The following is a 261,688-nucleotide window of genomic DNA, read 5'->3' as shown; positions in this document are numbered from 1 at the left end:
CATGGAGTCAACCTCCTGGTACTTATTTCTACAGTTCTTGGGTGTTAGTCTCCAGGTTCAATTCCCAGCACTGCATGTCCCCCTAAAGACCACTGAGGAGTACACTGTAGGATGTAACTCCCAGCTGCCACTTTTTAAAAAGTTTTATGAGGAACAAACAAAATAATGTGCGGGGCTGGAGCGATAGCACAGCGGGTAGGGCATTTGCCTTGCACGCGGCCGACCCGGGTTCGAATCCCAGCATCCCATATGGTCTCCTGAGCACCGCCAGGGGTAATTCCTGAGTGCATGAGCCAGGAATGACCCCTGTGCATTGCCGGGTGTGACCCAAAAAAAAAAGCAAAAAAAAATAATAATAATAATAATGTGCATTTCTGGACAATAAAGAATTTAGTATTTGCCCTGCATTCCTGGTAGGGAGGTTCTCAAACCCTTAATATCTCTCCCAGGGCATGGGAGTTTTTTTTTTTTTTACAGACAAGGATGGGATTAGAGTTTTATTGCTGAACTTAATGTAGTATATACATCCATGTTGATTTTTAGTGAAGAACATCTGAAACTGGAATGATGTTATGCAATGTTACTTTAATAAAAATTTTTAAGATAATAAACTTTTTAAGATGATCTGATTGAAGAAAGGTTCAAAATCAAACTTTCTCTCTTCTCTCTTCTCCCTCTCTCCCTCCCTCCCTCCCTCCCTCCTTCCTTCCTTCCTTCCTTCCTTCCTTCCTTCCTTCCTTCCTTCCTTCCTTCCTTCCTTCCTCCCTCCCTCCCTTCCTTCCTTCCTTCCTTCCTTCCTTCCTTCCTTCCTTCCTTCCTTCCTTCCTTCCTTCCTTCCTTCCTTCCTTCCTTCCCTCCTTCCTTCCCTCCTTCCTTTCTGCCCTCCTGCCTCCCTGCCTTCCTGCCTCTCTTTCTTCCTTCCTCTTAATCTCATTTATGTGTATTTATTTATTTATTTTTTTGTGCCTCCCATTCCCTATCCTGGCAAAGAGGTTGGTTTCCAGAGAGACCAAAATGCGTTAGGAGGTTTGACTTTGGACCAATGTCCTGACCTGGAGATTGAATCCAATTTTGTGTCCAATTTTGTCTTGAAAACTCAGTTAAAAACTTTGGACACCAAAGCTGAGTGGAGCTTCCTGGTTCATGAACATATTGAATCCAGAATGTCGACACACTCTGATTTCTGGAGAAGGAAACCCAGAAACTCTGTTTTGGGGACCTTTGAGACCTTGCTCCTGATTTGTTTCTTTCCTTTAAAAAATTATTTTTATTTAATCATTGTGAATTATATATAAAGTTATTCACAATTGGGTTTCAGGTGTACAAAATTCTAATACCAACCCCTTTAAAGTGTATATTTCCCTCCATCAATGACCCTAGTTTCCCTTCTACCCCCCCAGCCTGCCTCTATAGCAGGCACATTTTTCTTTTTCTTTCTTTTTTAAGAGACTGTGGCTTACCACATGGTTACTGATAGCGTATCATACATATCACATGTTTCTTCTATAATAGAACTGCAGTAATGAACGTATTGTTTTCCTGAGTTTTTTTAGTCATGCGAATGAATTATCAAACCTGCATTTTGTAGTCATTCAGAAGCCCCAGTTTATAATCAAAACATATAGGTGGTCTAGGGACCCTGAAGTATGGCTGGCATCCGAAGAGAAGACAATCTTCTGGACAAGTGAGCCTTAAAATAAGCAATAACTATTTTATAAAAAAATGTACAAAGGCAGTTCTTGGAAAAATGTGAGTTTTAGACAAGCTATATTTACTGTTGTCATGGGAATATGAGAATAATAAAAATGTTATCTGATCAATGTTATATTGAATTACTAGAATCCTTCTGATGCTGAAATATTTAATTGTATGCCAAAGTCCTCATTGGAGTTTAGTATTTTTCTCAACAAATGATTCCCTTCAATCCGCATTCTATGAATAGAAGGTTGAGTTGAGGACATTGTGTCCCTATCACAAATCCCCAGGCCTTGCCTCAATTAAGCAACAAAGACTATCTTCTTCAACACTGCCAGTGTGTAGCACCACAGGAAGGCCACTTATGAAGGATACAGTCAGGTAGTTCCTTGGGACTTGGAGCCATCTGAAAGATGCAGTATTTTATTTAAACTAGTGGTGACCTCATACTTAGATTCCATTGTGTGGAAGGGGAATCCCAACTCATTCATATTGTCTGGTAAGCCAAGCATCCAAGAATGTGATTTACAGTAAAGAGGAATGACCCAAATCTGGGTGAGACATGGAATGTAAAAAATATCTTTAGTGTGAGAAAATATACATGATTTGAAGTTTGGCAGTAAAGTGCACAGATTCTAGGCCAGAGAGATAGTGTAGGGTTTAAGGCACTTGCCCTGCATATAGCTGACGTAGTTTGGAACACCCGCATGGTTTTGAGCATACACCCAACAACCCAAATTTAGTTTTTGCCACTAGCCAACAATCTTGTTTGGGATAATTTTTTTAAACCTTCCTGATCTCAGTTTCGCTCTCATGTGAAATAGAATGAGTCCTGAGGTTTCCAGAAGAAAAGAGTGTAAATAACATCATGATGGTGTTTAGCACAGAACTTAGCACAGAACTAGAGACTGAACAGTTGTTAGTTCCCATCCCTTTTCCCTTCCTGGGGCACAGTGGAAGGGAAATCCTTCCACTCACTTGCTATTTAAAAAGCTCAGTGCAGAAAGCTTTCTAGGATTGGATTACCACTTATTCTTTTCCTGAAAGGCACGTTTTGGGTTACAGTTTTACTGTAAACATCTCCAAAACACTGCCGACAGAAAGATCAAGGCGATTTGCAGTTCCTAGAAGGTTCCCGTGATTCCCATGAAAGTTCGGATTTCAAGGCTGATTTGCTAGTTGATGGGATTCTGTCATCAGGAGTTTTCTTTCTCCGCATGGCTTCTAAGAAGAAAACCTAACTTTCACAGCATATTCCCCACAATCTCTCCCTTTTCCTTTGCACATATATTATGTTCTATCACACTGACAGAGAGCATTTCTATTCAGCATTTGCCAGAGGAATGGAACTCAACTCTTCCATTAATACAGAATCTTTAATTTAGTTAAAACTATCCACTCTTCTCTCCTATCTCGTCAGTGCTAAAATCCCTTCTGCTGAAATCCCTTCCCAAGGCAGAAATGACTGCAGTTTCAAGGTCACTTTCAAAAGATAACGATTTGTGTGGTGCCCTAGGGAGGAATAATATGGGTCCTTCAGAGGAAATGTGCTCTTGAACTTGACATTATCTATGAGATCCTGGGCTTAAAGATACCTTTAGACTGATATTTATCAAATAATAATTATACACCTGTGATGAAGGATGTGTGGAAACACTAATTATAAAATTGTTTACCCAGTATTTTTCAGTATTACTAATTCATAAAATTAGCATGAGTCATGAAATGAGAAACAAATGAAATGCTTCCCCCATATAGAATTAGATATAAATTAGGAGAGTATATTAAAGAACATTATTTAGCCATTACAATGAAATTATAGATGCATACTTATTAGCATTTAGATACTAACAATCTGTATATGCAAAATACAGTGTAATAAATTGCTATGTTAATCCCAGTTTGATAAGCAAGTAAAGCAAAATATTTATGTATTATATGGACACTATGATTATGCAAGGAAGTGTCTAAAAGGGCATGTATTAAAACTAAACTGATAGAATAGCCGCTGATTTTCATTCTATTCTTTTTTCTCAAATATAGTTTTCAGCTTTCCTATAATGAATACATATCATTGGCATACATTTTAAACGTTATTATTAAAATAATTATTATTTCTGATTGTCACACCTGGTTTAATGAGATATAAGAAAAGCATATAGTTTCAGTATGAAAAGGAAGTGTATGTACTTGAAGAAGCAGTGAATGAATAAAAAAACATGCATCAGCTAAACACTAGGGTGCTTGTATCCTTAAACTTGCCTTTGTGTGAGATAACCTTGGGTAAATTTTCTCCCTTTTCTGTACATCACTGTTTCCACATGGGAAAACACAATGACATTCCACACCTTGATATGGTATGCTACAATTGGGTGCATACCTCTTATAGTCTCTGGTCATAGGAAAAACCTGCACACTGTCAGCACTCCGGATTTCCATTAGTGAAATGAGCTATGTGTTGGTTGGCGTATTTATTTAGAAATTCTGTTTATTTTGCTATTATTAGATTATGTTCTGAAAACTCTTCCATGCATCATGGAGAGAGGCCTCTCTGTGGGTAATCTTAAATTGGTAATGATTTCCATCAGGAACAGTGAGCGGCTTTGCCTTTGTGCTTCTCTGTTAGCTTTGAGGAGCTCTTTTTTTTAAAGACACTGTATTGTTTAGTTTTGCAGTTCGAGCATTACTAAGGCAAATTTTCACTGATGGACTGGTCTCTTAGATCTGGACAATACAGTGAAAGGGAATGAATGCTCTGTAGTGGCTATTTCTATAATACATAGGCCACTGAAGAGAAATAGATTATAAGACAGATGTACCATTCAAAATGTACCATTCAAGAGTGCAGGTTGACCTTCAGTTTTTATGACAGTCTTAATAACTTCTATGTGAGACTCTGGACCATACACTTGCTCTTTGCAATGTCTAATGATATGGGGGAGAAAGTGTCTCTATCTAAGAACAGCAGAACAAAGGGGGTGTTGTTAGCAATTGTTTCTTCAAATTACACTGAAGAGGATAAAGCTGATACCAGGTAGTTGAATTAGAAGGAAATACAATATTAAGAAGCCTTAAATGAATTTCTGAGATTCTCTTCTGGATGGACTCTAGAAGATGTGCATTTGTATATCTGGCAGAAAGCTGAATATTGGAAATTCTACTCTAAGGCTACATACAGCTGATCAACCTCAGGTGGCTAATCATGATTCATTTTCAATTCCAATTTAACCGTTAATTAAGGCAGCGCAAGCAGTGTCCTTGACTTAACATTCAGTGCAAGAAATGCTCAGAATGAAACCATGATACACAACCCTCTGAAAAGCCACTGTCGGGTTCCTTTATCACCTCTATAGCTGGTGCTCATGGTAGCTATGGCAACTACCATTTAAGACACAGACACACAAAATCAAAGTCCTAGGCTGACGAGACAGCTCTCAGATGGCTTTGTTCCCTGTCTAAGATCGTACTGCCTGTTTTTGCATCATATTTAACCTCGAAAAGTCTCCAGTGATAAACTTAGAGTTTGGGGAGGGCACACATAGAGGAAACAAATATACTGGAACCAAGCTTCTTTAAGGTCCCCTGATTTTTCACAGGAAAAAAATGTTAATGTCCAGCACAGCTATTGAGGTACCCTCCACAGCTCCCCCTGCAAGTTTTGCTGAGAAAGAGAAAGGCTGATCTGTAGCAGCTGTTGCATTGTTGCTGGCAGTGTTATCCAGCCCCCACCAGAAATACTGTCAGGCCCTGACAGAAGAGATCAAGCCCTGTGTTGCCTGGTCACAAACTTACCATAACCTTGCTCAAGCAGGGGGTGGGAGCCTGTTTTTACCCTCTAGGTGGATGATTTTTCAAGGGCTGACCTGAAAAAAGAAAGGAAGGGAGCAAATGGGAATGTATACTAATACAGAATTAATTCTCTGAAAGTGTGAAAAAATGAATGAGTAAATTGGGCTGCTGGTTTCTCTGTGGACTGAGTAAGCATTTTCATTTATTTTTCTATATTGATAGCATGTATGGTTTTTGTGTTTAAATAGAAAAGGAAATGAAATTCACTTGGGCACTTGTACCTTTGTTTATGTAGAGAATGGCCTGACATGCTAAGAGCACACTTTTCTGTCATTACAGAATTTTTTAAAAATTAGAACACCCCTTAAATTGAGGACATTTTCAGACTCCTAAAATTTGTTTTAGAAGACAAGATACAGTGTACATTGAAGAGCATTTTAACCTTGACTGGAATTTTTGTTTTGTTTGGGGACCATACCTAACAATGATCAGGGATCACTCCTGACAGGCTTAGGGGTTTATTAGGGGTGCTAGGGATCAAACCTAGGTCAGTCACGTGCAAGGCAAGCACCTTACCCACTTACTATCTCTTGAACTCCATGGCTGAAATATTTTTACACCCTTGACAGAATGACAAACTAATAATTGCCAAGCATTTCTCTAGAGGAAGAGTAATATTGTTGTTGGCAAACATGTTTAAAAGGAAGTATTAAATTGATATCACTTGTATTTTACACAATTGCTCTATTAAACAAAATACTTTGTTTTGCTTTTTGGTTTTGTGGCCACATCCAACAATTTCAGTTATCCCTGGCCCTGCACTTGAATCACTCCTGGCAGTGCTTAGGGGATCATAAGGGGATTGAATCTGGGTTGGTCACATGCAAAGCAAACTCCCTAGCCACCTATACTATTCCTCCAGCCAAGAATGCTTTATAATGGATGAGCTCTAAATTGAAAATGAAATGAATGTAACTTTATGTTTTCATGTATTATGTGCTTTTATGTTTTACTCTGTCAAAGGGATACTCTTAGGAAACTCCCAAATAAGGTTTTGTCTATTTCAGGACTCAGGGAAAGATTAAATGATTAGTGGCTTCACAGAATGGGAAAGAATATTTACCCAATACCCATTGATAAGGGATTAATATCCAGGATATACAAGACACTAGTAGAATTGTATAAGAAAAAAACCTCCAATCCCATCAAAAAATGGGGATAAGAAATGAACAGAAGTTTCCTCAAAAAAGAAATACAAATGGCCAAAAGGCACATGAAAAAATGGTACATATAGCTAGTCATCAGGGAGATGCAAATCAAAACAACAATGAGATATCATCTCACACCACAGAGACTGGCACACATTCAAAAGAACAAAAGCAACCAGTGTTGGCCTGAATGTGGGGAAAAAGGGACTTTCTTTCACTATTGGTGGGAATGCCAACTGGTCCAGCCTTTCTGAAAAACAATATGGACATTCCTTCAAAAACTAGAAATTGAGCTTCCATATGACCCTGCAATACCAATTCTGGGAATATTCTGAGGATGCAAAAAAGCACAGTAGAAATGACATCTGTACCTCTATGTTCATTGCGGCATTGTTCACAATAGCCAAAATCTGGAAACAACCCAACTGCCCTAGAACAGATGACTGGTTAAAGAAACTTTGGTACATTTAAACAATGGAACACTATGCAACTGTTAGGAGAGATGAAGTCATGAAATTTGCTTATAAATGGATAGGCATGAAGAGTATCATGCTAAGTGAAATGAGTCAGAAAAAGAGGGACAGACATAGAAGGACTGCAGTCATTTGTGGAGTATAGAATAACATCACATGAGGCTAACAACCAAAAACAGTAGATGCAAGGGTATACCTGATAACCTTTCAGTGTCTGTGTTGCAAACCATAATGCCCCAAAGTGGAGAGAGAGTATGGGGAATATTGTCTGCCATGGAGGCAAAGGGAGGGTGGAAAAGGGGACGTATACCGGGGGTATTGGTGGTGGGGAATATTCACTGGTGGAGGGAGAGGTGTTTGATCATTGTGTGATTGTAACCCAAACATGAAAGCATGTAACTATCTCACAGTGATTCTATAAAATTTTTTTAAAAATTATTAATGACTTGAGAAATAGTCAGTTTCTATGCATGTATATATGTATATATGTACATATACATTTATATATATATATATATTATTCACTGATTATATCATTATCGTTATCATCTCATTGATCGTTCATTTGCTTGAGTAGGCCCAGTAACGTCTCCATTCGTCCTAGTCTTGAGATTTTAGCAGCCTCTCTTTATTTGTCCTTCCCAACGGTGCAGCATTAGAGGCTCTTTCAGGGTCAGGAGAATGAGGCCCATCATTGTTACTGTATTTGGCATATGAATACGCCATAGGGAGTTTGCTAGGCTCTCCTGTGTGGGCAGGAAGCTCTCCGTAGCTTGCCAGGTTCTCCGAGAGGGAGAGCTAGGCTACAAGTTGTCGCTTCCAGAAACTTGGTTTTATAGTCTCTGGATCTTGGCCATTAATGGCATTACACAGCGCCAGGGGCAGTTTTGGGGGGTGACCGCCTAGCTACTGGAAAATGGGGGATCTGGGTGGAAGAGGCAGTCCCAATCCAAGCAGACTTGGAGATCTCAGCCTCGGGTCCCGTACCCTGGGTTCCTCTGCCAGTTCTTCGTGTGTGAGGTTCTTCCAAGCATGTGGAGAATGGCCTTGAGCATGGCTGTGGCTGGGTTCCCGAGGTCTTTGGCTGCCAGGGCTCTGCTCAGGGTGGGGAGAGAGACTCAACCCACCCTTTCCGAGGGACCCTGGTGAAGACAGCCAGGTGCTGGGGCAAGAGACTTTGCGTCACTCTTGATCACTGATCAGATATGATCAAATATGCAATGTTTATTTGCTAATTAAAGATTCAATTGTGTGATCTAACCTTGGACATACTAAGTCAGGATGGAATGGAATGAAAACCAACTACCTAGGGATTTAAAATATTTTAAAATGTGACCCATAGCACGAATAATGTTCAGGCTCCTGGACTCTGTCACAGCTATGGGTGCGTTCGACCCACCAATGAATATAGGAAAGGTTGGTAGGAAAGAGTTCTGAAACTTTCCCATAGGTCTAAGTGCTGCATACAACATTTAGGCCTGGAAAGATTGTTTATTTATTTAGTTCTAATGTTGGTGACTATGTGAGAGACAAACAAGGTGAGGTGAAAAGGAGTCCCATTCTATTTACCTCATCATCCTTTATAGCATGACACCAAAGAAAAGCAGCAGCAGTTAAAAAGTTGCAGCTGTTCGAAATGCTTTTTATTTTGGTCATTTGTCAGCAAATATAATGTGACTTCTTAGTGCAAAAAGGCAGATGCCATTGAATGCAGCCATTAGCAAAACAAGGGTATGTCTTATTGATCTCTATAACTAAAAGTTGTGCTTATAAATCCAAAGTTGACATTTATAAGGCATTATGCCCTGAGCAGCTCAGACATTCACCAGGGTGGAAACAGGGAATTGAATCAGGGAATGGAATTTCATTTACAAATGACTTAGTAAGATTATTTGCGTAGTTCACTCAAAAGCCTGGGTCACAAAGCATAGCAACTTTCCATCTAAAAATATAAAAGTGTGCCCAAAAACATGCATGAGAGCAGTGGGTGGGCTGAGAAAGATGGAGGGAGGTATGTTTGTATAAAAGTCCCACCAGAGTGAACATGCTCCCTATCTTGCTCCTTGCTCCCCAATACAGTCCTCAGCACAGACTTAGGATAATCAGAGAGACCAGTTTCCAGTCACAGATATGTGATCTTGGGAAAACTGCTTAACCTCTCTGAGCCTCAACTCCCATCTACAAGTCAATGTATCATTTTTAAAGAATAATTTAAAGTATATAAAGGACTGAATAAGCACAGCACCAGATAAGTGTGAGGCCTTTCCTCTTCCTCCCTAATCTCGCTGTCCTACTAATTGCATCTTAATCAATAGGAAAAAAAAAACACTAGAAAAGCTGTGTCTCACTTATGGATACATTCATTTGCTCGACATTTTATTGTAAGTCTTCTGGTTTTTCCTCAACCGCAAAAGAACCATGAAGAAAGTAAAATGGCATAGTTGTGAGGACAAATAGGGGTGATGCACATAAAGCGCATGTCAGAGGCAAGCATTCATATGTTCATTTTTTCCGAAATACATTCAATATGTGACTGTGCCCAGAAACGGGGACACAAAGGAGAGTTGCCTTATACACAATCTATATGGCCTGGCAAAGGAGTATGGAAAAGCATCAAGGCAGGATGAAAGGCCAAATCCAGTTCCAAAGAAAGATGTAATGCTTAAGTTGGATCTTGAAAGGAAAGAGGTATACAGTCAGGTTGGGAGTAGGAATGAACAGGAGGATGTGTTAAACCCAGTGCCAGTTAGCGAGAGCTCATGTAGAGCTCCCAATGCACTCTTTTGTTTCCTCCCCTCACATTTAAATGAAACACTAAGCCTGAGACAACCAACAAAGCTCAAGATAATACTCTGGTGAAATGAAAGTAATGCAAGGATAACTTCATTAAAAAGATAAATTAGGGCTGGAGAGATAGCACAGCGGGTAGGGCGTTTGCCTTGCACACGGCCGACCCGGGTTCAAATCCCGGCCGACCCGGGTTCAAATCCCAGCATCCCATATGGTCCCCTGAGCATGGCCAGGGGTAATTCCTGAGTGCAGAGCCAGGAGTAACCCCTGTGCATTGCCAGGTGTGACCCAAAAAGCAAAAAAAAAAAAAAAAGATAAATTAATGATTAATATCACCATTGAGTACAGAAAAGGTATCAGATCTATGAACAAGAACTATGTGCAGTAAAAAAAATGAGAATCAAAACCAAAAAGTTTTGGAAATTAGTAATTTTGAAAGCCACACCAAGATAGTTGATGTTTCCCTAAGGAGAAGGTGTTACTTGAAACAATTAAAGTATTTAAGTCTTGAGCCAGAGAGATAGTACAGGGCTTACCTTGTATGCATCCTACCTGATTTGATCCCTGGCACTACCTATGTATGGTCCCCACAGCATCACCAGGAGTCATCCCTGAGCACAGAGCCAGGAGTGAGCCCTGAGGACAGCTGACTATGGTCCAAAAACAAACATAAGATCATTCCTAATGTTAAACAGTAAGATAAAGGGAAGGGAAATTGAAGAGAACAGTATGAAGAAATAGTCCACAGAGGAATGAGTTGAGTTAAAGGACTCCAAAAGAGATGGTGAGAAGCTGCTGGTGACAACCTCAGCAGGAAGTGTGTGTGATTTGTAGACTTAAAGAGGCTGGTGGAAGCAAAACGGCCAGAACTCAGGGAAAGCTGAAATTATGTGAACAAACACAGGCTGTGTGGACTTTAGGTAGAGGAATGCAACCACTGCCAATCTCAGAGGAAAGAAGCCCAGGAGAGAAGCTGGGCCAAGAATCAAGAGTGAGCGTGGAGAAAGCCTCTTACTGCCAGATTCTAAAAGATTTCTCTGCTCGTTCTGCTGTAGACAGGATGAACTATAAAAGAGGTTTAAGTTGAGAAGTGACTGCAAGGTAATTTTTTTAGAAGAAAAGAGGTTAAATTGGGAAGATGGGGTATGTGGCAGTGTTTATTTGTTCTGTTTTGGGTTTGCTTTTGGGGGCCACACTCAGCTGTGCTCAGGCATCACTCTTGTTAAGCTCAAAGGGACCATAATATGTGGTGCTGGTGGTCAAACCCATGTCAGTTGCATGCAAGGGAAAACATAAAGCTTTGGTTCTCATTGTGAGCACCTCAGGTCAACAGTATAAATATGATGTGGGTACTTCAACTTCTGGGTAATTAAAGTTGTAGGGCAAGAGAGATAGCTCAGAAAGTAAGGCACTTACATATGGGGCTGATCCCTTTTGGATTTTCCAGCATCACATATGTTCTCCAAGTTTACTAGGGAGCTCAGAGTCAGGAGTAGTCTCTGAGTAACAGCTTGGTGAAGCCCTCCACTTCACCCTGTTCTGATATAAAAAAAGAAGTGCAAGTTCTTGAGTTCTTTTACAAACACTCACAAGTTATGGAAATGGACATAGCAGTTGTACTAGATAAGGCTTTTCAGGTGATACTGGTACATGTCCTGAGTAGTAAATCTACTGGTCTACAATGTTATTCCTGAATCACATGCTCAACAGAATTCTTGGAAAGTCATCATTGATACCTATTTTCATTGAATGTGGTTTGGCTTAAGCAAGATCACTATTTGCAACTGTACAGGTTGGCAGAGCAGGATTCCAGAGCTCACCATTCAGATAGGCTTCCACCGCCCTGCTAACTGAGAACTTGAGAGAGTAGGGGAAATACCAAGGCCCAACATTCACTTCGCTGATTAAGATTTCTAGCCTATTGGGAAGGAATCATCCTGATGATATAAATCCTTAGTCACAAAGCTTAAGAAATTGCACAAACGGTTGAGCCCATGCTTTGCATACCGAAACCCTGAGTTCACGTCCCTGACATCATCTCCTGAGCACTGCCTGAAGCCACTCCAACCACCTCTCCAAGAGTAGCCCCCAAATGCTATTAGGTGTGACCCCCAAACAAAAAGCCACCACAAAAACACTTTAGTCTTAGAATAAATCGATATCTGTTGAAACAGCCCAGCTTCTGCCCTACTATGGAACTGTTTTTGAGAAATTGTTTATTTTATGAAGGAACAGATGGATTTCTCTTTCAAAAATAACGATCACTGAGGCCAGAGAGCTTGATGGGCTAAGTATAAGCTCTGCATGCAGGAGGTCCAGGTTTGATCTCCAGCACCACATGGCCCCCAAGTACTACCAGGAACATCCCTCTGAGCACAGAGATGGGAGTAGCCCCTGGGTATGGCCAGATGTTGCTTCTTCCCCTGAAAATAAATAACCATCACTTATAAGAATCTTAATATTTCAAAACAAGAAATTAGCTAAATAAATTATGGTCTTTTCTCAAATATAATACTACATAACATTATAATGACATTAAATAAATAGAGCATTTCATGCTTAATTCTTCAAACTTACAATGGCATATTCAATATGATTCTCTTTATTACATGAACGTACATATGCATAGAAATATTTGGAGAGAAATGCCTCATAATTTAACAGATCTTTTGTGAGTCTTAGCTCTTAAATTTATTTGTACTTTAATAATTTCTCATTATAATAATGTCCATTTGTACTTTAATAATTTCTCATTATAATAATGTCCTTTGAGATTTTTTATTTTGTTTAATACAAGCAAGGGAGACCAAGGAGATCCCCCCCAAGCAGCCAGAAGTGGTACCCACACAGCAAGCATCATGCTGAGACTGGCTCTAGTACTAGCCAAGTGTGGGTCCCCTACCACCCAGAGAGCAAAAATGATCAAGGCAAAAAATGAGGGAAGAATTTTAATTTTTAAATGATTTTTAAAAATAAGATATACATGTAACCAAATTATCCTAAGTAAAGAGATGTCAATTCATATATAAACTATATGACAGTAGGTTAATAAGAGATAGAATACCCAGGGGCTGGAGAAATAATATAGTGGGTAAGACACTTGTCTTGCACATGGCTGACCCAGATTTAATCCCCAGAACTGCACATGACTGCATATGGTCTCTGAACACTGCAAGGACTGATCCTGAGTGCAGAGTCAATCATAACCTTGGAGCATTGCTATGTGACATTCCCTCCCCCGAAAAAAAAAGAATAGCAACATAAAAGAAAGTTAAAGTCATAAACTATAATCTATAAAAGATGAAATATGAATGCTTTCAAAAATAAAAAACTATGTAACTTTTCCAGTAATCAAAAAAATTGAAAACAAGGCAATAATTTTGTCTGGAAAGGATGAAAATGAAAAATCCAGAGATTTACAAGAAAGGGAAAACAAATATCTTATCGTTTAATTTGGGGTGGGAGGCACACATAGCTCCCGCCAAGGACTTACTCCTGGTTCTCTGCTCAGGGATCAGTCCTGGTATTTCTCTGGGGACTTTATGTGGTGCTGAGAATTGAGCTGGCATTAGCAGCATACAAAGGGCAAGCACCTTAACCCTATACTATCTCTCCAGCCCACTGTTTTATTTAAGGTCCAGTAGATCTGTTTTATTATTGTTCTGTATTTGTTTGCAGGATTTGGGCCACACCAGCAGTGCCCGAGCTCTGTGCTCTAGAGTCACTCCTGGAGGTGCTTGGGGGACTGAGGTACCAGGGATCAAACAGGGATTCGCTGCATGTGAGGCAAGTGCTTAACTGCCTGTACTTTATTTCTGGCCCCTTTACTGCCATTATTTTCAAAACACTATTCAGCAGCTACTTTTGTCAGAATGAAACCCAAGATTTCAAGCTGCCAAGGGAAACCCTTTGATGGTAAAAGCTGTTTGAAGTATAATTTCAAAGGAAAAAATTTCCTTCTAAGATAGCATAACCTAAAACCTAGCTCCTTAAGCTATAAGTCATGACCCCCTTGTTTCCTAATGAAAGACACACACACACACACACACACACACACACACACACAAACACAACTGGCCAGGGAGATAGCTCTAAGAACTGATGTGCATGATTTGCATGCAGCTGACCCCCATTCCATCCCAGGCATGGCATACTCCCCTGAAAAGCATCAGGGATAACTCCTACACAAAGAATCAGAAATAGTCCCTGAGATCCAATTCATCCTCCCCAATAAATAAAATAAAATTAAAGTAAAGTAAGAAGCATAGACATAAGAATCTTGATTCTAGGGCCCAGCAGCACTTCTGAACTACAAAGACCCAGGAAAACAGATTCACAAGTGCCTGCTGGTGAAAAGAACACTTCACACTAAACTTGACTTTTGAGGTCAAAGACCTCAGCAGTAACAAACACCCAACAGTAACATCCTACATATTCCATTCCACTCATACCAACATTTATAAACCTCTGCCACAGATGAAGCACCAAATCACTGATTTTTCAGTCTTCATCAAAATGACTATCCTAACAAATTGGCAGTGAAACTAGGACACAATAGTGGTCATGACTGTGCCTTGAGAAGTCTAAATACCAGAGTGGACACAGCTATTATTATCAGTTTGCTCCCTTTGGAGGCAGGTCATTGGCATTTTAAAGAGGCCCATGACAGAAGGAAATACTTCCAGAGCGAGTTATCTTTAGGTAGTCCTAGATAGGAGAGATAGCATGGGTCAGGCGATTGCTCTCCACATGCCAAACCACAAAGGAGATTGTACAACAACCAGGGCCAGACATATCACATAGGTGATGAGCGGGCAGGGACATAAATCAAACTTCCTAGAATGCAGGGAATGCTTCTGATGCTTTACAAAGAAAGTCTGCTTTTGACAAAAGACCCTCTTCAGTCCCTAAGGACCCCAGGATACTAAGCATTGCAAAGTGGTTCCAAAACTTTTAAATGATTTATTCTATTTCATTCCTTCTTCCACCCAATTTCTGACTGTAGGAAATAGAGATAGAACAAAAAAATGAAGTGTCCCATCTCAGCATTAGTATACATGGAGCACCCTCTTGGGAGAAATGTTCTGGACTGGCACAGCTCTCAGTACCACACCATGAGCACTTGAAATATGGCTAGTCTAAATAGAGATTTGCTGATTACAATACAAATTTTTAAGATAGTATTTAAAAAATGTAAACTAGTGATTTTATGTTGATCATATGTTGAAATAATAGATTTTATACTTGATTCAACAAAATATATTAGTAAGTTTGATTTCATGAATGTGTAAGGTCTGGGTTTGGTTCATGAGACTCCATCAAAAAATAAGATAAAATAATTTACTTATATTTTTGTGCTTCTGCACTGCTGGGAATGGACCTAGTGCTCCACGTACAAAGTCTAAATTTCAGCCATGTGAGCTGCCTCTCTGTTCTGATCAAATTTTGTTTTAATGTGTACTAGAACTTTGGGGGTTTGTTTATTGTTTTATTTGGGGGTCACAAACAGAGGTGCTTCAGGTTTAGTCCTGGATCTGTGCTCAGGGATGACTCCTGCCAGGCTTAGAAGGACTACATGGAGTGCTGGGGACTAAACCAGGTGGGCCTCATGCAAGACAAGTGCCCTAACTGCAGTACTATAGATCTGGCCAGTTAATAGAACCTCGTGAAGAACATACGTGTTCTTTATATATATCTATCAGCAACACTCTACAACAAAAAAAGGTAAACAGAGACTACCTACCACAAATATAAGGGAAGGATAAGTGTGCTGCAGTTCCTTCCAACATTAGCCCAGACAGAAGTACAGTTTCCATTTCAAATATGCCACTCTCTGATCCTGCCCACCTTGAAGAGATTTCTTCCCCTTTCTCTAGCAGAAGTTCCCTGTGGCAAAATGAACGATGCATCTAATTGTTATTTTTTAGCTTCTCACTTCCTCAAGATCAGGAACCAAGTTGCCGTCTGTGTTTTGTATAGCTCCTCTCTACCTAAGAATGCTAGATAAAGATTTGATCCACCTGAGTCAGAGATAGTACAGAGGTTAAAACACATGTGGAAGACTCCAGTTTGATCCCTAGAGCCACATGATCTCTAAAGCACCACTGGCAGACCTTTTGGCCCTGAATATTGCCTGGAGTATCTCTAGAGCCCCTGAGCTCTGCATGGGATGATCCAATCATTCCCTAGCACCACAGGGTCAGAGCAGCAAAGCATCCTCAGGCCTTCACATTGTGTCACCTTGTCTAGTTGATCAAGAATCTCCAGGAGGGTGTCCTGGGCCTCCTAAGCTCTGTGTGGGAGGGCCCTGCTCTCAAAATATTTTGACCCATAAAGATATCATCTATGCAAGTGCCCTCCTATAAGTTGTGGTCATTGTTGAAGGCTGCTTATTAACATCTGTGATTGTCCATAGGTGTTCAGGTATAGAGATCAACAACCATAACTAATTGACTAGCATTTATTGCTAAAGTGCAAAGGTTTGATGACATTAACGTTGACATCTATAGACAGTAGAGCAGTCTGGTTAACTCTGAACAATAGACCAAAAGACATCATTTTGGGCAAAGCACAATACAGCAAGTATACATTTAAATAAGACAAAAGAAAGATACAGTAACATTTGACTTGTAAATAGAATAGAAAATACCTATTTGCAACAGAAAGCACTCATTCATAGGCTAAAGCAGGAGAATGAAATTGTGACAGAAGTGTTTTGTTATTATTATTTATTTAATTTGAATGTTTACTTGTATTATAGTTTAAGCAACAATGGTGTTGTTGATTCTAAAGTTTATGATTCTAAAGAACACAATTACCACATGCTCACCATTCACCGCCAAAGTGTCCCAGACCTTCAACCACTGTCCTTAAATTGCTAATAGTCTGCCTTTTCTTCCTTCCCCAAATTTTTCTCCTCACTCCTCTTGCTAATCTCAAATATTTAATCCAAGATGAAAGATTTGTCATCCTTCATCTGTATTGTCTATTTCCTGTTTTGTTTGTTTATGTACCACAGCTGGATGAGCTCGATAGATGAGGTCATATTTGTCCTTTTCCCTTTGACTAATTTCATTAAACATGATGCCCTCCAGTTCCACAGAAAAAAATTTTAGCTGTGAGCTTGCATTTTAGGACTGACTGGGGCATCTTACATTGGGCAAAGCTAGAGTTTGTTTTGACTGTGAGTTTTCTTGCACATGTAGCAAGATGCTTTATTATTACAGAATGATAAATAGCTCCTGCATCATGCACACAGTTGCCATCTACACCAGTACACATTAAGTACTTTGCACATAGCCCTATTAACTCGAACCATTCCCCTTCTATGAGTGCAAATTTCATAATTCCTATTAAAAACTTTTAGGGGAAAGGTTCTATATTACAAGTAGAATCTGAAAAAATAATTGTAATGTTCAATCTTGAAACATTTATTATTCTGTGGCTGCTTATACCAAAGGGCAATTACCAAAACATGAATCTGCCCCATTTCTATTGCAATATCCCTACCATACCCCATTGTTACATGTTTTATTAGTTTTTTGTTTTGGTTTGGTTTTTGTTTGAAGGACACATCCAGGGGAATTCTACATGGCCTGGTAATCTACTTGGCTGAGTACTCAGAAGTCTTGCCCCCAACATGCTGGAAAGACCACACTTGGACCTATCATATGTAAAACATGCAAATCAGCTGTTGAGGTATCTCCCTAGCCCCTAGACTTTAAGGTTTTAATTTCTTTGTTGTTGTTGTTGTTGTTTGGCCACATTCAGTGCCGCTCAGGGTTTACTCCTGGCTCTTTGCTTAGGAATCACTCCTGGAGAGCTCAGGGAATCACATAGGGTGACCTGAATTGAATCTGGGTCAGCCTTTTGCAAGGCAGAGAATGCAGAGGGTCATGAAGCAGTGGGAGTTTAGTAGAGAAGACATTATATATATATATGTATGTATGTATATATATAATATATGTTTTTTCTGACCTCCGTTGATGATCAAGAATAAGGGAAGCTGTCTCATTTGCCACGGCATCAAAAATCAGATGTGCCGGACACATAATGCGATTTAGAGATGACCACTGGACTAGAGCTGTTACCAACTGAATTCCACGGGACGTCAAAAGACTGCGTGTCCACCCACCTACGAGTTGGTCAGACTTCTTTGTCAAAACCCTGAACAAGGGGCTGGAGCGGTAGCACAGCAGGTAAGGTGTTTGCTTTGCAAGCGGCCGACCCGGGTTCGATTCCCAGCATCCCATATGATCTCCTGAGCACCGCCAGGGGTGATTCCTGAGTGCAGAGCCAGGAGTAACCCCTGTGCATTGCCAGGTGTGACCCAAAAAGCAAAAAAAAAAAAAAAAAAGAAACCCTGAAAAAAAAAAAGCCTGGTTTGAGGCTCTTTGTATTCCTGGAGTGAGCAGATACCATTGGGCTACACTAGCATGCAACAGGGATGAATGGATTATTGGCGCCCACTCGAGCAGATCGAAGATCAACCGGATGACCAGTGATACAAGTGATATATATATATATGCATATATATGTATATATATATATATTGCTGGAGTGATGGAGTGATAGCACCACAGATAGGGCATTTGCCTTGCACACGGTGACCCAGGTTTGATTCCTCCGTTTCTCTAAAAGAGCCCGGCAAGCTACCGAGAGTACCCCACCTCCATGGTAGAGCCTGGCAAGCTACCCGTGGCGTATTCAATATGCCACAAACAGTAACAACAAGTCTCACAATGGAGACATTACTGCTGCCCACTCGAGCAAATAAATGAGCAATGGGATAACAGTGATATATATATAGATATATACATATATAGATATATACATACACATATATATTTTTCATAATATATATTGAGAGAGACAAGCTTGGGGCCAGGAGAGTGGATGGATGAAGAGACAAACTGCAGAGTTTCTGTTTCCCTTGGGCAACATCCACACAGGGTCAGAAGAAGAAAAAGATATACTTTTTCTTCTTTTACTTGTTTTACTCTTGCAAAATTCAACCCTACTATCAGACTTCAAACTAATATGAGTAATGCCGGAACTCAACTCAATTCTACAATGTATTTGCTTCTTTGACCTAACCTGGGAACTTGATCATGATTTATAGCAATCTTCTTTTTGCTAAAGAAGTATTCTCTAATACAAGTAAGTAAAATGGGAACAAAATGGACTTTAGGGACAAAATAATTCCTTTGGGGGTCATATTAAGGCCACACCCAGCTTTACTCAGGGCTTATTCCTCACTAATTTGCTCAGAGATCACTCTGCAATGATTGGGGTACCAATTTGGTGCTGGGAATTGAAAAGAGGTCAGACATGTGCAGGGCAAGCACCTTAACTCCAGGCTCAACTGGAGTTGGTCTATTTCTCTAGCCCCGGCATAATAATTCCTAAGATGCAGCCTACCTATCGATCTATATTGAAATTCTTTCATAATATACTATGTTGCCTCTTTAAGAACAACATGTGGGTCTCTATTCTAAGCTGCTGTGGAATTATGCAGTGTCACGCTAATATGGCTATTCCAGAATATTCTATGCATTCCATCTGGTGGTCTACTACAGCCCAAGCTGACTTCCTTCTCTTCGTGTCTCAAAACCACTACACCCCTGCTAAAGCTATTGCCATATTCATATTCATTTTTCCTGTTTAAGGAAAAGTACTCAGCTTCCTGAAGCCACTAAGAATCTAAGCTATTTACTCAGGACCATATTTCTGCCCAAGTTGAGTACAAGGACACTTATTTTCTGTTTCTAAAGCCCCAATCATAGAATGAAATCTCAAGGGGAAAATAATACAAAGCATTGCACAAGGCATGGGGAGGAGGATTCAACTAGTATTTAACCTTTCACTCCATGGAAGAAGCACTCCTTGGTTGCATATGCAGATTTCCATGCTCAGTCTACTTCCATCATGATGGATTTGCAGTGCCACTGAATTGTGATGTGGGGAGATGGGCAGTAATATACCATGATCTGGTTTCCCACTCTTAAGAATCAGATGAAAGCTTGTAATCATAAATAATAGTAAAATGTAGCAGCACGTGGTGAATTTTTATTATTTATTGCCTTTGTTTTCAACATATTTAAGTTCATAGGATTTAAATTTTTAACAGTAATGGTGTTTAATGACTAGCTCACAAATTTCCTGAAAATACTAATAGGTTTTTGTGAGATAGTGCCATCGGGCTCCAGCAGACCTATGCTGTAGATTTGCCTTTTAACTTTGCCCATTTTTAGACAAGACGTACATAGTGAAATCCTGAAATGATCTCTCAAGTACCAAACTTAAAATCCTATAGTCTCTTCTGAGACATTTGGGATTTTATGGGGTTTGGGGGAGGTACCCCCATAGTACTGGTCTTACTCAAAGTTTTTCAATTTGAGAATTTTTGTAGACTTATTGGAATAGGTGGTATACTTCCAGCAAGTTAACTTATATACATGCAACAAAAGGAATATTACCATATTCTTCAGAATCACTGTTACTCATGAGAGAGAACTAGTGGGTTATATTTTATTTGATTCAACCATATTTAGATTTAAATGAATATAATCTTCTTAAATAATAACATAAATCCCCCAAAAGAAAACCTGTCACTTGCTGGAAAGCAAAGCCAGAATAAAGCATTCCAATAGCTCCTTTCCCTCTTTAGCTGGGTGGCTAGCCTTCTGACAACCCAAAATATTATTTTAGGAGCTTGAGACACAGGGAGAGGGCAGAGACAACCCAAGAGAAAAGGTTACAATCACAGTTTGGTGAAGAGAAAATACTCTCACAAAGATAATAAGCTATGACATATTGCATTGAAGTGTGGCTTTCCATGAGAAATTCCAGATCAGAAGGTTCTCATGCAATATGGACCTGAAGTCGCCCCTAATCTTCACATTGAGAATCTAAGGGCTTACACAACCTGCTGTGAAACAAGGCTCTGACATAAATCCTCCTTGCTGCAATGTTTCAGCTACAAAGGAGACAACATCTGTCAGGATGATTCCTAACAAATTGTTATAACCCTCCCACCCCCAAATACACAGCATTATTTTTCTCTAGTGAAGGTCCAGCCCTTCTTCTACTTAGACACAAGTTTTGCCACATATGGCTGCCCATTTCAGGGTTAAAGAGACCATGCTGTGATTTGATGTTAAAAAAGAAGGAAGAAAATGAAAATTGTATGACACACTCAGCAGGGGATATTTTGAAAGCTAACTTGGATGGTTTGTCTAAAGTGTACGGTCAGGGGATTTTTACCAAGAGAAGGTCAGTGGAGTCTTCATCTGAAAATTCCCAGTGAAGAGTGACAAGGACTTTGACTGGAGGCAAGACTTGACTCCAGCCTTGGAAACCAGAAACAGCATCCTGCAGGGCCTCACCACAGTAGAGGAAACACTATTGACTGGTTATCTGAAAGAAGTTTCGGGTTGCTGTCTTCAGTTTTTCAATGCTATCTTGATACTTCTTGATCAGATGTTCCACTGCTTTAAAATCTTTGTGACTATACGATGCCGGTATGGTAACTGGTACTGAAACTAAGAGAGCCAGTTGTCGGGTGAAGGAGGTAGCTCTAGGGTTGCCAGCCTAGTACAAAAGATCTCAGATTTAATCCCCCACCCCCAAGCCTCCTGAATCTCTGAGCAAAGTATTAGTCCTGCTCCCTGGTCACAATTAGAGGATCACTCCTCTCTCCATTCCCCACCCAAAAGAGAAAGCCAGTTTTCTCTCATTTGAATGGTTTTTTGTTTGTTTGTTTGTTTTTTGGGTCACACCCGGTGATGCACAGGGGTCACTCCTGGCTCATGCACTCAGGAATCACCCCTGGCGGTGCTCAGGGGACCATATGGGATGCTGGGATTCGAACCCGGGTCGGCCGCGTGCAAGGCAAACGCCCTACCTGCTGTGCTATCGCTCCAGCCCCTCATTTGAATGGTTTTCCCCACTATAAAAATAATTCTTCTATTGAAATCCTAACTCCCACTACCTTAGAGCTTATTGAGAAATTGGATCTTAATAAAGGTAATGAAGCTAAAGAAAGGGCATCAAGGCGGGACACAGTTTAGTAAAACTGAGTCAGGCAAGAGGGACCCTGGTATGATGAGACTCAAGGAGCAGACCCTGAAAAACTAAGGACAGCATCTTTCCTCAGCCCCTCAGAAGAAACTTACCCAGACAAACCCTTGATTTTGGGCCTCTAGCACATTGAGATTTTTGAGGTAACATATTTTTGTAGTTTATAATCCAGCCTGATGTACTCTGTTCTCCATCTCTAGCAAGCAAATACTCTAGCATATCCCAGAGGGCAATAACTAGCAAGACAAAATGCTTCCTTCCCTGGGTTTTTCATTCCTATGTGATAGTCTCCTCCGCTACCCTATTTGCTTTATAGACTTCGTCTCTATCAGTTTAAACTGCCTTGAGGACATGGTTCAGTTCTTTCAGAAAGGGTACCAGATAGACCTGTGCAGTCTAATAGGAAACATCAGCCATAAAACCAACAAATAATAAAAACAAGACAAAAATCTGGACAATTTGGCAATAGGTACCAAAAGCATTAAGACCCATTGTATCTTCCAATGCTATTACTTTTATTTTTAAAAGACACATTCTTGGATGTGCACAACAACTAAACTAGGATGTAGTCAACCACTGAGTTATTGATAATACTAGAAAAGGGGAAAAGTATTCTATTGGAGATTCATCAAGTAAAACCATATTACTGGGTCTAATCCAGAATGGGAAGCAGAGCCCTCCCTTATGCTTAGCTCCCGGGAACCTCTCCACCTGACCTGCACACATCACAGCTCCTAGAGCACTTGGTCACTTATACAGCTGCACAACAGATGCACTCAGCAAATTATATGCTTCTTATCGTTATTCTTCCTGTCATTTGATGAAGAGAGCAACCTTGATTTAACCCTTCAGCATCTTCCAGGGGTTTACAAAGATTCACCTCCAACACAGCAAGAACACTAAAACCCACCAATCTCAATGAGAGAAAAAGGTATCACTAAAGTTATAAACAATACCAGCAAATCTTCAGACGGTTAGTGACGCTATGGTGAGGATGTTCAATTTATTTGAAGAAATGATCACACAGATAGTCAGAAAAAAATGAAAGGATAAGAGTCAAAATGAAAAAGCTACTACAATCAGAGATAACAGAAATGAAGAACATGGTAGGTGATAAAAAAAAAAGTCAACAGAAGCTCTGAATAGCAAAGTAACAGAGACTGAGCAAGAGATCAAGGAGCTCCTAGATAAGGAGGAAACCTCTAGGAAACAGCAGAAGTTAGAAAGTAGTTTGGAAAAAAAAAATGAACGGACCAGAGAACCATGGCATGAATTTAAGAGGAACAATATAAGGATCACTGAAGTCCCTGAAGAACAGAATGGCAAATCTGATAAAGAAACAAGAATTAAAGAAATCATTGACAAGAATTTTCCATAATTGAGGATTATAGGCACCAAGTTCCAAGAGGCCAAAAGGGTCACAGTGAAAATTGATTCAACCATCCAACTCCAAGATACAGTGTACTTTAAATGACAAAAGCCAAAGATAGAGATGGAATACCAAATGCATCAAGATCAAAAAAAGGAAATTGTATATAAAGATAAGCCCATAAGAGATGTACAACAGGTCTATAAAATGGAATTCTAAGTAGTTTGGAGGGATATAATACAAAAGCTCAACAGAATGAACATCTCACCAAGATTACTCTGTCCAAGTAGGTTATCATTCAGATTTGAAGGAACTATACAGAGTTTCATGGACAGGCATCAGCTTAGGGAATACATAACCTTCAGACAAGTTTTAGAAGAGCATGGAAAGAACTTCTCTAAAGAACTGCACACACACACACACACACACACACACACAAAAGAGAACTGCACAGAGCTAGAGTAATAGTATAGCTGGTGGGGCATTTGCTTTGCACATGGCCCACCTGGGTTCAGTCCTTGACACCCCGTCTGGTCCCTGGAGCTTCCAGGAGTGATCTCTGATTGCAGAGCTAGCAGTAAGCCCTGAGCACCACTGGGTGTGGCCAAAAACCAAAACATAAAGGAAAAGACAAACCTTCCAACATTTGCCATTGAGTATGCCACTCACTAATGGTGCATATGGCTACTGTCTTCTAGATTAAGAAAGCTGTATTTACTTCTAGCTTGCTAAGAGATTTGATATATTTTCAATAAAAATTAACATCTTATTTGTAGTGTTAAAATCACTTAGTTTATAGTGCTAAAATCACTTAGTAATTGGGCCAGAGAGTTAACACAGCAGACTGGGTGCTTGCCTTGAATGTAGCAGCCAAATGGGGATTCGACACCCTCAGCAACCCCATATGGTCCCTTTATCTCCTTCAGGAGTGAACCCTGAGCACTGAGCCAGGAGTCAGTCCCGAGCACAGCCAGCTATGCAAAAAATATTCACTTAATGATCAATCACCACAGATTGACTTCATTGAGTTATTTTCTGATAATTCCATTTTCCATTTCTTTAAATATTGTTGGAGCAATTAATATGAAATAAGTTTGTTATGTGCCTGTATTTGTGCAGGAAGAACAGTGGAGTCGAAAAGAGGTGCCCAGAGCCAGAGGTTCTTTGTCCTCTTAACAACTTCTTCAACATTCTTGAAGGTGTTCCACACCATTCTCTTCTTTCTGCACAGTTCTGGAGCCAAGTCGTTGGTCATGTTGAGTTCTCAACCCAGATACACATAACTGCTGCATTCGGAAATGTTTGTTCTATTGAGAGCAAATGGACCATCAGGAACTAGTTCATTTCTCATGACCATTGTCTTCGTGAGATTTAGCTGCAGTCTGGCCTTTCCTCAGAAGCCTCAGAAACCTGGGCCCTATAAAAACAGGATAAGAACGCTATTCAGGTCTTCCTGGGAGGAATCGAAAGAGCTATGCTTGAAATATCATGTTTCATTCAAATGAGAGAAGGAATCCTGAGTTCCGACCTCCATCGAGGATCGAGGATCGAGGATCAGGGATGCTGTCTTGTTTGCCAAGGTGTCAAAAATCAGATGGTCCGGACATGTAATGCGATTAGGAGACGACCGCTGGACTAGCTAGAGCAGTTACCGACTGGACTCCACAGGACATCAAAAGACACCTGGCCACCCACCTACGAGATGGTCAGACTTCTTCGTCAAGACCCTGAATGAATGGTTTGAGGCTCTTTGTATTCCTGAAGCGAACAGAGGCCATTGAGCTACACTAGCACACGACAGGGACAAATGGAAATGTTACTGGCACCTATTCAAGCAAATCGATGAGCAATGGGATGATAAGTGATACAAGTGATACAAGTAATATGCCTGTATGTCTGTGAGGAAAATAGGCTGAGGATGGAAGGGAACCTGGGGATATTGGTAGAGAGAGGGGACACTGGTGGTTGAAATATATGCCTGAAATAACTATTATGGACAACTTTGTAAATCACAGTGTCTTAGTAAAAATTAAAAGAAAAAATAAAACCACTTTCTTGCATAATAAAAATGTAACATTATAGTTAGATTATAAGAATGTAAGGCTGCAGAAAATCCCCAAGTTATATCTTCAAATAAAGAAAGCCAATTAGGATCAACAGAAAAAATAAAACCATGGGCTCCAGAATATATAAAATAATTGCTTTTCTCCATTTCTTTCTTTCTTTGCAGTATAAGGTATCAAGTTCTTGGCATCACACATGTGCGGTATGCACACAAACACTGAACCACATCCCTAGCACTGTGAAATAGTGTTTTATGGGAATGTCTTTGACATAATTTGGTCTACTTTTTATCTGGAGGATACTGCCAAGCAGTGGTCAGAGGACCCAAGGGCCTCATTACTGATTCTTGACCAACCTGACTGATGGTTCACTGTGAAAGCCGAACATGTGGTGATTTTAAGACTGTGGTGTCATAGAATCCTGGGCCATTCTTGTGGGAGTCTCTAGGAGTATCTCTCAGTCAGTGCTAAGTTAGAGAGCTGGGGAGCTGTGCAAGCCAGTTCGACTAGGTTGACCGGGGAACATAGCTAAAATTGTGAAAGGAGACTTTCTCATTTTGAATTCCCAGAAGCTGTCCAGATAAGACCGGTCAAAAAGGTTTTGCATACCTGGGACTATTTTTATGTTCCCTCTTGCTGCGGCCTGACTTTATTATTGTTACTGTTATTAGATTTCCATAAGATTCTATCTAACTCCCTTATCTTGCTCCAATTATTTTTTTTTCAAGCTTTTCTGAGTTCTCAATTAAACTCAGTGCTCTGGATCTTTTCAAGTGCCTTTGTGGTGACTAAATTGGTTGATTAGCCAGTTCACAAAGCTACAAAGTCCACCTCCTCAGGAAGAACCACTTTTTACCTAAATTAAATTACCTGACAGATATACTGGCTTTCCCCAACACCTTTTGGAATGGCTGCCAAGTTCACGACTTTTTTTGTCTCCAGGAAGGTTCCCTACCACACAGGATCCTATAAGTTCTAAGCAATCATACTTAAGCCCCACAATCTTGTCATCTTAGCTCTAGATAATCAGCTATAAAAAGTATTCTAAAAATGTTTATGGCTATCAGAATCAACCAGAGGACTTGTTAAACTACATATTGAAAGACCCACCTTTAAAATTATTTATTCTGCTAGATCTGAGGATAGGGCCCAAGTATTTGCATGTCTAACAACTTTTAGGTGACACTGATGTGGTTAGTCTGGGATCCACATTTTAGGAACCACTGTTACAGATAATTAAGTCAAGGATAGTCACCCAGAGATAGGGCTAATATCTTCTTTCAGTAATTTGTCATTTGGAACAAAGACATACATACTGAGAGGTATTAGAATAGCACCAAAGGAATATAATCCAAAATCAACACCATTTAATTTCTAGAGCTGTTCTGGGTTATATTGCTATGGCCCAGTCATGGGAGTCAAATCTTTTCCAATAAATTCTATTGCTTTGTTTTGCATACACTGACCTTAAAGGAATTTCTCCCCCATGCCCCTTGTTTTGAGCCACACCCATGATGTTCAAGGGTTATTCCTGACTCTGCACTGAGAAAGTATTTCTGGTGATTCTTGGGGACCACATGAGATTCCACGGATTGAACCTGGGTTGGCCATGTGCAAAGCAAGTGCTTTATCCCCTGTACTATTGCTTTGGCCTCTGACATCAAAAATTTGCTTGCTCCTGAAGCACTTGAATGAAGATACAAGTAATTCACTAAACGGCCGGGCTGCAAAAATAGACTATGTTGCAAGTGTTTCAAACAGAGGTAACATGAGATGAAGAGAGAACAGTGATAGAAGTGATGAAGCTCTGAGAAGCCAAATATGCAACCATTAGCAAGCGCAGGGAGCTACCTCTGCCACTGGAATGGAGGTACAAAGAGAGGTTTGATCTGGAAGGAGGAGGAGCACGATGGACCAGTCCAACAGGTCAAGTACTGCTGCCACTGTTGAAACATCCCTGGAAGCAACTCTATGGAGGTGGAATGACCTGACCTCTCCCTTCCTCACAGCAGTGCCTTTCCCTGCCGGGAAGCTTGGAAAAGTCTGACTGATACACAGGACAGCTTGGGGCACTGGGAAGAGCAAGGTGTGAATACGAAAACAAGTCAAGAATCAGAACTGTGCAAACTTGTAATTCTCAGCTTCTCTTCCATTTTGCCTACTTAAGAAATTAATGAGCTAATAAGTGCATGCTATATAACTCCTAGTCATTTTTGTAAAGAATAAGAATTTTATTATTACTGAAATAGATTTTAATTAACACATTCCATAATTAGGGCTGACACTTCTGAGATAATCTTTGAGGGTAATTACAAGTGATAACAAGACCTGGCATTTGTATAATTCTTTTCAACTTGAAAATATATTTATGAATCTCATCTAATGTAATCCTTAAAGTCCTGCTGTATTGGTTTCTTTCTTAATCCTAGCTTTCAAATAAGAAAACAGAGGTTGAGAGAGAAACACACACACACACACACACACACACACACACACACACACACACGCGCGCAGAGAGAGACAGAGACAGAGACAGAGAAATAATAACCAATACAGAATAAGGAGTCATATTTCTCAAAAGAGGGAAAATGGCAAGATTCCAAACCTGAACATAACACGCGACCTCAATTGTTGCACACAACACACAGTATTGTGTGAAAACACATGCAAGTCTACCAATTGAAATTCTGTTGATATCTCATTTTCTCCCTTATCTAATGCCCAAACCTTGTAACCAGAACCCAGAGAGGTATTTTGAAAGATGAGCAAAATACCTCATGGTGCCTTTCTCCCTCCTCCACTTGTAGAAGCTCAATTAAATCTATTTTCAGTGGCCTTTGAAAATATCTATCACAGGTTTGTAATTAACAAACAATGATTATAAGAAGAGACAGTTCTTTTCATAAGGTCATTCCAAACAGCAGTGGTTGTTTAAAAAGAAGGAAAACTGTTTAAGAAATCCTTTGAGAATCCACATGAATCTAGGTAGAGTGGAAGTGTTTGATGATTTATGAGACTATTTAGTCCCCTAGAAAATTTTCCATCTTGGGGGCTGGAGTACAGCAGGTAGGGCTTTTGCCGTGCATGTGGCCAATCTGGGTTCGATCCCCAGAATCCCATTAGATTCCTGGATCCTGCCAGGAGTGATCCTGAGTGCAAAGCCAGGAGCAAGTCCTGGGCACTGCTGGGTGGATGTGCTCCAAAAACCTAATAATAACAACAATAATAGTAATAATTTCCAATTGTGACTTTTGGTCCACAGACTATATTTTTGGTGCCAAAGAGCTACCTTTGGTTCTCCTGGTTCCCAATGAAACAGTGTTCAGAGATCAGTTTAACAACTCATGACCACTCAGAGAAAGAAGTATTTCCAAACACAGCACTCAATTTCCATATTGTAGCACTGTAGCACAGTCGTTCTATTGTTCATCGATTTGCTTGAGCCGGCACCAGTAACGTCTCCATTGGGAGACTTGTTGTTACTGTTTTTGGCATATCGAATATGCCACAGGTAGCTTGCCAGGCTCTGCTGTGCGGGCGGGATACTCTCAGTAGCTTGCCAGGCTTTCCAAGAGGGATAGAGGAATCGAACCTGGGAAGTCCGTGTGCAAGGCAAACGCCCTACCCATATTAACTATTTTAATAGATTTAGTAGAAAGAATAGCTTACATGTACACAGTCAATCATTTCTATGCTTGTAGTTTATTGTGTAGTTTGTCCTTAATATATGCAAAAGAGTAACTTGTAGCACAGTATGTTCCTATAACACTGTTATAGAGAAAGGAATTATTTAATTTAATTATTTATTTATTTTGGCTTTTTTGAGTCACAGTTAGAGATTCTCAGAGGTTACTACTTGTTTTGCACTTAGGAATTATTCCTGGTGGTGCTTGGGGGACCGTATGGGATGCTGAGGATTGAACTCCGGTTGGCTGTGCAAGACAAATGCCCCATCCACTGTACTATCGCTCTGGCCCCAGAATTTTTCTTTAGATTTCAACCTTTCTTTAGTTACTGAAGACCAAGAGAACTTGCTCTAAGGTAATTTGTCCTGTGAAATTCTTATACTTGTCATCTTAAAAAAAATTCACAGGGATAACTGAATAAAAAAATCACAAGAGTAACTTAATAAAAAGAAAGGTTAACTGAATAAAAAAAGAAGAGTTTTGTGTGTGTTTCTCTCAACCTTTAAATAAATAAGGAAACAGTTTAAGCTGGTTAGCTGGTTTGGCCAGCGCAGACTGTAGAGCAAATTTCAAAAAGAGAAATGGGAATCCATTTATTTTTTTTGCTTTGTATGAGACTACTTACTACTTATGAGACTACTTACTACTTATGAGATCACACCTGGAGATGCTCAGGGGTTACTCCTGGCTCCTCACTCAGGAATCACTCCTGGCTGTGCTCAGGGGACCATGTGGGATCCCGGGAATTGAACCCGGGTCGTCCACGTGCAAGACAATAGCAATTGTGCTATTGCTCTAGCCCCAAAATGGGAATCCATTTTTTTTAATTGCTGAATAAAGTTGTGTGATACACCAATCTATACTTATTTAGGAGTTTTCCAGGAAAAATATGAGGGGGGAAAGGCAGGGACACACATATGGAAAAACCTAGATAATAAAGAACCTACATAATAATGCATAACACATGTGGAAAATAATAGCATTGACATCATCAGTAGTTTAGTATGGCAGTGAGGAGGGCTCCATTGCACAGTGGTCAGGCAGGTTCCTTTTCAGTGCAAAGGTGGTTCTCGATTCCATCAAAGCCAAAAGAATGTCTCCGAAGAGAGCGCACCCTGGCCAAACTATAAGCCTCTAGCTGGTATAGTTTTATTTTGCTTCCTTAACCCAAGACAGTTGGAATCAAACTCAGGATCTCATACATACTAAGCATGCATGTTGCCACTGAGCTAAATTCCTGGCCTTTACGTAGGTCCTGATGAGAAATAAAAGGGGCACAGAATTGTACAAGGTTTTTATTATTTGTTTATAGACATATTACTCATCACAGTGTATATTACTTTAATATAATTGTGTGTGTGTGTGTGTGTGTGTGTGTGTGTCAGGCTCAGGCGTGGTGATGGTTATTGTATCACACCTAGCAGTACTAAGGGGCTACTACTGACTCTGTGCTCAAGGGTTGCTCCAGGCTATGCTCAGGGGATCATGCAGGGCTGAGAAAACTGGGTCTCCACCATGAAGAGCATGTGTTCAACCCTTCAAGCTATCTCTCCCCAGCTCTACTTTTATCTGTAAGAATAAACCCTGCCTTATAGAGAGCATCCACACTCAATTTATTGGTTCAATAAATTTCAGAGTCACTTATTATGTTTCCATCTAAAAGCTTTTCAAAGTTATAAAATTGGAAGAGTCTTTAGAATCATCCCAGGTCAAGTTTCTTTCTGAATATTTTCCACAATGAATCGCAATACATTAAGCCTACCCATTAGTGAGGCTATCACTGATTGTACTCTTGATCTGATGGCCAAGGGAACATTTGTATTGTCTGGGTTCCACTTAAGATAATATTTGAAATGGATGGAATTGCTTAGGCTAGGAGAGCAACAAAAGGCATATTTTTCTACCTCGAAGAGAAATGTAGAAAATTTTGCTTTGTTTAGAAGGAATAGGCTTGTTAAGAGGAAACCTGAATTCAGCATTAAAACCCTTCTGTCAGCTGAACAAAACATTTCCCTCTCCCCTGAGGTTTGCAACTTGCTCCACAAATACTTTTCACTTGAATCCAAATTAGTGATGCACCACAATGAAATGAGAAAACAAATGATAAAAGCTTCCACCAAAGATTAGATGAAGAAGTTGTTTGAAATTTTAATTACGTTCTTTCGTATTACTAGGTGCACAATCTCTAGAGATTTTACAAGCTGAATTAGGGGTGTGAACTGATCCTTACATATGATTGAAACACATTAAATGTCATTATAATATTCTTTATTTTCCCAACTGAGATAGCTGGCTGCATGCACACACATATATATATGTGTATATATATATATACATTTAAAAAAAACACCTGGACATGTGATTTTTAATAATATCTTTTCATACTTGTTTTTCGCTGATTGGTGGGAAAAAATGCCATGGCAAATTTACATACCAAAATTAAAATCTTCCTAGAGAGCTAGAATTCTGCTATACACCTTTCGCTTACCTTTTAATCAGCATGTGGTGTATTAAGATCATGAAAAATGAGGGGAGAGTGTTGTGGATTTAAAAGCATACGTATGCATGTGTATGCAAGTGTGTGTGTCATTCATTAACAGTTTAGACAAGGACGTTGTCTTCCTGGGAGTTGGATACCATCAGAGCGGGAAATCCGCTACAGAACAAAAGCATGGCTGCACAACCGTGCTATCTCTGCCGCAGCATCAGACTCATGGTGGAGGGTTACGGCCACTGTTGTCTAATATACCGCATTTTACTAGTGACAGCCTCCGTTATTTTGTCCGTTCAGTCAACGAAATTGTTCCCCACGTTCTGGTTGGGTACTCGGACTTCAGTAAGGTTGGAGGGTGGGGGTAGAAAAGAAAAGAGAGGAGTGAACTGCACCAAGTAGGGCACGCGGGGATTTCTCTCCCCCGGGGCTGGCGTCGCCTCTTCGGTGACACGGGGGAATTCCAGGGCCGTATTTAACCCAGAAAACAGTGCGTCCTACTAATTAGAGGAGGCAGTGAAGGCTTAATCTCTTTTCCTGCTAGGGTCAACGGAGCCCGGTTAGCTCCGAACTTCCTGGCCCGTAAGTACTAGCCCCGGACTTCTTCAGGTTCTCGGAATCCCCGAGCGGCCGAGTGGAAGTCAAGTCAAAGGGCACAACCGCAGAGGGGCTGCGCCCCCGGCCTCTCCTGCCCTAGCTGTCCGCAGCTCGGTTTTCAGAACAACCACGACCAGCACAGCGAGGCTGGAGGGCGGGGAGGGGGCGGGCCCTGGAGGGGGGTGGGTCCGAGGGGCGGGGACGAAGAGGCCGAGGTGTATACCGGGAAGTGTAGTTTTTAAATATCAATAGCCGTAACTGTTTAGACGCTGTTTGGGGGAGGCAGAACTACAACTCCCAGAAGCCTTCGGGCCTCGTCGAGGAGTCCATGCGCAATGGGCGCCACATTGTACCCTATCAGGCGAAGCGAGGGTGATGTCACCTGCGAGTGGGTAACCTACAAGCGGCAGTGAAGGAAACTGTTTAACCGGATCCCATTGTACCCGGAGTGCAGAGCTGCCTTTCCAGCATGCAGGGGCTGCTCAGGTAAGGGGTACGTGCCGCCTTGCCCGCCGCACTCATTCATTAAGTGGCAGCCGCGCGGTGGCGCGGGGGTGGGCGCGCGGCTTCGGGCCCCGCGCTGGATTTGCGGCGCGCCCTCCGGGTGCTTCCCCGGATCTCCCGGGCCAGTAGGTAAATATTAAACCCGTCCTTCAGGTTGCGTCTGAGTAGGAACGGGACCTAGACAGCTCTCAGCTGCCAAGCAGGGTCTGGGAAAATGGCGCAAGTGCGGCGCAAAGCGAGGGGAGCCCGGAGGAAGGTGCCCCCCAAGGACCGGGGTTCCTCCCTCTTTTCTTTAAGGGGCGTTTTCGGATGCCGGGAGACCCCCGCGGGGTACCACTCCGCGCCTCGCAGCAGCACCTGAGCTGGGGGGCGCTGGAGGTCGTGGCTCCGGCTGGGCACTGCGGGTACTGCTGCTGTCGGCAGGCTCCGAGGCGGGGAGGCCAGCTGGCGATCGGGACGGAGAGGCTCATCTACGCGTCCCCGTCTCGCCGAACCCACCAGCCCTGGCACCCTCGTTTCCAGCCTCGTTCGAAAGGGAGGGGGCGACTGCGATCCTGGCAAAGTTGGAAGCTGAACGACTCAAAAGAGAGCGAGGAGGGAAACTGGGCTCTGCGGAGGGCACTGGGGGTGTTGACGGACAGCGGCGAGAAAGATCGGGCGGTTCGCGGACAGGGTTCGAGGCGCGGGCTTGCACACCCTCACCCTCTGGCCCTCTGGGCAGCGCAGCTCGGTGCCCACCCTGTGCTGTTTGTTCCCAACAAAGGGCCACCTGAGCTGGGGCAAGCATCCGCCTCTGAGTCGTGCTGGACTGGGAGGTGGCAGCGCTCTGGGATATCAAATAATCCGATGATCAGACTCCTAGCAGTCTGGGAAGCTTGTCGAGGTAATCGGGTTTGCTCAGCTGGTGCCGAAAACCTAACGGCTTGCGACCCCCTTGCCCGCGGAGCCTCGGTCTAGTCTCCTGGCTACCCTCTACCCTGCGCCCTCGTTCTTTTCCTTCCTCACCCATTCATCAAACCCTGCTCATGGCCCGGTTCTCAAGTTGCTCTCAGCTTTCGGGGTTGGGTCTTCAGTCTCGAGCCTGGGTGAAATATTTGTGTGGGTCCAGGGGTGTAGCTAGCTTCACTCGGTTCCCCGCCTCAGCCCGAAAGCCGAGGCAAAGGCCACCACGACTGGTTTGCTCCCTCGGAGCCGGTCGTTTCTTGAGACTCGTTTCTTGAGGGATTGAACCGAGTTTGTCTGCAAGATGAATCCCCGTTGCCATGGCGACTCCTGCCGTCGGAATCTTAACTGCTCCCACTGCTGTTTCAATTCGATGTGGCTCTGCAGGCAGCTGGGAGGGCGTGGCCGGTGGGTGTGGTCACGGTTTGCTGGGGGCCCAGCTGCTCCTCCTTTGGGGTTTTCACACCCCCAACACCCCCCTCCCCCGACACACACACACACACACACACCCCACCCCCCACACCCCCCCCCCCCGATTCTTTACTTTTCCTGTGCCCCGTACATAGCTCGCCCCTCCACTTCCCTCTCTAGAAATAATTGGCGCCATCTCTCAAGGCCAACTATGCACACTGCAATGCAAAGGTCTCTTTCTCCTTGCAGGCTAGCTAGCTGCGGCTGTGTCCTAGTAAACGGGGAGACAGCTTTCCAGAGGAAGACACTAGCCTCTGTTCTTTATGAAGTAGCCCCTGGCCACCTGTGCAGGTCCTGTGTGTAACCCAGGTGCAGGCCACAGTGGGAAATTATTATGGACAGTTACTAACTGAAACTGCACCGGTGCCAGCCCTCGAGATTCTCCTGAGAGCCTGCCTGGAGGCTGTAGTCCCTGGGGTCTAGAACCAGCAGCGCCCTGTTCTGAATTGCCCTGCCTGCCTTCACCTCTCCTGGCTTAATCCTTTACCTCCATGCAATGCAGGGAGTCAGGGATAGAGAGTTTCTGAAAATTGATTCTAGGTTAAAAAATCTTGTGATAGTGACTCCAAGAAGGAGGTCTTGGTCTCCATCTCCTTTCTCAGAATCTTGAGAATTTAAACCTGGCTTCTGACCTATCTCTGAGCCTTGACCAAATAGCCTGGCCCTTCACAGCGACCCTTCAAAGTGGGCAACAGCCTCCTTACTATTTATAACAGTTTGTAAGTTATAATCCAGACTGTAATATTGACAATACCAATAATATTCAGGTATCAATATCATCCTAGTATTTGGAGTTCTGTTTCTCCCTTTAAAATTGTTTCATCATTTTATGAATTTTCAGTTGATGCAGTTATTTGTAACTAATAGTCTTAAACATCATTAAATTGAATACAAACCTCCGTACTGCACCCTTTCTGCTTTCACTTACTGCCAAGTTGATTAAAGCAGATACTCAGTAAAGGGGATAAAGGTGGGAATCTATGACCATCAGTGTTTAAGTGTTGGAATACAGGTGAATGTTTGTGACTGATATTCTTCAGCTCATATAACTAGTTGTTATAGTTCTGTGAGAATTTGTTACACACTATTTTTGCCTAAGAACTTATTGACCTGAAGTTTTTCATTGTCTGTCTACTTGTCTCCCTAAGTTCTCACACCTTTGCCACTGTGTGTGGGTATCCTCACTCTCTGAAGGTCTCAAAGACCAAGTTTGTCTGGTCCATTTATGTCTCCCCAGCATTTTAAAGTGGTGTTTGGCTATTGGTAAGTGTGTAGAAAACATTTGTTTTTAACATTTATTTAAATCTTAGCACCAGGGTTGGAGATCCAGAATCTGTATTCCTTCCACTGGTAGTTCTGTCATCTGTTAATAGTCTCCATTTTCTGTCAAGCAGTTTCATCTCAGTAGGAGATGGAGCTTGTGAATGAAGACCAAAAAGTTGCCTATGAGTTTGATGTAGATGTAGCTAGTGATTTTTTTTTAACTTTTGGAATATATTCACCTCCTAGATCCCCTCCAGTTATTACCCTAAAACAGGCATTTCTCTATTTCTGTATAGCCTTGGCCCAGTTAATTTCCCAGGAGGTGTGTGGCAAGCGACTAGCAAGATTTGAAACTAAGAGAGAGATACCTTGAGGCATTTGCAGACCACTTCTTGGGTAGAAGTCTTGGATAATTGTTCTCTCATCTATGTTGCTATAAACAAGACCGTTGTTTTAGGCTGACTGAGGGTATGAGGCATTTGTCTAATATTTGTAACATTATGTTATCATCTTGTCTTTGGATTCTGTGGGTTTTCAGAAGAATGAATTCATGAGGAGGTGTGATAGTTAAAAGAGGGTGTGGTGGGTCTTGTCCTTGGGCGTGCTTGTTGGAGCTTAGTGAATAGGTGCCAAGGAATTTGAATCCCAGCTTTCTTGCTTTGTGGACACGCTCTTGTTAAGAATGCAAGTGTGTCTGTGTGTGGTTTTATTTGGGCTAGTTTCTGTGTTGAAAAGACTACTTTTGATTGCTGGTACTATGGCCATCAGAACAAATAAGGTGTTTACAAACAAAACATAGTTAAGATGGAAAGTGTTTCATTTTGTAAGTATTTTGGAGGTGGTGTAAAAGAGTGGCTATGACTTGTGAATCTTGAGGTCTCTTGTGAAATCACTTAAGAAGTTACAGCTGTTGGAACAGAGGAAACAAGCTTTTCCCATAAAGCTGGTATCACTGAGAGCCTTAGGTGTTTGGTGCAGGAAATAAACATAGAACTTGTAACTTCTGTGGGGCCCTCTCTGGCTTAGTGTCCTGCTGCTAGGATTTCCAGTGTTAAGTTTGTGCTTATAGTATAGGAAACAAAGTAACTTAGTAACAAAGTAACAATTAGGCTAGCAAACTTGTTTAAACCTCAAAACTCTTTTGTTTTGTTGTTTTACTTTTTGCATAGGGAATGTGGACAACTCTCACTTATTTTGGCATTACAGTTTCCAACTTGGTAATGGAAGAAATCATGTAAGTGAATCTATATTATCCTAAACACTCACAGGGTCCCTTCTTGGTGGTTTCCTGGAGATCTGGATTGAGAGGCAATTGATAGTATAGGCACAAGAGGGCAGTTTCTGTAGCAGCTGGTTGGCGGACAGACTGAGTTAGAGGATATCTGCCTTGACATTGCATTCATTTAGCCAGTGTTCTCTCTAGGTTGTGCTTAGAGTGGCACGTAGAATTTGAAATTGAATGATGGGTCTGAACTGTGCCTCCCTCCCCTTTCCCCCGAGCCACCATTTAGCATTTGCCCTGAGAGACAGATGAAGATGAGATGCAAGTTGATTTGGGTGACCTACATTCCACTGCAGCTTGTGAGTCTATTTCTGCAGAGGGAAAAAAAAAAAGTGTTTGCCTTTTTATTTTCTGTTATCCATATCACTATTACAGAAGCAGAGAACTCAGCATTTCCAAGAAAGTTTGCATTCATAAGGTGCGTGTCTGAAGATGAGTTAAATGTTTCATCCTAGGGCACAGGAACACTGCAGCAAATATGTCAGGCTTCCCCTCCACTCCTCCACACCAGTTAATCTGAGGTTACCAAACACACCCTTAGCTTCGGTGAGCTTATTTTCCTTACTGATGTTTAAGCGTGCCTGTGTTTTCAGCTCTGAATGTGACTGCAATTTTGGCTCCCTCAGCTGGAATGTGCACTCATTCTTCCAGTGTCTAAATTCTGATGCTTTCAGCTCCATTTTGAGTGCCACCAGGTTTCCAGAAAGCCTTCCCTGTGCATTCCTCTCCACACCATTTATTTAACATCTCCATTCTTCTCTATAGTGCCCTTAGCCAGACCGCACAACATAACTAATGACCATACTAATTGTCAGGTTATGGAGGCAATACCTTCCTAATACTTCCATTGGCTACTCCATTGATTGCTGACAATATCTGTACACATTAGGCACTGTTGTTATCATTTACAGATGAGAAAACTGAGGCATGAAGAGCTAAGGAACTTGCATAGCTCACCCCACATAGGTAGTACATGCAGAGTGAAATGGGGCCTAGAGCAATTTAGTTCTTCATACCTCACACTTAATTACCTTGCCTATATTATTCTTTTCACTCCATTGTGTTGGAATTCACAGCCTCCTTTGAGTTTCAATTCAGAAATAGTGTTGGGTTTTTGGGTGCTATGTTGATTAAGAGTACAAATGCTTCTGAATGGTTTCTTCTAGTCCAGTTTTCTAGAACAGGAAATACTGTAGGAGATTAAAAATGTTGCAGTTGTGGACTGGAGCGATAGCACAGTGGGTAGGGTGTTTGCCTTGCACGCGGCCAACCTGGGTTCGATTCCTCCTTCCCTCTTGGAGAGCCTGGCAAGCTACTGAGAGTATCCGCCTGCATGGCAGAGCCTGGCAGGCTACCTGTAGCGTATTCCATATGCCAAAAACAGTAACAACAAGTCTCACAATGGAGACGTTACTGGTGCCCGCTCAAGCAAAAGAATGAACATTTGGACAACAGTGCTACAGTGCAGTTGTGTGTAAAATTCACTCCTTTTTCTCTGTGAATGATAGACACATTAGTTGCATCAATAATAGTTTGATAATCCCCCCCTAAATCTATTTGGAGAGGGTCCAACATTAGACCTGTCTGCTAATTGAGATAACTTTCAGTAAGTGGATTCCTTTATCTGAAAAAGCCCTTCTTACCCAGAACAGGGCCTTAGAAACCTGTCTTGAGAGTTAAGAGAATTCATCATTTCTTAGCTTCCCTCTTTTGTTTTGTTTTGTTTCGTTTGTTTGTGTTTTGGTGCTATACCTGGCAGTGGTCAGGGTTTACTCCTGGTTCTGCATTCAGGAATCACTCCTGGAGGGCTTCTGGACCATATAGGATGCTGGATAGACATCTTTGGCTGCATGCAAGGCAAGCGCCCTATCTGCTATATTATCACTCTAGTCTTCCTTGTTGTCTTTTAACATTAGTTGTAAAATCTCCCTTGAAAAGGGAAATAATGAAAACTTGAGCTACTGTCAAATGTGTAATTGAGTATTATGTATTCTTGGATATTAAATTTAGCTTACTAATAACCTCAGAAGAGAGATTTTTATTTATTTTTACAGTGGAGCAAATATGATTCCAAATATATAATTATAATTTCTTTAAACCATAGCTTCTACAGTAAATTAAAAGTGTTAAACTAAGCTAGCAAGTTAAATTTCCAGTATAGTTGGATGGTTTCCTGACTCACAATAGACCTTTTTTTTTGGTGGGGGGTGGTGGCTAAAACTGGGTATTGTGCCACTTTGACAATTTTTAGCAAACACAATTGACTAAGGACACGTAGGGAAATAATAGGAAAGTAATGCCCTGTTAGCATATTGCCAGGAAGGAAAAATGAAAACAGAAGCTTGTGAGCCATTAGGCTACTAACATATAATATTCTGTCAACAAACATTGATTTCAGAAGCTTCCACTGCACTTCCCACCCCCATTCATCTCGTCACACTTCCTAAGTATGTCATTCACCTTTAGTAATAAACCTGAACTCATTCTGTTCTATAAATTATATCAGGGCCCGAGTTGAAGTCTCTTTGTATTCCTGTCAGCCATGCAATTAAGGTCATCTATTTAACTGGTCTTTGTTTTTTTTTTAAATCCATTTTGCCACTCTCTGTTTCTTAACTGGTACATTTACACCATTGACATTGAGAGAGATGATTATTTTGGGGTTTTGTGCCATCTTTTTGTGTCCTTTTTATATTTCTGGAATAAAAAAAGTATCTGCTGTGTGATTGGTAACAGAGCTTATCTGATAAACTTTCTGAATTTAGACTTCTACAAATAGGAAGTCCAGATCTAAGCTTCGGGTATTGTTGGGCAATACAGATGTCTTTTGTTTTTGAGTTAGTGTTTTTATATTGTGGCTTGCTACTAAGCTCAGTTTGCTAGTGACATACACACTAAGTAAAGGGTATGGCTTAAGCCTTGTCTTGTTTTGGAGCCACAAACTACACCTGTAACCCTAGTCAATTTTGTTCTTGTTTTTACACCCATTATGCTCTTGGTCACACAGGAGGCTAGACAGAACACAGTGAATATATCAGTGCATAAAGTGTACCATACCATAAAATGCATTATGTTTTTTTCAGACCTCTAAGTTATAAGAAAGGTTTTGCCATTAGTTTGCCAAGGAACTCTTCTGACAGGTGTCCTTCTGGGAAGAGAAGGTCCTAGAAACTTGGGATTTCTTGGGGTTGTGATGGAAGTCACTAGTATTTTTGTGATGCCATTTTGAGACTTTGCTCTTCATAAGGCCACTGTAGATTTGCACCTTAAGAGTAGAGAGTAGCATCATTTATATGGTGATTGAGCTAGCTCATAAGTTCCTTAAGTTTGTGTTTGTTTCACAGAGATTTGGTGAGACCAAGCAGTGAAATGTTAAATCTTGAGTTAAGTTTGAACGAGTGAAATGAGATGGTTAAACTAGGGGCACATGTAACATTATTATAGAGCTTTGTAAAACATTAAGAAAAATGAAATGAATAAACCACTTGAAGAAAGTTGCTTCATTCTTTACAGTTGGTGAAATTGTGGATGCAGAAAATGCCATGTGTATGGTTCTGCTCAAGGTATTGATGAAAGATTTAAAAAATGCATTTAGAATTACCTCATATGGTTGCTAATTGATTTAGGATGGTGGTGACAAAATGACAATAATATTTTGCTTGTTTCCCATTCTCTTTGTGTCTGTTTGTGTTTGTATTAGAGGTATTTCCTTCCCCCGTTTCCAGAAGCCCCATTGTTTTGCACTCAATTCAAACTAAAATCAGGGTCTGGAATGAACCATGTTGAATTTGAAGCTGGTGGCTAAGGATAAATGCATCATATTCTTGGAAGGTTAAACGAATAATGACCTGTTATACTTTTGCACTTAAAAAGTCACTAATAGAGATTGTATTGGACTAGAAGACCTCCATGACACATTTAGAGGTTTGCCATTTTGTGAGTTGGTGATACTTCCGTGTACACAAGTTCCAGGGACTATGAGAAGGGAAATTTCCTTGCTCATGACATGTTCTGCTAAGGGGTTGCTTTTAAAATTAAAGACTTAATTATTTTTAGTTTGACCCAATTTCTCTTAGGGCTATGACTAAAGAAGATACCTTTCTTCCACACCCTAGCGCTGCTTTTCATACTCCAGTCCTTGGAATGTAATTTGAATCTGGAGGACCAGCGAACCGGCTTCCTTGCTAGTTCTCTCATGGCCTGCTCTGAGCAGGAGACGATTCCTCCATTGGCCATGTTCCACTCAGAGAGTCACAATCACAGGATTTACAAAGAAGCACATCTTACCCCTTCCCCCTCTAAAATTCCCCAACTTAAAATCACCATGTGTGGCTGCAGAGATGGGAACTTTGTGTCTTAACTCTCCCAAATTCAGATTGTTTTTCAGATGGAACAACTTGTGGGGAAGTGGTGGAGGGAAAGGCAGAGTGAGTTATTGAGTTGCACTTATCTTATCATTTGTTTCCCACTAGATTGCTCTTGTTTATACTCTCTCTTAGGCCAGGAATTCCTGCAGCCTTAAGCGTGCACATACACAGGGATAGTCTTTGGGAAGCTTCCTTTTACATGTGCTTCATTTGTGGACTGGGCTTTTCTCTCTCCAGCCTGACCTGAAATTTAACCTGCTGCTCACTCTTTCCCTCTGTGGAAAAGGCCTTAAAAACTGTAACTCAGGGAAGACACTTGATTTTTTCTGCTGAAGAGAGGGTGTTGATATCCTTTCTTCTATTCTACAGCGGATATGTTGATATCCTCTGTAGAATTAAATTCAACACCCATGGATAGGCAAGAAACACCAGTTTAGGTTCAGATTTGAATAACCTTGGAGTTCCTTTCAGCTTCCTAAGCCTCTGTTTCCTCATCTGTGAGAGTGTAAAGATTCTAAAATCTGATGAAAGTAGTGCCATTTTATAAAATAATGACCATAACAAATATAGTACTATGCAAAATTGGTATGAAACCCATTGGTTTTCCTAGAATGGAGATCAGTGATAGGGACCTCTACTTTATTTCATTCAAGTCCTTTATCCCTCCCCCTTCTCTTTGTTGTAGTGACCAGGGTTTTCCCAAAGATGTGGTGTTGCTCACACATTAGTTGTGGTGCTCACCAGAAGTTGCATGTCAGATTGGATATTTGGCCTTTGTGCTCACTGAGGTTTGCACTCCTTTTTGGTGCTTGCAAACTTGCTCACCAGGTCACAATCTCAGTTGAGCTATATAACTTAAACTTACGTATGTGATATTTGCCAGGGGTGTCTGCTATATTCATACTTAACTGTGTTTGCCAGGGTTTACACTTCTTGGCTGTGGAACTTGAACATCTTTTAATTTGTAGTCCTCACCAGGGTTATTACCTGCTCTCCCCCCCCCCCCCCAGACACACATCTTTTAATAGTGCTTACACACACACCTGGCTGCAGTGTAGCTGGCAGTTATAGATAACAGAGTTGCCAGGCTCAAATACCATTGCTCCTAAGGTGGTACTTAGTGTATGTACCAGAGATCATGACCATATGCTTGCGAGGCGGATTCTTTAAGTTGCAGTGCTGTTCTTCTGGACCCAATTATCAGTTTTTTAAAAAACCTTCAGTGTTCCCACTCTTGACTCTTGACTCCTGATCCTATCACAACGTACCTGACATGCTGTTCTTGACTGAAGCTAAGCCTTCAAAATCTCTTGATCCAGGGCTGGAGAGATAGTACAGGGGTAAAGCACTTGCTTCACATGCAGTAGATTTGGCCCCGCCAGGAGTGATTCTTGAGCACAGAGTCAGAAGTAAACCCTAGGCACCACTGGGTGTGGCACAGCTCCCCAGCCCCACACCCTCCCAGGACACCCCACTCCCACCTTCACCTGATGATGCTCCCTGTATTCTTTTTAGTAGAACAGTTTTTAGTTAAAGTTTCTTGGCCCCCTTGGCTTAGAAACTTCCTTAGGATGAGGCTAAAGAGTGTCTCTTAGTGAGATCAAGTTCTGCTTACATTGATAATCACTTTAAACCAGAATTGGACTGCCAGTTTATATAGGAGGGGTACAGCCAGCTGTTAAATATTTATGCTTTTTTTCTGGTTTAGGTGCCACATGCAGTGAGTGCTTGCCTGGACCTTTTGCATGAAAAGCAGGTGCTCTGTCCTCTTGAGTTATCCCACTGGCTCTTGCTTTGTATGGCCAGCACAGTACTAATGAATAGTGTGGGGCCAGAGAGATAATAGAGGTTTGGGCACTTGCCTTGCATGTGATTGACTCTCGTTAGATCCCTGGCACTACTTATGATCCCTCAGGTACTGCCAGGAGTAATCCCTGCGCACTGCCAAGTGTGGTCTTCAAACCAAAAATAAAATGAAAACAAAGTGAATGAATCAGCATTTAGCTGTTTTATCACAGATCTCCCCACACCTTATTGCCACTTTGTTTATATATTTCTTAATCATTTTGACCTTTAAAAAGTATTTGAGTGTGGTTCCTATTTAAAGCTAAATTAAATTCAGATGAGAATCTCCAAAGATTTATCCATGAGTGGGCCAGCCTGTGATCTTTTCCCGGGATCTGGAAACTCAGTACTACTGACAGTTTGAATGGAGCTCTTCTTTGCAGTGGGACTTGGCTGCACACGATCAGGTCTTTAGTAGCTCCCTTGGCCTCGATGGCCTAGATGCCAGGAGCTACCTTTCTTCAACTTTAATAAGCAACAATGCCTCTAGACATTGCCACATGGCAACATGGCCTGAATTTGGATGGCCTGAGAACTGTAAACTTTGGATCAGAGTTGCATATTTAGGGATGAATTGGAATTCATCTGGGAAACTGAGCCACCCTGCTGTCTTTATTTATTTGGGCAGTTGGTTAGAGCAAAGTAAAGGTCAGTAGATTAGACCCTTTGGGGTCATTTCTCCATTCTTCCATGACCACAGCCTGGGAGGCCAGCCACATTTTCAGGACATGTCCTTGGTCACAACAGGGGACTGTGAGACACTGATTCTGGGTCAGGGCAGACCCAGCAGAGCTAGTGAGTAAACAGCTTTGAAGCCCCTGGTCCGTGTTGGTAGGTCAGTCATGTTATCTGTGGATAAGGAAGATGAGGCTTTGGGAAAAGAAAAGATCAGCCCTGTCTTTATTGTCATAGGCCAGAATGCTTTCAAAAGGGATGTTCCCTATTTAAAATTGACAGGTTATCTCAAATCAGCAGTTTGGAAAGAGCTCTGAACAGGATTAGCGGAATGTTCCATTTTCCCCCCTCTCCAAACAAAAAAGTCTCTCAAATTTGACTTTGCACCTTGGGTTTTGGCAACACTTAAAACTGCCTAGGCTCTTAGAAAATTGTTGTGCAAAATTGGTGTGCAAAGGAAAAATGCTGTAAGAATCTTAATCCAGGTTTTATTCTTGAGCAATCAGTGCTGCAGTAATAGTGCTCAGGGACACATATAGTTTCAGTCGAAGGGTATTAACCAAAGTTTCTTCTCAGGGAGAGATGGAATTTCTGCAGGAATTCACATTTCTCCCCAAAGTCTGGGTAGCAGTTCTGCACTCTGATTAAACATGAGAATACTCCAAGGGGGATTTAGAAAAGGGATGGCAAGGGATTCTGATTCAGTAGCTCTGGGTTTGGGCCCCATTTCCAAGATTCTTAAAACTCCTCAGGTTTTTGTGATATTTAACCAGGACTGAAAATAAGTGGGAAAAACAAGATCTTGCTACTGGGAAATGTGGTTACTGTTGGCAGATCTGTGCTGGGTCTAGATTGCTGGCTAGTTAAATACCCAACTTGGGTTTTTTAATTTTGTGTTCATTTTGATGTGAATATATAATATGTATATATAATTCTATGTATAATTCTCCTTTTCAAGTTCTTGCCTAGGGTAATTCAATTTACACATTAACCTAGTGTTTAAAAGGGAAAAAAAAAAAGCAGAAACCATCTAACCACAAATGATCCACACCCTGAGATTCCTTGCAATAAAGTGGGTGGGAGATCAACACTGAATGCTCTTACTAGTTTTTAATTCTGGAAAGAGAGTCATCCTAGAAAGAATCTAAATTAGTTCACACATAATTTTAACTCTGAATTTTTCATGAGACATTCCTCTGGCTTCACAAATATAAAATAGATTTGTTTGTTACAAGTTTCCTTCCTTAGCTGTCCCATATACCACCATGGAGAACTTCAAAGTCCCAGATTTGTAACAACCAAAAATGTGAAATACAATAAAATGGTTCACTTGGATTTTACCTAGAATTTTCATCAAGACCCTCCCTCCCTCCCTCCCTCCCTCCCTCCCTCCCTCCCTCCCTCCCTCCCTTCCTTCCTTCCTTCCTTCCTTCCTTCCTTCCTTCCTTCCTTCCTTCCTTCCTTCCTTCCTTCCTTCCTCCCTCCCTTTCTCTCCTCCCCTTCCCTTTCCTTCCCTCCCCTCCCTCCCCTTCCCTTCCTTATCCTGCTCTTACCCTGCCTCCAAAGGGAAAAATAATTGAATTTGAAATACTATTTTAAGGACTAAACAGATAATATATTGGGTACGAAATCCGAGTCAGGAAACACACACACTGTCACACTGTCCTCCTGTTGTTCATCAGTTTGCTCAAGCAGGCACCAGTAATGTCTCCATTGTGAGACTTGTTGTTATTGTTTGTGGCATATGAATACGCCACGGGTAGCTTGCCAGGCTCTGCCTTGTGGGCTGGATACTCTCCGTAGCTTGCCGGACTCTCCGGGAGGGATGGAGGAATGGAAGCCAGGAATAATTTCAATAATTCCCCTCCCTTCCTCACTCTCTTCCCTTCACCTGGTGGTGCTCAGGTCTTACTCCTGTCTCTGAGCACAGGATTGGTTCTGGTGGGCTTGGGTTGCCAGGGATTGTACCTGGGTCAGCTGTGTGCAAGGGAAATGCTCTACCCGCTGTACTATCTTTCTGGTCTATCACAAAGATTTCTGGCATAGTAGAAACAGGGGAATAACTAAATTTTGGGGAAAATAAAATATTAGGCTGGACTAATTTTAGGGACTCTGTCACAGGCTATGGAAGATTGCCTGAAATTCAAGCAATTGAAATATTATTCATTTATTGGTATAAAAACTGTTGGGTATGGATATTTAAGAATGGTATTTTATTTTAATTATTTTGATTTGGGAACCATACTCATTTGGTGCTTGGAATTATTCCTGACTCTGTGCTCAGGAATGACCCCTGGAGGTGCTTAAGGGACTATATACAATGCAAGAGATCAAACCAGAGTTAGCTGAATGCAAGGCAAGTTCCTTACCCAATGTATTATCTCTTTGTTCCTAAAATGGCATTTCAAATTCAATTATTTTTTCTTTGAAATGCCCTCTACATCCTTCCTATCTCTCATCTGTATTTTCCTTTCTCCCTCCTTCTCTCCTTTCTTTCTTCTTTTCTCCTCCTCCCTCCTTTCTTCTTCCTCACCTACTTTCTTTTTCCTTTCTTAACCTTTCCTTCCCATTCTTGATAGTGTATGGTGGATCATTTAGTACCAGAGATCAAACCTTGGACCTATCCCCAGCCCAGAATTCTTGTTTCATTAAAAGGAAACTCAGATCATCCTGTTTTCAGCTTCTGAAATAGACAGATTACATTGTGCAATAAATGAAGAGTCTCCCCAGTGAAAGATGTGTTGCTTTCATGGACAAGTATTTTCATGTTTTGCTTATTCAGGTCATGTTCTTGTTTTCAAAAGAATACTCACAACATCACTTATAAGCAATATACTATTCTCCCAAATCAGTTTTCCTATTACTTGTTATTCCTATAGATCAAGTTTCCTTCCTTAGCTGTCCCATATACCACCATGGAGAACTTCAAAGTCCTACTCTTAATTCTTTTTTTCCCTATGCTAGTTTTGAATCTCTTGATGGTCAGTATTTTTTAGTACTAGAGAAAAATTAGTATGGTGGTATTAAAGAAAAAATGGCAGTTAAAAAGACAGACTGTAGGGACCAGAGTACAGCAGGCAGGGTGCTTGCCTTACACATGGCTGGCCCAGGTTCCATCCCCATCACCTCTTATGGTCCCCCTGTTACACCACTGAGTGCAAACCCAGGAGTAAGCCCTGAGCACTATCGGGTGTGGCCCCTCCCCCCCAAAAAAAGTTTGGTTTTAAAAGATTATAGAGTTTCCTGGCAGAGTCTCTTGCCAGGAAGAGACTCTCGGGGGCCCTCGGGGGGGGGGTGGGGGGTGGGTTGAGTCTCCCTCCCTGCCCCAAGCAGAGCTGCAGCTGAAGACTTCCAGAACCCAGCCACAGCCATGCTCAAGGCCTCTTTCCACACGTTCGGATGAGCCTCACACATGAAGGAACTGATAGGTGTGAGAGTCCCGGGGCTGAGATCTCCAAGCCTGCTCGGATCTGGACTGGGTCTCCTCCACCCAGATTCCTCATTTTCCGGTAGCTTGGAAGTCACACCCACAAACCACCCACCCCCCCCACCCCCCAACCCCTGCCATGTAATGCTATCAATGGCCAAGATCTAGAGATTATAAAGCAAAGCTCCTGGAAGTGACCTCTGATAGCCTAGTTCTCCCTCTCGGAGAAACTGGCAAGATACCAAGAGCATCCCTGCCCACACGGCAGAGCCTCCATGGCATAATTGATATGCCGAATACAGTAACAATGATGGGTCTCATTCCCCTTACCCTGAAAGAGCCTCCAATGCAGCACCACTGGGAAGAATGAATAAAGAGAGGCTGCTAAAATCTCAGGTCTAGGAAGAATGGACACTTACTGGTGCCCGCTCGAGCAAATCTATGATCAACAGGATGACAGTGATACAGTGATACAGTGATAGTTTCCTAACCTCAGTACTTGTATTGCAAACCATCATGCCCCAAAGTGTGTAGTATGTGTGTATGAGTGAGAGAGAGAGAGAGACAGACAGACAGACAGATGACACAGACACAGAGAGAAAGACAGAGAGAGAGAAAGAAAAAGACAGAGAAGAAAAGTGCCTGCCATAGAGGCAGGCTGGGAGTGGGTAGGATGGAAACTGGGGTCATTGGTGGTTGGAAATGTACGCTGTGGATGGATCGGTGTTGGAACACTATATGACTGAAACCGACCATAGTCAATTTTATAACTCTGTATCTCATGGTGACTCAAAAAAATAAAGAAAAAAGAAAAAAATAGATTATAGGTTTTTTTGTTTGATGTCTTGAAATATTCTAAATTTAGTGGTATGGTTACATGGTTTGTGAATATACTAAAAAACAACTATATTTTAAATGGCTAAATTTTATGATATATGAAGTACATCTCAAAAAATTTTAAAGGCTGAAAAAAAATTGACAAGTACAACCTTAGAAGCAGAATTTTTATTTACTTATTTATTTTTTATTTTTGTTTGGGGGCCACACCCGTTGATGCTCAGGATTTAAAAACTTTGGAACTAATATCTATTACTTCACAGTTTTCCCCTTCATAAACATCTCAGTTTTTGCTCTAGAACTAACTAGTGTTTAACATAGACCAAAAAAAAAATAATAACTGTTGTAATTTCCTTATGAATTATGGACCGCTAGCGGCCTGAGAAACTTTGTTGTAAGGAAAGTTTTGTTGTAAAGAATCTGTTCCATATTTTCCTTATACCTCTGAAGCATGAACTAGGGCATTGAAGGATAGAAAGCTTTGCACTGTTTTATACCTGCTGTGATGATAAGCTAGGGTTTTGGTGGTGCATTTGACTTAGTCACAATTCTCCTTAAACTTGTTCCATTTGATTATTTTGTAGGACTTTTCCACCATAGAAACCATTTTACTATAAAAAGCACCCAAGTATATAATCTGGCCTGTAAAACTGTATATGTTGGATAAAGGAATATTTCATTTATAAGGGATTATGCAGCTCAAGGTTGCTCAAATTTGGATTCAGGATCCTCTGAGAAATACTACATTAAAAGTTAAATGTGTAGTTACTCTTTGGTTGCCAGTGGGCTCATAAACTCATGTGCAGGGGTAGGCTTTGTGATACTGAGTTACAGTTCAATTATAAGATGCTTACCTAGGCATATTAGTTTTGCTGCTTTGTACCAAAGTACCACAAATTTAGGGACTTAAAATGCCACGAGGTCAGAAATCGAGGCATGTTGTGGCTAGGTTCTCTTCTCAGGAGCTCACCAAGAGAAAATTCCCACGTTAGCCAAGGCTGCAGTCAACATCTGGGACTCGGGGACTCTTTCAAGTTTATTGATTGTGGGGCAGAATTAATTTTACTAATTTTTTAACGACTCAGGACCAAGGGCTTCTAGGTGTTGACAGAGATGCTTTTAATTTCTAGAGAGTGGTGACCTGCCTTCCATAGCCCCCTTTGGCAGTTCATAGATGATATTTTACTTACTTCCAGACTTGCTGGAACACATCTCTGGCTTTCTTTCTATTTAGTCAGTGAAAAGACTCACTTCTTTCTGCACTCATTCATTCAGTCAAAAGACTACATTTTAAAAGACTTACCTTGATTGGGTCAGACCCAGACAGAATGATCTCTTGACCATACAATGTAACATAATTGTGAGAGTATTTTATCATATTCATAGATTCTACTCACATTCAAAGGTAGGGCAGTTATATGAGGGCAAGGGGAAAAGGGAACTTAAAGTTTCCCCTATCTTATCAGATAACAAATCATGCCCAGATACCACTGATTAAGATGAAATTCCAAATTCCAAAGTGTATGGAATCTCAAAAGTGTCTTAGGACCTCCTTTGTCTTCCTAGAATGTCTCTTCTTTAGCTTTATTGTTTTAAAGGTTTTTCATTTGTTTCATTTGGAGTGAAAATTAAAATTTACTATTTAACATTTCTTATACATTGCTGAATATAACTAGTATGAAAATGCTCCTCAATCCCTTAGCTTCACTAATTATAATTCATGATTAATCTTCCTAACCTCAACTTTTTTTCTAGAATATGGGAGCATTTTAAAAAAATCTGTAAATACTTTAGTCTTTATATTAAAAAAATGAGGATTCTCCTTAACAATATTACTATGATGTCATATTATATATCAAATAACATACATGTGTATGAAAGTATCTAGTGAGCTTTAAAATAACCCCGCCCCCCATTTTTAGAAAGTTTGTTTAATCAACTCAGGATTCAAACACTGTTCAGAAATTTTAGCTTTTTATGTTTCCCAAGCTTTCTAAAATCCCTGTGCAGTATTTTTCTTGCAGCTTACTTGTAAAAAGAAATGACCTATTTGTCCTGTAGAATTTTCCACAGCCTGAAATTCTTGGTACAACATCTTTCTCCATTTCCTATAAATTAGTTAATATGAAAATAATTGTTGCCATGGACCTATCTGGTCATTAGAGATGGAAAAGCTTACTTGGTAACAGAATCTGTAGCAATGATTTACTCAATCCGTGTGTACATAGATTTAGAAAGGCATTTTTTGGAGTAAAGCAAGAATACTTAGCTCTTTAGATTCCTATACTGGAGAGTAGTATAAGTGCTATTTATTTTAGAGTGCATGAATTGGTTCAGTTTCAATTCTTACAGGAAATATACAACATATAGGTCCATTAAGTAATACTTGGATTTGTTTAGTTCTTTGACTTAAGTGTTTTTGTTAAATCAGGTTTAGCTTTCCATAAAAGGAAAAAGTAAATATTGAGAGGAAGATATTTCTGTTTTGAGTTTTGGAAAATAATCAGAATTTTTACAACGCATAGATCATGAAGTAATTGCTTTTTTATATTATGACTTTGTTAACTGTTTCATTTCTGTAGATTCTCCAAAGACAGCTTTCTTCATAGACCAGATGTATATTTTAAGTACTCACCATCAGAATATTCTATTTTTAAAATTGCAGTATTTAATATTTTAAGAGACCAATTTTATATGACTGTCACTAGAGGTAGAAGAGGTTGTTTCATTTTGTTTTAGAGTGAAAAGAATAGTATGTATTGAGATAAAATCTCAAGAAAATAATAATAGAAAAGGGAACTAGATCTTGCTGTTTTCTGCCAACTGTCTCACTGGTTTTCATTTGCCACAGGCCATATGTAAACAAATTGGTAAGGAAGTTGGGAAGAACTAACATCTTGACAATATAGTGTCTTCCTACTCATGAACATGGAGGAATATCTTCATTATTTAGTTGTTCTTTAATTTTGTTCATTGTAATTTTGTAATTTTCTTCATAAAGATCTAGTATATATTTCTATTAGATTTGTACTTAAGTATTTCTTTTTAGGGGTGCTAATGGGAAGCCGTACTATGTTTTTAACTTCAAATTTTAGTGATTGTATTTTATAGGAAAGAAATGGACTTTGTATACTAACGTTGTATCCTAATATTTTATCTTTAGAGGTAGCCATTATTAAGTTAGAAATGATTTCTTCTATTTCTAGTTTACTGAGAGTTTTTAATTATAAATGCAGGTTGATTTTGTCAAATGTGGTTGGTTTTGTTTTGCTTTCCATTACTGATCTGATTATGTTATTTACTTACCTGGACCAAAAACCACTTGGTTGTGGTGTATAATTTTGATGTGTAGTCATTACTAGATTCAATTTACTAATTTGCGATGGAGGTGGAGGGTGGGGTTGGAATACATGTAGTGAGTGATTGTTCAGGGATTACTTTTGGCAGTAGTGCTTAGTTAATTCGTTAATGTTTTATTTAGATATTTTTGTTTCTGTACTTATGATATATTATTTTTATTATTCTATACTTGTTTTATTATTGAAATATCCTTGTCTGGCTTTACAAGAAGTACAATGCTAGCCTCATAGAATGAGTTAGAAAGTATTCCCTCTATAGTTTCTGAAAGACATTGCAGAGAATTAGTTACTTTTTCCATTAATGTTTGGCAGCCCTCACCAGTAAACTTATCTGGGCTGGAGCTTTCATTTTTGAAGTTTATTAATTACTGAGTCTCTGTTTGTATTACTTATAGGGCCTCTGAGCAAAATGGATCTATTTGTTTTTAATCAGTACTAAAGAATAATTTTTAAAGAGTTTAAAAGTGAGATTTCTTAAATGATAAGCAATTTTAATTAGCAATTTAATTAGTTCTTTGGCTGTGAGTGAACCATTTGATGTTAAGATCAGTTCAAAGGAAATCATGAAAAACATACATGCATACATACACAAACACACATACACACACTTCTAGTGTGTTTATATCTCTATTTAACTATCCATCCATAAAATCAGAAATTCTGGAAAAAAATTACCAAGAGATAAAAATTGGGCTATATCTTTCACTTGTATCACTTGTCATCCCATTGATCCTCGATTTGCTCAAGCGGGCACCAGTAACGTTTCCATTTGTCCCTGTCACGTGCTAGTGTACCCAATGATATCTGCTCACTCCAGGGACAGGAAGAGCCTCAAATTGTTCATTCAGGGTTTTGAGGAAGAAGTCTGACCATCTCCTTGGTGGGCGGCCACATGGTCTTTTGACATCCCGTGGAATTTTCACACCGTATTTGATGGGCTTCAAATATGGTCTGAACCATTGGAACACCAGTAAGGGCAATTGGAGGCTGCCTTAAAGGCCTCCATCCCTCTCGGAGAGCTCAGCAAGATACCGAGAGTACCCCGCCCACATGCACAGCAGAGCCTGGCAAGCTACCCATGGATATATGCCAACAACAGTAACAATAATGGGCCTCATTTGCCTAACACTGAAAGAGCCCCCAATACGGCAGCATTATATCTTTAAGAGCTATAAAATGTAGCATTTTACACATAATCCTTCTATGTGTATTTTAATAAGTGGCATGATTCTAGACAAAATTGCTTGCTTTGCTATAGATATTTCCATTTCTTGATTTTTTTTTTATTAGCTAGTTCCTATCCCGACTGAGTTATAAAATGGCCTTCTTCAATGGTTTCTTAATTTTTTTAGTTTCAGGACACTTTGATCCCATTCAAATTAAAAAATCCCAAATAAATTTGTTTAATATTATTAGTCGTAGTTACTGTGAGACTTGTTGTTACTGTATTTGGTAGCACGTCTCACAGTGGAGATGTTACTGGTGCCAGCTTGAGCAAATTGATGAACAATGGGAGGGATGACATTGCTACAGTTGTAGTAAAAATAAGAATTGAGAGCCTCTACAATAATTTTTTAATTAAAAAATGTAACCCACTTTATGTTACTGAGTGATGATTTTGTCATAGGTACTGAAACTTCTGGAAAACTCTACTGTACACTTTCTGAAAGAATGACCAAAAATTGAAAGTAATTTCTTTAACGTTATTGTAAAAATAGCTTTGAATGTATAAACATCCCTACAAGGTCTAGCTCCTGGGGGTACTCTAGGAATCATGAGAGAGAGAGAGAGAGAGAGAGAGAGAGAGAGAGAGAGAGAGAGAAAGAGAGAGAGAGAGAGAGAGAGAGAGAGAGAGAGAGAATGAAAGAAAGAAAGAAAGAAAGAAACACGAGAGGGGGGAGAAGAGAGAGAAGGGGAGAGAGGGAGGAGATTCCCTGGAAAACTGGTACAGCCTTTAAAACACAAATAGCACTCAACTGAAAAGACACCCAGTAATTTCTTTTACCTATGTCTAATTCTTCAGTGGTTTTGTTTTCTTTTCGGAGGTGGGGTGTTGGGTGCCACACCTACAGCCTCTGTGCCCAGGGGTCACTCACTCCTGCTGGTGGTCGGTGACATATTTGGTACTTTAACCTTAGATCTATCTCTCTGGCCCTCGGTATTGTTTTTGTACCCAATAGTCCCTCTGACAAATGGTACTTTATCTAGCCTGGGGAGTTTTCGAAGCTATTCTCAGAGTATAAAAAACTTAATTTTTTATTCTAAAGTTAATACATATTACTGCACAAAAGAGGCAGGCGGGGGGGGGGTAGTATTAAGCAATTGAGAACAATCTCACAAAAAGAAGCAAATATGTCAACATCTGGAAAATCCTTATGAAGTTTTAGAAATTGTTTTGATTATATGTTATTTGTTCTCTGTTGTATCCTACCCCAAACCAAATGTCACAAACATTTTCATATTATAAAGACTTTTAAAATTGTGGAAAAACCACATATCTTAAATTTTACCATCTTAACCATTTTAAGTATACAGTTCATTAGTGCCAAGTATATTTACAATGTTGTGCAACAGATTTCTCAAACCTTTTCATTTTGCTGAACTGAAATTCTGTACCAACTACATAACTCCCCATTGTCTAATTGGGGTGATGGGGAACCATAATTGATGTTGGGGATAGAACATAGGTCCGCTGTGTTCAAAGCTAGCACCTTAACTGGTTGAATAGAGCCTGTTTCTCCAGGCCATTTGTCTTTATTCTTTCTCAATTGGCCTATTTTGCTTTTTATCTAGTTAAATCTCAATGTTTCGGCCATATTACAAAATGCAATTTTATAATTAGCAATGCAAATTTAAAGCTACCAGAACCTCTCATAAATATAAAAAACAATCATAAAACCCCTTAGTGGGGAACTTAGGAACTCTCCAGGCATATTAAAAATGACCTGGAATTTGTTTCCATGATTAAGAAACTTTGATTTGCTTAATTAATTGCATTAACAAGTCCTTTCCCCATTATCTGTGGTGAAAATTTAGGTCACTTCCTGTCATTTTATGGCCAATTTGCATTTCTGGAGTTTGCCTCCTTGGTTTCTTACTGTCCATGGTCTTTCTGCTGATGGAGATAGAATGAGAGGAAAATAGTGATATGTAGTTTTTTCCATCAGACTGAATATATTTGGAAGAATAGGAGGTAGAACAATGCATTTATCCAAATATTAGGAGGAGGGAGACAGAAGTTTATATTAGAATGGTTTATGTGATAAAAGAAATATTATACCCAGTACTTTTTGTTTATAAACAGTGTTGTAAAATAGATACTCCGATACTTGACTGAAATATTTAAAAGCAGTGTCTTTATAGTACCTAATAATACAAAAATGCTCTACTTACCAGCCTGATTGTCTCTGTGTTGCTATCTTGTAAGTTAACATTGTGAGACAAATGTTATTTTATCCTGATATAGAAAGAAGAGCATTGAAAGGTTCATATTTTGAAACTAATTTTAGAATTTTATTGTAACCCAGAAATAGAATATAATGCAGTGCTTTCAATGCGTTATTAAGAAGACATCTTCTTTATTACAGTTCTATTTACTCTCCCCCACCCCCCACCCGGGAGTCTATTCTGAGGTGTCTTTTTCATTTAAGAGCAAAATACACAGCACATTATGTGCATGTACCTCTTGCTCAGGCAGGTGTTGGCAGGTTGTTAGTCCCTGTCCATTGTTTAGAAGATGTGATTTGACTCAGTATAAAGTTTGGGATCAAGAGTTCTTTGGAATAAGACATAGACTCTGGAGAGGTCACTTTTGCACTGTCTCCTAAATTCCTATCTTTCTACTCTGGAAGAATCAGTATTTCTCCTATCTGATTCACTTATTTCTTGGATATATTCAGATAACTAACATTCAAATCCAAGTGGGTGGACTCTTAAGAACTGATAAAGCAGCGTTTCTGAGAAACAGGCACTTTTGCTGTGGATAAGTGACGCTTTTGAAGGAAAATAGACCATTAGATGTTTTATTTTCCTAGAATATTTACTTGTCTTGCAGTGATAAAATCTTTTGAAATATTTTTAATAGGAAACAGAATAGAAATTATAAGATCTGTTGCTTTATGGCTGGTAAACTTCTAAACTAAAAATAGTCAAACATACTTTTCTTGTTATAGGCAAGGAGTTCCATATTATCTTATGACTAAAGAAATACATAAGTTATGAAATATGAAACACAATTTTGTTATTCTGGTCCAGTTATTTCTTTTCACTATTTTTATTTTTTTGCCATGATAGGGATCAAACTCTGGCTCTAACATGTACAGGGTGCTCTTCTGCATCCATAGTTCTCCTTTTTAAATTCTTTTTAACAAAAGTTCTAGGTGAAATTTTTGGCTGATGGATTTATATTTCATAGCTTTCTTTAAGTGGTTTTTTTTTTTGACCATTAGAAAAGAAGGTCTGGTCAAGTGAGTCAAACTTTGACCAACCATTTGCAAGCTATCAAGTCATTAATCTTTTATTCACTCTCTTTCCTTTACCAAGATTCTAAAATGCATAATTTCTTATTCTATTGAAGGAATATTTTTAATATTCAAATTTAAAAGTGAGAAAGTTTAGGTCCATGTTGTAGCAGTAACACATAATCCAGAAGGTCTCATTGTCTAGCAGAGAAGCATAAACATTTTGAAATAATTTTTTTAGAATATCAAAAATATTATAAATATTTTTATAATATCGAAAGAATTGATAGAAGGAATATTGAAGGAATTGAAAGAGCTATGCTGGGAATATCATGTCTCACTCAAGTGAGAGAAGGAATCCGGAGTTCTGACCTCTGTCGACAGTCAAAAATCAGGGATGCTGTCTCGTTTGCCAAGGCATCAAAAATCAGATGGGCTGGTCATGTAATGCGATTCAGAGACGACCGCTGTACTAGAGCTGTTACAGACTGGATTCCACGGGATGTCAGAAGACCTCATGGCCGCCCACCAACTAGATGGTCAGATTTCTTCGTCAAATCTCTGAGTGAACGATTTGAGGATCTTTCTGTTCCTGGAGCAAGCAGGTATCATTGGGCTACACTAGCTCAAGACAGGGACAAATGGCGACGTTACTGGCGCCCGCTCGAGCAAATCGAAGATCAACGGGACCACAAATGATACAAGTGATCAAAAAGTCATATATATTCTTTTTTTTTTTGCTTTTTGGGTCACACCCAGCGATGCTCAGGGATTACTCCTGGCTTTGCACTCAGGAATTACTCCTGGCAGTGCTTGGGGGACCATATGGGATGCCGGGGATCGAACCTGGGTTGGCCGCGTGCGAGGCAAACGCCCTCCCCGCTGTGCTATCGCTCCGGCCCCCGTCATATATATTCTTAATGGTCCCCAGGAAAATTAGTATTAAGTCAAAGTTTCAAACCACTATTATGGCTTGAATGATAGGAATTCTCTACTTATATAGATTCTTTTGCCTGCCTGTTTACTTGTATAACTGCAGTCAACTCTGTCTTTCTGCCTCTCTGAGTGAGTGTGTGTGTGTTTGTGTGTGTGTGTTTGTGTGTGTGTGTGTGTGTGTCGTGGCCTCTCTTTCTGAACTATCTTTCCATCCAAGCATGTCTTTTATTTGGGGGTGGGGGAAATCCACAGTGCTCAGGAGGTCTATAGCGTAATGTTTTCAGGGTGAATCTATGTGGTAATGTATATTAGCGGTCCACTTCTTTATGGCTGAATAATATTTCTCCATATAGCTAAACTACATTTTACTTATCCATTCATCAGTTGATGGATATTGTCTGTGCTCTTATTTTTATTTTTTATTTTTTTATAAAGAACACTGTGATGGGGCTGGAGTGATAGCTCAGCAGGTAGGGCATTTGCCTTGCACGCGGCTGACCCAGGTTCAAATCCCAGCATCCCATATGGTCCCCTGAGCACCGCTAGGGGTAATTCCTGACTGAGTGCATGAGCCAGGAGTGACCCCTGTGCATCGCCAGGTGTGATGCAAAAAAAAAAAAAAAATAGAGAACACTGTGCTTTACAAAGTTGCCCATAATATAGTTGCTTCAGGCATGTAATATTCCAACAATTACACTACCAATGTCCCTTTTCTTCTACTAATGTTCCCAGGTTTCCTCCCACCTCTAATCCTGCCCCTTTGGCAGGCATATAACAAATTTATTTCACATTACTTGAAATGTAATATGAATTTTACATATTAATCCAGCAAAAGTTAAAGGATGACAAATGGAATTTTCAGAAAATAAATCCATAAAAGTCAGTATATGATGATTGACTGCTATATTTTTAACATTTCTCAATCTAGTAGAGGGCAACTCTATGCACCACTGGTGTTTAGCATACTCAATGCCACATGTTGGGTAGTTTGTTCTGTCCTTTAAAGGAGCTCCTTTAACTCTTCTTGCAAAACTGTGTTTTAAGGCTATGAATTCTCTAAACTATTGCCTGTCTATGAGGCACTGTATTGTTACTTCAAATCTAAACGATAATCCCGTTGGACAGAGTATTGGTGAAGTGTTCATTTCATTGAGTTTTTGTAGTAAATCCTTCCATATTCTTTTGATTTATACAATTTCATTTGATTGATCTGTTATATATCTTATGTTATATATCTTGTTATATATATGCTATATATCTTATGTTATAAATCTTATCCTTTATAAGTAAGTTCTATATTTGATGTTTCAGCTTTCAATATTCTTTCTCTATCTTTGGATTTTGTCATTTTGAGTATAATATGTCTTGGAGTTTTTCTAGTTGGGTCTATTTTTGCCGAGACCATTCAGGCCTCTTGGATCTTGGTGCCTATATTCCCCAAGTCTGGGAAATTCTTATCGATGATTTCTTTAACTGTTGATTCTTCATCAAATTTGCAAATTTGTTTCCTGTTTTTCAGGGACTCTGGTGATTCTTTGTTTTTTTGATGATTCTTAAATTGTTCTTCTTGAACTCAACCCACAGTTCTCTGGTATGCTCTTCATTTCTTTTCAAACTGTTTCCACCTTTTACAGTTTCCTAGTGGTTTCTTCCTTGGAGTTTCTTTCTTTTTGGGTCACATCTGGTGATGCACAGGGTTTACTCCTGGCTCTGCATTCAGGAATTACTCCTGGTGGTGCTCAGGGGACCATATGAGACTCTGGGGATCGAACCTGGGCTGGCTGCATGCAAGGCAAATGCCCTACCCACTGTGCTATCCTCCAGCCCCCTCTTCTTGGAGTATCTTGATCTTTTGCTCAGCTGCTCTTATTCTGCTATTCAGGGCTTCTATTGAGGGTTAGTTTTGTTTTTTTTTTTTAATATCAGCTACCATATTTTTCAAAAATTTCTGATTCCAATAGTTTTCTTATGCCAACTCATACTTTATTGTGCTATGCTGACTACCTTTGCCATTGTTCCTTTGAGTTCATTAAACAGCGTTATCATGGTGTTACCCAAGTCATTGTCAGAGGCTGTAATGAACTGACTGGTGGTGTTTCTGTCTCCAGTGATACTGTTTTCACTCATTAAACTTGGTGGGTGCCTATGTGTTTTCCTTATTGGTTTTCTAGTGTTCTTGCTGTGATGTGGATGAGTCTTTGTACTTAAGTGTGCCCTGGAAGACACTAGGGGGTTAGCCTAGAGCTCCGCTTTTTCTTCTCTGCCCGACCTCACCAAATGACAGGAAGCATAACCAGAGTGGTGGAGCAGTGGACAGAAGGTCAGGAAGGAGCTGCATTGTGGGCCCTTAAAATGGAGCCAGTAAGATGTGGAGGCTGCTGGGAGCTGGCTGGAGGGAGGGACTCTGCCTCCCATTCCAGGGTAGGCCCAGAGATGTTAGCTAGAGCAAATCTCACCTGGAGTGTCAGAGCAGTGGCCATCTCTGGGACTTCGATTTCCTGTTGTCAAATGGAATGGTTTGGATTAGCTCCTCAGTTCAACGATTTGTTGTCTCCAATGTTTTCTGAAAGAGTGCAAATTCGTTGTTTGAACTGGCCTTGAGTGTTCATTATCAGAAATCAGGATTATTCCCTTCTATAAATGGCAAAACCGAAACATCAAATAGGTGATTTGTCAAGTAATAAACATAATGTGATATGGAATCAGAATCAGAACACAGGTCACCACTAACTATAACATTTTAGCTAATCATCTCACAGTAGCTTGGGATGTTCAATCCACCTGTCCATACTTCCTATTTCTTCTACTACAGCCCTGATGGACAGTTTCTATCCAAAGTTTATCTAATGTGGCTTTTCTTTCCTACCCAGACTGGATATGACCTTAGAGTCAAAGCAGTAGTTTAATGACCACAGTGAATAGACAGGTATATCCCTAGCATAACAATGTCGGAAGGATAATCAACAAGATTCAAAAGGACCAATATTCTTCATCCTAAAGGAGACTTAATGTGTTTGATTCAAGAAGATACTGTTGCTTGCTCATGTAGTAAATAAAATTATGGGTTGCTATATGACCATGAAAAAATTATGGATTGCTATGTAATCACACTTTCAAATAAATAAACTTATTTGAAAAAACAGGCAGTTTTATGTGAGACATCTACATACTTACAAGTGAAGGACCCCTTTAATACCTCTCTCCCACTCCTCATTTCCCACCCTCCAACTCAGGAATTTGAAACTACTACTCTGTGCTACTTACTTTTTTTTTTAGTTTCAGTTAAACATGAAGATTTCTTTTCAAGAGATCTCATCAGTGGTTTTCATACTCAGGGTTCGTGGAGTCCCACGGATTCCCAAAGAGCCTCCCCCAACCCCGCCCCTCTGCCTCACAGTCTTTCAGCCTGTCTGCTTCAAATGATATCGCTGCTTGGGATTCTCTGTGAAAGTTCAGTTAGACAAAGCATTTCACAGTTTAAAAAACTTGAAAACCGCTGTTAACCCCAATATCTTATTTTGCACCGTGTTTAGGGTTGCCCTATGTGCTAAGGCTGGAGCCAAACCATGTCTGGCTCGCAGGCGTTAGTCATCCCTGCCCTAGCTGCTATTCATAGGACAATGGAGGATGTAAACTGACACCGCCGCCAGCTGGGTGTGCAGCACAGACTTATATGGAAAGAAAAATTGTTTACATTGTTAGGCCAGGGGAGACTCAAAGCTCTCATACCCTGGAATGAGATTATATGATATACATATTTTTGTTTGTCTTGCTTGTGGATGTCTCTCACTGTTTGGGGTAGATGGAAGGATGGTGAGACTTTAAAACTTTTTTTCTTTTTTTGTCTTAACTATTTCATAGTACAACGGTGTACAGAGCAATGCCCTGGGCAGAAGACAGTTTCTTTTCTTCTTTTCTCTCTGCTTCCCCAAGGTGGTTATGATGTGCTTTTGCATTGACCTGGATTTCAGCACTGCCCAAAAGTCTCTGGTCTCTTTCGTGGATTTTGCCATTGGCAAATAACTTGGACTCACTTCCCTGCAATGGCCATTTATTGCCCTCATGTAGTCAGATGCGATGAAAATATCAGCAAATATTGAATGCAGTATTCAACATACTGAGGCTGGGCTACCCATTTGGTCGGGGATGTTAGTACAAAGCCAAATATGGTGATTTGCAGGCTTCTCTTACCTCAGTTTCTCTTGGAAGGTGAGAGTTGTGAGGGATCCAGGATAACGGGAGCATGTGGCTGATGACAGCTTGCTATGTAGATCTCAGCTCCATACCTGGGTGTGCGGTTTCAGTGTTTCCTGTCGTCAGAGCTGGCAGGACCCTGCAGGCAGTCTATTTGCTTCCTTGTCTCGCTCAAAAAGGTCCTCTCCTGCAGGGCTAGAGATGCCTTTCTGCTTTCTCTACAAAGTCCAGCACCACTTCTTCCTTCCTTCCTATAGATTTGAAGAGTTCTGATGATGGAAAAACTGTAAGGATGTTCTCCAGCTCAGCTCATGTTTGACTAAAGTAGAAAAACTGAAAGCTAGGAAAGAAAAGGAAGAAGGAAAAACAAAGCAATATAACAGAATCATGTGAGAAAGTCTTCAATCAGAAAACTGACGGTCAGACAACTGAGTAGTCACTTTTATTTTGTTTTGGTCCAGCAGTGCTCAGGTCTTCCTGTAGTCTTTCTGCTCTGGGGGGAGCCAGGCAACATATGGGATGCTGAGGCTCAAACCCAGGTTGGCCATGTGCAGGGCAAGCACTCTACCCTCTATACTATCACTCCAGCCCCTGAACAGTGATTTTTGCTTCTCAGTCATAAAGATGGTATAAAGGGGTATGGTGAACCTGGTGAAAAACTTCACTTAAATAGGAATTTCTTCTTGTCATCTCTCACATGGAAATGAAGTGATTTTCAGGTTTCTTTCCCCTTCCCTTTGATTCTCTCCTTGCTACTACTATTGTGATGGTCAGGGTTATACATACATACACACACACACACACACACACACACACACACACACATGTTTGGGGGTGGTGCCACAGAAATCCCTCAGTTCATTGAAGCACTGGGGGTGCCATTCAGTAAGTGAAAGTATCCGGGCAAATGTAGGCAGTACCAGGGATCAACCTCATGACCTCAATTTATAGGGCAGGTGCTCTCCATACCCCCTCTCCAGTAGCACTCCCAGCCTCCCCCATGCCAACCTCCATCCCTGCCCTACGCCCACTCTGCAGTTTTTAAGAGGAGATTATCCTTTTATCTGTTAACCCTTCAACAGACCTAATTTTCTTTAAGAATGAACTAGGATGGTTAATCACAGATTTATTGTTCACCAGATTAAATACTGGGCACTTCAGTTCTGTCATCAACATAACTTACACAAAGACTCACCAAGTCCCCCTTCAGGGAGAAAGTTTGATAAAGTAGCAATGAATTGGATAGACCCTTGTGCCTAAGAACTTACTGTGATGTTTTGTTTTTATAGCATACCCAGAAGTGTTCTGGGTCTGCTTGCAGTTCAGTGATTGGGGATCACCTCCAGTGGAGCTGGGGTTTCAGGAACTGAACCCTGAGCATGCACTTTAGTCATTTGATCCATCTCCCCATTTCCTTTAATATGTTTTGATGGGGACGTGTATCACTTGTAATTTTAGTTTTCTTCCCAAGGTAAATTAGGAATTAGGAAGTATTAAATGTTCCCTCATCTGTGCATTTGTGTCACTGGAGCTATTGATTAGCTTATTACCATAACAACCAAGTGACTGATGTTTCAGGTAACAAGAGTAGCAGTATAACCTCAAAGATGAGTACTTTGATTATTCAGAAGCTGTTATAAAAGGCATCCCTAGAAATCTGAGTAAGATCTATTCTTAACTACATGGTGGCAGTTTCCTGGTTCTGATGATATGTCATTGTTTTATAAGATATTGCCAATGGAGGAAGCAGAGGACCATTCTGTATCCTTTCAAAGAATTTCTTACTATTCTGTGGCTATGACAAGTTTTTTAAAAAATGCCTAAGAATAATTATCATGGGAGTGGAGCAATAGTACAGCTGTTAGAGTGTTTGCCCTGTGTATAGATAACCCAGATTTGATTCCCTGCACCCCATATTGTCTCTGAGCCTGCCAGGAGTGATCCCTGAGTGCAGAGCCAGGAGTCAACCCTGTGAGCACTGCTGGGTGGGACCCTCCCTCCCCACCTCCCCCCCAAAGAATTATTATTCTGCTTGAAACATTTCAAGTCTGATTTCCTTCCTCCTTTCTTTTCTTCCATTTCCTTTCTTTTCTCCTTTTTACTCTCTACTCAGTGTTATTGAGATATATTTCACAGAAATAACCATCACCCCCCTTTTCTTTTCTTTTTGAGTCATATCCAGTGATGCACAGAGGTTACTATTGGTTTGTGCACTCAGGAATTACTCCTGGTGGTTGGTGCTCAGGGGACCATATGGGATGCTGGGAATTGAACCGGGGTGGGCTGTGTGCAAGGCTGTGTGCCCTACTTGCTGTCCTATTGCTCCAGCCCCAAATAACTGCCACCCATTTAAAGTACAGCTCATTGGTTTTGTTATCGTGGTTTTAAATTTTAGGCACTGTGTTTTAGTGATAGGGATTAATGCATATAATTTTCCAATAACACATACGTATCACCAGGCCACCAGTGTCTTGTCCCATTCCCTGAACCTCCCCCATCTGCTACCATAGTAAGTTCAGTTCTGTAGATTGATTCTTAGGTAAGCCCATTGGTTTAGTCACTGAATAGTCCACCTATCACTACAATCTAATTTTTTTGTTTTGTTTTGTTTTGGGGTCTCACCCGGCAATGCACAGGGGTCACTCCTGGCTCCTGTGCTCAGGAATCGCTCCTGGCGGTGCTTGGGAGACCGTATGGGATGCTGGGAATTGAACCCGGGTCGGCTGCATGCAAGGCAAATGCCCTACCCACTGTGCTATTGCTCCAGCCCCACTACAATCTAATTCTAAAACACTTTGAACTCTTCAGAAAGCATTCCATATTCCTTAATAATCATCTGTGTATCCCACCTCACCCCCACCCCATTTTCCATCCCAGGCAGCCATCAAACTTTCTGTGTGCATGGATTAATCTGTTCTGGATGGTTCATATGAATGGAGTAGTCTAATACATTTTATGACTGGGTTCTTCATTTAGTATGTTTTCAAAAGTTCATCTCTATCACCCAGATTAACTTTTATGTATGCAGAGAACTGCTGACAAAGATAATTGGGATAAACTGTATATAATCACTAAAGCCATTCTTTGCTTTTTCCACTCTCAAGAAGCCTATGTTTTCTCTCTCTCTCTCTCTCTCTCTCTCTCTCTCTCTCTCTCTCTCTCTCTCTCTCTCTCTCTCTCTCATCCTCTTCTGCTTGACTTTCTTAAGTAAATTTTCTTTCAATAAAACTATCACTTGGGATGGGAGATGTGTGCTGAAAGTAGATAAAGGACCAAACGTGACGGCCTCTCAGTATCTGTATTGCAAACCATAATGCCCCAAAGTAGGAAGAGAATAAGAAAATTGTCTGCCACAGATAAAGGTAGGAGGTGGGGTGTTGGTAGTGGGACGGATACTGGGGACATTGGTGGTAGAAAATGTGCACTGGTGGAGGAATGGGTGTTCGATCATTGTATGACTGAAATTCAATCATGAAAACTTTGGAACTATATCTCACGGTGATTCAATAAAAAATAAATAACCAGGGGCTCGAGCGATAGCACAGCGGGTTGGGCGTTTGCCTTGCACGCGGCTGACCCGGGTTCGAATCCCAGCATCTCATATGGTCCCCTGAGCACCGCCAGGAGTAATTCCTGAGTGTAGAACCAGGAGTAACCCCTGTGCATCGCCGGGTGTGACCCCCCCAAAAAAACCAATAAAACTATTTGCTTCGCTAAACAAAAATAAAATACCAACAACAAAGTTTCATCCATGTCACAGCATAGGTCAGAACTTAATTATTTTTTGTTGCAGAATAATATTTACTTTATGGATTATATAATGTTTTGTTTATTTTGGCTATTTAAGGTGTTTCAGTTTTTGGTTATTATGAATAATGCTGCTGTCAGCATTCATGTATAAGTTTTTGTGTGAATATATGTTTTCAATTCCTGGGTAAGTACCTGAGTATGGAATTGCTGGGTCATATGGAGACCCATCTTTAGCATTTTGGGAAGCTGCCAAGCTATTTCCCAAAGTGGCCGCATCATTTTATAGTTCCACTGTCAACAAGTGAATGATTAAGCATTCCAGTTTCTCTCCCTCTCACCTGAGAACCCAGTGTCTCTTGAACACTGTATGTTTTATTCACAAAACATTTTCCCTTGTCTGGTGGATGAAGGGACAAGTTGTTGAATGGTAATTTTTGAGGAAATTAAGTAAATGAAGATCAAATAAATTGTTTTCAGAAAAATTCCATGTAGTTCTGAAAACCCTTTAGCTATAATCCCACAAACTTTGACTAGCTATGATATTACCAGGAATTTTAGTTTCCTGCTTTTATTTTCCCTGAGGACAAAAATGAAATATGTCCTTTCCTCAGCTAGACATGGAGGGTTCAAACAAACGTAAAAGACCCCTGAGTTATGAGTAGCTCCATGGGAATATATGCTTGGTTTATGCCCAGAATGGTTTCTCTGAAATCATTCTGTGCTCCTTACGTGCTGTTCACCACCAGAGCGTAACATAAGAGTTGAATCGAGGTTTGTTCCATCTGTTTGGAAAGAAATGGTGACTGGATGCTGGTCAGCTGGCTTGAGGCTCCTGGCAGACCTGTAAGAGACCAGGTTTTCTGCAGATTGCAGCCTCTCAGGCTTGTGAAAGGCCTGCACGAGGCACTGGTGCTGCATTTGCTCTGTCAGCTGAGGAGAACAAGACCTTTCATAAGTCTGCCATGGCAATAAGCAGGCAAGGCCTGAAGTCCTGGAAATATCCCAACACTCCTGCCAAAGGTAATTTCCCAGCTCCTTTGCCCTGCGAAGCCAATTTAGGAAGTAAGCTAGTAAGCTAAGGTGAGGGCTGAGGTATAGGTAGGCCAGGGAACACTAAGAAATGTTAAGTTTCAGGTGCATAGGTAGGATAACTTCTGCCTCTTGGCTACTAGTGCATATTTTGGGTTTTTATGTTGGCAATAAGCAGTCAGGTAATTCCCTGCTGAAACCACACTATAAAAAAGTGAATGCCAGCTTCTGTGACTGCTTTTCTCACATTTTCTTCTTGCAAAGTATAGCTTTATTGTACTTAATTTTTTTTAAAAAATTTGGTTTTTGGGCCACACCTAGTGATGCTCAGGCCTGGCTCTGTCTTCAGGAATCACTCCTGACAATGCTGAGGGATTGAACCCAGGTTGGTTGTGTGCAAAATAAACTCCCTACGCATTGTATCATCACTCCAGCCTGCAATTATTATTTTTGCAAGGCACAACTTGCAAGGGTAGATTCTCTCAGATTTTCATTTAAACAACTTAAATGAAATTTAAACTACTTCACACACTCATTGTGAGCCTCTATTAGGGGGATTCATTGTACATATATAGGGCCTAGGGGTGATAATTGCTCCTTAGGATTTCCTTAGGCCTGTTTAAATTTACTCTTTTAGTGTTGTCTAGTCATCCTACCACTGACTTCCTAAAACCCCTCCCTCAAATGCCCTAGTCAGGCAGAAGAGGACCCCGTGTTCCTATCCCCCTCTTCTTTCAGAGTTGCTCATCTTGAGATTGGAGAGGTAGTAAAATGGGTAAGGTTCTTGCCTTGCACATGGTAGACTCAGATTCTATCTCCAGCAATCCCAAATGGTCCCCTGAGCACTCCTAGGAGTAATCCCTGAGTGCAGTGTTAGGAGTAATCCCTGAACAGACCAGGTGAGGCCTCCAAATAAATCCCAAACAAACAAAAATTGCTGTTATCAGGCACAGTCTTTCAGTGTCCTAAGTTCTTTTGTCAAATAGATTAAAACAAGGCCGTGTGTGTGTGTGTGTGTGTGTGTGTGTGTGTGTGTGTGTGTGTGTGTGTGTGTATGAGAGAGAGAGGGGGGGGGAAGTATGTGTGCTTTTAGGATACCTGCTTATTTATCATACCCATGCATGTTGTCTACTCTTTATATTAAGCCTGTATCTTATAGATCAGGCAAAGAATAAACAACAAAAAGAAAAAAGAAAGAAAAAGGAAAAAAAAACACTCTGATTTTAAGTACATCCATTTCAAGTGTCAATTTTATTTTATTTTAAAAAATATTTTCATAAAAAACCCCATGATTTACAAAGTTGTTCATTATACAGTTGTTTCAACACCACCAGTATGACCTTTCCTCTACCAATATCCCCAGTCAAGGGTCAGTTTTATATCAACATGCAGTATTGGAGTAATTGAAGACTAGAGTGACCAGCAGATGCTTTTCTTGCTGACTAATCCATTGTAGGAATTTTGTAGTAATTCATGATTTCACTTAGTTCCTTCAATGGGAGCTATTTAAAAAGGAATTTTAAATACATGTAGTACATACATATTTCTTTTGACTTGTTTGTGGACCGAAAATTGATTGGATTCAGATTTAATAGATAATACCAAATGACCCTAGGTTAGCTTGCCAGTTTTTAATTTTTCAAAATATGTTTTATTTCTGGACCACACTCAGCAGTGCTTAAGGCCTATTCTGGGTTCTGTATTCAGGTTGCTCCAAGCAGTGCTCAGGGGACCACATGATGCTAAGAATCAAACCTGGACCTCAGCACAAGAAAAGCACAAGAACTGTCTGGAAAAGGCTCTGTTAGGCGGGAGAGGGGAAATAAATTGACCTCCCTAATAAATACCTAAATTATGTGTATGTGGAGGGTAAGGGGCGGTAGTGCCGGGAATTAAAACCAGGGTCCTGCACATGCTGTGCTTTATCCCTGGACCATATTCTTGGCTTGGTATCTGGACCCTTTTTATTACTGGCTGTAGTTGGCCTGAAAGCCAGGCTGTGTTGACTCCCAGACCAGTTCCTATGCCTGATTTTAAGGTGTCAAGGTTTAATTAAGCATTAATCATTGTCAGAGTTTATATACCTGCACGCAACCTGAATACTGGGAACGGATTTATCTTCAGTCCAACTTACCTACTGAGATTCTTTCTTTGATCTCTCTGTTACAACTTTGCTTTTGGTGTACTTCTGACTGTATCGTGTGGTTTGTAATTAGAATTCAAGGTAGAATTCTATAATTTAATTCTTTAAAATTAATCATGTTCCATCCAATAGGGTAGCAGCTATTTACATGTGGCCATTAAGAATGTAATTTAAATTAAATAAAAATTCAGTACTTCAGTTACACAAGTCACATTTCAGATACTCTTCAGCCGCCTGTGTCTTGTAGGTCTGCTGTACTGGAGTGGGTAAGATAGATTGCATCCATCATTACAGAAATTTTGATGGCTGTCAACTTTTCTCTATCCTAGAAGGCATTGATTGCAACAAAACGATTTAAAGTGAATTAATTTAAAATGAAAAGATTATTATAAAAGCTTCAGTAAGGTGAATTCAGAGACTGGCTCAGCCTTTCTTTCTCCAGAGAAATGAGAACGGGGCTGGACTGATAGTTCAGCGGGTAAGGTGTTTTGCCTTGCACGCGGCTGACCCGAGTTCGATTTCTCTGCCCCTCTCTGAGAGCCCGGCAAGCTACTGAGAGTATCTCACCCACATGGCAGAGCCTGGCAAGCTACCTGTGGCATGTTCGATATGCCAAAAACAGTAACAAGTCTCACAATGGAGACGTTACTGGTGCCCGCTCAAGCAAATTGATGAGCAACGGGATGACAGCGACAGTGAAACAGTGATACTATCCCTGTTCCATGTTTTTCATGGAACTGTTTCCTTGCTTGGTTTTGTTTTCAGAGACTATAATTGTGCTGTATTAGACTTACTAACAGTCAAATACAATAGCATGAAACTATGTAAGTATGTTATTATGTATCATTCCTTTCTATTAGAATCAATGCTTCTAAATCAATTTGCGAGAGTGAAATGAGGGTAAATTAAAATTTTACTGGTATCTGGCTGGGGCTAGATAGAGTTTTAGCAGTGGAGCAGTTGCCTTACATGTTGAGGCCCTGCGTTGGATCCCTGATACAACACCCACTTTTGGTTTTTTTTTTCCAGAAGGGGTGCATTAGATTTTACTTTGGTTTAAATGTATGCTTCATGAGTTATTTTTGGAAATTTTTTTAAAGACTGGATATATGTTAATTATCTTTATCAGTATTTAAATTTGAATTTACAGGTTATTTATTTATAAGCAGTACTTATAAATATCCTTTTTCCCCAAAATATCCATATTACTATCAACTTATTAATTCTTTTGTTTGATATCCAAGAATAAAGTCTCCATACAGGTGAATATAGATAGCGTATTATTGTTCTAGGAATTTTCAGTAAGTGGACAGAGTAGTGACAATAAGACCTTTCTTAGTCAATCTAAGCATTTTTTTAATTGAATCACCGTGAGATGCAGTTACAAAATTTTCATGTTTGAGTTTCAGTCATATAATGATCAAACACACATCCCTCCACCAGTGCATATTTTCCACACCAATGTCCCCAATTTCCCTCCCCTCTTCCCAACCCTCCCCCTGCCTCTATGGCAGACAATTTTCCCCATACTCTCTCTCTACTTTTGGGCATTATGGTTTGCAATATAGATACTGAGAGTCTATCACATTTGGTCCTTTATCTACTTTTGCCACTCATCTCCCATCCCAAACGATTCCTCCACCCATCATCGACTTAGTGACCCTTTTTCTATTCTAGCTGTCCTCTCCCCCAGCTCATGAGACAGACTTCCAACTATGGAGCAATATTCCTGGCCCTTGTGTCACTGTCCTTGGGTATCAGTCTCATGTTGTCTTATATTCCACAAGTGAGTGAAGTCATTCTATGTCTGTCCCTCTCTTTCTGACTCATTTCACTTAACATGATAGTCTCCATGACCATCCATTTATAAGCAAATTTCATGACTTCATCTTTACTAATAGCTGCATAGTATCTCATTGTGTAGACGTACCAAACTTTCTTTAACCAGTCATCTGTTATCGGGCACTTGGGTTATTTCCAGATTCTGGCTATTATGAACAGTGCTGCAATGAACATAGAGGTGCAGATATCATTTCTATTGTGAGTCTAAGCATTCTTTCATTTCTACTAACTTAAGTAATTCTCTGGAGCGATAGCAAAGCAGGTAGGGTTTTTGCCTTGCACATGGCCAACCCGGGTTTGATTCCTTCATTCCTCTCTGAGAGCCCAGCAAGCCACCGAGAGTATCTCATCCGCATGGCAGAGACTGGTAAGCTGCCCGTGGTGTATTTGATATGCCAAAAACAGTAACAACAAGTTTCACAATGAAGACATTACTGGTGCCCACTCCAGCAAATCGATGAGCAACAGCAGGATGACAGTGATATAGTGAAGTAATCCTCAATGGTTTACTTTGACACACACAGACACACATAGACACACACACACATCTGGTTTTTCTTTGATTCTAGATTTTGGTGGTGATGATGTCTTCATTAAAATTGTCTAAGTTCCTGTCCAAACTTAGGCCATATATATGTTGTTAAAGATGAATTTAATACCACCACCACCACCACCAGCAGCCTATCTTCAGAAACCTTGTAGGTGAGGTTTTAAAAATAATTTTACCTAAGGACTGGAAAAACTTACTGTATAGCAATTAAACAGTTGACATAACCCCTTTGGGAGGCCATTTGGCATGCTGTGGTTAGTGTCCTGAATCTTCTGCTTCCATCAGGGATAAGCAAAAACTCGGTTTATTTTTGTATAGCAATTTAAGAAGCATATTTTGCATTTTCTCTTTCATGAAAGACCATTTACATATATATATATATATTTGCTATAGTTCACACCTGCTTATAATCTGACACTATTTTTTTAAAGTCTGCAGTAAATTTTTATGTAGGCTTCTATAAATGCCCTTTCTCCCAGGAGTAAAACTTAGGTTACAAGTCTAGAAAATTGGAATTTCTGTTCTCTAGATTTGGACCTCTAGATCTATTCAAGGATTAACACAGTGCCAGTATTTCATATGTTTAGACATGTAACATGTAGAACTTGGTTTGAACAAGAACTTGCCAGTCATGTGCTCTAATTCAGTCTGCCTTTACTGACTCTGGCTTCAAGCTCCCAGGAGCCTGCTTTTCTAGTATTCTTTGGGTGCCCACTCCTTTGCCTCAGGGACTGTGATTCTGCATCTCAGCATGTCTTTATTCATTCTTACTTGTGTTCCAACACTTACTCTGAATGCATACATTAACTTGTCTGGGTGATAGCCATTTATTGTTTTTTTTTGACAAAACTGGCAACTGTGGTTATAGCTATTTTTATTGAAAGCACAAGTTTTTCAGAATGACGTCCATTGTTCATATCTGAAACACAATGAAAAGTATTGTCTTGTGTTCAGTTCATGCTTTTTGTTTGTTTGTTTTTGGGTCACACCTGGCGATGCACAGGGGTTACTCTTGGCTCTTCACTCAGGAATTACCCCTGGCGGTGCTCAGGGGACCATATGGGATGCTGGGATTCGAACCCGGGTCGGCCACGTGCAAGGCAAATGCCCTACCCGCTGTGCTATCGCTCCAGCCCCTCAGTTCATGCTTTTAAGCATTTGAGCAAAGACAAACTCTTACTCAGGTGTCAAGAAACTCAAGCATTATTACTTTGAAAACAACAGCAATAAATCTAATGGAAAGTATGTTCAAACTGTATTTTAGGTCTCTGATGACAATATTTTTACACTTAGTGGTTAACTTGATATCTTTATTATTTTCAAATAGTTTGAGAATGGCATCGTGGACATTTTCTTTACTATAGTCCCTTTGGCAGAGTGACTCCAGGAACATTTAATTTAACTTTGTAGTAGGGTTTAGAGCTGCTATCTACTTTGTGTGTAAAGTATTTTGTGATGTCTACATTGATGTGCTTTCTCTGCGCTAGCTGGGTGTTTTTTGTTTTATTTTGTTTTGTTTTTAACCTCAGTAGGAGCAGGGGAAGCACCTAGGAACAACAAAGGAATTATTTTTTCTTTTTGTTTTAGCTGATACATACACGAGCTAATACTTTTTCTAATAGCTGACATGATTTTGTTGTAAGTAAGAGAAACTAACTTAAGTGGCCTCTCCATCTTTTCAGTTACCAGGGCGATGTAGGCTACCCATTTTATCTGGACAGAAGCATAGGTGACCCGGGGATTTAGGATTCAAGGAAGAAAGTTGACTTGGATTGTATTTTAGGTCTTTACTGCACTGCCACGGTTTGGGAGCAGGATTGAGAGGGCCGAAGGTAATGACACCCATAGTGTAAGGATTAAAGAGGATCATCCCTGAAAAATCAGTTTTCTAGCAGACAAAATCAACGGTAGTATTTATTTGTTTGATTCTCAGATCTTTGAAATTAGAGAGGCAGGCTGAACATGCCTCCACGCATGTTAGCTCTCAGAATTTGTTAGAACTTCACTTTTCCATTTACTAAGAAAAGTAAAATAGAAGTTATGAAAGATAAAATAGGGAAGAATTGCTATTGGATTGGGAGGCATCTGTCCTAAAATAAAATGTAGCACTGTTCACCATTGTTCATCGATTTGCTTGAACGGGCACCAGTAATATCTCCATTGTGAGACTTGTTGTTACTGTTTTTGGCATATTGAATATGCCACAGGTATCCTGCCAGGCTCTGCCACGTGGGCGGGATACTCTCAGTAGCTTGCCGGGCTCTCCAAGAGGGATGGAGGAATTGAACCCAGGTAGGCCATGTGCAAAGGCAAACGCCCTGCCCGCTGTGCTATCACTCCAGTCCAAAATAAAATGTAAGCATCCAAAAATAAATAAAGTAAAGTTGAGGGGAAAAAAATTGAAAAAAAGAAAATGCAAGCATCCTTTCCCTAGACCTGGAAATATGCACTTAGGTTGAATAACATTTCTGTGTTGTGTAAATCGCACTATGTGGCTACATAGGTTGACACTGCCAGAGTAGGCCATAAGGTCATGCTTGCTGCTTTTCTGTATCTCTGGCTTTGTTTCTTCTGCCAGATTCTCCTCCTGCTTCCTATGTAACTGAGCATGGCAATAGAAGCTGTCATTCTTACTGTGTATGATACACAATAATACTCCTTTCTACTTGTCTTCCTTCCCCCTCCCCCTTTTGGATGTTGGTGGTAGGTTTACGTGTCACACAGAACACTGTCAGATGAACTCACAGTCCAGTTTAACTCTTTCCAATTCACAGTAAAACAACTAACCTCAGCTTTGAGTAAAAATACTGTTTTTCCATAAAATGAGAGTCAAAGGAACGATTATAGGATGTACTGTTAAAGTATTTCTTGTCCGTTCTAATATTAGCCCCTGGTTCTTTATACAAACTCCTTTGCAAATACTGTTGGTGCTTTCAGAAAGTGAGCCACTGTATAGAACTGGGTTTCATGTAAGCAGGAAAGGTGTGGCGTGCCTTTCATTTCCTTCCCTCTGTCCCTCACTCCTGAAAGTAGGCTTTTAGCATAGAGGAGGAAAAGTGTCTCATTGTCCGTTAGAGACCACCTACATTTTGTCCTCCTAATCCTTAATTGAAGGTCTTGAAAGACTCATTTGGGATGGTCAGATATTAGACCTTTGATTTGCCAGTTTAATCTGCCAGTTTAATTTGTTCCAACACCGAACATTTCTGTAGTTATTGTCTGTGCTGCATAAAATGTGCAGAAAAAGGAAGATTTCTGTAGCTATTTTACCAGTAACTCATACTTGTGCCACTTTTTTTTTCAGCTTGCCAGACATGACCTGAAGCCAATAAATATGACTAGGAGGAACTGTTGACATTTTAGAGGAAGAATTTATTCTTGACTCTTGTTGAGGAAGACAGGAAGGGATCCTGTTTACTGTGACAGTATCACTGCCAGCACCCATATGCACACCCAAGACTTGCAGATGGGCGTGGTGCTCCTTGCTGGAAAGGTCAGGACTGTGGGAAGCAGGCTATCTCACTGAGACCAGTGATTTCTTAAGCCTCACCATTATCAAACTATCTGTATCTATATCTGTACTGAGAGGGTCCCGTTGGGGCAGGACTGTTGCTGTGACTAATAAACATGCCATATTTTCCTTCCATTTTTTTTTTTCCTTTTGGATTACCCTAGTAGATACATAAGATGTATAAGGGAAAGACAACTTAAAAAAAAATCTGCCATTGTGGATTGTGGTTTCCTCAGTTGGAGATAGCACAAAGGTAGTAGATACCTTAAATAATGTTTTTAAAAGAAATTCTAGAATTACAACACTTTGATCCACAAGTTATTTTTTTCTGAACACTTAAAAATTTTTTTTAATCTTATGGGGACAGGAGGATGTGCCCTAACTGGTGATGATGAAATCTTTTGAATTTGTGGCATGAAAATATAACCAGTGTCAACAGCTGTCATCTTTTTTTTTTTAGGGAAAAAATAATAATCTGAGTGGTTCTCATTGACACAGTTTCAAGGATCTAATGGTTTCCCATGACATAAGTTAGATAATAAGATATTTTACCTAGAGATAATATCAGCTTCTCATAGATTTTAGAAATAGCATTCTAGCTCAGCATTGCCCCACCCCAACCCCCCTCCCACCCACCACTTACAAGGGCTAAAGGAAGGGGAAATTATATTTTTACTATTGGTTAAAAAATGGTTCAGGTCATCACTTAACTTTGATGCTATCTGGAAAGTCACTTAACTCAAACTGTTTTGTCTTCCCTCATACATACTTTTCCAACAAAAACTAAAAGGAAAATACCTCTGTAGAAGCAGAAGGGTTATTTTTAGAGTGTACGCCTATATTTGGGCTTCATTACTCAGAATTTTCCCCCTAGGGCCAGGGTCATGTTTATGTGTACTGTGCTTGATGGCTTTTCCTTATTCTCCTAACCCAGAGCCACCTGGAGACGCACACTCAGTGCACATGGCAGTCTGTAATCTGAATAAATCCTGTGTCTTCCTTGCTGATCTTGCTGATCTTTCCTCTCTGCCCTCCCCCAAGCCCAAGGTTTTAGATCAAAGGTTACTTTGTTTTAGACTTACCTTTGGTCTCAAGTAATTCAGTTTTCCTTGTTATTAGTGGCAGCTCATTGCTAGAATGTCTGCTCTCATCTCCCCACCACCCCAGTCCAAGTTCTATTAGGATTCCGTTGGTTTTTAAACTTAGGTTGCATATAGAAAATGTCACAGACATTTTACCAATTTTTTAAGAGAGGGATTTGATTATGAATATTTGTAGCTCTGATTAGCCAGAAGTACTGAAACTAAGGATTCAGTGACTGATGTAGAAGACCTCTCAGAATTTGCTTGATGTATGCCATCTCACTAAATCTGAAAGGTCAGTTTTGGAAGTTATTGATTCAGTGTGTTTACCAAGTACTCTTAGCTTTCATTGAAGTGAGAATGCACTTGTTTTCTTTCATGTTTAGCAACCTTCCTAATGCCATTGTATCATGAGTTTTTTACTTTTGTGGATTTGATTTAGAAACTTCATGTGGTTCTGAGAGGGCATCAAAATTGGTTTGAAAGTAAATATAATAGAAATATTTCTCCACTTTTGGTTAATAGTATGGCTTTTAGTTCTAATGAGGATATATAGGCGATATAAAATTTGCTTGATAAGCTTCTTGGTTGAAATCCAGCCTTATGGTGTGGGTCAGCGCCTGTTCTCAGTAACCTTTTGGAGTCCTTCAGTGAAGCCCATGCTTCTGCCTGGTATTTTCCATCCTGATGGGTGGCCATGGCTACTTTCCTATAAATAGTTCCCTGGATTGAATGCCAAGAATGCAAACCTCCCACCCCCAATTTTAATAGTAGAATGTTTGAGTTAATGAAAACAGTCATACTGGCAAAATTTGCATTGCCAATTTATTGGTTTAAGGCTTAAATTAAGGCTTAGCATGAACTTCCTTTGCAAATGAAATTTCAGTTGTGATGTAGGTGAGGTAAATCACATGCAAAACCTCACTATTTCTCTGTGAATCAGAAGGTGTCTGGACCTCTTACTACTTCCTTGCAAATGAGTTCTAAAATATGATTGTTATACTTCTAGTTCTGTCAGGCTAGAAGTGGAAATAGAGGGCTTACTGGTATAACTTAAACAGACTAACTGGAAGTAAGGATTGCGACTGAGCAGGATGGTGGTTGTGTTGATGCTTGGATATGGATAGTGAGAGCTTAGAAGTCTTTTTCACAAATTGCAATCTCCCTTATATAGGGAGGAGTTAGTGTCTCAATTGGTAGCATGATACTTCTCCGAGGGCTTGTGTTTCTTTGTATGCAGGCTATTAAACACTTAAAAATTAGAACATATTAATTAAGCTAATCAAGACTTCTAAATCATATGACTTTGGCACAGTTTTCTGTGGCATGTGAAACTTCTGAAACTTCTGTCATCCCATTGTCAAACCTAACAGTACTCTCCTCCCTACATATTTTGCTGCTTTCAATAACAGAGATGTTAAGACTGATTGAAGTTAAATTTGATCAGTTTGTCAGATCAGAGTTTTCTTAAGGTCAGTAATGCAACTATGTTTCAGAAGGCAAGCTATCATCTGTTTTGCAAATTATGTATAGGAATATTCTTTCCAACTTGTTTCTGTTTGGGGGGCAGAGGACATGTGGCACACTGTCTTGTTTCTTTCTTACTTTTGATAGAAATGCAAGACTAATAATTATCTTAATTTCTTCCTAATTTTTTCTAGGAAATAAGTTTATGAATAATTATGATGAAAAATGATCATTGACTCGTAACCTTGGTATTAGAGAAAGAACTGAGTGGTAAAACCATCACAATCTGTATCAAAATATTGCTTCTTGGGATTGAAAGTCTTTAATTGGCCAGAATATTCAGTTACTTGGTAACTAATACAATTACACTTCAGAACACATTATCTTTTAAGGTGGCTGATCTAGTGATTAAAGAGTTTGGATCCTGAGCCAGATAGCCGGGTTCAAATCTCAGCTGTACCATTTATTGGCAGGGTATCCTTTGGCAATATTATTAATCTTCTGAGCCTCAGAACCTTTCTATGAAATAATGTCAGAAGTAAAAATCACATCTAGACTAGTGGTTAGTATTGATGAGACAATCTACTAGATTTCAGTGTTTGGCATATGACAAGTGCTTTATAACATCAGCAGTTACTGCCAGCACTGAATAGGTCAAAGAAAGTGTGCTATTGTACCAGCAGTATGCAACCTAGGTAAAGGAGTATAGACTTTGGAGTCAGTGAACTTTGAGTCTGAATCCTGCCATTTACTTACTAAGTCAAGTCATTGAATGCCCTGAGCCCTGTGTTTCTAATTAATGGTAAAGTTGTAGGCAAAATAGTACATACTTCGGATGTAATGATGTTTTCCCTGAGGGAAAGCAGGCTGAATGATGAGCACATTCGGTAGATATATTACTAATTGAACATTTACTGTCCATTAGTTCTGAGGGTTAGCAGTATGTTATTCCTATCACTTAGGGGAGGAAACGAGTATAAGTAATTTTTTTTTTAGCAGTTTGTGCACTGAATTTTTTCCAACAGTGCTGGTGTTTGAATATTTGTACTTCTTCATACTTTCTCAACATTCTTCTTCTATATTTGTTCAAGGCTGGTAAATAACATCCATAGCCATCCTCAGTATTCACTGCACTGCAGTAAAGGCTGTTCTGCAGATCTGTGTATTGTCAAGTCTTAGTGAAACAATTTATCATAATTTTGTATATCTCTGAACTATTGCATTTTCCCATACTAACAGAATGTATCAATAACCTCTTTTCTGAGTGCCTTTGACCTCCTTTCTTCTTGGATCTTAAAAAAATGAGAAACTATCTTTGTAAACTTAGTAATCATCTTAAAAATTGTAAGGGAAAATGAATTGAGAAAGGACACTAATTTGGTGACTATTCATTAGTAGTGTAGCACTGTCATCCTGTTGTTCATCAGTTTGCTCGAGTGGGCACCAGTACCCTCGTCTCCACTGTGAGACTTGTTACTGTTTTGGCATATCGAATATGCCACGGGTAGCTTGCCAGGCTCTGCCATGCGGGCAGGATACTCTTAGTAGCTTGCCAGGCTCTCCGAGAGGGACAGAGGAATTGAACCCAGGTCGGCCACGTACAAGGCAGACACCCTACCCTCTGTGCTATCGCTCCAGTCCACTAATACATTGAAATTTTCCTAGTTTAAATATGTCATCTTCTTAACTGGGAGATGGTATAGCAAGCCATTTGATACATCTTTTTTTTCTTTTTCTTGGGCATTTTGGGTCACACCCGGCAATGCACAGGGGTTACTCCTGGCTCATGGACTCAGGAATTACTCCTGGAGGTGCTGAGGGACTATATGGAATGCTGGGAATCCAACCCAGATAGGCTGTGTGCAAGGCAAATGCCCTACCCCCCTGTGCTATCGATCCAGCCCTCTAATACATCTTTCTAATCAACTGGAGAGTACTGTGTTTTGTGCAGCTAGCCAACTGCTTTGAAAATTATCAGGACATCAGACAGCTGGCATAGAGAGGTAAGGGGACATTTCATTTAATTGAGTAACCTAGCAGACTTATGAAAATGTGTTTTATTAACAAGAAATTCTTATTTTTTAAAAAAGATCTCATGTGAAAAGGTCACTTTAAAGATGGAGAACACTCAAGTTGTTTTGTTTTTTATTGGAGAGATGTTGGTGGTAGTATAATTAACTTTCTTACCAGAAACCACCACTAATAGTTTCTTAAGCTGTTAGATATGAGAAGCTTTATGTGATTTTTAGCAGATCAAAAAGAAGAAGTTAGGTTTTTGTTTTTGGTGAAGTAATAGTTTTCAACAGCTAAGCATCAAAATATGGAAAATTGGTAGAATTATGATTCTGCTGACACACTGTCTGGTCCTTGCTTGAGCCTTGGTTTTGCCTCACGTCTCTTCCTCTTGTTCACTATGCTTTAGGTGCAAAGTTACCTTTGTATTTCTGGAGGAGGTCTAGCATTTCTTCCACCCAAGCCTTTACTGCTCTTTTTTCTTTAGATTTTTTGTATGGCTGACTTCTTATCATTTAATTATTAATTACAATGGTATCTTCCTAGTTGTCAAACTCATGACTTTGCATCTTAGAAAATCATTACTCCTTTAGAATCCTTAATCATACTCGCTAAATATCCCATTTTACCTCAGAAATAAGACGAGTTATGTTTATCTCCTCTTGACTAGATTGTGACTTCCATGAAGATGAGTCCTTGTCTTTTTGGTCTCCAGGGATTCAAGAACCCTCTTCCCCCCAAAAAAAATATTCGTATGTGATTTTTAAAGAATGGGTTGATTTATTTCTCATGTATGTAGTTGTGAAAACATCCTACAGCTTTTTTGTTGTTGTTTCAAGTACTTTTTAATTTGTGGGCCACATCTAGTGGTGCTCAGGGCGTAATCCTGATTGAATCAGGAATCATTCTTAATAGTACCATTGGATATGGGGTTCTGAGGACCAAACCTTGGTCATCAATGTGTAAGGCAAGCACCATATCTCCTGTTATCTCTCCAGCTCCTTTCTTCATGTACTTAATGTAGAGTAGGGGTCAGCAGACTTTCTATGAGGTGCTACACAGTAAAAATTGTAGATTTGGAGAGCCAAAACATCTTTGTGGCAATTGCTCAGAAAGCCTCAATATAAACATAAGAATGGCTGTGACATAATAAAAGATTATTAAGAGGGCCAGGTGAGAGGGTATGTAAATTAAGGCACTTGCTTCGTACTGGTTCTATTCATAGAAACAAATATGGTCCCCCAAGCACCACCAGGGGTAAGCTCTGAACACAGCAGGTATAGCCCCAAAACAAATTATTTTGAAAAATGTGTTTTTAAGGTGAGTTGTACTGCATTTGTCCCATGGGCTGTAGTTGACTCATCCCTAGTGTTACATCCATCTAACTAGCCATTCTGGAATATATGTGAAAAGATATAGGATGTGAAAAGGAGCTGTCATAATTGCAGGCTCAGTTCACTTGGTTTGCAACTAGGAGAATGTGAACATCTATTCTCCTAAAAAGAATATGTAAGGAAAATTTGCTTGTAGCATAACAAAACCATTCCCAAAGAGAGATTTCACGGGTGGTAGAATATGTATTGGTATTTCTGTTGTAAAAGAAAAAATAAGTACTTCTCTGGCATTGCAGTAGAAATACCAGAAGTATTAAGTTTATTTTGACTGTCCCTAGCCAAGCAAATCCAACATAGGACTTAGTTTAGGCAAATGAAGTAAATTTAGGGAGTGGAATGATGTTAAATAATGGAATACTTTATGTTTCTGAAGGATGAATAACTAAAAGCTACCTATGTGTTGTTGCTTGAATTTATAAAATGTTTTGCACCAGAATTGATGCAGGCCCTATTGTATATAGTAAGATGTCTCTAGTAAGACACTACCACATGTCCAGATTTGCTAGGAGCCAAGAAAACTGGTAGTTCCTGGACTTTGTTTCTTCTTCCCATATTGCTCCCAGAAGCAGGAACCAGCTGGTCAGTGGGAAGAGTCTCTGAATTAGCTCTCTCTCTTTTTTTTTTTTTTGTTTTGTTTTTTGGGCCACACCCAGTGGTGCTCAGGGCTTATTTATTCTTGGCTCTGCACTCAGGGATCACTCCTGGTGGTGCTCAGGGGCCGTTGAGGTGCCAGAGATCAAACTGGGTTTTGCTGCGTGCAAGGTAAGTGTTCTGCTGCTGTACTATCTCTCGGGCTCCTCTAAGCTAGCTCTTTCTTTGAACGATCACAGATACATAAATGGTATGCTGTTTAGTTTGCCTCTTGAGTTGAGTTTCTTTTTTTCTTTAACAAAAATGGTCAAAGAAAATTCAATTAAAATGAGTTCGTTCAATTGAGCAAGTCGAATGAGATGGTAAAATTTTTGGTAAAATTCCTAGCAGCATTTGAAATGGCATTAAAAAATGTTTATAGGTTTTTTAATAACTACTATTGATTTTTTAAGATTGTGACTAAAAAGTACATTCATGTATTGTTTTAATAGGTTTCTCAGTTACCAAGAATCTATTTAGAACCAATTTTGAATTTTATTTTATTGCTAGATATTCACATTAGTATATAATCTCGAGGAAGTCATTCAGTATTTCTTGGCTTCTGTATCTATAAAATAAATGTGATCATTCACGTTTTTCCTAGCACTGCACTGTAGCACTGTCATCCCATTGTTCATTGATTTGCTCAAGCGGGCACCAGTAATGTCTCCATTGTGAGACTTGTTACTGTTTTTGGCATATTGAATACGCCACAGGTAGCTTGCCAGGCTCTGCTGTGTGGGCAGGACACTCTGGGTAGCTTGGCAGGCTCTCCGAGAGGGACGGAGGAATCAAACCCTGGTTGGCCGTTTATGTGCAAGACCAGCACCACTGTACTATCTCTCTGCGCACATCCCCGTCCCCGAAACTCCAGTTTTATTGAAAATAGTACCAACACTCATGAATCCCATAAGTCTCTTCAAAGCTGTTAATATGTTTCTGAATCAAATAGTAATAACTTGCTTCTCCCTCAACACTAGACAGTTTGTTTCGAATAACTCCTGAGAATATAATTGACAATTTTGATGGATAGGATCTTTTTCTTTTGGACTGGGGTGTTCGGGGTTGGGCTTAGGGATCATTTTTATTGGGGCTTGAAAGACCATATGTGGTACCACATCCAAGGCAAGCACCTAATCTACTGTGCTGTCTCTCCCGCCCCACACCCCCAATATTCTTTACATTGACATCTCTCCATCAATAGATACAAAGGGTATTTAGAGAAAAATAATTCATTTTCTTAAGCTAGTACAGGTCCTTGTAAGATGAATGTTTTGGATATCTTTCATCGTAGTTTAGGAGATATCTTTATGGCCTTCTGATTATGAGAAAGTTAGTTCAGAGAAGACAGGCAGCCCTGTCCATACGTAGAGACTGTCATAGGCCCAAATGTAGTTTTCTGGGATCTGTCTCCACAGGGACAGCAGCTGGCCTTTGTACCCCATTCATATTTCATCTTTAAAAAAAATTCTAAAGTTGCTGTAATTGCCTGTGGCTTGAACACTTAGATTGCTTAATACCTTTTGTGGTGCTTATATCTAATGTTCTGTATTTTGTTGGGTTTATGAGTCTCTCCTATGTTAGATTATAATCTCCTTAATAACTGGAACCAATTATGGTTTCTCTTATTTCTCCCATCCTAGCAGACAGACTTACCTGATAATATAGTTTTTTTTTTCTTTTTTGCGATGCACAGGGGTTACTCCCGGCTTTGCACTCAGGAATTCCTCCTGGCGGTGCTCGGGAGACCATATGGGATGCTGGAACTCGAATCCAGGTCGTCCGCATGCAAGGCAAATGCCCTACCCACTGTTCTATCTAGTTCTATCTAACCATTGCAAGGTTAGTCTTTCTCTTTTATCTATTTGATTTCTGAAAGGCTTGGAGTCTGGTTATTCAGTTTTGTATTCCTAATCTTTTTACATGTTACAAACTCTTCACCCTTAATAAATTGCTTACTTGTTATTTATATGAATAGAAGACTGAATAAAATTGTAGTTGAACAATAACATATTAGGGTATCTAGATTTATGTCTTTTTTTTTCTGCTGTAGACACCTCCTGGCAACATAATGTATTGCTCTCTAACATTAAATGTGTTGATTACACATAATAATTATCTGGTTCAGACATAATTTAAATGGTGTGTCTTGTATCAAAGCCTTTAATGAAAGGCCCTTGGGCTACTCTATTAGGTGATTCTAGGATGGGCAGGCTGGCAATGCAGAATATTGTCAAGAGGGTGGCTTGAATACAGGTCTCTACTATGCTAGTTAGGAGTGATTTGACCTTGTGGTGGTCACTTGAAGTGCTTAAAGGTAGTTTCTCATTAGTTAAGTAGAAATGAAACCAATTATCTGCTTGTGCCTCTCTCTCTTTAGGATCACTAGGAAAAATCTAATGATATGTTACATGTCGAAGTACTTAGAGAACTATAAATTACTTTACAAAGGGAGTATACTATTACATGTTATGAAGGAGGATGACACCATATAGTTTTAGCACTTACATTTTTCTGTATGTGGTTATATAAGTAATCTAATCTGTTATTAGGAAGAGTTGGTTTTTATCCAAATAGTGTCCTCAAGTTTCACCTGTCCTACCCAAGTAGAACAGTAAATATAGTACTAACTAGTTAAGCAGAATTTCCTTATTTTCATACCTGTTTCTTTTTATAAATTGAAAAAGAGTGCAGTGCAATGCAGCTCATGAATTTCATTCTGGAGCAGAATTCTATGTTCTAGACACTATGCACTCTTCCTCTTCTGTTTTCTTTGTCTTATTTGTTCTCATTTTCTGGATTCTTTCTTATATAGGCTCTATGGTAGAATTTTCAGATTCTTGATGCTTTTCTCAAATGTTTGTCTTGTTTTAGACATTTCCCCCACCCACTTATATTCTTCTCTGTCACACAGTCTGTTTTTCCCAAACTCTGCTGGTTGGGACAAAGATAGAGGTTGAGAAGCCAGATTATGGACTGTTGTGTTTTCTTTAAGAGTAATGCTAGGTGTTGGTGTTTTCTGAATGATCCCTTCTTAGCAATGATGGTAACTTTCACATTCCTAGAAAATATGTCCTTTTTGTGCTATTGATTTCAAAACTTGTGTTATTTTAAAGCCTTACAGAGTAAGTCACCCCTCTCTCTCACCAATCCACAGGCTTATTTAAAATTTCTGGAAAGTCAATTTGATAACATTTGCTTCCTAGATAAATATCAATTACTTCGAGAAAATAAGCGCTACATTATTCATAGTAATTTGTGAATAAAAAAATTTGAAATCCTTCTTAAAAATAAAATATTTTTGTTTGGATTCATGACTTCATTATTAGGTTATATTTATAAAATAATACAATGTCTTAAGACTAGTTTATGATTTAGGGAAATAAAGTGTATAGAAAGAGAGTAAGCTTTGGAATAGAGCAGGCAAGTTTCAAATCCTTGCTTACTCTTCCTGGTTCTCCTAGAACAACTAAGAATTTGATTTTACTTCATCTTTTTATATCTTTTCTTTTGTAGTAGGACTATGATAATCTGCTTCCTACCATGAATATTAAAATTTGTTAAGGTGATGGTGTGTCCCATATGGTTTCTGACCCATATGGGATCACCTAGTAAATGTTAGTTTTCAATTGAATTTAATAAAATGGAGCATAAAGCAGGATTCCTTAGGAAACAAGAATACCACTACAATAGTCCTAAGAGCTTAAAGTTCACTGAATCACAGAATGAGAACATTAAAGAATATTTAACTGAAGCATAGGCAGGTCTAGAAATTTAATAGTTTCACTAAAACTTCTCATCTTTCCCTCCCACTTGTACTATCACTGTATTCACAGGCAACCATTGTAAATTCCAGGTATATATATCCTTATAGCTTGGATTCCAGGATAGAGAGAGAAACCCTTTCAAACTGTAGTAATTATCTCTTTAAAAAACCTTGGGTCTTCTTTATGATTTGTGCCCTTCCCTATATCAAGTACTATGCAGAGAATAAATTGACCAAGCCAGTGCTATATACCCTCTCCTTGAATGGAGAGGCAGGACTACTTGATTGACTAGTCTATTACCATCTCCTGGCGGGTGAGATGAAATAGTTTCCAGAGGTTGTAAGTAGTGGACAATAGGCAAAGAGACTTTCCTGTTAGAAGTAGCGACCACCGGGTACCTAAGACACTCTCCAATTTTATGTGGTATGAATTTGTGTACATGTATTCATGCTTCAAGGATGCCTTCAGTGTATCTTGGGTATTCAGAGTTCTTGGGTTGAGGTTCTTGTTGATATGCAGGTGGTCTGAGAACTGCCTGAAATCAAGTATTCTGAATGTATGTGCAGAAAAAGATTTTTTTCCAATTTAATGCTCTGCATCATGCTCTCTCCAATTAACTTCATTGAAGCCTTTTACTTTATAGGATTATGTAGAAATCTTTGGCTTTCTGAAAGCCAAATGAAAAGTGTTGGGAGAACTTTAGGAAATATTTCCTAACTATTTCTGGAAGATCAGCCATAGATTCTCCTTGCATTTCAGCACTTCCTACTTTTCCCTGGTTGGGATCTTTTTCTTGAGTATTTGCCAAAAATGGAAACATTGGTATTGGAGAACTTGTCTAAGGTTATTTGTATTTTGTAAGATTTGTATCAGTTAATTTTGCCAGCACTTCTGTATTTATAGTTGACTTTTTATACCAGTATGCACCACCATATGTAAACAATGAGTAGTAGAAGTTAATTGTTTTTGTATTCTTTTTCTCAGGCTTAAGCAATGCTACAATATACTACCAGTTTTTCTTTCAGTTAGAGAATTGTAAATAGAAGAGATAATTCTGTTTTGTTGTAGTCAATTCAGACTTTGAACAGACAGAAGAGCTGTCCTAATCACTCTAATTCTATTTGACTTTTCAGAGATCAACTCTCTAGCCTAGCAATGGGTAGTAATAATAGCTGTAAGGATACCAATAAAACGCTTCTCGAAGAAGAGCTTACTATAGCCAGACATTTTTTATACTTTATATATACTTGTATATCTGAGTAGCCGTGTACTATTGTTATTTTCATCTTATACATAAGAAAACAGATGATTATTGGCCTGAAAATACTCATGGAGCTCTCTCAGGGTTTGCTGAATGAATGTTCTCTAGCATTACCAGCACAAGTTCATTGCCCTTATGTAATATGATGACAATTCAGGGGCAGGTATTCTGAGGAAACAGTTGACAGAACTCAAAGGGACTATTGAGGGGCTAGTAGTAGTGTTGGGAATTACTTAAAACCTGACCTTCTGACTCTCAATATCATTAATAGCTTTTTGCCAAAGTACTTCTTCAGGGTCAGTGGCTAGGGAAACTGAGTCAGTGTTTGGTTTTATGTTTACCTGTAGATGACCATTTCCAGCATTCTTCATTACTTTGGATAACTCCAAATTTCCTTTCTGATATAAATATATATATATGTATATATATTTGTATATATATATATATATACACATTTTTTTTTAGACTGCAAGTCTGCCTTTAAAGAAGTAAATAGGCTTTGTTCTGACCCACAGTTATGTTACTAGGGATCGGTGAGATTTATTGAGGCTTTTTTGAGACTTTCCAAAGCTGCCTCAGTCTAAGATACTTTTGGAGAGTTCTTCCTGATACTATCTATCTGTAATGTGAGTTCTTTCTATCCAGACTGGTGGGAATGCAAATTATTTCCTGTCCCAGGTGATTGTAGATCCACCTGCAGAGTAGTGATTTGCCAACTCTTATATGAACCTTCCCTGCCAATTTCTAAAGAGTTACCTGCCCCAGCCTCCCTGAATTTTTATGTCTGACCTTGTCTCAGTAAGACCCCTTAATTTAGCTTTTTTCTTGCAGTACTGCCTGGATTAAGTTGGGGTGATTATAAAGCTCCCCTCCTTGACTCTTCATATCAAAGACTTTGTCCAAAGATTCCCTGCCTTTGTTTTATGTCATCTGTCCATACTTTTTAAGTGGAGAGCAGTTAATCTTTCATACGTGGAAGCGGGATCCCAGTAGTTTACATGAAGTTCCAGATATTAGCATCCCAGAGGTAACACACCTTTCCCTGTTTCTTATACACACAGACATCACTGTCTTCCTTTCCTGGGTGTCCATATTTAAGGGAATAAGGAACTTTCTGTCAACCTGTATTGCATTTGAAAGAAGCAGCATATTTGCTCATGCCTCTCAAAAACAAGGTAACAAATCAAATATGTCATACTCAGACCTTACCCATTTTCTCACTGAGCCAGAGAGTGGTTTGAGAAGTTCACAAGAAAGGTGAACAAGTTAGCTTTCTAAGGGGCCCATATCTGCTAAGTTGATCCTTGTATCCCAGGACTGAATGGGGCACTGGGTCCAAATTAGGTTCATGGGTAAAATAATAAAAATATAAAAATGATCATCCCACAGAATTTTAAGTTCGCATGTGAGTATGGGGAGGTTTGATTCTTAACTGCTAGTGAATCGTACATATGAGGAAAAACCAGTTTGGCGTGTGTGTGTGTGTGTGTGTGTGTGTGTGTGTGTTTGTGTTTAGGTTGATTATCTATGGGCATCTCTCTTAGTTGCTTTTCCAGTATGAGCAAGTACTGTTGTTAACCTGCATGCTTTTCCACAAAGGGACAGGCTTTTCCCAACTGCTGGGTGAGGCGGGGCAGTATTTGTAAGAGAAGAAACCTTGAAGGAACAGGTTGGCAGGTTAGAAGAACATTTACTCTGCTTGTTGCCTGTGAGTAGGAGACACAGCTAATGAAAACAGACCATCCTGGTTGATTATTTTCATGGAATGGAAAGTGGTGTCTAGCAGGTAAGTAATGATTTTAAGAGGGATATAAAGGGGATAGCCACAGAGGAAAAGTGAGGGTATATATGCTGTATAAGCAAGAGAAGCATTTTTCTATTTTGTGTTCAAGTAAATCGATTCTTCCCATGAAATGTGAAGCTTGACTTTCTTTGCGTTGCTATTTTGAGGTCTTTTTTGGTGTAATACCACCTTTTATTTAGACATTGCTTTTCAAAAACTTCTTTAGAAAATAATTACCAGCATTCCCCTTAATCTTTTGTTATCAAAAAATTAAGCTGTTAGGCTTTCATTTGGTGCCCTTCTGTAATTTATACTTTCCATTACTATATTTCTTTGTTTAAGTTTGGGTCAGAAGCCAGTGTAATAATAATACAGCGTATTATTATTATTCCAGTGGCTATAGAATAGGGTTTTAGGAAGTAATAACTTGAGATTACAAAGAGAATTCATCCCTATTGGGTCAAATTTCCCAACGAATACTTAGGAAGAATTCCTTATTTTTTACACTCTTGTGGTAGCTTCTAGTCTCTTAATAGTGTCCCTAGGGAGGAGATATTCTGAAGATAAAATTAGAAATATTTATACCTGTAGCACAGAATATAGTGCATTCAACAGAATTCTGAACTGTACTCATTTGGTGAAAGTGAGCAACTTTATATATTTTTTTATTATGGTGACGAGATGGGGTTGTATTGATAGACAGTTTAGTAAATGTTTTGGTGGCTTCCTGACCACCTCTGCCACATTCCAAATTAGTTATGCTCCTAAAGGAAAGAGTCATTGCTCATATTGATGTTTTACAGTTAAACAGATTGTTTTAATTTTGAAAACTAACAATTGTAGGTTTGGGTATGGTGAAATGGAAAAGTGCAGAAATGAAAGCATCTGTAAAGCTAAGTCTGAGCACAGACTCTGACAAAGAATGGGCTGTGTTCCCAGGAGGATGTGAGGCACTTAAAGTCTCATTGCTTACCTTTTACTTTTTTTTAAAAAGTGAGATAACAAATGGATATAAAGTACATTAAAACTGGCTGACATGGGGAAAGGGTTGATGAGTGAGTTAAATAATATTTTTAAAAGGTTAATTTATAGATTGCAGCACCTTTGTAGACATTATGAAACAGCTTGGTAATTAGGCCCAAAAGAAAATGTAGTTAAAACCCATTAAAAACAAAAAATTAGAACAGAAGAGACCAATATGCAAGTATGCTTCCATTTTATTTTCTAGAGGTACCATTCATTCTTCATGATTTTTAAATCTATTAAATCACACCCTAGACAGTTTATTTGTATTTTTGCTTTTTGGGTCACACCCGGTGATGCACAGGGGTTACTCCTGGCTCATGCACTCAGGAATTACTCCTGGCGGTGCTCAGGGGACCACATGGGATGCTGGGAATCGAACCCGGGTCAGCCTTGTGCAAGGCAAATGCCCTACCCGCTGTGCTATCGCTCCAGCCCCAACAATTTATTTGTATTTTTAAATGAGCATATTCTTTTTACATTCATGGCATACTGTTTCTATTATGTAATTATACATTTTATTTAATATATTCGGATCTCCTAGCATCAGAAAAGATTAGTTTGTTGCTATTGTTTTCTTCTTGAGACCACACTTGTCTGTGCTCAGGATATGGGAATCATAGGGTGCCAGGGTTGAGCCTGGGACTCCTTGCAAAGTTTATGCTCAAGCTCATTAAGCTATTTTCCTGGCCCAAGATGTCACATTTTTTCAGTGTCTATATAGTATTTATAAATAAAAATTTCCATTGCCATAAATAATCAACTAGTCCCACATTAATAGTTTTCTATCAAATTTAGCAACTTGATAACTTAGCTATTAAACAATATTTCTTAGTATATGGAGTCTAGATATTAACCTCAGTCCAGCTACTCTAGACTAGGTGAATGAGCCAAAACAATAATTTCAAGTAGAACTTTTATTGGTATCTCCTTTACAACTTTTTCAAGTGAGGCAGTTTCGTCTCTAGTGTCTAGTTTTGAATTGCTCAATAAAGCAATTACTGTTCTCACCTAATGATACGGAAAATTACAGAGTTGGGGAGAGTGGGCACATTGAATAGTATTAGTTTCTTTTGCACTTCCCTTTTGATGATGTGGAATAACTTTTTCTTAACTTTTCTTTCTGGCTTAGACTTAGATCAAGAATCTGGTAATACATATATATATATATATATATATGAGAGAGGGAGGGAGAGAGGGGAAGAGGGGGAGAGGGGGAGAGAGAGGAGAGAGGAAGGGAGGAGAGAGAGGGAGAGAGAGAAAGAGAGGAAGAAAGAGTAATTAAAATTAGTAAAGATCTTTCTTCATGCTTGTTTGGTTCCTGCATTTTTCAGAATTGATTGTTAAGCACTTCAAATAACTTCTCAAGGCTACTTAGCACATGGGAAGGTAATATTAACGAGAAAACACACTTTTATTATAGCTGCTAGTAATTGCTGTTTTTGTTGTAGTTTTGTTTCATGAAAAGTGATGATACACATTCACCAAATTTACTAAGGTATATATTCTTGGCAGTGTCAACTAACAACTTGCAGAACTTTGCACTGACTACTTCCCATTCTCTGGGTCTTTGCATTCTTTCATTGTGTGCATATAAGTCAGGCAATTTTTAAGTGCACATTAAAAGGAAAATACTTTTTTCCCCCAAAAGCACATGTTCAATTTTATACTTTCCCAAGATTCAATCTTTTACCTCTTAGCACCCAGAAATGTGATCTTTTTTTTTTTAACCTCTTCCCAGATTATCTGGGGATCCTGAAAATGACCTAGAACTCAATTGCCAAAACAGCCCATTAACCAAATGGGCATCAGAACAATTTTCTGTTGCTTTCAGTATTTTCCCAAAATTTGACAGACATGCCCTATATACTGATGCTGGACCATCTGTTGTTTAGATCTCATCACTGTCCTATGAAGCATGCATATTTATACCTTAGTATTATGTAACAATCTCTGATAAACCCACTTTAATTTGTGTCTTTCGGTGGACTTTTGCTTCCAAGTTAGAAACTTAATTTTACTCGATAACATTATGCTAGGAATAATTTTATATTCTCAGAATAGTTGTTTTTTTCCAGTTATCTAGAGTGTATATTTAGAGTTTTTTTTTTATTGAATCACCATGAGATACAGTTACAAAGCTTTCATGTTTGAGTTTCAGTCATACAATGATCAAACATCCATCCCTCCACCAGTGCGCATTTTCCACCATCAATGTCCCCAGTATCCCCCCTACCCCCATCCAAGACCTCCAAGCATATCTCCTCTATGGTAGATAATTTCTCTCATATTCTCTCTCTCTACTTTGGGGCATTATGGTTTGCAATACAGATACTGAGAGGCCATCATGTTTGGTCCTTTATCTACTTTCAGCACACATCTCCCATCCCAAACAATTCCTCCAACCATCATTGATTTAGTGAGTTCTTCTCTATCATGGCTGCCTGCCTTCTCCCCCAGCTCTTGAGATAGGCTTCCATCCTTGGAGCAATCTTCCTGGCCTTTGTCTCTATTGTCCTTGGGTATCAGTCTCATATTATGTTATTTTATATTCCACAAATGGGTGTGGTCATTCTATGTCCCTCTCTTTCTGACTCATTTCACTTAGTATGATACTCTCCATGACTATCCACTTATAAGTAAGTTTCATGACTTCATCTTTCCTTATAGCGGCATAGTATTCCATTGTGTCGATGTACCAAAGTTTCTTTAACCAGTCATCTGTTCTCAGGCTCTTAGGTTGTTTCCAGATTGTCGCTATTGTGAACAGTGCTGCAATGAACATAGAGGTGCAGATGTCATTTCTACCATGCTTTTTTGCACCTACAGGATATATTTCCAGAAGTGGTACTGATGGGTTATATGGAAGCTCATTTTCTAGTGTTTTGAGGAATGCTCTTATTGTTTTCCAGAAAGTCTGGACCAGTCAGCATTCCCACCAACAATGAGAGTCCCTTTCTTCCCACATCCATACCAGCACTGGTTGTTCTTGTTCTTTTTGATGTGTGCCAGTCTTTGTGTTGTGAGATGATATCTCATTGTTGTTTTGATTTGCATGTCCCTGATGATTAGTGATGTAGAGCATTTTTTCTATGTGCCTTTAGGCCATTTATTACTTTTTTTTGAGAACATTTCTGTAAATTCTTCCCTTTTTTTGCTGGGGTTGGAGGTATTTTTCTTGTAGAGTTCTGCTAATGTCTTGTATATCCTGGATATTAACCCCTTATCTGATGGGTATTAGGAAAGTAACTTTTCCCATTCTGTGGGCTCTCCCTGCATTTTGGTCACTGTTTCTTTTGAGGTGCAGAATCGTATTTAGAAATATTTGAATTATTTGAAGGAATAAGGTCAGAGTTACATAAACTTCTGGAAGATATGGCCAGCAAATAATTAAAATCTAACCTCATTGGACATTCAGACCTCAGTCTCATGAAAGTCCTTAGTGAAATCTTAACTTGATCCATTAACACCATCTTTTTACCTTTTATATATTCACATAATTGTGTTCATTTGATTCTGCAAGTGAAGTGGCAACTGTTCTTTGATAAGGAGGACCCCAAGCATTTCACATACCAAAGACAGAATCTCAAGAAGAAACATGTACTTCAGGGAAGGTTGCAGGAAAGAACTTTACAATGTTGCTTATGCATACTTAAAGATAACTGAAAGAGAATAATTTTGAATAATGTACCTTTATAAAAATACAATTTTTAAATATACTTGATTGCATCTTTAAAACATAATAAGTACCAAGTTTTTTTCATGTCTGAGCATCCTGATGCCCCCTGTTTTAGGTTACATTTATGATGCCCTTATGATTTCAAATTCCAATATAAGTAAACTGAAATAGCAAACTCAGGGGGGAAAACACTAGAGGGACAGAGAAAGTGTACAGTGGGCAAGGCACTTGTGCTGCATGTGGCTGACCTAGGTTCATTCCTTGGTACCACCAATAGTTCCCCAACCTGCTGGGAATAATCCCTGAGCACAGAGCAAGGAGTAAGCCCTGAGCCTCACTGGATGTGGCCAGAAAACAAACAAAAAAATTCCTCCCATACGAAAACTTCCCCATTCCTGTTATTACTGGCCCCAGAACATTTGAAGAACTTGTAGCATAATAGCATCTATGAATCAGAAATTCTCAAAAAAAAAAAACCCTGCCTCACATGACATGCAGAATTTAAATCAAAACATATTTTGTTTTTGAGTTTGTCACATTGTTATCTTTCTAGCTTATGTCTGCAGCCTTAGATATTTATTTCTCAGTGTTTCATTAAGGTTGCATCAAGTATTACTGAAGTTGTTAGATTGTTAGCTGACATATATACCTTTTAAATGGGTGATTTCGGTGGCTCCACAAATCAATAGAATATTGACAGTGAAGCTGTCTGCGTTTTGAGGCATGGGTTTTGAGCTAGCTATAATTTTATATAAAAGAATCAATATAATGACTAATACATTATTCAAGTGTATACTTAGACTTTTAATGAGGTTAGTATGGTTTACAAATCTTTAACTTTCTATAGAATGCTGACACCTCAGTGATTCACTGATGAAAATTCATTATTCACAAGAAATCATTCTTAGAGTCTCCACAAACTTAAGCACACACGGAAATAATAGTTCCCGTTTATTGACCATACTCTGAGTACAAAGTATTGACTAATTACTTTAGCAACTTTGCATATACTTCCATTTTTGGAAAGTTATCTGTGCATATGGGGAGTGCGGAGGGGGCAACAACTAGTTTTAACTTTGATGATAATATATACATATACGAAGTACTTTTAGATAATTTTCTACCACAAACAATGGATCCTGGGGCCTGGTAGAGGACTCACAGGGTTGGAGCACAAACTTTCATGTGGGAGGCCCAGGTTCTATTCCTGTCACCAACCTGCCAAGTGCAGTCCCTGAGCACTGCCAGGTACGGCTCCCAAGTCTAAGAAGTTACAGGACCCTGTCTTATTTCTATTGCAGTGTTGTTCAACTGGAGAAATTGTGCAAAAATTAAGGTACACTAATATTTCAGTATTTCCAGCACTGCCAGGTGTCCCCTGAGCACCACCAGGTGTTCCCTTCTCCCCACCCCCTCCAGAAAAAAAACAACCCAATTAAAGAATATTGTAGTGGTCACCCTTGTTAATATTATCTGTACTCATCTTTAGTCATTAGAGGGTAGGTATATCTCTTGTTGCAGGACTGGGGCAGCCTGAAACAAGAGGCAGCACCCACTAAAGTGGCACAGTACTCACACCAGATGGAAGCTGGTGTACCCATTTACTGCCTAACCTGTATGCCTCAACTTGCATCCGTTTGTAGTACACCCATCCGTAGGTGTCTCTTGGAGGTTTTCTCTGTAAAGTCTACTGGTAGGATTTTTCTGAAGGGTAGGGTGTTTCTTTCTATGGGAGTTGCATTTTTCACTATGTGATTCCATTCTGTGCCCTCATTGTTTCGGGGTGGCTTCTCTGCCTAGTCATGAACAAGTGTCATTAGAAACAGCCTGAGCATAGGTGTGTCACTGGCCTCGCCCAGAGTGAACCCTGCTGAGCATCAGGCATTGGAGAGATGCAGGAGCTAGTAAACAGCTCACCACATTGTAATTTTAAACCCTGAAATCAGAGCCTTCTTAAGGTTTTTTGCATTTGTTATAGGAAATGGTAGCAGTGTCTTTCCATTTTCAGAGTGATGAGTGATCTTTTTGAGGAAAAGTATGGAACCCAATGTCCCCAGCTCCTTGCAGGAAGTTTCCTATTTTGGTAACAATTATTGCCTTGGGGCATCCAAGTTGCCTTCAGACATAGAATATAGAATAATAGGTGATATCAGTGGCCAAAGAAAGTATGAAGAGAATTCAGTTCAATGTTGGGAATGTCAGAATCTTTACACTAAGTTGGGTGTGTGATGTAGTGTTTTACAAGTGGTTAAACTGAATTACTAAACACTTTGAGTCCTTGAAGATATTCAAGCAAACTAAGATTTGGTGTTAAAAAAAAAAAAGAAAACAAAAACCCTTTTACTTACGGTCCCAAACCATCAGAATTTCCTACACTTTGCAGAGAAGTTGCTCATGTGCAGAGCTGTTGATGCAGTGATGACAGTGGCCCTGTAGAGATTAATCCAAACTCATGCCAGGAATTTGCTCTGCTGATATATACAAGAATGTCAGCAAAAGGAATCTGCTTCATTTTTTCCACAGAGCAGTAGGTAAATAAGTCTTCTCTCAAAAACTTTTTCATGTGGTTCTCTCTTCCTTTTATAATGACCACTTAAAACCCGCTGAACATTTATAGAGAAGTTCTTCAACCTTTTTTCCCTAGTGAACTGGCACATTTCTTAATTTCCTGTCCGAAGAATAGCAGTTATAACCATTGCAGTAGGCTAGTGGCTTTCCGCCTTCGTCCAGCAGTGGACTGGTTGCATTACATTCAACACCACTGTCATGAAGGACTGCAGAGTGCTAATTTCTAGCTTCTTAAATCTCCTATACAGTTGTGTAACTTTGGGGAAAAATTCTAAATCTTTATGATTTGATTATCAGTAACTGTTTATTTGCATACCTATTTTATATACCTGGACTGGAGTGATCGCACAGCGGGTAGGGCGTTCGTTTGCCTTGCATGTGGCCAATCCAGGTTCGATTCCTCCGCCCCTCTCGGACAGCCCAGCAAGCTACCGAGAGTATCCCGCCCACATGGCAGAGCCTGGCGAACTCCCCGTGGTGGATTCGATATGCCAAAGACAGTAACAAGTCTCACAATGGAGATGCTACTGGTGCCCGCTCGAGCAAATCAATGAACAGCAATTATATACCTATATATCCAGGGCTACATAAAAATTTCTCAGGCTAAAATGGATCATGAATGGAAAAAGTTTAAGAAGTCTGGTACTAAAGCATTCAAGGAGACATCATCTCAGCTCAGTCTGTTTGTGAAAGGTTACTTGTTGGGCAGCTGTGGGAAATCTGTGAAGTCGGCAGAGCTTTTTATTTGGAATGGGCTGTTTGGAAGCTCACATCCAGTTTGGGGTTCCTAGATTTCATCATATTTTGTCCTGGATTTTACCTACCTGGTCTTGCTGCCTTTATTCTATTTTGGTAGGTTTGTTCTCACTGTTATAACTATAAACCATCTCAAGTCATTTTCTTGCAAAATAATACATACACACTTTTTGTTGTTTTATCGACAATGAAACTGAGTATCCAGGAATCCTGGCATCTTTTCAACAGTCCTGTAAGAGTGGCTGAAAGAGACATTGAATGTGCTATGAGCACAGAGCTGCCCAAGTAACGTTGATTGTATCTGCTCATTAGTTTTCCACCCCAGACTCAAAATCCCAGATATTTTCCATGAGAAGGGGTGTCCTTAAAATGAGGTGTCCTAGTTACCAGAGAGTGAGGCTAATTTTAACCAGGAACTATTGTTCTGTATGGTGTTTCATCTTTTCCTGTTACAATTGTACTAAAGCGATCTTGGCATAAAAGTAGGCAGAAGAACATGAAAATAGGAAGCTAGTTAGTGAGTTTTCAAACTTGCTTTCTGTAAACTTGAACATAGAAAGCTCTCTACTCAAGTGTTTTTCCCTCTTATTTGCAGTTCAGAGAAGTGTAATTTTCTCCGGAGACTAATAGATATGATTCTCTGGTTCTCTCTTGAGGCCATGTGAAAAGAAGTATACCTATGTGGCCATAAAATGCCTGGATATAAACTGTAGTTGTCAGTTGAGAAGGAATAAGATTGAACAGCATTTGATTTGGGGGCTGGTGAAGATCAGTGATAATACTCATTCATCGGAAAATACTCATTCATCCTGGGATCCTCCTGTCTTGGGGTTTCTGGGGAGAGGGATTTAGTATTACTGTGAGGATGGTGTCAAGAATCCTTGGTCTCAAGTATCTCCAGTTAATCTTCTCTGGTTTATACTTAGTTTTCTTGAACATCTGGAAAATATAGTTGGTCAAATTATATACATATACTCAGTTATATATATATATATCTTTTTACATTTGCCATATTTATCTCAGTTGTGAAGGAGCTCAAAAGTATCTAATAACATATGTCTTCATAAGCAGTGTCTTCTAACATCATTTGTGTTTTCTGTGTGGACGGCATCAGAGGTTTGGTTGCTGATCTGCAAACTTCATGTACTGCCATGTGTGATCATTGAAGTGAGGAGGCATTTTGAGAGCCCCACATTTACTTGCAGTGGTGAACTTCAGTTGAATAAACAAAGAACCAGAGTGTATAGTGTACAGGTGATTGCTGGTGTCTTGCAGTGTACAAGCATTGTTTTCTGGTGAATGTGATGCCTTAAATCGTATATCCTTTCCGAAAGATCAGTGATGTGAATCAGGAAAGCTGTTTTGTTTTTAAAGAACAAAACTTGGTCTCTTGGAAGAGCAAGAGCTTTGATGTGACAAAGTTGGCCATTGAGTTGCTGCTTCCTATGTTTGTGTAACACTCCCACCCCCCCTCCTTCCAACCTTTAAAATTGTCATATAATCTGAGTAGATTCCTCAGAGACAGGGAAGATAAAAACCCAGCAAGGGGGGAGGGAAGGGTGGGGAGGAGGAAAGATGATTTGCATTTCTTTCAGCTTCATCCTAAATTTGTTTATTGATTTAACTTGTAGACTAGCAACAGGTCAGCTGGCCCAAGGGCATAGGCTGTCTGGCAAGGCAATGCTTTCTTTGGTGGGGAGCTCCAGTGACACTTTTGGTTTGGCTCTTCTCCCAGATGATCGAGACGAGATGTCCTGGTTTCCAGACTGGTTTCTGTCACGTGAACAGTACAGACTTCCCAACTCAAGGACTGTGTTATAGTGGCTTAAGGGATTTATACCCTACACCCAGTGTCAAGAGTATTGAGTCATGACAGAAAAGTTGCTGCCAGTTTTCCAGAATAAAGACTTGGAGGCCTTTGCTCTTTATGTGAGGAAGTGGTACATTGTAGCAGGAGCCTGGGTCATTTGGAATTTTGGAGGAAGATTTAATTTTCTGCTGGTCAAGGTTTGGTCTGGCCTGCAGGTTTTCCATGAACTTTACTCCGGGCGCTTTGTCTAGGGAGGAAGTGAGGAAGGAAGGGATATGATTCTGGCTTCTATTTTGCCCATTACTGCCTGCGTTGGGGTAGAGGACAGAGGAGGGAATGTGCTCTGCTTCCAGTGCCCGCTTTATACAGCAGAGCAGAAAGTTGTCAGGATGGCAATGACCTTTTTAAATGTTGGGATTTGGGTTTGCACATTGATCCTGGGGCTCAAGGTTTTCCATTTACATCAGAAAAGTCAGTGGGCTGAGAGAGCTGCCTGCTGGGTGAGTTTCCAGGAGCCACTCCAAGAAGTGCCCTATTAGAACATCCTTTTGGGACCAAGTGTGTGGGAAGGGTTGTCCTTCCACTGGACACACTTGCTGAGAAACGCCCTTTCCTTTTCCTGATGGAGAGGATGTTGAAACTTGTGGGGAAAACACATTCCCTCAAACTTTTCTCCTACAACCTTTAGACTCTATCCTGTGATTTTTTTAAAGCTCCAAATAGTATTTGGCATGTGTTCTGCTTGGGAAATGAAACCAGACATGAGGAATGCGAGAGGGAAGAGAGATGGCCAGAGAAAAAAAAAGCAAAGCAATTTTTTCCTTTCACATTCTTCTTGATAAGAGAATTTGGGTTAACATCATCATGTTGTTGAAACCCAAATTGCTTGTCAGAGCCCTTTGGAAAATTGCTAAATGTGGAGTAAACTACCATCCTGAAAACAGTAACGAAACAATTAAAATGGAGCATTCCCCTATTTGCCTTGAAAGTTGCTTTGAAAGTATAAGTGCTTTTTCTTGTCTCCCTTTTTATTTATGTCTTTGTATTCCAGTCTTACTTTGGACCGGAGCCATAGCACAGCGGGTAGGGCATTTGCCTTGCATGTGGCCGACCCAGGTTCAATTCCTCCGTTCCTCTCAGAGAGCCCGGCAAGCTACCAAGAGTATCCCATCCACACGGCAGAGCCTGGCAAGCTACATGTGGCGTATTTGATATGCCAAAAATAGTAACAACAACAGGTCTCACAATGGAGATGTTACTGGTGCCTGCTTGAGCAAATTGATGAACAACGGGACAGTGCTACAGTGCAGTGCCATATACTTTAGAAATTCCAAAAGGCATTTACAATAAGGATACAATGACAGTGTTTTAGTGTTGAATTATAATTGGAGCATTAAATGTGAAATACTGTCTATCTTGATTGAATAATAGAAAAATGGGGAACAAATTGTGTGTTCACTACCACACTTTGCAAGTGAGTACATGTAAGACTTCTCAATTGTTTAACCAAGTTGTAGGCTGGCAGGAACTCCCTGTGTCTCCTTCACTTCCTTTCTCAAACATCTAAACTCTTGTCTCCTATAACCATTTTGGTTATGGGAAAATCTTGGTACCTTATCCAGCGAGCTGAGTAACTGGACAGTCATTTTATAAACATGTGGTAGAAGTCCCTAATGAGCCCATAGAAGTCATGTATGTGGGGTCTGAAAAGAGAGTATAGTGGGTAGTGTATTTGCCTTGTGTGCGGCTGAACGGAGTTAGATCCTCTTCAGCCTATGTAGTGCCCAGAGCCCTTCAGGAGTGATTCCTGAGTGCAGAGCAAGGAGTAAGCAATGAGAACCACCAGGTGTGCCCCCCAAACAAAACAAAAACCCCAACCCCAAAATAAAATACAACAAAAAAACATTCCATATGGCGCAAAGCTAGTTTGGCATCATGACTTTCCAGTTTCTCCTGTGTCTTAGGTACTCACAGTATGTTGCTTTGTGGATAACACAGCTTGCATATCACATGTATTGTGAGTTGGCATTATCAAAAGAATTATGTTAAGAAAGGTTTTCCTGTGGTCTGTAAGTTCTCCAAAAATACATTTTTAAAAATCATCTTGATCATCATCATCTACATTCCTTAAAATTTGGTTCTCATATTTTGACTGTTATCACATTCAGAGTCTTGTTTGTTTTATTAAAGAGCAGTACAAATGACTCTGACTTAGAGCGAGGCCACAGATGGATTGAATTTTTTACTCTTTGCTAAGCAAAATGCACCTGCTCCAGAATCTTAAGTAGCTTTTTAATTGCTTCCTTGTGCATGGCATAGCAATAGTCATCTGTAAAGTTATAGATGGATTGCATTTTGGATGTCCTAGAAGTGACTCCTTTCCCCTGCAAGCATGCCAGAAGCTGAGATTAGATGTGTTTTGGTTGAGGGCCCAGCTGTCACGGTGGGATTAGTACTTTCCCTCAGGCTGACCTGATTAAAAAGGGGCTGAAATGTGGAAACATAGGCCTCTGTTTCAGTAACTGTACTCCCCCCCCTTAATCGGGCAGAAGGGCCTACTTAACTGTTTCTAGCATGTTTTCACCAGGCTGTGATTAGGAAAACCTGTAGGTTTTCCATATCTGTATCTCTAGCACCTAACTCATTGTCTGGCCTATTGAGGCTCAGATATGACAGTGGAGTAAGTGAATACCTCTTTGGTAAAGTGTGTACAGAATGTCAGGAATGGGAAAAATTCTAACAGCGTATCTATTTTCCAATTGAACGTGTCTGAGGATGGGTAGAAAACCAAGTGCCAACTAGTAGGGCCAGAAACTCTTGGCCAAAGTTTCCCAAACTCTGTGCTTTTGGGAAATTGCAAAGTCCACAAGGGCAAAATCCAGTTGTGAGACTTCTGTCAGTATCAGAAAAACTTGACAAGTGGCTAAGGAGTACTTGGCCCAACACTGACTTCAAATGTTTTGGCAGTTGTGGAAAGCAGATCAACAGGCACCTGTGGGAAGAACACCCAGTCACACAGCTCCAATGTGCAGCCATCTGTTCTCTTAGGCCTTTACCCTTTTGCATTCAGCAGACATTTATTGAGAATATAGTGTCTGCCAGGGACTGAATGAAACTTGGTTTCTGTCTTCAATATCTCATAGTCTAGTGGGCAAAATAGACATAGATTCAAAAAACAACAAAAAAAGGACTTTATATGGATTGATATCAATAATTTCCCTAGTCCATCATAGTCATTTTTTAAGAGAAATATTTATTGGGTGCTTATTATATCGCATACGCAGTGCTAGGCTCTTTGGAAAGTGGGATGGAAAAAAAAAATGAAAGGCTATGCCTTCAGGGAATTTGTTTTGAAGAGGTAGGGGGATGGGGGAAATCCAGAAGAAAACAATGATTGATTTTGGCTGATGTTAAAGGAAGTCAAGAAGAGAGTAAGATAAAACTGGTCCTGACTGTGGTGGGAGGGATTGCTACCTTACAGAATGTGCTCAGGGAGGGGCCTTCCAAAGGGGCGGCATTTAAGGTGGCACCTAAAGGATAAATGGAACTGTAACTTCAAAGTGTCAGGAAAGAAAATTCCAGACAGGAATATGTGCAGAAGCTCAGAACAGGTGGCATTTTGAATTGGGGAGGTAAGACCAGCCTGGCTTGAGCATGGTGAATAATGGCAGTGTTAAGAGAGAACAGACTGGAGAGGGCAGGGGCCTGGACCCCAGGGCCTCATACTGTGAAGTGAAGAGTCTGGCATTTATTCTCATCACATCATAAATCTGATCATGTCACTCAGTTCTGTAGTGTCTCCTGGACACAATCCAACTTTCCTGCATGGACCACAGGACCATCCATGGCTGGCTCTTGCCTATTCTATTTCTACCTTTTTATTCTCTCTCATGGACTGAATTACTCGTGCCCTCCTGTCCGTATAGTCATCAGAGCTGGACACTTCTGGACTCTTCCTGCAGATTTTGCAACTACTTCTTTACCTGACTATTCTCCCTCACCTTCCAAGACCCTGCTCTGATACCAATGTTTTTTATGCAGTATCACGGTAGGGGGCTTAATGTACACAGACCTGGAAGATTTGCAATCTGATCTTTGACAGAAAAGAGTTGCCAACCCCTTGACAAACCCTCAAGGGTCAGGAGGAAGAGTAATGAAACAATTTTAGTCACTGAAATGGAGGATAAGGGGAGACTGAACTAAGGTCATGGCCTTAAGGTCAGAGAGGATGTGGGCTGAATTCCAGTCAGATTATGCAGACAAGGAATGACCTTTGCTCAGCTTCCCTGCCTATTCAGAAACCAATTGGGCTTCTCCAAAACCATCTTTACCTTCACCACCCAATCAAATCTCTCAGTTGCTCTCTTCCTAATTGCCCCCACTCCTTCCCAAATCTCCCATAGGTCTCATGTGTGAGATGGAAATGATGGGATAGATAAAGTGGTGGATGTGAAAGTGCTTACTGAAATCATATGGGGATCACATGTTAGGTTAGGGGAGCACTGGAGCAGTATTAGGGCGCTGCCTAAAATGCCTCCCGCCAGTGGCAGTATCTACTGTCAAGTGGCACTGTGACTTTTGTTTCCTGTTTTCATCTTTACGTAAGCCCTGAACAGAGAAGCACCCAATTTGGGTATATAAACAGCTGCATGTTGTTCATCTCAGTCTTGCCAGTTACAGTTTTAAGAGCTGGGTTTAATAGAGAACTTTGTGTTTGGGGCTCCATAGAGAAGCCAGCATAAAAATTTGGTCTTTGGCTTTACTGAGGCTTTTAAACACAAATCACCTGTCAAAGGCAATATTTTGGTCTTTAATAAAATGATTTTCAAAGATGTTCTTCTATGTAATGGGCTCTGTATCTCATTCCCCATCTTAGAAACTAGCCAAGAACATCATATTCTTTTGTTTATAGAAATGTTGGCATTTTTTTTACAACTTAAAAAATGCTTTGGACCGATCTTTGGATATTAATGATTCCTCTGCACCCCTCCTCAGTAAGGTCAGAAAGTAATGTAACTTGGGATTAAGTACAACAGCTCCTAAAATGCAAAGTAAAATAATTGCTCTATTTGTCTCTCAGATGCTTGGTTTATATTTCTTCATGGGCAAGGTACTTAGTGACACATACAGTGGAGATAATTTTTCAGTGCAGGGAGAAAGATCCAGACCACAAATTACTCTAATTGTTGACTGCTTTGTTGTGTGTGTGGATTGGGGGAGGGGGGAATGTGTCAAAACCCCCAGCCCCCAAAAGGCTCCAGGTCACATTCTGCTGGAAATGTAGTTATCCAGGAATGAATGGACGTGAACTTGAACATAGACCATAAGGCACTCCAGGAGCTAGTCTTTGCTCTTGATGTTCTGGCCCTCATCTCCCAGTAACCTGAACATTGCTTCCTTCCCCATATGCACAGGTGCTTACTTCTACTGACACAAACAGTAATTCCCAATCTCTTCATTTAAGTATCAAGTGACAGAATATAAAGGATGATAGCCAGGTTACTGAATGGGCTATGGTTCCTATCCAGAGGACGTACCATAAACATATCAGGTATATTTTAATTTAATAAGCTATATATTACAAAGTCTACAAAAATTAAGATTAAGTAAGCACAAGGAGAAATTCTTGCTATAATTTGACATTACTGAGATATTACTATATTTTACAAAAACAGGTTTGTAACAGATTAGAAGGAAAACAACTTTTCACCATAGATAGTTTGAGAAGCTGGTATGTAATTTGGATATTTTTGGTAGGAACTTTTTCATATTCACATTCCTCCTCCTTGTAAGTTTTTTTCCCCTGTCTTTAATCTCACTGCACTGTTTTATTATGACAGTGGTATGTCTTTATTCTGAGAACAACATGGAAAGAATAGGGTTTGTTTGTGTTTATAAAGTAGCTCATATATATCTAACATGAACTAACCTGCTGCTCATAGTTTGGCATATCCTTTTTTACCTGCTCATATATATACATGAGATGTTGTATATCTTATTATATAAATATATGCATATAACTAAATACCAAGGACTCCTCAGTGATCTTTCATTTACCTACATCTTAAATTCAGGTCAAAATTTATAACTTTTAAAAAATGTATTTAAAAACAAATTTCTTGATTTACTCTCAGTCAGGGCTGAAGCGATAGCACAGCGGGTAGGGTATTTGCTTTGCATGCAGCCAACCCAGGTTTGATTCCTTGCTCCCTCTCGGAGAGCCTGGCAAACTACCGAGAGTATCCCACCCGCACAGCAGAGCTTGGCAAGCTACCTGTGACGTATTCCATATGCCAAAAACAGTAACAAGTCTCACAATGGAGACATTACTGGTGCCAGCTCAAGCAAATCAATGAACAATGGGACAACAATGCTACAGTGCTACTCTGTCAATGTTTGATTTGAACACCTACTTGGTATATGTATATACGTGTATATATAGTCTTTTATATATATATGTACATATATATAAATGTTTCTACCACACACACACAGACACCCTCATTATATAAAATTGAGTCATGAGTGGAAATAGTTTAAGAAGCACTGATCTCCTTGAACTATAACTAACCCTTTGTATAGTACTTTTTTCCTATTTTTATATTCTCCTTTGTTTTCTATAGGTAATACTCTGAAACTTTTCCTGAAAACCACTTTGATAGCATCTTTGAATATTTCTTTAGGCTCTATGTCTGGAAGTAGAGACTGGATCAAAAAAAACTGTGACTAGTTTATGGCTTTATATATTGCCCTTCAGAAATATTGGACAAATTGAGCTGCCGCCAGCAGTGTTTGGGGCTCACTGCATGTTCTCAGGATTGGCACTGTCAGCATGGGAAGAATGTTGATGATAAGGGCAGAAGAGAAGAGTGGGCTGCTTGAATAGAAAAAGTGAGGGAGTACAAGAAGTTTATGGGCATTAAAAATGATCTGTTGTCTAGAGTATAGCTTTAAAGAAATAGAAAAGAAAAATTGTTGGCATTCATTATGAAAGGACTTTAAGAGCCAGTGTCGGGTAGTCATTGGCAGGTTTAGAACAGGGATATGAGGACTCTCCTGGCGTAGCATACAGCACACCTGCTACCATACCGACTCATTTTCCCTGTGTGCTCTGTTCCCTTTCTCAGCTTTCCGTGTAGGACTGTAGCACTGTCATCCCATTGTTCATTGATTTGCTCAAGCAGGCACCAGTAAGATCTCCATTGTGAGATTGTTGTTACTGTTTTTGGCATATCGAGTATGCCACAGGTAGCTTGCCAGGCTCTACCGTACGGGCGGGATACTCTCGGTAGCTTGCTGGGCTCTCCAAGAGGGACGGAGGAATCGAACCCGGGTTGGCCACATGCAAGGCAAACAACCCTACTGCTGTGCTATAGCCCCAGTACATGCTTTCCATAATCTATCAAAACTTTACTCTTCTACCAGCAAACAGTTTCTTCCCCTTTAAAAGTCTTTCTCCATTACTTAATACTTACTGACTTGACATAACAAGTAGTTATAATTATTTGCCACATTTCTCTTTCCAACCAGATTATAAACTTTGTGGATCCATTTTTCCTGTGTTCTTTAGTCCTGCCTGGTATATAGTATGTATTAATACATATCTACCAAAGCAATCCCAGCTATTACATATGTCTGATGCTGTCTTGTTTGAAATGAGATGTGTGCTTCAAAAGAATGGAATTTTGGACGTTTTGACTAATTACTTCAGTGTCAGTTAAATCATCATATAGGGATCCATGATGAACAGGATACTTTTTTCTTAACTTTTCCCCTCTCCCCATCTCAAAGATTTCTGGTTGCCATCTTTCAGAGCCTAATATCCTTGGTCAATGGAAGACATGCCTCTAGAAGTTTTTTTCAAACTATATGTATGAGAATCTTTTCCTGAGTTTTCATCATTGTATTAATTTCAAATTATGAAATTTAAAGGCTTTGGGCTTGTATTCTCTATTTAGAAGAGATGTCATACATTGATACATTGGATTTCACTTTAAAACTCAAGTACAAAAACAATCCACTACCTTACTATGTAGAATTAACCATTGTCAATGGTGGCATACTTACTCCCAGTCTTTCTTCTGTGTATGTATTTTAAGTATATAAATAACATATAAACATATTGTTCTTGATCACTTAAAACATAAAATCTCCTTCACTCTTATCTTTTTGTCCTATAGGTGCTATTTTGGAAGTGTAAAGCCCTTTGTTTAAATGAGATTTTATATTCAATGTTCAGTATTCATTCAGTCAGTATGTAGGTATGCCATGCACCCATGTCTCCTGTAGCATCATAAACTGGGTCTCAACATTGAGCTCCTAACCCTATGAAATGATTAAACAGTAATTTCAAATAGTTGCAACTGTCATGAAGAACACAGTACAGGGAGAGTGACTGGGGCTATGAAAGAAGATTCTGCAGATACAGTGGTTCAAGGTGGCCTTTCCAGAAAGTGAAATTTATTCTGAGATCTTATTTAATGAATTTAATGATGAGAAGAATCAATCATGCACAGATATGGGCCAGGACATGGGTTAGGACATGGTTGATGTGCTGAAGTTTGCATGGCCTATTTGAAGTACAGTGAAAACTGATGCTTGTTAAGGAGAAGGGACTAGATTGTTGGAGCCCTTGGAGCCTGTTGGTTGACTTTTACCTATTATATTTGTAGAGAATGGATGCAAGGTCTCTATCAAAAAAGATTGATACTTAATATCCATTAAACATTGGATTGATATTGTGGATAATATTAGAGCTACAGGAATTAAAGCTGGAATGAATGATCCTTAAACTGGTACTTAGTGAAAAATATCCTATCTTGGTCCCCTTCTCCCCTCCCCCCCACACACTTTATTTTCCATTTAATAGCTGGGGTAGTTTGCACCTGAGACATTTCTAACAGGTTATTTCAGTCTGAAGATAATAGAGCCAGGGACTGTCACTTAGATTCTATCCCAATCTCAGACAGGAGAAAGTTCTTCTTAGTGTCTCCTCATAGCTTCTATCCATGAGTTTGAAATTCAGCCTTGCAGGTAGCACAGCTCTGATCTGTTTCTAGATAGCAATCCTAAAATCAAATCAAAATAGTTGTTGGCCCCCTTAGGCCTTCTAGGAAAATTTCAACAAGTAAAGTGAAATGCTTGTGGTCTCTGCCTAACTTCACTCCTGACTTTCTTGGGTTTTATTCTGTGAACTGTAGAGTGTTGACTTTGCCCCCAGTACAGAGCCTGGAGATGTTGGAGGGTGGGGTGGTGGTGAATCTTTCTTGAAATGGTCTTAAATTTTTTTTTTAAATTTAAGATTGCGCACATGTACGTGCGCACGCGTGTGTCTCTGTGTGTTGTAAGGGATCAAACCTAGGGCTTCCACCTGCGTGGCAGAAGCTCTATCACCGATTAATACCTGTGACCCCAAGTTGATCTAACATTTAGCAAAAAAAAGAATACAATTTTTTCCATTCTTGCACTTCTGATCATTTCATATCTTCTTTTTTGCAGACGTTAGTCATTCCAAGGAATAGAAACACATTCAGCCATGGCCCCAAGGAAGAGAGGTGGACGGGGGATTTCATTCATCTTTTGCTGTTTCCGAAATAATGATCACCCAGAAATTACTTATCGGCTACGAAATGATAGCAACTTTGCTCTTCAGACCATGGAGCCAGCGCTGCCCATGCCCCCTGTGGAGGAGCTGGACGTCATGTTCAGTGAACTTGTGGTGAGTCTCAGGTGTCTATCTTGATATACTGGAGATGGAGAAGAAAGCAAAAGGATGATGCAGGCAGATCAATTTGATTTACTCTGGACTTGTCTCTCTTCGGTGACTTGGCCCCATGTGTACCCTCACCATCATCACTGAGACTGTTAAAAAGGAGAGAGGGGAAAAAGGATTATACACAAAATGCAAGGACACTTTGTCCACTTTGCCCTCCATTTGAAGCTTACTCTGTACTTGTGTGCAATCAACAATTTCCTCATTTTGCTTTGCACCTCCTGACATTTTTCTATGCTTTCTCCACCCCCATTCCCAGCGTATAATATTAATATCTTTTTAAAAATTACTCATGCTACTCCTCCTGTCCTTGATCTTTTGATGAAAGACATTATTACTTAAGTACAGTGTAATTATTTTGCCTAATGACAGGATTGGAATAATAACTGTTGTGGGAAACTTTTTATAGACACTATCACATTTTAGAACCCACTATGCTGAAGTAGAGATGTATCTAGTATAGGGCTCATTCATCAAGAGATGCAAGTGCACTTGGAGTGGTATTTTTTTCCCAGTCCTGGTTTCACAGGGTATCATGGCATGGTTTAAGGACATTTGCATGGAGTCTAGGAAGTCTTTGGTTCGAACTAACTGCTCTGACTTTATTATCTGAAGAAGTATGAAAAAAAGACATAGGACTTTTCTGAGTCTGTTTTCTGGAAAAAAAAAGGGAAAAAAATAATAACTTCTCAGTTTTATATACATTTTAAATGAGAATAGTACATGTGGGAATGACCCAATGACAGGCCCTTACTAGGTGCTCAATAGATGTTGCATGAGTATTCTATTTGCTATCGGTCACCAATGGCATTTTATAATTGAGTTAGTTCTAATCAGACCATTTCCTTCATTAACAGATACTAGAGATTGATATAATTTTGTATAACTCATAAGGCCAAGAAATTTATGTGATACAGGTCATGTCACTGCCTCCCCCCACCTTCACCAACTCCCCTTCATGCATGCATAGACCACAGATTCTGAACTGAAGGACTCACTCCAGTTTGTGTAGACCAAAGTTTGCCAGAAACTCATCTTTTAAAGTAAGCCAATATTTGAGTTCTGGTCTCCTGTGTGGTTAATGCTCCTATTACCAATCAAAACTGGTTTAGAAAATGAGCTGACTGTTGGCGACTTTATAATGTTGAATATTTCTGGTATTTGAGGAATCTGTCCTTTCTCATCTTTACTGCTTACAGAACTATATTCTAGATGTAATGAGAAGGCTCCAAATAAAAATTGAAACTTGTTTCCAAAGAGCTGTCTCAGTAGCAAAAGGGGACAAGTAATGAAGGTGTAACGCCACCAAAATAAGCAGCACCGCTCACCGATGTATAGATTGTACACAAATATAACATGGGTTAGAAGACTCGAGGAGAAGGAGATTAGGGAAGATTTCCTGGATCAGGTGAGTGATAAGAAGAATTGATAGAGAAGAGGACCGAAGTTTTTCTGAGTCACTGTAGGCGAGTTTATTATATAACAGCGAATTCTCAATGATTACAACAGCAGAGGCTTATTACTGATGCTGCATGTCCACTGTAGATCAGCTGTGGTTCTTTTCCTTGCTATCTTCTATCAAACATCAGGTTCCAAGAGAAAACCTGCCAGCAGGCTCTAAGGTGATCTGCTAGCAGGCTCTTTAGGCTTACATTTGGAAATGACACAAGTCATTTCTGCCCATATTTCTTTGACCTATGCAAATCACACAGCTACTCTTGAATTCACGGGGTAAGGAGGTATCTACTGGCACCAGATGTCAGTGGCCAGACTTGAAGTCATTGGGGTGGGTGGAGAACACATAATTCTCTCCTAGGGAGGGGTAGTGAATCATCATCTGCCATGATGGCAATCAAAAATGACAGTAATGATGCATTGATGGGTTTGGTTTTATTTCCCACTTTAACTATTTTAAAACCCAAGTAAAGAGGAGACAGATGTTGCTGATAGAGAAAGCTTTCCTCAGTGGTAGTAAAACTGGTAGTAGGGCTGGTGCCCTCAAAGCTTTTATATCCAATGGCCTTACAGTGGTAGTCTGCCAGTCTTCTAAGATGTGATTGAAGCTGGAGCCTGTGTGGTGGCTGCTCTTTGCACGTCTTGAAGACAGTTTATTGTTCTCTATTCATCAGGGAGAAAATTCCACTCTGCCTCACTGATGTCTTTATTCTGTGTGAAAATTGTCTACAGCTGTTAGTTGTTAAAAAGCCAATGCCAAACCAGAGGTTTAAGCCAAAACCATTGGAAAACAAATTATCCTGAGGTTCCTATGTGTCCTGGTGAGTGATGGATGGATTTATGTCTACTCCTGACTTAAGGGACTTAGACCACAAATCCATCCAACTGCCAAGGATGTCCTAGGGCGAAGGCATTGGGCTCAGAGCCGCTGGAACCCTCTGCCCAGTATTCTCCTGAGAAGTTGCAGAAGCATTTCTGCCTCTGCCCATGCACAGGAGAAAAAAGCCATGTGCAGAGGTAGAGAGGGTGTACGACTTCCATAGCCCTACGGTAACTTCGTTTAAGATGGTATCTGTTGAAATTTTTGTTTGTTTTCTTGTCTATAAAAAGGAGAAAATTCCATCTCTCTGAAGAGGTTGCTCTGAAGATGACAGAAACAAGTTGTTTTATTTCCCAAAGGTGGCTCCTAGTATAGATATTTTATTCCCTATTTCCTAGTGCAGCAAGACGGATGTGAGATAACTGGTATTTTAGGGGACTCAACACCTTTAAGAAGTACCTCAGGTTTTCCCTGTTCTGTAAAGTTAATTTGCCTACAGTGAGTGAGCCAGTCTTGAACCCAACTTGCTGTCATCTTACCTCCACATGTTTTGGGAAACAGCTCATCAGAACTTATTGTAAGCTAGTTGTTTTTTTTTTACTTAATCTGATGAGTCATTCATTTATGTATTAAAAGTGATACCAAGTAGATTGCTTTCAGAATTGCTTAATGTGACATTGTCATCTCATAAATAAAGCAAGCTTGCATCTTTAGGTGGACTGTGTCCTTGCCTTATTCTTGTCATAGGTGCTCTACCATTGGCAGTGATACTTCTATTTGCCCAATTACAGGTTGTAGTGGGCTTGGGGTTCCCTGTCCCATGCTCTATCTTTTATTAGTTTATGGCAGCTATATTGAGCTAGAATTCACATACTGTATAATTTCACTCATTTTTTAAAACCTGGTGAAATAAAACAGTTTTATTTAGGAACTAGGAAAGAAGAGAGTTAGAAAAAGAATTCCATAAAGTAAAAAATAAATCATATGCCCCAAGTTGGGATGTGAGGGATTCCCCCATGTAACACACTGAATTAACCTATTTAAAAGATACAATTCAGGGGTCAGAAGGATGGCTCACAGGGCTGCAGCATATGCTCTGCATGCAGGAGCCTTGGATTCCATCCCCAGCACCACATGGTCCCCCAAGCACTGCAGGGCGTGATCCCAGAGCACAGACCAGGGGTAAATCCTGAGCACTTCTGAGCGTGGCCCCAAACTAAAATAAATAAATAAAACAAACATGTTAAATTAGTGTTAAATACTATTAACTGAGCATTTTGTGACTTTGGGGCATTAGTTCTTTTTGTTTTTTTCTCTGAATTATTGTGTCTCACCGCCCTGCCATCCCACCAGTCTACTTTTGCTCTGTCTTTGGCCTCCTCCACAATCAGGAACCTAAACCCTCTGAGATTTAATGCTGTTCTCATGAAGTATCAATTACAATTCTTTCCCTCTCTTCTACAGGCTTTATAGTACTTAGAACATCCATACCATCTAATTTAAAGAGATGTTTTAGGGGCTGGAGTGATAGCACAGCGAGTAGGGCGTTTGCCTTGCACACGGCCGACCCGGGTTCAATTCCCAGCATCCCATATGGTCCCCTGAGCACTGCCAGGGGTGGTTCCTGGGTGCAGAGCCAGGAGTAACCCCTGTGCATTGCCAGGTGTGACCCAAAAAAAGCAAAAAAAGAAAAAGAGATGTTTTAAAAGAGAGCTTTTTCCATCTCACTGTTGGTAGTTGGGGAGATTTTTTTTATGGAATAAACAAAAGAATGTGTCAATAATTGGCAATTATTTTGTTCTTTCTGTGTGTGTGTGTGTGTGTGTGTGTGTGTGTCTGTGTCTGTGTCTGTGTCTGTTGTGTGCTAGACTTTGAGGTAGGAGGTGGGCACAAAAAATGACATTGCCCTTCATTATTTTGTGAAACTATGTTGAGCAGAGGAAACAGGCGACTAAACAGTCTTTTTATTGGGGAGAGGGCACACCTGGGTAGGGACCCGCTGTGCTATTGCGCCAGCCCCGCGACTAAACAGTCTTAACCAGGCGTCCAGTGCTGTGAAAAGGACTGCTCAAGCAGTATGTTTAGATAAGGGAAGAACCTTTGTTCCCCATTTTTTTAAAGACCAGGCTTACAGGGTGATTTTTTTTTTTTTAAATCAACCTCAGTTCTTGTGTCTAGGAGTAACATTGCAGTTCTTGGGAGCCTAACTCCTCCTTGGAATTACAAAGCTGAGACTCTCTTCTCTTCCCTATTTCTCTGCAAACCAACCTACTTTCATGAAGTATATCCTATGACCCTTAATGCTGTAAATTTCCCAGTAATGAACCTCCCAGGGCAATTCTGCAATTGCCAAACTGTCCTTATCATTGGTGGATGTCTAATTCTGCATTGAATCTCAGCAAGCCCACTTTTGGCAAATGAAAGTTGAGTTTTCCAGGTTAGCATTTGTGAATGAAAAATGAAAAGGGAGGTATCTCATTCCCATTTGCTTGATTCTTTAACTCCCAGCTGATTTCAACCACACTGAGGAAGAAGAATGTTATGATATCTAGGCCCAAGTAACTAACTAACATGGGAAGGTATGTAGCTTGTGAAAGTTCTTGGAAATTTCCTGGATGAAGTGACATTTAATATAAGACATGAAAAACAAGCAGGAATTATCCAGGAACAATAACTATTAACAGCAAGGGGTTGAGGGGGAAAAGTGTGAAATATTCATGAAATTGAGAATTCAATATAGATTGTGCATGAAATTTGAGACTAGGAGGATTGGGGGGTTCTAAAAGGTGAGCCTGGAAAAGGGGGTGGTGAGATCTATGTTGATTATGTATTTCAGATGTTTATTTGAACCAGAGCAAAAGTACTGCTGCTTTCTTACAGGTTTTCTCAGTGAGCCAACTATACTAAAGTATGTTAAATCCGTTTGCTATCTGGTTACATTTACAAAAATAACATTGTTCTTCACAGTCTGTGTGAGGGGCTGGTAAGTTTAGCAAATGGTGTCATGTTTCACAGGGTCCATTCTGATTGCTTTCCTTTAACTCCAGTTGTTGGCTTCCTGTTACAATGGACACCTTCTCTGGGTCCTTGGATTTAAAAACAGAAAGGAAAGGGGCCTGGAAGATGACTCAACTGGTGGAGCACATGCCTAGAATTTTTTTGAGCCCAGACTTCAATTCCTGGTGGGGCATGCACTAAGTAATGGTATTAAGTTGGTGGCCCCTGAATACCTCCAGACTTTAGCACCGAACTGTTAAGCCCGCGCCACCAGCCAAGTATCACTGAGAGAAGCCTCTGTTTAAAAGAAATAAATAATGTAATAAAGTGAGAACATTTCTAGAGCCCCCCTTTTGCTTTTGTACGCAATGCATATGCCAAGAGTTGGTTTAAGTGTTCCCACAAAATATTTCACAGCAAAAGTTATACTGAAATCAGTATCCCCTACAGGATTCCTCAGCTCTTTGCCTTGTAAAAATGAAATGACCCACTTCTTTTTTGGATGGCATTTTACCAGATTAATCTGATTAAGTTCCAGATTAAAATTTTTTTTCTCAGTTAAATTGAACAGATTTAATTGATATATGTTATGTCTGATTATTATTTTGAAGCATATTATAGTAAATATCACCTTTAGTAGTAGACATATCATTTGCATATTTATATCCATTTCATGTACTAATGTTCAAACCTGTATAGAATTTGAAAAATGAAGACTGTAGGAATGAAAGGAATTGATATATAAGATGAATTCACAGTTAAGGTAAGCTATGCCTAATGAAATCACTCTGGAACATACATCAGTAATCTCTTCATTTATTTTTCAATATCTCCTGCAGTCAGTTTGGTATAAAAAGAGCTATAGATCTAAATCAAAGTTAGTTACATGAATTTTTTATGTATGAATATTAGTCTCTTACCAGCCTTATGATTTGTTAGCCATTTTTCTTCAGACTGTCAGCATAATTTGTAAGGGCTATTTAAGCCCTTTAATAAAATTCTTATTATAATCACAAGAACCTATGAAACATTTCAATAATTTTATCTTTTAATTTTATAAACTTGTATACAAAGACCATTTCTAAATATAGAATTCTTTAGAAAGGATTCTTGTGGGATCTATTTAATTTACTTCCAATAAAGATGAAGATTAGGTTAAAATTGAATTTCCTACTATGTAATTGAAAGAAAAAAATAGTTATAGTTTTAACCTGTCATCTCTTAGAGTATAAAAAATTGCTGAGTTATTAAGTAGAGGACATCAGGCTATATAAAAACTTGAAATAAAGATATTCCTAGATGCATCTTAAAGTGTTCAGTTGTTTAAAAACCAGAAACCAGAATCTAAAGAAGAAAGTGATAATAAAATATTTCTATTTCTGGCTGGAGATTGAATACTATGGGTAAGGTATTTGCCTCGCACACAGCTGATCCAGGTTTGATCCCCGGCACCCCATATGGTCTCCCAGGCTCCCCTAGGAGTGATCCCTGAGCATTGAGCCAGGAGTAAGCCCTGAGTACCACTGGGTGAGGCCCAACATCCCCCAACCCTTGCAAAGAAAAAAAAAAGTTTTATTTCTATGCAGTTTAAAATTCTTGGGGCCAGAGAGATAAAATCAGGATTAAAACCTTGTCTGCACCTGACTCAGGTACGATTCCCTAGTAACCACATTTGGTCTAAGCTCTGAGTAAGAGTAAGCTCTGAGAAAACTGCAGGTGGCTCCCAAATAAAATTATAATTATTTTTTTTGACAAATATAGAAAGCACAGAAGAGAAAATTCTTTTTAGCTAAAAGATGTGACTAGTTCACAGAAAAGTACAAAATTATTAAGTAGATTTTCCATACACTGGATTTTGGGATGAAATAACCTAATGAGTTCATACAGGAATGTTTAGAACTCTGTGAAAATATGTATTGTATCAAAAGGGAAATGGGAGCATAGATTCGGAGTGTTGAATGTGTTCAGTGCTAAAACTCCTATGTAGTATTAGATGTGAACTGCTGCCAATAGAGAATTAATTAAAAAATGACAAAAAACAGTACCAGCTTCAGAACTTTACAGTTATTTAAAATCCCTAATTTGTTTTCTATTTGAGGTAACATGATTTACAGTTTAGCATTTTGTGTATCGTTATTGTCCCACTACCACCAACGTGCCCCTAAAACCCTCTGCGACTACTCTTAGGCCCCTTAGAGGTTGCCCATTCCCTCCTCCCCTTTGGGAACTTTAGTTATGTTTTAAGGGTCCAGGGGGGTGTTTTCCATGGGTTACTGTTTATTCCCTTGCTTTGTTTCTTTATGCCACTTGTGAGATTGTAACATGTTCCTCTTTTTCTAACTTGTTTCATTTAACATGACATTTTCCAGTTCCATCCAAGTCATAGCAAAATTTCATCTATTTATAGCTGAGTAGTTTTCCTGTGTGTGTGTGTGTGGTGTGTGTGTTTGTGTGTCCTTGAGTTGGTTCCAGAGTTTGAAATGCACTGTAATGAAAATAGGTGTGCATTATCTCTTTGAATTAATGTTGTGTGTGTGTGTTTTCTTGGGATAGATGCCTAGGAGTGGAATTACTGAGTCACATGGAATTTCTATTCTATAATTTTTTGAGAAGTTTCTAAACTATTTTCCATAGAGACTGAATCAGATGACAGCCCCACCAATAGTAAATGGAATGGGACTTCCTTTTTTACTTCATCTCTATCAGCACTGGCTGTTTCTGGTCTTTCTTATGTACATCATTTTCACAGGTGTAAGGTGCTATATCAGTTGTTGTGATTTGCATTTCCTTGACAATCAGATGGATATTTTTTTCATATGTCTGCTAGCCATCTAGATGTCTTCTTTGAGGAAAGGTCTGTTCAGTTCCTTTCCCCATTTTAGAGTGTGAGAAGGCTGCCTTAGCAATGCTCAGGAACCCTGGTGATCGCTCCCAGTGGTACTCAGCTACCTGGGCCAGATGGTTCATTTCTGGCCTGATCATGGTTCTGGGGTCTACCAGGGATACAGCAGCAGTGGGAGTGCAATGTTGGGGAAACTCAGCCCTGTGCATGCAAGGCATGCAATTCTACCCTTTATCTTTCTGGTCTCTCCTCTGTCCATGTTTTGATGGACTGTTGATTTTTGAGGTTTGTGAGTATATGTCTTGGATTATAGCCTTTTGTCAGAGAGGTAAAGTGTGTGAATACTTTCTTGCTTTCAATGAGATATTTTTTATTTTAGTCATACTTCTTTTACATTACAGAAACTTTTTTGTTTTTGTGCTATACCTGGTGGTGCTTAGGGCTGACTCTTGGTTCTGCATTCAGGGATCACTCCTAGTGGGGGCCAGGTAACCAGGGGTTCTGGGAGTTAAACTCAGGTTGGCTACATGCAAGGCAAGTTCCCTGACTGCTATACTGTCTCTGCAGCCTCCCCCTCCCAACTGGCCAAAACTTTGCTCTGATGTAGTCACGTTTATTTTCACTTTTTCCTTCTTTGCCAAAAACATCAAATCATCATTGAAGATAATACCTCTGTATTATGGAACTCAGTATCATGGAGAGTTCTGTGCGTGTATGTTTTCCTGAGTGAGTTTTATGGATTTATTTCTGACATTGAATCTTTGATCCCTTTTTTAATTAACTTTTGTGTATGTTGTGAGATAGGGGTCCAATTTCAGGTTGGGTTTTTTTTTTTTTTCCTCCTCTGTGGCTAAACAGTTTTCCCAGCACCATTTGCTCAACAGATCTTCCTTCCTTCATTTAATGCATCTAAATCCTTTGTCATAAATGGTCTATATGTCTCAAATTTTGTTTCAGCTTTCACTTTTACTCTCCTACAGATTCTGAGGATCTGCTGTCATGCTAGCATCACACTGTTTTTTAATTATAATTTTATAGTGCAAACTGAGGCGATCGATATAGTGCCTTCATCCTTTTACTCAGAATTGCTTTGGCTATTCAGGGAGTTTTATGATCCTATACAAATTTTAGAGGTATTGTTCTGTGTGCTGGGAGAATGCCATTGGAATTCTGATAAGGATTGAATTACCTTGAATTAAGTGTAATGCTTTACATAGAATGGTCATTTTAATGATTCTTCCCAGGCTGGAGCGATAGCACAGCGGGTAGGACGTTAGCCTTGCACACGGCCGATCCAGATTCCATTCCTCTGTCCCTCTTGTAGAGGCTGGCAAGCTACCTGTGATGTACGATATGTCAAAAACAGTAACAATAAGTCTCACAATGGAGATGTTACTGGTGCCCCCACGAGCAAATCAATGAACAATGGGATGACAATGCTACAGTGCAGTTGCTTTGTTATCAGTCAGTATATATTTCTGACATTTCTTAGTTTAAATAAAGAGCACGGAAATGGAAAATAATGCAAAAAAAATGGGAAGTATCAAATAAAAATACCTAAAATACAAATACTGCAAATACTGCATTTTTTCTTTTTTCTTTTTTTTTCTTTCAAATACTGCATTTTTTAACTATTAATGTTATTAGGAAGATGATTATAAATCCCCTGAGATTTATTATTATTATTATTTGGTTTTCATTAAATGTTCTCTAAATTTTTGTGATAATTTTTATTATTAGGAAATCTAAAGAGGCTCAGAGAGGTATAAACATACTTAGCTTTTGGTCACAATTTAAAATCTGTGGCCAGAGACATAGTATAAGGGTTCCTGTGCTTGTCTTGCATGTGACCTACCCTGGTTTGATCCCCAGTACTGCATGGTCCCCATTCCACAGAACTGGAGTATATTTGAGCCCCACTCTAAATATATTTAGCAACTTTTATGTAGTGAAAATATAAAACTGGAAGCGGTAATTTATAAATTACTACATTTTGAAAAAATCCTATTAGCTCAGACTATGATAGGCAAATTATGCAGAGTCAACATACTGTACTGACTTGCCAACTTGCTACATGTTTCCATGTAAATCTGTGGAGGTTTTCAAAGACTGAGAGAATAATTTCATCTCCATAAGCGGTGTGATTCAGGTAAACTTTCTAGTGTAATTTAGAAAATGGGTTTCAATCACTTCCAGAACAATCTGGTAGCTTGTACAAGTAACAGCACATGAGAATATATTTTTATGTGCTAGGATCATTTAGGTCAATATAGCTTCTGGGCGGATAAGTCTTAGGACTTTCCTCCCAGAAGTTATATTGACCTAAGTTTCGTTGTCAAGGGCCTTTCCCCATCTACCTGCCTACATCACTGTCTGGACTAGCTGAGAGTTAATCAGATTAAAGAAAGGAATTGAGGGGTTTCCAAGTAATTTCCTTGTAGGGAGGGGTCCAGTCTCATCTGCCTCTGGAGAAGGTCTATATTCAGGTTTTTCTTTATCCACAAGGAGGAGGTCAGATTTAGGACTGGTGGCTCTGGTTACTTACTAGAAATTTCATTGCCATGATGTGGGGAATGAAGGAACCAGCAGAGGAACTCAGGTGTATGGGACCTGGGACTGAGATCTCCAAGGCTACTCAGATCGGGACTGGACCTCTTCCACCCAGATCCCCCATTTTCCAGTAGCTAGGCGGTCACACCCAGGGACTGCCCCCGGCACTGTGTAATCCCACAAACGGCCAACATCCAGAAACTATAAAATCAAGCTCCTGGAAGACATCTTATAGCCTAGTTCTCCCTCTGGGAGAACCTGGCAAGCTTCCGAGAATTTCCTGCCTGCATGGGAGAGCCTTGCAAACTCCACATGGTATATTCATATGCCAAAACCAGTAACAATGATTTCTCATTTCCTTGACCCTGAAAGAGCCTCCTATGCAGCACCATTGGAAAGGACATGTAAAGAGAGGCTTCTACGAAGTGACATATGCACTTATATGTTCACCGCAGCACTGTTTACAATAGCCAGAATCTGGAAAAAACCCGAGTGCCCTAGAACAGATGACTGGTTGAAGAAACTCTGGTACATCTATACAATGGAATACTATGCAGCTGTTAGAAAAAATGAGGTCATGACATTTGCATATAAGTGGATCAACATGGAAAGTATCATGCTAAGTGAAATGAGTCAGAAAGAGAGAGACAGACATAGAAAGATTGCACTCATCTGTGGAATATAGAATAATATAGACTATAAGACTAACGTCCAAGAATAGTAGAAATAAGTACCAGGAGATTGTCTCCATGGCTTGGAGGCTCGTCTCTCATTCTGGGTAACTCAGGGAAGGGACCACCAAGTAAAATGTGGTTGGAGGTCATGTGGGGGAAGGGTGAGGCGGGTGGAATACAGACTAGAGACTGAACACAATGGCCACTCAACACCTTTATTGCAAACCACAACACCTAATCAGAAAGAGAGAACAAAAGGGAATTCCCTGCCATAGTGGCAGGGTGGGGTGGGGGGAGACGGGACTGGGGAGGGGGGGAAGGATGTTGGGTTTACTGGTGGTGGAGAATGGGCACTGGTGAAGGGATGGGTTATTGAACTTTGTATGGGGGAAACATGAGCACAAAGATGTATGGATCTGTAACTGTACCCTCACGATGACTCTCTAATTAAAAATAAACTAATAAAAAAAAACCTTATTGCAACATTGTTGCAACAAAGTAAAAAAAAAAAAGGCTTCTAAAATCTCAGGGCTAGGACTAATGGAGATGTTACTGAGGCCGCTGGAGAAATTCGAAGATCAAGGGGATGATGCTGACACTGATGATGAGGAATCATTTAAATGTCTTTTGCTCTTTGAAAGGGTTATCATGTAGCCTGTGGGGGGTAAAGCCCAAGAAGTGGATGGTGTGTATTTCAGTTTTAAACTGCCTTTGATATTTTTGCTATTGTGCTTGGACCATTCCCTGCCCTTACCTTTTATTCTCAGAATTCCTCTGGAATTTCAGACTACTGCTTGATGCACCTTAATCGAGTTCAGTACCAGAGACATCTTTTAGTTATGATGTTTTGACTCATAGGGGAAGAGTCACTTAACAACCGTTCCTCCCTCCAAAAAAAAAAAAAAGAAAAAACCCTAAAAATTGCAGTTTTTTCCCACTTATCCAACTTTAAAAGAATCCACTTAGAACATCCTACAGCTGCTGTTTATTTTATTACACAATGTAATATTTAAAGACTAAGCTAAACCAAATGGTTTAAAGCAAACTTATATTGCTGTTTTCAGGGAAGATGAGTATTTTTTGGAAATAGAAGTCAGCACTTTCACTGTACCCTATTCATCTGTTTTGTTCTATGTGTCGATTACTTAGAAGTGCCTAGCAGGAAAAGTTAGTAGAGTAAATGAAATAGGGTAATAATAGTTAAAACATATATTTGTCCTTAGCAATGTCTCTACCATATATTACTGGTGAAAATAAATAGCTGCAGTGTGGATAGAGACTCATAATGATTGGTATTTTTTCACCCAGTTAAAACTAGTCTCAAGAGGGTTTGCTAAGCAGACTGGGGAGGTGACTGGGCTAGCAAGAAGTAGAGCATATGTGGAATTTAACTTCACATTTCACAGTCTTAGGACATCTTTCTCATATGTTGCATTCCAACTGATTCTATATCACAGGAAGCAAACTCCTTCCATTTTGAAAAACTGCTTAAAAATTCTGTAATGCAAAGAGACTGGCACTTATCACAAAGCACATCAACAATCAATGCTGGCATGGATACAAGGAAAAAGGGACCTTTATTCACTGCCTTTTGGGAAAACAATGTGGACATTCCTTTAAAAACTAGAAATTGAGTTTCCATTACAACCCAGCAATTCCACTCCTGGGAATATGCCCTAGGGCCTCAAAAAGACAATGCAGAAAAGACATTTGCATTCCTATTTTCATTGCAGCACTATTCACAATAGCCAGAATCTGGAAACAACCCAAGTGCCTCAGAATAGACAACTGGATAAAGAAGCTATGGTATATCTCCACTATGGAATACTACAGAACATTTGAAAAGATAAAGTCAAGATTTACTGAGACATGAATAAAACTGGAGAGTATCATATTGGGTGTAATGTCTAAGAAAGAGAGGCACACACAGAATGATTATCCTCATAAAGAAACACAGTAGGAGAATAATACCCAAGGACAAGGGGAAAAAAAGACCAGGAGAAGCAATCCTTAGTAAGAAACTTGCCATAGTGGAGGGAGGGTGGTTAGGACAGGGAAGGGACCATTATGATAGTGATGGGAGATGTGGTCCTTCTGGACTAGAATTGGATGCTGAAAGGAGGTAAAGTGATATGCCTCTCAGTAACAGTAGTGGCACTCGCAATGCCAAAAAGGAAAAGGAAAAAGTGCCTGCTGGAAAAAAGGGAAAAGAAAAAGGCACACTAGGATGGGGTGGGTGCTTAGGTGTGGGAGAGAAACTAAGGACTTTGGTGAAGGGATTGGTGCTTGAACGTGGTACCCCTGAAACTCAATCATGAGTAACTTTGTGATCCATAGTGATTCAATAAATGTAATTTTTTTTTCAATTTTGTTCTGTCTGGCCACCAAAAGTTGTACTAGGTTGTTGATGTAAAAATTGAACATTTGGGTTTATGAATGGCTGTTGGGAAATGGTTTTAGCATATATTTAGTTCTTTATTGTGGACTTCCTGGAAACTGTCAGTATGTCAGCCATTTACTGATGATGGTCTCCTTCTGACTTTGTTTCCTTCCCGTGGCCCCATCCTACCTATCTCATGCTGGTGGGTCCCCATTTACATGTGTCCCCTTTGCAATATCCTGGAGACCCACGTTGAGAAATGATGATGTAGACTATTTACAATTTAAAGTTACTCTAATGAGCTTGTAGTTAAAATAACCAAAGAAACTAAACCAGAGGCCTACAGGTTTACCTGCAGACTTTATCTGCAAACTGGATATAGTTTGTATGGCCTAAAATTAAAAGGAGGAAAGAAAACTGTATGAGACACTTAACTATTGATAGTAAGAAGTAAAGAATTATTTCTGTTAGTAAGCTTTTGCTTGTGGAATTTCTCACTTCTTTTTATATATCAAAGGAAAAGATGTCTGTCAGACACAGAAAATCCTACTGTGTAGGTGGTGGTGAGTCAGATTGTGGTAGTTCGTGGAATTACTGAGAATGTTGGCAGAATTCTCTCAAAACCTTCAAAGATTCTTATATATGTGTACACATCCCTTTGGGGAGTTAAAGCACTCTGTTGTTTTCCAGTTTTGTCTTTCCTGACTGGTTAGTAGTAGATAATAATTCACTCCATTCAAGTCAACAAAAATATTACCTTTCATATTTAAAACCACACTATGAAAATAAAACTGTTCTCAGGGTCAATCGTGGTTAAACTTGAAGAGTTGCATTGGTAATTCATGACTCCTGGATGTGATAGTCATTTGCTGCTGTGGGGATGGATGATCATAAATCTAATGAATTATCACAAAATAATAGCATATTTTCTTTGTGTGTATATATGTATACTAAAAAATTGTTTTTATCTAAGAAATAATGAGAGAAGAGACTCCCTCTAATCAAATAGTAACACACTCTGAGTTAGAGAGTGCAACAGAAAACAGGGCTCCCATCTATTTTTTTAAGCGGCAATTTTGTTTTTATACCATAGCTTGACCCCTCAGTCCTTCATCTGCCTTGTACTTTTTTCCCATTATGCCAACCCGGGTTCAATTCTTCTGTCCCTCTCGGAGAGCCCAGCAAGTTATCAGGAGTTATCCCGCCTGCATGGCAGAGACTGGCAAGCTACCCGTGGCATATTAGATCTGCCAAAAACAGTAACAACAAGTCTCACAATGGAGACGTTGCTGGTGCCAGCTTGAGCAAATCAATGAACAACAGTGCTACAGTGCTATGAACTTTTTACTGTGTAATGTGACTAAAGTATTGGTACTTGCCCTACTATTGAGCTGTGTGCTAAGAGGAGAGGATTAAAGCAGGAGAAGGTTCTGTCCAGAGCTTCCAGCAAGGGCCTTGCTAATGTTGGGTGTGTCCCTGAAGTGAACTTGGGGGTGCTGCCTGCTGGGCATGTGGTGACCCGCCCTTCGGTGGGTTTGAATGGATGAATAGGGCCTGTTTGCTAGGGGCAAATACTGAAGTATGTAATTTGAAGGAGAAAAGTTAGCCTTAATCATGTGGTAAGAAATTCTGTGAGTTCCATACATTGATTCAGATGGACCAATACCTTGCCAAGGACCACTAAAAAGCCAAATACCAGGTAAACAAAAACTCCCAGAGTCCAGTCTTGGCTTCTCCCTCTCCTCAATCTTAAAAACGCTCCATTCTTCCCGCAATTAAATTATATGTTCTCCAATCTCTTTGTGAATATATATTAGCGTATGTGTGGTTAGCTTAACTCATCAGAAATAGAAATTCTGAATTCCTTTATTAGAGATTTTTCTTATTAAGAATTAACTTGTTGACTCATGAAGTTTGTTTGATTTGGAAAGTTTTCAAAGAATAAATGCCTTAAATATTACTTTGGAAGTTTCATAAGTAATCCCCAATTGCAGTTTCATTTACATTCCCCGAAGCTTTTCAATTCATCCAAGATCCTGATTTTGTATTTTTTGAAAATTCCTTCCCATTATCTGGGAAATCAGTCAATTTCCATCTATTTATTTGTTCTATGCCAATCATTCTGATTTTGTATAGATTTTCTCTATTTAGCTACCTTCTTAGCAGAGGACTGGCAAGATTTTGGGGTCGGGGTTGGTGTTGGGCCACATCTGGCTTAGCCTTGCCTCTGTGCTCAAGAATCACACCTGGAAGTGCTTGGGGGTTTGTATACAGTGCCAGAGCTCAAATGCAGGTGGCTTTGTGCAAGGCAAGTGCCTTACTCTCTACTATTTCTCCAGATCAGAACTGGTGAGGTGTTTTTTTGTTTTCTTGTGCTTTTTTTGGGTACAGAATCTTATAGAAGTATGGCTTGATAACATATTTTGTTACGGTATAATATACCTAAAACTTTTACTTCTGCAGCCAGGTTCCCTTCACATTCCTTTCTTCTTAATAAGAACTGTATAATCAATGCATTTTCTCTGATATGAACATATAAAATACATTTTTTATAACAACATGAGAAGTTTTGTTGATTTTAGCTGTTAGGAAACTTGAACTTGCTATGGAGAAGAATGATGGTTGGTGCCAACGTTTTTCCTTTCATTACTTATGAAACCATTTTACTTTAAATAGTTTCAAACCTTCATCCAAGGAGAAACATTCTGACCAATGAAACGACTTATTTCATTGGTCATTCAAATCTAAAGTTTAGTAGCAAAAGCAGAACTTGTTCTGCTCATTTTTGCTTTGTCAAATTACAAAACAGTATGTTCTGACACAGCCAGGTTTAAGAAAAGAAAAAAAAAAAAGTAAGGTGAAAGGCAAAATTAGAAGGTGATCTAGAAGCAATCAGGATGTTCCTGGGGTTTGGCTAAGTACATCTGTTCGTTAATCTTAGTGGAAAACTTAAGCCAGTATTTTTCTGTAGTGTCTTCATAAGAAAAATACAAACAGAAAAATACCTAAGGACTTCTCATTAATCTATTAGCATTATCACTTAATTTAATATTAAGGGACTTGAGGGAAAATATTGACATATCTCTTGGCAAAAGTGGACTGTGTACTAATAAAATCTAAATAATATTCAAAGGAAAGATAAGGATATTTCATGGTAGTGATTTTGGCTTCAAATAAAAGTTGTGCTTGAAATTATGGTTTTTCCCATATTGAGCTACTTAGTCTAATGGGGTCCATATTTTTCCCCTCTTTTTCATACATTACTTTCCAGTCAGTTTTTCTTCTAAACCAACTCTTTGGTTTAATCTAATGTATAGCCAGTATTTTCTCTCCTTACTGTACAAAAATTATGCATATGTTTTTATGTATATATTTCTCCTCTAAGAGACTTCATTTGGTGTCTTTTGTTACAAGAGCAATGAACAGAAAAGGTGTATATAAAAATGTAGTGTGGGACTGGAAGGATAGTACAAGTATACTAGTACTTAGTACTGGTGCTTGCCTTGCATAGGGCAGATTCTGGTTTGATTCCCAGCACCACATGCTGTCGCCTGGGCAGTGCCAGAAGTAATTCCAGAGCCAGGAGTTAGCCCTGAGAGCTGTACCCCCACCCCACCCCCAAAACAATTTTAAGTTATAATAGTCTTAAGTCCAGAAAGCCACATCAGATATGGAGGCACAGTAGATTTGGAAGTAGCTGATGGCTTGGCAGTTACACAGCTCTTCATCACCACCATGCCCAGCCCTGCTTTCACACCTACAGCCCCCCTGTACGGAGTGCTGGAGGGGCAGGTCATTCTCCCAGACCAGGCCTAGGGGATCCTGAGGTCGCCCACAGATACCTCTGGACTACAGGCTGCACTTGCAGTCCACATGGAGATGCCGAGTCCAGTTGAGGCAGAATTTATCTTGGTCACCAGGCAGAACTCTTAAAAGCTCTCTTAAAATTAGCCAGGAAACGAGTCCAATGTTTGGTTTTCTTTTCTCTACTCTGGATTTTGATTTCCTGAACTCCAAAAGCCAAACTTTTCCTTAAATTTTAATAGTCACTATTATTGAGATACCATTTACATGAAATAGAATTCACCCCTCTTAAGTATAAAATTCAGTGCATTTTAGTAAGCCTTTTGTATAACTCTAATTGTATAGCTATAATCCATTTCTGTTTTGTTTTGCTTTGGGAGCTACATTGCCTTGCATGCTGCTGACCAGAGTTCGGGCTCTGGCATCCTATATGGTCCCTGAGCACCAACAAGAGTGATTCCTGAGTGCAGAGCCAGGAGTAACCCTTAGTTTTACTGGGTGTGGCCTGGCCCCAAACCAATAAACAAAACAAAGTATAGTAATATTTTGGTTCTGTTGGATTAAAATAGCAAATTTTCTGATTTGTTTTGGGTCACATGTGCTGGTTGCCTATCGAGGTGTTCAGGGATCATGCAGTGTGGGGAATGCCTGGGCCTCCTGCACACAAAAACACATCACAATTATATTTGTAATTACCCTTTTCTTTTTGCTTTTGGGCTTTGGGCTATACTTGGCTATGTTTATGGCCTATACCTGGCTCTGTGCTCGGGGATTACTCCTGGCAGGGTTTGAGGGACCTTAGGCCATGAATGAAATTGAAGCTGGGTCAGCTGTGTGTAAAGCAAGTGTCTTATATGCTGTATTCTCACCAGCCCTGATTTTTTTTTTGTACGGGAGGGGGCTGGAGCAGTAACAGAGGGTAGAGCGTTTGCCTTGCCAGCCAACCCGGATTCGATTCCTTCCTCTCAGAGAGCCCAGCAAGCTATCGAGAATATCACGCCTGCATGGCAGAGCCTGGCAAGCTCCCTGTGGTGTATTTGATATGCCAAAAACAGTAACAAGTCTCACAATGGAGACTTTACTGGTGCCCACTCAAGCAAATCGATGAACAGCAGGACGACAGTGCTACAGTTAGGAGCCACACCTGGCAGTGCTCAGGGCTTACTTCTGGCTGAGCTCAGAAGTTATTCATGAATATGTTCAGGGATCAAATAGGGTACAGGAAATCAAACCAGGGTCCACTGCATGCAAGGCAAGTTCTTATCTCTGTTCTAATTGCAGAACTTATGAAACCAATATGTTGAGATGATTTTCAAATTAATTTACATTCTGTTTTCCCCCTCCTTTCAATTGGGCTTTTATTCCCCTTCCTCCACCAGTAGTTATGAGTGACAGTAGCTGGAGAAGAGAAGGCTGACATTACTCAGAAATTTTGTAACTAAAGAAAACTCCCCAGGAATGGCATTAAAAGGATAAAGGATAGATTCAAACATTGAAACTAAAATTAAAACTAGAACTCCATAAGGAACCATAGATTTATTTTTTTTATTATTTACAAGTTGCAAAGATTAAAAGAGACAAAAGACAATAACTTTAATGACAGCAATCAACAACTTAGATTTTATCAAGATAAGCATCTAGTGATTGTCAATGAAATGAATATATAAGGGCTAGAGAGATGTCTCAACAGGTTGTGCACATGCTTTGCATAGGGCAGGTCCAAGTTCATTGGAACATTGAGCAAAAAGCTGGGAGTAGCCCATTGTTCATCACCACCATTGTGTGTGGCCACAAAACAAGCAACAACAACAAAAATTAAATGAAAATAATCAACAGACTAAGAGAAATAGTTTTAACGCACACCTCTGACAAAGGACATATTTTTCAGAGTATGTAAAGATATTTAATGCACTAATAATAAGACAGGCAACTTAATAAACATGGACTCAAGAACTTTACGAAAGAACTCTTGTGCATGGCTTATGTTAGTGGTCATCAGGGAAATGCATATTAAAATTATGAGATACTTCATTACATAAAGAAGAATTTACACTGGTTTTTAAGTTTCTGCTGTGCTGGGGATCAAACCCAGGGATTTATGTATGGTGTACGTTAAGTACCCTGCCACTGAGCCACCTCCCCAGGTCACTGCTTTATGTAAATTAAGGTGGTTAAAATTTTAAAAATTAAAATAAAATTTAAAAAGCATCACCTCAATAAAAATAAAAGGAAAGAAAAAAGACAGCACAACCTTTGATGAGAAGGTGGAGTAATTCAAACTGCCATATATTGCTGATGGGAGAGTAAAATGGCACAGTCAGTTTCTAAAGCGTTGGGTGCTACACCCACTTCAGTATATACCTTTGCCTAACTCAAAATTATGTACTGGGCTTATCATTGCATTTGCATTGCACTGCAAAAAAAAAAATGGGTTTGATCTAAATGCATTTGTGATCACTACTTTAATCACCTTCTTTCTTCCCTCCTCTTCCCTTCCCGCCTTCTGTCTCTCTCTCTTCCTCCCTCTCTCCCTCTCTCCTGTCTCCTCTCTTCCTCCCTCTCTCTCCTCCTCCCTCCCTCTCTCTCTCTCCTTCTCCCTCCCTCCCTCTCTCCTTCTCCCCCCCTCCCATTGTGTCATATTGTTTTGGGGATTAGTAAGTAATGCAAAGATGTTTTTGTTTGGGAGCAACACCCAGTAGTGGTGGGACTCAGGGGACTACATGGAGATCAAACCCAGGTCAGCAAGGCTGGCACGCTTACCTACTTTCCTGTCACTTTGTCACCAGTAATACAAAGATGAAAAAAACAAATTTAGTTCCTAATGCTCTGAGAATGAGCTTAGAATGAAAGTCAAATATACCATAAATGCTTCAAGTAGATGAGGACAGAGAACTTCCATCCTAGATAAATCAGGAAAGACTGCCTCACTGCCTCGAGAGAATAGTAGGTGGCTTGTCAGAGCTAAGAGGCAGAGGACTGCTCCTGAAACATGCTGGGAAGGGTGCTGTGTTAAAAAGGACAGCTTAGCAGATGCAGAAGATTCCACAGTGGGCAGCTTGTATTCAGAAGAGGTGAAAGGAAGCTACTGTTGGAGGAAGAGATAAAGGGAAGGGAGGGGAAGAGGTAGGGCAGATGTACAAAGGCTATTATCAGGGAGGGCCTTGATCTACCAGCAATGGAATTTGGACTTTATCCTGAAAAGTAAGGGACCCTAAGACTTTTGTCACCTTATCTTTCTAACTAGATTATAAATTCCATAAAATCAGGTCTGCTATTTATGTTTGTTTTCTTACACCCCCCCCCCACATTGCATATTTTATTTTGGGAGGCCTCCCCAGCTCAGAGTTACCAGGGATAGACACTGTGTGGTCTCAGGAGTACAGTGCTGGGGACTGAACCCAGGCCCTTGCGTTCCAGGCATTGTTCTCCCACCATCTGAGCTTTCCCTCTGTTCCCTTTCATCCTTGTATTCTTTATAATGTCTGGTGATAGGCTATAATGGGTGGGACAGTGAATAAAGAAGAATTAATCTCTAAGACTGAATGGTGAGAATGCTTCATGCTTGCTTCAGCCGTATTACTAAATAAAATGAGTCAGAGTGGAATGGAAGGGTGGAGGGGGGAAGGTGTCACTGTACTCTAAACTTGTATCTAGGTTCTTCCAGTTACTAACTATGTAATCTACGTCACTCTTCCTGCTTAGGATCTGTTTAATGTCCACTGGTTGATCTTAGGATAAAGAACAGAGTAGATCATGTACTAATATATTGCTTTCTGTCTGTTTAGTTCTTACTCATCTTTGAGCTCTGGCTTCGCTTCCCTTCCCTAGTCAGTCTCACCCTTTCCCACAACTGAGTTCTCAAAGCTTAGCTTCTGGTGAATTCCTTCCTTCCTTCCTTCCTTCCTTCCTTCCTTCCTTCCTTCCTTCCTTCCTTCCTTCCTTCCTTCCTTCCTTCCTTCCTTCCTTCCTTCCTTCCTTCCTTCCCTTTCTCTCCCTCCCTCCATTCCTCTCCTTCCTTCCTTCCTTCCTTCCTTCCTTCCTTCCTTCCTTCCTTCCTTCCTTCCTTCCTTCCTTCCTTCCTTCCTTCCTTCCTTCCTTCCTTCCCTTTCTCACCCTCCCTCCATTCCTCTCCTTCCTTCTTTCCTTTTCTTCCTTCTTTCTCCTGCCTGCCTTCTTTCTCCTGCCTTTCTCCTTTCCTTCCCTCCCTCCCTCCCTCCCTCCCTCCCTCCCTCCCTCCCTCCCTTCCTTCCTTCCTTCCTTCCTTCCTTCCTTCCTTCCTTCCTTCCTTCCTTCCTTCCTTCCTTCCTTCCATCCATCCCCCAGTGGTGCTCAGGGCTCACTCCTGCTGGAGCTCAGGGAACAATATGGGGTGCCTAGGATGGATTGGCTACATAATGGCAAGCGCCCTATCTGATGTACTATTGCTCTAGTCTCATGTATTGCTTCTTTCATGTGATAATGTAATTTTTTTATTTTACCTCTGCCTGATCAAGTATATGCTCTCTTGTATTTTTTGATCCCCTGCATCTTGCACAATGCCTGACATTTTGTAGAGACTCAAAAAAATTTTTTTGAATGAATGAATCCGTCTATAAATTCTCCCAGATATATATTATTATTAATTTTAGTTTTTTTCCTCTTTCTCTTTTGTTGTTCTTGCAGTGATCAGGGGGTCACACACTTGTTGCAGTCACCACTGTTGTACCAGAAGTTGCACATTTGTTGTGGCACCAGAAAACAGGTGTGGTCACCAGGACCACACTCAGGATGTGTGGACCAGGCATTAAACTGGCAGCCTTTTGACTACAAGGCAGCCATTGTACAACTTTCTTATCTCTGTCCCATATATATTCATGTTTTTTCAGGTGAAATTGAAGCTCAAAGGTTAAGTCACTTATTTAAAGATGTATGATTCAGAAGACCCACATTTGGACTGAGAGGTCTCTGACAACAAAAGCCTTGTTCTCCTAATGCACTCAGGAAACTGAGTGGATACATGCAACTTCAGATTCACCCCGTGCTGGGTCTCTCCCCAACAGATGATGAGTGGGCATTGACATGAATAGTCCAGTGGTTAAGATTGTGGTTTATGACCAATCTAGTTTCTGCTCTACTATTTATTTGCTTTGTTACCCTGAACACACACACACACACACATTTTAATCTGATTCAGTTTTCTGGAGATTGGGTAATATTAATCATGATATAGGACTGTTGAGATGATGGGCTAAATTAACACATAGAAAACACTAATTTCAAGCACACAGAGAGTCTTCAATAATTGCCAGTTGTTGCTATTATCAGTAATCAAAAATTACAGAGATTCTATAGCAATATTTGGAGCTGTTTATTTCCTGGAAATTTCCCTTTTGCACCAGTCTGTTTGTCCTAGTTCAGGAGTTTTCTCACCATTAAAAATTGCCTACTGCTGTGTCTTGATAGAAGTTTTTTACCTCTAACAGCAAAACAAGGTTATATTAAAATCCTTTGCTGTGAATTTCTAGGTTTTAGCATTTACACATTTTCTTCACACCTCTTCCAGGTTAGAAATAACAGGTCCTTGTGTAGTAAAGGATGTACTCGTAACACTGACTCTCACAGAAACCTATTATTAGACTATTTGAATAACTCATCTGACTCTACCCTGAATAAAATCCTAATTCATGTAAAGTAACCTATATCACCATTATTTTTCTCCTTTCTCAAAAGAATAGGTATGACTTTTAGAAAATTAGAAAAGGAAGAAAACAACCAAAAGAATCACAATATACATATACACCTCTCACTACACACACACACACACACACACACACACACACAAAGCAATTGCTTGCTGAAACTTTAATATGCTTCCTCATGGTGAACTTTTCTGCAAGTATCTTTTGATCTTTCCCTTGTTGCCCATTATTGAAATTCCTTATGGTTCTTTGTGGTTAGGCTGTAATAGTGTATGGGCTGGGTGTGTGTTTTAGTGGCTTACCTCTCTAGCTTGCTCTGAAGAAAATAGTACCCAGTTTGTATGTAAACGATGAAGGAAATGGCAACAGTACAGTTTCCTCCATCTCACATAGGCATTGCCCAGGCTCAGTTGATATTGATGATTTTCATAGCAGCCCTTCAAGAGAAATTATGTGTCCATTTTAGATATGAGAAAGTAGAGACTTAAAGAGATCAGGAAATTTCCCCAGAAGTCAGCATGTATCAGTCAGGCTGTCTGTGAATAGCCCGGAAGGTGTTGCTATTACTAAGTTGAGGTTGTAAATGGAAGACTTCAAAAGACAGACTGAGGAATGTGTAATTATTTTATAGAAAATGTGGAACAAATGAAATTTTTTGAAATGGGAGCTTAAAACAGTGCAGGTGCTCTGTTTTATTTTGAGGCAATGATTTTAAAATGTGGCCCCCAGACCTACTGCATCAGCAGCACTTAAAAATCTATTTGAAATGTGAATTCATGCTCTTTCTCCGAGCCATTCAGTTCCAAAGGTTGAGCCGCCCATGATTTAGGAGCCCCCCGTATTTCTGATGCTGGAGTTTGGGCACCTCTGCTTCAGGAAGTCTGGGAAGAGAGGTGGAAAGGCCATGCCAGAAGTTATATGAGCATCTGTTGTTCACTTTCATCAGGACAGAAGCAAAGAGGAAACTATGAGACTTTTTAAAAAAAATAGAAAGACTTGTTCACCAAGTAGAGGTAGAAATGTAAGATTTGGAAAGCCAGGAAAACTACAGATACACAACAAAAGCATTCAGAACAGGGCTTTGTTACTAGTTTTTAGGTACTTTAAATCCATTGTAATTTTTTTGCAGTGTTTCATACCCACCAATCTAACAACTAGATAATGTTCCGCAGAGAAATAAAAGATGTGCTGAATATTAAATACTAGTTATTAAATGCCAAGATTTTTTCCTTGAAACATTTTATGTTAATTATCCTATTGCTGAATAGGTGGTGGTAGTGATCAGGAGGTGTTGGGCCACACCTGGCTGTGCTCAAAGATTACTCCTGGTTCAGTGCTCAGGGATCACTCTTTGCAGGTCTAAGGAGACCATATGGATTGTCAAGGATCAAACCCAGGTCTTTCATATATGAGGCAAGCACCTTTCTGGCTGTTTTATCTCCCTGGCCCTTCATTTGGTTTGTATGCTTTTGAGTTTGTAAATTAAATTTCTTCAGAGAGCTGTCTAAGCTGCATGCCACGGTAAAATGAATATTTCCAGAGCCTGGTCTGAGTACTGTGTCTGGGATCCAAAGTCAGACAGCTCTGAGTTTAAAACCTGCCCCACCATTTACTAGGTGTGTGGTCTTGAGCAAATTACTTACCCAATCCTTAGCCTAACTTTTCTCTAGCTGGGATTACTCAGGGATTATGATTGCAATAAGGATAATGAATGGAACTTCTAGGGTTGTCATAGGAGCTACAGGAGATGTCTGCCTGGCGCTCAGCAGACCAAGTGCTGAATTACTTACTGGAATCAGTGGGGAATAGAAGATATCACTCCCATGCTCAGAAATTTCTTTGACTCTCCCTGATTAAGAGAATGAACTCTTGGGGCCGGAGTGATAGCACAGTGGGTAGGGCGTTTGCCTTGCATGCGGTCAACCTGGGTTCGATCCCCGGCATCCCATATGGTCCCCCAAGCACTGCCAGGAGCAATTCCTGAGTGCAAAGCCAGGAGTAACCCCTGAGCATTGCTGGGTATGACCCAAAAAGAAAAAAAAAAAAGAGAATGAACTCTTTTAGGACTTTTTACAATTCAATCACATCCTATTTCTCAAATTTCTTTTGATTGATTTTATTTTGGGGGGGCACACCTGTCAGTGCTCAGTGTTACTCCAGGCTCAACAAGATCACTTTAGGTGAGCTTGGGGGGTCTTGGGGGGTGCTAGAGATCAAACCAAGGTCTGCTGCATACAAGGCAAGTCTCCTGCCCACTGTACTATCTCTATAGACCATTTACTTCTCAAATTTTTAATTTGATGATTCTTTGCATAAATATACCAGATGCTTCAACTAAACTGGCCATTGCTCCCCAAAGACAGTACTCTGTTACCACTCCTAGTCCTTCAAGTCAAGGCTAATCACTGTTTGTGAAGATATCCAGAGCAAACCCTAATCCAGAATATGATTAATCCGTCAGAACTCAAGCTTGATAGTCTTGAATGCTCAGTGCCCTCTTCCTACAGCAATATATGGTGTCTCCGAATAATTTGGCCTATGCTGACCTCACTTTCCCATTCTTTTGGTGTGTGTAGTGCTGTGACTCATCCCATTGATGCCCTCAGTGCCTAGTTCTATTTTGAAATGTGTTTTCTTAATGGACATATGTATCTTAACTTATTGATATTTTTAAGCCTTGCTGGTGATCCTGTTGTTGTTTGTTTTATATCATCGTAATGATGCTAAGAACTTTCACTATAGGAAAACATTTAATCTACAAAATACTAATTATAGATAAAGGGACATACATAATAACCTTTTAATATCTATATTGCAGACCATAATGTAATATAGATATTGCATAGAGAGAGAGAGAGAAAGAGAAAGACAGAGACAGACAGACAGACAGAGACAGAGACAGAGACAGAGAGAGAAGGAAAGAAGAAAAGTGCCTGCCATAGAGGCAGGCAGGGTTGGCAGTGGCTGGAGGGAACTTGGGGACATGGTAGTGGGAAACATACTGGTGAAGGGATGGGTGTTGGAACATTATGTGACTGAAACCCAATCATGAACAAGTTTTTACTGTGTATCTCACTGTGATTGAACAACAACAACTAATAATAATAATAATAATAGCACTACACTGTAGCACTGTCCTCTTCTTGCTCATTGATTTACTCGAGTGGGCACCAGTAATGTTTCCATTGTGAGACTTGTTGCTACTGTTTTTTGGCATATCAAATACACCACAGGTAGCTTGCCAGGCTCTGCTATGCGGGCGGGATACAATGAAAATAAATGCTAATTATTATTTATCTTTTCAGGATGAACTTGACCTCACAGACAAACACAGGGAAGCTATGTTTGCACTTCCAGCTGAGAAAAAATGGCAAATATATTGTAGCAAGAAAAAGGTAAGCTACTCCTTGTGACTATGGTTAGCTGGGACTATGGTTATATACTCTTTGTGACTATGGTTAGAAAAATCATTATTTTTGATTCCCTTTGATTTACCTTTTCACCAGCTCTTTATAATATAATTCACTCAGTTCTTTATAATATAAAAGCCATGTTGAATATGTTTATTGTGCCCTGGGTGCTGCCTGGACTCAAGTGCTTACTCTTTGACTGTTTTGTTTTGTTTTGTTTTTTTGTTTTCAGCATCGCACTGAGCATCCTCTCCCCGCATCTAACTACATTACGCCTTTCCTGCACCCACACCTCTAACCCTCACTTTTTTGTGTGTGTGTGTAACTGAGACCTGAAATCACATTTTGTTGCACAAGATCAGATCAAAGCACCCCCTTGTTCTTTACACAAAATTTTGTTACAGAAAGAGAAGGGGAGAGAGAGATTGGGGATAGCAAAAATACCAAAGTTCATGTTTCTTTACCACTCAAGGCCATAGGCATCATGCCATGAATTACATCTTTTGCAGTCATTGTCACTCTGCCACCTTTAAAACCTTATGGCAAATTATTGGACTATATCCACCCTCATTTTGGGAACCAATTCTGGTCATGATCATCATTTACCTTTTCATTCAGTAGAGACTTGAATCAAGATGGGGTAGGTGGGAAAGTCTGGGCTAGCATCTTAGGTATTTTCTCTGTCATTTTCCTAGCAAAAACAGGAACAAACTAAAAGAATTTTCGAGGCACAGTATTATCAGCTTCACTTTTTTTGTGGTGACTATTATGTTTTGGGGCCTCCCTTTGCCCACATGACTGTCTCTTAGAACCCTTGCTCCCTCTTTTGCTTCTGTCTGCACTGGATCTGCTGCATTCCAGGAGCTTCTTTCCAGCAGAGAACCTGTTCTCCTGGCCCACCAGATTTTATGCACCTGGTTGCATGTGTCACTCACCTTGTTTAGTCCAGTATCTGATACTTTGAAATGAACAGATGATGAAAGAACCAGTAAGTTGTCACTACTGTGATACTGAATACTTTCAACATTTTTTAAGCATGTGTAATTTTCTACCTGGGCGGTTCTAATTGAAAAAGCAAGGTGTTGGGTTTAATTTCCGGGTCATTTGCTGAGAGATATGTCCAGCTGTAATCTGTCTGATTTCTGAGTCACTACCAAATCAGACCAGATTAGTTGAACATAGTTCTTAGTGACCAGAAAGATATATCTGTGAATGAATATTTCTTCTTTCTCTTGTACACATCTCAGCAGTTACAGGTTGAACTAATTGTTTTAGCTCAGGAAATAGATGTAATAGACCAGGAAACAATTTAAAGTGAAAATAAAATAAGTGGTCAAAGAGTTCTATGTTCTGGAGTACATGCTTTGCGGGTGGGAGGCCTAGGTTCTATCACCGTCACCTCATGATTCCACAAGCACTGAGCAGCTGGGAGTAGCTCCTTAGCACAGCCAGGGACGACTCCCTCCAAAAAAATATTGAAATAAAGTTCATTCAATTTGGAAGTTGCTGCATTATCTGGTGTGTGGAAACAGGGAACCTGTCACACACCACCTTAAAGACCTGATTGAGGACCAGAGAGAGAGAGCACAGGGTTTCAGGGACTTGCCTAATATAAATCAAATATAAGTCTAACTTCGTATGATCCCCTGAGCACAAGACCAGAAGTAAACCCTGAGCACCACTGGGTGAGGCCCAAATCCTCCTTCTTGCCAAAAAATTAACTCCAAAAAAAGAACTAAGAAAGCAAAATGTTCAAGTTCCTATGTACACAAAATATACAATACAGTTGTATATTTGGGCTCATCCAGGTTCAGGTTTCTTCAAAATTAGGAAGCAATGTGAAGTGAGGATTGAAAATATCTACACAAGGAAAAGAAAGGGCAGGAAAATGGAAGCAGAGTACAGAGAGGAAAGTTTCCTTCTTTCCCAGATTTTATTACACCCTTGACAGCAATTGCAAGTTAATCATGGGAACTACTGCCCCTTCGATTAGAAGAGAAACCCCCTGGAGGATAGTAATGACCTCGGGCTCACAGCTGCTGCTCATTTTTCAATTTCAGTTCTATCAAATCTCCTAGCAAACCTTGTCTAATGTGTGCATTGGTGGGACTAGCTTTTTATTTGAGGATGGAGATAGATAAGTCTTGTTTCCTGACAGATGTGTCCATCCTGCTAGTACCTGGTCTGGCTGGTACGACTAGTACAACCAGGCCAGTTCTACTCATTTCATTCCCTCAGCTTGGGTCCCTCATGTGGCATGACTGAGCAGGAAAGCCATCTGAGATCCTTGGAGAGTCCCATGAACTTATGGATTGACCTCACTTTATAATGGATATTTCGATGTTGCATCCTCTCAGACTGTTAACATAGACTGTGCCTTCAGTTTGAAACTGACCTTGGAGGGGCACTGTAGTGATTTGGGAAGTCACATCATGAATTAGAGGACTCTCAAATCAAAGCAGGCAAAGACTCTGACCCATGTCTCTGGATTGCAGGTCACATATTCCCCTAGTAGAGTCTGTGATGATCATCCTTAATACAAAGAGCAGATTATTTTCCTTGGAACATCCCTGGTGTAGCCTTTTCAAATCAGGCTTGTCATCGGCATGCCAAACCACATCCATTTCTCAGGCTGAAAGTTGCACACCCATGGCCCCTTTAGATTTTCCATCGTTCAAGATTAGAACCCAGGGCATTACATATGTTCTCACACATAGTGAAGCCATAGAGTAAGAACCAACTAAAGCCAACAGAAACATGAGGCAGTGAAAGGCAGACTTTTTGTGTAAAATTCAACAGCGGTTTTGGAGGCAGAGAGATTGGGAAATGAAGATGGGCCAGGCCTTTCTCAGCCAAGTGGCTCTTTTCCATCCAATCGTGACTTGCGTCCCAGCAGTGGCTATCTGCTTATCAAGCTCTGCACTCATTTCTGAAACTTCTCTAAGTCTCTGGTTGAAAACCCATTTCCAGAGCCAAAAAAGCAAAAGTATTTCTGGAGCTAAGAGAATTGGACAGAAATTAATTGGAATGTTGCCTAATTGAGTAATCTGGGGGAGAGCAAGAGATGGATGCTGTGGCCTTCTTGAAAGTCCAAACAAATCACTAAGACTCACTGGATTGGTTGGTGTCCGTGTGCAACAGTCCAGTGTCCTTTTATTATTTTTAATTTTTTTAAGCTTCCCATGAAGTTTCAGAAAAAGGTCCTATTGGTAAGGCTGGGGGTATTTTCAAATAGGAAATGTGTGTGGTTCTTATCTTTAAAGGTAATTCCCTTTTTAGTTCCAATCACAACATACTCTTTTGTTTAAGTGAGGTTTTTCCCATTCTCCAGCCAGAAACTGCATCTGTTAACAATCTTTTGGATTTTAAACTGAAGTTTTTTAAACAATAAGCCATCTGACCACGAAAGGCATCTGGCCATGCTGTATTTGCTTATTGTTAACATGATTTTTAAACCCTGGGAAAAGTAAGGAGTAAATCTTCAGAGACGATGAAATAAAATGGTGTGTGAACTGTATTATGCTAACAGCAATCTTATCAGCACAGGCAGAAATCTTCTTTAATTGTAGTTCTTCACAGAAGCAGTAACTGTACTAATTGTATCACATAACCGATTCTTGTAAGTACCAAGGAAATAGCTTTTCACCCTTTCGAGCTTCAGAGTTTACAACTGAAGGGGGTAAGAGACAGATAATGTTAGCCATAGTATCAGGCAGTGGAGGCGACAATCAGAACTGGCTGATTGCTCAGAACTTTTTATTGAAGCTAAGCAAATGGCTCTGAATTCTTCGTATTTCTTTTCTTTATCTTTTGAACACTACTTTGGAAAAGGTAAATTTTTTTCTCTGCTGCTTCTGTATTTGACTCTTGTTCAATTAAATCATCCAAAAATCTTCCCTTTTTCTGGCTGCAGTTCAGCTGCTGTGATTTGTGCAAAGCTGGGTGTGTGGTGCTGGGCACAGTTTGAAGAAATCTAGGAAAAGTGGCAAGAAATTCAGCTGCTACTCTTCAGTCACTCCTTTTATTTGGTTTGTTTACCCTAATTGGATCACTTTACTCCTTTCCACACACACTCACACACTGCTTGTATTGTTTATGGTTACCAAGATGCAGATCTTTCAGTTTCTTTTGAGAGTTGAGTTACTGCTATGTTTGAGGGAGGAAGTGGATGGATCAGAACTTGTGTTTAAAGGAGTTTATGCAGAAACAATGGAATTAAAAACAAAAGGAGCCATGACGTCCTACGCAACTGTCAAACAGCTTCACAAACTGGAAGATGAGCTGATATACATCAATCCCTTGAGTTGTTCACAGTATCCTAATGAGAAGCTGCAGTGGGTAAGCTGAGAAGCAGTGGTCTGAGGTAGGGCCGGGACGGTTCAAGAGTGAAGAGAAATTAGATTACCTCCTCTTTCTTAGAGGGGTTTTGAACCTCTAAGTGTCCAGTTTTCTAGATGTATAAATTTGGGAGGAGGAGCCAATGAAAGAGAGAAACCTAGTTTCTAGACTTCTTTAGAAGTAGCACTCAGCGTCAGCAATAGGTTTCTGGGAAACTGTGGCTTTAAATAAAGTTACATATAATGAAGCTACAGTTACCATAGCTAATTGCTGTGAATAAGAGGTAAGTTTCTATGGTATATTTCTCCCCACACTATCATCACTAAACCCCCCCAAACCCCAACACAACATATAATGTTAAGCATTTTCTATTCATTTATCATATTCAAACCTACTTGTTCTAGTTCAGGGTCTCAGTCTCCAAAGCCAATCTTAGCAGTTTCAGGGCTCCAGGTGGGAACCAACTGTGGTTCTGTTCATTACACGGCACGTCACAACCACAAGCCTGTACTCGCTCAGGTGGGGACCCTTTAGAACTGCCAGTGAACTGAACATGCACATCTTTGGCTGTGAAAGAAATCAAAGTACCCAGAGAAAACCTAAGCATGGGGAGCACATGCAGAGTCCTCAGAGACAATGAGCCCTCCAGAATATTTTTTTTCCCATCAGCGTTATGATGAAATTATGTTGAACTAAATGTTGCATTTGAGAACTTTCTCTAAGGCAGACTTTCATATGGATTCCTGTGATGATAAAATTCATTCGTCAGATTTCCTAAAGTGGATGATCCTAGTAGTAGAAGATAAAATCGAATCATGCCAAAATCAAATATGCCATGTCTTGCCAGAAGCTCCATGGTAGGGTAAATAGCTGGACTTGGGAAAAAGGCACAGCTGAGCTCTGAGGTGAGGATCTGGTAGGGTTAGTGACTGAGAGCATAGTTGGCCCAGCATGTGCATCCATGGAGCAGTTTAGCTAGTGAGAGCTGATGCTGTCATACCTCCGTGCTATCACCTGGAAACTGGCTCTCTTCCCAACATTTGATCTGTGTTCACACACACTGTATGCTTTTCCTCTGGGTTTGGTCTTTGTCCCTTTTGCCAATGCTTAAAAGGTCACTTTTTGACTCTTGACCTAATCTGATCTTTATCAAACACAATTGGCAGCACTCATTAGGAAATCTATGAAGAGACTTTAACTCTTGATAGATGAGGACAATAGGAAAAGATAAAAATAACTGAGGTTCATTCATCATTGGGAAGACACAGTCAATTGGAAAAGTCTGATGGGTATGGCCCAGAGAAGCTATGTATATAGTTATTTGGTTTCTTTTAAATAGAGACATAATTATTTATAAAATTATTCATAGTTGAGTTTTAGGCATGCTATGTTCTAGCATCATTCCCACTACCAGCGTCAACTTCTTTCCACCAGTGTCCCTAGATTTCCTGTATTTCCCCAGCCTGCCTCTTCAACAGGCACTTTTTAAGTTTGGTTGTTGTGGTTTGGATATCCTGCTTTCAGTGGTGTTGAATCTTCACTTGGAATATAGAACTATACCACTCCTCTACACCATCAAGATACCCAAGGGACCCTTACCCCCCCATTACTTCCTAGTCACCTCTTTTTGCTGTTCTCCCTGATTTATTTCCCTCTCTGTTCTTCTTCCTATACTCTGGGGTCAAGTTGATCAAGTTATCCCTCTATTTAATACCTTGCATTCCCTCATCCGGTTACATCAGCTATATTATCCTGTCAAAATATCGCTAACTGCTCATTGGTGAAAAGCAGTTGTCTCACACCCATCCTGTAAAAATCCACCATCCAATACAACCTTCCCTCAAAGTCCTACCAGTCTTTTCCCCTGATTCAGGAACTCCTGGTATGACTCAGCCACAGACTCTTACAATGTATTCCTACATTGCCTCATTAGTTCCAGTTTACTGTTGCCTGTTATTATCCTGGCTGATAGTATTTTCAACACTGGTCTGGTAGTATTTTGAACATTAAACAAATGTGAACTGCTTATTGGCCTGACACTGGTGATCAGAACCCAGTTGATAATAGTTTTCAGAGGCTTAACCTTTGGCCCTGAAGCCAGGTCCCATCCCTGGCTTTGCACCCAAGCACTGTCAGGTGTGACAATCAACCCTCCTCTCATTTTCTTTGAAGTATAACACTGTATAGTTAGTACAATAAAAAGTTTTACTGAAGGTCATGTAGGTAAGTGGTTGGACAGATGGAAACAGTTGTTAGGTGGGGATTGTGGATACTTTGTTTTGGTTTCAGTCATACAAAATTTCCATGGTGCATTTTTCTTCCTTCTCCTATGGAATTTTTTTTTCTTAATGTAAAAATGAAATTGCTCTTTAATATAAAGGCACACGTGTATCTTGTGTCAAAGCATCAGGATCTCTCGGACACACATGTGTACCTTGAGAGAGACAGGGCAAAGAGATTGGCCCTTATCATAGAAGATGGCTAAGCAGCCTCCATAAAACTATGCCTTTACCAAGACTTGAGTCCACGGAGCAGGCACTTGGGAGGGGAAATGGAATGTAAACTGGAAGAGAGCAAGGATAAGCTGGAGCCCGCAAGGACCATCTGGCAGCTCTGTCATTTCTCTGTTGAAAGTGTCCTATAGAACCCTGGGCTTAGTCAAGGAGCTCAGTACTCACCCCACTGGGTCAGGAAATGCTCACAGAGGAGTCAGGGGAGGTGGAGCAATTACAGAGCTGTAGCCTATCCCACAAGGAGGATGGCGAGCCTTCTTGAGGGGACACATGTGTAAGCTGCAAAATGTCTGCCGCCTCCCACTGCTTCCCACTTCTCCCGTATTTCTCTTGTGGCAGCCCCTACCTGGAAGCCCGCAGAAAGGGTGCTCTTCAGCCTTCACTGCTTGAACATTAAAAAGCCACCTCATCTCTGGTGAAATGAGAAGGAATAAATATTATTTAAACTGCAACCATGCTTTTTGTTGTCAAGACAACCTAACTTTTTTTTCTCCCCTTGTCTACTGTAGGGAGCTGTTTTCTCTCTTCCTCTTTTTTTTTTTTTCAATTTTTTACCCTTCCCTAGAGAACAAAACAAAGAGGAATCTGTAAAACACCCAGGGTTTTCCAGATTGAAAACACAGTGACCTTGACCCCGATGAGATTCCTCCAGTTTTTTGCCAAGAAACCCACTGAAGGCATCTTTGTCATTACTCTTTATCCCCTAAAGAGTGTGCTCTCAAAACCAGTGACCCATTTTCTTCTCTTTTTTAGTTACAAAACCCAGTGCTATCAAAATGAGCAGTGAAATTTAAATTCGGAGAAAATATTCAAGACTTCTCTGCCTCTAGTAGCAAATCAAAATTAAACGCTAGTAAACAATGATGGCTTATGAGTATTTGCCTCTTCCTGTAATCCCTTTGTTCAGTAATCCCAGATTGGGATATGTCTTTCTTCCCAGAGCTGCCAGCACTATTATCCCTGCTGTGCCTTGCTCCCACCCTCACCTTGTAGAATCTAGAATGGTTCTGAGCACACAGTTTGAATTTTCGTAAAACTCTCTATAAAGGCCCAACCTCATTTTTAAAAAAATCCAATAGCAAATTTAAAATTCTGTGGACAACCTCTGGGGCCTTTGGGGGTATTATGTAACAGTACTCTATTTTTCAGGCTTAAAAGTACTGCCAGCGTAAGATCCTCCATTGGGGTGAATTATCCTTAAACCATGCTGGCCCCTCATAATTATCCTAAGCTATAGCCTAATATGTGTGTGACTCTATTTTTCTAAAATCAATGTCAAGACATAGTTATGGAGAATACATTGCATAATTAAGGGGTATCCAGAGGGTAGCTGTGAAGGCAGGATTTCTTTTATTAGTTGTACAATAATTGAGATGTTAAAATTTGAGATGATTTGATGCAGTACTATCAGATCAAGTGGGATGTGGCCATTGTTACAGTCATGGATAAAATGACCACAGTATAAATTGTTTCTGTTGTTCACACACCTGCTAACCTGGGCTTTCTCCCCATCTTTTCGAAACAATGGTAAGAAATTCAGAAGCACATCTGAGTTGTAACCGTACCTTTCAGAGTTGGAGGTAATGAGTAAGAGGATACAGTGTAGATAATAGACCAAGTGGTGTTTACTGCCAGCAGAATAAATTGGTAAATAGAGGTCCCTGTTTATAGCAAAGGTTTTAGGGCATTTATTATTAACATGCCTTAGCTCTAACTGAATCTTATTTCGAGTGTTAATTCTATTTAGGAAGACTGGGGCTAAAAGAAAGAAAAATTCTACCTCTTTTCTCCTCTCACCCAAATAGCAGCCCTCCACCCATCTCACCTCCAAGACTGTCCTGATTCCCTGCTGACCATGGGAGCCCCGGGAGCCCCACACTTCATTTCACTTGCTGCAAGTTAAGTGGGCTTATGTATAACTTGAGCCAGCTTTTAGATTTTTTAAAAAGTCCCCTTGGAGGGACTGGAGAGATATTACAGCTGAAGGGAGCTTGCTGTGAATGCTGCTTACCCAGTTTGATCCCTGGCACCACTTATGGTCCCCTGTACCCCTCAAGTAGTGACCCCTAAGGATAGAGTTAAAAATAAGTCCTGAGCACAACCAGGTGTAGCCTCAAAAACAAAAACAAAATGGGGTGGGGGGGAAGTCTCTCTTAGTTGCTTAGAGAAGTTGATAATATATTTGGGGGTTGGGTTTTTTTTTAATAGTCTAAAGAGTATTTTTAAATGAAAACATTGCTATTCTGTTACAATGGGCAGAAGATCCTTTGTAAAATATGACATCAAAAGATTCCATTAGCAAGTCAGTTTTCATAAATGAGTAGTCTATTAGATTGGGATGAGCCAGATTTGCAAGTATTCCCTGTTCAGCAACAAAATGTGTTCAGAGTTGAGGCATTCTGATTCATTCTAGCTATGTGGTTTCCGGAGACTTACCAACACAAGAGAACTTCACCATTAAAAGGGATAGTTTAGAAGAATGCTTCACACAGTTGTGATGCTGTTGTTATTAGAAACTTCAAATCTTATTACAAGAGTAATCTTTCTGGATTTTGGTAAATTAGCATTCTCTATCATTTCATTTCTTCCCTTTTTCTTTTTAATTTTTCATGCTTAATTGATTTGCAATACTAGGGTTTCAGGGGTTTTGTTTCACAACCGTATATATTTTATTGTTAACCCTCCTGCCATCAGAAAGATACTCCTTGTACCTTTGATAACTCTTCCCCTTATTCCCTCTGCAACTGCTGTAGTTTTTATTGAATCTAGGGGTCATTTTTATGGTTTCTTGCCAGTTTGTTTGCTTTAGCTATTCATATTCCTTGTATGAGTAAAACTTCATTGATTGTCTATTGCTTCCTATTTCACTTGGCATAATTGCTTCAAGTTCAGTTCACTTTGTTCCAAAGGGCACAAACAAAAAAATGTTTGAGCTTTTATTAATGACAAGAGTAGTATTTTATTAACTATACATTCCATGGCTTTTCTAGCTAGTTATGCATTGATGGACATTTAGATTGATTCTTTTTCTTGGTTGTTATAAATTAACGATATAAACATGGATCTATAAACATTTGGTTGAAAATATCTTTTACACCGACCCGGGTTCAATTCCCAGCATCCCATATGGTCCCCTGAGCACTGCCAGGAGTAATTCTTGAGTGCAGAGCCAGGAATAACTCCTGTGCATCACCAGGTGTGACCCAAAAAGAAAAAAAATTTTTTTTACAACTAGTGTTTTCATATGCTTCAGATAAGTTCCTTAGAATGCTGTTGCTCAATCATTTGGGGTTTCCATTGTCACTTTTAAGAAGCCTCCCTACTGTCCTCCACAGGGGCTGCACCAGTTTACACTCCCACACAGAGTTACTTTTCCTCAGCATCTCCCCAACACTTGTTTCCAGTCTTTCTGATATACACTATTCTCAGAGATGTGAGGTCACATTTCATTGTGGTTTTGGTCTGCATTTCTCTGATAATAAGTTGCATTGACCACAGATATATTTGTGGGCCATCTACATGTCTTCTTTGCATATTTGTCTAGTCATGCCTTATTCCTTTTTTGTTTGTTTGAGTTTAGTTGCTTGCTTTTTTTGTGTGAGTTCTTAATATATTTTAGATATTAACCCATGTCAGACGTATAGTGTACAAAAAAAAAAAAAACTTTTTCCCAATTGCTAGGAGACCTATTTACTTTTATTGTTATAGAACTTTTTACTTTGATATAGTCCCATTTGTTTACTTTGTGTCCCCCTTGGAGGGTGGAACAGTGGTGAGAACCACACCTGCTGGTACTAAAGTCCTCCACATGCAAGACATGCACCCACCCTGACTGCATCTCTGGCCCTTTTGTATATCCTAACAAATCAAGTTAGCAGTTACTGTAATTAAAAAAAAAAATGAAAATTTTTCCAAAACTCCAAGGTTTAGAAAATAAAAAGCATTCTATACTCATAAGCTTTACAAGAGTACAGAATGTTAGAAATACTTAAAAATGGACCATTCACTCAGCATTGTTTATTTGGATTCAGTACAAAGGAAACTGCTCTCTGTGGCTCACTCTTCCTTTCCTCTAGACCTCTCTGCACCTCCAGTTCCAGAGCCAGACTTCAGTTCCAGATAGAAACAAAACTTTTTGTTTCTATCTTTAGCAAGCTCTTGACTGATGTATGCCATCTCCGAACTCCGGAAGTTCCTCTGAGGCATTCACCACTTCCCTGGCTGGTGACTAACATGCAGGTGGCAGAACCCGCATCACTGCACAAAGTGCTGACTACAGCTAGAAATTGCTCACTTGGTTTCTTTCTTCTTCTCTCACCAGAGAATCTTGATCATTAGCATCTCTATAAAAACTGTGAAAGTCTCATCCCTGGGTTGTATTCCTTGATCCCTTCACATATTAAAAACTTGAAATCTGCAACTTGCTCTTCAGTTCTTAGGGCTAAATTCAAAGCTAATTTCTATCCAGAAGCCAGAAGGATTGGGGAATGTTGATTCTCTAGTGTGATTATTTGATCTTGCTTCATTCTTTGTAGAAACAGTGTATGTCTGCCTTGTAGAAACCACCTGTTAGTAGTGTTCCTTATAGAGATATTTCTTCAGTGAGTAACACCCCATTATCCAAGACCTTACTTCCCCTTAGGAAAGTTAGGGAACACTTGGCTAGATGAGAGTTGAGGAGAGTGATGTGTGCTTGCCTTCACTTTGTAATCATTCAAACAGTAGTTAAAAAAAAGTCAATGTCTAGAGACTGAACACAATGGCCACTCAACACCTCTTTTGCAAACCACAACACCTAATCAGAGAGAGAGAACAAAAGGGAATTCCCTGCCATAGTGGCAGGGTGGGGTGGGGGGAGACGGGTCTGGGGAGGGGGGGAGGGATGTTGGGTTTACGGGTGGTGGAGAATGGGCACTGGTGAAGGGATGGGTTATTGAACTTTGTATGGGGGAAGCATGAGCATAAAGATGTATGGATCTGTAACTGTACCCTCACGATGACTCTCTAATTAAAAATAAACTAATAAAATTAAAAAAAAAAAAAAGAAAATGATGTTTGGAGGAATCAGTCGGGATGGGAGATGCATGCTGAAAGTAGATAGTGGACCAAACATAATGACCTCTCAGTGTCTGTGTTGCAAGACATAATGCCCAAAAGTAGAGAGAAATTATGGAGAATATTGTCTGCAGTGGAGGCAGGGGGAGAGTTGTAAAGGGGGGGGGTATCCCGGGGATATTGGTGGTGTGAAATATGCACTGGTGGAGGGATATGTATTTGATCATTGTGTGATTGTTACCCAAACATGAAAGCTTGTAACTATCTCATGGTGATTCAATAAAATTAAAAATAATAATTAAAAAAAAGTCAATGTATGCTGGAATTAAGTATGAAATTTTAGTTGGACAAACTAAGGGATATGAATTCATGGAGAGTGTGAGTATTGGGTGGCTGTAAAGCTCTGATTTCATCACGGAAATGGGGGCCAGAATAACTACGCCCACAGTGTTCACCCTAGGCTTATCACTCTTGCCTACTTTGGATTTATGTTCTGTGGTGAACACTCCTGCCAGAGCTCTCGTCACTGGGAGAGTCAGGGAACCATGGCTTCGAATGGACTCCCTGGTAGCACAGTAATTTCCAGCTACCACAGAGATGCTATCTTTGGCTTCCAAATCTTAGTTCTTAGCAGGTTCCTTTTAACAGCTCACTTTCGACAACTCTGGTACAAGACACTTCATCATGTGTTGATTACAAGATTAGGAGTACATGACTAGGTTGGAGCTTTTTATCTTTGTCATGGAGTACTTGAAAACAATGCTATAATGGAATCAAGATTCTAAATGCAACTGTGTGGGTTCTTTGAGTCTCTAGCCTGCTTGTGTGTTGAAGTAGCTAGGTATGGCTCCTTTTCATTTGTAAATTTCTTCAGTCTGCAGGTTTAGAATTACACATTGAGTAGTCTCCATGATATCTGGTGTCTCTGATGCAAAGGGATATTATCCTGTCTTACATCTGAGGAATTTAATACCAGCTGCCAGTTACGGTTATCACCAGACCAAGAAACTTTCAAGGGACTTGCAGCAGGGGAGGTGTTCCAGAGCAATGTACAGCTTTTGTTTCAGATTCCTTAACATTGTGATTCAGATTCCTTAACATTGTGACTTCCTTCCCAGATTAACTGAGTGTACCATGAATTACCTCAAGGAAGCTGACAAGGAGATTTGTCTTTATTACTAACTCTGAACAATAGGGAGTTGAAGCTAGAGAATTTTGAGAAGCATTCAGAGGTTATGAATGGTCTCAGTAAGAATAGTATGGTAATTGATTAGTAATGCCTGCCATGACACATGATGGGAGAATATGGCATATGTTGCAAATACTTGCCATCTTTGCCCTTAAGGGCTTCCCTTGATTCTTAGATCATAGTTGGACCTAAGTCACATTCCTTGCTTTATTCCCCTGTTGAGTCTCCTTTTGGGGGTTTCTGCAGGCATCTGTTTTCACAGAAAAATTGTCACAAGACTTCTTAGCTTCCTCACCTCCAAGATACAGGGGTATTAAAATTATCAATGGAAGAAAGTATCCACTTTGAAAGAGAAAGCAAATTAAACCCCATGTTTCTTGAATTTTTCCTACATGTGTTTATTTTATTCATTACTACTAATTTGCCTAGTACTTTTAAGTCCACGTTATACATAGTGCATAGAATTTTTTCTTCTCTTTAGGATGTAGCAAGAAGCTTTGAGTTTGCAGTATACGCTGAACATGCTACTGGTATTTCTAGTTTGGGTTTCTCTGAATGCCTTACAATCCCCAGGAATTGAGTAATTTGTGAATCTAGAAAAAAAGTTATAGTGGAAAGTCTACCAAAGAATACCAACCTTAATTAAATACAGTATGTTTTTAATTCTCCTGTTATTCAGTGTGGGCTGGAGCAATAGCACAGTGGGTAGGGCGTTTGCCTTGCACAAGGCCGACTGGGGTTTGGTTCCTCTATCCCTCTCGGATAGCCCTGCAAGCTACTGAGAGTATCTCGCCCGCACGGCAGAGCTTGGCAAGCTACCTGCGGTGTATTCGATATGCCAAAAAGAGTAACAACAAATCTCACAATGGAGACGTTACTGGTTCTCTCTGGAGCTAGTCAGTGAGCAATGGGATGACAGTGACAGTTATTCAGTGTAGTACAGAGCAAAATGACTCCAGCAGTCTAAAAGATGGTATCCTTTTATTTGACCCATATGTAAAGAAAAATGTTTTATTTTTCCCAGTTTCGATGATAAATGTCTTCATGTCCTCACCATCTGAGTATTTTGAGACAGCATTTGTTAGATGCTGTTTTTCAGAAATATAGCTGGAACTCTGTTTTATGGACAGTTAATCCCATTTTAACATTTTTCACAGTCATCCTAAGAATGCTTCCTGAATGCAGTGTGCCTTCGGACTGTTTGTCTGATTCTCTCTTCCTAGTTTAAGTACTATTTTCCACAGTCCTTTCTTTATAGCCTTATGTTAAGCCTTATGTTGCAAATCATAAACACACTTTGTTTCCCTAAGAGCAGGTTACAGAACATCCAGACCTGCTTAGGACATTCTGAACGCTGGTCTGGTAGCCACAAATCTGGTAGCAAGATGTGAGGCAACAAAGGCCATTGACGCCACTGATTGGATTTCCACACTACATAAAGGTTTAGTGATGTGTGTCCAAACATGTTAATTAACCAACCAGCTGGGCTAAATTGTACCTGGATCTCTAACTCTCCCTGGTGATTTGTGGGTCCAAGCTTTGGCTTAACTAAAAATTACTGCATGCAAGTAATTTTGTTAAATGTCTTTGTTCATCTTTATATCATAAAAGCAAAGTTACTTTCTTTAGGGAAATGTGGGATTGTATCATTTTTGAAAATAATAATTGGAGAATGTTTCTTTTGCCACAAAAATGAGGGGGAATTGTCATCTGCAATTGGCTTCAGCTGTTGAAGTTAAGCTGATTGAGCTTTTTGGGCTCTTGTCATACATATTGCATGTTGTGAAGGACTATGCCAAAGAAATGACTAGTTAAAATAAATAAAAGAAATATATCTCAGTTTGGGAGACTGTAAACCCTTAGCTTTTCATTCCAGGTAAAATCTTTTTCAGAGATAGACCACTGCATAAATACTCCACTAGAATACTATCACATATAATTTCGTAAGTTCTGTATGAGTAGAGGTACTTGGGGGTTTTTGTTGTTGTTGTTGTTGTTTCGTTTTTTAGGAATAGGAACTTTCTGGAACAGATAGGGCCCCTGAGCTGTTTCGAAATGCAGCTGGTTTCCTTACTCTTGCAGTCATATTGTTGTTTTCCTCTTATTTCACTGCTGCTATTTTCCATACGGAGACTAGATCTCGTGAAAGCAGCACACTGAAAGGAGTATGTGATTTGGGAGAAAAGACAAATGATAGGATGAGAGTAGCACGAGCTTGACTTGCAGTGTGCTTGTGTTTTATTTGTTTTCTTTTGTTTGGGTAGGGGGGTCACACCACCTGATATTCAGGAGTTACTTTTGGCTCTGCACTCAGAAATTACTCCTAGTGGTTCTTAAGGGACCATATGAGAAACTGGGTATTAGACCTGAGTCCGGCACTCACAAGGCAATTGCCCTACCCACTACTATTGCTCTGGCCCCATTTTGATTCAGGTCATTCTGATGTTTTTGCTTTTTACCCGCACAAACTTTGTGAGCATACACAGAACATGTAATGGGTTTTTCTATCAAGGAAATGTTTTAGAGCATTTTTCTCTGGTGAAGCATAGGAATGCTTACAAATTTTTCTTTTTTTAATAATATGAAGTTAAAAGATGCATTAATAAAGACTGAAGTTCAGTAAAAATAGCAGAAGGGTTGATGACACTTGACTCTTTTTGTCATAATGAGTTTAATTTATAAATGGGTACAATTCTTTGTAGTTAGATGTGCAAAGTCTTAAGACACCAGTGTCATACGTTTGTGATCTCTTAAACTCTCAACTCTAAAGTTAGAAACATGTTCTTGTGCTCTCATTTATTTTCTATTATGGATCACTAATAAGGAAAGCAGGTAGCTTTGATCTTTCATTATAATCTAGGTTATAATATATAATACATAATTATAATATTTTAGGCCTAAATACTAAAATACTAAGACTTTTAAGTAAACTTTAAGCAGTACATATGTGTTTGGTTTTAATGTACTTGCTTGTATTCTCTGATATACATTCTCCGTCCCTTTTGGAGAGCCTGGCAAGCTACCAAGAGTATCCCGCCCGCACAAAAGAGCCTGGCAAATTCTCCATGGCCAATTCGATATGCCAGAAACAGCAAAAACAGGTCTCATTCCCCTGACTCTGAAAGAGCCTCCAATCTTTGGGAAAGACAAGTAAGGAGAGGCTGCTAAAATCTCAGGGCTGGGACGAATGGAGACATTACTGGTGCCCACTCGCGCAAATCAGTGAACAATGGGATGACAGTGATACAGTGAATTATAATATAGTTCCTAGGCTACTAAAACTCAGCAAATATTTGTTGGCTGAGTAAATGAACGAGAAGGACAACAGATGAACATTTAGGTTGAGGTCAGAAACTGGGAAATTTGAACATGATGAGGGGAAGGATTCTGCTCCTATCCTGCTCTTTTAGAATCCTTACCTCAGTAGGTCGCGTTAACACTGCTCTCCAGCTAGGCTATATGTCACTCTTACATAGTTTAAGGCTTCGTTTCAAACTTTTAAGGAACAGTAAATTCTGAACTATAATTTTTTTCTCTGGCCCTGTAGGATGGGATGGGGAGTGGGTCTGAGCTGGCTGAGATCACAGTGTTATTGTTGTTGCTTGTTGTTGTTTTGATGTAAGAAGTCTTGGCTCAGTGCCCCCACTATTTGTTCAGTAAATTTCTGAGGAAGATTGAAGACCAGGTGTAGCTCTGGGTGTAAGGGAAATAGAGTGGAATGGTTTTAATTCAGACTTTCATTGATACATAAATATGAACATTACCACACAGTCTACTCAAGGTAACAGAAATTGGCAGCTTTGAGGAGAGTGGAATTGGGTGCTCAGGGTGGGATCGGTGTTCGTTGCGATGGGTATGCACTTTTGCATGCCTGAGCACTTAGTTGGTGGTTGTTTTTTTTTTTTTTTAATTGTATTGAATCACTGTGAGATAGTTACAAGCTTTCATGTTTGGGTTACAATCACACAATGATCAAACACCCATCCCTCCACCAGTGCACATTCCCCACCACCAATATCCCTGGTATAACTCCCCTTTCCCACCCTCCCCCTGCCTCCATGGCAGACAATATTCTCAATACTCTCTCTCTCTACTTTTGGGTATTATGGCTTGCAACACAGACACTGAGAAGTTCTGGTCCATGTTTGGACCATTATCTACTTTTGGCACACATCTCCCATCCTGACTGATTCCTCCAGCCTTCATTTTCTTAGTGATTCCCTTCTCTATTACATCTGCTTTCTCCCCTTCGCTCATGAAGCAGTCTTCCAGCTATCAGACAATCCTCCTGGCCCTTGTATCTACTGTCCTTGGGTGTCAGCCTCATGCTATGTTATTCTGTACTCCACATATGAGTGCAGTCCTTCTATGTCTGTCCCTGTCTTTCTGACTCACTTCACTTAGCATGATACTCTCCATGTCTATCCATTTATAAGCAAATTTCATGACTTCATCTCTCCTAACAGCTGCATAGTACTCCATTGTGTAGATGTACCAAAGTTTCTTTAGCCAGTCATCTAGGGCACTTGGGTTGTTTCCAGATTTTGGCTATTGTGAATGGCTGAGCACTTAGTTGTAAAGAGCCTGGAGTAGAATACAAATCTGAAAGCTTGGCTTCCACGTTGTACCATTAGAAACGGTGTTCTCTTCAACCAGAAAGTACTAATGTAACTCTTACTGTATTTAACTGGTCATTTTGAAGTAGGAGACAAAGTACTGAATGCTCCGCTACATCCTTTGGAGTTATATCTACTTTTCATGATTTTTAAGGTATTCAACTAATCTTAAGTTTCTAGACCAGAGAGATAACTTAGGAGACTGGATGGAACATATGCTTTGCATGCAGAAAACCTGTGTTCAGCCACCAGCACTGTATGGCCCCCCAGCCATCACTAAGAATGGTCCCCTCCAAGTCACCAAGCTCTAAGCTGGATGTAGCCCTGAGTACCATTGGATGTAGCCCCTGAATTTTTAAAAATTGTTTAAAAAGAAACCTATTAGATTAGAAGACTAATACCCAAGAATAGTAGTATATAATACCAGGAGGTTGGCTCCATGGCTTGGAAGCTGGCATCACATGCTGTGGGAAAGGCAGCCCGGATAGAGAAGAGAACACCAAGTAAAATCTGGTTGGAGATCCCATGTGGGAAAGGAAATGTGTGCTGAAAGTAGACCAGAGACTGAACACGATGGCCACTCAATACCCCTATCGCAAACCACAACACCCCAAAGGAGAGAGAACAAAATGGAATATCCTGTCACAGAGGTGGGGTGGGGGGGATGGGGGGATGGAATTGGAGGGTGGGAGGGATACTGGGTTCATTGGAGGTGGAGAATGGACATTGCTGGAGGGATGGGTTCTCAAACATTGTATGAGGGAAACACAAGCACGAAAATGGGTAAATTTTTGACTGTACCCTAATGGTGACTCACTAATTAAAAAAATAAATTAATTAAAAAAAAACCAGGGGCCGGAGCGATAGCACAGCGGGTAGGGCGTTTGCCTTGCACGCAGCCGACCTGGGTTCGATCCCCGGCATCCCATATGGTCCCCCAAGCACCGCCAGGGTAATTCCTGAGTGCAAAGCCAGGAGTAACCCCTGAGCATCGCTGGGTGTGACCCGAAAACCAAAAAAAAAAAAAAAAAACCAAGTCAGTGATCTATAAAAAAAAAAAGAAACCTATCAGTAAAAGTGATTCTTTCTCTTTTGAAAATTTTTAATTGAATAACTTTGAGTTACAGAGTTACAAAGTTAGTCATGATTTAGTTTCAGGATTACAGTGTTCCAATACTAATCCCTTCACCATTGTCCCTGGTTTCCTTCCCACCACCCCAGCTGCCTTTAAAAGTAATTCTTTTTTTTTTTTTTGCTTTTTGGGTCACACCCGGCGATACACAGGGGTTACTCCTGACTCTGCATTCAGGAATTACTCCTGGCGATGCTCAGGGGACCATATGGGATGCTGGGATTCGAACCTGGGTCAGCCGAGTGCAAGGCAAACGCCCTACCCGCTGTGCTATCGCTCCAGCCCCTTTAAAAGTAATTCTTGTCCATTTAAAAGCAAATTGTGCCTGGACTGGAGAAATAGTGCGTTGGCTAAGGTACTTGATTTGCATGTGGCTGCCATAGGTTCAGTTCCACACACCACTTATGGTCCTGAGTACTGCCAGGAGTAATCCCTGAGCACAACTGAATGTAGCACAAAAACAAAACAAAAAAGCAAACTGTGTCTGTGATTGACCAGTGTTGCATCTTATTTATAACTCGACACTCTTATAAGACTTTCATGTATCTGAACTGAGTCTAATCCCCAGCATCACATGTAGTCCCACCAGTAGTGATCCCTGAGCACAGAGCCAGGAGCAAACCTTGAGCACAGGTAGGTAGGCAGAGATTGGGGGTGAGAGAGAGATGCTCTATTGACACTTAAGGGGGTTAAGGGAAGATCTCTTAAGAGTATGTTTACTAGGCACTGACCACATATTTAGAATGAAAACTGTGCCAAATGAAATGAAATTTAAAAGGCTATATATCTGTTTATCTTCAAATGAAGTTCATGATTAAAGATTGATAATGTATATATAAGTATATAGTTGATTTAAGATTTTATGATTATGTATAAGCAAATATACTCATCCTTTTGAGCTCTATCCAGGCCTTAAAGACTGATTTAAAACAAAAAAGGTCTGATAAAGGGGAAGTCACACTGGTGGTGGGATTGGTGTTGGAATATTGTATGCCTGTAATAGCTGTATTATAAATCAATAATAAAATTCAAATTAACTTTAAAAGAAAAAAGCAGTGTTCTTAAAGGCCCTAGAATTCTGTTTTTAGCAAAAAAAAAAAAATTTTTGTCTTTTCAGAAATGAGGTAACAGGAGCAAAGTAGATGACCTAGAAAAGAAATTAAAACTATAGCTTATAAGTTGAGTGCAAAGGCATTAATGTTAATCTTTTCCACCTTCAATAACATTATAAAAGATGTAGCTGTTAAAGCTAGAATTTTGTAATTGAATCTGTATTGCAAATGATAGGAGGAGCCCAAAAGGAGGAGCTCTCCGAGAGGGACAGAGGAATCGAACCTGGGTCGGCCACATGCCAGGCAAATGCTCTACCCTCTGTGCTATCACTCCAGCTCAATTATTCAACAAAAAATTAAAATTAAAAAATTTGTAAAAGAAAATAATTTTGTAATTGAGTCCTTGAACAATATTACATTAAAAATATCATTAATGTTAGAAATTAGGACCTCAAATCAAGTATAATATACACAGTGTTTTCCATGATACTTTAGTATTAAAGTTGTGTGGAATTCTTGGGGTTTATAGAGACTTTGGAAATTTCTACTCTCACCCTCCCATTTTGGAGAGAAAAATAAAATGAGGACTAGAAATATTTATACTTATCCAGGAATGTTGAATGAGTAAACTACATAGTAAGTTCTGGGCTATCATCTTCAGTTGGTCTCTCTGGTCATCTTTCTACCATACCACCCTCTAAGAATAAGTGCTGTTTGCAAAGATTCTCGAAAACCAATAATCAGTGGAAAATTTAATAACATATTCTATCAATTCAATTCTAAGTATCTAATACAGTGGTTTTGTAGCTGCTATGTGATCTAGGGATACCCATGTGTTAAGGATGGCCAGAAATTTCTGTGGACTAGCACTGGTCTGAGGACCGGCAGTGGAAAACCACTGAAACAGACTTTGTAAAGATAAGCATATGGACTTTAAATGCTCATCTATGCAAGAAAAAGCTAAACTAGCTTTCAACATGAATTCTCCATTCTGTAGGTTGAATAAAGAGACTATTAAATGTAATTTTAGAGATTGCATATTTATAGGATAATCTTCTCTAGGTGATATTAAGTGTTAATTTTAGAGTAGTTAATTTTGGAGAAGTGGGGAGCAGTGTTAAAGAATAGAATGAAGTGAATATTCTTTTTAGAGAAAATTTTCTGAAGTAATTGGCAGAGGAAATAACCGAAATTAGGCTAAAATATATATGGTTTAGGGATAAATTTTAGTGTCCATAACTGCTCAATACTATAAGCTCATGTTCAAAAGCTATTGAGAAATCATGAAGATGGACTTTAGACTGAAGTGTGTAACAGAAGAAAACAGGTTAGGAAAAAGTTTTGAAATCATGTTGGTATGCTCACAGAAAGAGAACACAGTGATAGAAGGGCACAGTAGTGTGTATACACACATACACACACACACACACACACAAACACAAATTTAAGGAGATAAATTAGATTTAACCTGGGTTGATTAGACCTTATGTTTGAATCTTCAGAAATGTTGCCAAAATGGCAACAAGGACTTGGGGACAAGTGAATGCAGTCAGCGCTACTAGCAATGTCTGGTCCAGAGTAAGAGACCAGTTCTTACACTTAATGTCTGATTGTGATAAATCCGCAGTTTAATTCTTCCGCTGCCTCTGAATCTGCAGCAGAATGAACTTTGGCAACTCACCCTTCCTCTCTTTGCCTCTGTTTCCTTTGTAGTAAAACAAGTATCAAAGACCAACACCTAACTCAAAGGGTAGGTCAGATAAAGAGTACAATGCTTAGAGCATTTGACAGAGAGTGCACTATCTGTTAGATATTGCTGTGGCTTCTGTTACAGCTGATCCAATTTATACAGTCGTGTCTATTTTTTCCACTTGTTTCTTCAGAACAAATATGTAGAGCCGAAACATATGCCTCAAAGAATAATACATGTTAGGGGTTAGTAATACATAGGACCCTGTTGCTTTCCAGGAATATCTTACACATTACACTTCCGTCCACAGTGTCTTTCAGGGACTTCCTAGGAGAAGGTCTCCCCCTTGGCATGTCTTGTAGCCAGTGCTCCTCGGGGGGTGCCAAGAGACCATTTACTTCTGGCCTGTACATGTGCAGAAGTACACAACTCCAACAGTCAGAGGAAGTAAGAGGAGAGAAGTCATCCACAGATGTGTTTCATTTGGCTACCACAGCACACATCTGTATTAGAAAAACCAGGATCACACAGAGTAAACTGAAGATACTTTGCCAAAATGAGGAACTCTGAAGGTTATCCCCATGACTACAGTGATAAAAGTACATTTGCAAGAAGCTTTCAAATATATTAACTCATTGAATTTTCTTAGCACTAAAGCATATAAAATAAAAATAAGACTTTATTCCCTTATTTTGATAATAGTATTTAGTATCTGCTCTTAATTTGTTTGCTTACTAAAGCATTTCCAAGGCATAAATATTTTTTTATATATACTAATCTGCAGTTTCTAAAATGATTTTTGTTCGTAACCATGAATCTTAGGCTTACAACAGAGAAGCTCTCTTGGGATTCCAGACATGGGATGTGATTTTGTTATAGTTTTTGGAGATTTGCCCTTGTTTGGGGGAATAAAACAGGTCTGGCACCTTCTATTCATTTTATGGGCTCAAATACCATTGAATATCACTGTGGGTTTTGGCTTGCTGAATACATTTGGAACAGTGAGGTTTTGCTAATGTTAATACGCCATTTTAAGAGATCAGGGTTCAGCATTTACTGCCAAGTTTTTTACATGTTAAATAATAGCCACAGGTTATTCTAAAATTCATCAAATGTCCTAAATTATTTTAGACCACGGAAGTGTAGTCCAGTTCAACTTCAAAGTCGCTGTTGTAATCTCTCTGCCTGTCACCTGGCTTGCTCAGCCTCTAGATGAAATTCATATAGTTGTGAGAGTTCAGGTAACAATTACTACCAGTTTGTAAGGCACTATGAGCACTCCTTACATTGCACCCTTTTTGGTACTACTAAAAGAATAGTTTGAGACTGTGTTTTCTTTATCTCTTTTCAGTAAGATTTTGTGATTTACAGAGTAATTGATTGTTGAGTTTCAGGTATTCATAGTGTTCCAGCATCAATCCCACCACCAGTGTCAACGACCATAGGACCTGGAAATTCCACTTCTAAGTATCTACCATCAGGATACAAAAACACTTGTTTCTTTTATGTTACCCAAGTAGGCTTCCTAGAAAGGTTTACTTAGAGTAAAGTGGTTACTGGTTATTGTTTTGAGGTAAAGTACAGGACTGGAATTAAAAGCCCTATTTTGAAATCACTATCTCAAGGCTGGAGTTCAAATACAAGTAAATGGATTTTTTTAATGAGATATTAAAAAATAAGTGGTTGATTTCACCATTGTCATGTGTCTGAACCAGCATCTTCAAAGGGATAGGAATGGAGCCATCCACTGTAGTAAGGGGAAAATTTGCTGTACTGAGATGCTTTCTAAATGTGAAACTGGAGAATAGTTGAAAATTCCTTTTTCATGCTGTTTGATTATACGAATGACTTACAGAGGTTTGCCAGCTTGCATGGACATCACAATGCATGGACTGGATATTTCCTTCCGTCAGAGAGAACTTCAGCTACCACTTTTTCTGGAAGGGGGAAAGCTAGTGGAGTGTGAGTTCAGGCTGGCATAAAGATTTCATTCATAGAAGAGCTGTGAGCCTGCTTCATGAGATACAAGCTTGGCTCAATAGGGTCCTGGCTTCCTTGGGTTTTGGTGCTCCTGAACTCAAAGGCATGGCTCAAAGCATGACTGCAGGACCAGGGACTAGTGTGTGCCCACGTGGCACCTTCCATTCAGTCAGGCTTAATTCTATCTCCTTGTCAGAAGTGATATCTTTTGGTCACAGTAAATAAGATTCTTAAAATTTTTCACTCTCTGCTAGAGTCTGAATAAACTTAACTGAACAAGTCTGATTAACAACTGGATGAATCCTGTGGTCATTTTAAAAACAACTTTCTTCCTGTGGACATCATCCTAATGGTGTCCTCAGTGTAGTAGTGAACCCAGAGGTGCAACAAACACAGCCTTTCCCAATAATTTTGTGTCCCAGAAGGAAAACACCTCCTTATCATTATGTAGCTAAGTTCCTATCTAAATTCCCCTGGCCCTATAGACCTTTCAGGAAAGAACTCCTTTGTCATACCAACTCAGACTGTACTCTCTGTAGATAGGGTGAACTGGACACTCTCCCAGTGAAGCAAACTGTCTAATGATATAAAACCAACATTTAAATACAAATACCTTCTATCTCAGTGTCTTCTGATGCTTTGTTTGGACTTTGTCTACTTTGGAAGTCAGACATGCTTATGGTTGTTATGTGTGTATCAATTTGTTTTTTTTTTTCTTTTACTCTAGGACCAGGAAGAAAACAAAGGAGCAACTAGTTGGCCTGAATTCTACATCGATCAGCTCAATTCTATGGCTGCTGTATGTATACTCTGTGTTCTACCGTCCAGTTTTAGATGAAAATCAAGTACAAAAGATAACAGAGTTGCACAATAAATTAAATTGAGCACTAGCTACCAAATATCATTAATTTACAAAGTCCTCAAAGTTGGAAAATAAAAGGAGCAGCAGTGATACTTGGCAAAGTGATTTTTTTCCAGTATGTTTTAAATAAAAATCACAGACTAAAATAAAAGATTTTAATGTTCTAAGGAACCATAATCTTAAATCTGGCTTCTGTTCAGCTTCAAACTGTTATTGCTCTGTGATTTGGAGCTTAGTTATAGCAGTACTAGTCTAAAAGTTATCATCATTTTAAAATAGTTTGGAGAAACTATACCTTCCTTGCATTCTTCCCATTCTCTCTCTTACTGAGGACTTGCTTGGTTCTTGAGTTCTTGATTTTATAAAGCACCAAGGTGCTCTTTTACTACTATAAATGACTTGTGGAATGAAGTGCTGTAATGAAAAAGTATAACATTGAGATGTCCTTGGTAAGTCTTTTGTAGATGGATTTTTTTTTATTCAGTCTTTGCTTAAAAGGCATTTGCTGAAATATGGATTCTGGTCACTTAGATATCTTGTGATGTCAGTGTTTTATGTAATTTGAAGGTTACCTATTGATCCAAGCTAGAGAAATGTGACAGAAAATAAGTCATCATCTTTGAACCTTACTGGCTTAAATTCTGTTAATGTTGATAAAAATGGGTAGTTACACACAGTGAATAGCTCTTGCCTTGAGGCATGCTCATCATTTTAAGAATCAATTGGACTCAATTTCAGTGTATTATATCCCTTATATCCATACTCATTCCTTTAAGATATTCCTCTGCCTCTTTCTTTTCCTATTTCCTTGTATGGAGAATTCATTTTTTATCACTTAAAGCAAACATACTTAATGTTTAGCTACTACAGCAGAAGTTAAAAGCTGAATAGAATATGTAAATCATTTACACTTTTCCTAAACTTTTAGAAGTCTTGAATCTTAGATTTCCATTTTTTTTTAGCTTTTTAAATATTTTTTAAAATGTTTCTTAGGTGTCACACAAAGAATAACAAAACAAGTTGGCAAATAGACAGGGGTATTTAAATTATAGAAGAGGTAATTAAGCTTTTGCCATTATGATTTCTAGTCCTAAAAATAATAGAAAAAGAACTGAAAATAACCACTAACCCTTATATACAAGTAACCTAACTATGACAAAGAGGAATAATGGTCAGCATTTGTATGAATATGTGAACAGATTGTGATGATCATCATGAATATTTTTGCATTCACCTAAATAATAATAATTTAGTCACTTACATTTCCTGTCTGTTCAGTCCCCTCTGAATTTTTTCTGTCACTTTTTTGGATGGAAAGAGTTATCTGGCAGGCTCTCTCTTTCCGATTTTAGTATCTGTGGTCCAACAGAACCAGAGAAGTCATGTAATTAATGAATTCAGTTCTATGAATAGAAAATTACTAAATATGGATATCCATATTTAGTAATTTTCTATTGTTCCTTTCTTCAAGCTTGGATCAGCCAGATTAATTTGTCCTTCAGTGATTTAATTCACAGCCTGGCTCAGTTCATGTGCTGGAGGGTGTGTGATGTGAGACATGGCACTTTTTCAAGAGCCTCCTCTTTCCTCAGACTAACTTCTTGGACAACCCTTTGCTATGTTCATGAATGCCCTACATTTTAATTTTATTTGCTTCATAACCCAAAATACTTTCTGGGAGAGTCTCAGGATTATTAAATTGTCAATTTATTAGCTATTCTTTGCATGTTTAACATCTAACAAAGCTTTGTAGTGCTTTTTTAAGGTCTAATCAACAGCTCTCTGGGCTTAAGGTAAAAGAGCATTATGAGGCTTTAGAACTCCTGCATACTTCAAGGAGGGGGTGGGGGACCTGATGAGAAGAGTAACCCTATGCTGAGTTTTCTTTTTCTTTTTTTTTTCTCACTGTATTTGTTCCCACCACTTCCTCCCACAGTTCTGGCTAATCTACGTAGTTACTATATTGAAAAATTCCCAACAACACATAGCAGACATTTTGAGACTTTGTCCTTGGGGACTGGAAAGGCACACACAATTCCTGCAGGCCCTTTTATGACCTAGCAGCTCAACTCTTTGGCTCTCTAATTGCAGAATTGTTGAGGGGCATTTGTCCACAATGTTATTAGCCATTGTCTTCAGCATCAATAGCAACTACTGCTATTCAGTGTATATCATGTGACAGGCAATGTAACAGGCACTTTACATGTTGTTTTAAATCCTTACAAGCACCTAGTGCTCTAACTGCTATTAATAGATGCAGAGTCTGAGGCACAGAGAAGTTACCTTGCTCAAGGTCACTTTCATTAGGAAATAGAGCTGGAATATAAATCCATCAACCTAAAATCAAAGGCATCTTCCAATTTAACTCGATCTTTATAAAAAGCTTTCTCTCTCTCTTCTCTCTCTCTGTCACTCTCTACTTCCCTCACTGTCTCCTCTCTGCCTCTCTCTCTCATAAACACACAGACACAGATACACACACACACACACACACACACACAGACACAAACACGTCTTTTCTAGAGTAAAGTAGGCATCTGTAATGCCTTGAAAGCCTGACAAGCAACCAGGTTGAGAACTACAGTACTCATTGGTCTGTGAAGCAGTTTGTGAATCGAGTTCAGTGACTTGCCTTCTAACAAGAATGCTTTGTTCTTTAAAGGACCCTCTGAGTGATATGTTAGCTTTTAAAGAGTGAAAAACACTATAATAAAAGTGCAGCAATCCAGGTTTGAGAACCTGGGCTTTCTTTGTAGGCAGCTTCTCTATTCACTCTCAAGGAGGATGGTTATGAGCTGAAGTTGTGTGTTTAGTGGGCCTGTTTTGCTTTCGTATCAAAGGAATGGTTCAGACAGGGGCTTAATTCCAGACTTCTAGCCAGGCACGATTTCTCTGCCTAGATGTGCAACTCAGACCTGCATGTTCCATATATCCCTCAGCAGCTTTGGCCCAAGATTCTCTGCCAGGATGAGCCTTGTGCTTGGCCCCCTCTCCAAGTGCTCAGAGCTCCTTATGTGTCTGCTCTGGGCCCATCCTCCGTGTTTCCCAGTGCACACTGGGTGTTTAGCATACTCACCTTTCTCTGAAATTCAGGGCCTTTCAACTTAAGCCTTTTTCCTGAACATAAAGTATAAAAACTTAAGGCTTTGTAGAAATTACATTGCTTTGAAGCTACGTTTAAAATATCAGGTCCATCTGCATAGTCTCAGTTTCCACAGCACAATAAACAGAATCTTAGATCCAAATCCAATTATATCACCTACACAGAAGAGTACATTGTTGTCAGTCTCAAGAACAGGTAATGTTCATAGATTGGGAAAGGAAAGTTTCCTTCACTTTTCTTGAAATTTTATAAACCTCTCAACTTTACTAGAAATGTAGATATGCAGTCTCTCTTTGTTCAGATGTCCCACCCCTTCCAAGATTATTAGAACAGATGCATGCCTCTTTACAATTAGTAAACCGTAATAACAGATTTTTTCATTTTGAAGTTGTTCTTTAATTTTCTTTTTTAAATTCTGTTCTTTATTTTTGAAGTTGTTTTGTGTGATTAAAATTATAATTATGTTGTCTACAACTCAACCGTGAATAACTTTGTAAATTATGGTGCTTTAATAAAGATCTTTAAAAATTACAAATTTGGTATGATAAAGGATTTGACTCTGAGCTATAGATTCAAAGTGATTGTTTAAGAGTCTAAACTAGTTCAGCTACTACTTCAGCTATACTGGGCTGGATTTATGCTGAATTTTCCAGGGGGTGTTTCTCATGGAGTCAAACAACAATTCGTTTGCTGTTTCTGCAGATGCCTTTTTCCTTGAGCATCTTCTGATGATAGCTGTCCAAGTGCTTTACCAGCAAGAGGAGAGCTTTAGCAGAAATAAACAAATGAATAAATTACATATGTTTAAAACTGAACATAAATGAGACATAGATCTTTTCCTGATCACAGAGTAAAATTTAGGCTTTATTACCATTTGATAACTTAAATGCTAATATTGTTGACATAGAAAATTTAAGTAAGCCCTTGGTGATTTGTGAGAAAGTTCTAAAAGAAAATGAGAGACTAGATCATTCAGACCTTCGGATTTTAATATCAGTCTATTTTCCAACCACACATTATATCAGAATTAATAATAAGCGAAACACACCAAGCCTTAGACACCTATTCAGAGTAGGATGAGGCAAAAAACAGCTCATCAGAGAGTGAAGCCACCTAACACCTTAAGAGCCAGGGATGTTTTTATTGGAGTTAGGTGATCATGGGTAAGGGAACTGAAAAAACTTTTAACAAGCCTATAAACCTTACCATCATTTATGACTTTTCATTGTCAACTCAGATCTGCCTCTTTAGAACCAGATTCCTCAGAGGAAGGCCCACAGACCTGAGTATCAGCTCTGCCAAGAACTAGTCAGAAACATAGTAACTTAGACTTGACCCCAACCACACCAAGCCAGGACCTGCAATAAGATCTTTAGGTGATTTGTTTCCACATTAAAATCTAAGAACTACTGTAGGAATTCCATGGGAGAAATGTTGTCTCTCCGTATCTTTCTCCCTCTCTATTTTCTCTCTCTTTCTTCCCCTAAGCTCCCTGTCCTCTCTGTCTCTATATCTTGATCCAAATGATGCCAAATTAGTTATAAAAGTTAACCATTTACCCTGAAGACATTGTTTATCTTAGTATAATTTCCAATTTAATTGTTCCTTTTAAAAACTAATTTGATTTATCAAAACGTGTAAGAGATTATACTTTTTAGCTCAGGAATAGCAAAGAAAGCATGGTACTATTGTACCCCACCTCTGTTTGAGAGTATAAAGAGTAATTTAAACTGCCAGAATGTTGTGTTTAAGTCCAGGTTCAATCTTCTATCAAATAAAAATAGGATCATCTGAATCAGAGTATAGTTATAGAATGCTTATACAAACACTGAGACAATCAAATCACTATACAGATTTCTAAACATCTCCTTAAAGCTTTATTTAAAATTTGAAATATCTAACTTGTATAATGACAAACAGATCTGTGAAATTTTTAATGTTGATGCTCCACAGTTTGGCTTGTTGTAAATCAGAGATTTGTTGATTGATTGTATTAAAGTGATGGTGGCAAGTAATCGGTGGGCTTGTCTTGATTGTGCCATATGTAAAGCAGAATGTGAAGAAATAACTTGTTTCATTTATTTTATCTCTGCATAGAGAAAGTCTCTCCTAGCTTTAGAAAAGGAAGAAGAAGAGGAGAGAAGTAAAACTATAGAGAGTTTGAAAACAGCACTAAGGACAAAACCAATGAGGTAATTTTTTTCCTGAGTAGCATGTACTATTTATCTCTCATCTTTTTCTTTTTTATTGTTTTATTTTCTGTTCTTTTGTCTTCCCTTCTCATTCCTCCTTGCCTTCTGTTTTCTGTAAAACCAAGGAAGTTTTAAGTTAAAATCATGCAATTGAATGCTGGGAGATCTACTTCAACCAGTATATTGATTTTTTTTGTTAGGTTGTTTTGTTTTGGGGGCCACACAAGGCAGTATTCAGAGTTCACCACAGACTGTGCTAAGGATCACTCCTTCAGGTGCTCAGGGGACCATATGAGGTGCCAGGGATGGAAGCTAGGTCACTCATGTGCAAGGCAAGCACCATGCCCCTGTACTATCTTGTTGGCTCCTCATTACTTTGATTTTCTTCAGGTAAAAGATACTCAAGCGACAGCTAGGAGGGGAAAGAAAGAAAAAATTGTTTTTCGGTTTTTAAGCCACTCCAGTGATGCTCAGGGGTTATTCCTGACTCTGCACTCAGGAATTACTTCTGTCAGTCTTTAGGGAACCGTATGGAATGCCAGGGATCAAAGCTGGGTTGGCCGAATGCAAGGCAAGCATCCTACCCATGGTGCTATAGCTCTGGTACGAGGGAAAAAAAAAATTTTAGGAGGCCAACTAATGTTGGTGAAGAAGTGGAAAATTTAACAGCTTCATTTATTGTTGGCACAAGTGCAATTTTTCAAATTATAGAGGATTTGACAAATAGTTGAAAACTTCCACAGAATGCTAAAGCATAGTATTGTCATATGAACCAATAATTCTATTTAATGAATAGCCAAGGGAAGTAAAAGCATGTTCTCAAAACTCTTGCACTTGAACATCTAGATTAGTATCATTCACAGTAGGTAAAAAAGTAGAAACCAAATTCTATCAACTGATAAATGAAAATTATAAAGTTTGATAAGTCCATACAATGGATATTATCTAGCCGTTACAATGGATGGAGTACTGGTACATGCTATGACATGGATGAAGCTTGAATATGTCCATACAAAGTGAGAGAAGCCAGAGACAGACAGCCACATGTTATATGATCTTATATAGACGATGTATCCAGAGAAGGTCAGTCCTTAAAACAGGAAGATTAGTAGGTTGCCTAGGATTGGGGAGAGGTGGAAGTAGGCTATTTGAAGTCATTAAATTATTCTAAAATTAGACTGTGCATACATTTATTTGAATATATTAAGAAGTAACTGAATTCTAATTTTTAAGAGTTTGCATTTTATGGCATGAGAGTTATATCAATAAAACTAAAGGGAGGATGGGCAGACTTTCTGGAGACAGTGATTCATTTCCTCTCTGGTAATCAGCTTTCAATGTGTGCCTCTAGCAGCTTCATTTTCCATTAAGAGCTTCAAAGTCTATAGAGTTGATTAGAAGGCTTTACTGATACATGGAACAGGTGATTGAAGCCAGCTTATTTATTTACTTTTGATATATCTGGGCCATATTGTAAATTGGTTAAAATGCCTGGAAAAATAATATTTTTCTTTATTTGACTATCAAATGCTCTGTACAGCAAGTAAGGTGCTTTGCCCTGCATGACCCAGGTTCTATCCCTGTCATCACATATTTTCCCCTGAGCACCTCCAGGGAACACTGAGCACAGAGTTAGGAGTCAACCCTAAGCACAGCCAACTGTGACCCCAAAACAAAAATAATAAAATGCTACTTATAAAAATATCTGATCAAAAATCCGAATGAATTGTACAACAGATGTTTTAGCCTATTTTAACTAGATTGTTGTTGAGAGTTTAAGGACAGAGGGTGATAAACAGAAGAACCAGGAAGGGTGGGGGAAGAGAATAAGACAGAAATAGAGAGAATGTGTCATAAATTTGGAGATTTCTGGAGTAGTCATATAACCTACTTGTCGTTAAGGTTATGCTATTTCACAGTTTTTCAGAGGCTCTGTAACCAGATGTGCATTGTGAATTATTCTCAGTAAAATTTGAAAATTTCTGAAGAAGTCAGATTACATACTCATTATTAAAGTTATATTACTTCATGACTTTTCAGAGGCTCTAAGAGTAGATATGCATTGTGAATTATTCTCACTAATAGACTTTACAGTAAACAATGCTTTGTATGAGTATGATCAAATTAATGTAGACCCATAAATTGTTTTTAATCTGGCTTTTTTAAATTGGAGTTCCATGTATCACATCCTACTAAATAAGATTTTCATAGAAAACTTTAGGGTATAGATGATCATTAACTTCATGAAGAAGTATTTTGGAATTTAAGGATCCTCTTTGATTTTATTAATGTGGGACTATAGAGATATTTTTTGTTTTGTTATTATTATCATTTTATTGAATCACCGTGAGATACAGTTACAAGTTTTCATGTTTGAGTTTCAATCATAAAATGATCAAGCACCCATTCCTCCACCAGTGCACATGCTCCAACACCAGTGTCCCCAATATACCCCCTCTTTCCTACCCTCTCCCTGCCTCCATGGCAGACAATTTCCCCCGTACTCTCTCTACTTTGGGGCATTACGGTTTGCAATACAAATACTGAGAGGTTATTATGTTTGTTCCTTTATCTACTTTCAGCACACTTCTCATATCCCAAATAATTCCTCCAACCATCATTGTCTTAGTGATTTCTTCTCTATTCCAGCTACCTCTCCCCCAACTCATGAGACAGGCTTCCAACTATGGGGCAATATTCCTGACCCTTATGTCTACTGTTTTTCTTGGGTGTCAGTTTTATATTATGTTATTTTATATTCCACAGATGAGTCCAATTCTTCTATGCCTGCCCCTCTCTTTCTGACTATTTCACTTAGTATGATACTCTCCATGACTATCCACTTATAAGAAAATTTCATGACTTCATCTCTCCTAACAGCTGCAGAGTATTCCATTGTGTAGATGTACCAAACTTTCTTTAACCAGTCATCTGTTCTTGGGCACTCGGGTTGTTTCCAGATTCTGGCTATTGTGAACAGTGCTGCAATGAACATATAGGCGCAGATGTCATTTCTATTGTGCTTTTTTTGCACCCTCAGGATATATTTTCAGAAGTGGTATTTCAGGGTCATATGGAAGCTCAATTTGTTGTTTCTGAAGAAATGCCCATTTTGTTTTCCAGAAAGGGGAGACCAGTTGGTATTCCCACCAACAGTGAAAGAGCATCCCTCTTTCCCCACATCCACACCAGCACTGGTTGCATTTGTTCTTTTGAATGTATGCCAGTCTCTGTGGTGTGAGATGATATCTCATTGTTGTTTTTATTTGCATCTTCCCCTGATGGCTAGCAATGTGGAGCATTTTTTCATGTGCCTTTTGCCATTTGTATTTCTATTTTGAGAAAGCTTCTGTTTGTTTCTTCTCCCCACTTTTTGATGGGGTTGGAGGTTTTTTTCTTGTACAATCTACTATTTCTTGTATATCCTGGATAGTAATCCCTTATCAGATGGGTATTAGGTAAATATTCTTTACCATTCTGTGGGTTCTCTCTGTATTTTGGTCACTGTTTCTTTTGAGGTTCAGAAGCTTCTTAGTTTGATGTAGTCCCATTTGTTTATGTTTGTTTCCACTTGCTTGGTCAGTGGTGTTTCATCCTTAAAGATGCTTTTAGCTTGAATGTCATGGAGGGTTCTGCCTACATTTTCCTCTGTGTATCTTACAGATTCATGTCTGATATTGAAGTCTTTAATCCACTTTGATCTGACTTTTGTGCCTGGCCTTAGACACTTTTTTTGCAGCTAGCTATCCAGTTTTCCCACCACCACTTGTTGAAGAGGCTTTCCTTGTTCCACTTCACATTTCTTGCTCCTTTGTTAAAGATTAATCATATATTTGAGAGTCTGTGGCAGAATATTGAACTCCATTCCATTGGTATGCAGGTCTGTTTCTAGCCCAATACCATGCTGTTTTAAATTACTGCTGCATTGTAGTACAGGTTTGAAGTTGAGGAAGGTGATGCCACCCATCTTATTTATCCTAAGGATTGCTTTAGCTATTCGTGGGAGTTTATTATTTCATATGAATTTCAGGAGTGTTTTGTCTATTTATTTGAAAAATGATAGAGACTGCATTAAATCTGTATAGTGCTTTGGGTGTATTATATTTTGATAATGTTAATCCTTCCTATCCATGCGCACGGGATGTGTCTCCATTTCCTAGTGTCCTCTTTTATTTCTTGAAGTAGTGTCTTATAATTTTCCTTTTATAGGTCCTTCACCTTTTTAGTTAAACTGATTCCGGGGTACTTGATTTTCTGAGGTACTATTGTGAACAGGATTGTTTTTTTAATGTCTCTTTCTTCTCTTTTGTAATTTGCATATAGGAAAGCCATGGACTTTTGGGTGTTGAATTTGCAGCCTGCCACTTTATTACACAAACCTGTTGTTTCTAGGAGCTTTTCTGTAGACTCTTTAGGATTTTCTAAGTATACTATGATATTGTCTGCAAACAGTGGTAGCTTGACCTCTCCCTTTCCTATCTGTATGCCCTTGATATCTTTTTCTTGCCTAACTGCTATGACCAGAACTTCCAGTACTATATTGAATAGGAGTGGCAAGAGTGGGCAACTTTGTCATGTGGCCAATCTTAGAGGAAAGGCTTTTAGTTTCTCCCCATTGAGGAATGTCGTGGGCTTGTGGTAGATGGCTTTGACTATATTGAGGAAAGTTCTTTCGATGTCCATTTTGCTGAGAATTTTCATCATAAATTAATGTTGGATCTTGTCAAATGCTTTCTCTGCATCTATTGATATGATCATATGGTTTTTATAATTTCTTTTATTGATATGACAGATTATGTTGATTGACTTGGGAATGGTCAACCATCCTTGCATCCCCGGGATGAATCTTACTTGGTCATGGTGTATGATCTTTCTGATGAGTTGTTGGAGTCTGTTTACTAGGATTTTGTTCAGGATCTTTGCATCTGTGTTCATTAGGGATATCGGCCTGTAATTCTCTTTCTTTGTGGTATCTCTGTCAACTTTTGTATCAGGGTGATGTTTGCTTTATAGAAACTGTTTGGAAGTGTTTCTGATTTTTCAATTTCCTGGTAAAGCTTAAAGAGGATTGGGAGTAAGTCCTCCTTAAAGATTTGGAAGAATTCATTAGTGAATCCATCTGAGATAGGGCTTTTGTGTTTGGGGAGACTTTTTATTACATTTCAATTTCCTTGATGGTGTTAGGTCTGCTCAGGTATTCCAGGTCTTCTTGGTTCAGCCTCGGGAGGCTATAGGAATCCAGGAATTTATCCATTTCCTCGAGGTTTTGTTGTTTCATGGTATAAAGGTTCTCAAAATAATCTCTGAGGACCTTTGAATTTCTGTAGTTTCTGTTGTGATGTCCCCCTTTTCATTTCTGATGCGGTTTATTAGGGTTTTCTGTCTCTCTTTGTGAGTCTTGCTAGAGGTTTATCGATCTTGTTTATTTTCTCAAAGAACCAGCTCTGGATTTCACTGATCTTTCTGATTGTTTTTTTCGGCTTCCATCTCATTAATTTCTGCTCTAGGTTTTATTATTCCCTTTCTCCTGCCTGGGTTGGGCTCCTTTTGTTGGTCATTCTCCAAACTCTTAAGCTGTGAGGTTAAGTTACCTATGTGGGCTTGCTCTTCTTTCCTGAGGAATGCTTGTAGAGCTATAAACTTTCCTCTTAACACAGCTTTTGCTGTGTCCCATTAGTTCTGGTAACTCGTGTCCTCATTTTTGTTCATAACCAGGATTCTTTTAATTTTCCATAAAGATATTTTTACCCTTCTGTATATACCTAACCATTTAAAGAGACTAGAAATGAATACCTATATTTGCATTATGAAGCCCTGGATTCAATTCTTTTTTTTTTTTTTGCTTTTTTTTTTTTTTTTTTGGGTCACACCTGGCGATGCACAGGGGTTACTCCTGGCTCTGCACTCAGGAATTACCCCTGGCGGTGCTCAGGGGACCATATGGGATGCTGGGATTCGAACCCGGGTTGGCCGCGTGCAAGGCAAATGCCCTACCCGCTGTGCTATCGCTCCAGCCCCTCGATTCAATTCTAATTTTAAAAAAAAGTCTTCCTCAGTTCAGTGTAAACCTTTTAATGTTTTAGAAGTATTCCTTTTTCCCTAAACTTTTCCATTAAGGTCAGTTAAAAATGTTCAAAGACATTTTCGTCTAATACATTTCACCTTTCCCTTGTGGCAGATTTGTGACCAGATTCATCGACTTGGATGGCCTGACTTGTATTCTCAACTTTCTGAAGACCATGGACTATGAGACCTCAGAGTCTCGTATACATACCTCGCTCATTGGCTGTATAAAGGCGCTAATGAATAACTCTCAAGGCCGGGCCCATGTCCTGGCTCATTCTGAGAGTATTAATGTAATTGCTCAGAGTCTGAGCACAGAGAACATTAAAACAAAGGTGGCTGTGCTGGAAATCTTGGGCGCCGTGTGCCTGGTTCCCGGGGGTCACAAAAAGGTTCTGCAGGCCATGCTGCATTACCAGAAGTATGCCAGCGAAAGAACCCGCTTTCAGGTGGGTGCTCCAAAGCTGCCCAGGTGCTCCTCCTGCCACAGAGACTATTTGCCTCGAAGGGGTACAAAACTCTAGATGTCTCCTTGTCATTGATGACTCATACTTCAACTTCAAGCATCCCCACTTCCACAGATTTTAGCACCAGAAAGTGAAAGTAAACTTTTGTAACTGTCAACCTCCAGTCTAGGATTTACTGAACTTTAGATGCGGCCCTACTTGCTATACATTAATCGGGCACACATTTTTGTTCCTTTAGTCCTCAGACCATTTTTTCATTATTAAATGATGAAAGTTGATAGGGTTGACTCTCTAGGTTTGTGTGAATACATATACATGGCATGGGTATAACCAAAGCATCACCTAATGTCTCTTAGAACAGTGCTAAGTGATGTGTGACTGAGATATTCAGAAATTTAATTGTGCAGAGACTAATAATGAATTGTAGACTGGTAATTTAAATTAGTTAAAAGTTGGAAAGTAACTAAGTAAAGATTCCATTCTATCAAAAATAGGAATAAATATTTATGTTAAAATCAGATATTGCAGCAGAAGCACCCTGAGGTGTTGGGGGAAGCCTGAGCTATAGGCACTTCTCTCCCATGGACCTGCAACCCAATCCCTGCAATGGCATCTAGATGTTCAACACAGTGCATTCCTCCTTGAGAGTAAACCTGCCCTCTGACTACCAAAATAAAAGTCACATGTATGAAATGATTTTGCTGCTTTGATAGTAAGACAAAGACCTGGAAAGTAAAAGTCCACTTATTGTCTGAGCCTAGAGAAACTGTGAGAAGAACAGTGTATCTTTTAAAACCAAGAGTGGAATGTTCCCTAAAAATGTTAATTTGTTATTCTTATTTGATGAGCTAAATAAACAATGAGATGATGTCATCATATTTAAAAAGCCAGCAGTTAATAAAGCATGGTCTTTTGTACTTTGGTTCATGTATAGGCAAATGTATACAATGCATAAATTTTGAAGTAGGGTTTTTTATCTTAAGGGACAACAGTGACTTTTCATGGATAATTGTAATTCTGATGAGACATAAGATCTTTAAAAATTTGAGGATAAAACGATGAATAAAGTGAGGATAATATTAGTAATGATGAGTCCTTTGTTATATCTGTGTTCTTAACAGACATTAATCAATGACTTAGACAAAAGCACAGGGCGGTACCGAGATGAAGTGAGTCTCAAGACTGCTATCATGTCCTTCATCAATGCAGTGCTGAGCCAAGGCGCAGGAGTGGTAAGAACTTTCTGTGTTCCAACTTATAATGCATAATTAAAGAGTAATTCTTTCCAAATAGGACTATCGAATCCAATAATAGTAAATATGTATTGTATCACCCCTTTGCTTTTAGGAAAGTTTGGACTTCAGACTTCATCTTCGCTATGAATTTCTGATGTTAGGAATTCAACCAGTAATAGATAAATTAAGAGAACATGAAAATTCAACATTAGATAGGTAAGTCATACTTTTCATCAGAGTTTCTGTCTTTCCCACAAGTGTAGTTCCAATCTGTGAATGCCCTATGACCTATTCTTCAACCAAAAACCCTTGCATTCGTGTTAGTGCAGTTCATAATGCACTTAGAGTAAGTCTTTCTCAGGGACAGCAGCAGCACATTGTGTCTGTAGAGAATTTAGTGTGAGCTTTCAAGCATTAGTCTGTAACAAGTCCTGCCTCATACTTGCTGTGCATTCTCATCAACTTTTCTGAACCATATTGTTTAAATACCTACAAGAAATTGTGGTGGTGATAACAGTGGTAACTCTCTTTCAGACCATTAAGGAAATTGGCTATAAAACATGTAGAACTTGGAGACTTGGAGCCTTGCATAGGCAGTCTGTGAATTATAATTTTCACCTTCCTATTCATTTGTTCTTGTCTGCAACCATTTTGGTTCTCTAGCATGTCCGACTCACCCTCAAGAAATATGATCCCACTATCAAAGTCTTCTACCATTCTTCTTCCTCATCTCCTGCACTCTAGCATGCTCTTGATAGTCCCTGAACATGTCAGGATGCTCTGGCCATAGGCAGGGCCTGTGTGCTAAATGGTTTCCTCAGCATTAAAACACTTCCCGAGATAACAAAATTATTTGTTCCCTGAAGAAAGAAAATTCCAACCATTATGCGCACATTACTCATCTCATCTTTCGTCTTCCTCTGTTCCCTTTACTATAGTATGTTTGTTATCATAGAGCTTGGTATTCTCTGCAGCTGACTTGTGGTTTTTGCCTTTTTATACCTGCAGACTGGGGCAGACAGTGGTTGAATGACACTGATGTAAAACACATGATTTGATTGTTTAGGAATTTGTTAAGTATTTATCAGTCACCAACTATGGGCTAAGCATCTTGGGCTTATGGTCTCTTATGGTGATTTTGTCTTTTCTTTAGAACATAATTAATTGAAGGCATTCAGTTTGTTAGTTCCTCAGAGAAAAATCTCTGAAAACTTAAGAAAAGCCTTAGCATAAATGTCCTGATTTCTACACATCTGTTTTTGAAGATTGTTCTAATTTTAATAAATTCTGTAATTGTCTTTAGGCATTTAGATTTTTTTGAAATGCTCCGCAATGAAGATGAACTAGAATTTGCCAAAAGATTTGAGCTGGTACGTATGTGTACAATGATTCCAATTCGACTTTTCAGTTCATGGAATTTACCCATTACAATATGTGTCTCAGAGTTGCCATGTGCCAATGTCATGGCAGGTGCAAAAATCAGAGTTCTGTGTTGCTGCCTATGTGGCAAGTTTGCTCTTGCTTGCCTTGAATTTGCTTTTCTTGCATTATAGGAATTGATAAATGGGCATTTGACTCAGATGTCTTTTTCATGTGAAATAGGTTCACATAGACACAAAAAGTGCGACTCAGATGTTTGAGCTGACCAGGAAGCGGCTGACTCATAGTGAAGCATATCCCCACTTCATGTCCATCCTGCACCACTGCCTCCAAATGCCTTGTGAGTGTCTTTGTCATTTCCATGGTTGTTTCATATTTGAACACAACCCAAAAGGCTCCAACTTTGGTGCTAATGAAATTAGGTGCAAACCAGGGATTTCAGAATTTGGTTTTGTGACAGCCCAGTGTGCCTCTACACAGCTTTCAGGGGGTTGTAAAATTTGCAGAATTAATTTTAAATTACTTTAACTTAAACAGTAAAGATATACTTAAAAACATACTTTAAAAGCAGTCAGATTGCCTCTCAAGCAAATAAATATTCATCGTATGTCAAAATTCCAGAAACTCGGGGACACTTGGTGCAGATGTAAATATCTCTGGTTCTGTGGCTCTTGTGGGTAACCACTATTGAAAAGTATTTGTTCTGTTTTGGAAACAACTTGAAACTTTTACACCCCTCTTTCTTTTATTTTTTAGACAAGAGAAGTGGCAACACTGTTCAGTACTGGCTACTACTAGATAGAATTATTCAGCAAATCGTCATCCAGAATGACAAAGGACAGGACCCTGACTCCACACCTTTGGAAAACTTTAATATTAAGAATGTTGTTCGAATGTAAGTTTCTAATTTTGCTTCCTCTGAGGAAATAATGTCAGTGTGACACTTTAATTTTACCCTGCTTTCAAAATAGCAGTTTGAAAAACTGAAATGTTTGAGCTGTCCAACATGAGTTCTTACTGATGCATTTGTGATGTATTTTAGTTGCTTCTGAGTTTAAATGGGTTTCAAGCACAGTGAGGATTTTTGTGTGCATTAGACTATTTTTGTACCTAAAGATCATGCATTTAGCATTGTCCTTTTTATATTTTTTGTAATGGGTGTTCCTTTATTATACAGGTTGGTTAATGAAAATGAAGTTAAGCAGTGGAAAGAACAAGCAGAAAAAATGAGGAAAGGTAAATGATAAAGCTCTGACAAGAGAAGAGGTCATTTTGTTGGTTTTTAGGAAACTCAGTTTTATTTTCTATATAAGAAATTTACATGCTTCTTTTCATCGGCTTTAAAGTATCAGAATTGTATTCTATGATTTAGAGCATCTTGCATAGTGTTTTCCTACTTTAATTGTCATGCTGATTCCCAAATACTTTATCCTTCTACTATAATTGTGACAGCTATTTGGAAAAGTTTTTAACAACTGCTGCTTAGTATTTTCTTAATTCACACTTTATTAATTATTATTGCAACCCTTCTCCCTCTGCATAACTGTTCTGTAAAGGAGAACTATAGTAAGGGAACTATAGTAAGGGATGCTTAGGATTATCCAGAATTTTTTTTGGAGGGTGGGAGTTGGTGTTTGGATCAATCACACCTGGATCTGGTTAGAGATTATTCCTGGGTCCTCTGAGTACCATATGTGGTAAAAACCCAAGTCAGCTTCATGCCAGGCAAGCACCTTACCTCTATGCTGTCTCTCTGGCCCTGATTACCCAGAACTTAGTTTTTATACAATATAGGCATCAGACGCCTTTTTTCCTTTAACTCTTTGTCTTTAAATCTGGAAATAGACTTATTTCATTATTGCTAAGTCAGGTGAGTCATTATATCCAGAATTTTAAGAGAGAAGCACTCCCAGTTGGTTTCAGCAGCCCCATCCTCCACATAATCTTAATTTTGTACTAGTCCTAAGAAGATAGCTCATTCAGATAAAGCAGTTTTAGATAGTTACATTATGAAAGAGGTTGACCATGAGTATCTGAATATGTTTTTGATACTAACACTCAGGATCAATTGGCAAAAGGATTGGTTGTGCCCTTCACTTTGTCATTCACTCTGTCATTCACTCACAGAATAACACTCCCCCTTCCTCCAGCATATTGACAAACTAAATGAACCCCTTTGAGAAAGCAATCCTGCTTCTCCCCACCACTCTTCTTTCACTGTGCTGGCCAACTGACTTCCTTTTCCTTGTCCTTATTATTCAGTCAGCACTGGAGAAATATAATAGCAGTCAGCACAATATTTAGTGTGTTGAAAAAGAAGGTCTAAGAGATGCCCACACATTTCCTTCCCTCTCATCACATTTGTCCTCTGCCATTGAGCAGAAAAGCATACTGGTTGCATAATAAGTGATAGAAACTGTTGGAGGATTTAGGCAACTAAAAGAAATAGCAAAGGGAGTGTAGACAGATTTAAAGTTAGACCATGGGTTGAGAGTAAGAGAAAAGTTATAAAATAAAATTAGTTCTTTTCAAGTACTTATTTCATTGCATAGTCATCAGATTTCATGTTAAATTATTTTGCGAAAAGGTTCTTTAAATGATGCTCTTACTTAAAAAATCATTTATTACTAAACTATACTAATGCAGTAAAAGTTTATAAACCAATCTGGGGGCTGAAGAAAGAGAGTATGATCATTCTGTAGTGAAATATGGGCAGCAAGGACAAGTAAAGAAGGCACATATTGACTAATCAGAGAGAGAAGGCACTGAAGGGACAAGACGTTCCATGGACCTGATAAGTGCAGATTATTTGGAAACCATTCCTGTTAGTGCAGCACACTGAGTAGGTGCTCAGTAAAAACCCAATGAGTGGATGGTAAATGAAGAGAATCCTGTGTTAAGAGAATCCTATAAACTGGAACTCTAAAATCTGGCATGAAAGCAGGAACAGAGGGTTGGGTTTTTTGAAGGAATGTTTTGAATCTGAAGTCCTGCCTCTGACCTACAGAATAGATCCCTGCAACAGGATCTGGAAGTCCTAGAATGTTAAAGCTAGCAGGTGGTTCCACAGCACAGCCAGATTAATCAACATCTTGTAGGAGGAAGGTCAAGTCTGACAGTTCTGTTCCTCAAAGAGGAATGGAATGGAGAGAGAAGGAAAATGGGATGCAGTGAGGTTGTTTTTCTGAGGCTGGGGAGGCTTTCCCTAGAGTGGTCTGAGTGGGTTGATGGTTATCTGAACTGTAAGGTTGGTAAACTCCAAGAATTTTAGAGGCTTGAACCCTCCTCTGCCAACACCAACTTTGGAAGACTTAGAAGAGAGAAAGTCATACTGAAAGAGCAAGAATTTAAATATGTTTATCAGATTCAAAAATAAAGACCAACTCTGTATAGCTGGGCCACAGTGGGTTATGTCTCTAGTGGGTTATTGATATAAAATGAATAGGCATTGGAGCCAAGTATTTGAAATGGAAACCTGCAGCCTAAACTTCATTAGTTTTCTTTTCCAACGTTCATCTCTCCAGTCAGTGCTAGAGTCAGCAGGCTTATTGGCAAAGTAAATAAGCATTATGCTAAATTGGCTGCCTTGTTCCATTCTAGCTGAGTTGAGGAAGTCAGTAAAACTACAGCTAAGAGCTAATATTTTTTTTCCCCATATTTTGGTGACTCTCATGATCAGCCAGTAACACTGCCCTTAAGGTATTAAATGCTGAGATGATAACATTTGCTTTCACACGTTTAATAATTTTCAGCTGGAAGCTTAAAATAATTCAGGTCCCAAGTAGTTTGGTTAGCGACTGGGAGGCATAGAGGGTAAATGACTCCATTTGGGGACAAATGCTAGATCTGGCAGCAACATTTCCTCACAATACAAGATCCTTCCATTCAGCCTTCCTGCTCCTTAGACATGAGCCAACTAACCTAGCTTAATAAGTGTCTTGTATTCATTTCAGATGTGTGAAAAAGAGGCCCTTTTTGTATTTATCTCTCCTGCTCTGGCTAAAAGACCATTTCCTTGACAGGTTTCTGAATTCATTACCCAAAAGGCATCTTCACCACAACCTGTTGTTCCATCTTTAGAAGTTACCTTGGGGCAACATCCATAGTCTTCTGCAAAATGAAGTCTATGCAGTGTTCGTCCAAATCCCCCTCAAAACAGGAACACCTTAGAGACCAAGAATCCCTCCCTTTGGTGGGACTGTCATCCCGTTGCTCATCGATTTACTCGAGCAGGCACCAGTAACATCTCCATTGTGAGACTTGTTGTTACTGTTTTTGGCATATGAATACGCCACGGGTAGATTGCCAGGCTCTGCTGTGTGGGTGAGATACTCTTGGTAGCTTGCCAGGCTCTCCGAGAGGGGCGGAGGAACCAAACCTGGGTCGGCCACATGCAAGGTGAACGCCCTACCCACTGTGCTATCCGGCCCTTTGGTGGGACAAATTTAGCTAATCAGAAACCTCACACACATGTGCACACAAACACACACACACAGAGAACAGTGAATTTTCATTCTAAAGAATATGCTTTCGCATCACAGAGTCCCCTGTTTTCTTGTCCAACTGTCTTCCTGCGCAGAGCACAATGAGCTACAGCAGAAATTGGAAAAGAAAGAGCGAGAATGTGATGCCAAGGCCCAAGAGAAGGAAGAGATGATGCAGACCTTAAATAAAATGAAGGAGAAGCTCGAAAAGGAGACCACTGAGCATAAGCAAGTCAAGCAGCAGGTGGCGGACCTCACGGCGCAGCTCCATGAGCTCAGCCGGGTAAGGAGCGAGCGCCCAAGCCTCACTGCATCTGCTCTTCCCAGGCAGCTGCCCAGGCTCGCTTCCGTCAAGCCACTCAGCAGTTAGGAGACAACTTTGCCTGGGCAAATAAAGCTGGAGCTGCCTCTTGATTTATCACTGGTGATAAACCCTGCCCTACCCTCCTCTGTAGCATAAATGTTAGGCTGTGGGGGTATTGTTGGGGGCTCGGGGGGTGCTGTGCATGTTTAGGTATACCTCCTCTAAGAAGAGCAGGAGAAATCACATTCACTTCTCAAAATGAGCTGCTCCAGGAGAGTCCAGCTGTGGGATGGTGCAGGTGAGATGCATGAACCTTTGCAAACAGGCTCTGGCGTGTGGAATACGCTGTGCTGACTAAGCGGAGTCCTCCATGGCCCTCACAGTTTCTTTGGTTTACTGCCCTTTGAAACCAGTCTTTGTACAAGAGTGAATTTCTAGGCCAGAGAGATAGTACAGGAGTTCAGGCATTGACTTTGCCTGTGCTTGGTACCCGTATGGTCTCCCAGGTACCATCAGAATTCCCCACTGAGCACAGAGCCAGGAACTGTCCCCCTGAACACTGCTGGGTGTGGCCCAAAAACTTCATCAAAAGGAGTGACTTCCTCTATCATACACATTTTAGGCAAAATGTCATACTCTCAAAGTTCAGAGATGGCTTAACTTCTTGGGTGAACCTTCTCTGCTTCTCTTTCTCCTTTTTCAGAGGGCCGTTGGTGCTTCAGTCCCAGGTGGACCATCTCCGGGAGCCCCAGGAGGACCCTTTCCTTCCTCTGTGCCAGGGTCTGGCCTTCCTCCTCCACCACCTCCACCTCTTGGAGATGGAATGCTCCCTCCTCCACCTCCGCCCCTCCCTCCTGGGGGTCCTCCTCCTCCCCCGGGGCCTCCTCCCTTAGGGGGAATCATGCCACCTCCTGGCGCTCCACTGGGCCTGGCCCTCAAGAAGAAGAACATTCCTCAGCCCACAAATGCCCTGAAATCCTTCAACTGGTCTAAGCTGCCGGAGGTAAGGTGCTTGTTCCCTTTTCCCTTTTGCTAATAGGAGCCTTAGCAGCTCCTGGGCTGTCGCTGCCAGGGGAAACTGCCTTAGCTGGTAGAGGAAGGACTTGATTTTCTAGCCTCAACTCAGGATTCATTCTTGCATCAAGATTTAAGTGAGAAAGCTTCTGAGATAAATGACGTGTTGGCTAAAATCAGCTTGGGAGCATCTGGTAGAATGAAAAATGTGTGGCAGCAGCACTTCAAAAATAAAACCATGTCTGTTCTTTTTGTGTAAAACTGTATGTAAATCACAGCACTTGCTGACTTAATGTTTGCAGAACAAACTTGAAGGAACAGTATGGACCGAAATTGATGATACGAAAGTGTTCAAAGTTCTAGATCTTGAAGACTTGGAAAGAACTTTCTCTGCCTACCAAAGACAGCAGGTAACAGCATATGCCCTCTGAGGGAAAAGAGGAAAAGTTAGAGACCATGTTATCATGCATGATCCCTGGGCCATCTGCCATAGTCTCAGTGCGACAGGAAGCTTAGTCCTAAGCTGTTTAATATCCTCTGCTAGCAGAGCAGCGTGTTGTGTTTTTGCTTGTGAGTTTTAGGGCCTGTGTGTGTGTGTGTGTGTGTGTGAGAGAGAGAGAGAGAGAGAGAGAGAGTGAGAGAGAGAGAGAGAGAGAGAGAATGAGAGAGAGAATGAGAGAGAGAGAATGAGAGTGTTCACAAGAGGAAGGTATATAAACTTTCTTATTAGGAAGTTTTATACCCTGGTAGTATGTCCAAGATGCTGTCTCCATTGGTGAAAAAAAATCTATGTATTGTTATCATCTGTGTTAGTCAAAATGGGTCACCAGCTCATAGAAGTAGAATTGCCTAATTTGTCACATCATAATCTGTTTCTGGAACCATATTAGTTTCTCTGACTTTTTAAAACTATATATCCACTGGTTGCTTGGTTTTGTTTTTCCCCCACACGTGGACCGCTTTTATGAAATAGATTGGCTGCTTGGAATATGGGCATTGGTAAATGGCAGCTAGCTGGAGCCAGTAGCCTAGTTTTACTACATGTCATGGATGTTATATATTAAGAAATAGAGCTGAGAAAGCTTAGCAAGTGTGAGGATGGCAGTGATACAAATAGAACCAAGAAAGCTTCCCAAATATGTGCAAAGCTTTTGTAGTAATAGAGAACATGCAATTTGGCATCTGCTTTCTGCCTATACTGATATGGTCAAGTTGTCAGTCTTGAGAACAGTGAGCCCTGAGAACGTATAAGTGACACCCCACACTTCTCAAGAGCATCTTCAGGATAGGCCCAGAAAGGTCCCAGCAAGGTTGCTCAGTACAGAGGATTTCGTTTTCTTTGCTTTGTTTTGTTTTGGGGACCACACCCAGTGATGCTCAGGGGTAACTCCTGGCTCTGCACTCAGGAATCACTCCGGATGAGCGATGAGCTCAGGGTACCATATGAGATGCTAGGGATCAAGCTTAGGTCCACTGTATGCAGAGCAAGTACCTTACCTGTTGTACTAGCTCTCTGCTCCCATTGGTATGGAGAATTTCAGAAGAATAAAGAGAAGATGTGTGTGTGTGTGTGTGTGTGTGTGTGTGTATCTGTATGTCTGTGTGTCTGTGTGTGTGTTGGGGCGGTGGGGGGGGGGGGCGGTGAGATACTTGAAGTAAGAAAAAAAATACAAATTTCACAGTATGGGAAGAAAGGTTCCTAACGATTCTCTGACAGAGAGCAGTGGGCAGAGAGCCGAGTGTGTCCTAAACAGGAACACACAGAAGATGGGCATCCGCACAGGGACTTTCCCTGGACTTGGCCGGGAGGCCTCCAGCTCCCGCATGATTCATACCCAGGGTGGAGCAGCCTCAGACAAGCAGCAGATTTCCTAGTCTGCTTCACCTTGGCCTGTTTCCCGAGAAAGTCTCAGGACAATTCTAAGCAAGCATGGAGGGAAATGGTCCGATGCTGGGGGAGAAGAAAATGTTGAAGACTCGGGGCTGGAGAGATAGTTCAGGAGTTAAAGCACTTGTTGCCTTCCATGGGACCAAACCTGCTTTGATTCCCAGCACCACATATGTTCCCCTAGGCACTAGCAGAAGTGATCCCTGAGCACAGAGCCAGGCTGTAAGCACTGCTGTGTCTAGTCCACTACCCCTCACAGATACACACACAAAAAGTTGGATGCTTTTAATTTCCATAATGGCTTTTGATACATGAGAAATTGAACAGAAGTGTATTATGGCATTAAGCTAGAATGTTTTCAGATAAGAGAGGGGAAGCTTCTGAGCAATGGATTTTATGATGTATTAGGAAAGTACCAAAACATGGGTATTTTAGCAATGTGACCCATAAGTGAGAGCCCTTAACTTTGGGCCCTCAGAACATTTGAAGGCAAATTTGTGCAACATTGTACACACCAAATAAAAAGAAAGAATTCTCTCTCTCCCTCCCTCTCCCTCCCTCTCCCCGCCCCCCTCTTCCCCGCTCCTGTCTCTCTCCCCCACACCTCCCCTTAACCCTGCCCAGGAGTCCTGACCTTGACATAAAATCTTGGGATATTTTAGTAGATTTCATAGTGGATTCAAATACTTAGGCCTCATTATATGTCCTATTGAGTTCCCACTTTAGTTTCAGCCTGTCTACTGGTCCTTTTCTGGATGCCTAAGGAAGATTTGGAAACCACGAAGTCATCAAAAGGAAGGGTTTAAAACAGCAGTTACTCCAAATGATGCTGTTCAAGTCTGAGCATGTGGGTTGCTGCTTTTTTTTTTCTTTTTTTATTAAGGCAGGTGGTTGAAAGACCCAACTTTACAAGATTCATAATTAACTGGCTTTCAGCAGAAGGTGCAGAAGGATGCTGCCAAAATGCTCTGGGACAAATATGTGGACAGTTCTCTAGAGCTCTGTGAAACAGGGTTGCAGAAAGCCTAGCAATTGGGTAATTGTCTCCTAGCAACCAACCACTGTTTAAGTAATCAGGAGTCATTCCAGTCAGGATAGAGCAGAATATTTCAGTTGTACTTAACACTAAGTAGACTGGTAAGTACAATCATTTGTGACATTTTCCATAACACTTTCTGGAGAGAAATTTCAACACACCTGCTCGCTTGATTCAAGTATATTTTCCCTCTTGGTTCAAGTATTTGAGATGAGCACTTTCAAACCATAAATGTATTTCCCCCAATGAAGGTAATTTGAGCCATTTTAATTGAATTTACTAAATGTTGGGAATAAAAGTCTCCCAAGATTCTCATATGCATATGTAGGACAGAAGGAAGCAGAGAGCCTGTCATTGACTATCCCCTAGTCTCAGAACTAATTGCAGCATCAAAGACCTGTGCATTTATTTTCCTTTTTGTCTTGGCAGTGCAAGTGTATTACCATTACATTTGAATTTCTCTCTTTTTAATTGCCAGTTACTACTGGGGCCATATTTTTATTATGGTATCCCCTCTCTTTCCTCCAGAGTTATAAAATCAAACCCTCTGGACCTTAGCTGCTTGTTTGGCCATGTAAAGTTCTCAGTGGAGGTGAAGGAATACCTGAATACCATTCAGGTATATCTATATGTATTCAGTAGGACCACTACACACAGTAAGATTCTGAAAAATATCTCAGGTCAAACTGGTGTAATTTAGATAAACACTAGTGATACAAAGTAGAGAGTTTATATAAATATATGTAGAATAGGCACACAGATATGCCCACACTGATTTGAGAAAAAAAAAATTTAATTGAATCACCGTGAGAATAGTTACAAAGCTTTCGGGTTTAAGTCTCAGTCATTAAATGATCAGACACCCATCCCTTCACCAGTGCACCTGTTCCACTACCAAGAACTCCACCTCCCACCCCCCACAATGCCTATGTGGCAGATGATGATTTTCACTTACTCTCTCTTTACTTTGATTACATTAAATTTTCAACAGAAAACCCACTATAATTATTTGAAAATTTCCCCCAACAATCAGACCTGCCGAAAAGGCATCATTAGATAATTTGTTTTCTATTGCTGGTAATGAAGAGCAACAGCAGCCACACGGTTTTGGAATTCTGATATTTTAGTAATTAAGTCCAGATGTATTTCTGCCAGCAGCCGCTGCATTCCAAGATTGGTTTGTGTGCCTCTGGGATCATGGCCATTCAGGAGCAGAGGTTCATGGGCGGCCCTCAGGGTCTCGTCTGGGCAGGGAGCAGGGCCGTTCCCACCCCCGCAGCCCTCATTGTGAGGTTTCCATGTGCCCTATCACTGCAAGCTCCTACCTCTCTGTCTAATTGGCTCTGAAAGGTGGCGGTCACCATGCTGCCAGAAAGGGGAAAACGCCGGGGGACAAAAACCCTTCCCCTCCTGGGGCAGCCCAGGGCGGCACCGGCTGTAGCTTAGTTCACAGTCCAGGAGCATTTCTGCCAGCAGCTGCTGTGTTCCAAGATTGGTTTGTATGCCTCTGGGATTATGGCCATTCAGGAGCAGAGGACTGATTTGAGAAATATTTAATCATTATAATCAGAGAAGATATTTACGCTGTCTCCCTCTTCTGAAATGCTTCAAAAGATAAAAATGTCAAAACTGTTGCTCAGTTCCATAAGTCAATTTATAGTATAAGAGAGATGAAGAAAACCAGTAGTCATAATGTATAGACAGATAATAATATTATGTGCCACTTACATCCTTTTTGTTAAGCATGATATTCACATTTCCCAATCTCATCAGTACTAAAAGTTAATTCAGGGAGCTCTTACATTTCTTAACCACTATACTGATCCTAGAGATAGGCACATCTATTTCACAGATGATAGAAATATGACCATGTGTATGTAGTGTTTGACAGATGGCATAGTCAAATCTACAAGTGGCAGAATTCTCACTATCACTTTGTTCTTATAAAATCTTCTTACTCATTGTGAATGTTAGATTTTGTTAAGGGTTTTTTTTTTTTAGCTCCAATTTTAAGATAAGATCATTTCTTTTTAGGGATTTGTTTGCTTTCCCAGTGTGGAAATCAAAGGTGTGCATAGATGGTTGCATGAAATGAAATGTAATAGAGGATGGTTACACATATTCATATTCCAGAAGTTCATTTAAAATTCAATTTCTTGAAACTCCGTTCTTTCTTTCTCATTGAAGCTGTATTACATGTGCTTTCCAGGCCAACCACAAAAGATACATTTTAACATACTACATTGCATTAACATAGTGTGTTGCCCAGTAGTACTATTTCAGATAGAGTAGTAATAGGACTAGCTCAGGTACAGTTAAACACTATTTTATTTTCATGTGAAATTTTCATCCATAAATGGTTTGGATTTATTCTCTCAATTCACGTAGGTGGACAAAGAGAAAATGAAATAAAGGTGTTTACCCAAAGTAAAGTATGATACGCCATAGTATCATATTCACAGCTATCTCTGCCCCGCCTCTATGATTTTTGTCTGAGGATACCCTTTCTTGAATTATTGTCAGTAAACAACAAAGGAGACTTGTTGTCTTATTCTAAGAGCTGCACTATCTGTCTTATTGTCAGCATGTAAAGTTCAAAGTCTGTGTTCTTATTAGGGATCAAAGAATAACTGCTACTCCAGACTGCAGAACCTGACCTTGCTTGCTAATATATAATACATGTCATCCTTGAGGTCTCATTTGGAACATCTTTGATTTGTCAATATCTTTTTATTTTTTTTAGAAAATAATTGAAAAAGCTATATTATTTTGGGAATTTATGTCAATAATCATGGTCCTTAGCCATGGCATATGGCATCTGAAGGCAGAAGAAGAATACTATAAATAGTGGCATACTTCCCCCACCCTTTCTCTCTCTTCCCTCCCACCTTTCCCTCCCTCTTTACCCTTCTTTTCATTCTTCTGTCCAGAGGATTGAACTGATGGCAGCCTGGCAATAGGCAAGTTCCCTATTCCTGGCCTATACTCTGGTCTAGACTTTTTTTAAGGCCTTTTATCAGAATTATAAATTTCAGATCTTAACCTGAAAATGATTAAGAGCCATTCATATAAGGGTTCTCAATGCCTTGGAAGTGTTGAGTCATTATTTCAGTATGGAACACTATCTATTAGAACCTGTCAGTGCTAGTTCCTGCAAATGCAAGTCCCAACATCTGATTTGTACTCCAAGTCCTAAGCTCTACCTCAAAAAATCATCTGGAACAATTAGATATCCTATTAGGTGTAGCCAAATATAGCCAAATGCAAATATTTCTCTAATGGTAGGCCCAAGCCAATTAGTGAATAATTTAAGGTTTTAGAACTAATCTTAACTTCTTTCACTAGGCCTGGAAGTACTATTTTTAACATACCCAATATAATAAGCTTTGTGATTTTACCTATATTGTAATAATAAGACTCTTATGGAAGGAGAATCTAAACTGGTTAACAATTTACAAAATTCTCCCTTGGCATTCCTCATCTTTCCCTCCGGAAAGATAAGATACTTAACTTAGCTATTAATTGTTAACACTTATTGCTGCTGCTAATTACAAATGGGAGATCTTGGCCAGCTGTTCAACTAAGCTGAAAGAAGAGCAAAAGCAGGGGAGAAAAGGGACTTATCATCCTCCTAAAGGACAAATAATGTCTGACAGCCTCCAATTATTGAACCTCTAAGTATGTTTCAAGTACTCTACAAACTGCTTCATGTGTCTTGTCAAATTTAATGTTCAGAGTAACCCAATTGTTGACCCTATTTTGCAAATAGTAAGACTGAGACTCATATTCAATGATAGCTGCTTGGTTTCGTTGTCCAGTATAGAAGTGGTTAGGAGCCTTAATTTTCCATCATTGGGAACTCAGGAGAATGAGTTGCCAGAGAACTTCATTAGATATTATCTTCTTCGAAGTTCAGGTAGTAAGCAGCAGTTCTAAACTCAGCTAGCAGTTTGTGTTGTTAAGACAAACCATAGGGTAAAATGACCTCATGAGTTCCCTTCACCGTAGTTTTCTTCTATCCTTGAAAGGACATACTGTACACAGCTTGACAGAGCAGGGACAAAGAAAAAGGTTTCTTGGGACTTTTTTTTTTTTTAATGAAATTTTGGAAAAGTGCTCCCTCCTCGGTTGGGTGGCGTAAGGCGAGGGAACATTTGGTTTCCCACTATAAGAATGATGTGAAGCAGCTCGTGTGTGTAAAATTGGCCTTGGCAGCTCTGTTGGGACCAAGACATAAGGAATTTGCTGAGCAAATGCTGGTTGTGCAAGTGGTTGGCCCAAAAGCCAATGTGCATTTTTGCACACCAAAGCTTTTATTCATTCCAGCACTGCAAAAGTATGCCAAGAAAGCTGTAACATGTCAGATGCTTCTTCCTATTTTCCTTCTTCAAGACTTTTCTGTGAACCATTTTTTTAAGAAAAGAAGCTGTTTGACCTTGTATTTACCAAGAGAGCCCTGAAGCAGTTGGAATAGAGCTGCCAGTGACTGCACATCAGATGAATCCATTATTGTCTCTTAATTGCTCGTCCTTTTTCTCATACCTGCCTGTAAGCACCACAGGGCTCCTGCGGGATCCTGAAAATTAAATATTCCTGACCCATGTTATTGAAATTGCCTTTTGTCTTTTCTTAGTCTCCCTTATAACAACAAGAAAATAGGAGATTATTTCCACCCCAAATAAGTGTATGGCGATAGGAGGAGTATCAAGATGATATAATTGATCACTATTTCTTGATTGAAGTAAAATCATCAAGTTGAATAAATGGAACCCAGTGGCCCCTTTCAGAGATATTTTCTTTCCCAACTTGACTTTTTTCTTGGATGTGTTAAGTTTTCTCTTTTCTGAATTTGAAATTTGAAATAATTGAAATTTGTGCGTAACATATACCATCTTCTCCAGAAACCCTGAGTGCTTTGTGCTGAGCTTTGCGCTATATCTCCAGCTGCTTTTGTACCAAGCTCGCACTGTCTCTCAAGCCAGCCTCTCTCACCTTCATCAACTCTCACTGCTGATCCCCCAAACATAATTCATCTCTTATCCCGGGGACATAAGTCATCATGTGTTTCTGATCTCCTTGACTGCTTTGACTTTCTCCCATTTGTTGATATAATTTCTGAACTGCATGTGTCTGATTTGCCTTTTCCACGCCTCTTGCCATGGCTGTAGGATTTCTTTGTGAACAGTAACTCCAAGCAGGTAAGTGAGTTACTACATAATCCATGCTCAGTATCATCCCTAAGCTTGAAACTTCTGGGTTATCTTTTTTTTTTTTCTCCAAATAAAGTAAACCCAATTCCATACTGAATTTCAACTCATCACTGAATGTGTAGAGCTATACCTGAAATCACAGCATGACAAAACAGTTGAAGTTTGATTTCATGGTGCTTCTTGCTATAAATTCTATATTGCCATTGTTTTCTAAACTGTTCGTTTCAGAGCTCTTTGGTTTCCTTATATCTTCACGATGCTATAATTCATTTTAAAAATTGATCCTAACTTCTGTTCAAATCAAGCTTGCTATTTATCAGATTAATCTCCCATGTTTTCACCTTGATAAGTTTATTCAAACTGTATTTTATTATATATAATTACTTTAGTCCTCCTCCACTATAAATTATGACTGGCTGTCATTACATACAACTTTCCTGCATAACAGCAGAGTATGCAAGTGTTTTATAGTTAATTCACGTAATTGAACTGATGCCATGAACTACCTCCTCCCTGCTGTCTATCTGACTCCAGGGTAATAAAAGGTACCGTCTGGGCCTGGGGCCTTTCTATTACACATGAAGACATTTGGGAGATTTTATTGCATAGCTCTTACAATGCTCAGGGTGCAAATGGTTCTGGGATGAATGGGCCCTGCAAATGTCTGGATCAGCAATGGCATGTCTTCGCTGAGTTTGATTCATAGTGACATTTCTTCTGTCTGCAATACATAGGGATCTGAGGGACAAAAGGAGGCCACAATTCGCTGATAATTTATGCACACTTAGCATCTTCAACTTAGAAGCCCGTTGTTCTTCCAAATAATGCTTTTTCAAACGTGGGTGGTCAGCTTTTCTTACATTTCCCATTTGTCAACTAGATTTGAGTCTTTGTTTCAATCCCTCTGCCTCCCCACACCCACCCTCACCCCCACCATCTTAGCGTTGCCTGTGTGTATGTGTGTGTATGTGTGGGTGTGTTGTGTATGTCTGTGTCTGTGTGAATACTCAAATAGAAAGATAAAGGGAAAGTGTGTGTGTGAAGCCAGAATGTCCCTGTTTGACTCGATGGATTTTTTTCATTTACTTTATAGAAAGAAGCTGATGCCATTGATGACACACTGAGTTCCAAACTTAAAGTCAAAGAGCTTTCTGTGATTGATGGTCGGAGAGCCCAGAATTGCAACATCCTTCTATCAAGGTATTATTGATGTTGAATAAATATATCTGACAGAGTTGACTTTTCATGTGGTTCCAAGCCTTGTTTGAACTTGATCTCTTAATGGTACTCTGCTGAGGTTCAATCCTAAGATTCTCTGCCATTTCAGGTGAGGAGAATTCATGGTGTTTGCTTTCTCCAGGGCAATGTATCAGACCTGGATGCCTACTTTCTTAATAACCACAGCCTCCTAAGTTTGAAAAGCAGAACAACCCAAACAATGTTGGTTTTGTCCGCCCCAGGGAGCCTATAAAATGTACTTTTACTTCTTCTTGGTTTCAGAGTCAGGACCAATGATATTGGCTCTTTGTTTTATTCTGCTTTTGACAGTCGCCTTTTTATCCGTTAGGGTTTTATGATTTCATGAACTTTCTGAATGTTGTTTGTTGTTGTTGTTGTTGTCGTCGTCGTCGTCGTTTTTTTTTTTTAATGACTACAAGGGTATGTGAATGTCAAAGTTCAGTGAAATGCTAGCTTATCCAGTTTGACTCTGCAGAAATTTGTCTCATAGCTAGTGAACCATCACAGAATTGGAGCTTGAAAAAAAATAAAGGAAATTTGGGAGCTTAGAATCTAATGGTGGCTATAGGTGATGTCAAATCATCTTGGGCATTTCAAGTAGCTTTTCTTATCTAGTTTCTTCTTTTCTCTAAAATAAACTTTGACTTTAGGCAAAAACAATTAGGATAAATGAAGAGGTAAAAAATCCAAAACTTGGGGATTTTAAAAATAAATTGTTTGTACTTTTGAATGAGTATGTCTATGTATTGATGCTGGTATAAGGTGACTTTTCTTCCAAGGAGCAGAAAAAGGGAAGATGCAGTCCTTATGTTTTTTAAACGTTCTTAAGAGCAAGTTTCTTTGAACATAAAGAGTTGCTGCTAAGGCTTTGGAAATGTGATTATTTTCAGATATATTTTACTTTAGGGAGCAAAGATTATTTTTGGTAAAAAGTAAATTGAAGAGGATATATTTAATTTGACTGGCAAAGTATTATAAACTACCCATTGCCTTTTATTCTGCCCCAGTCTGGAAGTTTAGTCAGTGCCCAAGTTCCTTTATTCCACATTTGCTCCCCAAATACATGTTCAAGATGACAGCTCTGGAATCTGAAAATAGACTGATGTTTCTCTTATACTTTTAACTTATACATAATTTATTAACATTTACTTTCTGCCAATAACATTTTTAATAGCAAAACCGAGTGGCAATTGGGGAAAGTCTTTGTATTTTAATCTTAGAATTTTGCCGCTATTTTGTGCCCGTGTAACCTAGAACAGTGTTTCTCAGTTTCTCAACCCTTTTTTAACCTTGGCCCTTTTCCATTCTAGATTCCTACCATTTTTCCCATTAGTCTTGTGCTGTGGCCCCCACCCCACCCCATCCCACCCGCAGTTATGAAACTTTTACCTATGGCCCCTTGGAATATCCTGAGGACCCACAGGCAAATACTATGTCTCCTTGTTGAGAAATGCTGAATCAGAAGAACACTTTAAAAATAACTTTCCAGGGACTGGGAGATAGTACAGTGGTTAGCCCGCACCTGACCAGTGTTCAATTTCCAGTTCCACGTGGTCTGCCAAGTATTGAGCACCACCAGGTGTGGCCTTGGAGGTCTTCAGCAATGCTGGATTGGCCCAGATATCCCCAGTACTGCAGGGCTGGAGCAGGGTTGCATCCTGGGACCCTTATTCTAAGCCCACAGCCCTGTTGGCAGAGAATCCCCACACCCTTTGGGCCACATGAGCCCCCTCTCCTACATCTCCCATGGGGAGGAGAGGGGAGGATTGACAAAGGGAGATATTGCTCCAAATTTCTATAGTTTTTAACTGTTCACAGAAGTGAAAATGATTGCCCAACTCTTCAGACTGATTACTCACAGTATGAGGTGCCAACCAAAATGATTACACTGATTATAGAAAAAGTTGCCACTCTTTTTGGCAAATTTCCCATGCCAGTATTGAAGGAATTATTTTGTATTTGTGGTATGTAACTCCATGGTTGTGGCAGAACTCAAGGTAGCTTAGAACTTGAATGTATCCAGATCTCCCTAAAAGATAATTTAAAGAACTTGCCTCATATCTGTTATCTATGAAAATTAATTTAATAAGTGTATTTAATTGAGCATAATTTAATAGTATTTGGGGGATAGCAATGCATATTGAGGTCAGTTGGCCTTAGGGTAATCCCTTCTGATTCAGAGGCCAAGAAGTGGCGGGAGGTGCAGGGTGTCCTAGCTCCCCTCACGTGAATGACTGAATCATTGGTCTAGCTCTTAGAAAAGATAGTGCCTAAAGGGTGTATAGTTTGGGTCAGAAGCTCCAAGTCTTGACTTCCACAGATTGAAGAGACTAGAATGAATGGGATAGACTGCAGTAGGCTAGACAATGCCAACCCATCCTTCTTCTCAGAGAAATTTTTTTGTTTTTTTTGTTTTAACTGTCTGAGTATTGGCAACAGGTGGCAAATAAAATTCATTCTGCTTTATTACCTGAAACAGACCTCTCTCACTCCTCCTCCATTCCCCTTCCCCCCTCCCACCCAAAGATAGAAACCTAGAAGCTGGTTTATATTGCAAAATGAAGCCCCCTAAAATATACTTTATGAAGTGCTCTGCCATCCTTACCCCCCCTCTCCCACCCCCACGCTCACTTAACATGGCAGCTGGAGTTTAGTAAACCACAAAAGCTACTTTAAAGTTGGGGGATTTGGCTCAAATCCACTGAAGCTGAGCTAAGGCTGATCGCGCCTTCCCTCCGAGCTGACTTTAATTACGCCTGGATGTTCCAATTCTCTTGGCAGTTTTTTTTTTTTTTTTGAAATACTTGAGTGGAGCAAGGTAGACTTAAATGCTTGTTTTAAATGGCCAGTTTGTTTCCTGCTTGTAAAGAAAGTCGAAGGCGATGTCTCCAGAGTTACCACCTGCCAGCACAGCAGAGCACTGCCAAGCTTTAAAAGCAATTAAAAGTTTAGAATTGGTAGGGGCCTTAAATTACAGAGATTAGCCACTCATTCTGCGGATGACAGATGATACTAAGAACTCAGCAACCTAAAGAACCATCCCTGAGGGCGGCCTCCGGGCTCCTCTTTCCCCCAGGGTCTGGTTTCTTTGTCTGCTCCCAGAGGCCACGTGCTAGGCGGCATGTTGACAGGTAGACTTTCTTAAGTACTAGCCATTAAAGTCTCCGGTCTCTTTGTGAGCCACATTAGGAGAAACCAAAATTGTTATGAATTAAAGCTCATGTTTAGTCCAGACCGCCTCTGGGGGCTGAGGAGCATAAATATATACAATTTCAAAAGCTAAAACTTCTGCACTCCATATGGGGATCTTATGAGATGCAAATCTGATACTTCAGGTATTGTTCTCACTCAGAATTTCAACTCCTTTTCTTTTAAATACAAAACAGGACTCAGCAGAACTACACCATCAATTGAATTGTCTCTTCAGCTCGGTGTGAAAAAGCAAACATTTTTGTCCTTATGAGCAGAGCTTTCTGCAGGATGACTTGTAGATGTCCAATGGCCACTCCGTTTTTCTTTAGTATCAGCTTCACTTCTCAGCTGCTCCTCTTCCTTGGTCTCTAGTGTCCCACTTGATGTTCACACCTAGCTGATTTAAGAGCCTTTAGTGTTCTATAATCCAGGGTTCCCAGGGCCTGGATCAAGGAGCATGTCCCAGGAGCATTTGCCTCTGACCTACAGTTCTGTGCCAACTTGGCTAAATTGTTCCATTTCAGTTTGGGGGTTTTCCATCACTATTTTTTTACAGCAGAGTAATTGTCCCCGGAATGACGAAAACAATCCGGAGAAGGTTGCCCCAAGTCCAAGGCTGCAGATCATAGCCTATAGTTGTAATACTATTGCAGTTCTGAGTAATAGGATGGTTTTTATTTCTCAATATAGATCACTTGGCAGGTTAGTTAGATGATATGTTTGGAATTAAACCATGAAAAAGGTAACAGTAGTAATATAGTAGGGTCTTCCAATTTGTTCCTTCCCTTTCCTATTAATAGATTTTGGTAATATTATTTAGCAGGAAGGATGGTTTTAACAAGATTATATCTTAATTTTCTAGAAACCGACAAACCAGGGGATCTACAATGGGATAGATCTTCTTTAGCTCCACCCCTAATTCATTCCTTCTTCCATGGTCTTTGTGTCCACACACTCCAAACCCCCCACTTATGTGTGAAAGCACCAGGTAACCCCATGTGCTTCACTTCACAGATCCTTGCCACCTTTCAAGTAATGCCCATGTCTTCTCATTCTTTAATTCTTTGGTTCCTGTTGGGTGTTGTATACAGAGAGGAAATGGGGAGTAATACTATGGAAGTGTTTTGGGAAGTGTTCATAAAAACCCTACAAGGCATTCTTTAATGATCAATAGTTGCTCATGAATATTAAGTTATATCAGAGCTGCATTTTTTTCTGGTATAAGAAAGTCTGCCTTGTAGAATATACATATAATTTATTGAGTCCTTTTGTGGATCATACACTATGCTGAGAACTATACAGTGCCTTTTGCACTTACACACGCACAATTCCTTTTTTAATACAGATGTTATTATTCCTATTTTATAGATAAGGAAACGGGGGCTTAAGGAAAAAGAGGGGCTTGAATGACACACCCAGTTGTTCTGGAAGCTACTCCTAGCTTTGTGTTTTATGGGGTCATTTCCAGCAATGCTCAGGGGATCATTCTATACCTAGCACCTTAACCCCTGTATCTCTCTGGCCCCAGAAAGGTTTTCCAAGGTCACACTGACCAGGAAATATCCATCAGGACTAGGACCCACTCTATCAGATACCATAACCAATCCCTTCAATATACTGTCTTATTCTACATCTGCCTTTCTCTTCAGTTCTAAATGCAGTCATTCTTGAAAAACAAGTTAAATAATGTCAGTTTGCTCCATTGGCAGTAACTTACAAGAAAATAAGATTTTTTTAAATAAATCTGGGTCTAATGCTTTTACAAATATACAACAAAGTGACTATTGTTGCAGCTAATAATCCGATTAAGATTTCTTGCCCTAATTAAAGATTTGGTTATGTTTAAGAAAAACACATTTTTATAAATAATATGTTTCAGTTTTATGACTCGTGCCATTCAACACATTATTCTGACACCATTGACATGAGTACTTAAATTAGTAAATCATATGAATTTATAGCAGACAAAATAGAAAGCAGATTTGTGTTTTTAATTTAAAATTTCCCTGTTAGATACTAGCTAAATAGGCTATGTTTGTAAAAAGAATTTGGGGTTAGCAATTAAGAGCCTTGGGTTTGTGTTTGGATATTACCACTCTCTAAAGACTTAACCTTGTGTAAATCACTTACAGGCAAATCACCATCTGAACCTCAATTTCCCTCTCCATTAAAAAAGGAAAAATACCATCACAGCTATTTTGAAATTGAAATGAAATAGCATGTGTGAAAACTTTTGAACTGTAAAGTGTTTATACATTTTATTTTGTACATTAACTGTTGGTCAATTTTTAACAATAATAACAGTTCCAACCTTCTTGAACTTCATTTTTAATTTGACAACAAACCTTAAGTACTTGTGATAGATCAAGTTAAGAAATCAGTTTTGTTCTTTCACCTGCAGTTCTCAGTAAATATGAAAGCACATAAGCTATGTATGGGGTGTTCTCCCTGTTTCTCCTCTTCCAATCCCTCATGCAAGGAAGCTCAGCCATAGAACACAACAGCTTTGTTCTCTGTGTCAGCAGAGCATTACAAAGCCCCCAAAGAATGTGAAAACAGTTCAAAATACTATTTTTAGGAGCAATATTTTCAGGAAGTAAGCTTTCACTAATGGGCTTTGAGAAAAACAGTTTTTGAAAATAAGCAGCTGTTGTAGCAAAATGAATTACCTTGTATTAAATTTTACTAAGCAAGACAAAAATTGTTAACAAAACCTCCTTTCCCCAGGTTGAAACTATCCAATGATGAAATCAAACGAGCGATTCTGACAATGGACGAACAGGAAGATCTGCCCAAAGACATGCTGGAACAGGTGAGCTGCCAACAGGTGATGATCTGTCTCAGATCATCAGTGACAGCTGTCAGTTGGGAGTGGGGTGTTAAGAAACCCCGTTTGTTGCCAGAGACGCTTTCCTCATCTGTGAACTGTGGAGCCTGTCCCAGGCCTCTGTGCGGCCCTCTTCTAAGACTTCATGACTTAGTTCTCTCATTTCTCATAATAGATGGGTGAAGAGGAAGATCACAAGTATCACATGCTTGGGACTCATAGCATCAACTTGTGCCAAATTCTACTACAATTAAGTTAGTTTGCCTCAGAGGGTCATATAAGTCTACTAGCTTGAGTGAAAGAAAAATTCTGTTTCACACAAATATTTCACTAGAGCTGTGAGATTGCACTACATCACCTCATTCATGAACATATTCTCAGTACTATTTGTGTCATAGCCATGGCTCATCATTGCCACAAAACCCACCCTTAAACAAACCCCAAGCACTGTCATCTATATCACCTTACTTGTATATGTCAGAGGATAGAATGTACATTTTTTGGAGCTAAGCTTTTTCTCTAAATTGTGTGGCACTCTTCTTGTGACATAAATTGACAGTAAATTTAAATGGTAGAAAATATGGGATAGAAAACATGGCTTCTGTGAGTCAACACACATCCTTGTGATGTTTGGAAATCATGTATATTCTACAGGGCCAGTCAGCAGTTAAATGTGATAATCTAGCCTTTCTTTGTACCTAATTTTTCTGCACTTTGTGATGTGTGTGTGTGTATGTGTGTATGTGTGTGTGTTGCTGGGAATCAAACCCAGGTTCTCAAACATGCAAGGCAAGTACTCTACTGCTGAACTTTCAAATCACCCTGTGCTTCTGAATGTGCTGAAGCTATCTCATTCTACTTGGGGTGGAATCACAGTCTGACTAGTTTTGTTTCAGACTAGTTTAACTGCTTATGGTTGACTCTGGAAGAAAGGAATCCTGATTCCTTAGCCTGAGGTCTCATCATTAGGTCTGCAAAGAGCAGAAATGCTCACTATGATCCCGCATGGTAAGATCACCCCAGCAGGATGGATTGCCTGTTGGATTAACTTTCAAGGATTTTACCCAGGTCCTAACAGGCCTGAGATGATCAGGGAGAATGCTCAGTGCAATGTCAGTAGATCTGAAGGGATCTGCTACTCCAAGGTGAAAAATCCTGATACTTAGTAGTAAGAGAACTTCTTATGTTACCCTTGACCTAAATATTCCAACAGTTAATGGTCTTGTGTCCAGGTCTATTGGGATGCCCAATTATAAATGCTTTCAAGTAATTCCTAAATCTAAAATCCATTTTTCCAATCATTTTATATCTACTCCACATGCTTTCCTCTCATAGTATACCAGTGTAAAGTTCTACATTTAGAGGTGGAACCCAGCTGTCCTCTGCCCTCTCTGACCACCCAGGTGGCCCTGCATTCTAGTTGCCTGCGTCACAAGTTGCTTGCCCAGAGTAAGGACATTGCATAGAGCTGCTCTAGGCCTCAGGCCTACAGCCCCTATCTACAAGGTCATATGTTTAAAATTCCACGAGATCTGTTTACTGTGAAATTGCATCCAGCAAAATTCCTCCTTGAGAGAAAGGATTTCAAAATCTTGCCAAAAGGGTTTGGAGTGCAAATAGGATGTACTTCAAATAAATACAAGTAAGAAAATCAGTCTACTGAAGCAAAATCTGGCCAACTAGGATTCTTTTGACCTAATCTCTCCTGATTAATTCTGGGTGTTCCGCCTTGCTGTCTCTTTTCATAGCTATTTTACCACTTTTCCTCTTCACCCTTCTCCCACAGAACTCCTCCAGAATGCTAGAAGCCAGCATTTCCATATTCCTATTTCTGTTTTATACTGAGTCACATTCATTCCCTTCCTTTTCTCTTTGCCTCCATCTTCTTCATACCTTACTGCCTTGCCTCCCGATACCGAGAAAGAATAAGAAAGATTTCTGGTTCATTGTTATGGTTTAAACATGGCAACATTTATGTCTAGAAGCTATCAGGCCACAGAGACCTGTGAATCCCTGGTATCCGTTTCCATCTCCTCATCTTGTTGGGAAATAGGAGTGTCCCTAGCCTCTGCTTTGGCCCATCCTTTCCTTCTGTTCAGGGTGCCAGCTGATTTGGAAGACTTACCCCCACATCTTCCACCTCACTCAAGTCCCATTCTCTCTCTGTCTCTGTCTCTGTCTCTCTCTCCCCCCTCCCCCCTTCCTCCCTCCCTCCATCCAACCCTTCCACCCCCTACTTTTCTCATCCCTAAGTGGCCACTGTCTTCTTTTAACACCACCCAGATTCTTGAAAGTTTGTCTACACGCCCTACTTTAACTCACTGTGGTTTTCTCACTTTCCTTAAAGCTGTTCTCACTAAAGATGGTCATTGCTGCCTTATTGCCAAGGCAGGGGCACTTCACAATCCTGTTCTTTGATTTTGTTTTATGGTCACATTAATGAAACACCTTTCTTTGGCCCTGTAATAACTCAGATTTTCTCCATTTCTTCCTCTGAAGTTTCCACCACTTTTCCTCATTTCTTAAATGCCCTCCTGCTATTATTTATTTGGGCCAAGGGTGAGGATGTGGAGCAGATTTGGACCACACCCTACCATGCCCAGGACTTATTCCTGGCTTTGTGCTCAGGGATCATTCTTGGTAGTGCTTGGGAGACCAGATGCTGTACCAGGGATCGATCAAGGTTTGGCTGCATGCTTGGCTATCAACTTAACCCCTGGACAGTCTCTCTGGCCCTGACTTTTGCTCTTGCTGGTTGCCCTCTTTACCAGAATTTCAAACACTAGACTAAACTTTCTCCACTCTTACAGTCTTCCAGTCCTTCTCTTCCCAAATTCCTTATTAAATTCTGTGTACATTGTTGCCTTAGCCAGAAACCCCAGCCTCATCCTTTTGACTCTCAACTACGATAATCCAACCAGCAATACTGCAACAAGATAGGCCAGTTCTGTTAAACGCCGTTACTCACCGCTGATTCCATTTATGACTCTTTCTCCTGGTCCACTGCTCTCCTCCCTCAGTGCTATCACAGTTCCATAAACAAATGTGCTGCCCATTCCAGATCCTAGTACACTCTTTCTAGGTTATACTTCCAACTTTACACCATCTGCCTCTTTCCCTCTAACTTCAAATCTTTCTCTCTGCAGTGTGATCCACACTGACCACCTTTTCGGAGGTTCTTCAATTACCTGCAGCAGGCAGTTGAAAACCTGCTATATGGAGCACCCATTGGTAGCATAAAGCCATGGGTCCAGAGGGACTGTGTCACTAAAATATGTCCAAGGGTTTTTGATCTAGAGAATGACAAAGTGCATAGACCTGTATAATGGTAACTGTTTATGCCTTTAAAGAAAACAAAATATTTAGAAAGGTACTTTCCAGCTTTATTTATTTTCCACATTCCATGCTGATTTTCTCCTCCAAAATAAAATATGGATTCAAAACTTCAATTCCCATTATATTCCTCTTATCTATCCAACTCTACCTAAACCTAAAAATGAGATGCAATTATATAAGCCAGAAAAATAAGCAAATTGAATGAAAAATTCAGGTAAACTAAGCAGTCTAACATGATGTAATAGAGAAAAAAAATAACATAGAGCTCAGAGTCAAGAGACCTCATTCTATTTCTGACAATAAACTTGCTTTGTAGCCCTGAGTGAGTTGCTTAATCTCTCTGGACTTCACTGTGTCATCCTCCAAAAGAGTAGATTGAATCCCTAAGGTTCCTCTAATGGTCTATACAAAGTAGGTCACAGTAAAGAACTCCTACAATCTGATTTGAGAAGCAGTATGGAAGAGAAAGGTACCAGGAATGAAAGCTTAAAAGAATTTAACTACTTCCCAGTGAAAATAAATTAAATAAATTAAAAAGATTTAATGTATTTTGTGTCTCATTACCTACCTGTAACCAGAGTTAGTAAATTAAGCATGTTAAAGTTTCATCTTGAGACAGATTAACTGAAACTTTGAACAATTGCCACAGTGGTTTATTATAAACCTCACTTTTTAATATCGCATATCCTTTTCAGCTCCTAAAATTTGTTCCTGAAAAAAGTGATATTGACCTATTGGAGGAACATAAACATGAACTGGATCGGATGGCGAAGGCTGATAGGTTCCTTTTTGAGATGAGCCGGTGAGTTTTCAAATGCTGGAGAAGCTCTATTGAGTCAGAAGGAGAGCAGACCAACACAGAATGATCTCTCTCGTTTATACGCGATAACAAAAACATAGCAGAGGAATAACAGATTCCCAAAGGCAACAAAAACTGGGAACTAGCCTTCAGTAGGATACAGACCACAAGGGAGGGAAGAGGGATAGGATGGGGAGTGGTCACTCTGGAGGAGAGTGTTGAGCTGGAATGTGTCAGGCATAAAACTGTATCAGTAACAGTATTGTAAATCACAGTGCCCGAGGGGGGAAAGTGCCTATTATAGAGACAGAGTGGGAGAGGGTGGAAGGGAATGGAAAACTGGGGGAACTGCTGGAGGGAAGTGGACACTGGTGATAGGATTGGTGCTAGAACATCATTTGACTGCAACTCAGTCATAAATAACTTTGTAAATCACAATGCCTTTTAAAAAATTAAAACTTACATTAAAAATAAATAAGTAAATGCTGAAAAGCATAAGAGGCCCCTAAGGAAGTTCAACTTTCAATTCATTTTGAATTGTTTCAGCCAATTATGCTGGCTGAACTTGAAGCTTATTTAAATTCCAAGATCTTCTCGAATCTTAGTGGTGTGGAATGTGGCTATTTTGTTTGTGCTCTTGCTCATGAATGAGCCAGGGTCAGAGTTTCCTCACAATTATCTCTCTCAGGGCCTCTTTGGCTTATGAGTTCTGACCTAATCAAGTAATAACTTTTTCTGGTTCCAGTCAGTGTCATTCTCCTCACCACTTTGATTTATTGGCATTGCACCTCTTTCCTCTTAGTAGTTCTGTATGTCAAGAATGTTATAAACGGGATTGAGTGGGGGGAGGGGATGGGACAGGAGGGGCATGGACAGATTCAACCATATCAACCTGAAGCCCACATGCATAGCTGATCGGCCAGGGTCTAGATGTCAGATCATGACACATGCAGACATCAGTAATTGACAGTGGCACCTTTCCCACCAAGCTGGACACACTTTTGCAATGCTACTCTTAAGAGCCCTGGGGCAGGCTCTGCTTCATAATTAAGTTTGGCATGTGAGCTGAGTCTCTTCTCCCCCTATGCCTGGTGAACTGATTCTGCATTAGAAAAGGACCAGTGGTCCTGAAACTTGTCAACCCCAGGACAGAGCTCTTCGGCCAGTGATAAAGACTTACAGTGACAGGTCCAGGTACATATGCACCTCACATTGCATATCTGATGTGTTCGGGCTTATGTTTCTTGCTATTTATTTCCTTCAATGTGGTAATGTAGGACATGGAATGCTTTTGAAATATTATCAAGTATGCTCAGCAATTCACAAATAGACAAATAGATGAATGCCTGCAGTAGTTGCCACTTAATAATTGTCTAGATCTTTGCATATGGCCGTCCACTTAATCCGATTGGGAAAGACTGCTGATATCTACTGACAGGAAAGACTGGATTTGGAAAAAAATAGGATTTCTCTTCAAGATCACTGAATCATAGAATCTAGACTGCAAATTCAGCCTGTCTAATTGTATGGTATAACTCAGGAGAGAAGGCTGGTCTCCTGTGCTACTGCAGCTTCCACCAGATTAGGCGGTGATTTCTGAGGGTTAGGAGGAGAATACTCTTCATTAACCCCACTGATCCTGGTATGGACTAGAGGTCAGTGTGGTCAGTGTGCATCCCTCTGCTCTGTGATCGCTAACTGCTATCTTGGAATACAAAGCTTATTATCTGAGGGAAGCTGATACAGAGTAAACTGAAGAAATAAAGTTTGGAAATGTGAAGGTAGGAGAATGTGGGGAACAAATGCCAGAAACAAGTTTTATTTCATAGTTTTGCCAAATGTGAACTTTGTGGAAAGTTAAGAAGCATGGGAAGAGGGTAAGAAATATCCCTTTGGAGGACCACAAAGATAGTATAGTGGGTAGCCTTGCATGCTGCCCACTTGCAATTAGTCCCCAGTACTATATATCATCCCTCAGGCCCTACCAGAAGTGACTCCTGATTACAAAGCCAGCAATAAGTCCTGAGCACGGCCAGAGGTGCCCCCCCCCCAAAAAAAAAAGAAAAGAAATGGCCATTTGGGAGTCTTACATGATCATTCCCATTTTTCTGTGTTTACAAGAGGCACTACACCCTGATGAAGGGAAGGGCTACAGTCAATAGTGGTTGAGTCACACTTTCTTTTAGCAGTTGTGTAATCTTTTTGAAGGTAAGTACCATGCAGCGATTGTCCAGATACCCAATGTAGGTCAGAGGGAAATGGATTCCCCAGATACAGTGAGCCTCATCCTCTGTGCTTCTCTCCAGGAGAATAATTAGTGCAAGTGAATGAGTGAGTAAGTGAGGGATAGAGAGGAAGTGAGTTGACTGCTTGTGTTTAGAGTAGAAACGTGCTCCAAGGTAACTCTGCATCCATAGCCACTGAGTGAACATAGATGTATGAAGCAAATGTTCATTAGTCCTTGGTTGTTTTTTTATAGGATTAATCATTATCAGCAAAGACTGCAATCATTGTACTTCAAAAAGAAGTTTGCAGAGCGTGTGGCAGAAGTGAAACCTAAAGTAGAAGGTAAACCAGGCTGAAATGGTGTTTATCTGAATGCTCATCTATAAGTGAAATCCAAGTGTATGTAGTAAATTAGATTCCTTCGGTGATTTAGGCAGGGGAGCGGGGTGTTGGTACAAGGGCCATACCTGGAGCTGCTCAGTTTATTCCTGGCTTTGCACTCAGGAATTATTCCTGGCATTGCCGTGGGGGGGGCGGGGGAGGACCATATGGGATGCTGGGGATTGAACCCAGGTTGACTGTGTGCAAGGTAAATGCCCTACCCTCTGTACTATCACTCCAGCCCCTGGTAATTTTTTTTTTTTGGCTTTTTTTTGGGGTCACACCCAGCGATACTCAGGGCTGACTCCTGGCCCTGCACTTAGGAATCACTCCTAGCGGTGCTCGGGGGACCATATGGGATGCTGGGAATCAACCCAGGTCGGCCGGGTGCAAGGCAAACGACCTACCCATTGTGCTAATGACCCATTAGAATGACAAAAAAGTTTGAGGTTAAAAAATTACCAGGAGAGTGGAACAATAGTACAGCAGGTAGGGCGTTTGTCTTGCACGTGGCCAACCCGGGTTCAATTCCTCCGTCCCTCTGGAAGAGCCTGGCAAGCTACCGAGAGTATCGCGCCCGCACGGCAAGCTACCCGTGGCATATTTAATATGCCAAAACCAGTAACAACAAGTCTCACAATGGAAACGTTACTGGTGCCTGCTCGAGGAAATCGATGAATAATGGGATGACAGTGCTACAGTGAAATGGGTAATTACTGAGAGTCTGCTTGACTGGCCAGCCTGGCTTCATTTGATTCCAGGGTTCACAACACACTTTTTGGTCTTCTCTGTAAGATGGGGTTTTTTTGACAATAGGATTTTTTTGGATGTTGTTGGTAAGGAATTTATAGGACCACTATTTAGCAATTGCACTTGTAATTAATTTTCTTGCATTAGAATCTTACCAAATTTTTCTAAGAAATGGTTTAAGGTATCCTATAGCTTGATTTTAAAGCTGTTAAGTTGTTGGGGTTTTTTTGGGGGGCGGGGTCACACCCGGCTGTGCACAGGGGTTACTCCTGGCTTTGCACTCAGGAATTACTCCTGGCAGTGCTCAGGGGACCATATGGGATGCTGGGAATCAAACCTGGGTCGGCCGCGTGCTATCACTTCAGCCCCAGCTGTTAAGTTTTTTAATGTTTGAAATGTAGGCAAGGCAGCAGAAGAGAATGGCCACCAACGCAGGCTGGACTCAGGATCCTCCTCTCAAAGCCTGCTCTTTGATGATACGTGCAAGCAGTGACATGTAATGCATCTGACCCATTTTCCTATCAATGGAAATGATCAGTAATCCTGTTGATCTGATGCATCAGGCCAAAAAAGTATTTGCAAAAGAATTCGGAGAATTAATTGGCTGTTCTTTGTATTTCTACCTGCGGAACATTTATGAGTCAGTCAAGAAAGGGACCAGCAATAGGATTGTGCAGCTGCCTCCCGAGTCTTTGGAGCAAGTTGTTTCAGGTGTATAGGTATAGAATAGGTATCACTGAAAAGGCTTGGTTGTAATAATTGTGTTTGTGTGTATTTTGTTGTGAAGCAATTCGTTCTGGCTCTGAAGAAGTGTTTAGGAGCAGTGCCCTGAAGCAGTTGCTAGAAGTGGTTTTGGCTTTTGGAAATTATATGAATAAAGGCCAGAGAGGCAATGCATATGGATTCAAGATAGCCAGCCTAAACAAGATTGCTGACACAAAGTCTAGTATTGACAAGTAAGTATGGGATTATCCAAAACTTGGAGGATCAAGGTGGCTCACTCAGACCTTAAATTGTGCTCCTGGACCTCTGTTGCAACTTCAGGTTTGTTCTATCCTTCTCATCATTCCCATTGTTTCTTCAACAGAGTCCTCTCTAGTGTTGAAACCACAGGTATCCCCAAGTGCCTCTTGGCCATTTGTCCATCCGTTCTCGATCCACAGGAGCATCACTTAGTGTAAATTTTATGTTATGGGATTCTTTAAGTAAAATGACTATAGTAGAATATACTAAGGTTCACTCATCATAAATGTACAGCTTGCTGAATGCTCACAAATTTAATGCATCTGGATAACCAGTACCCAGATCAAGAAAGATCAGGGAGACCAGAGGTAGTACAGTGGGTAAGTCACTTGCCTTACATGGAGATAACTCTCTTTAATCCCTGTTTAATCCCGAGGTTCACCACACTTGGTGATGTTGGGAATTGAACCTGGGGGCTGCTGCATGCGAAATATGTTCGAACAAGAGTGTGCAAATAGCCCTTCATACTATTTCCCCAGTCCCAGGCGCGGTAAACCTCCCTCTCCCCACTGCCCCATGCAGCACCTGTGTCTTGTAAACCCATAGTGCCTTCTGGAGTGACTGGCAAAATGCCTATTTTGATGAATTAATTTTGCTTGGTCTGATAGCGTATAAGTGGATGAATCATGAGCAGGAGGGCTACATTCACTCCTTGATATGCCTTGTTTCTTGAATGATCAGAGAATAATCACGTGTGATTATTTGTTGTTTTTTTCAAGAATTCACATGCTTGGAGGTAATGAGGTAATGCTTGGATAGCAAATAAATGTGGATATTCTGACCTGGTTATAAGTCTTCCTATTCAAAGGAAAGCTTATATGTATAACGAAAGATTTATATTATAATATAAAAGTATCATACTCTGAACAACAAAACACTTCTCTAAAATTAAAAAAAAAATTTTTTTTTAAAGTAACACTCCTTCCTATGAGTTTGCCTCCCTCCTGCTGCTCGTTAGGCAGTGGGGATGTGGATAGGCATGTTGCTTCCTTGGAAAACAGAATTCAAGTAGATGAGGCAGTGGGACATCTGCAGTATAGTGGCAGAAAGTATTGGCACTGCTTTATTCTGCTGGAGCTTTCTTAATTATCGAGAGCAGAAAAATCATGAAAATGGTTTTAAAATGTTCACCTAGAGGAGCAAAATAGCATGGACTTCTATGACACCACATGAGTAATCAGAAATGGTTTTTATTACTGTAGAAGTGAATGTTTCTACAACTGTTTCAGTGTAGCTGGGAGTGGATGGAACTGTTGTGATTTAGTGGTATGAATCAGCAAACTAAGTTATGGGACTGTTTGGGGTTTTTTAAAAAATGTATTTTTACCCTCTTGTTACTTTCAGTAAACCAGTGGTTCTTGACCCTGGCTGTATGTTAGACTCACCATGAAGTTTTTTAAAAATACCCAGATCTGGCCCCACCTCATTCCAGTGAAATGAATCTCTGGTTGGCCCAGGCATCTGGGGTCCAGGTAATTGTATTATGTGGTGGGGTGGCATTGAGGACAAGGGACCAGACTCCCACAGTTTGGCCAAACAAGACAGTGTTGTTATCAGATGCCTGCTTTTTCAACCCAGGTCAGTCAGGGTTCAGCCCCATCACCACCAAAGAGGGAGCTGGGGTATGCAGTTAGGAGCTAAAGTGTTGCTAAAATTAGAAAATGGATTCTTGGCTGCAAGCATATCAAACCCATGATGGCTTAGTCCTGGCCCAGTCCTAAGACCAGGCATGAAATCAGGGCTTTCTGGCTTTCTGATCATTCTGCACGGCAGCAGCAAAACAAATGAGTCAGATGCAAGGTACAGAAATGAGTAGAGTTGGAAGAAACCTCGGGTGACAATTCTCAGTAATTACCATGAGTGAGCTGCTGCTCTAAACTTGTAGATTTGAGGCCAGAGCTGTGTCTTAGTGGATTAAACACCACCACACCCTGCTCACCCTAAGCTTAAGGGGCAGGCCTCGCCCGGGGCGGATGCACTGAAAAGCTGGTCTCCTTTGGCCGTGATTCACCTTCAGCACCATCACCACCATATGACCCAGATTCGGAAGAATGCTCAGTCTGGGCCAAAGAGGAACTCTTATCCCCTGCATGTCCTTTTCAGGGAATGTGTGCTTCCTTCTGGTTGATATTCACATTAAGTTTCCATAGCTGTTCCCTTACCCCTCCCCACCCCACTCTCTTACAAAGCCCTACCTAAAGAAACCTCCAGAGTTTGAAATGAATGTATTTGTACGAGTTCAAGTACTTGAATATATGCTAATCAGAATGTGGAGGTATTAACTATGTTGAATACTCTTTTTTAATCATAGGAACATCACACTTTTGCACTATCTCATAACTATTGTGGAAAATAAGTACCCCAAGGTTCTCAACCTAAATGAAGAATTACGGGACATTCCTCAAGCAGCAAAAGTAAAGTGAGTGTTTATGATTAATTGAGTTTTTAAAAGAATCACTTGGACTCTTGTTTGAGGCGCTGCCATGGTTAATACTGCATTAAAAGGTCCTCTGTTTGCTTTCCCCTACAATGTGTGACATCAAGTTTAATCATATCCAAATTATTTGAATGATCCCACAATTTGCAATCGAAATGTAATACATTGACCCCAGCACATACCACTGGTGGCTTAATTAACACAAATTGCAGCACCAGTGACAACGTGTTCAGTATCCTTGAAGTGGGTATTTTGTTTGTTTGTTTCTGTTTTTGTTTTGTTTTTTGTCTTTTGGAGTCACATATGGCAATCCTGAGGGGTTATCCCTGGCTTTGCACTCAGGAATTACTCCTGGTGATGTTCAGACCATATGGGATCCTGGGATTCAAACCCTGGTCAGCCACGCAGCCAACACCCTACCTGCTATACTATTGCTCCAGCCCCTGGAGTGCAATTTTTAACTTTGCAAAACCTAATTTTTTTTTAGTTACTAGGGGATAGGAAAGGAATGTGATTTTACTGGTACTTTTAAAAGGCAGTTCTAAAATACTTGCATAAAGGAAGGTATGTGGCTAAGCAAATAAAAGACCTCAAGGTAAGGGCATTTGCTAGTTCTTTCCCCATCTGCATACATCCAGAAAGCAGCCACAGTCTTTTAATGGAAAGCAGCCTTTATGCAAATGAAGAAACTAAAAATAAAATGGCAAGTTGCCAAACTTTCACCACAAACTTCGCACCACTTCTCAGAGATGAGGAGTAGGCAGTTTTTCTTCAGCTCTTCCCTTCTCTCTCTCACCCACTGCCTCCTTCCCCTCACCCCAACCCCATTTTTAAACATATTTAAACGGCATCTTTTTGCAGTGAATTCAAAATGTATGATGATCAGCTAATTTTTTCCTCTCTAAAAAGGAAGGCAGTGGAAATTTTCTTACAACTGTAAGAAAATCTACAGTTCATTGAAATTTAAGCCATCACCTCATAACACTTATTATCAGAGCCTTAGTAAAAAACAGTGAACTACTGATGTAGAGCAGCTTACAAACGTGATCATGAATAAGCCAGTTTCTTTTACTTGTTCAAACAAAATGTGTCAGAAAACTTATTTCCACATAGAGTCATTTGCTTAGTGTGCAAGATTAAAGCACAAAATAATTTGTATAGATGGGAGATCTTTCTGGTCTGGTAGTTTAAACCAGACCAGATATAAGCCAGGTATATTTGCTGGCTGAAAAATAAAAATATACTCCCACACCTAAATTAAGTTTAAAATGCATTTGTCTCTCTGTACTGTCTTAATGCCTCTTTTATTGCATCTTAATATTCAGCAATTATCTTTTGCTTCCTGATATACTTTGTTTAGCATTATCACCTCAGGTTCCACTTATGTTGTCATGAAAGACAAGGTCATTTTTCTTTTTAATAGCTGAGTAATATTCCATTATACTTATATGTGATAGCCGCCTTTCTAGTCATATGTTGTTATAGTATTTAGGTGACTTCCATATCTTGGCTATTGTGAATAATGCTGCTATGAACATAGGGGTACAGATACATTTCAAATCAGTGTTTTATATTCAATGGGTAATACATGAGAGCAGCACTGCTGAATCATACAATGTTTCTAGTTTTAGTTTGTTAAAAATTGCCATACCATTTTCCTAGAGGTTACACCTTTTCACATTTCCACTGGTTCCTTTCTCTCCACACCCTCCCCAGCACTTCCTGCCCAGTCATTTTGAATTTGGTTATTTTGAAGGAGATTTTAAACTTTAAAATGATAAACTAGTTGGAACTCCAAGCGTAGCATCTTTAAGCCTGTCTTATATTTATTACGTGTAAATCCCAAATTGGTAACTGAAATGTTGCTACTGTCACAGCATGACTGAGCTGGACAAAGAAATAGGCACCCTGAGAAGCGGCCTGAAAGCAGTTGAAACGGTGAGTATTTGTTTTTGATTCTAATTCCTAGTCTCTCTTTACTAGCCCTAGTGCTTGTAAATTCCAGCAGATGAGTTGCTGGTTGCCTTGGTGTGTGGAATAAACATTGATTAAAAAAACAAAAACAATAAAAACAACAAGGAAGACACAAAGGCAGCTGTGTTTGGCCTGGCGGCTGGAATACAAGCAACAGGATGTCCTGGGGAGCTGCTGGTGTAAGAGCTAGGAAATAGGACCAGACGTCCCCCCCTGTTTTCTGCCTTTGAGACAGGACTCCTTAACATGGATTAGGCTCAAGGATGCCGCAGTGTTCTGTTGTTAAGAAGCAATTTTGGTCGTCCAGCAGGACTTCTGTTTCTGTGAGCTGGGCCTTTGAGAAGTATTTATTGAGCAGGTACTTGTGTGGGATCTGTTCTCAAGAGAGGAGGTCAAGGTGATTCAGAAACCTGCCCTCCTGGTGTTGTAGTGGCAGAAAAAATTCCAACCAGTGAGCACTCATAATGGCTCAGCCTGGCCACGTCCAGATAAGCACAGTGAGAGCCAGGGTGCCTTGAGGAGGACAATGGATTTAGGTTCATCCATCCAGAGCTCGGGGCGATGATTGGAGATGTTGGAGGACATTTCTCTCCTGGAAGAAGTAAACTTTGAACTGTGTCTGAGAAAGACGTTGTGGTGAAATTGAGCAGATGGGAAATATGTGGATTCAGGAGTAGGACTAGATGAGTTCAGGAATAGGAGAAGGGGTCGGTTCAGGAAAGCAGTACAAGTTCCCAGAAAGGGATTACAGGAGCACCTTTTTCTTAATGGTTCAAATGATAAGATATAGACTTAAAGCAAATATTAGGAGAGAAGACTTTCACCTAACCAAGTACTTATACTTGCAGTTATCCTAAGTTCTTTGCAGTTATCACTTTCATTGTTTAAAAGTATTAGAGATGATATTCTCATGAGTTTATACTGTAATGAAACACTTTGAAGTTGCTTTCATATTTCTGTCGTCCCCTTTCACCTACCCTCACTACCCCTACCCTGGAGACACTCATTTTCAGGCCAAAATACTAAAGTTCTGGTGATTTCTTCCAATCAGAGCAAGCTTCACAATTGATGTGTCTCCTTCTGCTAGTTCGTTTGATTTTCGTGGTGTAGATAATTGTCTTCCTTCTATCAGTGAAGAAATTGAGATCCAGGCCACTTAGCATAAAGAAGAATCAAACCAAACATCTGGGGATGTGGCTCATGTCATTCAAGGCCCTGGCTTTAATCACAGCACCATGTGCTCATGTGCTTTCCCACTACATCTCTCTGCACTCCTGGGTATATGTGTGTTACTAGCAATAACAAAAAACAAAAACAAAAAACCACTAGCAGAGTTGAATCTGAATCAGAACCCTTAATCCATGATCTGCTCATTTCTTCTTGTTAGTACTCTGCCAAAGAAGTTGAGGGAAAAAAAAAAAAAAAAACCAAAGTACCAGAGAGATAGTGAAGCAGGTAAGGTACTTATTTTGTATGCAGTCAAACTCCAGTTCAAATTCTTGGCACCAGATATAGTTACCCAAAACTCAACAGAAGTGATCCCTGAGCACAGAACCAGGAGTAAGCCCTGACTACTGCCAGATATTTCCCCAAGACAGAGAGGGGGACTGGGGGGGTGGGAGAGAGAAAGAGAGAAGAGAGAGGAGAGAAAAACACAGACTTAGATAAGTTCAGTGGTACAAAGCATAGTTGGTGCTAAGACTCTGAAATCAGGCAAACCCAAGTTCAAATTCTGATTCTATCACTTACCAGTTACTTGACTTTGAGCAAAGAATTAAAGCCCTCTGATTTATGTGTGTGTGCAGTGCCTCACTTATAGAGGTATCATGGGATTAAATAAGAAAGTATATGTGGCAATGGCTGAGATTAATTAGTGGAATTGTATTTGAGTCAGCTGTGTGTTCTTCATCTAATTAATAGAGATCATTGTCATCCCGTTGCTCATCAATTTGCTAGAGCGGGCACCAGTAACGTCTCCATTGTGAGACTTGTTGTTACTGTTTTTGGCATATCGAATACGCCACGGGTAGCTTGCCAGGCTCTGCCATGCGGGTGAGATATTCTCAGTAGTTTGCCAGCCTCTCTGAGAGGGGCAAAGGAATCAAACCGGGGTTGGCCGAGTGCAAGGTAAACATCCTACCCACTGGGCTATAGCCTAGCCCTAATTAATAAAGGATATAGATAATTAACAAGAGAGTAATACTCCTATCAGCCTCCTCACAAAAGCAAGAGTATAGAGAAAAAGAAAAAATGTAGCTGTTAACTATAGCCAAAGGCTATAGTTAAAATTCTACTGACCCAGATATCATAGTTGAGGAAGTAATTAGACTTGGCATAAGAGAAAAGAAGGAAAAATTGGAACACCAGCATTCTCAGCACAGAATATCTATAGTCAGATTTTCTTGCTTTTAGCCACACATCCTTTGAAATCAATTTGCTCTCCATTATTTATTTCATTTCTATTGTATCAAAATTCTAACCTGCTTACTTTCTGAAGACAGCATAAGAAAAATTTCTTTGGTTGTTGGTTAAATTGCTGGTTTTGCAGATATGTATGTGCATATGGGTATGAACTAGGTAGAGGGTGGAAGGGTAAGGGAGCTAGACTCTCACAAAATGTTTAAGGGCTGACCTTGATGTGTTTGCCATGCTGATTTATTCCATTTAAGGCATAAGGAAAATGAGGCTAGGTATGTCTGTCTGTGAAGCTCATATTGACATTATTCATTTCCTGTGTTCAAGGAGCTGGAATATCAGAAGTCTCAGAATCCACAACCTGGAGACAAGTTTGTATCTGTTGTCAGCCAGTTCATCACGGTGGCCAGCTTCAGCTTCTCTGAGGTTGAAGATCTTCTAGCAGAAGCTAAAGACCTGGTAAATGTCCACGCTGAACCTGAGTTTTGTTAACTTGGCTGCTACTTTCAAATAATAGACTCTAAGAGCACTTTGGTTTCTTCAATTGGTACCAATTGGAAACACTCAGTACTTTGAAGTATCTGCATGGTGTAAACCATAAGTACTGTGATAGGTTTTTCCTATTTGATACTGATTAAAAGTTATCTCTGGGAATCAGAAAAGTGCCTTGTGAAACCCAGAGGCAGAATAAAATGTGAGCTCAGGGATGACCAAAACCACATGCCTCAGTACCTGTAAATAGCCCACTCACCTGAGATGGTACTCAGGGTGATGGGATTTCCCCTTTTGAAATCCCAGAGAACTTACCAATTGAGATGCATTATAATCCACAGGCTCACTGCAACAGACATATTTTCCAATAAGACATTTCTTTTTTTATGATTTTTGCTATTTCAATTTTTTTTCATGTAGAGGAAAAGGTCTTCCTCTACACTTCTCTCATTTTTTTCCTTTCCCTAAATAGAGACATAATTATATACATGTATGCATTTTCTCTCATTTCTTCTCATTTTTTGCAAGTATTTAATCCCTAGCTCACCCAGTTACAGTCTTTGATACCGTCTGTCTCTCAGCCGCCACAATGCTCGTTTGCTCTAAAACTTGAATAGTGGCTGTCATTTTCCTGCTGTTAGCTGTTTAGTTATAGATATGAATTATTACTTATGTACGTGTATTTTATACAAACTGGTTAAAATTCAGCAGTAGTATTTGTTAGGTGCATTAGCTAGGAACCAAGGGCAGCTAGCAACTGATCACTCCATGACTAGCCCCTGCCCTTCGAACTTGAGTCCATGAGTTTGATTCTAGTGCTGCTCACATGTCCTGAGCAGAGTTCTGGCAGCTCAACTGTCTGGCATCTCCACAATCGCAATATGAAACCCCCCCATGAGTACCAGAGCCAAGGGTGCAAATACCTCAACCAGGCAGGTATGACTCCCCACCCTCCTCCCCCACTCACAACGATGGCAAAAGTAAGGAGGGACGAGAATCAAGGTACATTGGCTAATCTCCAGCTTCATGAAGCAGGTGGGAAGACAGTACCTGTTCAGTTGACTGCTGGGAGAGAGCTGCCCTCTGCTAGCCCATGATTGCCGCAGTCGACAAATACCAGCAGCCTCCACAGTGCGAGACCCGGAGCACCAGTGCATTATGTACTCACTGTGCTTTGGAATCCACATCTTGTAAGGGAAGCAGCTCCACCTGGATCTCAAGCCAGCCATTATAGTCCCCACCTCATTAAGGGCCCAAACAGTTCATAAAAATTAACTCAATTGGTAATTTGGGGTTTAAATGCACATTCACATAAAGCCTCCTTTTTTTCTTTCTTTCTTTTTTTTTTCCCCCTTAGTGTGGGAACTTTAGTCTGGGGCTAGTTTACTTCAGATTTCTAAGACTAAAATATACATGACTTCATCATCACTAGAATTCCTAGATAAAAAGATCATTCAGAATGGCTTGAAGTGCATGAACTTGAATGTTTTAGGAACTCAGTTAAGAAATGTCTATTGCTGTTTTGTTCGTGCCAGAACTTTTTGAAATTAGCTTATAAAACCATTTAGCGAGTGGGAATGCTGGGTAGCGTGTAAAGAATGTTGGGTTTTTCCCTAAAGAGCTCTAGTTTCTAACAGAGTATTTCCAAATAAGTAAAGCATTCTGAGCTGCCCTGCAGTAAAAATAAATAAATAAATAAATAAGTGAGCAGGGTTGGAGAGATAGTTCAGGGGTTAAGGCACTTGCTTTGCATGCTGCCGGCCTCAGATCAAATCCCCTGAATCACATGATGGTCCATGTGATGGTCCGTCACTGCCAGGGGTCTCTCCTGAGTACAGAGCCGAGCCAGGAGGAGCCCCTCAGCAATTCTGGCTGTGGCCAACAGAAAGGGAAGGGAAGGGGAGAGGAAAGGGAAGAAAGTTTTTGTTATAAATTTAAAGATATGAAGTAATCATTTAGGAAGTGTTATAAAATACATGTAACTTGATCAAGGTTATTTAATTAAAAAGAGGTGCAACAATTTCTTTAAGTAGATATTATTGAATACTTAAATAGCAGAGAATAAATGTCTACCTTAATATCAGAGAATATCTACCAAAATGTTATTGAAGTATTAGAAAAACAAGCAAAAACATGGACGTGAAAACTATAGTTGAAATATGAAGAGAGTTAAGATCTGAAAAATGTAGTTAGCTGATTGGGCATAGAAGGAGTGAGGAATCATTTGGCTTTGAAGCTAGGAAACACTATTCTTAGTAATTTATGATTAGGTCGTCCTTAAAGAAGTATTCTAACAGTTTGACTAGCATTAAATATTTGACTATTATAATAATACTGAGATTCCTGAAAATCTGAAAGACTCAATACTTTACTGAGTTATGAAGATAACCACCAGCAGAGCAAAACACAGAAATGATTAAAATGAAAAAATACTGAAGCTACCATTTTATATATCTATATATAATATAATTTTAAACTATGTAATACCATAGACAACACTTTGATGTTTGGTACTTTATTTTTCAGTTCTCCTTTTAAAAACAACTAAATGTTTAGTTGTTTTAAAAGATTTTCATTAAAATAATGAAAACTAAAATATCATTGAAAGATCTGATTTGCATTATGTCTTACATTTTGTTTTCCAAAGTTTTAATTCTAAAATAAATTTTTCAGAGGAAAATATATTCTCAATCATGAATTATCAGTTACATTGAATAGTCCATAATCAGCTGTTGTTTTCTAATTAATAATCAGCATTATTAATTAATAATTTGGCATTATTATATATGATTAAGTAAAACAACTGCTGAATCCCGTTTGCTTTTTATATTAACCATATGCACCAACATCATATTAAGCTATTTCAGAGAAAAGTTAACAATACAAATTTCCCTCTTCCTGCTGAGTTTTCTCTTAGTTTGTAAGTCTTAAATGCCCTGTCCTACAATATTTTTGCTTGCGATAGCACAGCAGGTAGGGCCTTGCATGTGGCTGACCCAGGTTCGAGTCCTCCATGCCTCTCAGAGAGCCGAGTAAGCTACTGAGAGTATCCCGCCCGCACAGCAGAGCCTGGCAAGCTACCCTTGGCATATTTCATATGCCACAAACAGTAACAAGTCTCACAATGGAGACGTTACTGGTGCCCACTTGAGCAAATCAATGAATAACATGGGAGGACAGTGCTACAGTGCAGTGGTGTTTGGGGGGGGGGGGTTGGGGGGATTTTTTGCTACAGTTAAGTTAATACAAAGTCATAGGAGGTAATTGTTGACACTAAGTGGAAGTGAAGTCTAGAAGAATGATGTCAAACGTCAAGGAGTCCTGACCATTTCACTTTAGAAGAAGTGGATAGGCATACTCAGAGAGACACATCCACATTCACTAAAATCTAAGGAGTTGTATTTATTTCAATGTAAGCCTTCATTGTTATTCCTACCTTCTCATGGAACTGAACTGAACTTCTCAAATTTTTTTCTTTTCCAGTTTACTAAAGCTGTAAAACACTTTGGGGAAGAGGCTAACAAAATACAGCCCGATGAGTTCTTTGGCATTTTTGATCAGTTTCTTCAAGCTGTGTCAGAAGCAAAACAAGAGAATGAAAACATGAGAAAGAAGAAAGAGGAAGAAGAGCGCCGAGCCCGCATGGAAGCTCAGGTAAGGGGACACTTCATCAGTCAAGTCTACCGCCTAGAAGTTCTATTGATGGACTTAGTCTTTAGACAATATTCAGTCTGGTTTGCTGGCCAAAAAAAAAAGAGAGAGAGATCAAAGTACTCTCTAGGATGCTACTGGGCACTTCAGTTGGTATAAAGTTTCTCTTGAGCAACTTGGCAGTATATATCCAAAGCTTTTAAAAAAAAAATAAAAATCCACACTCTTTGATCTAATATTTCATTTCTTAGAAATTATTCTAGAGAAACAATCAAAAATTTGTACAAAGAGAGCAGAGACCTTAATAGCCTCAATTTGGAAGCAACCTAATGTTTACCAAAAGAAAGTTGATCTAAATGATCTAATAGCTGCATAGTGGCATCTTTTCACAGGCCTTATAAGTTGTTTCTCTCTTTTTTTTTTTTGGTTGTTTGTTTTGGAGACTGAACCCAGTGGTGCTCAGGGCTTACTGACTCTGCACTCGGGGATCACGCTTACCAGACTAGGGGACCTTATGTAGTGCTAGGGATTAAACCCTTGATGGCTGTATACAAGGCTGTATACACCTACCCTCTGTACTGTGTGCTAGCCCAGAGAAGTGTCTTTAAAGAATATTTAGGAATGCAAGGAAGCTTAAAAAAATGATTATTTTATTTTTGTAACTTAACATAGAAAATAATAACAGTAGAACATATCCTCAAAAGATGCACACTTTCATCTCTTAGTAGTAAAATTAAGCCAATATCCCTTCTCTTTCTTATTATTTGAATTTTCTAAATTTTCTATAATATGTATTTATTTGCATTTTTGATAATCAAAATTCCCTTTTGTGATGATGAGGAGTGAACCCTGGGACTTGCTGTGCTCAGCCGCTGAGCCATATCCCCGACACAAAACTCTCCTGTAGCAGTATCCAAATCCAGTGGCTACAGGCTGAGCCTTTGGTTGAAGTAGTGCACTCTGATGACTTACTCCCTTTGTACCAAAAAGGAAGCCAACATTGGGGGGGTGGGCGCATTTAATATGATAGCTTTTGGTTTCCTAAATGAAAATGTGAATTCTCTCCTTACCGCCCTTGCTTCCATTTTTTTACAAGTTTACCTAGATTCTCTAAATGGTGTGCGTTGGTATAGGTTCCAGTGGCAAAGCATGGTCATCTCTCTTAATTGTCCATTATCTCTCTTAATTGTCCTCAGGCCCCAGTTACCCTTCTCGTGATACTGAAGGGAGCAAAAAGCTGTACGTGCCCATAACCCCTGGGATTTAAAGCGTATAGTCATCCACCGCCCCACGATCTCCCCTAAAACCCAAACTCAGCATTTGTCCCTTCTCTAAGAGGATGCTTTCTATTTGCAGCTCAAAGAGCAACGTGAAAGGGAGCGTAAAATGAGGAAAGCAAAAGAGAACAGTGAAGAAGGTGGAGAGTTTGACGATCTAGTTTCAGCTTTACGCTCAGGAGAAGTATTTGACAAAGACCTCTCTAAACTGAAACGGAACCGCAAGCGTATCACCAACCAGATGACAGACAGCAGTCGGGAGAGACCAGTCACCAAACTGAATTTCTAATTTTCCCTGAATACTTTTTTAGAAAACTCATTAGCAGCCCCTTTGAAGTGAATAGAACTTTTCATTACACTGCCTTGTAATTTCGCACAGTGGCAATTTTTTCTTTTTTTTCTGTGAGTGAATGTGTGAATGTATGTATATGTAAATGTATGTGTATATGTATATATATTAAAAAGTGTATATAGAAGTCTGGATTTTGTCTGGAGACCTATATGTAAGGTTAAAAAAAAGTCTATGTTAATGTATGTGCTCAGAAGCCTTTCATGTATGCATTCATATTGAGTGTGGTTCATTTTCTGTCCCTGAACACCATGTCTGTTCAGAAGCACAATACTATCTCCTGAAAGAGATGGCAGAGACATTCCCTAGAGTAAAAGAAAAAGAAAAAAAATTTTCTAAGAAATATTATATGGTTTCCAAGCTTGGTATGCTTTTAAATTCTTTTCATTGGTAGAGCTGGTATTGGAAACGTACAGAAGATAAATGGGTTTTGATAGCTGAGTGTGGTGCTGGAGGCATCACATCGGTAGTTGGCAGAATCAGCTAAGAAGTTCTGACATTGGTGTGGGGATGCAGTGTGTAAATGTGTATTGAGAACTCTGCACACAATCTGAATTACATAGAATGTCAACCAGAATTCTTTTATGTATTTAAAACTTGGACATAAACTTTTTTCCTATTGCTTTGAGTTTTCCGCTGAGCGCTCTTGATGATTTCTTTACATTACTTTTGGAAAGAACACTATTTATCTAAATGCAGTCTCTGTTCTTGTCAAAGAACAGAGTTTGCCAGAATATGTTTGTTATTCTAACAAAATAGCTGTAGAAGCATGGAAAAATTAAAATTTCCACCCAAGACCTAAAAAGAGGAATTCTCTGATGGGATAAACATTTAAAACATTTTTTTAATGGGGTGCCTTTTTTGTATTTTGTTTTATAGGACAAGCTGCATCTTCTGTAAATATAGGTTTGAACTAAAGGACATTTAGTGAATGCACAAAATGTTGACAACACCACAGAGATGCCAAGATCTATTTATCTCTTAAGCCTGTTTGAAGCAGTTTGCTGTTTATATGTTGTCATTTAAAATTGTGTGTCAGTAAAGCTACCTGTAAAATTTCAGTCCAAAAGATAAAGCTCTCAGGGAGAAATGAATAAAAACAATGAACATTAGAAAAGAAAATATAGATGCTTACCATTAACCTACCAACTCTTAATATCCTTAAATTATATGATATATAAAAAGGACTGTTAACTGTTACTTTTCTTTGTCTTTTTTTTTTTTTTTGCTTTATTTATTTGTAGTTGGGGAGGACGAAGGTTCTCTCTTTTCTTTCCATCAATCATATTGTGGTTTGGTTTCCTGTGGAGAGAGTAGTTTATCCTGTTGCACTAGACCATTATTAACTCACTAAATTAAGTTTTTCAGTCAATTAAGAAATATTTATTAAACACCTACTGTGTCCCAGGCATAGTAGGGTTACAATGGTAAGTAAGCAAGACAGTCCCTGCCCCCAAGGAGCTTGAGTTCTAATGGGGATCATACGGGGAATAGAATACCAATGTGTGCGCTTCATAGGAATTGTGCTATTTAAAACTCATTTGTATAGACTCTAATGCTTAGTACAGATGGCATGGTCTCTGTGCTATGTGAAAGCTGTGAAATAGTGCTCGAAGAGTTGTCAAGAGCTGTGGTTTTACTTTTTCCCCCCTCATTGCAAACTTAGTGACTGTCTGCACAATGTTCGGAAGAAAATGATTCAAGCCAAGAACAGTCACTAACACCCAGCAGAGACTGTGCTCCCCCTACCCCTAGTTACCAAGGTCTACAAATCTCCATGGGCAACATGCAGCCAGAGACAGCTTGAAAAGATGTGGAGATGAGGAGTGGGATATGCCAATGGTTGGTCTAGTCCTTACTTAACTAAAGTGCCTCTATGTATATTCTTTTCTATTTATAGCAGGAGAAATTTTGGTCTGGCTCAATTTTGAAACTATTTAGAATGTGGCTCTGTTTTACAGTTTAAGGAATAGACAAACGGAGTCCCCACAAAGGAGCAGGCAGGTAGCATGTCCCTGTGCCCTTGGCAAGCTTCCTCATTTTGATTTGATCATCCTGGTGGGCCTCCCTTACCATTTCCATTTTTGGTTTCTTTCTCCAAAAGCTGTGTGCAGGTAATTCTATGTGCCATTGTTGAAGAAAAATCTACTTTTTTAGATTGGTGCTGGTGTAAGTAGCCACTTTTCTCTCTTGGGTGTGTATTTTCAAGGTTTTTTGGTTTTGTTTTTAAATTAATGCCAAAAAAGAAAAAGCATTATAATTTGTAAACTTAATTTTATGTCTTGTATCTTATTAGCTTAGTAGTTGGAACCACTTAGTCTTTAGGTGCAAGACTGTTGTTAGAATACAAAGAAAAAAATGTTGTATGTGTTATAAGACTGTACATTTTTAATAGCAATATGCAATAAAGAGATGAATTCATTGGTTGTATGAATATGCTTTCCACAGTTATTAAAACAGCATTTTCACTTTTGTTCTTTCTACCATTAAATTGAAATTTTGCAAGTTGTTTATTAACCTGATATATACATACATACGTACAGGACCAAGAAGGGTATTATTCTCTGATGACAGCATTAAGTATGTCCAGAGCTTGACGTGTGCTACCTCTTCCTATAAACTTCTTATATAATTCTATATGCAGTATGTAGTTTTATTGAGGCTATAGGTGAAATTATTCAACTTCAAACTATTCAAATTGTTCAATTATTGTTTCGGTGAATAGTTAAAAAAATCATTTTTATGATCAAATCCTTAAATTTTGAACAATTTATTTTTGTAATACCACAAATTTGGAAAGTATCACTTGTACTGAACAAGGACTGTGTATTATAAATATTTTCTGAAGATCTTACCCATATCATTTTTACCATTAACTAAATTTGAACTGAAACTGCAAAAAAAAAATTGCCTTGTGATTAATAGAGTGCCCAAACTTCTTTTTTAATCCTTTTGATCTTTGAAATGTATTTATGATGTTCCTATAACCAGCTTCATTTTCATCCAGTTACTAGATATTGATGGTATCTAAAGGCTATTTTGTTTTCTGAAAGCTGGCATTTACCTAGAGACCCTTCTACATGGCAGAAAATTTTAATTTTTTAAATTTTTGTATTACTTTTTCAAAGTGTAGTTTGTGGTATGTGGTATACAGTATATGGTTACATATATAGTATATGATTACATATATAGTATATGGTTACAGTAGTGTTAATGTGAGAGGGCCGGAGCAGTAGCACAGCAGGTAGGGCATTTGCCTTGCACATGACCGACCTGGTTTTGATTCCTCCTTTCCTCTCAGAGAACCCAGCAAGCTACCGAGAGTATCCCGCCCGCACAGCAGAGCCTGGCAAGCTACCTGTGGCATATTCGATATGCCAAAAACAGTAACAATAAGTCTCACAATGGAGACTTTACCGGTGCCCACTCAAGCAAATTAATGAACAATGGGATTACAGTGCTACAGTCTTAATGTGGTACTAGTGAGATAGTGAAGGGGTTAAGGAGCCTGCCTTGCTTGATTCTGACTTGTTCAATCCTTGTCACCCCAGATAGTCCCCAAGCACAGTCAAGAGTGATCCCTGAGCACAGAGCCAAATGTAAACCCTAAACACTGCCAGCTTTGACCCAAAATTCCAAAATAATAGCATTAACATTTATAGTACTGATGTCCAGATTTACCACACCCCACCATGAACAAAGTGCCTCAGATGCTCCACCACTATTTCAGCCACCTTTATTCCTCTTCATTCCCTCCCCTGACCCCAATGCTTGATAATCTGTGTTGTAATCCCAAAGCCAAGGCTTTGTCACTGTTCCATACTGTTATTTCCTTGGTTCGTTTCTCCCTGTACAACAGATAAGTGAGATCATCTGATCTTTGTTCTCCCTCTGACTTAATTCTGTTTTATGTAATACTCTCCAATTATATCCAAGCTGTAGCAAACTGCAAGATTTCATTTTATACTACAGAGTACTCCATTGTGTACATATACCACATTTATGCATTCATCTGCCATTGGATATTTCCATATCCTGGTTTTTATACTAAGTGCTGCAATGAATTTAGTAGGCATATATATCTTTTGGAACTAATAATTTTGTGTTTGGGGTGGGGAGGTAGATGTCAAGAAGTGAAATCACTGGCTCTTTTGGGAGACACAGGCAGAACACTCCAGGACATGAGCCTTATAAGTATCTTCAGTGATTTGACTCCGTTAGCAAAGATAACAAAAATAGATAATTCTATTTCAAATTAAAAAGGTTTCGCATGGCAAAAAAACTCCATCTAAAATATAAACACTATTGAATGGAAGAAAATATTTGTAGACAGTACAAGAAAGAGGCAATATGGCAATGCACAACAACAGTGACAAAAGAAAAACAATAACCACATTTTTTTTTTAAATGGTGAGAACCAGAGTACTGGTGAACTTGAGGTTACCAACAGCAAGAGGCCAATGGGGTGGGGAGGGGCATTGGTAGGGGACACTGATAGAATGGGGGTGGGAAGCAGACACTCTGATGGTGGTTGTGGTGTTAGAAATTGTATGCATGAAACCCTATCATTCACAGTACTGTAAATCACAGTGCTTTAAAATACATATGTATATATACATATAATTAGGACCTTGGGGCGGGTAGGGAATGGGCAAGATGAATAGACATTTCCCCAAAGAATTCATACAGTTGGTCAGTAGACATATAAAAAAAAAAGCATTCATCATCACTTATCAGAGAAATTGAATTTAGACAACAGATACCATCTTACACCAGAGAGAATGGCATGTATCAAAAAGAAAACCAATGTTGGCAGGAATATGATGAAAAGGAACCCTCCATTCACTATTGGTAGAACTATCTGGTTTAGCCTCTGTGGAAAGCTATGGAGATTCCTTGAACAAAAAAAGAATAGAAACTTACAAAAATCCAGCAAATTTTATATCCAAGTTCACAACTTGGCCCATTGTTTACCTGCACATATGCTATGTGCAGAACCATATAAATCCTCAGCTTCCCTTAGTATACTAATAGAAATCACCGTCACTGTCACTGTCATCCCATTGCTCATTGATTTGCTTGAGCAGGCACCATTAACGTCTCCATTGTGAGACTTGTTACTGTTTTTGGTGTATCGAATACACCACGGGTAACTTGCCAGGCTCTGCTGTGCGGGTGAGATACTCTCAGTAACTTGATGGGCTCTCCAAGAGGGGCAAAGGAATCTAATCCAAGTCGGCCGCATGCAAGGCAAATGCCCTATCCGCTGCGCTATCGCTCCAGCCCAACTAATAGAAGTAGGGGGAAATATAAAACTTTACATTTTATGAGCAATTACATTTACTTCATGTCTTTAGTTCCGCCCAGTTTCTCCACCACCAAAAATCATCTCCGGGGAAAATGTGCATCTGATAAAGGAGAGATGTATTTGATGCCTTCAGTACTTTATTCCTTTTCTTTCACCTAATGTGGGTTTAGGTGAGGCAAAGAATTTTTATTTCATTAATGTGAACACATTGGGAAGTTACAAGGCCAAGAATGTAGCTCAGCAATATGCTTCATCTGAGTAAAACCCTGGGTTTAGCCCCCAGCACCCAGAACCAGAAGATTTGGAAGGGAGAATTTTCTGTGGTTTTTGTTTGTTTTTAAGTAGCATCACGAATTCCCTATCAAGCGGAAAATTTAAGAACCTCCAAGGTTTAATAGGTACTTGATACTCTTAGCATTCAGAAGCCTAAGACTGTCTGCACATTTAAAGTTACTGGAGCTTCTTGCATGGGGATTGGCATAGACCTTTCCTTAGATGGCAAGTGTTCCTTTTCTCTTTGTGGCATACACACTGGCTATGTCTCTATATGCCTATTCCTATTCATAGGAGCTCTACTAAAGTCTAAGAAAACGGTGAGTCCCAAACTCAGTCATGTCTTAAATCCATAACTTACTTATCTTGCAGAGCTTTAGAACCCTAGAAGAAAGAGATTCTTGTTTATGAAAATTTTGGTTTTCTTTTTAAATAGCAAAATGATTTTAATTCATCTTCTATAGAAAACATCAGCTCTCACCTCTGATCTCTTCCTTTCTGGGTTTCCGCGAACTGCAGTCTGCTGTGTGTTTCCATGATATCAGATCAATGACCTGAACACAGGTTTGCACACTAGGGGTTTATGAAGGAGAACCTTAACTTTGTTAAAACATGATATCTTTTGTTTTTCCGTGGGGGAAAAGAGAGGTTCTTAAGTAGAGATTTCCCATGTCATTCATATAAAGCATTTGTTGTCTCTTCTTTGGCCATGGTTTCTTTTTAGGGGGAGGATGAAAAATGGAAACAGTTCTACACGGGTCTTCAGCACCAGTTCCCATGTCATTTTCCTGCTCTTGAGGAAACATTTCTGGAACAAGGGACCCTTTGCAGGGGGACCACCTAAGTGATGAGCAGCCACCACCCACCTCAACTCTGGCCCCAGTGTAGAGAAACTTGATTGAGTCTAATCCTATTCAGGGACCCCCAGACTCTTCTGGCATAGGAAAGGGTGACCAAAGTATGCTAAGCAATGACAATGGAAGACAAGCACAGGGAGAGAAGGAGATGCTCTCATGGCTCTTTAAAAAGAGCCGAGATTCAGTGTAACATGACTGAGCTGCTTCCTTACCAAGTCAAGTCCTACATATCCTCCACAGTTAAACAACTTTTGGTGCCTTTTTTTTTTTAGTGGGGTAGTTTCCCAAGCGGTACCCAGGGCCCTGGGGGCAGTTCCCAGCAACACTTTACTACTTTGGTCAGCAGGACTGGCAGTTCTGAGCAAGAGTCGGAGGGGCCAGTGCTGCTCAGCCCTGTGGTGCCAGAATCCACCAAGGCTGCCCCTGGCTGTGCCCAGGGGCCTCCAGAGCCACACCCAGTGATGCCTAGGATGCCATTTGGTGTCCCAGGTTGGTATGTGCCTCTGCCCTGCCCTGACCCTATACTAAAGCTCCAGTCTCTCTCTTGGATAACATTTTTGTGCCCAATACAGTAAACATCCTTGACCATCTGCTCAGAAACAATCCTTTGACACTTCAGTCTGATCCCTGGAATCTGATGATTCTGAGATCAGTAGGCTGTTTGCTGTCCGTTTCTTATTATTCAGAAGCAAGAGGCCAGAGTAGAAGGAAGAGCTGGTCACTAGTGAGCTGTTCGTGCTTAGTTTGGATTATAAGCCTTTAGGATTTCCAGCTTGCAGTCATTTCTGCGAGTTGATTAGAAGGCTCCCAGAAGGGGCGTGACCTCCCTCCTTCCCTCTGTTCCTCCCAGCAATCCAGTATCATTAGGTACTCCATCATCATAATGGCCTCCTTATTAGTCCTGTTTTGAAAGTCTTCTGCAGAAGGCAGCCCTCTCCTACTGCCCTGAATGTGAGATATTTGACCCTGAAATGCAGCATCTGTTTCCTGACCTGACATTTTTATAGCTGGTAAATTCACACTAAAAACTTGACCTTCCAGTGTCTGCAGAGGTCCTGAGAGGAAGGAGAGGGATCTGCAGGCCCTGCCTCAGGCTCGGCTGCTAAAGGAAGAATGCAAGATGCATGATCTACTGCAAGGAAGCCCCGCGGTCACTGACATTGACTTCACCTCACTAGAATGCGGCAGAAGAGAACTATCAATTGTAAAACTGTGAGTCACAAGGACTCCTCAGAGAAAACCACTCCCAAGTTTCTTTGTGCCCATTGCTAAGCATCACTCCTGGACTCTCAAGTCAGTCCACTATTGTCTGCTGTCTGTGAGTCCAACAGGAAGGGCACTTGCCTTGCATGACTGACCTCACTTCCATTCCAGCATCCCACTTAGTCCCCGGAGCCCCACCAAAAGTAAGTGCTGAGCACCTCTGCCTGTGGCCGCTAAACAAAGACAAAAGTGGCCCAGGTGCTTGACAAGGCAAAGAAGTTCTAAACTTCCCCTTGCAGAGAAATGTCCAGTCTTTGGGAGCTTGGAACTTACAGCAATCCGCTTCCTAAGTAGAGTGAAACCATCTCTCCTGCCCGAACTAAGGACCAGCCCACTCAGGATTGCAGGCCAGTTTGAAAACCAGGACGGTGGAAGAAGGGCAATGGATTGAGCAGATTCTGTTTCAGCAATCAAGGGGCTCATTCCGGAATTTCCTTTTGTTTTAGCAAATTAATGGTGATCACAGGTTTTCAGAGCTTTATCCAGGTGACTCCGGAAACCACATGCATTGATTGTATCATAAAATCAACATCTGTCATCACCGTGGCTTCTCCCTGTAGAGTTTGTGACAACCTGGTTAGAGTGTGGTCAGAAGAAGAGGAAGGAACACATCAAACTAAGTGATTGAGCCCACCGCTCTTTGCTGGAGAAGTCTCAACTGGGTTTTCCCAAACACTACAGTTTCACAGTCACCCTTGCAAAAATTGCTTCCTAGTGAGGATATTTTTTAAATGATCTGAGTAGCATCTGCTAATGAGAAACATTTCTCTGCAAAACAGATGATGAGGGATATACAATGAGAGCTAGCCTCACACATTTACAACGGGGGAATCTTGGGGCCAGAGAGATAGAACAGCAGGTAAAGTGCTCGCCTTGCATACATCCAACCTGACTTCAATTCTCAACACTCCATATGATCCCTAGAGTCCCATCAGGAAAGATGGCTGAACTCAGAGCCAGAAGCAAGCACTGAGCACCACCAGGTGTGGCCTCCTCAACTAGTTTTTTAATAAAATGGGAAAAATTAATTTTTCTATATTTCATCAGTAACAGGCGACATCTAAGGGTGAAAGTTACAAAGAGGATTGCATTTTTCTTAACCTGCTAAGAAGGTTCATTCTCCTTCAACTGAGCAACAGCTGAAGAGACTGCCCCAAAAGCTATACTCAGGCCTATACTGAGAGGCAGGCGAAGCTCCAGCAGAGAGCACAGAGACTGGATGACTAACACGCAGGCATGGAGACAAAAGTTTGGGACTGGGTTCCAGGGTTGATGAATTTTGAAATCTTTGGAAATATTTTCAAACTAACAGAAAAAGTTGCAAAACTAAAGATAACACAAATGGTCGTTATTAATGTTTTTTCCCAGATTCACTTATTATTACCATGCAATCCCACTTGGTCATTTTTACTCTCTCTATGTACATACAGGATTTTTTCCCCCTAAATCATCTGATTACAAGTAAGTTGCATACATTATGTCCTTGAATTCCTAAATATTCCAGTATGCATTTCCTAACAACTAGAATATATATTTGTACCACTTCAATGCATTTATGAACATCATACATTTGTTCTGATACTTTAATCTAGACACCAATCCATGTTCTGATTCTGTCAAATTATGTCAAAAGGAATGTCTTTCATAACATTTTCTCACTCTACATAATGATTCAGTCCAAGATCAAGTATTGTAGCAAGTGTCATATCTCTTCAGCCTCTTATCTTTTAACTACTCTTTGTCTTTCATGACTAACTATTTTTTTAATTGAATCACTGTGAGATAGACCATCACAAAGCTATCCATGATTGGGCTCAGCCATACAATGTTTCAACACCCATTCCCCCACTAATGTACATTTCCAAATTTCCCACCATCAATGTCCCCTGTTTCCCCCATTTCTATGACCTCTCCACCCCCCCCACCTGCCTCTGTGGCAGGTGTCTTTCTTCTCTCTCTTTCTCTTTCTCTTTCTCTCTCTCACTCATTCTCCCTCTCTCACTCTCGCTCTCTCTCCTTCTTCTCCTCTTCCTTCTCCCTCCCTCCCTCACTCACCCTCTCCCTTTGTGCATTATGGTTTGCAACTGGGTGGAGGTTTTGAGTTGTGGACATAACAACTGGGGCTACCAGAAGTATAGGGAGGTGGTGGGAGGTGGCCCATCCCAACCACAGAGAGCCTGGAGATTTTAGTCACAAAACCTGCATATCTGAATTTTCAGCAGGTTAATATTTAGGTGAGGTCCATCTTGTGACAGTGGAATCTGACCAGGGTAGTGGCAGTGATTTTGGATTATGGGAGCAAAATCTGCTGGAGGCAGGTATTGGCAAACTTGTCTCCCTCCAATCTACCCCTTCTGTTCAACCTTATGCAGATCTGAGATTAACTGTGGCTTCTGATCTCTTTTGAGAATTATTTATGGATCTCTGAAGCAAGGCCGGTGGAAGAGCTTCCATGGAGGTGCTGAGTTGGTTCATAGAGGTGACTGCTATCCCAGACACCAGTGGGGTGGTGCTGTGCTTTCAGAAGTACAGGGAGGTAGGGGGAGGTAACGTATCCCAACTCTGAGAAAGCCTGGAGATTTCAGTCACAAAACCTGCATAACTGTATTTTCAGCAATATCTCTGTGAGGTTCATCTCAGGGCAGTGGAATCTAGCCAAGGAAATTTGCATTGTGGGAACAAGAAGCTGCCGGAGGCTCTGCTTGGGCAAGCACTGGCAAACCCACCCATCTCCAATGCTAAGCCAGAGGTGATTTGTTGGCATGCCTCCCACATGCCTAACTTTTGGTGGTTTACTCTCTCTGAAAACTTGGTCCTGAGTTATTGGAGTCTGGCCAGAGACAAAGTTGTGATTTGGGGATATCAGGAAGTCTGAAGGCACCATCAGGCTGCTGATGCACTTGCCTTGGGGGACTAGGTTGACCTGCTGGCGATGCCATGCCCCCTTGGCCACAATAGTGACAGCAGTGGTAGCCCTGGTAGGGACCGGCACTCTGGGCAGGCTGCAGCCACAAGTTCAGCAGAAACTGACTAGAGACACACGCCCTCATTTTCAGTCTCCAGAGAGTTGGCACTCAGGGAGGATTTCCTCCATAATATGCTGCAGGTGACATGAGCTGGTCCAGGGAGGAAGTGCTGGTGAGGCTGCCTCACTGGCAGTGAATCACCCCGGCCCAGAGGAAATCTGGAGTGCGTCCTCAACTCCAGGATGTCAACACCTTGCACTCTACAGTGGTCCCAAGTTGGACCCAAAAATGCTAAAGAGCCCTATTCAGACCCATTAGAACTCTGCCACTGCCCATAGCAGCAAGTACTGTGGGACCTCCACCAGCTTGAGGTCACATCACTACCATCCTCATGTGTCTCACTCCGGGATGGTCCTCTGCAGTGGGTGACTGGCCAGTTTCATTTAATGGCACTCTCCCTGAACCAAAATTCCCAACGGACACCCATGTCCACTCACACAGCAACTTTGTGGCCCCATCAGTTGTTCAGAACACTGAAAGCTGCCGTCCCTCCAGCACTTGCTGCTGTAATGCTGCCTTCTTGACCAAAACTCCCAACTGACATTTTTAACTTAGCCCCAATTTTCATATCCCAGTCCTAATCCCCAGAACCTATGAATATGTGGCATTACATAGAAAAAGTGGCCTTTGGCAATGTGACGAAAGTTAGGGTCTTGAGATAGAAAGATTATCCTGGATTGTCCAGCTAGGACCAGTGGAATCAAGGAGGGATAGAGGAAGGTCAGACTCAAAAGTGAAGTTGGAATAATATGATTGCTACCATGTAGATTAGAGAAATATGAGTCAAGTTCCCCAAAGCACCTTTTTATTTTATTTTATTTTATTTTATTTTTATTTTTTATTGAATCACCATGAACAAAATTACAAAGCTTTCAGGTTTAAGTCTCAGTCATACAATGATCAAACCCCCATCCCTTCACTAGTGCCCATGTTCCACCACCAAGAACCTCAGTATATCCCCCTTCCCACCCCACCCCCAACCTCTGTGTCTAATGATCTTCACTTTATTCTCTATATACTTTGAATACATTCAATATTTCAACAGAAAACTCACTATTGTTATTTGGAATTTTCTCACAACAATCAAACCTGCTGAAAAGGCATCATTTGATAGTTTGTTTTCCATTGCTGAGAATGAAGAATATATGAGCTTGTGTGGCCGCAACAGTGGCCACACAGTTTTGGATTTCTGATATTTTATAAGTTAGTCCAGAGAGATTTCTGCCAGAAGTCGCCAAGAGAAAGGGCCGAGAGAGAAAAACCTTTCCCCTCCAAGGGTGGCATGGGGTTATAGCTCTGTTCACAGTCTAGATGCATTTCTGTAAGAAGCCACTGGGTGCCAAAAGTGGTTAGTAGGCCTCCGGGATCATGGTCTTTTAGGAGCAGAGGAGCCATTTCGTGTGCGGCCGCTCTGGATCTCGTCTGGGTGGAGAGCACGCCAGTAACACCCCTGTTCCCAATATCTCCTGCACGCCGCATCACTGCAAACTCGTACCTCTAGTTAGTGGGTTCTAGAATATGGCGGTCACCACATGGGTGCCACCGCTGCCGCCACCCGCAGAAAGATAAGGCTGAGAAAGAAAAACCTTTCCCTTCCCAGGGCAGCATGGGGTTGTAGCTCAGTTCACAGTCTAGATGCATTTCTATAAGAAGCCGCTGGGTGTCAAAAATGGTTAGTAGGACTCTGGAATAATCCCAAATCACCTTTTTAAAAACTATAGTTGTTCTTATTTTGTCTGTATTTGATGTTCCTACTTATTAGCTAGATGCTGTGCATAGGAAGTACCCAAGTATCACATCTGTTTTGTGTCCTTCTTGCATTTTGACTGCTCAGTCAAGGTATTATTTAATTTCTTCTCTAAATAATTAAATGGTTGATAATCAGCTTATCAGAAATTTTCCGTAGACTAGCAGCCCTTGATGAATCTTGGCTGAACCAATCTTCAGTCCCTGAAGGCTACAAAACAATGAATGTCTGTCCCCAGCTCTCTCCACATTTACTAGTTGGCCTCATAGACTAAGAGAGACTCCTCCCACCTCCTCTATTGTCAGCATAGCTAGGGTCAGCTGGACTCACAAATTCCTATTTCACCAGTTACTTATAATTCATGACTATAGTTATTTTTATGTTCAAATTGTTTATATCTATTTATTTATTTTTGTTCATGATGATTTGTTATACCCATTCAATATTTTTATACCAATTCCACCACCATTACACTTTCCCTCCACCATAGTCCCCAATATTCACAACCACCACTTAAGCCTGTCTTCATAGAAGACCCTCAATAATTTGTTGTTACATTGTTTTCTATCAATAACTTGCTAACAGAATGATCAAAAAATATTTTATTGGAAGAAATTTAGTGAAGCTTGTTCTACCTCACCATGGAGCCATTAAGTCCTTGCATAAGAGATTACTAAAATGTTGTTATAGGTTAAGCCCTCTATGTTTATATTATAATAATCAAGATTGGTTGCCTTCTATATTAAATCCTATCCAATCTGGTCTGCTACTCCTGATTTATCAGTGTTGTAGAGTTTGTGATGTTGGAAACCCCAAATTTTTAAAATTTATTTATTTTTTAATTAGTGAATCACCGTGAGGGTACAGTTACAGATTTATACATTTTCGTACTCGTGTTTTCCTCATACAATGTTTGAGAACCCATCCCTTCACCAGTGCTCATTCTCCACCACCAATAAACCCAGCATCCCTGACACCCCCCAATCCCATCTCCCTCCACCCCACCCTGCCTCTGTGGCAGAGTATTCCCTTTTGTTCTCTCCAATTGGGTGTTGTGGTTTGCAATAGGGGTGTTGAGTGGCCATCGTGTTAAATTTCTAGTCTACTTTCAGCACGCATCACCCTTCCCCCATGTGGCCTCCAACCACATTTTACTTGGTGTTCCCTTCTCTATCTGACCTGCCTTTTTCCCAGAATGTGAGGCCAGCTTCCAAGCTATGGAGTCAACCGTCTGGTACTTATTTCTACCATTCTTTGGTGTTAGTCTCCTACTCTGTTATTTTATATTCCACAGATGAGTGCAATCTTTCTATGTTTGTCTCTCTCTTTCTGACTCATTTCACTTAGCATGATACTTTCCATGTTGATCCACTTATATGTTTATGATTTCATTTTTTTCTAACAGCTGCATAGTATTCTATTGTATAGATGTACTAAAGTTTCCACTTGGTTGGCCAGTTGCATGTCATCTTTGAAGATACCTTTATCTTCAATATCGTGGAGGGTTTTGCCGACCTTGTCCTCAATGTACCTTATGGTTTGTGGTCTGATGTTGAGGTCTTTAATCCATTTTGATCTGACTTTTGTGCATGGTGTCAGGTCGAGGTCTAAGCCCATTCTTTTGCATGTGGTTGTCCAGTTGTGCCAGCACCATTTGTTAAAGAGGCTTTCCTTGCTCCACTTCACATTTCTTGCTCCCTTATCAAATATTAGATGATCATACATTTGGGGTTGCGTGTAGGGAAATTCCACCCTGTTCCATTGGGAAACCCAAAATTTTTAACCGAGTTTCTAACAGCTGAAGTTAATTTTTTAACTGGTTGGCAGCATTGAAGGGTGTGTGTGTGTGTGTGTGTGTGTGTGTGTGTGTGTGTGTGTGTGTGACTACCAGGGCTTCTGAAAATACAGAGAGATGTGGGAAGGTAGCCCATCCCTGACTCCATGAAAGCCTAGAGATTAAAGCCACAAAACATGCATACCTAAGAGTTTTTAGCAGATTTATTTTTGGGTGGGGCTTGTCCCAAGCAGTGGAGTGTGGAAGCTTTCAGCTGCTGAGACTCTGATGAATGGGAACTGGGCTGACCTGCCCCCACCTCCAAGGTGCTCCAGATGACTCTGTTTAAATTGTTCTATGCTTAACCTGGTGGAGCCCCCTTTCAAATCTGTTCTTTTGTCCTTGTGAAATGTCCCAATTTTTAAAGCTTTCTGGAATGAGATAGGTTTCCTGGCATATCTTTCACCTGTGGTGCCCAGTCTTGGAGTGAGTCATTTCTCAAAAGAACTTTAATACTTCATAGTGGTATTTACCCTGAGATTAATTTTGCTTCATAATACTTTCTGTCATTGTCACTGTCATCCCGTTGCTCATCGATTTGCTAGAGCGGGAACCAGTAACGTTTCCATTGTGAGACTTGTTGTTACTGTTTTTGGCATATCGAATACACCACGGGTAGCTTGCCAGGCTCTGCCATGCGGGTGAGATACTTTTGGCAGCTTGCCGGGCTCTCCAAGAGAGACAGAGGAATCGAACCCATGTCAGCCGCATGCAAAGCAAATGCCCTACCCACTGTGCTATTGCTCCAGCCCATAATACTTTCTACAGAGTGAGAAATGTTTATTTGTGCATACATACCTTAAACAGATATAAATATACATGTGTACCCATAGTGCATTACACATTCATACTTTAGAAATTATGACTTAATGCCCATATCTCAAATTCTCATCCAATTCTACAGAGTTCTGCTTGACTTCTGCTTTCTATATCTGCTTGTCCTCTTTTCCCAGCTACCCTAAGTCCCAAACACATCAGTACATTTGTTCACTTGTTCAATCCTATTTTAGTCTTAGAATTTCAAAATTGCTTCTTCCATAACTTTACAAAAAACTGCAGATTTTGCATTTCTTTTTTAATTGACTTCTCCTTCCTGTATTTCAATCTGTCCCAAATGGAGATATATAATCAAAAACCGTTTTCATAAAAATCACTTGAATTCGTCCCTTTTCCTCCCATCTCCTTTTAACATGGCCTGTAATATTTGAAATACACTTAGTTTTCTTTCTATCTTCTTTCCATTTTCATTAGGTTTTGATCCATCTTCTTTTCATTTATTCTTTTTTGGTACATAGATATGTGCTACTAACATACTTTCTCAGTCAAAGCTTCATGAAATATCATACTCAGAAATGCCACAGTCTCCTACAGTCATCTGCCCAAATCCCTACAGTCATCTGCCCAAATCCCCCAAGCTCCACCCTGGTCTTGTTTGGTTTTCTGATTCATTTTCCTTCCTCTTTTGCAATAATAAAAATGTACATAAAATGAATATGTTTACTTGTTTTTGCTTTCATTTTACAAAAAAAAGGAAGTACTACAATTCTTAGTTCTGCAGCAAGCTTTTACAACTTAGAAATCATCCCCAACAAATTCGTGCAGTTCTCCAATCCATTTTTTTTATACCTACACTGTAACCCATTGTACAAAGGTAGCTGTTTTCTCAATCATCACCTGTTTCTTATACTGCATGTAACAGTAATGAATGACCAATCCACCTCTATTTATCTCTAGTATAAATTCATAGAAGTGGGATTGGTAGGTCAAAGAGTAGACATAGGTTTTGTTTAAGATTGCTGAACTCCCCTTATTGGAATTATTCCATTTGACTTTCCCATCGGGCTGGAGCAATAGCACAGCGGATAGGGTGTTTGCCTTGCACGCAGCTGATCCAGGTTTGATTCCTCCGCTTCTCTCAGAGAGCCCGGTAAGCTACTGAGAGTATCTTGCCTGCACGGCAGAGCCTGGCAAGCTACCTGTGGCATATTTGATATGCAAAAAAACAGTAACAAGTCTCAAAATGGATTTGTTACTGGTGCCCGCTCAAGCAAATCGATGAGCAACGGGATGACAGTGACAGTGACTTTCCCATCAGCAATGGATAAATATGCTTAATAAATTCAATCAGTTCTCACAATTTCTATTTTCACAGTTAGCTACCATATGTGCCAAAGCCCCATCATTTCTTTAATGGATTACAGTCATGGCCTCCACACTAATTCCTTTGCTTCAGTCATTCCCCCTACTGCTCTATTCTGAAGACGACAACTGAAGTGATGATTTTAAACTATATATAAAATCCAGCCCTCTCCCACTCCCCCACCCCCGCCCCAGATTAAGCTCTCCAAAGACTTCCGATGTTTCTTAGAAATAAATGTGACTTCCTCACCATGACTTCCACTATCCTAAGTGATCTGGACACCAGCCCAAACCATCACCCGCTGACCTCATCCCCACTACTTTCTCTCTTCCTCCCTTTGCTCCAGCCAAACTTACTTCCTCTCTGTCCTTGAGCATTCCAGGCACTGGCCTGTATTAGACCCTTCAGACTTGTGTTTCCTTTGCCTTAAAGACTCTTTCCCTTCATTTCGCTTCCTTTCCCATCACTTTCTCTCTCATTTCATCCAAGTTTTTATTAGAATGGAAACTTCTAAGTCATGACTTCCTTGCCACTTGTATGATAGAGACTTCTTTAGTGGGAAGTGGTATTAAAGACAAGTTCTTGACTCTATAAAGAAACATAATGTCTCATTACAAACCTCAACTACCCATTTACACATTCCTTTTCTCCCTAACATTATTATCATATATTTTGCATTTCATTTGCTTATTATGTTTTCTAATTCCATCCATTAAAAGCTTCATGAAGTTGGAAATGTTTGTTCTCTGAGGGTTCCCAGCACCTGGAACAAGAGCAGATGCTAGAGAATCTTAATAAATATTTGCTAAAATGAACGAATTATTTGAAAGTAATCACTCTCTTATTAAAAATACAAGTCTATATGCATATTAAATAATGCAAATAAGGTTTATTGGACTTAAAAAATTAGGCACGGTGATCAACAATACTATTACGAATAGGGTTTCATAGATACAACGTTCTAACATAACACCCTCCACTAAATTGTCCCTTCACAACAAATCCCTCACTCCAGAATGATAAGATCAGTTCTATGGACCAGTTCTCAGGTTCTGTTGCCTTTGGCCATTTGTTACTCCCTACTTTATTTCTTTTTATCACACATATAAGAGAGATAATTCTGTATTTGTCCCATAATGATATATTTTTTTGAACAAAGAAAGCTTCTCTTTTTAAATGTTATGACATTGTCTCTTCATGACATAATTTCACTTGTGTTGAATGATTCTTTGGGTGTCATGAACAATATAGAGTGCTGGGAAACTGTCCTGTCCTTTACCTCCTAGAGCACTTCACTAAGGTGTCACAGACAAAAATGTCTCCAGATATTGCCAAATGTCCCCTAATAAATAAAATATCCCCCAATTGAGAATTCTTCAATTGTGGTTACAATCCTGTGATTGAAAATAATCACTCTCTTATTAAAGATACTAGTCCATATACCTAAATAAATAATGCAAATAATAAAGTTGATTAAACTTAAAAAAAATTAAAGACCATGATCAACAATACTGTTATGGACAGGGTTTCCATATCATTTGTATGTATGGAAAGAGGAATAGACTATGACACTAAAAAATTAACCAAAATAAATCACAATCATTGTGTGGGGGAAGAAATCTTCCAAGAAATATTGAATCAAAAACTAACCAAACTTACATCTAATAGCTATTTATAGTTGAGTTCCAGATAAAATGCCATCTGGGAAGATGCCGTCCTTGACAACATCGACAAGGAATGCGATCAACTGGTTCAGCACCTCCATGACTGTAAGAATGCCCAGAGTGAGAAATCCACAAACAGATCCCTGTCTTCGGAAACTCTCGAGCTCATTCATCAACGTAGTTTGGCATGAGCCTCAGGCAACCACAAGCTAATGTCCGAGCTCACAAAGCTGTGCAGAGATGCGATAAAGGAAGACCTCAAAGAGAGAAGAGCAGCAGTGTTGGCCAGCGCAGCAGAAGTCGGGAAAAGTATTCACAACGCTCACCTGTCCTTCGACAACTACAGGACCAAGATTACTGCCCTCCAACGTCCCCATGGATCCATCACATCCTCCAGAAAGGCAATGGAGAAAATTATTCACGACTTCTACTCAGATCTCTTTGACAGCCATGTCCACCTGCCCACATACCAAATTGTGCAGGACGGATATGTCGTTCGTTCCCAACGTTCTCCCTTCTGAAATCCGACACGCCATTTTGCTGGTAAAGACGAGAACAGCACCTGGTCCGGACAACGTCAGACCCAAACACCTGAAGAATCTTCCGTCAGTACTCATCAATACACTGGCCCGATTCTTCACACTCTACCTGTCTGAATGCAAGGCTCCATCCCAGTGGAAAACCAGTAGGACCGTTCTGTTGTACAAGAAAGGAGAAATCCACGACATCGGCAACTATCGCCCAATCTGCCTGCTGTCTGACGTCTACAAGCTGTTCACTCGTGTCATCTTGAATAGAATAGGCAGAACACTAGACAAAGGACAACCATGCGAGCAAGCCAGGTTCCGAAGGGGATTCAGCACAATAGACCATATCCACACAGTGACCAAATCACTGAAGCTTTGCGAGAGTTCAAGATGCCGCTCTGTCTAACGTTCATCGACTTAAAGAAGGCCTTCAATTCTGTTGAGACTGAAGTGGTCATCGAAGCCCTGGCCAAACAGGGCATTCAAACTCAGTATATCAAAATCCTCTGAGAGCTGTATTGCGGATTCACCACCAGGATCTCACCATTCTACAGGGAAGTGATCATTGATGTAAAGAGAGGGGTGTGGCAGGGTGATACCATTTCACCGAAACTCTTCAGTGCCGCCCTTGAGAACATCATGTGACGACTAGAATGGGAAAGAATGGGAGTGAAGATAGACAGTCGGCAATTACACCACCTCCACTTCCCTGATGACATCGTTCTCATAACGCCAAACATTAGCCAAGCGGCACAAATGCTGGCCAACTTCGACCACGAGTGTGGAAAGGTCGGATTGCAGCTGAATCTCAACAAGACGATGTTCATGAAAAACAAACTGGTCCCTGAAGCTCCATTTGCTCTCAATGGAACGAACATCTCCGAATGCAGCAGCTATGTGTACTTGGGTCGAGAAATCAACATGAGGAATGACTTGGTGTCAGAACTGCACACAGGGGGAAGAGAGAAGCGTGGAATGCATTCAAGAGCATCAAAGAGGTGGTTAAGAGAACGAAGAACCTCTGACTCCGGGCACATCTTTTCAATTCCAACATTCTTCCTGCACTAACATATGCCTCAGAGACCTGGGCCCTACACAAGCAGGATGAGAATGCTATTAGGGTATCCCAAAGAGGAATCGAAAGAGCTATGCTGGGAATATCATGTCTCACTCAAGTGACAGAAGGAATCCGGAGTTCTGACCTCCGTCGACGGTCAAAAATCAGGGATGCTGTCTCGTTTGCCAAGGCATCAAAAACAAGATGGGCCAGTCATGTAATGCGATTCAGAGACGACCGTTGGACTAGAGCTGTTACAGACTGGATTCCACGGGACATCAGAAGACCTCGTGGCCGCCCACCAACTAGATGGTCAGATTTCTTTGTCAAATCTCTGAGTGAACGATTTGAGGCTCTTCCTGTTCCTGGAGCGAGTAGGTATCATTGGGCTGCACTAGCTCACAACAGAGACAAATGTAGACATTACTGGCACCCGCTCGAGCAAATAAAAAATCAATGGGACTACAAGTGACAAGTGATACAAGTGATAAATATATAATATTCATGGCAGGTATCAATCTAAAACTTTTAATAAAAGGGTCAGAGAGATAATAAGGGGGTTTTGTTGAGTTCCTGCCCTGCCTAAACTTCGGCAGCTGCTGCACCCCACTCCACAGCTGCCAGCATGTCAGCAACCCAATTTCTCTGCTTCATGACTAATCTCTGCAGAGACACCAAGCCAACAGGTACATTGGTTTTCAGGCTAAAACCTCTGGGGTCTTCTAGGAGTGGAGACAGACAGCCTTAACCCCCAACCCTCGTACTTCCAGAAGCCCCAGCAGCCACATTCACATCCCAACAGCCACCACCATATAAATTCATAGGCCGAATTCTACCGATCTTGGAGTTTCTAGAGCAGGCAGCCTCATACGAGATAGTGCAACACCTCCGAATTCCACAATATTGACAGCCCAGTAGGAACACTCCAAATTAGATGGGAAAGGATTGTAAAAGCTAACTAAGCTCATTAAACAAAAGCAATAATAACAGAAGGCTCAGATAGCAGCAAATAGTAAACCCTCAGACAAAGATTAATGACCCCATTGTGAAATGTAACAATTTTCACAATGTTTTTACTGAAGGATTTTTGATAACTCTATTAGCCATTTAAAACGAATTCTTTTGTACCTTCGAAGGGGGCAGGCTTGGGGAGAAGGGGAGGGAACTTCGGACTATGGTGGTGAAAAAAATCCCACTGGTGGTAGGTGTGGTGTTAGAACATCTAAAAACTTAAGGATCAACTGTATTTTGGTTTGTTTTTTTTTTTTAATTTTTATTTTATCACCATGTGGAAAGTTACAAAGTTTTCAGGTTTATGCCTCAGTTATACAATATTCAAACACCATCCCTTCACCAGTGCCCATATTCCACAACCTAAATCCCCAGTATACCCCCCGCCCCCGCCCCCACCCCCAACTGTATAACTGATGAATTTCACTTCATTTTCTCTTTACCTTGATTACGTTCCATATTGCAAAACAAAACTCACTATTGTTGTTGGAGTTTCCCCCCAAGAAAGACAGGCCTACTAAGGAAGCTTTTGATAATTGGTTTTCCATTAAAAGATTGTATGTTTTCAGATTTTAGAAAAGGTGGCGCGGCCACGTTAGTGGCCGCGCGGCTCGGATGTGTCCCAGTCCCGCAAGCCGGAGCCGTGTTTGTTGCTGCTCAGTGTCACCAGGGCTCCATCTGGAGAAGGTGTGCAGGCTGCACCTCCTCCATCCGGCTCCCCGGTGTTGCTGGCCCGGTTTTGGGTCCAGAGCATTTCTCCGGCCGCGGGATCAACTGTATTTTGAACAACTTTGTAAGTCAGAGTATTTAAATAAAATATAAAAATACAGTTTTGCCTTGCACACAGCAGATCCTGGTTTGATCCCCAGCACCAACACAGGTGATCCTTGAACACAGGACTAAACTTTATGCAATGTCAGGAGTGGCCCAAAAACAGAAAGAAAAAAATTTTAAAAGTTAGAATTTTTCAGATAATAAATCCTGTGCAATATTTGGGACATCCTCTAAAACCTTAACTTTAAGTAAAGTTTTAAATTGGCAAGCATTTTATTTTATTTACATCTGAAAATTACTACTTAAAAATTATGAAGGTATTATATTTTAAAATGCAGTAACTAATATACAAAAAACACAAACTTATAAAGTCAAAGGAATGTTTGTTGGTTCCTTCATTCTTTAAAAAAAAAAAGAAATGAGGGAGCTGGAGCAATAGCACAGCGGGTAGGGTGCTTGCCTTGCACGCAGCCGACCCTGGTTCGAATCCTAGCATCCCATATGGTCCCCCAAGTACCACCAGGAGTGATTCCTGAGTGCATAAGCCAGGAGTAACCCCTGTGTATCACAGGGTGTGACCCAAAAAACAAAATAATCATAATAATGAATATAATAATAATAATTAATAAATAAAAGAAATGCTGCTGAAGAGATAGTACAGCTTATTTGTCTTGTACCCACAGCCAGTTACCCCAGGCCAAGAATGATCCTTGAGCAGAGCCAGGTGTGGCCCAAAATCAAAATGAATAAAAAGGAACTAATTTTTTTTAACTTAAAAATTACAAACAGGACAAAAACTGCAGCAAAAGGACACGAGGGTGCTCTTGGGAAGGTGGGAAGCACTGGCCCCTCCTACCGCTGCTGAGATGTGATCCCAGGGGCCACACGCACGTGCGGCTCCTCTACAGCTGCACGAGCGTGAATCCAGACCCAGCTGAACCAAATTCAACATGGACAGCTACTTGCAGAATGTCTCCAGCCTGAGAACCAAGCCTCGACCCCATGCCCGCCCAGGAGGGGAAAGGTATTTCTCTCTCTCGCCTGTCCCTTCCCGGGGATGAAGGGTGTGGGGACGCCATATTATGAGGACCACAGATGGGGTTTACAAGCTTGCAATGATCCAATATCCGGAAGAAATTTCCCTGGACTTAGTTGTTAAAGTACTCACAACAGGTCTGACTCTAGTGGGGTGCTCCTAACAATAATGGTGAGGATTGTGTTGAAATATTGAATGTAACCAAAGTAAATAGAAAGTAAAGTGAAATTTATCAGTTACAAGGGGGGGTGCGGGGGTGGGCGGGATGGGAGGCGTACTGTGGTTTTTTTTTTTTTCGGTGGTGGGATATGGGCACTGGTGAAGGGATGGTTGTTTCAGCATTGTATGACTAAGACTTAAGCCTGAAAGCATTGTAATTTTCCACATGGTGATTCAATAAAATAAAATTTAAAAAAAATTACAAACAACAAAATAAAACAAAAAGGTAATCTAAATATTTTATAATTAAATTAGCTTGAAATTGGAAGCCTGGCCAACTATATAGTCTTGCCAATGGTGCTCCAATATATCCATATAATTGATGCCATAGAAAGGCCATTGATCCTTCAGTAGTTTAGATAAATTCTCATCTTCAATATCTGCTCATCCTTTTCTAGGTGTTTCAGCTATACGATTGATGAGTAGTTCTTTGTAATGACAGACTTTATTGCTTAAGTCATTAATTTTAGGGAGGGCTAATGTCATGCTCTTTAATTGATAGACTTGATTTACTGATATTTAGAACTTCTTGCTCTCTCCTTTGTAGCTTATCTTCCAACATCTCTACAAATGAGTAGTATTTTCTTTCTTTTTTTTTTTTTTTTTTGCTTTTTGGGTCACACCTGGCGATGCACAGGGGTTACTCCTGGCTCTGCACTCAGGAATTACTCCTGGCGGTGCTCAGGGGACCATACAGGATGCTGGGAATTGAACCCGGGTCGGCCGCGTGCAAGGCAAACGCCCTACCCGCTGTGCTATTGCTCCAGCCCCTGAGTAGTATTTTCAAGGTGTTGCCCTCACACATCCTTTCAGACATCCTCAAAGAAATGGCAAGGCCTCCCTAAAATTATTAACACCCAGGCCTACCCCTGTAGAGACATCTGCGCACCCTGAAGAGTCTTTAATAACTAATTCTGAGAAGCAGATGAACACGGAGTCAGGCCTATTGTGCACAACAGGCTGTCGCTGTACTGTCATTTCCTCCACGCCTTTCTTATCAGCAGTGGCTATATCTCCGAAGAATTTCAATCCAAAAGAGCATTAAAGAAGGGGGGTGGTGGGCGGCACGGGGTGGGATGGGGGTGGGGAAGCAGGGAGGCGGTGAGATTTGGAGGGGAAATCCAAAACTTTATGTAGTATTTCCTAGGTAGTAAACACAGGATTTCCTGCATCCGAAATGACTTCAACAAATCATTTAGGCATGGCCTGGTGACAAATCTGGACACTGTTCTATCAGGCGCCAAAAAGAGACTTTAGTGGAACCAGGGCCTTTCCAAGTGGGCGGTAAAGTCCACAAAGCTTTCTAGCCCCAAAGAGCCAGAACCCCAGAAATCAGTTTCATATCAGTCTACAGCACTGATGTGGGGATGCGGAGGGCCTTCAGGGATACACCCAGAGGTGTATAAGCATCCTTATGACCTCCGCTTGGTCTTCTACTTCATGTTTCTTGTTTCCCCAAGCAGAGTCAAAATGTTGAATCACCACTTTCTTTCAGTGCTTAAGTGGAGAATATGTTGAAGGCCTGGAAGATAGGTAAGGGGTCAACAACACTTGGTGCTCAGAAGTTTAGGAGTAAGATAAGGGGATTCACCAAGATTACCACTGAGATTTTGAGCACTGACATTTGTTTCCAAGAGGAAAGGATAAGCTTTCCACTTCACAACCCCCAGAGGAAGGAAGTGTGCTAAACAGAGGCAGCAATGATGCTTCCTTCGCAGACATAATTCTCCTCACACCAGGATTATTTGTGAGTCTATATTAGAAGCAGTTTCTTTCTCATTTCCGACTCCTAATAAGGTGGCTGTGATGAACTAAGTGAGTGGAAGTCTCTCTCCAGACGTCAGTTCTTTTGTTTTAAATCCTGCTTTAGTGAGTTGCTTCCAAAGGCATGTAATTTCGTAATCCCCAGGACATGCTGTTGGCCTGAAGCTCATTTGTACTTTAATCATAATGATGATGTACCAAAAAGTCATAGCAGCCAAATGAGTCTGCCAAAGGGCAGGGAATGTCCAGATTTTCAATTATAAATTAAAATTCTCTAGAAGAAAAGTGTCCACTCTATTTGGTTGGTGGAAATCACTTGAGAAGAAAACTTTTCAGTAAAGCCAGGATAAGTCTTCAGAGGGAACATTGGTAAGATTCTCTCTACAGTGTTGCTTTAGTTGTATATATGTGTGTATTTGTGTGTGTATACACATATATGTATATATATGCTTATATATGCTTATGTACTCATGTGTGTATGTGTGTATATATATACACGCACACGTGTGTGTGTGTGTGTGTGTGTGTGTGTGTGTATGCTAGTCACATACCTGTACAAGTTCCCTGGTACATATTCTCCCATGGACTTCACACAAATTTGTGGTTGATGATTTGCCACCAGACCTTTGGAAGTCCCTCGGCTTGAGAACCCAAAGGTATTTATCTGTTTACCAAATCACCCGGGGCTGGAGCAATAGCTCAGCGGGTAGGGCATTTGCCTTGCACGCAGCTGACCCAGGTTAGATTCCTCCATCCCTCTCAGAGAGCCTGGCAAGCTACCAAGAGTATCCCACCCACACAGTAGAGCCAGGCTAGCTACCCGTGGTGTATTCAATATGCCAAAAACAGTAACAAGTCTCACAATGGAGAGCTGGTACCGCTCGAGCAAATTGATGAGCAATGGGATGATAGTGACAGTGACCAAATCACCCAACTTTAATGACATATGAAAATAAACTCATTAAAATATGATCATATAAATGTAAATTATAAATAATTGACATTTGGGGAAATGCCCTTTCAGAATAATAATTACCACTTATAAAAGTCAGGCACATGGGGCTGGAGAGATAGTACAGCAGGTAAGGCATTTGCCTTGCATGTGGCCTACCTGAGTTCTAATCCCTGTCATCCCATATGGTCCCCCAAGCACTGTCAGGAGTAATTCCTGAGTGCAGAGCCAGGAGTAACCCCTGAGCATTGCTGGGTTACTGTCCCAAAAAACATGACAAAACAAAAAATAAAAGAGTCAGGCACTAGCATTTTTCATTTAAAAAAAATCCAATAAAATATCAATGAGTCATTTATATAGATGTGCAAACTGGGTTTAGAAAAGTAAAAATATAAATAAATAAAATTACTGCTAGGTAATATATTTTTACCTAGGTTACACAAATTTTCACCATAATCTGAGCAGTCTGCACACTTAGCGAATATATCTGATGAAAAATAAATTGTAAATTTACACTATCACTATTTCACCCCATTTTTTTTACTTCTCTGTTGAATTATTTTTAATGCTTTATTTTGACATGTACTTTTTTAATAGCTGATTCAAGTATAACAAATGTAAGATTTTTAGAATATTATTGTTGGCTTTTGTTTTCAAAATAATTTAATTTATTGTTTTGCTTTTGTTTTTGTTTGGAAGCCATACTCAACCACGTTCAGAGGTTACTGTTGGCTCACACTCAGGAAATACTCCTAGCAGTGCTAGGGGACCTTATGGAATACCAGGGATTGAACCCGGGTCAATTGTGTGCAAGGATAGTGCCCCACCCACTGTATTATTTTTCACAGCCAAATTTTCATAGTAATTTAAACCAAATATGCATACCCATTTCTAAAGTAAAATGTTGATAAGTGACTGAAAATGAACCACTGTGCCTCAAGCCTTGTCCTTCCCTGAATAGTCTCCGCTCCTCACCTTCCATGAGGCACCTTCACTCCTTCAGGATTTCCTTGGATTGATTAAGTCATTAAAAGAATCCATGTTGAGGCCAAGGAGATAATTCCTTGGTAAGGGGTATATGACTTGCATGCACAGACACCTAAATTTGAACCTTGACATCACCTGTCATCTGCCAGTACCTCCTAGTGTATCTGGGAAAGCCCCCACATGCAGCATTGATAGGATAACCCCCAGCACTGCTGGGATCGTTAAACCAGCCAGAGTATGAGCAGGAGTGGGCCCTGAAAACTGCCCCCTCTAAAATAAGGAAATCATATTGAAGGCCAATGTGCCAGACGATGTTCTGACTCTGGAAGAAAAAAATGAAACACAACAATCTTTACTTTGATGCATCTTCACTTCATTCTTATGGTATTTGCTTTTACATTTATATGGAATGCTTGTGAAATGAAGTCAGTTATTTATAGGCCTTATTGCTTTTCTGCTTTGACAAGAATCTGCCACCTTTTGTTGAAGGAGAGGGGAGGCACACCAGTAGGTCTCCAGGATTATTCCCAACTCTGTGCCCAGTGTTTGCTCCTGATGGTGCTTAAGGAATCACATCGTGTCAGGGATGAACCGTCCTCTGCATGCTCTGCCTGTTTCTCTGACTGTTTTCTCTGGCTCCTAAACCTGTGGTTTAAGGATATGCCCCCACCTCCCTCCTTCTCATTCCAGTACTGCAACACCATCGCCTATTAACTACCCTTGTTCTCCAGGCCAAATTCCTCCCAGTTCCTCTTCTTCCTTTTGGATTCTCTCCTTTGTATTGGCAAAGTAAACCCTCCAGAAAGTTCTAAGAAACAGTAGGTGAGAGATGACCTTCACCACCACCACCCTTCTCGCATATCTGAAATTGTTCAGGTTATGTATTTATTATATCTAACTGGCATTCTGGCTAAGTTTAGAATTAAAGATTGGGTTTTTAAAAGGTTCATGCTGAGTAGGAAGGTAATACTTCAATATCTCCTTGATCCTAAATGTTTCCACTGAAACATTCAATCACATTTGTGATCCTTTATATGTGATTACTTGGAGTATTTTTCACTTCATCTCCAGAGTTCTGAAAGTTCCTGTGGTATTGTTAAGTGGAACCCAGGTTCTTTTTTTCAAGCAGCCAGGATTGGAAGTAGAGATGACACAAAACAATCAAATTGGAAAGAAAATCTCCTCAGTTTGCAATTTATTTGTAAAAGTCAGAGTTAAAGGCTCCAATAGTTGAGCTTGATGGCCACAGTTTGAGCTATCACAAGCTTGAGTGCTTAAACTAGAGGTTTCCAACTTTAGAAACATGCCCTTAGCTTAAGCAGCATTATTTTGCTAAAGACCTCACTTTCCTGGCCCTTTAGTACCTTGAAGACTCAAAATTGGACATCTGCATCAGTTTTGATTCTTCAGTGCCAAGCAATAAAATCTGACTATCCAGTTCCCAGAATTACTGGGAAAACTGAAAGCAGGATGGGGGTGTGGTGTGAAGCGGGGCTCAAGGGAAAAGTTCAACAAGGACTGGAACCAGGGAAGCTCCTGAGCTCAGGGAAGCAAAACCTCCATGGTGGTCTCCTCAAAGAACAGCAGTAAAACTGGTCATGGGGTTCCTAGGTTCTGATTGCCTTGCTTGGGTCTCAAGTTTGTTCTTTGATCTGGAGGTTCAGTGGTCGGGGGATAGAATAGTTTGATCATTGGGTGGGAGAGGACAGAAGGGATTTAAAAGAAAATAAGAATGTGTTCAGTATAACACTTTGTGGTCCCCTCCATTCCCATTATCCTACTGTTCCATTATTAGAAAATTCCCACTTGTTATGGCAAATGAAATGGGCCCAGAGAGTTCCCTGTTGGCTCCTTTCTGATTTCAAGTATAAGTCTCAAAGAACAGCAATTGATTGGCAGGATACTTTCCTTCAGCTCCTTCCGCCATGCAGTTCCCCATCATGATCTGTGGATAACCCTGACCCTTCCTACAAGCCCATGAACCAGACCAGAGTGGATAAGGGTGCTGGACAAGAGGTGATGGTGCTGCTTCCAAGATGACCATATCTGAAACCTAGCCATTTGGGGGTTTAAATTATTTCTTATTGGAAATGCAGAAACTGGCCAGTCTTGCTTGCTTCATCAGTTTATTAAAATCAACTTAGAGGTTACTCAAATCAAATAATGGGAGTGGGATTTGGCTCAAAGATAATGACTTTAGTGGCAAATATATAAAGTAGCAGATATGGGATACAGCAGCCAAGAACAATTCAGCTCAATTTCTCCCCAGCCCTCATACAGTGAGGCCTCCAGCCCACACATGCAGAGCTTCTATTGAACATTTTCCTTTCTTATTCTTGAATATAAATGATGCAAAAAAAATCCTAAAGAAAATAGAAACTTTCACTAAGACTGTAACATACTCAGAAATAAAAGTAGAAGTTGCATTCAAGTTATAAGAATAAAAAAGTTTTTCTCTTAAGCACAATTAGAATAATATAGAGAAATGCTGCAGCAGGTATGGAACTTGCCTTGTGTGTGGTCAACTAAGGTTTGACCCCTGGAACAGTTATGATCCACAGAGCCTTACCAGGAGTGATCCCTGAAAGCAAAGCCAGGAGTAAGCTCTGAGCACAGCTGGGTGTGGCCCCCAAAGAAAACAGAACTGTATGTTAAATAGTGATCTTCAAAAAAAATTTAAACAAGAAACTTGAAATGAAATAGCGGGGAAAAATCCACAAAGATTTGTACAGAATTAATCTCTACTAGAAGTTCCAAAAGAAAGATGAGCTAATTTTTATTATAATTAAATTATAAATATGCAACAACAATATTTTGATACATAGTCAATATTTGTGGTTTTTATTCTTTCCAACAGGCAGATTGGGTGATAGTTGCTGATGTCGTGGATGTCTCCCTTCTTGTGCAACAGAACAGTCCTACTGGTTTTCCACTGGGATGGAAACTTGCATTCAGACAGGTAGCCTGTGAAGAATTGGGCCAGTGTATTGATGAGTACTGGCAGCAGATTCTTCAGGTGTTCGGGTCTGACGTTGTCCGGACCAGGTGCTGTTCTCGTCTTTACCAGCAAAATGGTGTGTCGGATTTCAGAAGGGAGAACGTTGGGAACGACATATTCATCCTGCACAATTTGGCATGTAGGAAGGTGGACATGGCTGTCAAAGAGATCCAAGTAGAAGTTGTGAATAATTTTCTCTATTGCCTTTCTGGAGGGTGTGATGGATCCATCAGGATGTCAGAGGGCAGTCATCTTGGTCCTGTAGTTGGCGAAGGACAGGCGAGCATTGCGAATACTTTTCCCGGCTTCTGCTGCGCTGGCCAACACTGCTGCTCTTCTCTCTTTGAGGTCTTCCTTTATCGCATCTCTGCACAGCTTTGTGAGCTCAGATGTTAGCTTGTGGTTGCCTGAGGCTTGCGCCAAACCACGTTGACAAATGAGCTCGAGAGTTTTCGAAGACAGGAATCTGTTTGTGGATTTCTCACTCTCGGCATTCTTCGCACAGACATGGAGGTGCTGAACCAGTTGATCGTATTCCTCGTCGATGTTGTCAAGGACGGCATCTTCCCACGTTGCTGCAATACTGCCAAAGAGCTCCCAGTTGGTGGTCATTCTAGGAGTTGTCTTCTTAGACTTAAATTTTGCAGACTTTTCTCCCTGCTCTGTGAAGTAGAATTTCGCACAAAGGAGACGGTGGTCCGATCCTGTTTGGAATTTTGGGACAACAGCAACATCGGTCAGGCAAAACCTTCGATTGAATATGACAAGCTGTTCACTCGTGTCATCCTGAATAGAATAGGCAGAACACTAGACGAAGGACAACCATGTGAGCAAGCCGGGTTTCGAAGAGGATTCAGCACGATAGACTATATCCACACAGTGACCAAGCTCATTGAAGTTTCATGGGAGTTCAAGATGCCGCTCTGTCTAATGTTCATCGACTTAAAGAAGGCCTTCGATTCTGTTGAGATTTAGGAGGTCATAAAAGCCCTGGCCAAACAGGGCATTCAAAATCAGTATATCAAAATCCTCTGCGAGCTGTATTGCGGATTCACCACCAGGATCTCACCATTCTAACAAGGAAGTGATCATTGATGGAAAGAGAGGAGTGCGGCAAGGTGATACCATTTCACCGAAACTCTTCAGTGCCACCCTTGAGAACATCATGTGATGACTGGAATGGGAAAGAACAGGAGTGAAGATAGACGGTGGGCAATTACACCACCTCCACTTCCCCAATGACATCGTTCTCATAACGCCAAACATTAGCCAAGTGGCACAAATGCTGGCCAACTTCGACCACGAGTGTGGAAAGGTCGGATTGCAGCTGAATCTCAACAAGACAATGTTCATGAAAAACGAACTGGTCCCTGAAGCTCCATTTGCTCTCAATGGAACGAACATCTCCGAATGCAGCAGCTATGTGTACCTGGGTCGAGAAATCAACATGAGGAATGACTTGGTGCCAGAACTGCGCAGGAGGAAGAGAGCAGCGTGGAATGCATTCAAGAGCATCGAAGAGGTGGCTAAGAGAACGAAGAACCTCTGACTCCGGGCACATCTTTTCGATTCCACCATTCTTCCTGCACTAACATATGCCTCAGAGACCTGGGCCCTATGCAAGCAGGTTGAGAATGCTATTAGGGTATCTCAAAGAGGAATCAAAAGAGCTATGCTGGGAATATCATGTCTCACTCAAGTGAGAGAAGGAATCCGGAGTTCTGACCTCCGTCGATGGTCAAAAATCAGGGGTGCTGTCTCATTTGCCAAGGCATCAAAAATCAGATGGGCCAGTCATGTAATGTGATTCAGAGACGACCATTGGACTAGAGCTGTTACAGACTGGATTCCATGGACATCAGAAGACCTCGTGGCCGCCCACCAACTAGATGGTCAGATTTCTTTGTCAAATCTCTGAATGAACGATTTGAGGCTCTTTCTGTTCCTGGAGCAAGCAGGTATCTTAGCTCTCGACAGGGACAAATAGAGATGTTACTGGCGCCTGCTCAAGCAAATCAAAGATCAACGGGACTATAAGTGATTCAAGTAATTCTTTCCATCACCAGGCCCATCCAGAGAGATTTGTGCAATAATTTGTTCATTAGAATTATTATTGATTTTGGAGTTTAAAATATTTGAGGGATCATTTTAAACTCAAAACTAAGTCAAAAGTTCACCAGAACTTGTCAGTTACATTTACTAGTTCTCATCCCTCTCCAAAAATTCTTTAGAAAGAATAAAAGAGCTCAAATCTGCCTTGAGGACTTTTGGTTTGAGAATGAATATATCTTATATACAACCATGAGTGTTTATTATGTTTTTCAAAATAGATTTATCTTTTATATATGTATATATAAGGTAAATATATATACTTATATATAAATACTTGTATATGAGAAATATGCACTGTAGCACTGCACTGTCTTCTCGTTGTTCATCGATTTGCTGGAGCTTGCACCAGTAACATCTCCATTGTGAAACTTGTTGTTGCTGTTTTTGACATATCGAATATGCCACAGGTAGTTTACCAGGCTCTGCTGTGCAGGCAGGATACTCTCAATAGCTTGCCGGGCTCTCTCAGAGCGACAGAGGAATCAAACCGGGGTCGATCGTGTGAAAGGCAAACGCCCTATCTGCTGTGCTATCGCTCCAGTTCATAAGAAATATAAAATACTGTATGTATAACTTATATACAAGGTAAATATACACATGAAAGGTAAATACATATACACACATATATATATACACACATGTCTATATTTTTTATATTTTATTTTTATCAAAGTAGTTCAGAATAGTTCATTACAGAAAATATTCAAACACCAATCCCACCACCGAGTATCTTCCCACCACAATAAAAGGGAAGTGTGTGAAGTTTGTTGTATTTCATTCTGGAGCCATTGAAGCCCATGGATAAGAGAACACAAGCAGGTATGTTAAAACCAAACAAATGTGTGCTTTCTTTTGATGAGTAAATGAGATAGAGTGTAAGAGGAAATTCTGTGGCTCTCTCTTCTGGCAGTTTTAGTTTATAGTCTCTGGGTCTTGGCCATTGATGAGATTACATGGCTCTGGGGGCAGTTTGTGGGTGTGACTGTCAAGCTACTGGAAAACTGGGACCTGCGGGGAGGGGGCCCAGCCCCCATCTGAACGGGCTTGAAGATCTCGGTCACAGGTTCTCACATACCTGCGTTTTTCTGCCCGTCTCCTCTTGGGTGAGGTTCATCCTGTCTTAGGTGAGGCTCGTCCCCTCTTGAGTGAGGCTCGTCCCAGTGCGTGGAGAGTGGCCTTGGGCATGGCGGCAGTTGGTTTTCGGCTGCCAGGGTTCTGCTTAGTGTAGGGAGGGAAACTTAATCCCCCTTCTGAGATGCCTGGGTGAAGACAACCTAGCACGGGGTCAGAACATTCTGCCTCAGTATGTATTTATATATATATTTGTTTGTTTGTTTGTTTGAGGGGCCAGGCTGGAGCTATAGCACAGCGGTAGGGCATTCTCCTTTCACACGGCTGACCCGTGTTCAATTCCTCCGCCCCTCTAGGAGAGCCCGGCAAGCTACTGAGAGTATCACGCCCGTACAGCAGAGCCTGGCAAGCTACCCGTGGAGTATTGGATATGCCAAAAACAGTAACGATAAGTCTCACAATGAGAGACGTTACTTGTGCCCGATCGAACAAATCGATTGACAGTGAGAGTGACAGTTTGAGGGGCCACATCTGGCTGTGCTCAGAGCTTACTCCTACTCTGTGGTCAGGGATCACTTCTGGCAGGGCTTAGCAAACCTTATGGGGTTCTCAGGACTGAGTCCGGGTCAGCTGTGTGCAAGGTAAACACATACGCACTATATTCTCTCCTGCCCCCTACTATCTGATATCTTAATTTTATGAATTTGATAAGTCCCTAATATTGTAAACAATTTTAAACTGATAAATATTCTTGAATATTAGATTATTGGCAAGATCTTTCATATTTCATTGGGGCTTATTTCGGAAGCACAACATCCAGTTTGCTACATTGACAGAATGCCATTCAGAAAGGACTGTACCCACTAACACGCCCAGTCACAAAGTGAGAAAGTTCCTTTCGACTAGATACACCATCATCAACACTGAGTAACACTAAGACTAGAAAATGTTGAGGCTTGGGGCAGGAGCAACGGTTCAGCGGGTAGGGCACTTGCCTTGCACACGACCAACACAGATTCAATCTCCAGCATCCCATGTGGTTCCCAGTGCTCGGCCAAGAATGATTCCTGAGTGCAGAGCCAGGAGTAACCCCTAAGTATTACTGGGTGTGAGCTCTCCACCAAAAAAGAAAAGAAAACCTCTAGGCTCTTCTAAAAAGAATAAAATCCAAGTTGTATTTCAAACTACAAAAGACAAGAGAAGAGCAAAACTAAGTGTGATGGGCAGTGATCTGGAGATCGTGAATCAGGAGTTCATTCTGTGGCACTGGCTTTGGTATTTCAGGTGGTCACAGTCACAGAAAGACTGAGCAGATCATGAGGTCATAGTCCAAGCAGAGTCAGACACCTGGCAGGCCTCACCTACCTTTCCGGAAGGTATTACTTAATCAGAGTTGTTCCCAGGTTGCTGTGAGTTAGAATTATCCAAGGCCAGAAATGAGCCTCAAATTCATGGTTCCAGCCAGAGTTCCAGAAGCAGTCAGTAGAAATGAGGGCATGGGGCCTTAGAGTTTTAAGAATTCCTTGCAAATCCTACATTGGTGGCCTCAGCCTTCACATTGGAGAAATATTAAACTAAAGAAAGGAAAGAGCATCTCTGGCCTGCCAATCTCATAAACTGAAACTTCTCAGGAAATTGCTCCACTATTGCTCTTTCCAAGAGGAATACACTCGAAACAGTTTTACACATGTAATAATGATTCCTCTGTTCCATTTTGAAATGGACATCTGCACTGGGAGGCAGAACTGTTTGAATGATGTACTGTTACAACAAGCCTATATTCCAGGCCAGCACTGGACTGCTTTGCAGAAACTATACACAATTCTCATTTGTGAGGATGCTACAGAGGCCCTTTTCCCTCTCTGCTTCAGGCTCAGTTCTAACCTGGGTTGGTGCTGGGTGGCACTAACCAGAGAAAGCAAAGGCTGGCACAGACTTCTGATGACACCCTTTGTGGTGTCTGAGTGCCCTAAGGAATACAGGCTGCAGGGTACTGCATCAGGGGTTGTGCATCTACTGACATCTGTGAAAGAGCCTCAGGGTTAGGCCTCCCCATTGCTGAGTGGAGAATAGAGAAGAGTGAGAGGGGAATCTGAGTTAACATCCTGGCTGCACTTTTGCCACTTCTGATTATCATCTAAAGGTGTGCTTCAAGGGGTTTGTCAATATTGCTTAGATCTGAAGAGCATGTTCAAGAAAGATAAAAGGAGTTTGCAGAGCTGATAAACAAGACAAGCCTCAGGCAAAGGCACAGTCCTCCACTGTGAAACACTAAATTGCAGCCCCTCATAATTCATTATGTTGAATTCTAAGCCCCAGCACCTTAGAATGTGAGGGTATTTTGCAGATAGGATCTTTGAAGAGATGATTTGAGGTTAAACTAGGTCACTAAAGCTGGGTCCTTAACTACTAAGAGTGGTATCCTTCCATAAGGAGATTACTAAAGATGAAATGCTTAATAATTTGAACATTAAATTAAATTAAATTCCTTCACACAGGGGAAATGCTGTGTGAACTTGGAGGCAGTTAAAGGAGAGGGTTTCCTGGAAGGATCCAAGAAAAGAGGCCTCCAAGAACAGACAACTGGTTAAAGAAACTTTGGTACATCGACACAATGGAATACTACGCAGCTGCTAGGAAAGATGAAGTCATGAAATTTGCTTATAAGTGGATGGACATGGAGAGTATCATGCTAAGTGAAATGAGTCAAAAAGAGAGGGACAGACAGAGAACGACTGCACTCATTTGCGGAATATAAAACAACATAATATGAGACTGACACCCAAGGACAGTAGAGACAAGATAAGGAATATTGCTCCATAGTTGGAAACCTGCCTCATGAGGTAGGGGAGAAGGCAGCTGGAATAGAGAGGGGAATCACTAAGTCAATGATGGTTGGAGGGTTCATTCGGAATGGGAGATGTGTGCTGAAAGTAGATAAAGGATCAAATGTGATAGCCTCTCAGTATCTGTATTTCAAACCGTAATGCCCAAAGGAGAGAGAGTGTGTGGGGGAAATTGTCTGCCACAAAGGCAGGGGAAGGGCTAGCATGGGGTTAGGGAATACTGCAGACATTGGTGATGGAAAATATGCACTGGTGGAGGGATGGCTGTTTGATCATTGTATGACTGAAACTCAAAAATGAAAGCTTCGTAACTATATCTCACAGTGATTCAATAATAATAATAATAATAATAATAATAATACCCTTTGATAACAAAACCAGTTCTGTTGACACCTGGATCTCAGATAGTTGACTTCCAAAATCATGAGACAATAATTTTTTGTCATTTAATCCATCTAATCTTAAGTACTTCGTTATGGTAGCCTGAGTAAAATATACTCACTACAGTATAGTTTGAATAAATCTCTCCCACCTGGTGCCTTGAATACTTCTATTGGAGACAGTCTGGTCTTGATTATTACATTTAATAATCTGTTACTAATCTACTCTCTCCCATTCTTTCTCTTTCCATCTCCCTCTCTCAGCTCTCTTTCTCTCTGTCTCTCTCATACACACACACACACACACACACACACACACACACACTCACATACATACTCACACACATCACATACCCTGGTATTGCTCCTTACTCATTTTAAGCTGACTTACTCCTTCTTGTGCTTCTAGGCCACATATCCAAATCTTTTATGCAATATAGTTTGACAAACATTTATTAAATATTTACTTTATGCCAGATCTGCTGAGTGACAGTGATTTAAAATTTAAACTGCCACGAGTGCTTGTATCTGAGACACTCCCAGTCTGGGAGGGAGAACCCTGTGTGCCTCAAGGCCTCTGAAGGAGACAACCTTAGGAGGTCTGATGTAGAAATGAGTAATTTTGCCTGAGGGAGGCGTGGAGGTTTCTCAGAAAAGGTAAGTTCAAAAGGATAAGCAGGAGGTTTCCCGGTGAAGAAAGAGGAAATTCTGACTGAAAGGAATAGTATGTGCAGACACAGAAGTATGGAACCAAGTATGTTTGGCAATGAGTTTGAGAAGAAGATGGTTGGAAGAAACTCTGGCAGCAGCCTGCACCATCTCACCGTGGGTGTTTGCCATAAAACCTCTGTGCATAGATACATAGTGCAGGGGGGTCCTGGGGCTCCTGGGGTCCCGGACTCCAAGCCTCTCAGAAACAAATTACTGGTCCCAGTCACAGAACTGCCTTACTTCAGGCCTGGGCCTTGTTTTTTTCAAAGCCCACACAGAAGCACCCACTGGCTCTCACGCTATAAATATCTCAGCCCCAGCTTTGTCTTTCTGGAGAGCTGGAAGGAAACCAAGGTTAGAGGCAAAGTCTAAGCGAGCCCCTAATGTCTGCTCAGGAGAACAAAATATCTTTATTGCTGTCTTTGTCCAAGGTCCATTCAGCTTGTGAGAAATCCTAATGGCGTTCCTATTCCTTTCTGTGTGGTCACACCAAAAATTTGTGTGTTTTGGCGAATAACTGATAGACCTCCTATTTATAGATTGGTTCCCATGTTATTCACTCAGAGGACTTCTGTGGTCCAATGTTCTGTCAAGTCCCAGCTGGCTGTGAGTGCATAATAGGCATTAACACTAAAACTGCTTTTTTTTCCCCTCTCCAGTCTTTTCTATCCCAGGTATAGCTCAATTATCAAATGGTCTTAGCTAAGTGTAAAGCTGTTTGCATTAAAACACATATCTCTCACTGGGTAAAAGTGCTAATTTCTGTTAAGTGCCTTTCAAAATTAATATCAAAGCTACAAATGAATGTTTCCATGATCCAAATGATAAAATATTTGTTGTGTCTCTTTAATGCATATTTAAAAAGTTAAAAATATATTTTTGAAAAGGTACTTCAGCTTGATCTAAACCAAAACCAAAGCATAATTTTGGATGAAAATATAATGTCTCAGGGCAATGAGCAGTTAAAAAAAGAACCTGTTTTATTTTATGTCTTTTGCTTCTTTATAATTTTATTTAGGAAAGTTTGGCAGGCCCCTATTCATTTCTTTTTTCTATGGGTGAATTCTTTTTTAAAATTTATTTTTACTAATACACCATGATTTACAAGGTTGTATATAATAGAGTTGTTTCAGGCATACAATATTCCAACACCAATCCCACCACCAATGTCCCCCTCCCTTTGCCATGTCCCCAGATTCCCTCCAACCTCCCAACCTGCCCTGTTGGAAGACATACAACAAATCTATTTCATATTACTTGCTCCAACGAAAAAAGAATAGCCAATGGTAAACCATAATGCCCCAAACTAGAGAGACAGTAAGAAGGAAGGCTCCTGCCATAGAGGCAGGGGTTGTACTGGGGTGGGGATGGTGGGAGGGATACTGGGGACATTAGTAGTGTAAAGTGCACACTGGTTGAGGGATGGGTGTTCGAGCATTGTATGACTGAAAGTCAATCATGAAAGCTTTGTGACTGTATCTCACGATGATTCAATTAAAAAAATATTAGGTTAAATAAAAGAAACCAATAGCAATGGAATGGGGGGAAAAGAATAGCAAATAGAATTAACATGAATTAAATTGATAAATGTCAATTTGGGGTGGTTGACTGCTGCATAATCTTAACCTATGTTAGTAACGAAATTCAAATCATTGATGCAATATACTATAATGTCTATTTTCATTTACATAACTAATTGTTCAACTCTGGCATCTAAGATATCACTGAACGGGGGACCCTGGGAAGGTCCCTCCACATTGGGGATGTTTGGTTCCAAGCCTGCACCAGGTGACAACAGCCTATGGAAGCCATGGTTGCTCACTCTTCCTAGTAGGTTGCCTGTCTGAGTCTAGGGTGCTTGTCTCAGTCTGGGGTGCTTTCTGCTGAGGGCTGAGGGACATCCTCATCTGCTGTGTCCTGATCCTCCCCGAGCCTGGTGTCTGGTGGGTACTGGGGGCACCAAGAAATAAATGTTTTGTTAAGAAAAAAAAATAATAAAATATCACTGAATCACTGTCACTGTCAACCCATTGTTCATCAATTTGCTCGAGCAGGCACCAGTAGCATCTTCATTTGTCCCTGTTGAATGCTAGTGTAGCCTAATGGCATCTGCTCGCTCCAGAAACACGAAGAGCAAGTTGTTGTTACTGTTTGGGGCATATTAAATACGTCATGGGTAGGTTGCCAGGCACTGCCGTTCAGGAAAAAAATAAAAATAAAAAGGTCATGTGGTTGCAAAGGTGGCCACACAATCCAGAAAAAAATTGCGTTGCTCTCTTCCAGGAGCTTTGTTTTATAGTATCTGGATCTTGACCATTGATGAGATTACATGGTACCAGGGGGAGTTTGTGGGTGTGACTGCCAAGCTACTAAAAACTGGAAATCTGGGTAGAGGAGGCCCAGTCCCGATCCGAGCAGGCTTGGAGATCTCAGCCACGGGTCCCGCCTACCTGGGTTCTCTGCCTCACCCATGAAGGAACCAACAGAGTAACCCAACATCTAAAATATGTTGTATTAAATTTTATTTTGCATTTGGAGCATATTGTGGTAATTATTGTGTCTTCCTTGTCAAAAGAAAAACATTTTAAAAATTCTGTGCTAATATATTTTAGTTTTTATGAAATAAGCAAAACCGACAAATGTAAAATCTAGTAAGAGTGAAGACAAGAAAATTTAGATATGAAATATGAATAGGCCTAAAAGAAGTACAGTGTTTTATCTTAAGAAAGATATTATGGGTTTTATGAAGTCATGAAATTTGCATACAAGTGGATCAACATGGAAAGTATCATGTTGAGTGAAATGAGTCAGAAAGAAAGAGACAGACATAGAAAGATTGCACTCATATGTGGAATATAATGTAACTGAGAAATACAAGTTGGCAACGATGCAACTTCTGGCAGATATCTCTCTGGACTTAGTTACTAAAATACTAAATTACAGAAACCCAAAACTGAGAGGCCGCTAAGTGTGGTCACTCGACCTCACACTTCTTCATCCTCAGCAATGGAAAACAAATTACCTAATGCTTTCTTTTCAGCAGGTCTGACTTTAGGGGAGAGACTCTCCAAACAATAATAGTGAGTTTTGTTGAAATATTGTATGCAATCAAAGTGAAAGTAAAGTGAAATTTATTAGTTACACAGGCGGGGGGGGCTTAGGGTGGGGGGGCTAGGGGCGTGGGGGTGTTTGGGGTGTGAGGGGGCGGGGTGGAGCTATACTGGGATTCTTGGTGGTGGAATATGAGCACTGGTGAAGGGATGGGTATTCGAGCATTGTATAACTGAGATTTAAACCTGAAAACTTTGTAACTTTGTAACTTTCCACAATAAAAAATTAAAAATAAAATAAAATAAAATAAAATAAAATAAAAGAAAGATATAATGGGTTTTATAACAGAAAATATTATATTACTGCATAAGTGTCTGCATTAACAAGCAAAATATTACAACAAAAATCTAGATATTAAATAACTGTTTGGATATAGAACAACCAATATAAAGACACATTAATTCAAGATGGAAAATGTATAAAATCCCTTAGTGAGCAAAGAGTAAACATATGTTTCTTAATCTAGGAGGGCAACCATAGGCACCATCAGTTAGTACCATACTCAATGTCATATGTTTTGAAGCTTGTACGGTCCATTAAGGAAGCCCTTTTTATGCTTGCAAAACTGATTTCAGGGCTATAAGTTACCTAAGCTGTTGCCTGTCCACAAAGCTCCGTATAGTTCCTCCAAGTCTGAATGGTAATATAGCCAAATATAGTATTTTTGGTGAGGTGTTCATTTGAGTTTTTGTATCACATCCCTCTATACTCTTCTCACTCGTAGAGTCTCATTTGATAGGTCTGCAGTAAATCTTAAGGGCTTTCCTTTGTATGTAACCTCATTTTGTGATCTTGCTTATTTCAATAGTCTGTCTCTATCTTTGGATTTTGTCATTTTGAGTACAACGTGTCTTGGAGTTTTTCTAGCTGAATCTGTTTTCTCTGGGATTCTTCAGGCCTCTTGGATCTCAGTGCATGCATTCTTCAACTCTGGGAAATTCTTAGCTGTGATTTCTTTAGCTATTGTTTCTTTCAAATTTGCCTTCAGGAACTCCAGTCATTTTATACTGCTGCTCTTGAACTCATCCCATAGTTCTCTGGCATACTTTTCATTTCTTTCCAGACTACTTTCTACATTCTATTGTTTTCAAACAGTTTCCTCCACCACATCTTGGAGCTCCTTAATATTTTGCTCAGCTTCAGTTATTCTGCTGTTCAGAGCTTCTATTGACTTTTATATCACCTTAATTTCTGATATTTCTGATTGTAATAGGTTTTTTTGTTGTTGTTTTTTTGCTTTTTTGTATCACACCCAGTGATGCTCAGGGGTCACACCTGGCTCTGGCTCTACACTCAGGAATTACTCCTGGCGGTGCTTAGGGGCATATGGAGTGCTGGTGATTAGAACTCAGGTTGGCTGTGTGCAAGGCAAATGCCCTACTCACTGTAGTATTGTTCCATCCCTTAATTCTTTTTTTTTTATTTTTTTGGGGGGCATAGCCTGTGGATCTGTTTTCAGAGGTCACTGCTAGCTGGCTAAAGGGACACGGTACCAGGAATCAAACCCAGGTTGGCTGTGTACAAAGCAAGCACCCTACCGAATGTACTATTGCTCAGGCCCCCTTTCATTTCAATTCTTATGTTTTCTTTTGTTTTGCTGATTATCTTTTTATCAAGTCATCAATTGATTACATTGGATTATTTTCCAACTTTCAGTTGCTAGGAATAGTACTACCTAAGTTATGAATGCACATATGATTGCATATATTTTATATGAAGTTTCTGCCTCATGTCATTTTAACAACATTTAAGATTTCATAAACAATGAACCCAGGAGAAAGTATTGTGTAATCTTGCTTATTGTTTTATGATCAATCTTAGAGAAAGTCTATCTTTAGACACCATCACTATATAACTTCTTACTTCCTCTTTTTTTTTTTTTAAAAAAAAAGCACATCACTGGTTTTCAATACTGCAGAATTTCAGAGGAATATCTCCATACTTCCAGCTGTGTTACAGGACTCACCACACACTCCACCAAAATTTCAGTGTCATCCTACCACAAAATATATCTCAATATTCATTTTCTTACCCTCTTTCCCCCCAGGCAACCATTGCAGTCATCACAGACCATAAGAATTAATTTTGTTGTTTTGTGCCAGTCTATTTGCTTTAATTACTCATATTCTACATAAAGCAAAATTATCCGGGGGCCGGAGCGATAGCACAGCGGGTAGGGCTTTGCACGAGGCCGACCTGGGTTCGATCCCTGGCATCCCATATGGTCCCCCAAGCACATTACTCAGGAGTAATTCCTGAGTGCAAAGTCAAGAACAACCCCTGAACATCGCTGGGTGTGACCCAAAAAGCAAAAAAATAAAAATAAAAAAATAAAAAATAAATAAATAAAGCAAAATTATCCAGTAGTAATCATTTACTTCAAACTAATTTCACTTAGTATTATCACCTAAAGTTTAATTTGGTCTCCAAAGACATTATTTCTTCTTTTTGGAGTGGGGGTTGAGGGGGGTTGACACACCCATTCATGCTCAGAGCTTACTCCTTGCTCTGACCTCAGGGAATCACTCTTGGTGGGTATATAGGGGACCATAGGCAGTGTCACAGATTTAATTGACTTGGGATTGACAGGTCAGATGTACAAGGCAACCATCTTAACCACTGTCTTTCTGATCTAATTTCACATTTAAAAAAATTATTTTTTGGGGGGGAGTATTTGAAGCACACCCAGAGGTGCTCAGGTCTCATTCCTGACTCTGTCTCAGGATCACTCCTGGCAGCACTCAGGATACCATATGGGTGCCAGGAATAGAACCTGGTTATACTGCATGCAAGTCAAAGTGCCATACCCATTGTACTACCTCTCTGCCCCACCCCCCGACTTCACATTTTTTAATGACATAGTACAATTTTGTTGCTATAAGTCAATTAAATCCATGATTTGTCTATTGTAAATAATATTATGGACAAAAAGGTATATTTGTTTGAATTAATGTTTTAGTATCCTTCAGATAAATGTATAGGAATGAGGTTGCTGAATCATATGAAATTCCTATTTTTCTCTTTTTTTGAAAAAAACTCCACACTTTACACCATGGGGAGTTTGCGTGGCTCACCTATGTGGGCAGAAAACTCTTGGCAGCTTGCCAGGTTCTCCCAGAGGGAGAACTAGGCTATAAGATGTCTTCTGGGAGCTTGGTTTTATAGTCTCTGGATGTTGGCCGCTGGTGGGATTACACAGCGCCAGGGGCAGTCCCTGGGTGTGACCACCTAGCTACTGGAAAATGGGGAATCTGGGCAGAAGAGGCCCAGTCCTAATCTGAGCAGGCTTGGAGGTCTCAGCCCTGGGTTCCACACACCTGGGTTCCTTTGCTGGTTCCTTCATGCGTGAGGATCATCCGAACGTGTGGAGGGGGCCTTGAGCATGGCTGTGGCTAGGCTCCGAAGTTCTTTGGCCCCCAGGAGCTCTGCTTGGGACGGGGAGGGAAACTGAAGCCCACTCCCTTCCTGTGCCGGGCACAAGGGCAAGAGCCTCTCTTGCATCGCTCTCTTCTGGGAACTTGTTTTTATAGTCTCTAGATGTTGGCCGTTGGTTGGATTACATGGCGCCGGGACAATTAAAGTTAAACCCTCCAAGTGTCAGTTTTTACATTTACAAAATGAGCAGAATAATACCATCATACATTGCAAGGGTTACATGGTATGTCTAAATGTTCATCATGGTATCAAAAACATAGCAAGTATACAATACAAGCTTGACTTTTAATATCATTATAATTGTGGTAAGTAAAAGCATTTAAAATGAAATAAGGCTGGCTACTCTTCAAGCCAGAGAAATAGTATAGGGACAGGGGTAAAGGCTCTTGCCTTGCACAAGGCCAACCCTTGTTCCATCCTCACTACAACATATAGTGCCCTAAGCACCACCAAGAATGATCCTGGAGCACAGAGCTGGGGAATAAGCCCTGATCACCAACAGACATGGAATTTCACCGAAATAAACCTGAATACTCTTTATATGCTTATTATAGTAGCCCTAGAAGAAAGGCAATAAGGACATGAAGTGAGACAAAAACTATAGAAATTTAAATGAGTGGTCAATTTGAAAAGTTTTATAAAGGCAGACTACATAAAGCAGAGAAAGTGTCTATATTTTGGAAGCAAAGGGGAGCCAAGTCCTTAAGCCTGAGTCTCAGAGAGAATGGTTATGTCATTAATCAAAAAGAATGAATTATGAGAAAATGAGTAACTTTGTAACTTTGTGATTAAATTTTAAAAGGTTTTTTAAGAAAAAACAAAAAGAAAAGAAAAAAGAAAAGGAAGGAAAAGAAAAGGAAGGAAAAGAAAAGGAAGGAAAGAAAAGAAAAGGAAGGAAAAGAAAAGGAAGGAAAGAAAAGAAAAGAAAGGAAAGGAAAAGAAAAGAAAAGAAAAGAAAAGAAAAGAAAAGAAAAGAAAAGAAAAGAAAAGAAAAGAAAAAAGAAAAGAAAAGAAAGTAAAGGAAAGGAAAAGAAAAGAAAAGGAAAGGAAAGGAAAGAAAAGACAATGGGTTAAGCTTTGGCTCTGTATGAAGGAGTCTAGGAGGCAGGTGGAAAGGAAGACTAGGACAAGGAAGAGAGGTCAAGGTTACCTGCCAAAAATATTGGGTGGTTGGCTAAGGGTGTGGGGGTGGAGGGATCACAGCAGAGCAAGGTTGCTATAAAGTAAAGAGAGATAGAAAGTGAGGAGAGGGCCACAAAACAGACCTGAGCACCTAACAAGGTCACCAACAGGAAAGCTGTTCACAAACTCCAAAGTGTTGCCAAGACTCACCTGGATGAGAATCAAGGAAGGAGCCCTGCTACGCAGATCTCAGGAAGCCCTGAATCAATGGCACAGTTGTGATTTTCTTTTTTGATCATTCTGATAAGCAGTCCAATAGAATAATTATGCTGCTCCACTTTGAAGAGATTGTGGTCACAAATCAGTCACTGAGTCAAGCTTTTCTGACAAGAGAATTTGCTCCAAATGCTTTAAAGAACTGTTGATCATTACAAAAACTTTTGAGTCTGCACCTTCTGCCAGATTTCCAAGTTTAGGAAAGACAAGCAAGTGCTCTGTAGGAAGACATGGGAGTAGGAACCTCTTGGGAGGTCAGAAGCAGAGTTTGGAGGAAGCTAGGATTAGACAGGGAGTAGACCCCCAAGTTTCTCAGGTACCAGCTTCCACACCTGTAATCACCACGGTTTCTCAAAAGACCTTGAGAGGTATTTTATTTCCAAATTCTCCAGCAAGGAAACATAACTAAGAAAAATTAAAGTTGACAAAGATCAAAGGCTGAGTGAATGACTGAACTACAAGTTGAACTCATATTTGTCTGACTCAAGTGTTTTTGCTACTCATTAACTTCTCCTTTCAGATGTGTGGCGATTCCTACAGTCTGTACCACCAACCTGTCCCTGAGGTAGTTATTACTCTGAAGGCGAGAGACAAATTGCAATTTGTGGCATTGGTCACTTCCCTGCCATAAATAATTTATTGTTTTACCATATTGTGAGGCATTCACCATAACATATACTTTTCTGGAGATATTCTATTTTTAAATATATTTATAATTGAATTAAAAAAACTATACCTACTTTCTATTAACCTTTTTCCCTATGCCCTTCTTCTATGAAAAGGTGAGCCTTAGCTAGAAATTATCTAAATGCATTTCATAATTGGAACTGTAAAAGTAAAAAATACAAATTTGAAAAGAACAACAAAAAGGCATGGGGCCGGGGCTATAGTACAGCAGGCAGTATGCTTGCTTTGCACTCAACCAACCGAGTTAAATCCCAGAACCCCATATGGTCTCCAAAGTCCAGCAGGAATGATCCCTGAGCACAAAACCAGGAGTAATCCCTGAGCACAGCGAGGTGTGACTCCAAAAAAACAATAAAGCTTTATTCTAAAAAAAATCTAAAATTACTAGTAAGCATGTGCATTAGATACTTGTGTATATTGAAAATATAATCATGGTTTTATATTAAATATATAATAACTAAGAATGAACTCAGAATTTATGTGAAAATTAATGTATCAATGTAACAAATAGCTTTTTATGCTTCCCCCAAACAATCACTAAAAAATCTTCCTCGCCTTAGGGAAGTTCAGAGTAAAGTATGTCTAGAAAGGACTGCAGATTTGCTCAAATAAATCACTACTTGCCAGCATTAAGGAGAAACAGCAATTTATAGGGCTGCAGTGGATACAAGTTTTAAAAATTATGATCTGTCCTGAGGGAAACTACTCCCATACAAATGCATTTACACGAAAATAATTGGAAAAGTTCGGAAGCCTGGCCACTTACTACATTTTGCAGTACCATAAGATTTTATGGCCATCATTATTGGCCTAGGTTAAAGTACTTACCAGACTAGATCTCAGCCCTAAAAAAAATCGTAATAGTCAAACTGTATTCAAACCATACTTGCTCCTTTACAACAGAATTCCTGATTCTTCATATTTGAGTTATAATGTTTTCTTAACTCTTTATCACACTGTTTTTCAAAAAAATAGTTCCTTACCTACAATAAAGATTGTAGGGTTCATTGAAATATCCAGATTTCTAAAGAATTTGACGAGGTGATTTGTATGTTGGGTTGGGAAGGATGAGCCCTTATGGTTTTGTTAAAATTAAAACTAGGATCAAGTCTCTGTTTTCTTCTCTTTGGCCAGTGCATATGAAAAACTTTTCCTTTTAAGGAATTAGTTAAAGAAAAGACTTAAACTCCTCCCGCACCCTCATGAGCTCACATAAAACCAGGTTTCTGTACATCATCTCCCAAGAGCTTTGCTTCATTTTCAAGCCAACTGTAGTCTAATTTCTTCCATGCTAAGTCCTCTCTTGCCCACACCCACATCTCTTGGCAAACTCCTTCCTATATTAGCCCCCTTGTCTGATTTTTTCATTGACCCACAAAAGCCTGCTAAGTTGTGATCATATAAAGCAAAACTAGGACTGGAGCTGCAGCTCAGTGATGGGGTGCACGTCTAGCTTATGAGGCCCTAGTCTCCACGTACCCACATCCCCCAACCAACCACCACCACCACCACACACACACAAACACACACACTCACACACATACCACACACACACAATCATTTAGGCTGAAGCCTCTTTAAATTCCTGTTCACTGACTTCTCCCTTCCCCACTGTCCTCATCTCTGTCCTTCTCGACCTGGGCAATGGAAAAACTTCCACGCACTAAGACCTCCTTTATCTCCTACATCCTCCCAGCTAAGTTTCCTACTGGAAAACTTAACCTTTCCTCCCCCACCTTCATTGATTTCATCCAGGAACCAGCCTTCTTCCATCATCTTCTGGAAAATCTTACTTCATCAAGAATTGTCTCTATGGTCTAAATATTATCCTCATTAGGTGATTCTCTCCTTAGAAGACATATTTTTCTAGATTCCCCAGAACTTCTCTGGTCCACAACTTAAGTTGACAGATTCGCAAAGTTGACAGCTCTTGAAAAATATTTTACGAAGTGTACCTCTTTCATTACCCTTTATAGATTCCTCAACAACCCCCATCTTCACCCCACTACAGACAGGGTCTATTTTAGAGACCAAACCATGTCAGTATTGTAGCTGAAGTAATTAATCCAGAAAGCACATCAATTA

General features: G+C 40.1%; 1 protein-coding gene across 3 annotated transcripts; it reads left to right on the top strand.

Moving 5' to 3' along the window:
• Positions 1-32,612: 32,612 nt before the first annotated feature.
• DAAM1 (dishevelled associated activator of morphogenesis 1) lies at positions 32,613-216,845 on the top strand. Of its 3 annotated transcripts, XM_055131679.1 has the most exons (27): positions 80,257-80,347; positions 81,912-82,057; positions 106,361-106,580; positions 133,140-133,229; positions 157,537-157,608; positions 162,872-162,966; positions 169,145-169,478; positions 170,618-170,728; positions 170,844-170,947; positions 172,035-172,101; positions 172,334-172,451; positions 172,868-173,006; positions 173,289-173,347; positions 176,691-176,878; positions 177,603-177,902; positions 178,216-178,323; positions 186,006-186,035; positions 187,141-187,247; positions 193,206-193,290; positions 197,337-197,443; positions 199,920-200,008; positions 201,585-201,753; positions 204,132-204,239; positions 206,135-206,195; positions 208,974-209,105; positions 212,622-212,792; positions 214,146-216,845. In XM_055131679.1, the coding sequence occupies exons 3-27, from the start codon at positions 106,398-106,400 to the stop codon at positions 214,353-214,355; spliced, it is 3,237 nt and encodes a 1,078-aa protein (XP_054987654.1). In that variant the 5' UTR covers positions 80,257-80,347; positions 81,912-82,057; positions 106,361-106,397; the 3' UTR covers positions 214,356-216,845. The 3 variants fall into 3 exon arrangements, with proteins under 3 accessions (XP_054987653.1, XP_004601841.1, XP_054987654.1); XM_055131678.1 differs by lacking the exons at positions 80,257-80,347; positions 81,912-82,057 and adding an exon at positions 32,613-32,728; XM_004601784.3 differs by lacking the exons at positions 80,257-80,347; positions 81,912-82,057; positions 186,006-186,035 and adding an exon at positions 32,613-32,728.
• The last annotated feature ends 44,843 nt before the right edge of the window (positions 216,846-261,688 follow it).

Source organism: Sorex araneus, chromosome 3 (genome assembly GCF_027595985.1).
Source record: "Sorex araneus isolate mSorAra2 chromosome 3, mSorAra2.pri, whole genome shotgun sequence".
In the NCBI taxonomy this organism is placed as follows: domain Eukaryota; kingdom Metazoa; phylum Chordata; class Mammalia; order Eulipotyphla; family Soricidae; genus Sorex; species Sorex araneus.
Note: the sequence above shows the minus strand (reverse complement) of the source record. Positions and strands in the feature narration are given on the sequence as shown.

Bases quoted from the DNA above. Each gene is read 5' to 3' on its own strand.
- DAAM1 (XM_055131678.1), top strand. From the start codon at position 106,398: ATGGCCCCAAGGAAGAGAGGTGGACGGGGGATTTCATTCATCTTTTGC. The intron at 173,348-176,690 runs GTAAATGATAAA...CTTCCTGCGCAG, and splicing joins AGCAGAAAAAATGAGGAAAG to AGCACAATGAGCTACAGCAG. The intron at 187,248-193,205 runs GTATTATTGATG...TCCTTTCCCCAG, and splicing joins TGCAACATCCTTCTATCAAG to GTTGAAACTATCCAATGATG.